At 50.8% G+C, this 281,932-nt stretch overlaps 7 protein-coding genes across 15 annotated transcripts; 5 read left to right on the forward strand and 2 right to left on the reverse strand.

The window, feature by feature from the left end:
* Window positions 1-20,036: 20,036 nt before the first annotated feature.
* On the reverse strand, window positions 20,037-37,763 carry SETD4 (SET domain containing 4). 7 transcript variants are annotated; one of them, XM_037040606.1, is made up of 11 exons: window positions 37,340-37,763; window positions 36,305-36,410; window positions 35,631-35,726; window positions 31,642-31,679; window positions 29,431-29,519; window positions 27,746-28,175; window positions 25,895-26,069; window positions 24,114-24,195; window positions 23,227-23,307; window positions 21,068-21,191; window positions 20,037-20,301 (listed from the first exon to the last, which is right to left on the reverse strand). In XM_037040606.1, the coding sequence occupies exons 1-11, from the start codon at window positions 37,364-37,366 to the stop codon at window positions 20,167-20,169; spliced, it is 1,383 nt and encodes a 460-aa protein (XP_036896501.1). In that variant the 5' UTR covers window positions 37,367-37,763; the 3' UTR covers window positions 20,037-20,166. The 7 variants fall into 7 exon arrangements, with proteins under 7 accessions (XP_036896501.1, XP_036896502.1, XP_036896504.1 ...); XM_037040607.1 differs by having other exon boundaries at window positions 36,305-36,473; XM_037040609.1 differs by lacking the exon at window positions 37,340-37,763 and adding an exon at window positions 37,246-37,310 and having other exon boundaries at window positions 36,305-36,473.
* Window positions 37,764-44,577: 6,814 nt separating this feature from the next.
* On the forward strand, window positions 44,578-47,541 carry LOC118983273 (carbonyl reductase [NADPH] 1). The gene is made up of 3 exons (XM_037040612.1): window positions 44,578-44,961; window positions 46,198-46,305; window positions 46,982-47,541. Exons 1-3 carry the CDS (start codon window positions 44,673-44,675, stop codon window positions 47,416-47,418), a joined length of 834 nt encoding a protein of 277 aa, XP_036896507.1. The 5' UTR covers window positions 44,578-44,672; the 3' UTR covers window positions 47,419-47,541.
* An 8,837-nt stretch (window positions 47,542-56,378) lies between these two features.
* On the forward strand, window positions 56,379-63,661 carry LOC118983274 (carbonyl reductase [NADPH] 3). The gene is made up of 3 exons (XM_037040613.1): window positions 56,379-56,938; window positions 58,708-58,815; window positions 63,181-63,661. Exons 1-3 carry the CDS (start codon window positions 56,650-56,652, stop codon window positions 63,615-63,617), a joined length of 834 nt encoding a protein of 277 aa, XP_036896508.1. The 5' UTR covers window positions 56,379-56,649; the 3' UTR covers window positions 63,618-63,661.
* A 7,353-nt stretch (window positions 63,662-71,014) lies between these two features.
* Window positions 71,015-155,102, forward strand: DOP1B (DOP1 leucine zipper like protein B). Of its 3 annotated transcripts, none has more exons than XM_037040614.1 (37): window positions 71,015-71,178; window positions 75,917-76,081; window positions 93,833-94,014; window positions 94,608-94,778; window positions 97,256-97,445; window positions 99,109-99,207; window positions 99,527-99,650; window positions 101,325-101,434; window positions 101,668-101,782; window positions 105,417-105,537; window positions 107,057-107,176; window positions 109,262-109,376; window positions 109,973-110,164; window positions 112,527-113,211; window positions 114,624-114,895; window positions 116,022-116,174; window positions 116,880-116,980; window positions 117,631-117,821; window positions 119,663-121,292; window positions 121,801-121,912; window positions 122,523-122,708; window positions 123,845-123,967; window positions 125,264-125,398; window positions 135,669-135,724; window positions 137,162-137,266; window positions 137,348-137,414; window positions 139,004-139,148; window positions 144,749-144,834; window positions 145,066-145,175; window positions 145,290-145,436; window positions 146,468-146,529; window positions 147,724-147,852; window positions 150,070-150,206; window positions 151,086-151,141; window positions 151,875-152,024; window positions 153,981-154,110; window positions 154,601-155,102. In XM_037040614.1, exons 2-37 carry the CDS (start codon window positions 75,944-75,946, stop codon window positions 154,850-154,852), a joined length of 6,897 nt encoding a protein of 2,298 aa, XP_036896509.1. In that variant the 5' UTR covers window positions 71,015-71,178; window positions 75,917-75,943; the 3' UTR covers window positions 154,853-155,102. The 3 variants fall into 3 exon arrangements, 2 of the variants coding, with proteins under 2 accessions (XP_036896509.1, XP_036896510.1); XM_037040615.1 differs by having other exon boundaries at window positions 144,752-144,834; XR_005065681.1 differs by lacking the exons at window positions 151,875-152,024; window positions 153,981-154,110; window positions 154,601-155,102 and having other exon boundaries at window positions 150,140-150,206.
* A 7,040-nt stretch (window positions 155,103-162,142) lies between these two features.
* On the forward strand, window positions 162,143-202,545 carry MORC3 (MORC family CW-type zinc finger 3). Its single transcript, XM_037040616.1, has 17 exons — window positions 162,143-162,351; window positions 171,004-171,076; window positions 173,590-173,722; window positions 174,605-174,819; window positions 175,352-175,499; window positions 176,950-177,097; window positions 179,151-179,279; window positions 179,485-179,604; window positions 181,968-182,065; window positions 185,973-186,077; window positions 188,265-188,387; window positions 188,494-188,568; window positions 189,658-189,703; window positions 190,758-190,924; window positions 196,137-197,022; window positions 198,297-198,454; window positions 201,048-202,545. Exons 1-17 carry the CDS (start codon window positions 162,313-162,315, stop codon window positions 201,199-201,201), a joined length of 2,817 nt encoding a protein of 938 aa, XP_036896511.1. The 5' UTR covers window positions 162,143-162,312; the 3' UTR covers window positions 201,202-202,545.
* An 8,228-nt stretch (window positions 202,546-210,773) lies between these two features.
* CHAF1B (chromatin assembly factor 1 subunit B) lies at window positions 210,774-228,124 on the forward strand. The gene is made up of 13 exons (XM_037040617.1): window positions 210,774-210,932; window positions 211,760-211,892; window positions 213,846-213,963; window positions 214,329-214,432; window positions 218,483-218,579; window positions 219,738-219,822; window positions 221,090-221,183; window positions 222,249-222,318; window positions 222,407-222,498; window positions 224,391-224,544; window positions 225,098-225,496; window positions 226,946-227,037; window positions 227,589-228,124. The coding sequence occupies exons 1-13, from the start codon at window positions 210,807-210,809 to the stop codon at window positions 227,678-227,680; spliced, it is 1,656 nt and encodes a 551-aa protein (XP_036896512.1). The 5' UTR covers window positions 210,774-210,806; the 3' UTR covers window positions 227,681-228,124.
* Window positions 228,125-251,599: 23,475 nt separating this feature from the next.
* CLDN14 (claudin 14) lies at window positions 251,600-252,321 on the reverse strand. Its single transcript, XM_037040642.1, has one exon. It carries the CDS (start codon window positions 252,314-252,316, stop codon window positions 251,600-251,602), a length of 717 nt encoding a protein of 238 aa, XP_036896537.1. The 5' UTR covers window positions 252,317-252,321.
* Between the last annotated feature and the right edge of the window lie 29,611 nt (window positions 252,322-281,932).

The raw sequence follows: 281,932 nt of genomic DNA on the forward strand, positions 1-281,932 counted from the left end.
GATCGTGTGGTTCACAGGACTGCACTCAATCCACTGAGCTACACCAGCCAGGGTCATAAAATTGTTCAAATACTAGGAAACAGTACGACTCCCTGTTTCCACGCTGACACACCATCTTGGTGACCAATGTAAATAAGGAGGGGATGAGAAAGGAAAGTCAGGCCAGAGGACCTGAACTGGGAGCTGGGGCAGGTCCCCGCCGAGGCTGAACTCCACGGTGACTCTGCCATTCAACTAAAAGAAGAGCCATATTTTACATAAAAAGTTTGCTCACCCTTCCCGTGTCACGTGGAGACTCATCTTAAATCATGCTGCAATGCTCCCGTCGATACCTGATGAATCCACACCCCCGAGGGGCGGCGCTGGGCCTGGAAGAGAACAATAAGGCCTGTCTTCACCCAACACCTGACTGCACATGGGGCCCAGAGCGCACACGGGGCCCCCGGCCCAGGGGGTCCAGGTGGAAACCCCAAGGTGGGGGGAGCCGTAAGGACGCAGGTGACTCCTCATGGCTTTGCGGCTGCTCAACTGCCATCCTCAAGTGACTGGTCAGAGAAGCAACGTGATCTGCGCCAAGCTCACGCAGCGGCTAGGCGTGCCTGGGGCCATGGCTCCAGAGGCCGGTGCCTCTCGGCCCCTCCCGCCCCTCGTCAGGAGAGGAGCCCAGTCCTCTCAGTCCCACTCACCAAGGTGTCAGATCGGAAACATCAGCGGGCGGAGCTGTCACCTCCTCTACTCCCACGTCCCTCCTGCTAGCAGCGTGGCCTCATCCGCATCCTCAGCCCCACTGCAGCCCACCTTGCTGGGCGAGACCCGTTTTTAACTTCAGGGGCTGGAATAGTCTGCTGTCAGCTGTCTCTCCTTTTCCAAGACGAGATTACTATGAACAGAGCCCGTGAAAGTGGGGACGACGGGCATGAAGTGTTTCCGGGGCTGTGAGAGCATCAGGCGGGATTTCAGGGTAAGTTTGGCTACCACCAGGCAAGACCAAGGGGAGGGTGGTTTGACTCGTTTGAGGGGGCTGGGGTTTTTAAAGCATTCTTTTTGGAGCAGCCGAGCCATTTTGATGCGTAAAAGTGTATGTAGGCCTTCGATATATAAAATCAATCAAATGAGCACTGGTCTTCTTGTGGCGGGAGGACGGAGATTCAGAGGTTCAGCCACTTGACTGCCTCTTACCCTCTGAGTGAAGCCCCCAGGCCCCAGGCCCAGGCCCTCACAGTGTAGCCCTGGGCACACAGCTCCAGTCCACGGCCACTGCCCACCGTTTCCACTGACACCCTGTCATAGGGCCACACGTAGAGTCAGGAGGTTTACAACGACCAAACCCTTCATTTGCCAACAAGAATCCTGTGGGGAAAAGGGTCCTCGGACATGTCGGGAGCCCACAGCTCTTCTCAATGGCAGGAGCCCCCAAACAAGCCAGAGGCACTCAACGCAAGGAAGCCTTGGCCTTCCTGTTGGTGAAAAAATAGCACCCACCTCCCACCCTGGGGAGCCGGACCCAGGAGTGGCCCAAACCTATGTGTAGCCCAATACTGCTAGGCCCCATGCCCACTGCAGACCCAGCCTGAGCCCCGTGGCCTGCTCCACACCAAAGCTCTGTGTCCAGACCCCGTGCTCCCGACAAAGAGCCCAGCGGGCCATGCCTCGGGCCTCGCCACACACCTCCCCGGGCGCTGGTGACTCTACTGAGTCAATGTTATTGATTTACACTTGGAGAGAAACGCCAGAACTAGGATTTAGATGTCAAAATAACTCCAAGAAGAGTACAAGGCTGTTTTGATCATTTGAAACCGAATCCCTGCCTCCTTTGAGATGGGGCTTTCAGACCTGGAGGCTCGTGAAACGCCACAGCGATGCGCCATGGCTCGGGTTTCCGCTTCAAAGGCTGTGCCGTGTGAAATTATATGCAATTTCAAAAAGAACACATTACTGTCCTACTTTGAGTCCCCTTCTCTTAAAAGCATGTTTTGACTAAGATTAATTTATAGCCCAGGGGAGGTTTAGGAAAGGGAAAAGGCCTTGAAATTGCGAGTAAAAATAACTAAGAAATCCATTTGCTTCTTGAGTATCGAGTGTCGTTGCTGCGGGACCAGGACCAGTTTGCACGGGGCTGCAGGTAAATGGGCCAACTGTGGGGCTTGCAGGGTGCAGTTCACACTTGAGGGGACACAGTGCCCCTGGCGCCCCAGAGGCGGCGGAGCCCCGGCGGAGCGGAGCTCCGGCAAATGCTCAGCCTCTGTGCTGCTCGTTAAGAGGGAGGGCAGTCCCGAGGGAGAGGGAGGGTGGAGAGGCCCCTTTACCGGGCCTGGGGCTGAGAGGCTGGTCAGTGAAAGCCCCCGCAGTGCCTGCGAGGGCTCAGCTGCGTGGCCCGGCCCTCGGCCACAGGAGTCCACGGACTGCTTCGGTGCCGTGGGCAACTGCACCTTGGCCGTCCCCATCCCTGTGGCTACAGATAGCCCCCCTCTGCTTCTAGAGTACATAAGATTTTCCCCCAATCGTTTGTCATTTGTCTTCTTTTCTTGAGAAAACACCCCCTTATGCTTTTTGTATGTTTTCTTTATACACATGAAGGAATCTCTTTGTGGGTCGTTGATGTAACACGTGCTTTACCAAATCAGTACAGCTGATGACTCACGGCAGGGGCCCCACAAGAGCCTAGGGGCTCGTTCACCGACTGGAGGAAGGAAAACAGCCCCACACTCACGAGGTTGGGCACAGACACGCTGCTCCTCCACGCCCAGCGTGTTTCGGTTATTCAGACTCCCAGTCCCAACGGGAAGGAAAAGGTGTTGTCAGGGGGAGAGGGCACTAAGTACCTGCACTGTGGCCGTGATCTGCTGGGTATGCGCCGAGTTTTCATCACCGGGGCTGGCGAAACGCCACAGTCTCCGTGGCTCAAACAACAGACGTTTATTTTCTCACAGTTTCGGAGGCTGCAAGTCCAAGATCAAGGTGTCGGCAGGTTGGGTTTCTTCCGAGGCCTCTCTCCTTGGCTTGTAGGGGCTGTGTCCTCCCTGGGCCCTCACGGGGTCTTTCCTCTGTGCACACATGTCCCTGATGTCTTCCTCTTCTACTCAGAAAACCAGTCTCAGTGGATGTGGGCACCCCTTCAGGGTTTCGTGTGTTAGAGTTCTCCAGAGAAACAGAACGAGTAGGGAATACGTCAATATACAAGAGGAGACGTACGACAAGAACTGGCCCCCCTGGCTAGGGAAGCTGAGAAGTCCCACAGCCCAGCAGTCCCCACCCTCTAAGCCTGTTAGGAACTGGGTCACACAGCGTAAAGTGAGCTTGAATGTAACGCACTTGAATCATCCTGAAACCATCGCCCCAACCCCGGTCTTCGGAAAAACCGTCTTCCACGAACCTGGTCCCTGGTGCCAAAAAGGTTGAAGACCGCTGCCGTAGTCCAGCATCTCCAAGCTGGAGAGCCAGGGAAGCCGGTGGTAAAATTCAGTCTGTGTGCAAAGCCCTGAGAGCCTGGGGGGCAGGGGGAGCTAATGATGCAAGTCCCAGTCTGAGCCCAGAAGCCCAAGAACCAGGAGAGGACGGCTGTCTTGGCTCAAGCAGGGAGGGTGAATTCACCCTTTCTCCACACTTTTGGGCTAACAGGGCCCTCAGAGAACTGAGGAGTCCTACCCACATGGGGGAGGGCCCTTTACTGTATCCAGTTTACCGACTCAAATGCCCATCTCTTCAGAAACATTCTCAGACACACCCAGAAATAATGTTTTACCCACTACCTGGGCAGCCCTTTGCCCAGTCAAGTTAGTTGGCCCATGCAATTAACCATCATAGCCTTTAACCTTAATTACCTCCTTAAAGGCCCCATTTCCATGTACAGTTACGTTGAGGGTTAGGGCTGCAACATAAGGATTAGTGAGAATATAACTCAGTCCATAGCAGAGGGACACCTGAAACATGAACAGAACCAATGATGAAGACTGTAGGAGGGTAGAGTTCAAGGTACCACTCTCTTTCAACTTGGCCCAAAACACCATTCACATACCAGTGCCATGAGATAAATCTTATCCCTGAAATAAATCAACTCTAGACAGAATAAAAGCTCCCCATTTGTGGGAAGTGACAGGTCCTATATATAATCTGTATTTTAGTGTAATAAAAAGGAGCTTTCACTCAACCAGAAACCCTTGGACGTTCATCTCAGATCCAAATGATAAAGTATGTCAAATTGCGTGTCTCAGACACCATCTGTATTCAGCTTCTAATGGGGGGAAAAAGGTTACAGATTCAGCATTTAACAAATAAGAGATGAGGGCTTTTCACTCAATGTCCCTCTGATCTAAAAAAACTGCTGCTGTGAAACTTAATAGCAGTTATTATTTCAACAAACAGTGAGACACAATCCAGGAGGGACTGTATCCAAGATGTATAAAATCTATGCAAATCATCAAATAGGATCAGCTGATGAGGAAATCACTGCTTCTGGCAAAAATTGCTGTTGGCCTGTAGAATTTATTATTTTTCTTCCTCAAGATGCACGACTACGCAATTCCATAGGACTAACAACTATCTGGCGTATGCATGGGGTGACGTAGCCAAGGGCAGTTTATAACATGAGGTTCCTTAAAGGAAAAGTAAAGCCCCAGAAACAGCCGTAGGGGGTATTAAACTGCATCTTTATATTTTTAAGAAATTTTATTTATTTGTTAGACAAGGGAAGGGAGGGAGAAAGAGAGGGAGAGAAATGCCAATGTGTGGTGCTTCTCGTACACCCTCCCACTGGGGATCCGGCCCACAACCCAGGCATGTGCCCTGACTGGGAATCGAACTGGCAACCCTTTGGTTCGCAGGCCAATGCTCAGTCTACTGAGCAACACCAGCCAGGGCTAAACAGCATCTTAAAGCAGGTACAACCAGGCTCTACAGACAGGTGTTTCTGGCCTTTAGCACATTCCTGTCTGCTGCCCACACGTGCCATCATCCGAGTGAAAATGGGGCGGGATCCTCTTAGCCTAAGCAATACTACAAGCTTACATTTCTCGTTACCTTTACATTCTTCTTTATTTTCTCCTCATTTCCAGCATCTACTTCCTTTCTCTTGGGTCCCAAATCCATGCCACTTTGTATGACTACATCTTCCCCCAGTGTGCCCGGCCTCCCACAGAAGTTGTCCCTGTGAACTTCTCTAGCACTGAGTCATGGCAGAGAAGGTCTACTGATAATTGTGAACAAGGTGTGGTGGCAGGGAAAAAAGAGGGAACAGGGAGAAATAGAACAACCTTCTTTGGAGCAAAGACATTTGTATGTTAATGACATACAAGGTCCAGCAGAAGGAAGGCCATCGAGTGTGGCTGGCAGGGCACGTGACTATCTCGCCTGAGATGGACAGCAATTTGAACTTGTCACCTAAAATGTCCTATGGTGTGCCTGAGTGGGATGTTGTTATGTTACTCAATTACATGCTTATGAGTTTGTAATAAAAGATTTTTATGTAACAAACAAGGGGCGTTATTTGTGCTGGACCCTGTATTTTACTTACGGAATCTGATTCAACACAAAGATGGTTGAAATGGCATCAAAATTGGGAAACACTCGCTGTTAACACTCCAGAGTCAGAAGGACCAAGGTCAAGTACTTTCTGTGGGTGGCACCCAAGCTCTGAAGAACTCCCAAACAGAGCCCATACTGTCCTTTTGTTCCCCCGATTGCTGTTCCTAAATTATTAACCCAAAAATCACAATGTAGGAATGTTAGCTACCTTCCCCTACTGCTAATTCAACAGTAAATTGTTTTTCCTTCAGTAAGGAATACTCAGAGTGAGTCGTATAAAACACCACATTCACGAAGTGACTAAGATGGCCTTAGTGTTTCCTCCAATTAACTGAACTTGAGACAGAGCCCGGCTTGGAGGGCGGAACCCTGGAGCGTTAACACGGGAAGCCCAACAGGCCCTGCCCTGGGACCCTGGGTGAACTCCAGTGAGGAGAAGGAAACCCAGATGGGTGAACAGGGGAAAACAAGTACCAGTCTGTCCTGCTGCTGTGACAAAAATACCACAGACGGGGTGGCTGAAACAACAGACGTCTCTTCCCCAAAGTTCTGGGAGTCCACAGCCAGGGTGCCCGCAGAGTCGGGTCTGGAGAGAGCCCTCCTCCTGGCTGGCACCATCTGTCTTCTCTTGTTGTGTCCTCACCCGGTGGAGAGAAAGTGAGAATGGGAAAGAGGGGGAGGGGAGAGGGGAGGGCAGGGGTCCCCCAGGTCTCTCCTTCTGCTAAGAAGGGCACTAATCTCATTGGCGGGGGGCGGGGGGGGGGCTCCAGTCCCATGAGCTCACGTAAACTTAACCACTTCCCTAAGGCCCCAAAACCATCGCACTGGTGGGTGAGGCTTCGACATGCGGATTTGGGGACTCGTAAACACGCAGCCTATGGTAACAAGCCAACAGGTGTAGTATTTGTCCCATGAGGATACCCAGGACCAAGAATCCCGGCCTTCCTTGCATGTGTCAAGCTGTGAAAGGGCCACCTTCCAGCCTGCCCCAGAGTCCAGCCCAGGGCCGGACACATCCCCTGAAACTGAGCAGCACCAAAGCACAGCCACCCTTGAAGGGACCGCTCCAGCTCCCAGGGGGCGGGGCCCTGAGCTGACAGCCAGCAGGGTGACTGCCCAGGAGGGTGGCGGTCCAGGGAGAGGCAGCAGACGTGTGCCCGGGCATGGCCTGAGCCCAGAGAACAGGGGACCAGTTCACTGTCATCAAGAACTAGCGTGGCCAGGGGAGGGCAGACCTGTGACCACGCCCCCTCCCGCCCAAAGCCAGTTTAGGAAAAGAAACAGAGAGACTATTGGAGCGTGTTTCTCTTCAGGCTGCTGCCTAAAGGAGCTAATTAAATTCAATTAAATTGCACTAAATTGAATGAAATGGAACTCAGAGCCAGATTTTACCCAATAACCCACACAGCAAGGTCAGGGGAAGATCGGGTCACACGGCCAAAATGAAGCCATTCCTTTGTCCCTGCAGCGTGAGTTCGAAGGACGCTCCTGCGCAGCGGCCAGGCCCGGCTGCCTGGCGCAGTGCAGTTCATCTTGACAGCACAGTCGGGGCGCGGCCTGTCCCCACTCGTAGATGAGCCAGGAAGGCACAGGGCAGGCAGACACTTGCCATCGCCGCAAAACCAATGAGCAGTGTGTCAGGACCTATACCCATCGGGCCCATCTAGCAGCCGTCTTTGCGACCCATACCCTGCGTGCCTGCCCCCCCCCCATCGGAACACAGCCAACCCAGTAATGGGGATGCCCATTAAGGCAAGAGGAAGACACCCTGTCACCCTGTGAAGCTTCCATATCACAGCATCGAGGGACCACACTCCACTCACAGGGGAAGCTGCACGACTTCTCAGTGTCTCCTGCCTGGGACATGATCTGCCCTCGACACACACACACACACACACACACAAAAGAGAGAAAGAGAGACAAGAAAGAAAGAGCATTATAGCAGCACCAATCACTAAAGATGAGATGAGAACAATTAAGAGAAAAATAAGTTGGGAGAGGTTTTCCTGTGAGAATTGTATTTTTAGGGGAAGAAGGGAAAAGAATGATTTTTCTTCTCACAACTCTGGATCAAACTCTGAGGTTTGATTAAAGAAATGACCTTGAACTGTAGCAGAGAATAATAAAAGACAATTTCCAGTAAGTGTGCTAGCTCGAATTAATGATTTACTTTTTATTTTTAAATTGAATTCAGTAGAGATTTACATGCATTAGGTTACAGTGATTAACATTGAAATTTGACCTTGAAATAATCTTTACATGGTAAATTCTTAATGATCAAAACAATGTTCTTAGTGATTAAAACATATTAGTAATTAATTATTAAAGAAGAATAATTGCAAATACACATTCCTAAAATCTCAAGGCTTTTAAACCATTTGTACAAATGACTGGACATTTTTTAAATTTGAATAAAACCCTCGTCTGATTGCTCATTTTCACTGTGAACCCAATAGCAATAAAGCTGCTTCTCCACCTCGTCTCCTGTGGTCTTACAAGCCAGAAACACACGCAACCACCTTTGATCCCATCAAAGCCAAAGAAAGCAAAACTTCTGAAACATTTTTTTAAATCCCCCAAACTTCTTAAGGAAGAGTGATAAAAGATCAGCATTTCTTTTAAAAATCACTCTGTGAACAGTGTGATGACACACAGTCAGGGCCACAGCTACGAGCTGTGTCGATTCCCAGAGCAGGACAGCCGGGGTCACCTAGTGTTGGGGACCGCCCTGCCTAGTTTCAGGAATTGTAACTGCCCCCCACGGCTAAGACTGAGTGAGTGACTTCCGAAATGCGAGCCACAGGAGACAAAGCTTGTCTCTCGCAGCAAGCACTGCTTCTGCTTCTTCCCCTGTCCCCAAAGCATGGTCGATGTCCATAGCGGGTACCACCCCTCAGAGAGGGGCAACCTAGGCCAGACCTGATCACTTGGAGGGCCATCATGGAAGGACTGGGGGCGGGGGCTGTGATAAAGAGGGAGCGATGGACCCTTGTCCACAAGCTATTGTGACATAGCCCAAGTCCCCATTTCCGTCTGGGAGAAGTGCTTCCTCGCTCTAATCCACTTAAGCCTGAAAACCTATGATGGGGAAGGAGGTGGAGCTCTGTGCTGGAAAGGGCAGGTATCCAGGGGGTAAATCAGGCATTAGAAAGAATATGTAAAAATTCTTTGAAATCTGCTTTGTTTAGAATGCTCTCATTTAAATGATAAGGATCCAAGCAAGAAGTTTGTTTCTCAAAGTTTTATGGCTCTTTAGCTATCTGACCCTGACTGATAATAAGCCCTCATAGTTCTTTGAATGCTATCTAATGTTGGATCATTACCTGTATTTTTGTGCAAATGAACCCAATAAAAGCCCCTTGAGGAAGGGGCTCTTGGCTCTTCCCCCTTTGAGGGATCGACCACCTTTCCTCCCCAAGCAGATCACCTCTTGGTAGTTTCACTTTCATCCGTGGCAGATGGGGGGACTTTGGGGACAAAGTTGTCCCCACAACCTAGCAAACTGGGCTCACCTGAACAATGTTTACTGAGTAATAACTTTTCAAAAACTTAGTGTATCTCTCCCTGGCCAGGTGGCTCAGTTGCCTGCTGCACTGTCCCAGACACCAAAACATCATGAGTTCAATTCCTAGCCAGGGCTCATACCTAGGTTGTGGATTTGATCCCCAGTCACGCCACATACAGGAGACAACCAGTCACTGTCTCTCTCTCTCTCATCAATAAAAACACCCTTGGGTGAGGATTAAAAATGTATTTTAAAAAAATAATTATATCTCATGCTGTAGAGAAAAAAAAGATCAACCAGATTTGGTCCCATGTGTCTTAAACATTCTTCTACGACACCATGGGTCTCCTTACGCCAGGTGCTCGTGCTGGGGTAGATCTCTCTCAGCAAGAGGAGCCTGGAATGTGTTCGAGCCAGGGCTGTGGCTTCCACAGGCCACAACTGTCCCAGGGCCAGGACCAGGGTGCAGGAGCATACAAAAGCACCCCTGACCCTCGCCTGAGTCCACTCCCTTCTCTATGGGGCCCCTCAGAAGTGACAATGTTTAATGAATAAAAAAGAAAAGGCAGCCCTGGCTGGTGTAGCTCAGTGGATTGAGCTCGGGCCTGCGAACCACACAATCGCGGTTCGATTCCCAGTCAGGGCACACGCCTGGGTTGCAGGCCAGTTCCCAGCAAGGAATACCTGAGAGGCAACCATACATTGATATTTCTCTCCTTCTCTCCTTCTCTTCCTCTCTAAAGATAAATAAATAAAATCTTTTAAAAAAAGGCAAATTTCTGGGGCATTTCATTTATGCAGCTCCCTGAGTCATCAGGCAGTGCTTTTCACAACTTACTCCATGTTGCCCATCAACATGTTTTTATTCCAACAGAAAGGAACATTTGAAATGTTACCTATATTACTTTTCTTTCTTTTTTTTTTAATATTTTATTTATTTATTTTTAGAGGGGAAGGGAAGGAGAGAGGGAGAGAAATATCAATGTATGGTTGCCTCTGCCGAGGACACACAATGAATCATGTGTCCCCTGCCAGGAACTGGCCTGCAACCTAGGCATGTGCCCTGACTGGGAATCGAACCGCGATCCTCTGTTTCGCAGGCCTGTGCTCAATCCACTGAGCTATGCCAGCCAGGGCCCTATATTACTTTTCTATTGCTGTATAACAAAGGGCCACAAACTCAGGGACGCAACGCAACACAAATCCGTTGTCTCACACTTTCTGTAGACCAGGAGTCCTGGTCGGTCACGCTTTAAATGAGTTCTTCGCTCAGGGTTCCTACTATGAAGTAATAGTTTGTGTCTCCCCCAAATTTACGTTGAAGAGCTAATTACCTGGGTGATGGGACATTTGGGCAGTGGGACCTTTGGGGGTAATTAGGTTTAGAGGCGGTCACATGGGTGGGCTCCCGACCAGGGATTAGTGCCTTAAAAGAGAAGAGGCCACAGCTCTCGCTCTCTCGCCCACCAGGGGAGGCACAGCAAGAAGGCAGCCACCTGAACACCAGGCCAAGAGTCCTCCCAGCCACAGAGCCTGCCGGCACACTGAGCTCCAACTTCCAGGATCCTGGACACTGAGAAATAAACGCTCGTGTTTAAGCCACCCAGTCTCTGGTATTTTTGTGACAGCAGACGGAGCTAACTCAGCCTCACAAGGCTGAAATCAACTTGTTGGCCAGGTGCATCCTCATTTGTGGCTCTGTCCTTCATTTTACCCACCTCTCGTGCAAGGGGCAAGCATGGTAACCCCTTGCGGATTTTTCGATATTTGGGACAGGGTGAAGGACTGAGAATTTGCACACGCAAAGCCCCTCTGCTCTGTCCTGCTTGGCGACCTCTTTTCAGAAACTGTAGTTTTGATTCGTGTTCCCACCGCTGGGCTCCGGCTGGGGAAGCCCTATGTCTCCAGAAGAGAAGGGAAGTCATCTTGCTGATGAAGATCAACCCTCACACTATTCCAGCAAGCCAGCCGGTGTGCACAAATAATTTGATACTGACAAAAATGTAAGAGGTCTGATATAAAATTTAATCACACACTATTCTAATAACTTAGAATAGAGTGAATGTCATCCCTGAAATAAGGTCACTTCTGATGTACTTCCTTGATTTTAAACACACACACACATACCTTGCTGGTGTGGCTCAGTGGATTGAGTGCCAGCCTGTGAACCAAAGGGTCACAGGTTCAATTCCCAGTCAGGGCACATGCCTGGTTTGTGGGCCAGGTCCCCAGTAGGGGGGGCTGTGAGAGGCAACCACTGATATTTCTCTCCCTCTCTTTCTCCCTCCCCTCCCCTCTCTCTAAACATAAATAAATTTTTTTTTTAAAAGCCAGCCTTGGGTTGGAATGACGGAGAGACGGTCAGCCGTCCTGTGCAATCCAAGGCTCTCGGTACAAGTTGTTGTACTGCTTGTCGGGTGTGGTTTCATAGTTTCTGTTGCTTTCTTTTGAACTTCCCTCAAGATAGATTTCAATAAGGCAGACACCAAGATCTCTGCTTTTCCCTGATGTCTGTTTTATTGAAAATATACCCTGAGCAAAAGGCAAAAACACGGCAATAACTATGTGAGGGGATGGGTATGTTAACCAGCTTGATCGTGATCGTTACTGCACAGTGTACAAGTCGACCAAATCAGCAGGTTGTACATCTTCAGGCTACACAATGTGTAGCTGTTGATCACACCTTGATGGGGGGCAGGGTACATCGAGGTGTCTGACAGCTGCTACAATATGGGCGAGCTCAGAGACACCCCACTAAGTGACGTGCCCAGACACCAAAGGACAACTGTTACATGACTCCACTTACAGGAAATACCTAGAACAGATGAATCACGGAGACAAAGTAGAGTAGAGGCCAGCCAGCACTGGGGGAGAGGGGAGAGGGGAGCGACCACTTCAGGGGCATAGAATCCCTGTTTGGGGCAATGGGAAAGTTCTGGAAATAGATAGTGGTGACGGTTACACATTACACTCACTGAACGGCTTATGTGGCAAATTTTATGTTATGCATACTTTACCACAATGCAAAAAATCGCATTTTAAATAAACTTTATAAATACAAGGGCTGGCTGGAGTTTGCTGACCCCAGACCCAGAGCTGTCTGCAACCCCGAAGGCCTGAAGGGACTCATCACTCGTGGTCGCAGAGCAACTGGCGCAAGGAGGTAAGTACTTCCCACGAGGCCTGCGATCCTGTCATCGGCCTAGCCGTTTCCTCGTCGGTGCGAACGGATGCACGTGTGGAACACGGAGGAGGTCCGCTTACGCTGGGTTGTGACCTTAAAAAGCCTCCACGCTCCGTCACGGACACCGTGCCGTGCGTCTAAGAAAACACACGCAGGGCCGTTTGGGAGGCCCCGCCCCCACGCCCGCATCGCTCCCAGTCCCGTCCGATCTGCTCCCAACCGCAGGTTGAACCGGTGCGTCCGCCGTGCGGGACCCCGAGGTCCTGTGTGGGGCAGCCGGCAGAGGGGCATCTCGGTGCACGTGGATGGCGGCCACCATCCCCAGGCGCAGCTCCACCCAGAGGAATCAACGTCCTCCGGGAAACAGACGGGAAACGCGAAGCTCAGAGTCAGGATGCGGCGTGTAACGACCTGCAAGCCAGCGCCGGTTTATGAGACGACCAATAACAATAAATCGCGGGGTGTTTTTCAAGGGACTTCTCTGGTACTGTGGTCACTTCTCCGCATACAGAAAATTAACTGTGAAGTGCTACTTCCTGCAGGGGAGGGGCCCCTCAAACGTAAAGGGGTTATAAGGCTAAAAATTGCAGACACGCATGGTGTCTGCAGAAATCATTAAAAAAGATCAAATGTAATATTTTCTTTCAACACAGACAACCGCTTTGAGATTTTCCGTTCAGGCAGACAGAACACAGCATCCAGCGCTTGCCAATTACCCCTGACAGATACCATTTGGGCCTGAGCGAGGTTGTAAGTGAAATAAAACAGTGGGAGGAAAAAAACAGAACATGATAAAAGGCATTTTTCTTGGTCTGCTGAGAGCTTACAGTAAGTTATCCATTCAGGAGGTAAGGTCTCACTTCCTGCCAAGGACAGACCCCGTGTGATCTGGAGTTCGAAGGTGACTTTCGTTTGACAGTAATAGGATGGGAAGACAAAACTCAGTGTTCATGTCCCTTCAAAGGGAGTCAGCTCTTTTTTCCCCTCACAAAGAAAAAAAAAGTACATAAACAAAGCAAAGGACTCCGGGTGCCTTCCCTGCATTCTGCGCCAAGCTGACTAATGGGCGAGAACAATGCGCAGCATGGGCCTGGCCAGAACCCCAGGCCACCCGCCACCCGCCTGGCTGGCGAGCTGGAAGCATGTCAGCACCAGCTGTGGGAACCGCAGCTGCAGGACAGAACAGGCCCAGCCTCATTCAGGCTGCAGCCTCTGGTCGCCCCCACTCCCCGGCTCCCTGAGGTCTCCTCCTCTTCTGAGGTCTTCCCCTCTGAGAAACCCAGAGAGCCTGAGACAAGCCAAGAGAAGTCTGTCCACCGCACAAGAAGCCAACAAAACCCACTCCTGTGCCGGACCGCAGGGCCGCCGCAGCCGGTGGGCGCCTGTGGGGATGCCACACAGCGCAGAGCAGGCCAGGCCCACTCCGCTCCGTGCACAGGCCTTTGGCAGCCTCGGCAGTATCCATGCAGCGAATGTTCTCGCCACCTGACTAAGTGGCTGCACGGTGGTTCTGCCATTAAAAAAAAAAAAAGATAAAGTCACAAACTACAAAGGAGGAACACGGTGAAATATGAAAGCATGAACCACAAAACTCAGAAGATTTATTTCACTGTGAGAGACACACCATTTGACTACATTGACAGTGTGGGCAGATTCACGGCCAGGCAACACAGCAGGAGGTTTTAGCTGGTCTTCGTTCCCTGGGACAGACGAGGCCTGGGCCTTGCTTCCTCCGCCCTGTGCTATGCGTGTCAAAATAAGAGCCCAGTGATTGGGCAAATCCTCATCAGCTGGAAGACACGATGACTATTTTTTAAATCCACCACCACCACCACCACATTAGCTCCACACTGAGGAGCCAGGCTCTAAGGCAGGCGACCCCAGTAAAAGATGGGACAGTGCCGGCCAGCTTCCTGAGGGACCCTCTGTGATGGCAGTGGCCTCCCCGATACGCTCCTGTCATTGGTAACCAATAAAAGAAGGAAGGTGGACTCCACTGATTGCCCGCTGCCAGCAGCTTGCTCCTGCTGTGTCGGAGACGCGGCTGCTGAGTGCGGAGATGGAGTATTCCCTCCTCCACACAGCTGGCGCGTCCCTGGGAGTCACGCCAAGGCTGGGGATACCGGCCTTGCACACTGAACCACAGCCATCAGAAACGGCTCCTTACCCCGGCCTGAACCCTCGCTAGCCAGACCGGTTCCCAAACCAGCCGCTGCCAGCAGTACGGCAATGCCGGGCAGACACATGGTCATTGGGAGGTTAGTCTACTCTTCCCATTGAGGGGGAGATCTCCAGATTGTAGCGGGCTCCCCACCAGACCTTGCTCGCGTGCTGCAGAGGAAAATCCAAAGAGAAAACACGCCTCTACTCAAGGTGAAGCCGAATGTGTGTCAATGGCAAGAGGTGGAGCAGGGTGTCCGGAGGGAGAACCGTGACAGCGGCATTCCTGACCTGCCCCATGAATTAGCCTTGACCTCCGGACCAGTAACAGAGGCCTGACAAAGCCCAGCAGACCAAAGAAATCGTCTAAAAGGAGGCCGCCCTCGTCACCACTCGGTCGAACAAACGGCTCCTTCCCTGTCCGCCACAGGCCACACCAGGTCCAGGGCTCAACGCACCTGGCAGAAGGGGAGCCCCCAGAGCGTGCCCCCTTTCTTTGTGTGGGTGGGCAGCCGAAGCTGCTTACAAGTGGCCCTTCCTCTTTGCCCATGCGTCAGGACCTCGCTCTGCCCGCTCTCAGTGACAAGGTAAAGCCAGCTACCTGGGGCCAGAAATTCTCCCGTCCTCAAAAAGAAGTGCTACACATCGACATTCATCTATGGTCTGTCCACACACAGGCAGAGGCCAGCAGGTCCTGCAAGGCCCACCGCGCCTGGCCGGGCCCCTTCACCTCTAACTAGCGTTCATCAGCCTGTGTTTCTCACCCAGGGAGGCCCAACGGCCCACAGAGGACAAACATCTGCATTTTATCTCAACAGCAACACACAGAGTGGGTTTTGCTTGGCCCGGACCCCACGGCCGTCTGAACCAACCACAGTCGCCTGCTCTGGACAGAGAGCAGCAGGGAGGGCCAGGCGCCCCAGCTTGGCGGTGCAATCCCGCCACCAAGTGTACAGAGATGGAAGTGTCCCAGGCTCCCTGCAGAGCCCAGGGCCGCAGAGCTCCGTCCACTTAGGGTTTCTCAGGCCTCCACCCAAGCCCACGGGACCCTCACAATCAGGTGTGGCTTGTTTGACGCGGAGCCCCGTGCAAAGAAGGAAGGTGTGCTGAGCACCTGCTGCGTTCTGTCCGCTCGTACTGAACCCAGTGTTGGGGCATCGAAGCCTTGGATTGATCTGTGCTCAACAAGCATCTCACCAGCTTAACCTCAGGTGGCCGTCTAGCAGGCACCCTGTCCCGCCTCCCAAAACCAGCGTAACTGCAGCCCTAGGAAACAGTGTTCCAGCTGGGAGAAGTTAAGCAGCTCATTCCTGTCGCCCAGAGGCTCGGAAAAGGGATATTGGCAGACAAGAGTCAGGTGGGAGCTTGAGGACCCCCACATCCTGGCACGCCCCGGAACAACTCAGGCAGACCCTGCGGCGAGAGACCCGGCCTCAGCCATCTCTGGACCTTACCGGCAGGAACTCAGTGAGGGGTCCCCATGCTCACCCCCTGCCAACAGAAGCAATCAATGAGCATGCCCATCAGTGGCAATAGCTCGGGGACAGCTCGGACGCCAGCAGAGGCAGCAAAAAGCTGCAGCACAGGAACGCTGGGGACTGTCGCAGAAAAGTCTAGGGAGTGCCTGTGTCACCACCTCCGGAGTCAAGGGCAGCTCGGGGCAGGGGGGCCCTGCCCTGGGAAGGAGGTCAGGGGACCCTGCAGCCTCCCCACTGTGGGTGCGGGCAGCCTTCACCCGAGGACTCCGGAGGTCACACCAATGCTGGCCCCAGCTGGCGGGGCTGTGTGTGACGCATCGACACTGGTGTGGGGGGCGCCCTGGCAGGGCCGTAGAAAGGCGAGTCGGGCCTGCTTCTCCCCTCCCTGTTCCCTCTAACTCACAGGAGACCTTGGGGACCTGCAGAAGAAGCTGGTTTGCCTGTGAGCTGACATGACGGCACTCCCCACAGAGCCCTGTGCTCACGTCAGCCAACAAGCCGGCGCAGGCTTCCTTAGACTTCCCCCTGGGGGACGAAGCCGACTGCCCAGCACCACGAGACTCACAGCTGCGGTTTCCCAGCTGAGGAGCTACAGAGAAATTCCTCCCGGACAGACGGCTCCCCCGCCGGCAGAGTCCAGGAGCTCGGTGGAAGCCACTGTCCCAGAACTGCAGCTCCGACTTCCCAAGAAGCCACCACCAGTCCCCACCTTCAGGCAGAAGCACGTTAAGTGCCCATCTGGGGAGGGCCTCTTCCCCTTTAGCTTCAAAGACCTCAGACTGGAGGAATGCCTCCACTCATCCTTAACTTCTCTTCTGTCCCCTCGGGCCACTCAGTATGGGAGGCTCACCACCCACAGACTCCGCAGTAACCGGATACCACCGGGGTGGGTGAGTCGGGAACCTCAGGCAGGCACAAGGCCCTAGAAAGCCAAAAAAGGAGGAAGACAGAAAACGGAGGTAGACGAGAGAATGAGGAAGAGAACAGCATCCGAGCACAAGGACGGCTCCCCTATGGAGAAATGGGTTTTGCTGGCTCTTGGTGACTTTGCAAGGACAGGCTGGGGCAGGGGTGTCCTGTGAGTGGGGGTCTGCCCCACAGTCAGCCAAAGATCCCCCAAGGGGCCCGCCTGCCTGTGTGCCCCAGCGCCGTCACACGCAGAGCCTTTTATCCACTGTGTCTCAGATAAACGAGACAGAGACCTGCGGCAGATAATGGGAGATGTCTCGCCCGCCGATGTCTCTACACAGTCACTTTCTGCCATGGTCTGTGTCCTCGTGTCACTGGATGACTAGAGCACAGCCACCACCCAGGCCCGTGCAGTGGNCTGGGGCAGGGCTGTCCTGTGAGTGGGGGTCTGCCCCACAGTCAGCCAAAGATCCCCCAAGGGGCCCGCCTGCCTGTGTGCCCCAGCGCCGTCACACGCAGAGCCTTTTATCCACTGTGTCTCAGATAAACGAGACAGAGACCTGCGGCAGATAATGGGAGATGTCTCGCCCGCCGATGTCTCTACACAGTCACTTTCTGCCATGGTCTGTGTCCTCGTGTCACTGGATGACTAGAGCACAGCCACCACCCAGGCCCGTGCAGTGGTCCACGTGAAGGGCTTTGTGTTTCAAAGGCGCGAAGCAATGTCAAGGGGGAACGAGGATGCATAGATCCCAAGCGCCCACTGACGGGGGGCAGGAAACAAGCCCGGGACAGCACAGGGTTCAGCCTGCGCTGGCCCTCGACCTGCCTTCGTTCGCGGAGTCTTGCTGGGGATGCACCATGCAGTGCGCCTGCGTGTGGTCTGTGGCTGTGCGCAGGGCACTTGGGGCAAGTCCTGTGTGACCCAGAACGCTCAAAATGCTCACTTTCTGGCCCTTTATAGAAAAAGCCTGGTATCACAAAATATACTGCAGCTGTTAAAGTCAACACCAACTACATATATGAACAGGACAAAATGTTGACGGTACAATAATAAAAATGCTTATTTCTAACGCTGCCTGCCTTCCGAGGTCAGCAGGCCTCATTCTCTGGGGGGCGCGGGAGGGGGTAAGAAAACCTGGAGGAAACCAGGAGAGCTCGGGGGGCCAGAAATGCCCCTCGGGGGCGCCCCCCCCCCGGCACAGTCTGGAGCGGGACTGGCAGGCCCACCCCTGCATGACCTACCCAGGGGCCCCGGAGGCCAAGCCTGTTGAGGACTGTAGGGGGAACGCCCTCTCCCCACCCCGGTTCTGAACAGGGCACAAAATCAAAGCAAGGGCAGAGATCAGGATGGGACAGTGGCTTTAGGTCAGTGTACCTACACGAACCCAAGTCCAAGCAGACAGCCCAAGGCCTGCCGGCGCTGGCCGGGCTGGGCTGGGCTCCCGACGCAGGGAGGCCCGAACAGGACAGAGCCCAGGAATAACCCTGGAAGAACCACACAGCCAGCCAGGCCGTCTTCCCCAATCAGCAGTTAGACGGGCTCTGCTTTGGAGGCAAGAGGCCAGGAGCTCATTTAGGGGAAACGCCCTCTTCCTGGGAACCCCAAACGTGTCCCCAGAAGGCTCCTGAAACACCTACCTCCATGCGCCCACGTGAGGACTGGCGGACCACGTAGTTGTGTCCACAGGGCAGGGGCAAGGCCCTCACTCCCCAAGCAAGAGCCCCTTCTGCCCCGGCACAGGCCGCACTGCGCCTGCGCCCACTCTGGCCTTTCCCAGCCAGCAGCCGCCCGGTGAGGACGAGCTGGCCAGGTGCTGGGGCAGAAGTAAGCAGAAGGTTGCTCTCTGGCAGGCAGGGCTCCCACCACGCTTTCGATGGGGACTTTCCCATTGCGGGACAGGGAGAGCAACGCCACTCCTCTGACCTGCCCCCCAACAAGACCAGCAGTGCTCCCTAACACTCGCTGGAGGCTTGAAGTAGTACCACTTCCCATGAGTACAGCGCCAGCTGAGAGTCAGGATGACAGCACAGGACCGTGAACTCTGTCCCCGAGTGAGGACGGCACGGTGAGTCCTGGACAAAGACACACAGCGCTGGACACAGAGGCCCTGCAGAGGGCGGGATGAGTGGCCTTTCCACCCCATGGTGCCGAGTGTGCAATCTTAGACAACTCACCTCTTCCTGTGAAACGGTGACTACGGGGTTCAACGGCCCTGCACAGGAGGGCCCTCGCCCAGTCACACTGATGCTTAATGCTACTGTCCTGTCTTTCAATAACGTTTCTATAATGAGCACCTGTAGTATCATTCGATACCTGCTCCGACCCCCACCCCCCTGCCCCTGGTTGTCCCAAATGTTGACAGGCATGAAAACACTGTCACAAGTATAAATCCAGAGCCAGGATCTCAAAAGTACTATTTAGAGCATACTTGATATCCAATCACACTCAGAGGCAAGTCAACGGCCTAAAATACTTTCGTAGTTTTTTTTAGAAGGTAGACTCTTGGTCATTCTCCATGGTCACTGAGCACAAGAATTTCTCTCCTGATCCTCCCAATGCCACCCTGAAGGGACAGAATAAGACTCGAACCCGTCCTGGGAAACTGCGAACAGCCGGATGGCAAGGCCCCACTCCTCCTGGGTGTAGCAGTGATTAACGTTCTACTCACAAACGTCACAGCCAGTGCAGACAGTCGGTCCCTAGTGCCCTGGTTCTCAAGAGAGTGGTGAGCCAGGGGTGGGGGGTGGCATCCCCTGGGCCTCTGCTGCCCCAGTGCCAGCCCCTCTGCCCCTCTGCTGGGCGGGGATGCCTGGGCTGGAGCACCGGGGAACCACCCTTCCTGCCCACGCTCAAGCTCGTCTGGGACATCAAGGGTGGGAAGTTCGAGGTGGTTTACTCAGCTCAGAGCAGCCGGGCACTCCCCGTGCCAAAGCCACCCACCACCGGGCACCCCTAACCCTGACAGCGTCGAGCACGCACAACAGGAGGCCACTCTCGCCCTTTCGCTGCTGCGTAGGCAGGACCGGCAACTGACCGCCCGGGGAAAGGCAGGCCACCCACCCGCAGAGCCCGGCTGCCTCCGGCTCCCAAGCTTCCCCACATCCAGCCCAGTTCGGTCTGCAGACCACCCGTCAGGACCACTGTTGACTTTGAGATTAGAAGACATCAATCAGTGCGCCCCCCTCAAGGACAGAGCCCCAGACCCTCCTGCCCCACAGACGTCCACCCTGGTCCCTGGAGCGGCCACCACTCAGCCCCACAAAGAACAAAGAGGCAGAGGAGTGAGCATCTCCACGTTTAATAGAAACCAGATGCTGAGTGTGCATGATTTCGTAAAAAACAAGCCTCCGGGTAAAAATGATCGAGGAGCCACGCCCCCGCAGGAGCCGAGCTCGGGCACCGGGAGCTACGTCAGAGCCGCCTGTGGGTGGTGTAGGGTCTCAGCAGACGCCCGCAGAACCTTGAGCTCCTCCGTCCACAGGGTCTCAACCAACGTGAGCTGGGCTGCCAAAGCCGTTTCTCTAGCTTTCATCTGAGAAACCTGGAAGTCGTGTTTTAAATGTTTTATTATAATAGGATATATGGCGTATGTCCACAGTGCCATGCAATCATCACTGGAACTGTTTCCTCACCGCGAACACCAACTCCGAACCCAACCCGCACTACACGCTAAGTCCCGCCACCCCGGCCCCCAGGCCCCGCCCCCGCCCCCGCCCCCGCCCTGCCTGTCCCCACGAGCTTGCCGCTCCAGGCATCTCATGGAAGTGGGACCACACAACATTCGTCTTTCCTGCATTCTGGTTTACTTCACTTAGCACAATGCTGTCTTCCAGATTCGTTACAGTTTTTTAAATCCCAGTAACGTCTCATTCAAACAAGCTGATGGCTCATTTAATTATAACATTTACTAAATAAAAATGAAAGGGAAACAGTACTTCAAAATCTACTACCAATAATTCATTCAATGATTTTATCTATTAAAAGGTTCAAGGGATCATGGACAAAGACAAGTGTGGTGATTTCAGGGTGGGGCACATGCATGAGGTTATAGAGGGGGATAAATGGTAATGGCAAAATACACTAAAAATATTTTTAAATAAGAAATTGCCAAGAAAAAAATACTAATAAAATAAAAGGTTCAGACATAACGTTAACACTGAAAAACATCACACTGGCGCCCCCAGAACCAAGGCATTAAACAGCGCCCTGAGAAGGGGCACCGCCCCCCCGCCCCAGCAAGTCCGAACAAGCAACTCATGTGCCAGCACCCTTCTTCAAGGAAAACATGCAAAGTCACGGAAACGCACCTTCTGAAGCATGGCGTTCGTCTCCTCTATGAAATGACGGCACAGTTTCTGGGCTACGTCCAGACTCGTCTTTTCATTTATATCTGAAACTCTTTCTCCAAAAAATACTTTCTTCCAGCAAGGACTAGAACCAAAATAAAACAGACGACTTTTACACCTCAGTGCCACCTGTCCACCCCTCCCCACCCCCCACCCCCACAGCCCGCCCTGATTTTCCATAACAAAACCAACTCGCCCACAGCCAGACCGCCCCAGCCCAGGCCCTGCAGGCGGCGTTGAGGCTGACGGGCCTGCAGAAGGACCGCGGAGGGCGAGCAGCAGGACCGGCACTCCCTTCCCCACGCCGCCACCCTGCGTCCGCTCCAGCATGTCAGTGAGCAGGGCCCCATCCACCGAGCAGGGGGACAGAGCGGGAGACGGAACAGGAAGGTGAGTCCACAGCCAAAAGGACTAAGAGGCAAAAAAGCAGATTTCTCCTTTTCTTTAAGTGACAGTCTCTCCTGAAAGATGGCAACCTGAAGGGAACGAGCTCCACAAGCAAGAAGCTCTATGATGGAAAGTGGAATTGGCGGTGGTGCCTCCTCCCCACGCAGGTTACCAGGGACGTTCGGAGGAGGTGCCCAGTGGGCAGGCACCGGGGAGCCAGAGCAGGACGCTGAGCCCGAGGTGGCAGGGCCGACTCCAGACACTGGGGAGAAGAGGAGTGGGAGGAAGGGTGGAGGTAGAGGCTGCAAATGCAGAACCTCAAGAGGGAGTGGCCCAGAAGGGGGATGGCAGGTGACTGCGACAGTGTCCCAGTGGAAGTAGACAGAAGGCGCTCAGAAATGCAGAACCGCTGAAAGCCCCACAGGAAATAGTCTCAGGCGTCTTCAGCTTGAGGGATGATGGCCGAAACTTCAGCAATGTGTGACTTCTCAGGAAAGGAAGGGAGGAAGCCGTGTGCCAGGCACAGTGTTCTACACAAAACCACTATTTAATTTAACCCTCGCAGTTTCCAGCAGAGAAAGCACCACTGTGTCATGTTAGACACAAAGAGACAGAGTGCGGACAGCAGAGTGCCCACCCCCACTGACAAAGTGACACAGGGCAGAAAGGGCACAGGCCAACAGGCACCAGGCGGAACCCCAAGAAGGTGCTTTTCCTGCCACAGCTGGACAGGGAGAAACGAGGCCGAGGGAGGACGGTGACCACGACACGGCCCCCAGAAACGTGCAGCCGTGGTACCGCAGTGGGGCCGACTGGCTGAGCAGGACTCACTCCTTCTCCAAGGAGTTAAGGACACTGACGTGGGTGCACACGGAAGTCAGCAGAGTGGGCCGGGAAAAGGAGGCAAAGAAAGAGGAGGAGGGAGGCAAGACGCAGCCGGGCGAGGCTGCAATGTCGATGGCCGGCCAGTAGGCCCGAAGGTCTAGTGAACAACAGGGAGAGGGACTCCGCAGGCACAGGGGTGACTGCCGAGGATGCACACGACCGTTTCCGGGGCGGAGACCAGGGACGACTTTTCTCACAAGTCCCCACAGAAGAAAAGGGAGCAACACCACAGCATGAGAGGCAGCCCGGAGTGGGCACCCCCGCCCACAGGCCTGGTGCGGAGGCCAGTCTCCGGCATTATCTCACCCCCCCCCAACTCGGGATGCCTCACCCCCTTCAGGAAGTCCCCCTGCCCGCAGTTCCCCCTGAGCTTCTGCTACATGGTGAGCTGCTCCCCTGCTGCTGGACAACCCCAGGCTGAAGGAGCTCCGTGCTGGGGAAGGACCAGGAGTCCGACCAGGACGAGTCTCCACCAGGGGCTACCCTACCTGCCCCCATGAACACTTCCGGGCCTCTCCTCCACCCCAGGGATCAGGATCTGCCCTGGGTCAGGAGCTCTGCTGGCTCCAGGGAGAAGCCCAGTTCTCAGACTGTGCCGTGGACAGCACAGTGGCCACGCTGCTGACGGTCTGCCCTCAACGAGGAGCCGCAGGTCAGCGAGGGGAGTATCTGAGTGGGGACTAAACTGTTCTTGGACCGTGCACTCTGATTAGGGTGCTAAAACCAGAATTCCAGAAGTGGTGAAACCCCCACCCACAGGCGAGTGACAGAGGGTATGGGCAACCCCACCAACACCGGGGCGTCCCAGATGGCGGCCACAGCTCGTGACCATCACACGCGGAACTCACAATTCTTCAGCTTGCAGACACAGCAGCTTAAGAGCGGTGAGTAGCCTCCAAGATGGTCCATCCCATCCAAACGTCAGATTTCTAAAGCAGAAAAACAAGGACAGGTCCATCACTCAGTACTCCACGGCAAATGGCTGAAGAGCGAACGGTTTTTCTAATTCGCCTACCAAGCGCTACATAACCTGTGATCGGGGTCACAGAGACAAAAGACAAAAACAAGTCTGCAAACACTTACTAACAAAGCCTGAGTAACAGCAAAGTCTCATGTTAAACTCAGAAGTAAATGGCTACCTTCCAAATCACTTCAGTAAGCGGCTGCACTTGGATGAGGGGTCCCCACAGGAGGGCCAGTGCCACAGGTGGCAGCAAGGTGAATGGCAGAGTCTGGATGGCCCTGGGGTCCCAACCACCGCCGCCCCACAGCTGGGAGCCCCACACTAGGTCACTCACGGCACAATGTCACCTATGGAGGCAAGTCTGACAGGGAGCGCCTGAGCCCTGTTTGCCCCAGGTGTGTGGGGTCACCCGGCCACCCCCGTTCCAGGGGCCTGCACCACGGCAGCCGGGGGCGGAGGGCCGGCCTGCCTCACCACATGCGAGACACAAGCTGGTGCTGGGCCACCCACCAACACACACAGCGCTCTCCTCCGGGACAACAGCTCCGCATCTCAAGCTGGTGTCTTATGTCCCTGAAAAAGTTTCCCAACGATGACCTTACACACCGGTGTGCCCCACAACGATGAGCACAAGTCACTGCACACAGCTCCCACTCAACAAACACCCCCGTCAACACGCGAGAGCCAAAGGCGTCTCGTCCCTACGGAAACGCTGACCCTCGACTCTGTCGTCACATCTGATGGAGCAGTTCCAGGGAGGAAAACACTTACTCTGTAAAGTCGTGATCCTTTAAAATAGAGATCTTCCTGTCCATCTGTTTATCTGCTGCTGGAATATACTTAACAAGCACATCTACATGAAAAATCAGACTGAGATTTAGGGTGTAATTCAGACAAAGATACAAACCTTTGCTTCTTGGCTTACTTTCCCTCCCACTGGCAATCAAAACACATGTAAACGGTTTTACTTAATTCACACCAAAAAAACCCCAAAACCTATCCAAGTCCAACTCCATGAGACCGTTACCTGTCCTAGAAAAGCCACAAGAACCCCAAGGTGGAGGGCCAAACGGCCACACCAGCTCACACTCGCACTAGGCAAAGCGACCGGCAGAAGCAGGCAGTGGAGGCCCCGGCACGACTGCGGAACGCCCCCGACACAGGCGCAGGCTCTGCCCAGGACAAGGAGCCGCCCACAGCGCCGAGCCCCTGAAAGCCAGCATTCACAGCGGTCGGTCGGGGCGCCCGGAACTTCGGCCGACCTGACAGTGAATATGCAAAAATTAACAAAGCTGTTTCGGGTAATAGGGTCACGAGGGATTTTTCTATTTTTAAATGGCCTTTTGATATTTGCTTTTGCTTTTTAAATGTAATAATAGCTAGCACATAAAGGTTCACGGCCGCTGGTGTCACATACACTCTTTCTGACGCGCGGAGGCTGCTCCTGAGCCAGGTTCCTGAGACGCCCAGCGAGGCCTCGGCTCTGCTTTCCTAGTGTGTCTTTGTAAACAGCATGATGCTCTGCCCCGAGCCTGGAGCGCTACGACCTCGACCAAATTTCTATCTCCACTAGAACTCACATTAAAACTGCCCCAGATCATACACTCGGTAAGTCTGGCCATTTCTTCTGGCCTAGGAAACTGTCCCCTGCTGCTTCAGGAGAAGGGCGGCTCAGTCTACTATGGACTGGTTTTCACACCGTATTTGGGGTTTCCACTGCATAAATTTAGTACCTAAATTACTACCTTAAAAAATAGCCATACCAAGCCCTGGCTAGACGACTTGGTTGGTTAGAGCATCGTCCTGATCCACCAAGGTTGCAGGTTCAATCCCCAGTCAGGGGACATACAAGAAGCGACCAATGAACGCTTAAATAAGTAGAACAAGTCGATGTCTCTCTCAAAAAAACTAGTAAATAAAAAAAATTTTTTTAATTAAAAAAATAGCCCTATCAATGATGATGGCTAGTTAACAGGTCACAAAAGAACATAAATAAAACCAATACTTCAGCCCTGGCTGGAAAGCTCAGTTGGCTAGAGCATCGACCCGATATACCAAGGTTGTAGGTTCAATCCCTGGTCAGGGCACCAATAAAAGGGGAAAAAATCATTATTTCATTGTGGCACTAAACCCCAAATCGAAGACTGTTATGTATTTATCTCTGTGGTTAACACAGTGCTTTATATACAATAGGTGCTTAATAAATACCTATTCTTTGTTGCTTTTTAACCCTACTGTATCTCTAGTGACAGGGAAATGTCTCATTACAAAACTTCCCCTCCTTCTGTCAGGACATTAACTCCCTCAGCACCTCTCCTTTCCTTCCACTCCGCTACCCGACCTCGCAGTAAAACTCTTCCCGGCTCCTCTTATCGCCAGTATCAACCAAACCTCGTTGTTCTTAGTGCAACTATATGGTCAGTAAGAGTCAGGCTACTACTGCCTAGGAGAGAGCAAATGACAGGCACTTTAAGGTTTGCCCTTTTTGTTAAAACTCCCCCCATCTTGGATGGGGACAGACGTCTACCATCTAGTGACGAGAGAGCCCCCACCTTGGGTGACGTGCACACAGGCGTGGGGGTTGCGGGGGGGCACGAAGCCGTACTCCAGGAGCAGCCGCTGGTTGTCATGGGGGCCGTAGCAGATGAGCACCTCTTCGCGCGGCCTCCAGCGTGAGCCGGTTCGGAGCTCGTAACAGCGAGTCTCCTCATTAAATGCCGCGTTTACCTATAAAGAAAAATCTGGTAAAGCTTTTTAAAGCAAAACACAACACTAAAAAGACTAAGTCACTGCACTGACTTAAGCCGGGTGCCCCTTCCACTCGCCACCAACTTGACCCACAGTGGGAACAGTGCCTGTCCCCACTGTGGGCTCTCGAGTTCACCCCACTCACCCCCTGGGGGAAGGAGTCCTGCCAGGTTCCAGGGATGGGTGAACGCGGGACCCCTGACACCAGACCTCGGCCCATAGACAGCCAGGCGGGGAAGGGCCGGGCGGGGAAGGGCTGGGCAAGCCACACAAGGCTGCTCTTGGGAGCAGTCATCAGCGGGAGCCATCGGAGGCAGGCTTCATAGTGACAGGCCACCGGTTCCCTGAGTTCAATGGAAGGACACAATTTGCCTGTTTGAGTGACTTCGAGGGTGGTCGGGAGGTGAGGCCTGGGAGGCTGAGGGCCCAGTGCGGGCAGCTAGTCTGGCTCACAGAGCGATCAACCAGGTGGGGAGCCTTCCCCGCCAGCTCGGGGACTACCTGGTGAGAGCAGAAGACTTGTGGTCAGGCCTTACTTACTTACTTAGCAGCAGATCCCAGCTAGGCAAGGGTGAGCTGCCGGCCAAAAGCCCCACTTTGCAGCATTGACAACAGCCCAGGGCTAAGAGCCAGCTGCCACACACTCTGGACGGGGGCACGGCCATCTTCTGCCATAAAGGGCCAGAGAGTAAACACCCTGGGCCCAGCCAGGACCCTCGAACCCCCTCCCCCGGCTGCAGCAGGCAGTACCCTGCACTCAACTGTAGAACGACTGGTCTAGGCATGCATGCACTGACGGCCCCGTAAAAATAAAGCCACACCAAATAAAGAAACAGCCTCCTGGATTTGGCCTCCTTCGCTCCAGGTTGTTAGAGGCACGGCTTTCTACAGAAGGGACAAGCAGACAAGGAGAAGACTGTCCTGGCCCCGGAAGGCACAGTCGGGGCATCCCCCAGCTCTCCTCCAATGGCGATGGGCTAACAGGGTGTCAGAGACTTCTCAGGGTGGTATGGGGCATGAAGGGAACAGATGAGCACAGGTTCTAGCCAGGGTGCCTCTGCGGGCACCCTGGGTGGGTACAGGAGTACCCACACACAGACACCCCGCCCCCACAGCCAACCTCTACCCCTCAGGCCCACAGGAGGAAGCCCCTCCTGTGCCGGAGGCAGGCCTGGGGGACAGGAGGCTGTCCCTGCCCTCGGTGGGATGCTTTCATGCTTCCCAGACTCCTACTCTGCACGCCAGCTACCTGTTCAGTGAAGGCTTATAGGATGCCTGCTGCGTGGCAGGCCCTGCGTGAGCCCTGAGGTTACACAGAGGAGCAAGGACAAGTGCCCGTCCTCTATGACGGCAGAGCTCACAGGGGCCAGATGCCCACGTTGACCCGTGAGTACAGCACAGATGAATGCTGACAGCAACGCCAGGGTGAAAGGGAACAGGACAAGCTGGCAGGGGAGAGTGGGCAGAGGAGGAGGATGCCAGGAGGAAACTAGGGGCTGGGAGGAAAGACAGGAGCACAGACAGACAGCAGGCAGAGCCACCTAAAGCCAGCTGCACCCTGCCCTGTGGTTCTGCTCACATTCTAGGTCACAGGTTCTACACGTCAGAGTCCTTCCCACAGAAAACAGGACATGTGTGCCCTCGTCATGTCTCACCTGGACGGTGGGGCTGTGATTCAGCAGATCCAGGTAGGGGGCGAGTGCGCAGGTGTCTGGCTCTGCAGAGAGGCACGGCCTCCGCCCATGCGCCAGGTACACGGCCCGGGTGTTGACGGTGCCCCAGGCCCACAGGAAGGCGCTGTAGCTGAAGATGCTCTCCACGGCCTCAGAGAACAGAGGCTGCAGGGAGGAGAAGAAGCCTCTGGAGGATGCAAACAACTGCTGCACGCGGGCTCTCTGCTCCTGGGCCTTCGCTCTCAGGGGCCTGGGGAGGAGGTCCACCACCTCCGGCTCCAAACAAACAGGGCAGGTGTAGGCCTTCGGTAAAATCTCCAGGTAAGGCTTCCAGGGGGACCGGCCCCCAGCGTGCTTTTCTGCGACTAGGAAGGTGCACAGAGCCAGCAGAGGAGACAGAGGAGGCTGCCACCTTTAAAAATTGAAAGCCAGAGTGAAGGAGTTGCTCTCACTGGAAGGTACAGACCTCCTCGTGGTTTGTTTGGCTCCCAGCAGGGCTGGGCCACGACCACTCCTTGCCCCGCTTCCTTCATGCGTGGGCCAGTCTTCCTTGTCCAGGCTTCCTCTCTGGCTTCCTCTCTGAAGTCACATCCATCGACACAAGGACAATCTCACTAACCTGAGTCCCAGCTTTGTTTGCAAGGGATTCCTTTCTGCAAAACACCTCTTTGCTTCCAGCTTGGCTCTCTGCTCTTAAAGCTTTTGGTGGAAGTCACTTGTGTTACTCAGATGTTGCTATAAAATGTGGTGGATGGGATGGGGGGGCAGGGGAGACTGATGGAAAGAACCTAGACCTGGCCCATCCACTGGGTACATGGGGCTATTTTAATTCTAATCCTAACTTACCATCTCTACTGCAAATTATACACAGCAGTATTTCCATCTGTTCCCCAAAATATCTCATGCTGCAAGAATGTATTTAGAAAGTTCACATTAATCCTTCAAAGCCCAGATTCCTATGTTACCATACAGTCTACTCAAAATTTCAGAGCAGCTCAGAAAATACTAACACTAAGGGCATCCTTGCCTCTGCTCAGGCCAACAGAGATGCGCCCGGCCTCCTACAAGGCAAGGTGGGGTCGGGGGTGGGCGCACCCAGAACTTAGCCTGGGTTAAAACACAATGCGATCTTGCAACCCTCACAATTCAGAAAGCCCTTCCATTGAGGATGTCACACGCTCTGTCCTCAGACAGTCCCCGAACGAGGCCCACTACAGCAGGGGCCAGGGAGGAGTTCTTCACTCCAACGGGGCCTCCTCCCTTCGTGCCTAAATAAAACTAGCTCTTTAATGATGTCAACAGCTCTTCAGAGTTGAAAGAAAACTCAAGCAACTACAATAGGTAAAAACAAAAGAGTAATCAGTATTCGTCCAGCTCCATGACAACAGAGAACAGTCCGTGAGGGCCCTCCACTACCCATCCAATCTCTACTTTCTGTGACAGGTCAGGACGAGAGCCCACCTCCCAGGCGGCCTGTTGAAACCTCTGAGACGCTGTTTACAATGAGCTTCACGGAACACGGGGGAGACCTTCTGCATCATTGCGGGTCCCAGCTCTGCAGAGGGGCTGGGTTCTCGTGAACTCTGGCTTAGGGGACAGATCTGCTGACGACACAGACATGAAAGGAGAAGCGGGGGCACCAGATAAGCATGTGTGCGGCCACTTACTTAGCGACGTATGCCCCTAAGTAGCTCCTTATCACTGTGTCCGTGGTGAGCAGGCAACTCTCAGGCAACGACAGAATCACCTGTCCCTCCTTACCAAAAGAGAAAGTCCAGTTTAGCACGCCCATGCTCTGGGAACGGCCTGTGAGCACGCGTCTCATCAAGCCCCCTTTCTGCCATCCTGTCCTCCGAGCCCAGAAAACCCAACCTCAGACCCCTACGGGGCCCCCAGCAGACTGACCCCGTGCCCGAGTCGGCAGGTAGAGGTGAGATGCTCCCATGCAGGCCCTATGACCCCCAAGGGAATGAAGGGTCATTGATGGGACTGACACCCACCGCCAGCCAACCTTTCACCAGGAAGGAAAGTGGAAACACTCGGACAGCTCCAATCAAACTGCCCCTTCGCTTTCCCAGGCCCAGAAACCGTGCTGCCTTCGGGAAACAGACAGAAGCCACCCAAAGCGCCATCCGGGGCCCCATGTCTGTGGTGACCAGGCCAGGCCGCGGCCTCCTCCCCATGGAGCTGGTGCCCCAGCTGAGGACAGGGCCTCGTTTCACCAACTGCAAAGGGACAGTTTTTCAGTTCCTCCCACTGAGATAGAAACACAGGAAGAAAATTAAGACGCCAGGTAACTGACACCAGGAACGAAGCACTGAGAAACCAGATGTAAGGTCCTGCTTCCGTTGTAACGGGCACCAAAGGTAAAGATTTCAGCCGAACACCGGCTGGGCTCCATGTCTGTGAATCCAGACCAAGCTGGGGGATCACTACCGTCCCTTCCTGTCCTGACAGCCATGGCTTTTGATTCGTAAAGAACCACTTGACAAAACATGCTGTATCTTTGGTAAATATCTTCATCATCAAAACTCATCAAACTGGATACTTCAAATCTGTGCATTCTGCCCTGGCTGGTGTGGCTCAGTGGACTGAGTGCTGGCCTGCAAACCAAAGGCTCACTGGTCTGATTCCTGGTCAGGGCTCATGCCTGGCTGGTGGGCCAGGCTGCCTGGTGCAGGGCGCACGAGAGCTAAGGACACATTGGTGTTTCTCTCTCTGTCCCTTCCCTTCTGTCTAAAAATAAATAAATAAAATCTTTAAAATCTGTGCATTTCACTATATGTAAAATATGTCTCAATTTCCAGAAAGTCTAAAAGCCGTATGTTGAAGTACACATACAGCAGCTGCCAATTATCATTTCGTGATCTTAGCTGAAATAACCCACCTTCCCTGCTGCATCCGCGAGGTGCATTTCTCCCCCCCCACATTCTCTACAGAATGAATTACATCTCCATTCAAAAAGTAACATTATGCAACGTGAATGCACTTAACAGCTGCACACTGAAAACGGTTTAAGATGGTCAATTTCACGTTATGGACGTTTTGCCGCAATTAAAAATTATAAATTAATTTAAAATAGCATAGCAGAATTACAACATTAAAAGTTACCATTCCTTACAGTAAGATAAGTACATGGCTGGCTTTTATATAAATTAAATTAAGAAATTAAGAAGAAAGTAACTTCAATAAATAAAAATAATTAAAAGTCCAGAGAACTGCAATTGAATAAAATAATCATTAAAAAGTAAAACACTTTGCCCTGGCTGGTGTAGCACAGTGGATTGAGCACGGGCCTGCGAACCACACAATCGTGGTTCGATTCCCAGTCAGGGCACATGCCTGGGTTGTAGGCCAGTTCCCAGAAGGGGACTCATGAGAGGCAACCATACATTGATATTTCTCTCCTTCTCTCCTTCCCTTCCCCTCTAAAGATAAATAAATTTTTTAAAAAAGTAAAACATTTTACACTAAAAAATAACATGGACGGCACAAGACGACACCTACCAACAAATCAGGGCACCGCTGCCCTGCCTCCAGGAACTCCATGGAGGACCTGAGGGTGTGGGCCCCTCTAAGGACGCGGGCAGAGAGGAGCCTGGGCCACAGGTGGCCACAGGTCCCCGCGCCAGCCAGGCGGCCTACCCAGGCTTGTTCACATGAAGGCAAAAGAACCTTCTACCGTTTACGCACTGCTGCTTGGGGTTTGTCTCTTGCATGCAGCAAATTGCATTTTACTGACAGAACTGCGTTAAAATTGTCTACTAAGTAGAAAAATGCCTGTACATCTGAAATACTTTTAATCCACTTGATTTAAACCCCAATAACGAAGCAGCAAAACCTACACTTGGTTTTGAGGATAAGAGAGGAACTCTCACCTGCAGGGACGTTCTGCTCATCAGCCCTCTTCCCGTACCTAGGAACACAAAGACAGAGGAGGGGTAAACCCTCTCAGCTCCCAGGGCTCAGAGACACCCTTCTGAATAAGAGACGTGAATGAACTTCAAAATCCCACGGAGCTGAAGCTGGGTGTCTTGTGTCCTCTGACCCCGAGGACCCAGCAGCTCTTCTGGAAAACATCCTGACCTCCTTCTGGGTGTGCGACCCCGGCAGGCGCAGTGAGCTTCAGAGTCAAGACCCAAAGACCACGGACTTCCCACGGATCCTCTGCTGGTCTCGCACAGGGACCTTTACGTGGACCTGTGTTCCCGGGGGCCTTACCAGCCTGGGGGGCGAGGTGCTACTCCCCTTATCCACCTGACGTCAGAGGCCTCACGCCACTTTTACTAGACCCGGCTTTCCCCATAACGACTTGGGACCCCCCATAATGACTCAAGACTTCTCTGACTGACCGACCAGTAACGCCCAGTCAGGTCTCACAAAGCCTGCAGACCACTCCCTCCCTCCCTGCCCAGGCAACCCACAGACTGGGTGCTTTCCTTAACTGGGCAAGCTGGGTGGGGTGGGCCCAGAGCCAGCGGCCCCCTGCGAGCCAGGGCCTTGGCCAGAGCACTCACAGTTGCAGGGTCCCCACCACCGCTGCCATCTGAGGGCTGCCCCTGTGTGCCCCCGCAGCAGTCAGATGGCTGCTTCTCTGGCGGGCACACGTACAACGCGACCAGTAATTATTGCATGGGTCTACAGTACTCATCTCTTCAAATTCATAGCTCTTGACCTTTTATCTCTCGACCAGGAGGAAATACAACTCAGCAAAGGTCAGCCTGCGGGGCTACTGGGAACTCTTGGTTCACAAGGGAATCCCTGCCTGACGAGGCCCCACTCGCTTCCCCACCCAGAAGCACCCACTTGATCAGACACGCGGTTCTGGTTGTAAAAACCTAACTTGTGGGGTGTGCCCCAGGGTGGGGGCAATCATCCCCATGCGCCAGACCCTGTCTGGAATCAACACTAAGAAAAGGACCCCCACCCCCCGCCATGGAGTCATCCATAAAAGACTTGTATGAAGATTTAAGTGGAAATTTATCACCAAACATATACGGGGGTGGGCAAAAGTGGGTTTACAGTTGTAATACATGTAATACAGTAATTAATATGCAATACCATAAGAATAAACTCTGTTTCACATGCTCACAAGTACAAACCCACAACTGCCCACCCTGTATGTGACCAGAACCTGGCATAGGGACTAAGTCTGGAAGATACTTCACCTGTGTTTCCACACTACAGTGGAAACTACGTTGATCAGAAAACAGACCACAATAACCTGGATGGACTGAGGCAAGGTAGCAAGCGGCCACTAGGACCTTACCAAAGTAAAGCTTACCAGAGACTCCCACCGCCTTAAACTTTCTGCTCCCTCAAATCTGCCTGGGGCCTCCCCTGTGCCCAGGGCTCTGGTGGCAGGAGGACCGACTGGGGTCGGTTCCTGAAGCACAGATCAGGTGGCAGTCTGGAGGCTGAACCCTGCCTGCAACTTCGGGTCCTCGCCTTGCCCCGCCACACACACGAAGACTTAGTGCCCCCCAAGTTTGTACATTTTGACAGAATTCCACAAAAGTTTCTACACGCACTGAGGAAGAGCTGAAGATACATAAAGGACCTGGAGAAGGTATCAGGGACCAAATGTCTGTGTCCCCCTTCTCCTCCGAAGTCACACGTTGAAGCCCTAACCCCTAACGTGAGGGGACTTGACAAGTGATCGGTCACGGTGAAGTCCTCATAAGTGGAGTTTAGTGCCTCATAAAAACAGACACGCGAGCACATGCCAGTTCCCTGTGCTCCACCACCACGTGCGGACACGGGGAGGGGACGGCAATCTGCAAACCAGGAATCGGTCCTCGCCGGACACTCACCTGCCTGCACCACGAGCCTGCAGGTCCCGGCCTGCAGAGCTGTGACAGACACAGTGCGGGTTAAGCCCGCGGTCTGCGGTGATTTTTTCGAGCAGCCCAAGCTGACCAAGCTCACTGTCAGCCAGGGGCTCTGACCACGGCCAAACCGATTGGCTTCCGCCCCTCCATGGCTATGAATCTGCAAGGGCCCAGACAGACTTGTACCTACTTCTAAAAACAGTAACTCTCTGAAGTCAGGGCACATGCCTGGGTTGTGAGTCGGGTCCCCAGTGGGGGCACATGAGAGGCAACCACACTTTGAGGGTTCTCTCCCTCTTTCTCTCTCCCTTCCCCTCTCTCTAAAAAATAAATAAAACCTTTAAAAAATAAAAATAAAAAATAAAAACAGTAACTCTCCACTGCTCCCAACTATAAACGGATTACTTATTTTCAGGCATTCCATTTAAAGCCCATATGTCAACCCCTGCTTGGTAATTTTAAACCTACCCTCCCCAAGGCAAACTGACACCGGAGGAGTAGGCAGGCCTCGGGCCCCGTGCGCCCACTCCTGGCCAGTTTCTCCCGACCACCTTGGGAAGAGCTCCACCCAGTAAAACCCAAGAAGGTGGCTTTCACTAACCGTTCCTTGACTCACCAAACAGGAACGTTCTGTCACAGAACGCTCCACTGAGTAACCCGAGGGTACCAGAATAACCATTTCCGTGGCCAAGGGGAGCATTCAGAAGCACAGGACAAGAACCTTCCATTGGGTATAACGCCTGCACCTGAGCTGTGACAAGGTCAGTCGGGGCCCCGACACGCAGTCCCCTCTGTGCCACAACAGACCCACAACCTTCAAAGAGCCACGTGGTCCTGCCTCCCCATGGTCACCTAAGCCCACTTCTGGACAACAGAGTTGGGCCACCGTGTGTGCAGGCACACACCCACACAAGCTGCCCGACTTCTGTAAGGGAATGTTCCAGAAGAGATTGCTAATCCAAAGTCCATGAAAAGCTGCTCAATTTCCAGAAAAGAGTATTAATTCAACTTCCACCACCAGCCGCTCAAACTGAGAAGAGAACCCAGCCCCTCTGCCCAGGCAGCGGACAGCCACAGCCCCGGCCACGCAGCTGCCCCTCCAGCACGTAGGGAGCGGCCATGGCCTCCCAGGACTCCCATGTCAGGTCACACGCCAGAGACCGCCAGCGAGTCAGCCATTTGGAGCCTCCCTCCCCTGAGCTATGGGATAATCCTGTGAGCCTGCATGGTTTCAAAAGCCCCGTGCCACCACCGTAACTGTGCCGACGAGGACACCGGTCACCACGTCACACNAGCCACAGCCCCGGCCACGCAGCTGCCCCTCCAGCACGTAGGGAGCGGCCATGGCCTCCCGGGACTCCCGTGTCAGGTCACACGCCAGAGACCGCCAGCGAGTCAGCCATTTGGAGCCTCCCTCCCCTGAGCTATGGGATAATCCTGTGAGCCTGCATGGTTTCAAAAGCCCCGTGCCACCACCGTAACTGTGCCGACGAGGACACCGGTCACCACGTCACACGGTTGTCTTCCCTGGGAGGACCCGGTGAGGACTTTTCCCTCAAGTCCAAGCACCAGGATCACCTGCACTTCCTCTGAGTAGCCTGAGGCCCACAGACACTAAGACTCGGGCAATGCCCCTGAAATCCATCCGGGCTGCTGGAAGGCGTGCCAGGGCAGCGGCTCACCTCCGGGACGCGTGCAAGGTTTCACAGCTGTGACCTTTCTGTAAGTGTCAACCTGACCCCTGCCTCCACCTCAGTTTTCTGTTTTCATTCCCCTTTTATATTTTCAATTTTATTCCACCACTCTGGAAGTCCTCTCACAAGCCACTTTACTTGTAAAAATAAATGTTAACCCACCTCCACAAATGTTACGACTACAAGGCAAATGTTACGACCACAAGGCAAAGTCCGACACCCAATACAAAACATGCTCCCAGAGGGAACAGTGCCACCTGCGAGTCCTGCCCGTGCTTTCCTGTCACCTGTGCCCACATACCTCATGTGACAAAGGTCATGAGAACCGAAGGCCCGATTTACCTGGGAAACAAGCAGGTACCAAGTTTTTGTCTTCAAACTTCCTCTCCTTGAGCCACTTCTTAAGCTCTATAAACTCAGGCTTATAGCTCTCATTCACTAATCATGGAAAGAAAAAAATGGTAATTAAAATCACTGTGTAATCAGATCACCATAAAAAAAGAAAATTTCTGATGAATTGCCTCAGTGTTATCATAAAAGGGAGTAAATTTTAAAATGTACAAACAATGTAACTAAAAAGAAAAACTATATAATCATTTCAAAGAGGCAGGAAAAGCAACTGGTAAAATCTAACATTATCAGATAGTACCTTCTGGTTAGTCAAGCACTTTCACATAGCAGGTCATGCAAACTGGGTTACACTGAACTCCAATGATGACTTTATATACAAACACTGACACTTTGCAGGTAATTAGAGGTCCGGAGAGAGGTTAGGACTAGACACAGAACCCTGGCAGTCATCCCCAAAGAAGACCCAGTTGAAGCAATGATAACTATCTCTATATCCCCACAAATTAAAAAGAACACAGAGGCACAATTACAAAGAGTACTCTCTGAGAAACATTCTCTGTGAACGCTGCCCATGTGCCCTTGAGAGCAGCTACGTGCCCCTGTTAGTACCAAGCAACAAAAAAACTCCTTTTTCATCCCTGGCACCAAAAAAGTCAAAATCCTACCTCCTCTTGATTCAGAACTTCTGAAGAGTTTTCGTCTTCTCATCCGGCATGTTCTTCCCCTTCCCTTCTTCATACTGAAATCGCAGTTTCTGTTTAGGTGCCCAACCTAAAATAAAAAGCATTTCCTTTGCCTTTTCTCCCAGTGTACGGTAATCACTATTCTTTGTACCTATAAAGACATAAGTAGACAAACATATTTGGTAAACCATTTCTCTGAAGTGTTTTTGTACACAGGACATTTATAGTAAGAGCTAAATCACGATCCCTTGGGCGGGCACGGAATGCCCTTTAACAATTCTATCTTGAAATCCTACTAAACACTGATTAATCCGTGTAAATTCTTAGAACTGATTTGATAATCCTGTGCTTTGGTGACTTACCTGCCTCAAATCTAACCAACATTTACTAAGCACCGACCTAACTACACTTCTGAACCAACGGGAGCCACGAAGCCCCCATCAGCCAGGAAGTCTTGGAGAGAAAAAACAAAACACGACCCTGAAGTAAAGATATTCAAAGATGTGCAAGGGGGAGGGTGGCAAGTCGGTTCCCAGGGTGGGGGCACGGCTCCTCAGCTCTGGTGCGCAGCACCTCGCCCGCAGACTGAGTCCCGGCCGGCTACGCGCAGGACCGCGGGTCCGGCAAGCGAGCTCTACCAGTTGAGCCAGGATGACAGCCCGGCTAACGGCACCGTCCTTCCTCCCAGTCCGACCAGCACGAGAGCGGTCTGCAGGTCCCACACGCCGCCCATCCTGCGCCGCCGCAACTGGCCGGGCGAAACCCAGACCCGGCTGGGCCCAAACCCCGGTTTTTGGGCTCCTTCGCATCCCGCCCCCCACCCCTCGCCAGCGCCTCTACAGCGGCTTCTTAGACCAACATTCGCCAAAAGTACTATTTCTGGGACTGGCGGAGGTATGTGATACGAACTCAGTTCTCCTTACACCAAAAAATTAAAATCCAAGAACGCTCCAGCTCGAGGCTGCTCCCGTTACCCGGACAACGGGATGCCCAAGCCCAGAAGTGCTTCCGGCTCACCTTGGAGAAGGGCGCCGGCTTCAACATGGCGGCGGGGCAAGTAGGCCCAAGGCACGTGGACACCGGGAACAGCACCCAAATGATCGCGAATTACAGAAACGGGCCGCGGCAGCAAAGGGAGAGGCTGGCCGCCGTCAGGACTGCACGGAGTCTTCACTAACCGAAACTAAGTCCTTGCTTGCCAGGAGGAGCTCCTGTCTCCGCAAAAGGCTGCCGCCTGGCGCATGCGCAGTGTGTTCCGACGCGCCTAGGATGCCCACACCAGTAGTGATCCAGGATCCCGGACCCCAGTTGACGGGAATCTGCACTCTGATGAGACTGCTTGCGGCGTCACCCTTTGCCTGGTAAAGGGGAGGAACCTCCTAGGCGCGCATCTCAGGCCAGACCCTCAGGGCTGACACCCACCCTTTGGCCCGCCGACCTCCACCTCGCCCCGGAACCAACTATCCGGGCCCGCCACAGACTCTGCGCGCCCCACTTCCGCGACGGCCCAGGCCCGCCCCTTTGCTTGGCTAACCCCGCCCCAAGGGCCTTAGAGTCTGAGGATCAGCCTTCCCAGAGAATTTCTTATTGTTTAGGTAAATAGTCCTCCGTGCGAGAGGGAGCTCAATTTCCACCCCACCTACTCCATCCACCTTGATGGTAAGATATGCATAGTGACTTGCTTCCTAAGAGTAAGGTACCGTCTGGAAGTGGGGAAAGTGCCCTGGCTGGGTGATTCACTTGGTTGGAGCGCCCTCCCGTATACCAAGAGATGGCAGGAACCAGGTCAGGGCACGTATCTAGCTAGGTTGCGCGTTCTGTTTCTCATTGACCCAGTACGGGAGGCAACCTATAGTTTTCTGTCGCATCGATGTCGCCTCACACCCCCTTACTTTGGCTCTGAAATCAATAAACATAATCCTCAGGTGAAGAATAAAGTGGTGGAAAGTAAGCTTGGAGTAGAGAAACCTTGCAAGCAGTGCAGTGGTCAGGTGAGGAGGATTAACCTCCTGTTTGATGAATTATGTTGTTAGGATGCCAGGGATGTGGGGAAGGTACTTTACCTCTGTGGTGTTTCTCTCCAAAGCCTGTAACTCCTGTTCTCTCTTGAACAAAACATCATTCTTGGTTGGTGTGGCTCAGTGGACTGAGTGCCAGGCCGCGGACCAAAAAGTGGCCGGTTGGATTCCCACTCAGGGCTCCTGCCTGGGTTCCCCCAGTAAGGGGCCCACGAGAGGCAACTACACATTGATGTTTCTCTCCCTCTCTTCCTCCCTCCCCTCTCTCTCAAAACAAATAAATGAAACATTTAAAGCATAATTTGATGGTTTAAAAAAAAGAAAAGAAAAAGGGAAATATCAGACAAACGCCAAAACACCTCATCGATACTCATAAAATCTGTCAAAGGTCATGAAACACAAGTAATCTCTGAGAATGTCATAAACCAGAGGAAACTAAGGAGACATGACAGTTAACTGTGATGTGATGTTCTGCAGGGAATCTTGGATAGAAAAAGGATATTAGGGGGAAACCAGTAAAATTCAAATAAAACATGAAGTTATTTATTACTACTATACTAGTGTTAGCTTCTTAGTTGTGACAAATGAACCATCACAGTGAGATGGTTAATAATATGGGAAATTTGATGAGGGGTATTATTGGAACTCCATACTACATTTGGAACTTTTCAAATCTATTCTTAAATTTAAAACTTACTGAAAAGAAAAGGGTTAGAAATAGATGCTTCCAGATTTGGATCCAAGAGTTAGTGATGTCATAAAAAATCAAAGCTCTTTCTAATTTTCCACACAATACCCTCCTTATGGAGCTGGCTGGCTATTCACCTTTCAGCTTGCTTCCTTGTGGTCTCAAAATAGATGCCACAGCTCCAGTCATCACATTCTCACACAAATACATTCAAGACAGGAAGAAAGGAGCAGATAAAACAGGTATTTTCCTTTATGAGGAAGGATGATTAAATATATACTCCCATTTTCCAGATGGGAACTGACAAAGATTCTCTCCTTGACCAAACTAGCTGGAATCCTCTGAGCCTTCATCTCCATGAGACCTCAACCTCAGGCTATACAATCTGCAGACTCAGCATGAATTATTTCATACACTCCACACACCTCCACCCCAAAATTCAAAGACATAAACAAACACTAACATAGTTTCTCACAGCTCAAGGCCTGTTCCCCTAGGATGACTCTAGCCCCCTTAAGGAGCTGGAGGCTACCAAAAGAATTTACTATTCTAGCCAACACTGTATGACAGGGCTTCTACCACCCTTTTTGAGAGCATTTATTAAAAAGGCTTACACTATACTGTAAGAATCCTTGCTCCATGTATCTGAGATACTATGTATCTCCTACAATTCAGGAGTGTCTTTCTCAAGGACCTGAAAGCCATTCCTTTGAAATTATAAGAAAAGATGGGGCTTCTGTCTCCCATTTGGAATGTAGCCACACAGCTGGCCTAATCAGCACCGACACTCGTTAGGCATTTCTCTTCTGCCTGACTCTCCTCAAGCCCCTCTGGTCCCCTTCTCCCCCTCCCTCCTTTTAAAAAGCCCAGTCACCTCTGTACAAATCCAAGTTGAGTTCAGTTCACACTGGACCGTCTTCCCTAGTGCGGTAGTGTATTACTGATTCAGATCTGTTCCTACCTACCACTTTAGTCTCAAGCTTTATCTTTTTTTTTTTTTTTTTTTTGCTTTTAGAGAGAGGGGAAGGGTGGGAGAAAAAGAGGGAGAGAAATGAGAAACATCAGTATGGGAGAGATACATCAATCAGTTGCCTCTCACACATCCCCAGCTGGGGACCTGGCCTGCAACCCAGGCATGTGCCCTGACTGGAAATCAAACCAGCGACCTTTCTGTTTGCAGGCTGACACTCAGTCTGTCACAGGTGGGCACAGGTAACCAGGTTCTCGGTGATCGAGGACAAAGAATTTAACCGACACACAGAGTTTGTAGCAGAAAGAGAGAGAGCAGATTTATTAAGTGATAGTACATTCCACAGAACAAGCGAGCAGACCAAGTCTGAGCAGAGATTGACCTCAGGGGCCAGGGGGGATTCTATTCTTATAGGATCAATATTTCCTGGCTAGTTTTGGCAGGGTTTTATTGCGCATGTACAAGTAGTTGTATTACTTTAAAGCTACTGCACATGTCTCTCGCGATTTTCCTTGATTGGTCACCAGAGATGGGGGTCACACAATGTGAATTTATTATAATGCTGTTATAGTGGAGCAGGGGTCCTGTAGCATGTTCTGCTCGGGTGCAGTCATGACTCACCATGATTCAGCTTTTCCAGAAAAGTGGGAACAACCGGTCTTAGAACCTGGTCTCTGACCTGTATCAAAGTCCTTAGTCTTAGCCCCGGGGCACTTCCAAGTTTCCTCCTTCCTTCCTATCTCCTGCCTCAAACCCACTGAGCTGATTAACAAGCATTAACTCTGCCCCAACAATCAGTAGGGACCGAGCTTTACCTCTGATACAATTAAGTCAGTTGTTTGGAGTTACTTATCTACTAAGCAGCTCAGCCACAGTTTGAACCCTGGACTCCAAGTCCACGCCCACGCTCTACTCGGGTAGGAAGACTGACTGAGCACCCGAAACAGAAGAAACGTAAGGAGCAAAGCCAGTGCCACGTTCAGTTCTGTGAGGGTAGATAACCAAACACAAGGCAAGAGAGCTTCCTTGAGAGCTTAACAGCTTATCATTTAACAATACTGCTTTCCAACATTTTTTGTGTTAAAGAGACTGGAACTCTGTGCTTTAGGACAAGTGAAATAACTGCTTCGAATCAGTGACTAGTAAAGATGTGAGCTTATTCCAGGAGTCAACAGACGTGGGGTGATAAAACCCTTTCTGTTGCAGCCTGGATGGCCGCAGACTTATCTCTCATGATTTAAGGATTAACTTCGGAGTTAGCCATTAGCAGCAGCCACAGAGAGCAGGCCTCCGCTTTCATTCTCTTGCTTTGTGTGGCAAGTCCCTGAGAACCCAGACAGAGTGCTATATGTGGGGGGGGGGGGGGGGGGGGGGGCTCCAACGCACCACAGGACCAAGACCCAGATTTGACAGAAGAGATACAAAATTATCTGCTCAATTCACTGGCTTGACATTCGGATGCTTTTCAATATAAATTTTCAAAAAGGTTCCCACAGTCTAATCTATCAGTACTTTCCTTTGTGATTTTTCCCCTGTTCCCATGTTTACAAAGTCCTTTTCTCATTTGGAAAATATACATTTTAAGTTTTCTTATACTTGTTTTATGGTTTCATAAATAAAACAATAACTTAAAAATGAGAAAGCACTTTATTCTCTCTTTAGAAATTAATTGGCATGTGTCGTATCTCTTTTTTTTTCTTCTTTCCCATCGTTTCTTACTCCCTTTCTTCAGTGCCATTTTTGGAATTATTCTTCCTCTCCCCCATTAACTGTTAATGCCACTTATTTCACGTGCTAAAGTCTTATTACTACAAGTGTGTAATCTATTGTGTTTTCTGGAGCATCCTGCCCTACTGACAGGTCAATTCTTGTGTTGCTACCAACACCAAACTGATAAACAAATCTGGCTGAAAGGCATGATTCATAGCCCTGTTACAGTGTGCCCTGTGAGACAGCGGACCCCTCGCCGTGTCCAAAGTTCCCTAAACACTGTGTGCTGTGGCCGAGTGGTCCTCTTAGGGAATTTAATGCACTTCCTCCTTTTTTTACATTTTTATTTATTGATTTGAGAGAGAAACAGCGATTTGTTCTTCCATTTATTGATACATCCACTGGTTGATTCTTGTGTGTGCCCTGACTGAGGATCGAATCCACAACCTCAGTGTGTTGGGACAAAGCTCTAACCCACGGAACCACCCGACCAAAGGCCATCCCACTCCTTCTAACACTGGCTCACTCCACCCATAGAAGAAAATAACCAGTAGTGGAAGGAGCCCAGCAAGTACAGAGCAAGCCTATACTTGGATAAGGGAGAAAATCCAAAACAGAGCTTTTAGATTATCCTAATTAAAAAAAAAAAAAAGATATAGGGCCTGGCTGGTGTAGCTCGGTGGGTTGAGCACGGGCCTGCAAATCAAACAACCACAGTTCGATTCCCAGTCAGGGCACATGCCTGGGTTGCAGGCCAGTTCCCAACAGGGGACACACGAGAGGCAACCATACATTGATGTTTCTCTCCTTCTCTCCTTCCCTTCTCCTCTAAAGATAAATAAAGTCTTTAATATATATATTTAGTATAAATATATATATTTAGTGTATATATATATATACACTAAAAGGTCACATACTATATGACTCCATCTATGTAACATTTGAAATAATAAAATTTTAGAAATGGAGAACAGATTAGTGGTTGCCAGGATATGGGGTTGGGGGTGGAAGGCAAGAGACAGTGTGTCTGGTTATAAAAGACTGACGGAAGACAGTCTGGTGCTGATGGAAATGTTTAATATCTTGACTATAGCAGTGGATACACAAACCTACGTGTGATAAGGTTGTATAGCTCCAAATACACACACACACACACACACACACACAAAAGTACAAGTAAAACTGAGGAAATTGGAATGGTCAGTGCGTGGACTATTTGGATAACAATATTCTGATTGTGATATTGTACTATGGTTTTGCCAAATGTTACCATGGAGGGAAACTGGGTGTAACCTGAGGAATAGTATTTGTTACTACTACATGTGACTCCACAATTATCTCAATAAAAAGTTTTAGTCAAGCCCTGGCTGGTGTGGCTCAGTGGATTGAGCACAGGCTGCCAATCAAAGGGTTACCGGTTCGATTCCCAGTCAGGGCTCATGCCTGGGTTGCAGGCCAGGTCCCCAGTGGGGGCCACATGAGAGACAACCACACATTGATGTATCTCTCCCTCTCTTTCTCCCTCCTTCCTTTCCCCTCTCTAAAATTAAATAAAAATCTTTAAAAAAAGTTTTAGTAAAAAAATCAAAGGTCTTCCCCGATTATTAATTTTAGCTTTTTGCAACTGGCTGGAAACCTGTCATAAAATGGCAGCGTGCTTCCCGGCAGCGCTCCCTGCTGTGGCCGAAACACCGTGCACCCACCTGCGCTGCTGCTCCATGCGGCAGCCCCAACACCTGTGACCCGTGAGCACTGGAAGTGGAGCCAGTGCAGCTGAGGAACTGAATTCGTAAGTGTATTATTTTGCTTAAACGTACATTAACTGACCAGTCGTGGCCCGTGGCTGCCCTACGGGAGAGCGCACGCAAGAAACCTGACCTGATGGTCCCCTCCTTCCTCAGTTGTAAGTGCTAAATAGTAAGGAAGAAAATTCATTTCCTATCACAACGGATGTTTGAACTTTCTGAGGACCCACTTCCTCATTCTAAAGTGGGGACGACAAGAGGCCCCCTGACTCGTGACTCGAGTGTGAGAAGTGGCTGCACGTGCACCCGAGGACCCAGACCCAGGGGACTCGGTGACTTTGCCAGGCAGGGTCCAGGGCAGCGACTTTCAGCCTCTTCATCTCGGGACACACACAAACCGATCACCGGAGTTCCACAGCACACCAAACAAAAGATTGTTTGCCATTATGACTAAGAAAGTACAATTTTGATTCGTTCACACTGAACAGGTAGTGCACTTGCTGTTAACAATTTTCTGTTTGACAATCTAAGGGACACCTGAGCAATACCCCTGACTAAACAGTCAGGTGTTGCCCATTTTAAAGGTTCTTGCTGCCCGACGGTCGAAAATCGCGTATCTAGGGCTGTAACCCTGTGACGGTTTAGTAAACATCGCCCACTGTTTGCTGAAAACCAGCCGAGGATAAGCCAGTAGCTTTGCTTTCACATAGGGAGGGGACAAATCAACACACCTATGAGCCAGTCACGTCTCCTAGCTTATTCCACAACTCCAGTTCCAGATACTTTGCTTTTCGAGCTGTATTTTGTAAAACATCAGAGGGTGAAAAAAGTCGGTACAAATGTTCCAAGAAATGTTCCATTTCTTCAAGCGCAGCTGTGAACGCTTGGTTAGAGGAATAGGAGGAAAGACCCTCCGGGAGCCGACTGTAGTCACAAGGCCCGTCAGAATGATTCTCTGCGGAGGGACAATGTCCAGCACCCAACGGCCTTGGACTCCTTTGTAAACTTGCCAGGTCGCGGTTGTTCACATTCCCCACCCCTGGGCGGTTAACCTGGGCCACGCCCTGAGGGGCGGGGCCTGCGCCTGCGCGCCAGGCCGGTCGGGCTGGGCACCGAGCGCCGCGAGACCAGGCTCACACACTCTGGGTTGCGCTGCCGTTTAGCCTCCACATCGCGCGCCGCTCTCCACGCAGGTGCTTTAGGAATCCCACATTGAGCCATGTCGTACTTCCGCCGCGTGGCGCTGGTCACCGGGGCCAACAAGGGCATCGGCTTCGCCATCGCGCGGGACCTGTGCCTGCAGTTCTCGGGGGACGTGGTGCTCACCGCGCGGGACGCGGCACGGGGTCAGGCGGCGGTGCAGCAGCTGCAGGCCGAGGGCCTGAGCCCGCGCTTCCACCAGCTGGACATCGACGACCTGCAGAGCATCCGCGCCCTTCGGGACTTTCTGCGCAAGGAGTACGGGGGCCTGGACGTGCTGATCAACAACGCGGGCATCGCCTTCAAGGGTGAGGGGCTGGGTGGTCGCAGGGGTGGAGTCACCCCAGCACCTCTAGCCGGGGTTGGGCTGGATCCGTCGGGGAATCTCCACGGTGGGTCTCTTGGCACCTATGGGGGTGCAGAATGGCTCTCAAGGAAAGAGGGAGAGGGGACAGGGGTGCCCATAGATCAAAGTGCAAGAGAAACCTGAGTGCTTTGTTGGTTTGGAAACCCTTGGCTCTGGATGCCAGGGAATCTATAGGTTGTCACAGTTTCTCCAGGTTTAGACTTTAGAGCAGTTGGGTGAGTCTGAATGGCTTTTTTTTTTTAAAGATTTTATTTATTTAGAGGGGAAGGGAAGGAGAGAGGGAGAGAAATTCAATGTACGGTTGCCTCTTGTGAGTCCCCGGCTGGGAACTGGCCTGAAACCCAGGCATGTGCCCTGACTGGGAATCGAACCGCGATCATGTGGTTCGCAGGCCCGAGCTCATCCACTGAGCTACACCAGCCAGGGCTTGAATGGCTTTTAAGTAGACCAGAAAACTGCACAATCCTGTTCCCAAAGATCCCATGGTACGCCCTTCACCCAGCCTTCCAGAATGGTACCATTTTCACAGGTGGGCACAGTTAGCTAGGTTCTTGGTGATTTTGGACAAAGAATTGAACTGAACACACAGTTTAGAGCAGAAAGAGAGAGCGCAGATTTAAGCGATAGCGCACTCCACAGATCATGGGAGCTGGTCACCTCTTAGCAGAGATTGCCCTCAGGGGCCGGAGGGATTCTATTCTTATAGGGCCGATGTTCCTGGCTGCTTTTGGAGGACTTTTATTGTGCATGTACAAGTAGTTGTATTACTTTAAAGCTACTGCACATGTAGTTTCCCATGATTTTCCTTGATTGGCCACCAGAGAGGGGGTCACACAATGTGAGTTTATTATAATGCTGTTATAGTGGAGCAGGGGTCATGTAGCATGCTCTGCTTTCAAGAGTCACCATGATTCAGCTTTTCCAGAGAGGGGGAACAACCAGTCTTAGAACAGGGTCTGTGTCCTGTGTCCCTGTCCTTTGTCTTGGCCCGGGGGCGTCTCTGGAGTTTGCTCCTGCCTCACCACCTCCTGCCTTACCACCTCACAACACTGTCAAACAGCATCGAGCAAGGAGCGTGGCGTTGGCAGAGTGCTGTTACTAGGAGCCAGTTCTACACAAATTCACGTTATTCTATGGGATTTTGACACGTGCCAACTCTATTCTTCTCTCCTTCAAGGTAATGATCCCACACCGTTTCATATTCAAGCAGAAGTGACCATGAAAACAAACTTTTTTGGTACCCAAGATGTCTGCACAGAGCTCCTGCCTCTCATGAAACCCCAAGGTGAGTCCGAGGAGGAGCCCTCACGGTCCACTTTCCTCCGGGACCCTCCGCTGTCACCACCTGCAGTCTTCGCTCTCTCACTGGCCGAGAGAGTGGCCCTTGGCATTGTGTGCTGCAGGGGGTGCAAGGGTCCCTCGTCAACAGTCGTCCACCCGTGCATTACCGCAGCCGCCCACTTCCACTTGACCACCTGCTCCTCTGCCTACTGACCCCAACCATGGACAAGACAGTGTGCAGTTCAGCCCCCTGAACCAATTTTTTACCCTCTCCCCACCTCCCCGGTCAGAGTAGCAGCCTTCCCCACCGGATGTTGTCTGTTACCTTAGAATTGCTCTTTGTTGGTCTGTGGACACCTGTTCATGGAGCCCTGCACAGGTAACCATAAGATTCTCGGGTGTTCCTCAAAATAGTCCTAGGGGAGAAGGAGATGTCTGCTCCTGAATGCAATGAGTACCTGTTGATATTCCCCTTAGCGTGTTCCCTGACAGACCATTTTCCTTTTATTAATGGAACTTCAATTGCTTCGTGTCCTTACTCATAGAGGCAGTCTTTGTTTATGTTCATAGCACACTTGAAATTGCTTCCATGGAAGCTTCCTGGTCCAAAACCCCAGCAAATTTGGCAGCCACGGTTCTCGTGCATGCCTCTGTATGTAATGATTTCTGCTGTGTTTTAGGCAGAGTGGTGAATGTGTCTAGCTCTGTGAGTCTCAGAACTCTGAAGAACTGCAGCCCAGAACTGCAGCAGAAGTTTCGGAGTGACACCATCAGCGAGGAGGAGCTGGTGAGGCTCATGAAAAAGTTCGTGCAGGATACAAAGGATGGGGTTCACGAGAAGGAGGGCTGGCCCAGCACCGCCTATGGAGTCTCGAAAATTGGTGTCACGGTCCTGTCCAGAATCTACGCCAGGAACCTGAGTGAGAACAGGGGAGGGGACAAGATCCTCCTGAACGCCTGCTGTCCGGGGTGGGTGAGGACTGACATGGCTGGACCCACGGCCACCAAAAGCCCAGAAGAAGGAGCAGAGACCCCTGTGTATTTGGCCCTTTTGCCCCCAGAGGCTAAGGAACCTCATGGACAGTTTGTTTTGGAGAAGAAAGTTAAGCAATGGTGATCCCCTCTCATAGCTCCCTCCTCAGGCCCCACTACGGTATCTGTCCTGAATTGACCACAAGAACCTGTGGGCTGTCAAGTAATTTCTATCCAAAACCCATAAATATTGTTAGAGTTGGCTACTGATCCTGTGAGTCTTGTGATTTTCTTTCCATGGTGCAGGAGGCGAAAGAGTGGAGTGGATGAGAGTGATGAGTGAGAACCTGCAGGGGATTAAACGGCGCTCTCTGTCGACCCGCTGTGCACATCACTTACATGCCAGAGTCGCTCAGAAACCTAACACACCCAAACGTCCAGTCAAGGAAAGGGCAGCAGACCTTCTAGAAAGAGCCAGAGTAAATATTTTCAGCTCTGCAGGCCACAGTCTTTCTTAGAACTACTCAGATCTGCTGTTGGCAGCATGAAAGTAGCCCCGGGCCATTTATAACCAGTGATCGGGGCACGGTTTTGTGTATCCGTCTAATAACCATGACCAGAAACCACAACAAAACACAGGCTCTTGAAGCAAACAGAGGTTATGTAACCATGACACACACTCTGGATGGCTTAGCACAAATTAAAGGGGCCTTCAGCCACACCTTCCACTGGGGGGCACACTGGGCGTCCTCAGCAAGAGGAACCCTGCCCACACTGGAAGTAATCACAGGACTGATTTCTGTAATAGGAAAGGATGTGGGTCTATTGTATGTCCTCAGAATCACTTACTATGTCTGGTATCTCATCGCGTTCTGGGAAAAAGCAACATTTCCAGGCTGCAGTGGATTATGGGCCCAAGCCCAGAATAATTGCCCTGCATGACTCTGTACTTTTGGGGCTCTCCTGAAATAGTTTCTTCGGTTCAACAGCCATCAGTCTCTAGCCCTCGATTATCAGCACGAACCAGTGTGTTTGGGGGGCACGCCCCTCTCCGCTCTGTTCACTGCTGGGCTCAGAGCTGGGATCAAATAAGGCTGTGTGTTCTGCTTGGGACAAAAGTGCATCACGGGTGTGGGAAGGGGCAGACAAGAGTGGTGGCATTAGTAAACCTGGCACGTTCAGCCCTTCCGTGGAGGGAGGGACAGAGGCGGGCCTCTGTGTCTAGAAGTCACAGCCTTGGATCCCAGAACTCAGCTGTGTGCCGCTTCTCGGATTATCTGGGTCCCCACAGAGCAAGACAACATCCCCGACCCCTGTGGCCCCCAGCGATGTTTGCTCTGTGCAAGTTCCCCGACGCCACACCCAGCTTTGTCATTCTACACTCGTGTGGCACTGGTCAGCAGAGCCAACAAGGGCATCGGCTCTGCCTCCGTGCAGGACCTGTGCCAGCAGTTCTTGTGCCAGCAGTTCTTGGGGGACATGGGAGGAGGCGGGGGACCAGATGGCTGTGTAGCAGCTGCAGGCTGAGGGCGTGAGCCCGTGCTTCTGCCAGCTGTATACTGAGAACCAGAGCAGCAAAGCCCCGCACAACTTCCTGTGCAAGGGGTGGGGGGGAGCGGGGCGGGGGGCGGCTCAGTGCGCCGGTCAGTGAGGCAGGCATCTTATCTGTCAAGTGCATTCTGGCTCAGAGAGGAGACAGCCTTCACGAGGGGGACTGGCCAGAGGGCTGGGACAGCCCTTTTCTAGTTCCTGTGGGACCTAGAAAAGGCCCCCTAGGAAGGACTGGCAAGCCCTTCAACCAAAGGGTCTTTGGTTCCCAGGGATCAGAGTCTTAGGGACCCCCTCCAGGTTTTTGCACATTTTTCTATGATTGTACTTTAGAGCAGTTCGTTGAATTTTTAACTTACTTGGGAAAAAACAAGAAATTGCAAAACATGGTACACATTTTCCCTGCTTCACCTAACCTCTTGAACAGTACCAGCATACAACACTACAAAACATTAACAAGCTGTGACTTTGACATTGGCACAATGCTATTAACTACAGCCAGACATTACTTTGAATTAACCAGATTTTACTTGTAAAAAAATTTTTACATAATTTTCTGGGATTTTTCCACATGAATACTATTTATTAACTCACCTTCTCCTCTGAGAGATGATGATCACACACCGTTTCACATTCAAGCAGGACAGATGATGGAAACAAACTTTTGGTACTCAAGATGTCTACAGGGACCTCCTGCCGTCACAAAACCCCAAGTTAAGTCTGACGAGCCCTTGCCGTCGAGTTTCTGGAATGATCTCGGCCTGCCTGCCTCTGATCACGCCTCCAGGCCTCTGCTCTTGCTCCTCCTCAGCGGCATGGTCTCCTCGTGTCTCTGCTGGGCCAGGGGCCATCCAGCCTCAGGACTCAGCACACACGTGTCCGGGGGTCACCCATGCTCTCTGTCACACTGGTCTTGCACAACCAGCTCTGTTTCTATAATTGATTTTAGAGAGAGAGGAAGGGGAGACAGAGACAGACAGACAGAGACAGAGGAATACAGATGTGTTGTTTTATTTATGCTTTCACTGGTTGATTCTTATATGTGCCCTGACCAGTGATCAAACCTACAACCTATGGGGATGATGCAATGACCAGCTAAGCTATCTGGCCAGGGCTATAACCAGCTCTTTCTTATCCTTCAGCTCTTGTTCAGAAGTCACGTCAGAGAGGCCAGTCCTTGCTCTCGCCCCTTACACGCTGGAGTTCCCTGAGGGTCCCATGTCGAGCCTCCCACCCAACTCTTTCTCTGAGTGATCTCACTCGGGTTAGTGGGGCCTTCACTACCAATTCATTACGCCCCTAAAATCTTCCACATCAGATCACATAGGCTTTTCTTTCTATGCTACTGATACATTCATTGGTTTCTAGACACTAAACCAACTGTGCATATCTGAAATAAATATCACTTGGATTTTACAAGTTCAGGAGGTCCCCACGACCACCCTCAGGTCCAATAATCACTACCAGGACTCAGAACTCAGGAAAGCCGGCATTCTCAAAATTGCAGTGTGTTCTGGGAGATGCAGACTGATTCACACCAACGGTGGGGCGACTCTCACCAGACAGGGTCTAGAAGGCCTGGAGCTCTCCGTTGTCCCATCCCCGGGACGTCCTGCGGACAGCACGGGTTTATCCAGCCAACGTGTGTGACACAGAGTAGTGCCTACCAGGGAAGCTCGCCCAGGCCTCGATTTCAGGTGTTTCTGTGGAGAGTGGGTCACACAGACGTGGCCCATCGTTCTCCAGAGGTCCCAGCTGATACCAAGTGGCCGCACTGGAATCATGTTGTCAACCCACATTGTGTGGCCTGACCCTGAGCCCCCAAGTAAACCAGGACGGTCTTATCAGGCAGGGCAGGACAAGAGGTTCAGGATTACCCCCAGCAAAGGCCCTGGGCAAAGGGCCAGACCTTTTCAGAGGACCTTTTCCTGGACCTTCGCCGAGGCTGTCCTCCAGCACAAGGGTCGCTGAGCATTTTACCGTAGAACCTCCGTAACAGACGCGGAACTAGGACCAGAAGGTTTGCCTAACACTTGGAGGAGCCGGCGTGGGGTACGGACGGGTTAGAAGAACGGCTAGGCCCCCCGTAAAGCCACTACACGTGTTCCATGTTTTTGTCCCCATTGGATTCTCCTTGTCAGTGCACTTGATCTAGCATAAACTGGGTTTTGCAGAACTATTTAGTATGTTAAGAGTGAAACCAATGCATATCAAAAAATTAAGAGTTTATTTGAGGAAAACGGATTTGAGTTGGGAAAAGCAAAGCCAGACGTAGTTAGAAACCACTACCCGGTCAGAAGCGTTTTTCTGCTGCTTCTTCCCAGAGCTCCCCTCCGCCCCAGCTCAACAGCGCCCCTTCAGCTGTCTCGGGAGAACTGCAAACCCTCCTAAGGGTCCTCCCTTCTCCGTCTCTTTTTTTCTGAGCATTCTCCGTCCTCTCTGTCCACTCACTATCCTCTGGAAAGTCCTTCAGCTGCGAAGTGCAGCCCTTAGCAAGCCTTGTAGGAATTCCTCCAAGAGAGGTGCAGAAGCTTCAGAAGGAAACGGGAAGCCGGCAGACGTTGGTTCACGAGGTTGAAGGAAAGACGCCGTCTCTGCAACACTCAGGTTCCCAGGGAAGCAGCCAGCGCTTGTGTCGAACCTGCAGCCGGTTGCCCAGGAAACCAGCTCAGGCAATCACAAAGGCGGTGTCACTCAACTACAGATTCTCAGTGTAGACGAAAGTGCCTCGCCTTGGAAGAAGATGCCATCAAGGACCTCCCTAGCTAGAGAGCAGAGGTCAGTGTCTGGCTTCAAAGCACCCAAGGACAGGCCGACCCTCTTGTTAGGGGCTAAGGCAGCTGTGACTTTAAGTTCGAGCCACTTCTCATGCATCACTGCAAAAATCTCAGGGCCCTTAAGAAGGTGTTTGCTACATCTTCCCTGCCTGGGCTCTGGAAACGGAAGAACAAAGTCTGGATGACTTTGTGTCCGTTTACAAAACTGTTTCCTGAATAAGTTAAGTCCAATGCTGAGACCTACTGCTCAGAAAAAATTAAAAAATGATGTCTTTCTTTCAAAGTCTTATTGTTGACTGACAGTGCACCTGGCCACCCGAGAGCTCTGATGGAGACGTATGACAAGGTCAATGCTGTGGCTGCCGACACAACATCCACCCTGCCGCCCATGGACCAAGGGGTGGTTTCAGCGTTCAAGCCTCATTATTTAAGAAATACTTTTTGTAAGGCTAGATAGAGATGCCCCAGACAGTGATTTCTCTGATGATCCTGGGCAAAGGATATTGAAAACCTCCTGGAGAGGATTAGCCACTCTAAATGCCATTGAGAAGATTGTGATTCACAGGAAGAGGTCAAAACACCAACATTCACAAGACTTTGGAAGAAGTTGATTCCAGCCCTCATGGATAACTTTGTTGGGGGGTGGTACAAGATTCAGTGGAGGAAGTAACTGCAGATGTGGTGGAAATTGCAAGAGAACTTAGAATTAGCAGTAGAACCTGGCCCAGGCTGGTGTGGCTCAGTGGACTGAGTGCTGGCCTGCAGATGGCAAGGTTGCCGGTTCAGGTCCTAGCCAGGGTATATACCTGGGTTGCGGGCCAGGTCCCCAGATGAGGGCCTGTGAGAGGCAACCAATCAATGTATCTGTCAGGCAGCGATGCTTCTCTCCCTGTCTCCCTCCCTTCCTGTTGCTCTAAAATAAATACATAAAATCTTTTTTCAAAAATTCTGAATCTTGGGCAACAATTCTCTTGTAACTACAGTTTCCAAAAGCAGTTACCATCCAAAGCTGGGAAAACTTAAGTCTTCACAGATGAGCCTGTGAATGAAGGGAGGGAGGTAAAGAAAAAATAAAAATAAAAAAGATGAAGTCTGCTTGGGAAGCAGCTGGATAAATAAGCAAACCAAAAAGCAACAGTAATTGAAAAGGAACAGGAACTGGAATAAAACTGAAAGTTTACTCCAGTGGCCCTACAGGCCACTCTGACTTTGAGGCAGCAGCCCACGGCCTACTCCTAAGTCCGCTCCGAGAGATCCTGCCGTGCTCATTCTCTCCGTCTGTTGTACAGATCCGTGCAGGCACTGGCGCCTGGAGGTCACCAGGGTTTCGATCACATAGCAGAGACCCAGTGGACAAAAGAACTTCAGAAATCGCTAAAGCAGGAGACCACTGTGATTATAACATTTGGATGGTAACTTCTTGTCATAAATACAAACCTAGGTGGTTTGAAGGGGTCGTCTGTAGGAAAATGAATTATCAAAAAAATACACAGGCTTAATATGTTCTCTGACTACAGTGGAATTAAGTTATTAGAAGTCAATAACAGCAAGATTGTAGAAAATCCCAAAGCAGTTGGAAAATAAAAAAATATACTTCTAAGTACCCGTAAGCAAAGAAGACATTAAAGCATATTAGAAAGTATTTTAAAGTGATTGAAATTGAAACAAAACATCTCCAAGTTTATGAATTGCCACTAACTTAGTACTTAAAGGAAAATAACAGCCCTTAATGCTTATAGTAGAAAAGAAGAAAGATCCCAAATCAATGGCCTCAGCTTCCATGGTAAAAAAACTAGACAAAGTAAATAAAATCCAACATGAGCAAAAGAAAGGAAATGAAGATTAGAACAAAAATGTAACATCACGAGAGAAAAATATCAGTGAAACCAAAAGCTGATGCTGCCTTAAGAAAGAGCAAAAAAATGGTGAACCTCTAGCCAGACAGACCAGGAAAAGAAAATACAACACAAATTAGCAATGTCACAAATGCGAGCATGGCATCAGCACCACTAGGAACGGGGGTAATAAGGGCATGGGATGAGCACTTTCATATCAACAGCATCAACAACTTACCTGAAATATATTACTTTTTTGAAAAGCATGAATTACACTCAGTCAAGAAGAAATAGAAAAGCTGAATAGCCCTGTAGCTTTAAAATAGAATTCCAAGTAATCCGCAGTTTGGGGGGGGGGAGTATTGGATGAGCCACACTTGGGGTCTGCCACATAGCAGGTGCTGCCTTCTTGACCTCTCACCTCTTGCCTAGATGGAGGAGGTGAAATCAAAGTGACAAGCTGGCAGCTTAGCCAGCAGCGCTTGGGAAAGGCTGAGTCATGATGAGATCAAAACTGCCTGTAAATCCATCAGCCACCAGGAAACACCCTGGGATCAACCACTCTCAGGTTACAATAAGGAAGGTGGGTGGGGGAGTTCTCATTGCCTATCCATACCTTGACACACCTTTGAGATTTCCTTTTCAGCTGAATTTTGTGGGTACGCAGATTTCACTGGGAGAAAACAAAAGTATTCATATCACCTTGGGCAAACCTTAAACGCGGATACTTGGCACCCCTAGGAGTTATGAAAGGATCAAAAAAAGACATTCCAGTAAAAGACTTAACACATGACTTCCGGCCAAGATGGAGGCTTAGGTGGAAACACTGTGCCCGCTAACACAACTAAATTTAAAGACAGCTAAGTTTTAGAAACAAAAACGCAGCCAAAGCAGTGAAAATTGAACTGTACGGAAGTCCGACAACAACGAACCACCCAACCAGACTGGTAAGAGGGGCGGAGGCAGCTGCGGAGCGCGGTCAGGCTGGAAAGACCGTTGGGTCCGACCGACCCAGGAGGCGGAGGCGGTTGGTGGATCCCAGGCTTGGCGTGGTGGGCCGACCCAGTGAGGGCGCAGGGTGGCTGGCTGACTATGGTCACACATTCGCACGCAGATAAACCAAGCGAAGGAGTGAACAGTGAGACAGACCGCTCAGGGTAGGGACCCAGCGACGGGAATTAGAGCCTGAAAGCACCAACTGGAAAGACTTTCTTGGGGTCGAGGGGCCGGGAGAGGCTCCCAGGCTCACAGAGAGTTTGTTGGAGAGACCCACAGGGTCCTGGAGGGTACACAGGCCCACACACCTGGGAACCAGCACCAGAGGGGCCCAATTTGCTTGTGGGAAGCTGCAGAGGGGACAGAAATCTTAGAGAGCATGGAGCGGAGCAAAACACCATTTTTTTCCCTCTGTGACCCTGCCCCCACATACATTGTCAGGACCCAGCCACTGAGTCCCCACGCCCTGGTGAACACCTAAGGCTCCGCCCCTCAAACATAACAGGTGTGAACAGACCAAACATTATGACTCAAGAACAGATCAAAGCCCCAGAGCCTATAATTCTAAGCAACCAAGAAATAGCCAAACTTTCAGATGTACAGTTTAAAATACTGGTGATAGGATGCTCACAGAATTGGTTGATTTTAACCACAAATTAGAGGAACATATGAAGGCTAAATTGATTGAAATGAAGGGAAATGCACAGGAAACCAATAGTGATGGAAAGGAAACTGGGACTCAAATCAAGGGAGTGGACCAGAAGGAAGAAAGAAAAAACCAAACAGAAAAGAAGGAAGAAACACGAATTCAAAAAAAAAAAAAAAAAAAGAGGACAGACTTAGGAACCTCCAGGACATCTTTAAACATTCCAACATCCGGATTATAGGGTGTTGAAGGAGAGAGTTCTAGAAGCAGCAAGAGATAAGGGGACAGTCACTTACAAAGGAGTTCCCATTAGACTGTCAGTGGATTTCTCAAAAGAGACCTTACAGGCAAGAAGGGGCTGGAAAGAAGTATTCCAAGTCATGAAATCCAAGGACCTACAACCAAGATTGCTCTATCCAGCAAAGCTTTCATTTAGAATGGAAGGGCAGAGAAAGTGCTTCTCAGATAAGGTCAAATTCAAGGAGTTCATCATCACCAAGCCCTTATTATATGAAATGTTAAAGGGACTTATCTAAGAAAAAGATGAAAAATATGAACAGTGAAAGGACAGCAAACTCACAGTTATTAACAACCACACCTAAAACAAAAGCAAACTAAGAGGACAGCTAGATCGGGAATGGAACCATAGAAATGGAGATCACATGGAGGGTTAGCAACAGGGGAGTGGGAGGAGGAGAAGGGGGGAGAAGGTACAGAAAATAAGTAGCATAGACGGTGAGGAGAAAATAGACAGGGGGGAGGGCAAGAGTAGTGTGGGAAATATAGAATCTAAAGAACCTGTGACACATGGACATGAACGAAAGGGGTGTGCAGGGTGGAGGGGAGTAAAGGGGGGGAATGGGACAACTGTAATGGCATAATATATATTTTTTTAAAAAAGACAACATACGGTAAGAGCTTCATAGCCAGTCCCTTCCACTTGGGGGCGCCCAGAGAATCTCGCAGAGCGAGGTGCCCTGTCGCACACCTGTAAGTCTACTCAAAGGACCACTTTGCTCTCTCTGCTGTGTTGCTCCTAAGCAAGCAACGATACCTACGTACCCAGAAGCTGTTACCATGTCTAAATAATTTCATTGCGTTTTAAGGAAAAAGTGTACATTCTCATCTTACAAGGGATACTGGGCGCATACCCAAGAAAAACACTCAAGCACTGTTTTTTCTGTGTTTCTCCTAAAATAGTTTTTTCAGTCCAACTGCCAGGATCTCTAGACCCTAGCTACCCATCACCCCATCACGTTGAGGTGTTGGAAGAACCACGGCCGCTCCACGGACAGACGCGGGACAGCTGGGCTCAGAGCAGTCTCCAGGAGCTCGCGGCTCGAGGAGGGGGCGGGCCCAGGAATCCGGCAATACGAAAGCTTGGGAAAAGAAGGCCCCTCCTTGGAGGGAGGGACCGAGGCCGCGGCCTCGTTGCTCAAGTCCAGCACAGAATCCCAGAGCTCAGTTCTGTGAGGCCTCTCTGACTGTGACCGGGTCTCTGAAAAGGGTGCCCCCCGTGCCCTCCAGCTCGATCCACTCTTTGCACACGTGCCCCGCGCACCCCCCGCGCAGCCATGTCGTCCTGCAGCCGCGTGGCGCTGGTCACTGGAGCCAACAAGGGCATCGGCTTCGCCATCGCGCGGGACCTGTGCCGGCAGTTCTCGGGGGACGTGGTGCTCACGGCGCGGGACGCGGCACGGGGTCAGGCGGCGGTGCAGCAGCTGCAGGCCGAGGGCCTGAGCCCGCGCTTCCACCAGCTGGACATCGACGACCTGCAGAGCATCCGCGCCCTGCGGGACTTTCTGCGCAAGGAATACGGGGGGCTCAACGTGCTGATCAACAACGCGGGCATCGCCTTCAAGTGTAGGTGTGGGAGTGGGAGGTCCCTGGGTGCCCAAGGGTGCGGGGCTGCGAGACGCAGGTGCCCCCACCCATCCACTTGAGCGACCAAGAAGGGCAGCGTATGCCCCTCGGGATGCCCTCCGCCCTCACCTCCTGTGGCGCGTTTTCTCTTCCCAGAGTTGCTGAAGAGGTTCGCTCAGCGCCAAAGGGGCCTGGGTACAGGGCACAACGCGCCCCGCCCTCCCGGCGGCCTGTGTGGGCCTGTGCGAGGCCCCCGCCGAACTGTCAGCTGCTTCGGTTTGCAACAAGTAAACGGCCTCCTGAGAGGGGGCCACGCCCTGCTTAGCTCATCAGCTTTCCGTCTAAAGCCAGAAACGTTTTCTCCGAGAAGGGTCTCCAAGCTCAATTTGGGCTTTGGCTTTCCTGAAAGCGCATATTCACAAATGCCCGGGGCCATCTGCCCCAGGCAGGAAATGAATCTGAGACACACTTAGCGCGCTCTTGCACGTTTCTGGACTCGGGACTTTGTATAATGGAGAGCTTTGACAGGCTCTGGCAGGAAGGAAGGGCGCCCGTTCCCTCCCCCAGGGAACTTGTGTTTATCAAAACATACAAGGGTGGTTTTAAGCAGCATCTTCGATACGTGGGGTGGTGGGGGAGGGACGGAAATCAAGGCGATCACTTACTCTATTGCTCAGTGAAGAAAGTTACCGAGCTGCCATCGTGCTGCGGGTAAAAAGAAGTAACAGGCCGGCCCCACTCAGAACCTAAAGGAGAAGGGAAACCCAGAGGCAGAACCGAGTAAAAGGAACTATTGGGCAGAAGTTTTCATGCCCTTGGCCTTGAGGAGTGGCCATGGCTGTGCGCGCACCCCTGCAACTCAGTCTGCGGGCTCTCTCCCCGAGCACAGCGGGGTGAGGAGGGCTGACACCCCGGGCGGCCTACGGCTGAGGGACTGGTGGGGGAGGGACGGAAATCCTGGATAAACAGCCGGCTGCCCCACTGCAGGTGGGGAACACCGTGCTGCGGTGGAGGTCCGCGGGGAGCCCTGCCCCTCCAGCTGCAGGCGGCGTCCAGCAGCACCTGCAACGCCGGGCGCCGGCTGCGATCACAGAACTTAAGGTTTTGCCCCACACCTGCTGAATCGCGAGCTGCGTTTTAACAGAGTCCAGGAGCCCCCTCCGCCAGGAGCCCCCTCCGCCGGCGCACATTTGAGAAGCTGCCCTCAAAGCCCGGCTCGCACGCAGAACAGTAGTTGTAGGGTGACCTGGGAACGCAATCCAGACTCCGGGGGCGTGGCCCCCAAAACTGCTTTAAGGAGCCCTGCGGGCGGTTCAGAGGTGTGGTTGAAGTTGGAGAACCACCGACCTACCGGTTTAAAAATTGTAAAGTTAGCTTTTTTCCCCCTTTAATGACAGATAAGATCAACTTTATTATCAGAGTTCCAGGGGGAAATGCCTGATTTTTTTTTTCTGTTTGCTGTTTTCCAAAGTTGACGACCCAACACCCTTTGNAAGCTGCCCTCAAAGCCCGGCTCGCACGCAGAACAGTAGTTGTAAGGTGACCTGGGAACGCAATCCAGACTCCGGGGGCGTGGCCCCCAAAGCTGCTTTAAGGAGCCCTGCGGGCGGTTCAGAGGTGTGGTTGAAGTTGGAGAACCACCGACCTACCGGTTTAAAAATTGTAAAGTTAGCTTTTTTCCCCCTTTAATGACAGATAAGATCAACTTTATTATCAGAGTTCCAGGGGGAAATGCCTGATTTTTTTTTTCTGTTTGCTGTTTTCCAAAGTTGACGACCCAACACCCTTTGACATTCAGGCTGAGATAACGCTGAAGACAAACTTTTTTGCTACGAGAAATGTCTGCACCGAATTACTGCCGATAATGAAGCCGCACGGTGAGTCCGGTGTGTGGACTGTCCAGCTGCGTCTGTGCTTCCCCAAAGAATCAGCCGGGGGCGCTATTTTTCTGTGGGGGAAACAGTAAACGTCCTTTTGTAGTGTATCTGGCTCCTCACCCAAACACCCCTTAGCTTTAGCTTTAAAAGGTGTGTATGACACATGGCCGTGCTCTCTGGTCTCCCATACCACAAACTCAACCCTAGAACCATACGGTGTTGCAAGTCTCAAAAGTCCTGCCTTTTTGCAACCTCCATGAGTCCTCCTCCAGCTCCCCAAAGTGACAGGGCCACGCCCATGTCATCTGGGGGCCTGGGGGGTCGAATCTGCTCCAGCATTGATATGCTTTTCCTTGTATTCCTTTCTTCTCCTACCAAACTTCGGCGGGCTGCTTCAGAACACCCCCAAGAAAGTTTTCTCTCAGCTTTGCCAAGTATTGTAGCCAATGAGGTTTATGCAAAGTGTGCTTATTGCTGGTTTAAAAAAAAAGGAAATTTTCTTTATTCAACAATATCTTGCCCACATTCCAGAGTATTCAATAGATAACTTTAATTACGTTGTCCACAAATATTTGTTGTGTGCCTACCACAACCCAGTTGCTACTCTGAGTGCTGGGCATATCGTGGGCCCAGACCGTCAGGCCCTCGGAGCAGAGAGCCAGCGGGGAAACCGTCACTCACAAAGTCACTGGTTTCTATCACAGCTGGGCTCGATGAGTGAGTGAGTGAGTGGGGGTGGCGGCCTGCTTCCCTGAGGATTTTCTTTTCCAAAAAGCCTACTGCATTCTAAGGAAAACAATTCTCCGGTTCTTATTACAAGTGTACTTTTTAAATGTTAACGTGTCGAGCCCTGGTTGGTGTGGCTCAGTGGGTTGAGCGCTAGCCTGTGAGTCGAAGGGTCACCAGTTCAATTCCCAGTCAGGACACATGCCTGGGTTGTGAGCCAGGTGCCTGGTTGGGGGCGCACGAGAGGCAGCCACATATTGATGTTTCCCTCCCTCCTTTTCCTTCTCTCTATAAATGAATAAATAAAATCTTTTTTTAAATTTAACTATTTGAATAAAGATGATTCGTAGTGGAAAAGCCTTAAAATCGGACAAGTTGCCCGGTGAGAGTTGTATCTGTACCGCCACCCTCCCCGCAGTTTGCCCAGGTCCCGGCTCCAGCCTCCCTGGGAAATTCCTTTTATTGGCTTCTTGGGAGGGATCACGGGAAACCCCCAAGGAGAGCTGCAGGTGCTGGTAGACGGATGCCTTGGGCCCAGGGCCTAGGGAATGGGGTTTTGAATGCAAATCTAAGCAAACCTAACTGCATATTTTTGCTTTTTTTTTTTTACACAAAAGGGAACGTTGAGTATAATGTTTGCCACGGTGTTGTCTTCACTTACTCTGTCTGGGGCTCTTCCTGATCAGGACAGAGAGCTTTCTTACCACTGCGCAGGACTTCATTGTAGGGATGTCTCTTAGCCAAGTACCAGGACGTCTTCTCCCTCCGGATTTTTGAATCGTGGAATTATCTGGAAAGCTTGCAAGCTCCTGGAGAAATTACGTTCCTACACCTTCACTTTCAGAGAAGGAAATCGAGGTCCATAGAAGTGAGCACAGCCGGGTGGGAATAATAGAGCTGGCAAACAGTATCCAATTTTCCTGACCGCACCCCTCAATCAAATCAGATAATTAATTCCAGGGGAGTAATTGTTGTGGCGCTGAATGATTGCAGACCACGCCGTTTTGAAAAGAACAAAGAAGGCGCTGAGGAGGGTGGGGCTCAGGGATCAGCCCAGAACAGGTGAATCACTGTCTTCAACGCATCTGACCAGCATTTCCCAGAGCAGAATCTCTGCTTTACAACACGTTGGGAATACTTGTCACTTTTCAGTAAACCTCACGTTTACTGGGAAGGCAAAATGCTGAGTATTCTTGCTTCTTGATTTTTAGGGGATTGCTTCTTTCCTGGTTTAAAAGCCCCTTTTTTGTTTAGGTCTATTATACCACTGTAACGAAAGTTATTCCCTTGCTTATTATTTCCAGACTCTGAGTGAGTAGATTAAGCAAGTACCAAGCCACTAGGGGGAACCGCTTGCCCACTTGTTCCAAAAGAGGCAGGTGTTTCTGGGCCTATGCAGCACCTACCTCGCCCTCAGCAGGGGGCGTGCAGGCAGTGAGGGTGCAGCCCTTCTCAGGGCTGATGGGGACGCATCCGGCTATTGGGACAGTCACCCCTTGGCCTCTCCCAGAGGTGTGCCCTCAGAGCAAAGAGGACACTTCTTCCCCTTAGGTTTATTTCCGGTAGAGGCACAGAGTCGTTCCAGCAATTTGTTTTTCTTTTCTTTCTTTCCCTTTTAAATTTAATTCCCAGTAGCAGCCAAGTGACTGAGACCAAAACTGTTTAGAAAGTAGTGAGGAACACGGCATCCCCAATGTAGCACTCCAGGCCTAACCACGAAAACATCAGGCCAATCCAAACCGGGGGAAATACTGCGAAATCATGGCCTAGACCAGAGTCTTCAAAAAGGTCAAGTTCCCTAGAGGAAAGTAGACTGAAGAGGATTGACAACTACATGCCAGCCATGACCTCATACTGGAACCTGGATGGCAGCAATCGCGAACCTAAAAAGGAAGATGCCTGAGACAGCTGGGCCATGTGATTCATTACCCTCAGAGCAGCGGGTTTCAACCCTTTCATCTCCCAGCACATACCGTCTAATTACCGAAATTCTGCGGCACGCCAGAAATAGGCTTTTTGCCAATCTGGCAAAAATGGGTATAATGTTTATTGATTTACAAAAAAATAGTGATTACCTATATTATTTGTTTCAAAGTGACTTTAATTAGTTTTTCTTTTTTATTGATTCCAGAGAGAGAGAAGGGAGGGAGAAAGAGAGGGAGAGAAATATTGACGAGAGAAACGTCAATCAGTTGCCTTCTGCACGCACCCTGACTGGGGACCACACCCAGGCGTGTGCTGTGACCAGGATTTGTGGCCTTTCAGTTTGCATGATGACGCCCAACAAACTGAGCCACCCCAGCCAGTACACTTGAAAATGACTTTTTAAAAACTCAGGTGTCTATACTTGTGTATAACGAGTTCTGGTACCATGAATTAGCCAATCAGACACAACCTTACTATACCACATGACCAATAAGCTGCAGCTCAGTTAGATGGCCTATGTATTTAAGGTTCGAGACAGGGCGCTCACACCAGATGGCTGTTGCTGTGTTGGCTGTCATCGTTTTTTATCGGACAACTAAGGGAAAAGAGGTCAGTGCCCCTGACTGAATAGGTAGTGTCTGTTTTAAAAATTCTTGCAGCCCACGGGATGAAAATCCCTGCTTTAGATAGTAGCGTCGTGCCATGATAAATGTCTTAAGTGCGGGAAAATGTTAACTATTGGTAACTTAGATGAAGGGTATGTGGGCGTTTGTTGACCTATTCTTGCAACTTCTCTGTAGGTTTCAGTAGAACTTAAAATTGGGAAGTGACCAGATAGAGAGGGAGAGAAGTAATGAAGGAAGGAAAGAGAGAAAACACTGAGAGTCTCAGGTACCTGGGGGCCAGGGAGCTCTCATTCAGGGGCAGAGTGAGCCACCTCCACATGGGGCTGTGTGCGTGTGGGGAATGCCGCTCGGAAAAGGAAGTAAAATCCAGTTACGCTATGGCATGCAATGGGGATGCACTCAGAAAAATTCTGAGAAAAGCACCCTCCCAAACTGCTGTTTTTCTGTTGGATGAAATGTGTAAACTCACACATTTCCTGATTTTTGGATTTCCACCAACACTTCAAATTGTTTTATAATTTGGGCCTGCATATTTGTGTTTATGAACAGAACTGTGTCTTTAGTAGCTGTGAATTATTGTTATTATGAACATTAACTCATTCATTATATTTAATTTTGTATTAACAACCACTTAAAATGTAAGGAAAATCACAACCAGGGTGGGAATCAGCGCCACCCCACATGTGAAAGTATGACAAGGGTCATCCCCAAGGCACAGCCGGACCCTAGGAAATTGTGCAAACCGATGGAGAGCTTTAAAGTTCAGGGTGAAGGTGCTATCCCTAGGAAAGCAGGTTCAGAAGCCCCTGGAGAGTGTGGGAGGAGAGTGGGGTGCTGATTCTTCTGCAGACCTCCTCACTGAATAGGGCATCGCTGCTCTTTAGCCCCGATGCCTGATGGGAGCACCTCTTCCCTTTAAGAGAATAGGACAAAAAAAACGACAACATTAAAACCCCATTAGTGCCTTCTAGAGTCATGATTTTTAATCAGCAATTGAGCCCTCAGCATCACTAAGTCACAGTCCATCGTTGGCACAGTCATCCAAGGATTGTGTGACGTGCCCTCATTTTGTGTCACCCTGTTGCAGGCAGAGTGGTGAACATCAGCAGCCTGCAGGGGTCCCGAGCTCTGGAGAGCTGCAGCGAAGACCTGCAGGAGAAGTTTCGCTCCGAGACGCTCACAGAGGAGGACCTGGTGGATCTCATGAAGAAGTTCGTGGAGGATGCCCGGAATGAAGTGCACGAGAGGGAGGGCTGGCCCAGCTCGGCTTACGGGGTGTCCAAGTTGGGGGTCACGGTCTTATCAAGAATCCTGGCCCGGTGCCTGGATGAGAAGAGAAAGGCCGACAGGATTCTGCTGAACGCCTGCTGCCCCGGCTGGGTGAAGACAGACATGGCCGGGGATTATGGCTCCAGGACTGTGGAGGAGGGGGCTGAGACCCCTGTCTACTTGGCCCTCCTGCCCCCAGACGCCACCGAGCCTCACGGCCAGCTAGTCCATGACAAAGTCGTCCAGCACTGGTGAATGCCTTCTTCGGTGCTAAATGCTCAATAAATGGAACAAGTGAATGGATTCTGGGGTCATGGTCTGCTGTGTTTCTGTCCTTCATAAGTGTCTGTTAGGGTTGCCCAGGGAGAGGGGTCTGGCTCGGGACTCAGTCTGGCTGATAGGCTGTGCCCAGACTCGAGCCTGAGAGGAGGAGCCAGTCCTGTGGTGGCCACATGGTCGAGGGCAGCAGATTCACCTCGGGGCGTGTTACACCACGGCCCAGAGCCGGAGCCCGGGAATGGCCATTCCTCCCAGGTTCCCTGGGTTCTCTGCTGCTGCTGCTGCTGAGAACCACGCTGAGCACCCTGGTCTAAGGAAAGCGAGAGGTCACAGGCCCTCCAGCTGTGCCCTGGTGTCTCTCGGGCGGTGACTCTGTGCCTTAGCTCTACACCCCTGCTTTTGTCTCTCATTCTGTTTGTTGTATGGGAGTGTATTTTAATTCATTCTTGTACTTAACGGAGTACAAGAATGGTATATGTGGCTTCCAGGACTCAGGAGGAATGTCTTTCTTTTTTTGGCTGGGATGTCATTTCTTCCATAATGGGTTTTTCTTTTAGGGTTTGCATTCGGTGTTCTCCCCAGATTGTTTGCAAGGCAGCCACACCACTTCTTTGATCTGGTTCCTGCGTGGGCATCTTTGTCCAGACCAGCTCTTGGCTCCCACGGATACAGACATCCCCTCCTTAACCCGTTCCACTCCCCTGTGCACTGAGCCCGGGGCAATTCTGCAGAGGCCTCCGGGGCCCCGTTGGCCATCTCCCTGACCACAGGCAACTCCATGTTCACTGCTTTCAAGTCAGATGAATTTTGCAACCAGCCTCATGGGTTCTGTGTATACCCTGTAGATAAAAGACTTGGAGACCAAAAGATGTTGCTAACGAGAAGAAATAAACTTGTGAAGAAAGTCTGCAAAGCAGTCTAGACCAAAGTGGGGATGACCAGCACAGACACAATAGGTTCATGACAGACGCCACATGGAGGGAAGAAAGCCCACATTCGCCTGGTTCAGGGTGTGCTGTTCACGGCGGGGGGGGGGGGGGGGGTGGGGGGGGGGGGGGGGGGGGGCGGTGAACAGCAACCCTGTCACTTGGGGGTGACCATAAAGGTCGCAGCACCTGACAATTGCAGAAGAAAGGGGTCACCCTGTTTTCCACCTGAGAATCAGTGAGGGATGAAAATGCTTAAGCTTTCCTTTATTTGGGGGACCAGGGTGACACAGGTGACCCTGTTATTTCTGGTCGGCCACAGGGTGCGAGGTATTTATTTTCCCCGACTCTCGAGCTTACAGCAGCAGCACGGCAAGGCGCTGGGCCGGCTCTCTCAGCCCCCACCTCACTTTCTCATCCCCTTCGGCAGAGTGGAGCCTGAGTCCCAACCAGCTCGCGTTTGTCCCACTTCACGTCTTACAGACTTGCCTGACCAAATCCAGCATGCTCTTATGTTCGTCTCGGACCACAGCTCCTAAGACATTTTAATGACTTCATGTCTGGCTCTGGAAACATTTTAATGATTTTTGATGAATTTCCTGAATCCCTTTTCCATGCTGGTCTTTCTCTGCAGCTGGCCTGCAGAGCCTGGTGCTTGGTGTGACCCGGGCAGTGACCCTGCAGTGCCCTCAGGCGGGCCTGATGCAATCGCAGACAGGAAGGGCACAAGGAAGCAAACAGGCCAGTCCCTTTCTTTCTACACATTTTTTGTTTTGTCTCCAGCCAAATCTCACGTTGACATTTGGGGGTCAGCCTGTAGCCCACTCAGAAAACTCTCCATTGTAAACTGCTCACCAGAATGGCATTTCTCATTTTTGTGAAAAAGTCACAGAGGCCCTTATTGGACAGTCTGCCCAGCACCCTCTTCCCGAGAATGACCTCCTGTCCTGTACGCCCTGCTTCTCCCCAAGTTTGCAGGGGCAGCAGCTGCAAGGTGACTTTGCCCTGCTAGCCTCAGCTGACTGCACCAGCCCCGGGGTCCCCTGACATGGACCAGGGGAAGCTCAGAGCAGTGGCTGGGAGTGGCCCGCCCCACCCACATGGCCCAAGGAGCAGAGGGACACAGGTGTTGCTGGAGGAGGAGCCAACGGACTCTCAGAAGCAGCGGTTCCAGAGTGGCCCAAAAAGAGACGGGCCCCTGCCCATAGTGGCACCTCTTCCCTGGCCTCAGACCATTCCTGAAACCCCTGGCTCTAAGACATGCTCCACGATGCTCTGTACCCTTCAAGGAAATGTCCCTTTTTAGCTGGTTTGACCTGGGTTCTTGGTCTTGCAACCAAAGGGGTCTAACAGAAGTACGTGGAAAGCATTTCATGGTATGCAATAATGAAAAATAAGTTAGGCTAGGAAAAGAATCGTGAATTGAGAGCCCATGGCATACCGAGGCTTTCTTGACGTTGTTCTATGTAAGGTAGGTCTTACTGTCATGTTTCAGAAAAGGGAGTGAAGGCTTGGCGAGGTTGGGGAATGTGCCAGGGTCTGCCTTAGCGCCAGGACCCCTGGCTTTTCTTGGCACCTAGCACTGGTCGCATGCAGTGCACCATCGTGAGTCTAGAGACGACGGGCAGCTCCCCTGGTGTAGAAATGAAGGAAGGTGATAACGTTGAATGTGAGCAATTTGCAAGCCATGTGGTCACTAGATCCCCAAATTAGCCTCCATGTGAATTTTCCTATAAAGTAGATGATTAAAATATGGTTTAAAAGTGATATATTTTATTTTATTTTTAAAAAATATTTTTAATTTATTTTTGGAGAGAGGGAAAGGGAAGGGGAAAGAGTGGGAGAGAAACATCAATGTGAGGTTGCCTCTCACTAGCCTCCCACTGGGGACCTGGCCTGCAACCCAGGCACGTGCCCTGACTGGGAATCTAACCGGTGACCCTTTGCTTCACAGGCCCATGCTCAATCCACTGAGCTACACCAGCCAGGGCTATTTTTTTTAAATATGTTTTATTGATTATGCCATTACAGTTGTCCCATTCCCCCCTTCACTCCCCTCCACCCTGCACACCTCTCCCCCACCATTCCCCCCTTTCCTTCATGTCCATGTTCCTAAGTTCTTTAGATTCTGTATTTCCCATAGTATTCCTGCCCTCCCCCTGTCTATTTTCTACCTACCATCTATGCTACTTACCTATGTACCTTCTATGCTACCTACCATCTATGCTACTTCTATGTACCTTCTCCCCCCTTCTTCTCCTCCCACTCCCCTGTTGCTAACCCTCCATGTGATCTCCATTTCTATGGTTCCATTCCCGATCTAGCTGTCCTCTTAGTTTGCTTTTGTTGTAGGTGTGTTTGTTGATAACTGTGAGTTTGCTGTCCTTTCACTGTTCATATTGTTTATCTTCTTTTTCTTAGATAAGTACTTTAACATTTCATATAATAAGGGCTTGGTGATGATGAACTCCTTGAATTTGACCTTATCTGAGAAGCACTTTCTCTGCCCTTCCATTCTAAATGAAAGCTTTGCTGGATAGAGCAATCTTGGATGTAGGTCCTTGGATTTCATGACTTGGAGTACTTCTTTCCAGCCCCTTCTTGCCTGTAAGGTCTCTTTTGAGAAATCCACTGACAGACTGATGGGAACTCCTTTGTAGGTGACTGTCCCCTTATCTCTTGCTGCTTCTAGAATTCTCTCCTTCATTTTAATCTTGGCTAATGTAATTATGATGTGCCTTGGTGTGTTCCTTCTTGGGTCCAACTTCTTTGGGACTAGCTGTGCTTCCTGGATTTCCTGGAAGTCTATTTCCTTTGCCAGATTGGGGAAGTTCTCCTTTATTATTTGTTCAAATAAGTTGTCCACTCATGGCTGTTTCTTTCCTCCTTCTGGTACCCCTATAATTCAGATGTTGGAACATTTAAAGATGTCCTGGAGGTTCCTAAGCCTCTCCTCATTTCTTTGAATTCTTGTTTCTTCCTTCTTTTCCGTTTGGTTGTTTCTTTCTTCCTTCTGGTCCACTCCCTCGATTTGAGTCCCAGTTTCCTTTCCATCACTATTGGTTTCCTGTGCATTTCCCTTCATTTCAATCAATTTAGCCTTCATATGTTCCTCTAATTTGTGACTAAAATCAACCAGTTCTGTGAGCATCCTGATCACCAGTATTTTAAACTGTGCATCTGATAGGTTGGCTATTTCTTGGTTGCTTAGAATTATAGGCTCTGAGGCTTTGAGCTGTTCTTGAGTCATAATGTTTAGTCTGTTTGCACCTGTTATGTTTGAGGGGCGGAGCCCTAGGTGTTCACCAGGGCTGGGTTGTGACATGGTCTGGCTGAGTGGTTCGTTGTTGTCGGACTTCTGTACAGTTCAATTTTCTGTGTTTTGGCTGTGTTTTTGTTACTAAAAGTTCGTTGTCTTTAAACTTAGATGTGCGAGGAGGCACAGTGTTTCCACCTACGCCTCCATCGTCCTGCCACGGTGCCCTTGCCTGTTCGCTGGCCCCGAGTAGTCTCAAAGTGGTATATTTTAAATGGGTTATCCCATAAGATGTATTGTTTAGGGGCCAGCGACCCTGTCCACATCAGCTTCTCTCTGATACACTTTTCTAGGTTGACACGTGTGTGGTGAGCCCTCCCACGGTATCAGCCTGAGGCCTGGCCTTGGCCTTCTTCCTCACCTACTGAACGGCGGCAAGGTTTGTGACAGACCACACACCTGAGCTGTGATGTCGTGTGGAAACGATGAGGCCGATGATAACGCCATGCCTGACAAAGGTTTAGTTGTCTCTGCGAGTCAACCACAAGTGGGCACAGCGTCAAATGCAGAACGACACAGGACTTCTACCTAAATGGGTGGGTTAGAGCCAAGTTTATAGGAGACACAGGCTTAAAAGGTCACCCATATCTGCGTACAGATGCTCAGAAGGTGTTTACCTGGCCAGTCCTTCTAACAGCAGAGCCAGCCTGAGCCAGAACATGTCGTCTTTGTTGTCTCTGGTTTATAATGCCTTCTCAATGGTTGGAGAGGTAAGAATTGAGGTTCTGATTTAAATTAAATCTGAAATGCCCTGAGTAGTTTGAGGATTACTATGCAAGGAACTTGCTCTATTTACATGTCTTAAACAGATGAACATAGCTAAGGAGACTTTTAAGTGTGACAAGACAACTTGACCCCCAAAACAGATTTCTTTTTTTTTTTAATATTTTATTTATTTATCTTTAGAGGGGAAGGGAAGGAGAGAGGAAGGAAACATCAATGTATGGTTGCTTCTCGTGCATCCCCTGCAGGGAACTGGCCCCTGCCGGAAACTGGCCTGCAACCCAAGCATGTGCCCTGACTGGGAATCGAACCGCGATCGTCTGGTTCGCAGGCCCATGCTCAATCCACTGAGCTACACCAGCCAGGGCCAAAACAGATTTCTTATAGGAATAAACTTTTAGATCTTAATGCTGTACATTGACTGTCAATCCTAGTTATAAATAAAGTTACTATTTTAAGGGTTTAATATATAGTTGAGCTTGAACAACAGGGAGTTAGGAGTGCCGACCTCCCACACAATTGAAAATCTGAGTATAACTACTACTTGAATTTATCAAAGCTACCGTATTTTTTGGACTATAAGATGTACTTTTCTCCCCCCCCAAAAAAAATTGGGAGGAAGAGGAGTGCGTGTCTTATAGTGTGAAGGTAACTTACCTGGCTCACTGGAGGCGGGGGGGCGGTGGCCTATGTTATTTATGTTATTAAATATTTTACCACATTTTTTGCTTCAAAAATTTTTTTCCTATTTTCCTCCTCTAAAACCTAGGTGTGTCTTCTGGTCCAATGTGTCTTACAGTCTGAAAAATTTGGTAATTTAAGTGAACTTCCCACACACTTGGAGTTCTTTGGAGATAGGCAACATAAATACAAGGCATGTATATTGTATTACATAACTGTATTAGGACAAAGTTGTACGTGGTGGTTTCAACACAGACTGGTTCTCTCTTTCAATGGTGAGTATAAGCAGTTCTTTCATTCCTTATCAGTTCAGTGCAGCATGGAGTGTGGCTGGGATTTGCAAAATCCCATCATTTGCCAACCCTGTTTTTGTAAGACAAAGTTTATCAGATCTTCATTAGGGGAGCAGGTGTCATGAAATGTTTTTTTTCTTGACAAATGCTCAAGCCTTCAGTTTTTCTCTGCTTCTCCTTTAAGACCATTTCCAAAATTGACCGTTAAAGGACTTACATCTGGAGCACTTGGTTTATGCCAAATGGAGATGGAGATGGCTAGGCCAGAGACCCAGCATCCCAAACTATTAAAATATTCCAGGTGATCTGGGTGAGGTGGTAGATCCCCTTGGGAATGAAATGTTCTGTACGATGTATAACGTTCCTAGTCCTCCCACCCCCACCCCACCCCCCAAATGCTTTCATGACTGCCTTGCCCCAGACTTCTGGAGCCCCAGACTAGAGCTGGGAAGTCCTAATGGAACTCGAGGGGTTAAAGGACTGGAGGCCTCCTCCACAGAAGCTACAACTTCAATCAACAGCTGGCACGGCTTTGGTTGGCTGGCGCCCCAGCTGATGCAACGGGGGCACTCAGGTGAACTCCGCCGCCGACGCCCACCCCTCAAGGTGCCTCTGCCCTGCAGCTGTCGGGCCAGGTGGGTGGGCCTGAACCGGCTACGTCTGAAGGCTTGTGAAAATGACAGGGTTTACTGAGGGCCCCTCTCTGAGCCAGAGTGCACTCAACCAAGCGCACTTCAGGAATTAATTCCTTCACCTCCTCTGATGCCAAGGGTCGGAAGGCTGTGGCCTGTAGTGACGAGGCACCTTAACCAGAGCCCCCAAGCCTCTGTGGTCTGCCTCCTCTCTGAGCGTTTGGGTGATGGGAAGGACGGGGTGAGCCAGGTGCCCTCGGCCCCACCGTTCTTGAGTCCCACGGTTCTCCAGTCTGTAACTCCAAAGCCCCTCCTCGGGGCAGGCCGATCCACTGAGATTCCCATTCTTTGGGTGTGTCCAGAGAGTTCCAGATGAGAGGCGGAGCCACCCCGCCCACCTGTGCGAGCCGGGACAGTCCTGTGGCGAGGGCGCAAGCTGGCAGTCCTGGCTGATTGAGACGCCCCCTATCCGCCAGGAAGCTGCAGGAGCGAGCCCCACGGTCCGCTCGAAGGACCCGCCAACTCACACTGAGAACCCGCCTACCGGCCCCTGCGCAAGCCAAGGTACCGCCTCCTGACCCGCCCCTGGGTCAGGGACCGGCCTCCCGACCCCTCCCCAGACGTACAAGATAGGCCTGTGGTTCTGCCGAACAAACCGAGGTCTTTCTTTTGCCCAATCCCTGCACACCAAGGGCACGCCCCCTGGCCCCGCCCTCTTAGAGCCCGTCTTAGCCCCTCCCCAAGCACAGAGGGCCCATCTCGGCTCCACCCCCGCACCCGGAGGCTCTACATCCCGGTCCTGCCCCTCCCCTTGGCGCCTTGGCCCACGGGCTCGGGTACGGAGCTTCCTCCGCTGTCCCGGCTCCCAGCTGAGCCGCAGCAGCCACTGGCTCTTCCTGCCCAACAGGCCGGCTCCTCTGCGGCGCCCGTGGGCGCGGCCTCCGAGAAAGGCCACCGCAGCTGTGGGTAAGTCGGACCCACGTCCTCCGCCGCTGGTGGAGCCAGGCACCCGGGCGTCTCCCACGGGCCCGCGAGAGGCGAGGCGGCGCGGGCGTCCTCCCCGGGCTGCGCAGGGTTCCGGCGGCACCGTAGAGGCGGTCTCGGAGTGTAGGTGGTTCTCGGAGTGCGACCCAGGTCCGCACTGCTGCAGTGTGGGGTGGCTCCAGCGAGGCCGCGCATGGGAGTGGACTCGGGTCCGGGACCTTCGAGGGGCAGCCCTGGACGCTGGGCGGGGTCGCCTGCTGGTTCCCCCGGCTCCCGGAGGTGCGGGAAGTGCGGCCACGCCCTTGCTAGTCTGGTGCGACCTCTAGTTTGGCAGGTGGAGGTCAGGTGGGTCAGGGCCATTCGGTCCCTCATCTCTGCCTTCTGACGGAGAGAAGCTGAGTCTTTGTTTGCTGTGCGGTCCTATTTGGAGAGGAGGGCTAGGAACCGAAACCTTTATAAAACGAGGGCTTTCTTGTTAAGGGAAGACCCCAAAGTCTCCCAGACTGTCCCCAGAAAAAGGGATCTGAGCTGCAGTGCGCGCTCTTCCTGCCTGGCCTTTGCGTCTTGCAGGATTGCCTGCTGTGGCTGGCGTGGGTGGCCCTTTAGCAGGTGTTTCCCTAGCCTGGGACAGCTGCCCTACATTTAGGAAAACCTTTGTAGGATTTTTTTTGGTAAGGAAATGGAGGCCCCCCATCCGCCCCCAGCCTGCTCCCATTAGTGTCTTTAAATTTACCACAATTGAATTATCACTGTGAAAGACCAAATTCAAAATATGTGCCCCAGAGTTGGCTAAACCAATTAACCAATTGCAGAGGAGTGTTCACTGTTGGTCAGGAGTCTTTATCTGCTGATATGGGTTTGTGCTTGCTGGAGGGTGGCTGTCATTTTTCACTGTTTTCCTTTTTATCTAACTCAGAAATGTTCCTTCATATCAGCATTTTTATAATGAGTTTCCTTTGGACCTGGCCGTTGATTTTTCCCTTGAACTTGTTTTTGTAAGAAATTAAGAATGGGTAAGGTGAGAGATTTTCTGCTGACATTTTAGATTTCCAGACGGATATACCTGGGCAGACGACACTTGTTTAAGGGAGGGCTCTTCTGTGTCTTGAACTGTTCGTAGGTGGTAGAACTCCCATCAGTCTTTCTGAGCTACTGAGTCTTGCACAGAAAAGGTGTTCAGGGTCGATTGCAAAATCCATGTCGAAAGAGCTGAGCGTGATGTAGTGCAGGCCGTGTGGGGATGTGCTCCGGCCTGCGCCACGGCCCTGAGTCTGCCGGCTGCTGCCGTGGTGTGACTTGGGCGGCGTTCTCGAGGGCCTGATTCCCAGCCTCCTCACCTGGGGGCCAGTGAGACCCTTCTCACAGGACGCATGTGCTGCTTGAGGTAAATGCATGCGTAAATGATGGATTTCGCAAGTCTGCCAGGAAACTTCCTTAACAGCATGGTAGTGACTGCCTCGTATGTTGAAATAAAGGAGCTTGCTTGAGCGACCATTTTCGAACTTCTTACTGTGCTGTCAGTGACACTGAATAGTACTTCCTTCACCTAGCCAAGCATAACATCGACTGTTCCAGTTACTGCTCTCACCTGGCCGACACCTTCCTTACCGTGAGTGGTGATGCCCCTTTGCCACCCTCCTCCCAAACAAACACATTCCTGGTGACCCAGCTCTTTCCTGCCAAGTAGCAGCCCACACCTGTGGGCTCCACTGATCCTCCACGGACTTCTTCTGGACCTGCCTCTTACCAGCGTCACTCTGTCACTTCAGCTCATCCTCTGTCCCTGTGTGTGCCACATTAAACTGAAATTACATATTTAGTTATTTCCTCTTTCATTGGACTCTGAACTGAGAGGGGAACCCAGTTTCTTTCATCTTTCCTTTCCCAGTTTTAGACACTTAAAATGGAGAACAGAGAGACTATGCTGAGAAATCGCAGTGGTTCCGAGATGCTGGGATTTCACACCTGAAAGTTTCCTGGGAAAAAAAAGCTATGGACTACATATTTGGATGTACTGACTTCTTACTTGACAAAATAAATGACCACCTCTGTTTACCAAAGTATGAAGGCTATTTCAGAAAAGGGTGCAGGCCTTCCTGAGAATGAATAGGGAATGGTGTAGGTGGGCATGCATAGCACACTGTGTTTTTGCTGAGAGGCCCTGAGTGTGCAAAGGCTCTGTGGCAGATGAGTCAGTCTTAGGACAAGCAGAGTGCCTCCAAGAGGTAGGTGGAGCCTTGTAGGCCATGGGGTGAATCGGGGAGGGGTTAGGATTCATTGTAAACTTAATGGCGAGTTTATACATGGTGGGGATTTTTTTTGTTTTTTTAATTTACTGATTTTAGAGAAGGAAGGGAGAGAAAAATACTGATTTGTTGTTCCACTTACTGATGCATTCATTGGTCCATACTTGTATGTGCCCTGACGGGAGATTGAACCAGCAACCTTGGTGGATCAGATGATGCTCGAACCAACTGAGCTACCTGGCCAGGGTATGTGTTTTAATGCACAAGAAGAGGCTTCGTGGAGCGCTGTGCCAGGTGCGCTGGGGAGGGCCAGAGTGAAGGAGATGTGATAGAATGGGGGGGGCCTGTGCAGGCTCGCAGGAGAAAGATGCTGTGCACAGGGTGGCTGGGACATGGAGCGCAAGTGAGGCCACAGGTGCTTCGGGAGAAGAGCCAGCCGGACTTGGGTGGAGTGTGACCAGTGAAGAGAAGGAAGAGTCCAGAATGATGTGGGTGACGGAGCCACTTTCTGAGGGAAGGAAGACTGGAGAAGGAGCGTGTTGATCAGATGGAATCAAGAGTAAGGGTTTTTTGTGTTTTTTTTTTTTTTAAATAGCCTAACTGAGGTGTAATTTACAGACCGTAACATTCATTCGAGTACATGAGTCGGTGATTTTTATTGAGTTTGCGGAGTCGTACAACCATTGCCATAAGCCAGTTTTAGCGCGTTTCCATCTCCCTAAAAAGATCCCCGGTTTCTATTTGCGGTTACTCCCTGTTCCCACTCCCCGCCTTTGGCAATCACTCCTCCACTTGCCATCCCTGTAGATTCAGCTGTTCTGGGCACTTAATACAAACAGAGTCCGACGTGGCCTTTGGGACTGGCTTCTTCTACCAAGTGTGCGTATTCCAGTTCATCCGTCCTGCAGCTGGAACTGGTACTTGGTTCCTTCTCTTTGCCGATCAGGAGATACGCTCCTTCATTGTGGCCAGGAAAGGAGTGTGGCTCGACCACCTCTGGTTGAGGTACACCGAGAGTCTAGTTTGGGGTGCACTAAGTTTGGGACACCTGTACCCCATCCAGGCAGAGGGGTCAAGTAGACATTTGCAGGAACCCGGACATCAGAGGGGGAAGTTTGGGCAGGTGTTGCAAATCCATGGGTTGTTAGCATGAGGATGGTATTTGTAAGTGATAGGAATGGGGAGATCCCTGAGCATAAAGAGGGAGAAAATGAGGACCCAGGGCTTGGTGTCTGGAATGCCGACATTTCTACACCTTGTGGAGTATTTTTCAGAGTTGTAATTGTTGGAATAGACCAATTGGCTGACTTTCACATTTTTATAGGATTTTTTTTTCAAAAAGTATGCATCGAAGGTGTCCTAGAACCTTACAGGATTCTGGACGTGTAAGCCTGTAGAACAAATACATGCACAAACCTGCTCACCCTCTGGGGCTGGACTGCGTGCTGGAGACTGGGGGAGGGTGTCCTCTGGGACTTACGCGTTTCCGGAGTTGTAAGCACAGAACACTTCACCATCAGCATTAACTATTATCACCGATTTTTAGAACGAAGGGACAAAAACAGAACTTGACATAAGCATGCCTGTGTATTGTGTACATCCCGGGGGCTAAATGATGGATGTCTTCACAGTCAGGCTCCTGCAGTATTGCCTGGCCTGTGTCCCCTTTTGTCACGTGGGGATCAAAGTGAAGGGAAGTGGCTGTTTTGGGGGTTGGGATTAGACCGCCTACATCTTGGGCTTTGTAACAGCTGCCAGGGTTCATGTATAATGAATGCGCTAGCCACGGGAAGAGGTAAAAGAATCTGTCAGAAGAATGTACAAAGGCGAGAAGAATAAAACGATGGTTCCTCGGGTCCTGGTGTGAACAGCTTGCATCCAGACCCTACACTCTGGCCCAAAGCTGTCACCGCAGCACCTGTTGTGCGGGGCGCGGTGGGTGGTTGGAGTTTAGTAACTGAACTCGCTGCGCACACCACACTCTTACGTCCTTGTGTTTTCTAACTTTGTTTCCCCACCAGGTTGTCTTCTAGATTATTTCCAGTCCTTTATTCTAGTCTAGCCCTAGAGGGTTGGACCAAACAGGCTGTTTCCTTGGGTTTTATTAACGCCCCGCAGTGGGAGGGGCCCTCTGCATTCACAGTTACCAATGGGCAACAATGTGTAGTTAGTCAGCCGCTTTGTGAGGTTCGCTCCTAGAAGGAATTTTGTCGATGAGGTGGAACCCTTGCGTGTTTGCTTCAGCCTGCTCCATCCCTTGCCTCTCAGAACCCAAGAGGCCCAGATCTGTTTGTCTTTTACATACCATAGTGCCTGGCCTGGAAGCCTTGCTAAATATTTGCATTGGATCGCCCGCCCGGGGAGTTTGTGCGTGGTGGTGTTTGCAGATGGACGGGCGTCATCCAACGCTGGGCTGGGCACAGTTTACGTCCTCGAATAGCTGCCTCATGGGTTGACCTTCGATTCGCTTTTAGGCACTTTCTCTGCTGCGAGAATGTAAGATGGATCCGGAAGAACAGGAACTGTTAAATGACTACAGATACAAAAATTACTCTTCGGTGATCGAAAAGGCTTTAAGAAATTTTGAGTCCTCCAGTGAATGGGCAGATCTGATCTCCTCCCTGGGCAAGCTCAACAAGGTATGTGGGCGGGGCGTGTTTGGATGGCATGGGGGGCGGGGACACAGCTGCTGTCCTGGTTTTTGTAAGGCATTGTCTTATTATTATACCACATGGTAAGTATAATAATTAGAAAATACAGGTAAGAAAAAACACCCACGATTCTGTCACCTAGAGTTACCTACTATTAACCTATCAGTCTACACACCTCCTCCCAGATTTTTCCCTGCGCACAGAATAACAATGTGGGTATATAAGGAGAATAGCTGAACAGTCTTTCTCGACAATAAGACTGTCTAATCAGTTATTCAAAGATGAATTGTTCTTTATGTACTGCCTAGGATTTAATGTGTTTTTCTTCTTTGGTCTATTTTTTTTTTTACCATTTTACTATTCCTTGGCAACTCCTGGAAGAATAAAGGATGAAATAAATCTTGAAATCAGCCCAGAAACTGCGTGTGTTCGGACGGGCAAGGGGTCAGGTCTAGGAAGATCAACACTGGTCACCTGCAGCTCGACCTTGTGTTCTGGAGGGGAGACCGTTGTGTTTTTCCATCCCGCTCAGAAGGGGGAGGGCACAGTGATGGCTAAGCACTCAGGCGGCCGCTGTGGCCGTAGGCAGGTACCTGGGCTCCAGGATGCGCCTGCTCTGTGGCTGTCTGGCCGGGACTCTTGGCCAGGGCACCTGACTGTGGAGCCCCGGTGCTACGTGGGAGTTGGAGGGATGCCAGCCCTACTCTGCCGCTCTCCAGGCCCGGGTCATAAATGTGGGGCACTGTAACAACCTTGCTAAAGAGAAAGAACTTCTGCATTTACCTCTTCACGGAATAGGGCAGGGAGGGAAGGAGGCCAGCAGGCTGACCATGACTCTGCACACGCCCGGGGGCTCTCAGGCACAGCGCGGAGACTCAGGCATTACGTGTAGGCAGTGGCCGGGAACTGCGTGGTGTCTCTCAAAGTGTATTTGTAACCTGCGGAGGTGATGGCTTGGGTGCTGGCTGGATGGACAGAAGTCAGAAAGGAGCAAACAGGAGCCTGGAGTCTGGTTGTGGAGCTCTGACTCGGGAATCCGCGGGCTGAGACGCCCTCCCTGTCATGCCTGCGGGTGGGGCTGCGGGGAAGGGAGAAGCACTGGAGTGGGATCTAGGCAAAGTCAGGTTCTTCCGGATGTTGCCCTGTCTTAGTGCGTGGCTCTCCTGGAAATAGCACACTCATTTTGGGAGGGCCTGTGCGCATTACTTTTATGTTGAGGTAACATTCACCCAACGTAAAATTTACCATTTAAGCACCTAGAGTGTATCGTCAAGCAGAGTTTAGTGCATTCACCACGTTGTGGAATACCACTACCTAGTTCCCGGACATCTTCACCATCCCTAAGGAAGCCCCCCCCCCACCCCTCCCCTGCCCAGCCCCTGGCCGCCACTGATGCACCTTCTGTGTCTGTGGACATTTCTGTGTAAGCAGACTCACGCAACAGGTGGCCTTTTGTGTCCGACTTCCTTCACTTAGCGTGTTTGCAGGGTTCATCCACGTTGTGAGTTGTATCGAGACTTCATTCCTTTTAATGGCTGAATGATTTTCCATTGTAAGGACGAGCCTCGGTGGTTTACCCATTCATCTGGTGACCTCTGCGTTTACACCTCTGGGCTGTTTAGTACTTCTGTGAACATTTGTGTACAAGTTCTTGTCTGGACACCTGCCCTCACTTCTTTGGGGCACAGCCCTGGGAATGGAATTCAAATGCAGGTTATCAAGTCGGTGGTGGCCCTTCCGTAAGGAGTTTAAAGCACTGACCATCCATCCATCCATCCATTCAATAGCTATTTGAGCGCTTCCAACAGGCCAGTGCCATTCCACATATCAGGGAACAGCAGAGAACAAAATCACCAAGCCACTGCCCACATTCGGGAGGGGACCAGGGGAAGCTGGGGTCCTAGCTCGGTGAGCATTGTGGGAACAGAGAAGAAGGGAGGGGACAGCAAACACTAGGGGGACAGTGCGATACTAAAGGGGGTCATCAGGGAAGGCCTTGCTGAGAGGGTGCCACATGACCAGGTTCAGAGGGTCTGGTGTGTCAGAGGCCAGTGAGGTCACGAAGCAGGTGAAGAGTGGGGAGAGCCCAGGAGATGGGGCCACAGAGGCGAGAGAGGCTCGCGATCTTGTGGGTCCTTGAAAACCAGGGCCTGACAGTGGCCACCCAGTCCGTGGGGAGCCCCAGGGCGAGCCAAGCAGAGGAGCCTGGCCCGGCTTCCCTTCCACCCAGATAGAAGCTTTTCGAGCTGCTCCCCTGGAGTAGCAGCAGGAGGGGACTGGAGGGCAGAGAGGGGGCGTTCAGGTTCCCCATACCCTGGGGAAGGGTATGGGCTCCAAATACGTGTTGTAGCCTTACACTTCACTGTTGGTGAGAGGGTTTGCTTATGGATCAGGTGTGAGGTGTGACAAAAAGAGGAGTCAAGTTCAACTCCCAGGTTTTCACCCAGGATTTCAGGAGGCCGGAGGTATGGCCCCGAGGGAGGGCTGGAGACCAGATGTCAGGTGGGGACAGGTTCGTGCGGGGCGCCTGGTAGGTGCGTGGACGCCGTTGGATAGGAGTTGTGGTGGATAAACGTTTAAAAAGACAACCTTTTGCTGTAACTGGTACTGGATTCCGTGTATTCCCCCCCTCCAGTGTCCTGTTGACTCGAGCCTTCTGTCCTGGTGTTGCCAACAGCTGTGACTGGGAGCAGCCCCCTTGAAGAATTTGCACGACATTGGTGGGATGAGGGTGACATGGCCCCTACCTCAGCCCTGCCCGTGAGGGCGGCATTCACAGAGAGCACTGTGTGCTCAGGACTTGACATGCCCTGCTGTGGCGCCCGCCCCACCCATCTCGAGACTGGCCTTAGACTGAGCACCTGGTAGGTGGTCATAGCCAGCAGGTGGCACGGGAGGTCGTCGCCTGCCTGCCTGCAGAGCCCAGCCCATGAGCTTACTTCATGTCAGGGACTGCGTGGCTCATGGATGGGGACAGGGTGCGCCTCTTCGCTGTCAGGACACCGGGTTCTTTATCCACGTGAGGTAGGTGCCGTTATTGGCCCCATTTCACCTCTGAACGTTAAACTTGGCCCAATGTCATATGGCTGTGATTTTTATGGGTTGATTTATATGCAAAATATAAATAAATAAAAAGGTTGAAGTCCTACCCGCCTGCCCCTCCAACAGGACCTTATCCAGAGGTCGGGTCTTTGCCAAGTTGACCACGTTAAAATGAGGTCACTTAGGATGGCTCCTGAGCCAGTGTGATTGGTGTCCTTGTGAAAAGGAGAAGCCCGGACTCGGACATGCATGTGGGGAGGGCACCACGTGAGGAGGATGCAGAGATTGGGTGATGCAATTATGAATCGAGGAACCAGAGACAGCTGACCGCCCGAAGCTGGAGGAGCTGCCGGGAGCAGACCCTCCCTCGCGGCCTCAGGAGGAACCAGCCCTGCCCCCACTGTGATCTTGGACGTGTGGCCTCCAGACTCTGAGACAGCACATTCTGGTTGTCCTGCTTGCTGGGCGGCGCTCCATGACAGCAGGCCTAGCAAAGTGACACGGTGGCAGAGCTGAGACAGGAATGCCTGGGTGCTGTGGCTGCAGCAGTGAACACCGAGTTCCCCCTCTGAAGGAGGGCGAGGCTTGGGGGCAGGAGACAGGACACAAAAAGGTACGATGTCAGGTGCCGACTGCTGGGGGAAGGAGTAAACCAGGGAAGTGGGGTCGAGAGGAAGGAGGACGGGTGCTGCTGAGACAGAGAGGGCTCTCCGATGACGCGACATTTGAGCCGAGGGCCGGAGGCAGCGTGCAAGCTGGCGAGCCGGCGAGCTGGCTGGGAGACCATCTGGGGTGTGGGCTCACGTCCAAGGTACAGTGGGGGAGGGCGTGGCTGGGCAGACAGGTGACAGGACACGAGGGAGGGGAGGTAGCCAGGGCCCATCACGGGTTTTGTGCTGGGAGGGAAGGGAAGCCCTTGAGCTGCCAGGAAGGCGTGACAAGAGCCCCTGGGTATGGGCCAAGGAGGTTTGAGAAGCTGCTAGAGGGAGAAAGCCTCCATCAGTGCTGAGGACCGCCTCTGTGTTCAAGGCCACCTGGTGGGCGTCAAGGTGAATGAATAATTTTTTAAGGCTTTGATGACGGTTAGGTGTCTTGGACTCGGGCAGCTATACAGAAAGTCCACAAGTAGTTAGTGATGAACTACTAAACTACCTTTACAATGCAAATGGAAACAATAGTGTAGGCTACAAAGGTTACATCAAGATGCTTTCTCCCGCACTTCCGGCCAAGATGGAGGCATAGGTGGAAACACTGTGCCTCCTCGCACAACCAAGTTTAAAGACAACAAAGTTTTAGTAGCAAAAATGCAACCAAAACACAGAAAATTGAACTGTAGGGAAGTCCGACAACAACAAACCATTCAGCCAGACCGGTAAGAGGGGCGGAGGAGGCGGCTGGCGGAGTGGGGTCGTGCAGGAAAAGGTGGCCAGACCGACCCAGGTATGCAGGCAGTGGTTGGCAGATCCCAGGCATGGGGTGGCAACAGGCGGACCCAGTGGGGGCACAAGGCAGCTGGCTGACCGTGGTCACACATTCACGCACAGATAAACCAGGCAAAGGAGCGAGGAGTGAGACAGACCACACAGGCTAGGGCCCCAGCGACAGGAATTAAAGCCTAAAAGCACCAACTGGAAAAACTTTCGGGGTCGAGGTGCTGAGAGAAGCTCCCAGGCTCACAGAGAGTTTCTTGGAGAGACCCACAGGGTCCTGGAGGGTGCACAGGCCCACACACTCGGGAACCAGCACGAGAAGGGCCCAGTTTGCCTGCAGGAAGCATCAGAGGGGACGGAAATCCGAGAGAGAGCAGAATAAGCACCATCGCTCCTTTCTGACCCCGCCCACACACAGCGTCACAACCCCGCAACTGGGTGGCCCCACCGTGGTGAACACCTAAGGCTCCGCCCCTCATATGTAACAGGTGCAAACAGGCCAAAATATTATGGCTAAAGAAGAACAGCTCAAAGCCCCAGAGCCAATACTTTTAAGTGACCAAGAGATAGCCAACCTTTCAGATGCACAGTTCAAAACACTGGTGCTCAGGATACTCACAGAATTGGTTGATTTTAGTCACAAATTAGAGGAACATATGAAGGCTAAACTAATTGAAATGAAGGGAAATGCACAGGATACCAATAGTGTTGGAAAGGAAACTGGGACTCAAATCGAGGGAGTGGACCAGAAGGAAGAAAAAAATGACCAAACAGAAAAGAATGAAGAAACAAGAATTCAAAGAAATGAGGAGAGGCTCAGGAACCTCCAGGACATCTTTAAATGTTCCAACATCCGAATCATAGGGGTACCAGAAGGGGGAGAGGAAGAGCCACAGTGGAAAACTTATTTGAACAAATAATAAAGGAGAACTTCCCCAGTCTGGCAAAGGAAATAGACTTGCAGGAAATCCAGGAAGCTCAGAGAGTCCCAAGGAAGTTGGACCCAAGAAGGAACACACCAAGGCACATCATAATTACATTAGCCAAGATTAAAATGAAGGAGAGAATCCTAGAAGCAACAAGAGATAAGGAGACAGTCACCTACAAAGGAGTACCCATCAGACTGTCAGCGGATTTCTCAAAAGAGACCTTACAGGCAAGAAGGGGCTGGAAAGAAGTATTCCAAGTCATGAAATCCAAGGACCTACATCCAAGATTGCTCTATCCAGCAAAGCTTTCATTTAGAATGGAAGGGCAGATAAAGCACTTTTCAGATAAGGTCAAGTTCAAAGAGTGCATCATCACCAAGCCCTCATTATATGAAATGTCAAAGGGACTTATCTAAGAAAGAGAGGATAAAAATGAACAGTGAAAGGACAGCAAACTCACAGTTATTAACAACCACACCTAAAACAAAAGCAAACTAAGAGGACAGCTAGATCAGGAGCAGAACCACAGTAATGGAGATCACATGGAGGGTTAGCAACAGGGGAGTGGGAGGAGGAGAAGGGGGGAGAAGGTACAGAGAATAAGTAGCATAGATGGTAGGTAGGGAATGGTAGGGGAAGAATGGTAGGTAGAAAATAGGGGAAGAACAAGAATAGTATGATAAATATAGAATCTAAAGAACTTGTGGACATAAACTAAAGGGGGGGAATGCTGGGGGAGGGGGTGTGCAGGGTGGAGGGGAATGAAGGGGGTGAAATGGGACGACTGTAATGGCATAATAAAATATATATTTTTTAAAAAGATGCTTTCTCCATCAAGCAGGCGGTTGCACGTTATCAAACACAACACTAAGTCCCGAGAGATCTTGGTTCGTCAGACTGAGTGCAGATCCTAATTATATCACTTTCAAAACTTGCTAAACTTTCAGTGTCGTTCCTAGAATTTTTCTGTGTTAGAGAAGTTTGCCTTTAATAGTTTTCAGGTATAGGATCGCGCACGGATAGGGTCATACTTGCTCAATTGCGGGTCTGAACTTTGAGCCATGCCCTCTCCGAGTGCCTTTGGACCCAGTGCATTTTGAGCCGTATGAGCCCCGTACGGTGCGGAGCCCGGGCTGGAACCGTGGCTATGGACGTGAAGGATGGCGGAAGTGGGTCACCTCTGTACATCTGAAAACCTTCTCACCGAAGCTTCCTGTTGGAGAACGGGGCTCAGGTTCCTAAACGAAGCCCCTTTTCTGCTGCCTCTGTTTGGCGCCCTGCCGTCTCACAGGTGACCAGAGAGCAGGTGGCAGGCACAGCACAGGAAACGGGAGGTCCTGGGTGTCCTGTTTCGGCTTCCGATGAAGCCATCATCACTTCATCGCAGACCCCTCCTTTTTACAGCGGAGCCCCCTGCATGTGCCGTTTAGACTGGCGCTGCGGCACGGGGGGCGGGGGGGGGGGAGAGGCGGGAGGGCGCTCGAAGCCCCAGCATTGCGTCTCCCCCAAACCTCCGTGAGTCTGAACTGGACCCTGGTTTTCCCCCAAGCACCATCAACTGCTTCATCTGTTAAATAGAATTGGTTCAGACAAAGTGTCCCGAGTGCAGGGCCTGTGTGAGTTTGCACGGCCGCCATGGCACAGTACCACAGACAGGGGACTTCACAGAGAGTCAGTGGGTGGCTGGGTCATTGTTCCAGAGGCTAGAAGTCCCAGGTGAAGGTGTCAGCAGACTCCATGTCCAAGATCTCCGTGAGATCTTGCTTCCTGAGTTAGAGACTCTGTGTCCCCTCTCTGGGGTCTCTCTTACAAGGACACTTATCCTGTTCATGGGAGCTGTACCCTCATGACCGCCCCCCAACAGCCCCACCTCTAAACCCATCACACTGGGGGACACAGACATTCAGACCATAGCTCCAGGCCCTTCTGTGCCTGGTCGGATCTGCTGGACTGATGGACATGGCTTTGGAGAGATGGATTGTTTCTCCAGGAATCTAATGACCAAAACTTGCCCGGCAGATCTGAGCTCATGGATGAGGGAAGGACACTGTGGTCCACTTTCATTTTATAAGTGTTGCCAAGAAAGTTATGAAGCTGGAAACGTCACATCGGGCCATGGTAAGGAAGGTGCTGTGGGATGAACTGAGTGCCCCCTAAATTCCCGTGCTGACACACCAGCCCCCACCCAGCATGACTCAGTCTGGCACACAGAAGATAGTGAGGTTAAATGAGGTCACCAGGGCAAGGCCCTCATCTGATAGGACCCTGGCCTTACGAGAGGGAGAGACAAGTCAGTGGCTCCTCCATGCAAGGACCCAGTGGGAGGGTGCCCCGCTGCCAACACCTTGACCTTGGACTTCAGCCTCCAGAACCGTGAGAAATAAATGTTTAAGCCCCTAGTCTGAGGTCCTCAGTTACTACTGCCACCCAAACAGACCACTACTCATAAATTAAATGTGGCTGTTTTTAAAAAGGACAGTTGATTGAACATGAATAGCAACATTCAAGCTTTTATGTGGGCCAAATGTAGACATTTCTATTTATTTGTCTTTGTAAAATGGCCTTACTAGTCTGTAGCTCCATGGACAAACAGCGAGCTCCACACGTATGTAAAGAGTATAACTCAATGGGTTTGGACACATCTTTTCCTGTGACACTGTCGCCACGTGAAGACAGTGGATGTGTATCCGTCACCCCGAGGAGCTTCCTCATGCCCTTCATTGTCCCCTCCCTCCTCCATGCTCTGGTCCCCTGGCAACCGCTGCGCTGCCTCTGTTGCTACAGGTCAGCGTGTGTTTTCTCAATTTTGTAGTCCCAGAGTCACGCAGGATGTTCCCTTTGCCTCTCTCATCTGGCTTCTCTCACTCAGCAGAGCTGTTCTCCGAGTTGCCCAAGTTGTGTGCTGACAGTTCACTTCTTTTTGTTCTGAGCAGGGCTCCAGGGAAGCACTCTGTCTGTTCATCCCTGCCCCTGTCTATAGGTGTTGCGTCCAGCCGGTGCACGCTCACGGAACCCCGGTTCACGCTCACGGAACCCCGGTTCCCGCACACCGTCTGCAGCACCGGTGTGGGCCGTCTCTCTGTTTCAGCCAGTCAGGGTGTCTTCATCCCTTCTTTCGGGTTTTGCTTTTCCCAAATGACCAATGACTAGTGTTAGTTTGTGATTATGGTAAATCTATTTTGATCCTGTAGAAATACAACACAAAGGTCCCGTAAGAATCTTCACTGTTTCATTGTACGTAACAGCAAAAGATCGGCAGCGACCCTTCCCGGGGTAGTGGGGGGGCAGTGGGCCAGCACACAGCAGTGTAGTGACGTCCCCGTGCGGTGTCCCAGGGGAAGTGGGCTTACAACAGGGTAAACGCTCACGGCAGAAGAAGGGGGCAGGAAGGGCAGACAGAGCAGTGCATCCACGGCGCTCTCTGTGTGTGCATGTGCGTGTGTCACACACGCATGTGAATGGACCAGATCTAGAAGCTCTTTATCCCTGGACTGGTTTACTTCCAGGTTTTCATAGCTCTACATGAAACTCTCATGAACATTCTCTGCACGTGGAGATTTGGTCAAGGTAAATTGCCAGAGGGGGAGTTCCTTTGTCACTGGTCATCGAGGGGACCCTTGGACACGTGAGTCTGTGTGTGTGTGTGTGTGTGTGTGTGTCGGTGCCAGAGCCCACGTGGAATGGCTGTGCTTCCTGGCAGCCTTGCCGGGCAGGGCCAGATTCTGAGCCTGGACGAACCCCTCATCTGTGTCGGACTCTTCCTACCATTCCCAGCTCGCTTTCTTCCAGATTGACTTTGGAATCACTTGTAAAGCCCAAAACTCTTCTGGGGGTTGACTGGCATTAGGTACAAGAATAGAGTATTTTGGGGAGAAGTGCCTTTGTTATACAGCTGGGCTTGCCCACGGAGAATTGTGGGAGTGCTCTTCATTGATTAAAAAGTGTTCGCTCATGTCCTTAGGGATTTAGTTGTTCTTCTTACATAAGCCCTTCTTGTTTCTAAAATGCATTAGATGTTCTGTACATGTATTTGCGCTGTTTCCAATGGGGTTGTTTTCCATTGCACATTTCAACTGGTTGCTGGCATGCAGTAAACCATCCATTTATGGAATCTGGAAGTGGGCCATCTTTGTCAATTTCCCCCAGGGTATCCAGCTGATTGTCTTGAGTTCTTTAGGTAGACAGGCATACCATTGACCAACACTGAGTCTGTGTTTTTTCCTCATGTTGCTAGCGTTTTCTGGAACAGTTTAAATAATGATGATGCTCTCAGGAGTCCAAGACTTCAGTGCCACCAATAAGATCGAAGCTGATCTTATCAACTTGCTCTCTTGCTCTTGTCTCAGTTCCACGTGGTGTTCCAGACTGGGCAGCACGCTTCGATGTGGCCACTGCACGGGCCCAAACCGGGGACTCCGCCGTCTCTAACGTGTGGCTTTGCAGTGGCTCCATTCCCTGCCACCCCTTCCACTGGCAGAGGGGAGCACGCGGAGGCCTCAGCGGCACGTGGTACTTCCCTGCCGCCTTCACAGGAGGAAGCCGTGCCCAGCTACACCCCATCCCAGGGAAGGGCCGCATGCCTGGGGCGCGTGGTCCCGTCCCTGCCCCACCCCCGCACACCTGTCTTACTGGGCCTGCCTCTAGTGTGTCGCCGTCATCCCAACCTGCAGGCTTCCTCGTGTGCCTGTATCACCAGGGGTCAGTTTGTTCCTTGTGTGTTAACCCTAATGACTTCTTACTTCCGTATAGCAAGAAACGTATGCCGTTCATTTCGGTACCTGACCCGTTCGGAAAACACTGAATCACTTTTTTCCAAGAACAGAGCCCTGCCTTACCTGGTTCCCTCTCCTCGTGCCTCTGGTGACGAGTGTACACAGGCCTGACTCTCCCAGCACCTGGCAGGTGCGCCGATTTGGGTGCAACACAGAGGAAGGAACACTGAGCTTGGAAGCAGAGTACATGGGTTCAAGTTCAGGATCACCACTTCTGTGTTTGGGGCTGCTGGGCCTCTGCACAGGAGACATCTGTGACCGGGGGCGGGGGTGGGGTGGGCCAGGGGGCACTGCCCATGGGCAGGAGGGCATTCAGCAGCGTCCTGGCCTCTGCCACTAGATGACAGAGGCCAGGGGGCCCCTGGCCTCTCTAGACTGCTGGGTGTGAGTGACACATTTCTTCATTCAGACTTGTGTAGTGGGATGGCCCGTTCTGTATAGCTGGAAGCTTTGTGACTGAGCCGGCGACCCTGGACCGCCCTGCACCACTGGGGCCCGTCACTTCTGAGGGCAGATGCAGGCGCACTTGTTCCTTGACAGTGAAGGGGTCTGTGGGCCCTTCAAAGGTGCAGGGCGTCCTGTGCTGGCCCGTGTCCTCGCAGTCTGTGTGGCGTGGTGCTGGCTGGCGTCAGGCTCTTCTAGGGGGGCTGCAGGGGGGTTCTGTCTCCACCCTGAGCACGGAACCTTCGTTGTCTTTCTTGGGAGGTCGTGTTCTCCCAGCTCCTGCTTTGTGCCAGCCGCACAGTCTGTGTCCTGGCTCTCGCTGTCCTGGGCAATTTTACAGCTGCGGGTGTCGGAGAGAAGAGCCAGCTTTGGGCTTGAGCTGATCTGGAGGGAGCCAGGCTTTCTTGCCGCAGTCACTGTCTCTGTCTCTGTCTCTGTGTGTCTTGTCAGAGGCCCCCTGCCCCCAGCCCTGAGAGCTGCTGCACCCACGTCTATGCAGACAGCTTGTCTGGGGGCAGGGGGTGCAAAGCACAGGTCAGATAGAGATCAGATCAAGCAGGTGGTGCAGCCTGGAGAGGCGTGTTCTCACCTCTCAACCTGAGACCAAACTGACCCTGGTCACAGTCTGGCGCCTGACCCCTGGGCTGGGGCACCCCAATCAGAGCACCCCGGGAAGATGAGGCCCAAGCTCTAGCAGCCACTCCGAACCCATCCCGCTCTAGCGCCGAGGATCGGGGAGGGCCCCTGGGGCTCTCTAGAGAAGGCTGCTCCGCCCTGGAAGGGCTGAGAGTTAGTCTCCTCATTTAGCCGGTTCTGTTCTGGGTGTGAGCTTGCAAGGATGTTCAGTTCTGTGGAGGAGTTTTGGAGACTGTTAGAGGTTTGTAATGAGAATCTGTCCCCGGGATTTCTTTCTTCTCTTCTGGCTCTGAATTTAAGGAGTTGATGTCCAAAATAGTAGGCTTTGGTTGGCTTGTTAAATATATCACTTGTATGTGAATTACAATTTGTTTAAGCGAAAGCAGAAAAATAACATAGTTTCATACACTGCATCGCTTAGTATCTTCGTGGCACGATTACTTTTATTAGATCTCTGGTTTGTGATTATAAAGGTTTAAGTGTTTCAGTTTTCTCTGTGTCATGTATGTTTCAGGGTTTAGAGTATGTTCTGAAGTGTGTGTGTTTGTGCCTTAAGCTCATTTTCATGTGCTCGACTATAGAACTCAGTTGCCTTGATCTCTTCTTGTCATGTTCCATCATTTCTGAGCCAGGTGGCCCCCAAAAGAGAGTGATTCCCTTTAGTGGGCTCCTGTGACATGCTTGTCACCCCTTGCTTTTCAAGTCTGTGACCCTCCAAAGTCACTGCCATTCGACTCCCTTTACTGATGCAGCTGCTGGCTCTGACGTCCCTGGGGCCGCCCTGCCCCAGGGACAGCGTTTCAGCTGAGCCGGGGCCCCCTCGAGGCCCCCACAGGGCCAGGGGTGAGGGTGTGCATGTCAGGAAGTGCTGAGCAGCTGCGCCGAGGTTGGAAATGGACAACAGGTAAGTCTGGGGACACGGAAAGCATGATGGCCACCCACCCAACCTTTCTGTGTGGCAAGACCGGGAATGTGGGTGTCCGTGAGGGAGAGTGGGGGTGTCCATTTATAGTCTGCATGTGGTAATGCATTCAGAAGGGGGCACAGTGAAGCGAGACGGCATGTCGGGTCCTCGGGTCATTGTGACGGAGAGACAGAGCAGGCCCACAGTCCTGTCTGTGTGTCCGTGTGTCCGCCCTCAGCTGGGGAAGTGGAGCTGGAAGGGAACTCAGCGCCATTCAGCTCCTTTTTTATTCTAACCCACAAGACCCCTGACAAGTAGGTGGGGGCGCCGCCCCGCTCAGGTCCTAGTCTGCAGCCCACGCCCCTCACTGTGTCCCCTGCTGTGGCTGTTCTGGACTCTCTCTCATGCGTGGGACCAGCATAGCACTCCTGGGTGCGTCACTGTAAATGAGCCCGTGCAACTGCCAGGCCCTGAGCAGGGCTGTTCCCCCCGGGTGGGGTGGGGTGGTTCGTGAGCGCCCTCTGCACCCGGCCGCCGCTGAGCCCGCCTCCACGGCCGGCCTGGAGGAGCCATGCCTGCCCCCTTTGTCAGCACTTTGCCGGGCCTCCAGCAGGTGGTCGTGCTCAACCCAGGTCCACCTCCCTGGGCAGCCTGGTGTTTGCCCAGAAAAAGTGCAAGTTAATATTCACTGCAACAATAAGGTAAAGCTGATTCAAAAGAAATAAAATAAATAAAGTCTTAAAAGAAAAAAATGTATTCCAATGTATCTAACTGATGGCGGAAGGTAGAGTTAGCCAGAGCGCTCTACTGGTGGCTTTATTGCTGGCTGGGATCGTGGGACAGGGCTGTCATAACCGTGTTGAAGTTGACTGGTCGGGTTCCCTGGGTGCAGTACATGACGTTTCAGTAGGTGACGTATTTAAGAAGGAAGCCCCTTGTTTACAGAGAAGTCGAGCAGGTGTTGGTCCCAGTTAAACGAGAGCTGAGCTCAGTGGCTGCTGGGAATCCCAGAGAGGCCATGGGACATCCCGGTGAGACACTGTCTGGGCAGAGCAAATGAGACGTTTCCTGGTCTCTAGTAACAGCGCTCGGATGTGGTTCAAAACTTCCTTTGTAAGCTTTTATCTTGTATTTTATTGTTTTGTTTAAAGGTTCCCCTGCTGAGCCCATGACTACAATGAGATTAAAAATATTGCAATTATGTCTTACTTATAGCTCAAGAAATGCTTTTAAAATAATATGGTGCCTGAGTAAAATAAATGAGGAAGTTTAATTTCCCGTTTAATTACAGTTTCTCCTTTCTGTTTAGCCCTTTAAAAAGGGATTTTGAAAACACGGCCATTTTCTCCTTCCCATACATTTGTTCCCTGAGGTATTTATTCTGTAGTTGTACAAGAACATCGTGTTTTGTTTTTTTTTAAAGTATACAGCGTTTTTATTCAGTGGCCAGTCCCTTTGGCTTTCTGGTTTCCTGAAAAACAACCCAAACAATGGAACACCCGGGGAACTATTCTCTGCGCTTTTCCCCCCTGGAGAAGGGTCTTCCCAAAGCAAAGCCCAGGGTGGGGGCTGGAAGGAGAGGGGTGGAGCCGGGCGGCACTCATGAGCCGGCCTGGGCTCCCACGCCAGCCACTCCTGAACCCCTCCACTCCTGAACCCCTCGGCAGGGGGATGCCGGAAACCAGGGGCTTTCAGGCACCAGGAGGTGGCGCTCAGTTCCCGGTGGCTATTCTGCTAATGAAGGGTTAAAACTCATACTCAGCAGAGGCCGAACCAAGTCCCTGGGTCCCTTCAGAACTTGTTAGAAGGAGTTCTGTCTCTCCTGGTCTGGGAAGAGTTTTTGGTTCAGTCCAGCGCGTGACCACCATGCACGAGTTGGTGGTTCTTAGAGCTCGCTGGCGAGCACAGCTGCGTGAAACGCAGCGCTCGTTTCTCTTCTCCTTCCTGGAGGCGGTGATATATCTGTCCCATTTCTAGGAGTACAGTTCCGTGGCAGTCACATCGCTGTGCCAGCGTCCCACCATCCATCTCTGGAACATCTTCATCTCCCCAGGCTGAAACTTTGTATCTGAGAACGAGTTCCCTGTCCCCAGCCCCCCGCACCCACAACTGATTTTCGCGCCTATGAATCTGACTGCTCTAGGGACCTCGCACAGCTTTTGTCCTTCTGGGACTGGCTTCACTTAGAACACTGTCTCAGGGTTCATCCCTGTTGCCGCAGCTGTCAGATCATCCTTCCTGTCCAAGGCTGACTCACGTTGCGTCGTGTGGACCACATCTTGTTTATCCGTCACCCATAAGCGGTCACCGGGGTTGTTTCCCACCGGTTTGTCTGTTGTGATCGGTGCTGCAGTCAACATGAGTGTGCAGACCGCGTGTTCCAGCAGGGTGGCTGGATCGCATGGTAACGGGATAAACAAATCAAGTGTGTCCGTTTGGAGGGGATGCTGGCGCATTTCATGGGCCCAGTTGTGAGCTGTAGGGCCTCATGCTCACTTGTGGAGGCTTCCCAACCTGGGCTGCTCTGAATAGAAGGCTTTCTTTTTCAAAAGCAGCAGCAGCCCTGGGCGTCAGGTTCGACCCCACCTCTTGGAGAGGGTGCAGCAGAACCCCCCCAGTTTCCTACTGTCTTTGGGGGCCCAGTGCGGGGCTGGCCACTCTGGCCACCACGATGCCCCAACCAGGCACACGAGCTGACCATTCACAGGTTGAGTGGCTTCCGAAGAAGCCATGTGGCTAAACCAGCACACTGAGCCTGGAATTCCTAGCTGCTGGAGGAAGGAATGAATCACGAGCTAACTCTCGTGCTCTTTGAAGTTTGCCCTAAGAATAAGATGTTCCCCCAGGGCTGTGTGTTAGCTGTCTGTGGGGCTAAAGGGAAGGTCTCATAAAGGCAGACATTTGGGGAGCCAGCATGGGGACTCGTGTCCTTTACCACTGACCAGGCACAGCCAGTTCTTCCTCGGTGGTCTTCCTCAGTGGTCTTCCTCAGTGGTCTTCCTCAGTGGTCTTCGGTGGTCTGGCGCCTGAGCTTCAGCACAGAGAAGAGAGTGATGGGGAAAGATCACCTTTTCCAGTGAACCACGAGGTGGGGTGGGGCTCACGCCGGCGTGTTTATGAGATGCTACTCAGTACTGCTTCCACAGAAGGGGTTTCACTGGGGCCTGAAACCCCGTTCCCTGCATGAATTGTCACCCTGGGGAGCAGAAGTTCCATCTGGGGAGTCCTGTTCCCGGAAGTGCTGTGAGACCTACATGTGGAAAGCATTTTCACCTGGTGATGCTAATGAATCTCCAGTCTTACAGCTCACAAAGCCTTCCTTTCCCTCCCTCCCTCCCTCTCTCTCTCTCTCTCTCTTTTTCAGTTGTCACCCAAGGACGTGTTCATTGATTTTAGAGAGAGGGGAAGGGAGGGAGAGAGGGAGAGAAACATCGATCACACAGGAGAGAGAGGTTGCCTCCTGTATGTGCCCTGACCAGGGACTGAACCTGGAACCCAGGTGTGTGCCCTGACTGGGAATCGAACCCACACCATAGCCTTTCGATTTGTGGGATGATACTCAACCGACCGAGCCTCACTGGCCGGGCCACGAAGTGTTTCTTCAGAAACTCTCCCATTAAGCATCACTTCCAGGGCTGGTGCCAGAAAGTGGCGCATGTGGTTCAGCCATCTCACTGGCCGGGTGGGTCCACTTGCCCCGTCTACCTTCAGAAGGGCAGAGGAATGAGATGGGCGCGGCTCGAGGGAGCCAGCCAGGCCCAGGCAGGTGACTGCCACATCGCTGGCACCTCAGAGGCCCCGAGGGCACACTGAGCAGACGTGAGACTTGGGAGTGGGTGGGCAAGTGGGAGCCCCATGGTGACGACACGAGGCACGTGTCTCTGCGACCCCCCCACCCCGAGTTATGGAGAACGCCCGCCCGCCCGCCCGGACAGTAGGCCAGCAGGCGGAGGAAGGCGCTTCCTGGGCGCGTGTCTGCGGAACCGGCCGGGCTTGTCCTGCAGGACCTCAGCTGGAAGACGGAGGCGCTGCTCTCACGCCTGTTCTTCTGTGGGTGTGAAAACCCTGCTGTGTGGGTTTCGGTCACTTCCTCCCTCACTTGTTTCTTTTTTGGGTCTTTTTGGACCTAAGAGCATTTAAATATTTTGTTGGCTTTACCTTTGGTTTAAGATACTAGACTCTCATAATATTTTAAGGTATTTCTTGATGACCTCCAGTTTATTTTTTTAATGTTGTTTTTTTGAATTTGAGAGTTCAGTTAGACCGCAGGCTTCTGGTGAAAAATGCTGTTTTCCTCCTCGTCCCTTTGCCTCCCACATGGTCTCAGTGTTTATTTTAGAGGCGGCTCCTTTTGTTTGTTTATAAAAATACAGTGGTCATGCCCTGAGACCAGAAGGTCCAGAGGCCGGCCCCTCTGCCTTGTGGACAGAGTGCACCGGTGTCGCCCATGTCTGTGACTTCCTCCGGGCAGCCCACCGCATTGCAGGCACAGAGGGCTGAAGACTCCAGGAAGGACCAGACCTGCCCCCAAGGGGTCTGCCCCTAGGTCCGACTGTCGGGCAGGGGAGGGTGAGGACAGTGCTGTGGCCAGGGACAGGTGTGCACGTGGTGCCCAGCTAAGGGGTAACTAGGTGTGGCAGTGGCCGTCCTACCTCCGAGAGGGGAGGAAAGCCAGCAGGCTGCCTGGGAAGGATGGCGGCCAGGCCCCGCGTGGGTTTCTGCCATCACAGAGCACGAGGGGCAGGCGGTAGTCACGCCGGGAAGGCCTCTGAGTGGCTTTTTTAGGAAGCGTGGACTTGGCCCTGCGGCCTTCAGTAAATATTTGTGTGAGTTATGTCCACTGTTGTGCCAGACACTTGGTATTATAAGACTGAGTCACGAGGCCCCACTCAGCCACAACATCTGGGCTGACCAGCATGACCGCTCCCACTCCCAGCAGGCTCGTCGCCAGGGATGCTTTAGACAAGACCAGTGTCACTTGACCTGGTGACTGTGTCCCCTGCTTGGGGACACAGCCCTGGAGCCAACAGGGTTCTGTGTTTCTGCTGTGGACCCAACTGGTGAAACTCCAGGAGTCACAGCCTAAAAGTGTCCCCACCCGTCTTTTCTGGGTGACCCCTGACTCTGACCACCTGGCTGTGACGGGTGGTTCAGGGCTCTTCCCTGTGCTGGGCAGCTGCAGGGTGCACAGGGTCTCCACGGGGCGGGAGGCCCCCTCCATGAGCCTGCGGGGTGCTCCATGTGGCCTGAGGCTGCCCCAGACAGAAGCACACGCCCCTCCCCCAGCCCATGCACGATTCCCCGGGTGGCTGAGCAGCTGGCCCGATGGTGACAGTCACTTTGAGGGAGACAGTTTTCCCTTGCTCTCGAGTCTGGAGACTGCCTCATGCCCAGCAGTGCTGGGGGCGCCCCTGGCACCACGTCCTGAAGCCTGGCTTGTGCCCCTCGGACCTTCCCGTGCAGGTCCTCTGCCCTCTTGTCCTGTCTCGTCTCTTGCAGCCACGGTGGCCTGCTGCCGTCTCCCACCGTCACCATTACCACCACCACCTTCTCCCTCATGGGTTTCTCCTCCTGCTCTCCAGGCGCTTCAGAGTAACCTGAAGTACTCCTTATTGCCACGGCGGCGCGTCATCAGCAAGAGACTGGCGCAGTGCCTGCATCCCGCTCTGCCCAGCGGCGTGCACCTGAAAGCCCTGGAGACCTATGAGGTCATCTTTAAAATCGTGGGGACCAAATGGCTGGCCAAGGATTTGTTCCTGTACAGGTACGATGGCTTCCCCGGGGCCCCTTTTATAATCCAAGGAACCCAAGCCCCAGTTCCCAAGACTGGTGAAGGGCAAGCTGGCGGGATTCAGGGGGCGGGGCTCACGCAGGGAGGTGGCCTCCTGCACAGCCTCCCAGACGGCCTGTTAGGGGTGTAGTGTGCGTGCCAGAGAGGAGCCTGCTGTCTGCTGGCAGCACGAGGGGCTGTGTCAGGACAGACAGGTGCTGACGTCCCCAGTTTATTTATTTATGTTTTATTTGTTGTTGTTATTTTTGCCCTCACCCAAGGATATTTTTTCATTGGTTCTAGAGAGAGAGGAAGGCAGGGAGGGAGAATGAAACATAAATGTGAGAGAGATACATCAGTTAGTTGCCTCCTGTAGGTGCCCTGACTGGGGATGGAACCCACAACCTGGGCCTGTGCGCTGACCGGGGATCAAACCTGAGAACTTTCAGTCTGCGGGATGACGCTCTAACAGACTGAGCCACCTGGTCAGGGCTACATCTTTAGTTTAGGTGGCCAGCTGGCTGCACACCTGGGACCTCCGAGTACGCGTCTCATTCATCCCACCCCTCCCCTCTTCTTCCCCAAAGCTGCGGGCTCTTTCCCCTGCTGGCGCACGCGGCCATGTCAGTGAAGCCTGTGCTGCTTGGCCTGTATGAGAAGTACTTCCTCCCGCTCCAGAAGCTGCTCCTGCCCAGCCTCCAGGCCTTCATCACCGGCCTGCTGCCCGGCCTGGAGGAGGGCTCGGAGATCTACGACAGGTGGGTCTCAGCCTGCTGGCGGCTCCGCCCGCCCCGGGCAGGGGTTGGGGGTGCAGGGGGCTGTTGTTGCCACCCTGCCTGTGCAGTGTTCTGACAGCTCAGGCGGTTTTCGTGACTGTCTGTGTGGTAAGGTGTCCGCCCAGCCAGGGTTGTGGCTTATGGGGCACAGCCCATGTCAGCCACTCACTGGTCTCGGCTGGGCTGAGAAGAGAGCGTCAGTGGTGGCGGAAGGAGCCGTGTTTGCGGGGGGGCACAGAGAGGGGCAGCCGGGCCGTACTGGGGAGGACGGAAGTCGTGGGGCTGGGGGTTTGGTGTGGTTTCTGTGGTTGGTGGGTTTTGAATAGAGAAGGTTCGCTTTCTGGGCTCTACACCGGACACTCACGTTGGAGCCTCACAGCTGGGACGGCAGGAGTGCTTCTCATTTGGCAGAAAGCCGCTTGGGTGTTAGTCCCAGCTGCTTTGTTCCTCACTCTGCTCTCCATCGCTTACATTGTAATACCCATTAATTTCTTTCAGAATAAAATGAGACTTAAAGCTGTGTTTACTGGTAAAGAAAACGAGCCGGAGTGCTGTGATGTGGAAGGAGGGGCGGCGTGTGGCAGTGGAGAGCCCTCTGCCATGGGTCAGCTTGCGCGGCCAGTGTCCCGGGCAGCGCACTCTGGGAACGTGCGGCGGAAGGCAGGGGCGGGCGAGGCGCTGTGTGTGTGCTGCCGGTTTGCACTGGGTTCTATCTCAGCGCTGGTCGCCCTGTGAGTGGGTCCTGGGGAGAGAGGGGCCCTCCCGGCGTCCTAAACCTGTGCTGGAGGAATTTGCCGTAGGGCTCTCTTCCTCGCTCAGGGCCATCCTGTCTACGCAGGGGACACAGTGACCCATCTCCCCAACTTGCTGTGACCTCAGCCGCTGGGTTGCTTTGCCCCAAGTGGGGCCTTTGCTGCATTGCCCAGACCCCAGCAAAGATGTGCTTCGTGCGCTCAGCCCTGGAAGGAAAATCGGTGCCTTCGGCCGCCGAGCCATCCCGCACGCTTCTCCTAAAGCTTGGCTGTATCTCAGGCCTCTCCATTTGTGCTTATGTTCTCAGAGGATGAAACCTCGCAGCCTTTGCTACAGATATTTTATGAGACAAAAAGGCTCAGACTAGTTTTAAGGAGAACAGGATTTATTTCTAACATAAAAAGGTAGCAGGCTTTTTGTCTGAAATGTTTTTGTACTCGCTGAACAGATTATTGAAAAGTCAGCTGGAGACAGTTTGGGTCGTAATAGGGAGAGAGAGGCAGCTGTTGTGAATGGCAGCTGTGTGTCAGACGCTCATCAAGGCGCCGGGGACGTGCCTGCCGGGAGAGCTGACCGAGCAGTGATAGCCCTGTCCTCCCGGGCTGAGCGGTTTACACAGACTACCGGCGTTTTCACACCACCTCCCTCTGTTTCCCCGTCTCATAGCAGCAAGCTGACATGCACAGAGGTTCAGCTTGTCCTGGGGACCCAGCCAGGAGGCGGACCCAGAGTTTAGACACCAGGCACCTGGGGAGGCCACTGCATTGCACTGGGCCAGTCCTTCTGTGACTGTTTTCTGCATTCTGTGCGGACGGGAGGCACGGGAGAAAGGGGGCGCTCCGGATTCTGGCTTGGATCACGTATTTAAGTGAAGGCCCTTGGTGGGCATTTGCCTCTGCTGTCTTATTGGCAGATGCTCTCACCCGGCCGCCAGCTCCGTCTCCACTGTGGACAGGGAAGGTGCCCTGGTCAGCGGCAGGTGCACCTGAGCAAAGGAGCACCTGGCTGTGGTCCGGGTCGGGAAAAGCAGCCATGACCCTTGGTGACATTGCTGACATGCTGTCGGGGGAGAGACCTAGAGAAAGATGAGGCGAGTACGTGTCGCCTCAGTGGGAGAGCTTCCCGGAGTGGGAGTCAGTGCACAGAGGTGCTGGGGCTCGGGGACAGGGGGCAGTGTCCCAGGCTTCCTGGAAATGGCAGTGGAGTGGGAGGCCCAGGTGCATTTTGTCCCCAGTGCTTCTGAAGTCAGATGTCACTTGGCACATGTTTGGCTGGCTGTGCTGAAGGTGGGGCCACCTTTTTCATAATTAAAGTCTACAGTCAGTCACATCCACTTTTTTCCCACATGTTAATGACTCCCTGTGCCTTGATGTAAGTGGCTGTCCTGCTTGTCCCCTTTCAATAGAGGTAGCGCTGCCATCTGGTAAAGTTGCCAGGCCAGAAGCAGAGGGGTCTCACCTGGCCTGTTGGCCAAGAGCTGTAAGCCTCAAGTTGTGTGTGTTCTAGCGACTTCCATTTCAGTGACTGTGACAGGTGCACAAACACAGAGAGACAGGAGATGGCAGTAGCTCCGCACAGTGAGGACAGTGGTGTTTCCCCAACTGGAGGGAACTGGCTGGGCTGTCGGCAGAGCATTCACGGAGCAGCCCAGGGAGACCGGGACATGTGGGGACCAGCCCTTAAACTCTGTCGTCTCTTGTCCACAGGACAGATGCTCTGCTCCTGAGACTGTCCCTGGTGGTTGGCAAAGAGGTGTTTTATGCCGCCCTTTGGGGCAGTGTCCTGGTCAGCCCGTCTGTCCGCCTGCCCGCCTCGCTCTTCGTGGTGAGCCACATCAGCAGGGACGTGTCCAGCAAGGAGCAGAAGCACATGCTGGGGACAGATCACCAGCTCACGGTAGGTGCCCCACTCCTCGTTGGGGCCGTGGGGGCCACGGGGCACGCAGGCACGGGGAGCAGCAGGGACGTGGAGGCTGAGTGTGTAATGTGGAGCCACTGAGACAGACACGAAGGCAGCATCCTCTAAAACAAGGAAACCGGGATGTCCTGTTGGTTTGTAACGTGTGCGTGCACTTTACGTACCCACACGAGTGCCGTCACACCCAGTGAGGCCCTTCTGGGCGCCCCAGCTCTTGCGCACATGGCTGGCTGCCCAGTTCCTGGAGAGCTTTGCCCAGGCTGCTGCGTTAGCTGAAGTTGCGGTGTCTCCCTCTGCCCGCCTGTGTCGGTCACTGCTTTGGTCCTGCTCCAGCCGCTGTTGCGGCTACTTTCTCAAAAGTAGATTGTTGGGGTTCCTCGAGTGTCTGGTCCCTGTCCCTTCAAGGCTCGCTCTCTTTCCTGGCAGTGACATGCTTTCCCATGACCTTAAAACCTTGAACTTCCCAGGTCTTCTCCGCAAGCTCACCCTCCTGTGTGTGTGATGGCCTGCTGTCTATCGCCACCTAGTGGTGTGTCGATGCTTTGGACTTAGAATGTTGGAAATTGAATTCCATGGTTAGAAAGTCCACAGCCTGGTGTGAATTACTTACCCGAGCCCATGCCTCTTGGCAAAGTGGGGGTGGCAGACGTGCCTCAGGGCCCTCTGCGGATTAAGTGAAGAGGTAGATGGAAAGCGCCTGCCTGGAGGCCCTCGTACACACCCTCCCTCCTCTCCCGCCCCGTCAGTACCTAGTACCCCCGTCTCTCCCTCTCTGTTTTCACAGCCCTGCTCCAACTTCTTAAGTCTTGCTTCCAGACTATGATGTAATTTCTAAGTGGCTCCTCCCCTCCCACTCCCCCCCCCCCACCCCCTGCCTTTCGATTTGTGAGAGATCTGCCCAGCTCTGCTCCCGTCCACACTGTGCTGGAAGACGACTGGGCTTCCTGTGCCAGAGTCCAGACACTGAGTGTCCATGACAGTCGGCTCCCAGCCCCCAGGCACCTCACTGGCCCTGTCAGGGTCCTGCACACCCGCCCTGGCCGGGGACGCTGGTCTGCCCCCCCAGCCTCCTGCACGCACTGCCGCCCCTCCTTCTCCAGGCGCCCCACAGAGGTGCCCGTGTCCATCCAGCTCAGCTGTGCCCAGAGAAAGACCACTCCCTGTCTTCTGCGTTCTCACAGCGTTTCATCGGCCTGTGTGGCAGACCCCTCTCCCCATGTCTCATGCAGCTGTGTCGCCCCTCTGCCCTCAGACACTCCAAACAGGCCCTAAGTCGGTTGGGGGCACATTGGACTGAATGTCTGTGGAGTCTGAGTTTGGCCAAGCGTCTCTATCAGAACCTAAAGACATTCCTTTCTGGAATTGTGGACTTGGAGGTCTCAGAACCAGAATCATTGGGCCCAGCTCCGAGACGAACAGGCCGGGCTGCAGTGGACCGGCTTCCTGACATCACACAGTCCCGAGGGTCTGGAACTGGGACCAGAGCTTCCTACGTGTATCCCTTACTGTTCTCTTCCTCGTGGTTTAACATGGCAGTACCAGGTCCCCCGGAAACGTTGCTTCGTTTTTGTGACTACAGAGTAACCCGCCATGATGTTAGATGTCCTGGGAAGGAAGCGTTCACGTCCTTTGTCATTTCTAGGTAAAGGCTTTGTGTGCATCGCTGTTGGACTCAAATGTCCTGGTGCAAAGAAATAACCTGGAAATCGTTCTCTTCTTCTTCCCGTTTTATGCCTGTCTGGTGAGTTGATTGTGTTCTCACGGGGAAGTTACTGGACTTCCCGGGGAGGTGGGTGGGCCGGCGTGACCTCGGGTGTTTGTCCCGGGAGGGGAGCAGCCACGAGTGGCTGTCACTCGCTTTTGGCGCTGAAAGGTCCTTGTTCGCTTTTGTGGGGATGATGATGAGGTGTCAAACACTGAATAGCTTCTGTCCCTGGGCACCGTGGAGACCTGCCTTTTTCAGAGAAAGCTCTGGAGCCTGGCAGGCAGGGCCACCTGGCCAGCAGAGCCACCTGGCAGAACATTGGCACTGACTTGACCGCCCTCTGCCCTCCTGCTAGGACTCAGAGGACAGCGCCATCCCCTTGCTCAGAACGGACCTCGTGCGGGTTCTCTCGGCCGCCACCCAGACGCTGCTGAGGAGAGACATGTCTCTGAACAGAAGGCTTTACGCGTGGTTACTAGGTACCGTGGGGCACGTGTTACCAGAAGCTAAAGGGAAGCCGCTCATGCTGCTGCTCGGCACGCGCTGTGGCCTTGGTGGCACATTTCCAAGTCCTGACGTGTGGCGAAGCCCTCACACACCACAGGGGCCCGGGCGTCGTGGGCTCTGAGGCCCACACCCCCGCTTTAGTGGTCTTGCGGCTGTCACTTTACAGACAGGGAATGAATAAGTGAGATTTTTGAGATGCTAACTCAGTTCCATTGCAAAAAGCTGCAAACATCACAGAAAACCGTAGCTGAACCCATTCAAGTGGTAGCCCGTTGCTATGGAGAAGTTTCCCAGGGGAGGGCACTCGAGGGGAACCCACAAACAGTCTTCCGTGTCAAGGAAGGCTTCGTGGGGTGGGGGTGCGGCATTGTGACTTTGGGGGACAGTAGGGTAACTTGGGGAGTGTGCGAGGACCCCCGGCACGTGCTTCGGAGTCTTACAGCCCCCACCCTTGTGGGCAGGGAACCCGTGCCTGTTGGGCGGACAGCGACCCGGGGCCGGAGTCCAGGAAGTCACGGGCTAAAAGGGTATCACTCACACGGGTTTAGCGAGATCCCAGATGCCTGTACCTAAGAAAGATGCGACACAGAGCAGTAGTCAGAGGAGTCTGCAGCTTAAAAAAAAACAAACGACTCTTTTTTCAGAGCAGTTTTAGGCTCACAGTGAAGTTCAGAGGAAGGTACAGAGATTTCCCATAATAAGGCCACTTCCTGCACAGGTGCAGCGCCCCCACCCCCGTCACCAGCACGGCCCCCCCGCCCCCCCGCCCCCCCAGCAGGACATTTGTTGCAGCTGACAGGCCCACACGGACACGTCTCACCGCCCTGCTCAGTGTCTGCAGTCCCCACCAGGGTGCTTCCTGCACTGCCCTGCCTCTGGGTTGGGCAGATGTGTCACGTGTGACATGGGTCCACCAGCACAGTGTCACACAGGGGAGTTTCACTGCCCCGGGAGTCCTCTGTGCTCCCCAGCTTTCTTTAACCCCCAGCACACAGATCTCTGCAGCCAGAGTCAGGAAGTCCTCTTGACCCCTCCTTCCCTCTCTTCCCCTGGTTGTAAAAGTTTCAGAAGCCATTGCATGGAAGCTTAGAAAGGATTTCAAGGTGAACGTTTACAGGCTCTTTAAGCATTTTTGTCAAAAGGATGAGTTTATTCAATGCATAGCGCACTCTTAGTGGGCCTTGTCTTGCTGCGTAGAGAGAAGACCGGGGACCCGACTTCAGTGTCGGCTCCAGTCCCGTAGCTGCTGCTCCCGAGCCCCAGCTTCGCTGCTTGAACCAGGGGATGCCGGCCTTTGCCCCAGTCACCTCCCAGACTTGCCCTAGCTCCAAGCAAGGCCAGTCAGATGAGAATGAATTCCCGTAGTGCTGTGCAAGGAACCACTGGCTTTTTAAATGACGCTCATGCCATTAGACCCTGGTCATCGCATGTGTCAGAGACAGGCTAAATTCGTGGGACAAACTAATCGGTGCCTGTTGACGTGGAATTTGGTCGGTCTGGTCCCCAGTGACCCTCTGTCTTGCTGGACCCGGCTGTTTCCGGGGTGGGGGGGGAAGCGCCCGTTGTTAGAAATAGTGAGCCCAGGCCCCCTGCCTGGTCTGTGTGGACACAGCCGTCCGCACAGCTCCGTGCTGGTTCCTTTGCAGGCTCGGACATCAAAGGGAAGTCCATTATGCCGGAATCCGAGCTCTCAGACTCCTACGAAGACCAGTCCGCGTATTTTTTTGAGAAATACTCCAAGGACCTTTTGGTTGAGGTAAAGAAGCATTTCTGGAAAGTCGACCCCAATTCCTGTCAGGCGCTTCAGTGGGTTTCTCTGCGGGACCTCACTCGGGGTGGACCCCGGGCCTGTCCCCCGGGACACGGTTCAGAAGGTCCTGCGCACCCGCTGAGTGCCGTGCACCTGGTTCCCCTTCATCCAGAGAACAGTCAGCTGGTGACGCCCTGCTTGCCGTGTGCAGCCCCCTAACCTGTGGCTTTAAAAAACAGGGCCTGGCCGAGCTGCTGCACCAGGAGCTCCGTGACGCAGACGGAGAGGAGCACCACGCTGCCTGCCTGCGGCCCTTCCGCATCCTCGTCAGCCTGCTGGACAAGCCGGAGATAGGTACTGTCCGCGGTGTGGCCACCACGCACCGGCGCGGCCGCGCATCTCAGGGAGGCGCAACACGGAGGGATGCAGGCAGCACGTTGTTACTCTGGTGTGACCGGGTCCCCAGAACTTCAGCATCCTGAGGTTCTGTAGTCTGTTACTCGGCTCAGTGATCAAATCTGGGCGCCACTTAAAAGCTTTACACACGAGTTTTGAACGCTTTTTAGGAAAACACCCTTGAGTCCCTGCCTTGGGGGGACTGGGGGTGCCCGCAGAGCACAGGCCGTAATGACTTTGCATGAACAATTCTTCAGCCAAATGTCAGACTTCAAATGCCAGAGCTTCGATTTTATTTTCTGGAAAAGGGGGACCCTCCTCCCCCTTTTGGCCTTTTGACCCTGGGCAAGCCACTCCTGCCACTTCTCCCCTGTCAGAGGAAAGGGGTGAACTAGACTCCGGCTCCTGAGGGGTCCCCCTTACACACTGTGCTCCTGTGAGCGTCAGCCGAGAAATGGGACCTTCTCTGTCTTTGGCATTAAGGAGAAGTGCTGCGGTTTCCGTTCACCTAGGTCTTCACCCAGGAGGGGAGAGAATCCTCATCTCTCCGGACTTCAGCCTTGGTGGCGTTGTCTAGTGCTTGGGTATCGGGTGTGCCCACCACCGGGTGGCTGTTGCCTCATCCCCCCGGCCCCAGGAGAGGGGGCTTTGCTGACTCATCGTGAGATGGACGTGGAGCATGGGGGTGTGGCGGGGATGGTGCAGGCCCTGGGGTACAAAGGAAGGAAAGCTCTGGTCGGGTTGGAGGGAGGGGAGACACAGGTCCCAGCGCATCCTCACTGCTGGCCACAGCCCCGGCTGGGCGACTCCTCTGCGCAAAGTGCTTTGCACACCTCCTTTAGTGTGTGTCTCCACACGTGCCTCCAGGCCCCAACAGCCCTCAGATGGGTTCCTTACTGGACCCCTTTCACAGACGGAGAGACTAAGGTTGAACAAGGGTGAGTTGTTTGCTGAAGCCGCCCCAGAGCTGGGATTAAAACTCCATGTGTTTGACCCCAGAGCCTGAGCTCCTTCGCCACCACACTGCTGGTTACCTGACGCTACTCAGACGTGCTGTACCCATGGGGATACTCGACGGACACAGGTGAACTTGGGTTGTATGGCATGGGCAGCTTCAGCTGCTCTTGGCCAAGGTCAAAGCCTGGAGCCTTCGTCTCCACAGGCTCCACCCTGAAGTGCCACCTGCCCCTGCCTCAGGGGACCAGCAGTGGCCCCAGTGGATTTCTCTCTCAGTGGGAGTGACCACAGCTCTGGAAAGTCACAGTCATGGTGCAGTCTGGAAAATGAAGTGACTTATACAACTGACTGCATCGGGGGCTGGCTGTGTCACTCGGGGAAGTGCTCAAGGGAAGAATGCATGTTCGCGTTTCGACTGGTTTATGTCAAGGCCATGCGCCTTGAGCCATGGACTGTTGCTGCCAGCTCAGGCTCCTGGTTGTATTTTCTGGAAGGGATGAATGGCAGGCAGGCTTCTGCCTGGTTGTATCAGTCGTTTAGTTTGCTCTCTGTGGTCACTTAGTTGTCCGAGGGAAGACACAGCTGACAGGCAGAGGAGTGGACGACATAGCACTGGAGGCACAGGGTGGCACTGAGCCCTGTCTGTCCTGCTCTGAGGCCTGGTCTCGGCCTCACTCTGCCCTCTGCTGGTGGGGGCCGCGAGCTGGCCTCCACTTGTGAAAAGGGTGTGGGATTCCCAGGCTGTCCATGAAAGACCGCATTGATCTGCAGTTGCTTCTTGCACAGATGTGTGGACGGACCTTTCTTTTCCTCTGACTTGACCCTGTGTCCTTCCCTCTGGGTGCACGGGCGAGAGTCCTTCCCTCGATGCCTGCTGGCTGCTGTTTGGGGAGCAGCAGCGTCCAGCTGCCGAATCGGCCACTGTGCGCCCCCAGCACGCAGCTGGCCCAGCTCCTCGTGCCGCCTCCCTGAGCGTCCACGGCTGCTCTTCCGTTTGTGGTGTCCTAGCTCAGGACCGGAAGAGTTCCACGTCATCTTTACATTGAGTCACGTCTCTGGTGGAGCAGTTTATAGCAGAGCACATACTTAACCAGTGTCACCCTAGTAGAGTCAATAAAAACTAAAAAGTAAATAAAAAAAGAGAGCTCAGGAGAAGAAAAACCAAAACAGCCCTGGCTGGTGTAGCTCAGTGGATTGAGCACCAGTCTGCAAACCAAAGGGACACCAGTTCAATTCTCAATCAGGCCAAATGCCTGGGTTGCAGGGCCAGATCCCCAGTAGGGGGCGTGCGAGAGGCAACCACACTTTGATTTTTCTCTCCCTCTCTTCCTCCCTTCCCCTCTCTCTAAAAATAAATAAATAAAATCTTTTAAAAACCCCACTATGCATGGGCCCTGGCTGCCCCCGGCAGAATCTGGCTCCACTCTGACCTCTGCCGTAGCCCCTTGTCTGTAACCTGGTGCCGGGGGTCTAGCCTCGGCAGGTCTCAGGGCCCCCAAAGGCTGGACGGCGCAGGCAACGAATGAAGAGTCAGGCACCTAATTGGATGCCGGAGAACAGCCAGCTTCTGTGGGTCTGACCAAACTCTCAGAGTTCGATTTAAGCTTTATTTTTACAGAGATTGTTACATAACATTAAAAGGAACAGGTGTGTGATCAGTTAAGCAGAAAAAAACAATACTGAGGTAACTAGGAAAAGTACAGGAAATTCCATAGTTTCAGTTATGTTAAACAAAGGTTATTTTGACCAGGAGAGCCATCAATCAGACAATTAGAAATAGCTGTATGTACAGAGTTTAAATGTCTTATTGTTTATTAAAGTTCTTAGAATTTGGCATGGGGCAAAAGGATACACTAGACTGAGCAGAGGTTATAGGAAATTCATTATAAGGCCTTTGTGATGTCTAACTTAGCAATCTATCTTTCTGTCTAAAATGTGTCTTTATGTAATATGGACTCTGACTCCTTAGTAATTGTTTCTACGTGCTCAGTTTGTAATATCTAACCAGCTTCTCCTGCTTCTTTGCCTGTCTACTTCTGATTAATACATATTCCTGTCCAACAGAGAGGAGGGGCTGTTACTCATCAACTTTCAGACATTCAGGGTCTACCCCATCAGGGGGGACTTCCGTTCTCTGGCCAAGAAATCATTCTGTACAACTTCACTGGAATTATGCAGATCATTGGACCTGAAATGCAGGTGTCAAAATCCCACCACCTATTAATCGCAAAAACAGACATGCAAGGAGAGAGAGACAGGAAGTCCAGCCACAGTTACCTCTGCTGTGCGGATGCACGTCATCCGTCCCAACTGTGTCAAGGGACGGCTGTGGGTTGGCTCCCAACAACCGGGACTGCCACGTGTGTCGTACCTGGTCACGTGACTGCCGGGAGGGTTGATACATGCAGAATGCCCAGGACAGGGCCCAGCGCCCGTGAGCTCTGCAGAGACACTGGCTGTTTTCCAGGATGGGGACCCCCAGAGGGAGTCGTTGTCGCCGCCATGTCGAGTGTCTGTGCGTTTCAGGCGGCCTGAGTTGCCTGTGGAGAGTTGCCCCATGCGTGTCCGCATGCGTCGTTTATGGATTTGAAAGCGGGTCACTAATCTCCTCTGGCCGTTTTCTCTCCGACCGCAGGCCCGCAAGTGGTTGGGAGCCTGTTTCTGGAAGTCGTCCGGGCCTTCTACTCCTGCTGCCGAGACGCGCTGGGCGGCAGCCTCCAGCTCAGCTACACGCAGAGTGGGAACGCGCTGGCGAGGTGCGGGTGTGGCCCCACTTTACGCTCTGCCTCCCTCCCCGACGTTCCCCCACCTTTTCTGCCCTGACCTTTCCCCCTGTTGTATGCTGTAAACTGCGAGGTGCCCGGAAAGAGGAGACCGAGAGCAGGTTATTGTAGCATGAATTGACTGCTCCCTGTTGAATACTTCGAGGAGTTTAGAAGGAGCTTGATCAGGTCCCTGCCCAGCCTGGGAAGTACAAACCATACTTATTGATCAAGTATGAAAAGTTACTCGACAGAGGCGACCAGGTCTAGGTGACCCCAGTAGTGAGTTTCAGGGAGGAGGGCCGGGGTGGAGGGGAAGGCCGGGAAGTGGATTCAGGGGGCCTGAGTCTTGAGGAGTTGGGGGGAAGTCAAGGTCAGGGTGCCCTGAGGGCACGTGCTCAGGGACCCTGAGGGTGGGGAGACAAGCGGACTGTTGCCTTCAGACGTCTAGGTGTCCGTCATCCCTGACTTCTGTCCTCTGTGACGCAGGGCAGCCTCTGTCTTACCACTCAACTCTCGCCGTGGCTCCCTGCTGCCTGGAGGGGCACTGAGTGTGCAGAAAACAAATCAAGGGAGAGGTTTTCCTGCTTCATTAATTTTAAATGAACAAAGAATTCTTAGTGCTTGCTTTTCCTTCCCGAGTATTTTGTTGCTTTTCTGAATATGAAAATAGGAACATTCTCATTGTAGAATGTGCCAGTATTTGGAGGTGTCAAGAAAAAAAGATATAATCCCACTGCCCTTCAGAGAAAGACAGAAAGCATTTTTTCTTTCTTTCCAGACTTTCAGCGAGCATATGTGTATATAGGGGGGAGTGGTGCCTATCTTTTATGTTAAGATGGAATCACACTGTATAATTGCCCATTTTTTTAAATGCAAGTCATGAGCAGCTGCACTGTCTTCTCCTGAGGAATATAATAGTTACTTTAGGTTCCTCAGTAAGGTTTCATCACTCATTGAATAAATTCTGGCTGGCCATTCTTATTGATCAAGTCTTAGGCGGTTCCCACTCTTCCGGTATTTTGGATGACCTTGCAGGTTTCCCTTCTGGGTCACACATCTTTGAGTGCAAAGCTCTGCGTAGGATAAATCCCCACGGTACATGTCCTGAGTCGTAGAAGATACACATTTTTTTTGATAAATACAAAACCTTGGTTTTCATATTTTGCTGTGTATTTGGGAAGGATACAGGTGTAAATGTCAGCCGGATTTCCCTCCAGGGCGGCTGAGCCATGTTACTCCACTAATAAAGCGTCCAAATATGTTCCATGGGACTTCAGTGGTTTCCTGGGTCCCGTGCTTTCCACAGCAGCTCCGAGCTTACGTCTGAGAGACTGGGCTGACATTGTGCACACCCTTTTCTGTGTGTGAGAACAGTGATGTTTTTGTCTTTGGCCGAGTCTCTCTAGAAGTAGGTTGTAAATGGTAAGATGGTTCAGTTTTCCGGGTGTGGTGCTCCTGTCCGACAGAGCGTTTCACGGACATGTTTCTGAACAGCCCTCTACCTTTGCAGCACCATAAAAGAAAACAGAAACGCCTCTGAGGTTGTGAAAACCGTGAACTTGCTCATCACGTCCCTCAGCTCAGACTTTCTCTGGGACTACATGACCAGGTGTTTCGAGGGCTGCTTCAGGTGAGTAGCCAGGGCCCGGGCGATGGATACCCAGGAAGGATTAGAGGGTTGCTGGTTGCGTGGCTGCTGAGGATGGTCAGACGCAGGGGGCTGCCCGCAGGTGAGCGGTCTCAGCACAGGGCTGGGGGGAACCCAATTAAACTTGTACTAGGAGAAAACACGCTGCCATTAAGAAGATTCACATGATCTTTGCCCCAAAACTCTGGAGCTTCTTTATTTATTAGAGTCGAACTTTAGAAAAATCCTCAGTGCCTTTTCTAGCTAAGGATGAAATACGCTTTCTTTGTGCCGTTTCCTAGAGGCCTGATCCAGGAGAGAAGCTTAGTTGTGTGACTCTGTGACGGGGTAGAGCGTGTTAGAGATCATCCGTGTATCAAATGTCAGATAAAGGCATCCGAGCTGCTGTAATCAGCTTCTCGTCACTTTGAATCTGGAGAGTTCCACCAGCTCTGGAGTTCCACAGCCTTCTCTGGGGAAGGGCATGCTCCCGCCCCACCCTTTGCCCCCAGTCCTCTCTGCCCAGGAGGAATGCCGTAATCACTCCCACCCTGCCTCGTCCTTGAGTCTCGCTGTGTAACCTCGTGCTTGCTGCCCCCTCCCGGTTAGAATGCCGTGTGCTGTGGCCCTTTGCATCCCAGCAGCTGCCATAGCAGCTTTACTTAGGGTTTGTCTGGGCCATCCTCTGGCCTGAGGGCCTTAGGGTACTCTCTGCTCACCAGGACAGCCCAGAGAAGGTTGTAGAAGAGGCCCAAGGCCAGATAGCAGCTGGCATTGCACAGCAAAGGAGGGGCAGCGAGATTAGAGCCCAGGAACGTTCTACTGCCCAGCTGCCTGCTGCGCTGGCGGTGGGACTGCGTTAACAGTCACTGCGTCCGTGGGCAGCAGCGAGGCCACGTTGTACTGAAGCTGCAGTGTGTGCGGCCAGCTTGGTTCTGTTTCAGAGTTAGGAGGTGTGCTTTCTTTGAAAAAAGTGAAGGAACATTTCAAACGTGAGGGAGGACAGGGAATGATGTTCAGCATACATGCACCCATTGCTGAAATTAAAGGCGACACTTGACCATTGCTTTTTCGGATTTTTTTTTTTTTTTTGAGGAATAAAATGTTGCTTCCAAGATGCAGCTAACTCCCGTCTTTCGCAACTTCTCCTCCCCCCATCCCAGCGTTAATCTCTGAAGCCAGTGTCTGGCCCACCCACGGTGTTATCTGGGCGTGACAAGTGTGTGACGATATGGCTCATTTTGTCTATTGAAGTTTTATCTAAGTGGTAACAGCTGCGTGTGACTTTGGCCCTGTGCCTTGGGAGGTCCCTGGAAGAGGAGTCCGTGGTGAGATCTGTCGCACTGTTTTCTCAATGGCGGTACTGCTGCTCTGGTACCTTCAGAGCAGCCGCCCAGGAGGGCATAGGATGCAGTTCTGCAGTCGTTCTCAGGCTGCAATAGACTCTAGCGTCAGGAAGCCATAACTGACAGTGGAGAACATGACCCTGGGTGGAGTTGCTGGGGATAGCCAGGTGCACCCAAAGTCACTCTGTTGTGAGAATCAGGATATACTTTGTAACTTACCTGTTTAACCAGGCGCCCGCTCTTTTCAAAGGAGTGTGGAGTTTCAGTATAAGGTGAGCAGCTCCATGGGGCAGTGGCACTACACCGCCCTGCAGGAGCCCTCCACACGGGTGACCGCTGATGTCACATGGAGCCCTGGCCCCTGCAATGCATGAGCAGGTGTGCGGCCTGTGCCAGGTTCCCGCCAGGCTCCTCCTGGGGACCGGCCTCTGCTCTGGGCCAGGGGTGTGGATTGTTGCAGTCGACAGAGTTCCAGGTCTGCCGGGTGTGGGGCCCAGATGGGCTTGGACCACCCTCACCTGAACTGATGAAGTTCAAGTCAGAGTGCATCTATTTGGGAGACAAGCAGACGCTTATGATACTTCTCTTTGTTAGGGGACTGTAGGCACCAAACCTTGATGATTGGAATGACAGAAGCTGTCTTTCTTTATGTTTAAAAGAGAATAAGTAGTTTCATTGAAAATTAAAGGAACACTTGAAATTATCGTGGGAGAAACACTTGACCTGTTTTTTTTTTCTGCAGGGACTTACATAGAGCAGCGAAGCAGAGCCCCACCGCCGGGAAGAGCGTCGGCCCGCCCCCCACGGTCTCGGAGCTCTGCACCCTCCTCGTGTTCCTGCTGGACGTCATCCCCTTGGTAAGGCCCTTGGCTGTGGAGGGCAGCTCGGCGCCTCCCGTGAGGTTTCTGTTCGTGTTGTGCGCCTGTGTGATGAACCTAAACTCACGAGGAAATAGTTTGACGTAAACACACGGCACGCTTTTGATGTTCCCTTCAGCTTGGAGGACGGAGCTGGACGTAATCCCCTGTGAGTTTTGTGTCTCCCGGGGTTGGGACTGTGAGCCAGCTGTAAGGGGGCCGAGCTGAAATTCCGCAAACCGGACGGGGGGTGGGTGCGGGTGTCCCCGTGTGCTGGTCGTTCGGGAGTGGGCGGCAGCATGTGTCCGACACCCTGCCATTCATTGGCCAGCTCTCAAAGGAGACCAGCTTCCTTTACAGGGAAGTGAGTGTGGCAGAGATTCCCTGTTACAAAGGGTGAAGACTCAGAAGGAGGGAACACGGTGCGTCGATTTGTCCGGCTCAGAGAGAAATACTGTTTCCCACTTTGGGAGTTAACGTGGAGCTTCCTTGGGTCCTAAGACATCGAGCTTCCTGAGAAGCTGCCGGGAGGCGCATTGGCCCTGGCGACCGTGTCCGGACGCCGTGTCCCTGAGGCCCGTGTCTCCCTTTCACAGGAGCTCTCCCCCGAGGCGCAGACCCAGTACCTCCCCCAGCTGCTCGCCTGCCTGGTGCAGCCTCTGGCTGAGGACGCGGGGGCCCTGAGCTTGGGTGAACTCACGCACGCCCTGAAGACGTGCTTCAAAGTGCTCAGCAAGGTGCAGATGCCGCCTTCCTTCTTGGATGCAGAGTCCACCAGTGGAGACGGGGTAGGTGCGGGGAGCCACCGAAATGGTTCTCTGAGCTGAAAGGACCTTACGCCCCCCTGGGAGCAGAAAGCAGTTAGGGTTGGTCAGGTCAGGAGCGAGGACTAGAAGAGACGTGGGTAATGTCTACAATGTGCTTCTCAAACCCTCGCTTTATAAAAGCTCGAGGCAGGGTTGCTGTTAACGCACCTTTGCCCCCCTGTCCCTGCTCCTTCCCTGCTGGGGCCAGAGCTGTGGCTTGTGCACAGCCCAGACCTTGGTGGGTGCGTGTTGGTGGGTGCGTCGTCCTGTCTTTAAAAATACGAGGGAGCAATGTGTTTCCTTGGACTGCGGTAACAGAGCACCACAGACCCAGTGACTTGAATCACGAAGTCATTGTCTCTGGGGCTGATGTCTTCTGAGGCTGTGAGGGAAGGTTCTGGTCCATGCTTCTGGCTCATTCCTCTGCTTGTAGACCGGTCACCCCAATCTCAGCCTTCAGCTTCACCGGGTGTCTACCCTGTGTGTGTTCACTTTTCCTCTTTTTCTAAGGACACCAATCACTGGACTAGGGGCACTTTAAAACCTAGTCTTAATTCAATCATCTGTGCAAGGAGCCTATTTCCAAGTAAGGTCAAGGTCATGTTCACAGGCACTGGAGGTTAGGACTTCATTATCCTTTTTTAGGGAACACAATTCAACCCGTAACACACACTGATTTGCTTTGTTCAGAGACCCTTTTCTATGCTCTCGTGCCCCCAGCTGGGGCCCTGCCCTGCACCCCAGGCATGTGCCTAACTAAGGATCTAATTGGTGATCTTTCGGTTTGCAAGCCGGCACTCAATCCACTGAGCCACAGCCACCAGGGCCCACCATGCCCCCTCCACTCTCCACTTACTTAGGCGATTTCCAGTTTTTTACTCTCCCAGACAGTGGGGCAGTCCCCACCCCCCTACCCACTGCACAACCTGTTCACAATTGTGCCCATCTCAGGAGGCTCAGTTCCTAGAAATGGATCGCAGTCAAACCCATTTCTCTTCAAACTGGGAGAAAGGCCACCAGACTGACCTCCAAAAACACTGACACAGTTCCAGAAGCAGCTGGAGGTGCACGGTCTCTGAACTATTTTTATTTTCCGGTTTTTCTGGGAATGAGAAAAGTCTGCCCTTGAAGGCCTGCTGGGCACAGTGGCAGCAGGCACGTGAACAGACAGAGCAGCCAGGGCCCTGAGAGCCGTGTGTCCCGGGCAGGCTCAGGGCTGTCTGGCGGGACGGGAGCCTCGGCTCACAGCTAGTGGCAGACGGCTGCCTCCATTGCAAAGTCTCTCCTCTTTCTCCAACAGCTATTCTATAGCCATTGGAGAAAAGTATCCCAAGGATGATTTAAGATATGTGTAGTCTACAAATTAAAAAGATTATGTCTCAAAAATTGCATAATACTCTTTCATTCTTCCCTAGAAAGCCCCACAGGTTAAATGCTGAGGACTTTCAAATTTAATGTAATGTTGTCTAAGTAGCAGTATAAAAAAAGAGGTCCATTCAGTGAAGGTTGACGTGTCATCCCTTTGGAAAAGCCACAAAAATTCGTACAGCAAGTGTTCAAATGACATTGCTTCACTGTAACATTGATGAGAAGCTGCAGGAACTTAACTCTTGTTCGCATCAATGAGCCGGTGGCAAAATTGCTTTCCCACATCGTCGTTTGACCTAAAGCCGCAGAACCTATTGATGACGGTTGGTGAGGACTCACTGTGCACATACACACGCATGTGTTTTACATGTGTTTAACGACTTCATTCTAGCCCTGGCTTGTGTAGTTCAGTGGATTGAGCATGGGCCTGCGAACCAAAGGGTGGCCAGTTCGATTCCCAGTCAGGGCACATGCCTGGGTTGTGGGCCAGGTCCCCAGTAGGGGGTGCATGAGAGGCAACCACACATGGATGTTTGTCTCCCTCTCTTTCTCCTTCCCTTCCCCTCTCTCTAAAAAATAAATACATAAAATCTTTTTTTAAAAAAGACTTCATTCTAGCTTTCTCCTCTTAGTTTTTCATGCCTGTATTTTGCCCTTAGCCCCATTTCCTTATTTATATTTTGAAATCTGTCAAATTGTTTTTAACTAACTTTGGTAACACTGAAGAGCCTAGTTAAGTCGGTCGAGGCCAGCCCACCCATAGAGTGTGGCGGTCTGCCTGCCCCCGCCCTGGGTGTGCCTCTCCCTCGCCTGTGTGCCGTCTGCATTTTACTGTGCACGGCGCACAGGGTTCTCTCGGTGTAGAGAATTACGAACTTAAAACCAGGAAATGCACGTTTACAGTTCACCACGCTTGGCTGATATTTGGATCCTCTGGTCTTACCAGATGCACATTACAAACTTCCATGTTTTGCAGAGTCCAGTAAAAGGTGACAGCAACGAAATAATTTTAGACACAAAGGCAGTGATCCCAGGTGACGAGGACCCTCCACTGCCCACGCTGAAATCCGAAGACAGTGGGATTGGGCTCAGTGCGTCGTCGCCAGAGCTCGCTGAGCACTTGCGGGTCCCCGGCGTCTCTCCTGAAAAAGACGACGTTTGGAAGATGGGCGGGAGCATGCAGAGGACGTTTTTTTCCATCCAGGAGCTGATTGCCAACTTTGCCCACAAGAACATCTTTGGGGCACAGCTGACAGCATCTGGAGAGGCAAGCAAGGCTGGAGAGCTGGCAGGCCAGAGGGACGAGGGTGGGCCGCGCGGCCCGGAGCCCAGCCACCACGGCAGGAAAAACTCGTGGGAGGCCAAGCCCATCAACATGCCCCAATTTAAGCAGCTGCTTTCAGACTGGTTCACAGTTCGAGGGTCTCCGTTTAAGACCAAAAGTGTGGAGCTGCCCTCACCTCTGCCCAGCAGCCCTGACCGAACACAGGAGGGATACTGGGCCATGGACCAGGTGGTCATGGACCTGGGGACCTCCAGGGAGGGCTGCCGGGAGGCCTTCGCTGCTGCCTGCCACCTGCTGCTGGACTGCGCCACCTTCCCCGTGTACCTGTCCATGGAGGAGACCGAGCAGCTCTGCGACACGCTCTTCCAGCCCCCTGGTGAGTGGGTGGCACCACGCGCACGCTCACGCATTTGCTCACCTGCATGGGGACCCAGGGTCTGTAGGCTGTCGGTGTCTCCGGAGGAGCTGGATCATGGAACGCTGCCACGTTTGTGCCCTTGCACTGTTTCCAATTAGTTGTGCACACAGGTGGCGCATGGGCGAGGCTGGGTGTTAATTTTTAAATGTTGGGTGTCGGCCCACAAAGAAGTCAGGAGCATAAAAGGTGCTTAACAATAGTAAAATAGACTGTTTCATCAGACTTGTTAAAGATTCATGCATTAGTCTGCTAGGGCTGCTGTGAAAAGCACCACCAATCAAGTGGCTTAAACAACAGAAAGACCCTCTCCCATATTCTGGAGGCCTGACATCTGAGACCCAGGTGTCGGCAGGGCCCCACCCCCTCCAGCTATCTCAGGGAGGCTGTGTCCCAGGTCTCTGCCTGAGTTTCTGGTCCTTACATAGCCTGCAGGCTCTATGCAGTGCTCTCCCTGTGTGTACACTCGTGTGCAAACCAGTGTGCACGTGACCCTCTGCTGAGGACACTGGTCACGTTGGGGCCCACTGACTCTCTGCTGTGACTGCACTGTAACCACTTATACCTGCATCACCCCTATTTCCACATAAGGTCGCAGTCTCCAGTCCCAGGATTCAGACTCCGATAGAAGAACAGCGGGGGGACACCCCTGGCCGACAGGGTCGCAGCTCAGGCATCACTGGCAAACTGCCACAGACCGAGCGGCTCACACAGCAGAGCTTTATTTTCTCACAGTTTTGGGGGCTGGAAGTTCCAGATCAGGGTGTCGGCAGAGTGGGTTTTTGGTGGCAGCTGTCCCCTTGGTTATAGACAGCCACCTTCTCACTGGGTGCTCACATCCCAGAGTGATCAGGTCGGCGGGGCTAGGGCAGGGGTTCTCCGTCCTGCAGCCTTTGCTTGAATTTCATGGTTTTGTGCGCTGGCTGCAGCTGCCAGGGACGGAGACCTGCCAAGAGCCGCGCTGAGAGCTGGCGCCCTCCACCTGCGTTGGCCCGTGAGGCTGCTCGCATGTGTCCTGCCGCCGAGAGGGCCCTGGGGAAAGCAGTTGGAACTCTCTCCCCCAGAGCGTGAATTTTACCTCGTGTAAATTTTTAAATGTTAATGGGAATTTTACTACCCCTAAATTTTTAACAGAAAACGAACATTTTGAGTCCTCTCAAAGCCCTGGCCTTGACATTGGAGAATTTGACTAATTTGAGAAGCTTGACGAGCCAGACCAGGCCTCACTTGTCTGGTGGCCCTGATGCTGACTGTGCACGTGTCCCCGCCACCAGCAAGCCCAGGCCGCTCCAGAGCTCAGGGGGTCTGGGAACCCGCGCACCACCCCCAGGCAGCTCTGCTTATCCCACCCTCTCTGGTCGGCTTCCTTGCAGGAGCCAGCGATGCCACCTTCCCGGCGTGGCTGAAGTCCCTCATGACCATCAGCTGCTGCGGGGCCGACTGTGAGCTCCAGCACATGGCCATCTACACTCTGCTGGAGGTGATAAACCATTCCCAGTCCCTGGCGCTGGTCATCAAGGACAAGATGAAACGCTCTAAGAGCTCTGGGTACCACCCGTTTTTCGGCAAGCTGCAGATGGTGACGGTGCCCCCCATTGTGCCAGGAGTCCTGAAGGTCATTGCCGAGAAAACAGACTTCTATCAGGTATTGCCCGCTGGAAGGAGAGGGGCGGACCGGGGATGCTCCTCCCAGGCGGTGTAGTGTAAGCTGTCCCTAAGGCTGTCGTCACTATGATGAGGCAGGAGGCGGCTCTGGTGACATGCAGAGCAGGCCGCTCACACCTGAGCTTGCCGTGGGCTCTCGGCACAGTTTCTGGTCCTGGAGTGAGTTTTCAGCACCAGCAGTTTAGCTGTGACTTGAGCATTGGAAACCACGTTCTTTTAGGTAAGAAATAAATAATGTTCAGGGGCCGGAGCCCATCAGTGGTTCATTTGCTCTGTGCACAGACCACAGTTCTGTCATGTAGAAACAAAAGGGCAGGAGAAATTCTTTGATTTAAGCTGCCTCCAAAATATTACAGTCTAGGAGACATCTTTCTCTGTGCCCTGGAAGAATGCCTGCAGAAATCCCCCTCCCAGACACGGGGACCAGCGCTGCTGGTGAGCCTCATGCCATTGGGTCGGGCACCCTGTGAGCCCCCTGGAACTCTGGGAGGGGCGCAGTGGCTGCAGGCCCGGGAGAGCGGAGATCAGGGCTGGGGCAGTGGAGGACTCAGCTTGAGTTACAATGTGTCCTGACCGTGAGTCAGACATCGGCCACTGTGATGTTGTGGAGGTGGAGACAGTGGTTTGTAGAATTGGAGCTGAAAGCCAGTCGGGGCCCCTGTGGCTCGAGATGGTGAGGTGCCCCAGGGTCCACCTCACTACTGGTGACCACCGCAAACCCATCTCAGGGGAGGCATCTCTGGAACCCCAGTGCCTGCGGGCGGTCAGGCTCGGTTTGGGCCTGTTCAGGGGATGGTCAGCCAGCAGGTTCTTGCTTCCAGTTGTCTTCCTTGCTTCCTTCATTCCTCCTGGGAAGGGGAGACTCTGTGCTGGGCCCAAGCTCCATGTGGGGCCCGCACCGGGGCCTCTGCCTTGGGCGACTTCTGCTGGGCCAGGGTTTGGCGTGGGTTTGCTTTGTTCTGTTTGTTGGCCATGCGTCTTTGTACGTGAAGGGCTCTCACGTAGCAAAGGTAGGTAGCAGCCAGCACTTTGGTACGGGGACCAGCCTGGACAGGAGGAAGTGGGCAGTGCTGCCTGTGTTTCACACTGTGTCCCCTTTGTCCCAGAGGGTGGCCCGGGTGCTGTGGAGCCAGCTGAACGAGGAGACCCGGGAGCATCACGTCCCCTGTGTGGACCTCTTCTACCGGCTGCACTGCCTGGCCCCGACAGCCAGCGTCTGCGAGGACATCATCTGCCACGCCCTGCTGGACCCCGACAAGGTGAGGCTCTGCAGCCCTGGCCTCCCTCCCCGCCGCAAGGGTGCCCGCTGCTGGGCCAGCCTGTCCCTCTCTGGCCCAGGCAGATGTGCACACCTCCAGCTGAGGGCGTTCTGGGGCACAGTGGGCATCTCAATTAATGAGCGGAAGTGTTCAAGGTGCGGAACTAGAAGGCCTATAGGAGCCTGGCGTCCCCCTCTGAGTCTTGGAAGTGTGGCTCATGTCCCCTGAAGGCTCACCGGGGAGACCCACCCAGGCTGTGTGAGCCCCGGAGGAGCCTGCAGAGCTTCCGGGGACAGTGGCACAGGGGCAGTCGTAGAGACTGTGTCAGCCCTGTAAGCCCTGGCCATCCCTTGCAGTCCTGTGCTGTCCTTATGCTATAAGCCATGTGGCCTGTCACTCCCCAGGGAAGGACACGAGAGCCCCACCTGTCCCATGTTTTCCCTTGACCACAGGCCCACCTGTGACCCTGGGCAGGGCAAGCCAGGTCTGGGCTGGGGCTTCATTGAGAGTGCACTGCGTGAAGTGGGGAGGGAGAGGGGGAGGGCCCCTTCCTCCTGCAGGGCGGCCCACTGTGGCCCACCCCACCCCACGGTGTTGCTCTCTTGCTCCGGAGCCCTCACTGGCTTTTAGATGGGGCTCAGAGTGACTGAAACAGCGTCCTGGAGGCAGACCAGGCTCCCCACGCACACCTGTTTCCTAATCCAGGGAACCAGACTGGAGGCGCTGTTCAGGTTTTCCGTCCTCTGGCACCTGACGCGGGAGATCCAAGGCAGCCGGGTGGCATCGCACAACCGCTCCTTCGACAGGTGAGGTCTCCCTCGTTGTCCTTGACCCATAACACAAGGTCACTTTGCAGAGGCTCCTGGTCAGTGTGTCGGGCTGTGGAGAGGGAGATGTGGGATGTGGACCACTCGGCCTCATGATCCCGGGTGGACTTGGGCAGGACGCGTGTGGATAAACACCCGGTGGGGATTTTCTCACTGCAGTTGCGGGAAGGGGACTCAGGAAGCCTCCGGTCACCAGGGCAGCTTTTGGAGCGTGCCTACGGGGGAGGGGCTTTGTGGGAGAGTGGAGCCAGTCTAGATCTCCACTGGAGTGCTGGCCACACTGTGTGTCTTCTCGTGAAGTCATCAACCACTCGCTCCAGATGTGAATTTACTGCAGTGACCTTATAATCCACATCGTTTCCTAAAAATCCCCTGCCTTGTCTGCAGAGCTCTAGATACGGGGCCAGACGCGCAGCCTGGGGCGCTGGCTCACTGGGAGCCTGGGGCCCAGCCTGCAGCCCCACTGAATGGGTTTGAGCTGAGCCCTGGAGATCAGGATTTCAAAAGCTCCCCCACTGATGCTCTTGGGAAACCTCGGGTCTCCGAGCCCAGCAAGGCCACAGCTCCCTGGGGTGTCCCGGCACCCAGGGTGCCACACGCTGACGCCATGGTGCACTCCCCACCCGCAGGTCCCTATTTGTCGTGCTGGACAGCCTGACCTGCTCGGACGGCGCCATCGGCGCAGCGGCGCAGGGCTGGCTGGTGCGGGCGCTGTCCCTGGGCGACGTGGCGCGCATCCTCGAGCCCGTGCTGCTGCTCCTGCTCCAGCCCAGGACCCAGAGGACCTCCATCCACTGCCTCCGGCAGGAGAGCCTGACGGGTGAGCTCGCCACGCCGGGCAGCAGGCCGGTTCTGTCCCCCGGGTTCCCAGGCCCGGAGGGAGGAAGGGGTGGCCAGGACTCAGCTGCCCGCTGTGGCAGTTTAAGGCACTTTGACCCACTTTGTATTTTGCTGGAATCGACCAGTATGAAGGTACAGCTTGTGGGGACTTAAAAATTTTAGGGGTCAGATGAATCAACATTTAGAAATGCTAGGTAGTGGGTTTAGAACACATACTAAAAAAAAAAGTCAGATTTTAAAAACTGAAATGCAGAATTTTTAGTCATCTGTGTTCCAGTGAAAAATAGCTGCTTCCTGATCCTTTTGCTAAAGGAAACAGCTCTGGAGTGTGTATGGTAGGAGGCGGGGACAGCGGGCTGTCTGCCAGAGGTCTCCAAGGCCAGTGCCTTCACCGGAACGTAGCTGTCTGTCCAAGGCCTGAAGAGACATGAAGTCTGGGGCGGCCAGGCCAGCACTTCTCCTGGGTCCCTGCCCAGACCTGGGGATGGGACTCACATATGAACGACCAAGAGGGTCAACATTTTGCATGGTTTCTTATCTATCTGCTAAGGTTCTTCCCAGTTAGAAAGTTCTGTTAACACGTAGCCGGAAATGCAGAAGACATAAGCCTTTGGGTTCAGGGAATTTCCAGAGGCACTTGAACACAGACAAAATGACACAGGGAGTAAGAAGGAGAAGAAGACTAAAATAAACCCAATGTGTTCCAGAACGAGGCATGGCGTCCCCCTGGGTTCATGAACAGAAGGGCCCGCCTCTTTTCTGAGCCATGGCTTCACGGGCTCTGGGTTCGTTGGTTGAGCTCACTGGGCTGTAAATACCGTTGGTCTCAGTCTTATCTTAAGAAACAAGCAGCCTTGACCTACAGTAAATAATCGAGGGTTTCCCGGAGGGAGCCCTCTCTTTACGGGGTTCCTTGCCTGAGGCTGTGACGTCTAGTTGTCCATCAGGAAGACCAGGGGCCTCCTCCCAGAGGAGTCCTTCCGCTATTCCAGTCGTAACAAAGTAACATTCAGAGACTCGTGTGGAGCTGAGCATCTTTTTAAGAGTTTGTCCGGAGAACAGCAGATACCACACAATCTCCCTAATAGGTAGAGTCTAATGAACAAAGTAAACTAACAAATAAGATAGAACCAAAGGTGTAGACACATGGGTCAGACTGACAAATGTCGGAAGGGCAGGGGTCAGGGGTCAGGGTGAAAGACGTGGAGGGGTCAGCCAAAGAACGTGTCTGCGGGACCTGCACCCACAGACAGCAGTGTGGGGTGGAAGGGCGGGGGCTGGGTGCAGGTGGACAAAGGGGATGAAAGGGGGGGACATCTGAAATGGTGTAAACAATAAGAAATTAAAAATAAATAAATAAAGATACCTGATAGACAAATAAAAAAAGTTTGTCAGTTAAATTTGTTAGTAGTCCTTTATTTTAAGAAGAAAGTGTTAACTCCACGGTTTATTGAGGTTTAAAGTCTCATGGCCTCTCCAGCGGCCTTCTCATACATCCCCTGAGCAGGGGTCGAACCTGCAGCCTGGGCCTATGCCCTGACCTGGAGTCAAACCCAAACCTTTTGGTCTGTGGGATGACGCTCCAGCCAACAGAGCCACACCAGCCGGGGCTGATTGCTTGAACGTTTGTTAAGGACCTGTTCACGTGACTCGTCTTCCTTTTGTCCACCATGTAATCTAGACTCTGCTGGCGTAGTCTCATGGGGCAGTGTTATTACTGTTGGTCTTTCCGTCTGGCTTTGAGACGGAGATCACTCAGGAAATAACCCACCGTAGCTCGCCCTTCTGTTCTGAAGTCATGTGTCGTTTTGTAATTTTCAGAAGACTTGCATCGTTGGTTTCACGGGAAGCACACCTCTTTCAAAGAGGCGTGTGGAGCGCCTGGGCTGCGGGAAGGCGGCGCGGAAGACGGTGTGCCCCTGAGCCAGCTCACCACTGTGGACCGCGAGGCCATCTGGGCCGAGGTGGAGAAGGAACCAGAGACACATCCACCAGGAAGCCCACCAAGGGAGGATGACCTTCCCGGTGACGTGGACCTGCTGGATGGGGCAGCCCAGGATGGCCCCGACAGCAGTGAGCACACTGAGTCCGCAGACACGAGCTCCGGCCACACGGACAGCGAGAACACGTCCTCTGTGTCCTCCCCTTCCCACGGCCTGCAGGACCTGAGCAATGTTGAGGGCTGCTGTGCACCCATCCCCGCTGGCAGCCGGGGCCCCCCCAGGCGCTCAGCCCTGCTGGCAGCCTTCCAGGGGGAGAGCCTGAAGTGCGCCGCTAGGTTGAGCCTGACGCGCGTGGACTCGGACAAGACTCAGGCTTCGGAGTCCTTCTCCAGCGATGAGGAGGCCGAGGTGGAGCTCCAGGCCCTCACCACGCCCAGGCTGCTGAAGCAGCAGCAGGAGCGGCGGGAGGCGCTCAGGGCCTTGTTCAAGCACATCCTGCTCTACCTGCAGCCTTACGACTCCCGGCGCGTCCTCTACGCCTTCTCGGTGCTGGAGGCCATGCTCAAAACCAACCCCAAGGAGTTCGTGGAGGCCGTGTCCCGGACCAGCATGGACACCAGCTCCACCGCCCACCTGAACCTCATCTCCAACCTCCTGGCGCGCCACCAGGAGGCCCTTGTGGGCCAGAGCTTCTACGGGAAACTGCAGACCCCGTCCCCCAACACGTGCCCCCACTCGCTGCTGATCGAGCTGCTCACCTACCTGTGCCTGAGCTTCCTGCGCAGCTATTACCCTGGTCACTTACCGGTCTCCCACCGAGACCTGCTTGGCAACCGGGATGTCCAGGTCAAAAGTGTGGAGGTTTTGATCAGAATAACGACGCAGCTGGTGTCGGTGGCCAAGTCCGCTGAAGGGAAGGATGTGGAGTTCGTCCGCGGCCTGCTGCAGAGATGCAGGGTGCAGGAGTTCGTCCTGCTGTCCCTGTCCGCGTCCATGTACATGAGCCAGAAGCGCTACGGCCTGGCCACCGCGGAGCAAGGCCGGGCCCCGCAGGAAGACGGCCTCTTGGAGGAGGGCCTCATCAGCCTGGGCCAGGACCCGGCCTGGAGCGAGCACCCCCTGCAGATCGAGTTGTTGAAGCTCCTGCAGGTGCTGATTGTCTTGGAGCATCACCTGGGCCAGGTCCAAGAGGAGGCTGACAACCAGCCCGACCTGTCCCGGGAGTGGCGCAGGGCCCTCAACTTCCAGCAGGCCATCAACGCCGCACAGTACGTGCAGCCCCACCCCCTCACCTCCCAGGGGCTGCTGGTATCTGCCGTGGTGAGAGGCCTGCAGCCGGCCTATGGCTACGGCATGCACCCTGCCTGGGTGAGCTTGGTCACGCATTCCTTGCCATACTTTGGAAAGTCCCTGGGCTGGACAGTGACACCCTTCATTGTCCAGATTTGCAAAAACTTGGACGAGCTGGTCAAACAGTATGAAAGCGAATCTGTGAAGCTCTCTATCAGGTATGGTGATCCCTTAACCCATTATTATTGCTTTAATGACGTTTTTTTGTGATGAACAGCTGATTGGCCGTAGAAGCCAGCCGAAGGAGGTTTCAACTGCATCAGAAGCCTGTGTAGCATTGGGCTAGGGTGGTGGCGGGGGAGGGTGACGAGGAACTGCATGTCCACATCCTCTCTTCTGAACTCCACTCAGCTCCCCGGGCTGGCCCGGTGCCACAGGGCAAGTCAGTCCCTCTCTGTTATTTTCCACAAATCAGAAATAAAAATGTGACTCACCTTCACAGCAATTCCGAAACATCTAAAAACATTATTCCAAGGTGACTGCGTGAATATAAAATAGCGCAAAAGATACCTACCAATATTATAACAATACTTCCTAACGAGAGCCCTGCTTTATTTAAGATAGTAGTGCTGTCTCTCTGGTTCATGTGTTCACGTGCAGGATTAATATCTTTATAGCCTCACTCTTCAAAGTTCTCAAAACTGTTTTCTCATTTCTTCACCACAGCCTAACCTCCAAGAGGGAAAACATCTCCCCGGATTACCCGCTCACCCTTTTGGAAGGGCTGACAACCATTAGTCATTTCTGTCTTTTGGAACAAACCAACCAAAATAAAAAGGTAAATTTTTTTCCTGAGTTGGGGGTAATTTTTATGATATTGTTTTGTCTTCATTGGGTTGTAACCGTTTCAAATAAGATACGTATGTATGTGAGTAATGCAAATGTGTATGCAAATCTATGCATATGAACTGTGCGAGCATTATGCACACACATGCAAATGTGTGTGTAAATGTAAGTGATGCGAGTGTGGTTTTGTCCTTCAGTCCTTGCCCGTAATTGCATCAGGAAGGCCACTTGCTTGATTTTAGGCTTCCATTTCTCTGGTTTCCACGTGGTTTTTACTCGCTGTCATGGTGTTTGTGAAGTCTGCATTGGGAGACCTTTGAGCTGTTCGTTGCCCCACCCCGTCTAGCATCACGTTTGGGAGCGCAGCTGCGGCTTTGGTAAGGGCTGGAAGAGCCTGTGCCGTGGCCTCTCAGGCTCTCAGGTGCCTGTCTTTGAAAGAAGGCCCCGGTTCCAGTTCATGGGGCCAAGGTTAGGGTTAGGGTCCTACTTGCAGACCGCAGGTGAAGCGGCTGCAACCCCGGCGTCAGCCCCGACCACGGTCTTCAGGGAAGGGACCGCTGCTCCAGACGCAGCCAGGGCTCACGTGCCCACGTTCCTTTCAGACCACAGCTGCGAGTGACCCCGCCGATCGGAAGAACGCCAAGAACGCCATTCTGGAGGAGCTGCCTCGGATCGTCAACAGCATGGCCCTTCTCTGGAGTGTGCTCAGGAAGGAGGCCCAGAAGAGACCCATGGGTCTCCTTGGAGCCACGAAGGGGCCCTCTTCCGTTTACTTTCAAGCCACCAAGGTGAGAGGTCTTCCGGTGGGGGTTTATTACTTTGTCTTGTATTTTCCCACCAAAAATAAACATATGTGGGAATGCATACATTAGTAATCAAACAGAGTGTGCTCAGTGGAACCCAAGTCAGAAATAAGTCGGAAGTAGACGCCTCCCGTGTGTTTATTAGGAGTAATTCTTCTACTTGTGGAGTAGAGGTTTTGTCAGTGGTTTTCAGCCTATTTTACTTCTCCTTTGCCTCTTCTGTTTAAACTAAAAGTCAAGTCTCTGGGGGTTTGAGATGGCGTTCCCAAAGTCCTCACCTGTTTCTCATAAGCTTGTCTCCGAAGACAGCTTTCCCCCAGGTTCCACTGCTGGTGACACCTTGGGCTCATGGGCAGGTCAGGGCAAAATGTCGGTGTGTCTTTGAGGTTTTTATTTTGTTTTTGCTTTATTGAATTGTTGTTGTTAAATCAGAAACGCACACCCAGAGCATGTCTGGTTCTCTCTCCCTTGGTTCTAAGTCTCTGCCTCAGAAGCAGCCAGGTCGCTGGCTGCCCAGCTCACGGCCCCCTGGGATGTGGGCGAGTTCACTGACCTCCCTGCGTTCCTTCAGCTAAAAGTGCAATGTCAGGCAGCGTCCAAACACACTCTCAGTTTACCAGCATATTTACTTCTCACCTGTGAAGCGCGTACTATTATCAGTCCCAGTTACAAACAAGGACATTGGGTGCAGAGGGCGAGCACGTGTGCTAAGTGGTGACAGTGGAATTAGACCCAAACAATTACATGCCCCTGGGCCAGTTGGGACAAGCAGAGACTGCAGGTTCGAATGGGGACAGTGCCCACTCTGCTCCCTGGTCTCACTCTCTAAAAGCACAGGATGGCTTCCCGCTGACCCCCGCCCTGCTCACGGATGCTCCGGGGCGCGTCCTTCCCTCCTAGCTGTCCGTCTGTCCACCCAGTCTGCCCGCCGTGCATCTCTAGCCCCTCCACATCCAGGGCCTCCAGGAGGAGCCCCCATTCCTGCTGTCCCCCCAGCACTAGGGACACCAACCAGCTGGGCCCAGCTCCAGGGTTTCCCGGTGGTGGGGGTCAAGTGTCGGGGAGGCCAGAGCCCTGACACCACTCTGCCATGACTGTTTCTTTCTTTCCCCATTTCTCAGACTATACGACAAAAAATTTTAGACTTCCTGAACCCCCTGGCAGCCCACCTCGGAGTTCAGCTGATGGCCGCTGTGGCAGTGGTGTGGAGCAGGAAGAAAGTTAAATGTCACAGTAAGACGAAGGTGAACTCACACAGTGAAGTAGTGGCTACACCTACCCTGACAAAAGTGCCGGGAGGTCGTGTGTGAGGGGTCAGAGGTGACATCGCAGGCCCACCGTTCTGAGTGTGGGGATGATGCGGCTGAACCTAAGGCACCTGGATTTGCGGGCTGGGTGGCTGGGGAGTGGAGCCGGCCCCCGCTTGTCCTCTAGTCTTCGTAAAGAGCACACTGTGCTTCTGTCCAACTTTTAAGTTTAACCTTTAGCGGCACGCACACGACAACATCCACAGCGTGTACATGTCAGAGACTGACACGCGGCTAGGAGCCCACCAGCTTGCTTAGGGCACAGTTCGTTGTCACACCTCGAAAGACCCCTGTGGCACCTGGCTGTGATAGCTTCCTACAGCTTTTTTTAAACCATTTTTTAAAAGACTTTATGTTTCTAGGGCAGTTTTAGGTTCACAGTGAAAGGAGAGCGGGGGACAGAGAGTGCCCATAGCCCCCTCCCTTGCACGACCCCCTGTCGTCACTGTCCCCCAGTTAGGTGTCATTGTCACCCCGAGTCTTCCTGTTAGGCCCTTTTGATTTAGAAAGTGGCATTTGTCCGGGGCGGTGAGAAAACCTAGATCACTGCGCCCCTGGCCCAAACTGGAGTTTGTGTTTCGTCCGTTCTCCACCCACGGACTGGTCCATCGAGACATCCTCCAGGGGCACAGGTGACCTGCTTCTGCAGAACCAACATCCCCCTTCATTCGCCCCCTCTCTCGACCAGCCAGGCTCCTACAGAGAACCCCCCTCAGAGGGTCTTTCCCATCCCCCAACGCATCTCAGCACCAACAGGGCGCCTGTTCCCTGGAGAGGCATGAGGGGCCGGTGGCCCCTCCAGGTGATGGGACCATGTCACGCAGACTTCCATCATCGAAACATGCCCCCCACACCAGGGCTTCCTGCGGAGGCCTCTCCTGTGAACCGGATCTACCGGTTTTTCTTCCTGTCCTGGGACCTTGGGGCCATGTCCTGATGCAGGGCTGTTCCTTCACATTCTCGTACCTGCTTCTAAAACGTGCTCTGAGCTTCAGCACACCAGGCTTCGGGCCCTGTCATCAAACACACCTTTTGGTCCTGATTTGTATCAGATACAGAAGCGTAAATGATTGAACGCTTAACTCTTTATTCCCAACAGAGCCTTTGCCCAGTTTTCATTTAAATATTTAAAAGACTAAGACAAACCTCTTCCTCCGGAGGTAACTCTTAGAGAATTTCTCCATGCCCTGTTTGTTCTTACTGTAGTTTTCTCGCTGGTTTTTTCCTTGGCAGATTGTCCCGGCGGCAAGTGCATCTCAGCTAACCCTCGTCGACCTGATTTGTGCGCTCAGCACCCTGCAGACAGACGCGGTGCTGCACCTGGTGAAGGAGGTGGTGAAGAGGCCACCGCAGATTCGGGGGGACCAGGTCAGGAGCCTGGGGGACCCCAGGGAACGAATGTGGGCCATTCTCACAACTCCACGTCCTGTAGAGCGTGTTGGGGAGGGAAACGGGTTGTAAGAGCAGCCAGGCGTTCAGGGCGGAAAACAGAGGTGTTCTCACTGGGCTTTGGGGAGTTGGCGTGAAACATGCCCCTCAGGCTTCCGTGCGTCTGGCGAGGGAGGCAGGGACTCCTTGCCCTCAGGGACCGTCTTTCACCCTCGGCTCCCTGCTACAGAGCACACGGCCAGTACTGGGTTCCCATCAAGGACCTCTAGCAGGACCAGTGGAGTTGTTACCGAACAAGGGGTCCGAGGGGGGGCAATACTTGGCCCACCGAGGGATGCCAAAAACTGCTGCAGAAAACAGGGACCCCTCCCAAGGACGATACACTAAAATCTTAAGGTCCTTCTGTCCGCCGCCAATCGGAAACACATCTCTCAATGCCAGAGATTTGTGAAAAGGAAACAAAATGTTTATTTAATGCTATTCAGGCCTAATGCCTTCCTTAAAATATTAAAGTCTTTAAGGGTATACACCTACACACACACACACACACACAGCGCTCCCTTCTCCGGCTGTCCCAACTCCGGGTACCGTAAATCAGGAAAAGAGCACACGTCCATTTTCAGGTCGCTGGCACGTGAGCTGCGTCGCCTGTCTGTCCAGGCAGGATCTCCAATTAATCCAGTCATGCGGCACCTTCCACTGGCAAGAGTTCTTTGTACCAAGTTCTAGTCAAAGTCTCTCCTGCTTTCCAGGCTACTCAGCCAAAGGGAGCACGCCAAAGCCGCGTGGGCCTCTCCTACCAAAGCCGCACTCCACCAAAAGTGCGCGTCTTTCTTCTTCACCTGGCCGCAGGGATCTCCATTCTGGCAAAGTTGCGTGGTTTTCTCTTCCACCTGGCCAAGAGGGGGTCTGCACTCTGCTGAAACTGCAAGGCTCTCCCTCCTAATGGCTACAGGGGTCTACATCTTTCTAAATAGCGTGGCTCTCCCCCTCATCTGGCCAAGAGGGGGTCCTCACTCTGCTAAAGCCACATGGCTCTCTCGCAGGCACTCTCCGAGAAACCGCTTTCAATTCTCAATTCTAGCCTGGTTCGCAGCCACTCACTTCTCCCTGGCCCAAAACTTGGCCACAGCTATTTAACATATCTATGAAACCAGTTAAAGGTTATAGATATGTTAAATGCCATTCCAGAGGTTAGCTACAAAACTGTTGCTATGCAAAACAGCTCTCAATGACCCTGCTCCATTCGTCCCTTCCCCCAACTGACACCTGGGGGGGGGGGAGTGAGAATATCTTAATATTTCCTCCAATATTCCTGTACACTTTGCGTTCTGGACACCATTCCAAATCTTTTCCGCCCCCCCCCCTTGGCTGCACCCTGTATCAGAGTGGCACCTTTGCCAGGAGGCAGCAATCTTTGATCCAACAAACTTGCAGCCTAAACAACATCCAAGATAAAGCCAGACACTAAAGGCGGTCAAGACCGATTTTATTCAGTAACCACTGTGGTAGGGGGAGAGCTGGGCTCCGTTCTGATTTGTGCGGACCGAGGGGGCTTGGTATTTTGACCAGAGTGGGGGCACGGGGAGGGGGACCAGACAGGGGCTCCAGCAAACTCGGAAGGGGGTTGGACGGTGTGGTGAGGCCGTAGGTTTGCTGTGGTGCTTGCCCCGCCCTGTCTTGATGGTGATTCTAAGGAAGGCCCTCAGGTCGCTGAGGAAGGTTCCCTGGGTTGTAGGAGATGCATATACATCTCAAAGGCTCAGAGGAAGGGTTTGTATCTTTTCTTAACCCATGTTTAACAAGAGAAAGGGAATCCGGGAGCCCTCAGGGGTTGGCTGAAGGCGTGGCCAGTTCATTGTTTTTTGGCACCTCAGGCATTGTCGGCAGGCGGTTCTGAGGGGCTGGTGGGTCAGCACCCTGGGGACAGGCCCTGCAGTGGCTGGAGAGCAAGCTGCCATCGTTCACGTCTCTCACTGTTGGGTTTCCGTCCTTCCAGGCCAAGGTTGAGGCCAGTCGAGAAGAGGGTCTGGAGGAGCCCCAGTAGAGTTTGGTCTGTTTAGTTCTTAATTAATTAACTTAATGAACTAGGGATTTATTTTAACCTTGAAATAATTGCCTTTTATCAAGTGATTTTGTTGCATCCACCAACCTCGAGAACAAATGTCGGAGACTTTCAGGGTTTCAAAGATGTTACTTTATTGGCCAAGTTTAACCTGCACAGGGGCGAACCCTCAAAGTGTCCGGAGACACGGTGCCCGCAGGGGCTGCAAATGAGCGTCGTGCCCAGAGCTTGCAGCTAAGTCCTTATATAGAGGCAAGCAAGCAAGTGTTGCACAGAAGCAGATGTGGCAGTTAGCTATTGGCTCACAGAGCCCAGGTGGGGGAACAGGGTGGGGTCTGACTCAACTGAAAGGAAAAATTTGAAACTAAACAGATGGCAATCCACTTACAGGATGTTTGCTAGGGATGAAGGCTCCTTGGGGCTGAGACTATTTTTCTTGTTCCCAACATTCCCCCGTTTTCTTTGGGGGTATGTCAAACCCTTGACTTTCCTTTATTTGGGATGATCAGGGGTCCTAGGACGGGGAGTAGGAAGAAGAGAAGAGTGTCCTGCCACTAGGAGGACGCTCCTGTCCTGGCCCTGGGCCATAGTCTGTCTTTAAGTCTATTTATGCATTGTAAGTTTTCTTCCACTAAGCCACTTTCATTAATAAAATAGTAACACTCTTCTCCTAGGAATATACAGGTCCCCCCTGTTCTTGGATTCAGAGTATTAATGAGGTTTTTTCCTCATTATTTTTCTCCTCCTGTGATTAACTATTAGGAGGGGTTCTGAGGTTCCTTTCTCCTTCTGGAATCATATAAAGGACGATGGACAAAGGTCTCATCTTCTTATAAAACTGTCAGGCTGGATATGGACGTCATCCTACCTACCCTTGGGTCAGGGGTACCCTGAAAGAGGAGGAGGTGGGTGCAGCACAGAGGGAGTCCTTCCTGCAAGGGGAAGGACCTTACAGGGTTCTGGTCAGTTGACTGTCACCAGGAAGTCACAGGCTTGGTGTCCAAAGGCTGGCATTACTGGACTATTGGCCTTCTGGTCAGGTCATATTCTGGAGGTGACAGATTAAGCAGGTCATAGGCATACAGCCTATGTAAACAGAAGAACACACAGGTTAATTCACACAATAATTCCCAAACCAGTTGCTGTGCCCGTGAGACTGTCTTTTGGGATGACATTCCATTGCAAGGTCCTTCCTGAAATGACATTTAACAGTGGCAATTTGACAGGTCCTTTGCACCTGTAAATTGTACATCTTTGGTGACATCACAAACCTGGTTTCAACTCTTAAATGAAAATAAGACAGTTTTAAGACAGTTAGCTGCACCATTCTGATATCCAATACTGAGCATAGTGATTTTCCTAGAACTATAATTTTTCTCCTTAAGATCACCCTCACTGTTATTACAGGGACTACTTTGGGTCCCACTTTTGATTTTGACTGTTCATTTGCATAAACACACCAAGAGCAGCCTGGATCACTTATGATCCTTAAGTCTGCTTTGCTGGAACTCACACAGGGAACCTTCAGATTGACTTCTCAGTCCACCCCTCGGGGCACAGAAGCAGAGCCACACATCCGCCATCTGGCTTCGCCTGTACCAGTCATTTTACTCAAATCCTTGAGCCTCCATTGTGCCTATAGGTTCCTTTTAGCCATCTTTCAGGAAGGCAACCTTCGTTTCTTCCCCGGAAAGACTGGCATGAACCGCACAACTAACCAATGTACCAGGTTTTTCTCGTGGGCTTTTGCCAGCTTCACAGGTCAATCCCAGTTCCTCTGAGCTCTCTGGTAACGACCAGAACCCATACATACCTCCTCAATTGTGACATTCCAGTCAAAGTCTTGGTTAACAAAACCACTATTAATGACTGGTCTTATTGGTTTTATGCAAAGAAACCTTACGTTATCATTATTCATTCCTTCAGAATGCCAAATTCTGGAGGGATCAGGTAGGGAGAAAAACGCAAAACTTGAAGGAAAATCTTTCTCCTTCTAATACCCATCAAGATGCATCTGCATGCCTTATACCTTCTATTATTAATACCACATAATTTCTTTCCAAAACTTTCACATTTCCATTTATTTTTATAACTTCCTACAGACTTTCTGCAATATTCACAAACCTTCTATAGCCTTTTTACCTATCCAGATTTATCCATAATTCTCTTTTAATCCCTGTTCCTTTCCCACACTGGGAAGGACTGTACTTAAATTCAGTATCTGGCAGCTAAAAGTCCCTAGATTTGCAGGGACATTTTTTCACCTTTCTGAAGCTTAGACCTTGCCAACACCCTATAAATCAAATGGTCAGCCTTGGGCCTCAGTTCATGACCTTCAAAACTAGAGCCATTCTTATCAAAACCAGTTACACAGAGAATTTTGACTGCTGGAGGGTCCACACAGCAGCAGAGCGCAGCTAAGCAGGTTTACAGAAGCAAGAAAGCAGGGCTACTGATAATGTTCTTTTGTTCTTATTTCTTAGTTACTTAGTTGTTTACCCCTCCTTATCTTAGTGGCTCAGCAAAGGGACCCAGTCTCTCTGACTTGTCTGGGCTTGTCTAAACAGGTCTCTTGCTACATCTCCCCCTTTATCTATTCTGAGGATGGGAGGAGGTCTCCTGAAGATTTAGGGGCATTCCTAATTCTAAGCAGTGCCAGCGGCAGCAAATCTGTCCAAGGTCATCCAGTCTCCTTTTCAGTGAATGATTTTTGATCTCTGGCCAGGGCCTCTCTGAGGGGAGTGGGAGAGTTTCTGAAGCCCTGTGGCAGTCTGGTCTGGGTCTAAGCCAGCTAGGCTGAGGGCTGTAGGTGCCTGTAACTCTGGTCTTTGTTGCCTGCCAGTGGGCTTTTTCTCTTCCCTTTCAGATACGGATACAGAACAAAATCCAAAACACAGAGTTCCGAAACAACACACAGGCATTCTCTTGCACCAGTGTGTCCACTGGTGCCTCACAGAGACATGCTCCTTCAGGCCCAGTCTCATGGCAGAGACATGCTGCTTTGCCTCAGGCTGAAGCACTGGTCAGCCCCAATTGACCCTTCCTGGGTCCCAGGTGGCAAAGGCATTTTCCCCAACTGGCTACAGGAGACCTTTCCTAGGTCTTACAATACAGGTTTCTGATCAGAAATAGAACCACATGTGAGAAATTTGCTCTTTTCCCACGAAACCGGAAAACAAGTAGTTGAGGTTTCCTTTACTCCAGGTTTAAAACTTTCACATCCTTTATACATATTTCTACTTATCTAGATTTATCTATCATTTTTTTATTATTGGTTTCTCTGCTTAGGCAATCTGGTGGCTCTCTGGTCCCGGGAGGTATCTGGTTTCCTGAAGGACACACTGCTGAGCCACCCTGCTGCAACATTGTCTAATTGTTTAGACAGGTAGGCTACTGGCCTTTTCCAAGGTTTGTAGTCTTGGGTTTGCGGGCTGGATGGGAGCCCGGTGGTCCCTTGGACTAAGACCTCCTTCCCGGTGGGGGGTCCGACCGGGACGGTGACTACTGAGTGTTCCACCCTGGTGTCTACCATAAAGTCAGTGTCCTGGCCCCCGACTTTTACTCTGACTATGGGTTCCTGGGGACCAAGCACAATGGATCCCGGTCCTCCTCAGTCTTGGCTGAATCCGGCGAGGGCTAATACACTGGGGGCTGGCACCGGCGGGACTGCCTGACTTTTAGATGGCTCCTCCCGCCGCTTATGGGCTGGACAATCTCGCTTCTAATGTCCTCGTTCTTTGCAGTAAGCACACTGATCTTTGTCTGTTTGTCGCCCTTGCCCTTTCGTGGCCGCCCTTGCCCTTTCGTGGCCCCCCTTGTCCTTTGGGAGGAGGCTTCTGGGTGGCAATCAGGATCTTAGCAACCTCCTTCGCCCTGCTTACCTCTGGGTCATCCCTATTTACATAAACTTTCTGGGCTATCTCCAGTAGTTTGCTCCTATTCTCTCCCTCAGATCCTTCTATCTTCTGAAGCTTATTTCTAATATCTGAGGCTGCCTGAGATACAAAGGCTATGTTTACTAATCTATTTTCCTCTGCCTCGGGGTCGAGGGGTGTATATACCCTATATGCTTCCATAAGCCTCTCTAGGAACGCTGCTGGGGATTCTTCTCTGCCCTGGATGACTTCACTGACCTTACTAAAGTTGGCAGGTTTTCTCACAGCTGCCTTGAGTCCCCTCAGCAGACCCTGGCGATACTGGAGGAGCGCGTCCCTTCCCCTGGTAGTAGTAGAGTGCCAGGCCAGGGGCTGAGAAGGGAGAATGTCTTCTCTCTCCTTCCTCCCGGCCATAGTCTCTCCCTCCTCCCCCAATACCGCCTTTGTGGCTTCCCGCATTATCCTCTCTCTCCTCAGAAGTGAAGAGAGTTTGCAGAATCTGTTGACAGTCATCCCAGGTGGGCTGGTGAGTTCTGAATATGGTTTCGAGGAGGGAGATTAGCCCTTGGGGTTTCTCAGAGAACGGGGGATTCTGACGTTTCCAATTACACAAGTCACTGGTGGAAAAGGGCACATAAACCAGACGGGGAGGCGCCCGAAGAGGAGTGTCTGGTGCCGGCGGCAAAACTCCCTCCCCGTAAAGTCCGCCTCCCTGGGTGTGTGACGGGCCTGCACTGCGAACAAAGTGGAGAGGTCAAAAGTGCCCTCTGTGGGCCACCCTACATTAAAGGTGGGCCACTCTAATGGGCTCAAGGTTCGTAGGAACTCAGGGTCCGGTGATGGTCCGCTGTAGTCTCGGGCCCATCGCTGGAAATCAGAAAGGTTCTTAAGAGACAGTCAAGTGGGGAACTGGGCACCGATTCCTCTTGTCCCATCTTGAGAAGACTGGGGATTTCGAAGAAAAACAAACAGACCACACAGACAAACAACCAAACAAATAACAGTTCCACAAACACACGGACTATCAGACGCACCTGGCATACAAACTGAAACTAAACACAGTGCAGCGTGGCGCGAGGGAAGGAAAACCTAACGGGACCGGTCACAATCCAAATTACCCAAACCAAATTTCAGAGGGCGGCGTCCCGCCTCTGAAAGTCCCTGCGTAGGTCACAGGCGGAGTCCCACCTACTACCTCAGGGGTTATTTGCTCCAGAGCACCAAAACCAAAAGAGGATCCTCAGCCAAATACTTACTCAGCCCCAGCTGCCCGTCCAGTCTCCGAACCAAAACTCCGCAGAGGAAGATCTCACTGGGGCCTCCAAATGTTACACCCACCAACCGCGAGAACAAATGTCGGAGACTTTCAGGGTTTCAAAGATGTTACTTTATTGGCCAAGTTTAACCTGCACAGGGGCGAACTCTCAAAGTGTCTGGAGACACGGTGCCCGCAGGGGCTGCAAATGAGAGTCGCGCCCAGAGCTTACAGCCAAGTCCTTATATAGGGGCAAGCAAGCAAGTGTTGCACAGAAGCAGATGTGGCGGTTAGCTATTGGCTTACAGAGCCCACGTGGGGGAACAGGGTGGGGTCTGACTCAACTGAGAGGAAAAATTTGAAACTAAACAGACGACAATCAACTTACAGGATGTTTGCTAGGGATGCAGGCTCCTTGGGGCTGAGACTATTTTTCTTGTTCCCAACATCTATCAGCCCGAATCCTTATCTTGCTCCAGACCCCATTTGTCTATCTTGTTGTAAAACAAATACGTGACAGGAGGCAGTTAATTAAAATTGGGGCACTTTCCAAAGTTATATATGGGCTCTTTCTGTGAGCATCAGGGACTCCCTCGGAAAACAGGTAGTGACCAGAGGTAGACAACTAACCAAGGTTGTTTTATGGGCTCCTTCTTTGGGCACCGGGGACCCTCTCCTGCGGGTCCTGTGCTTTTATTCCAGGCCCTGGGATAAAAGCACAGTTTCAGGCTTTCTCTCACAGACAGTGGAAACGCTACATAGAATTTCAAGGACTTCCCTTTCTTGCTGATACAGTGTTTCTTGTGATGTTGAAATACTTGGCAATATTATTGAACTCAGGACTGCTGAGTTAGCATGTGAGACACGTCTCCTTCCTCCTTCCTGCCTCGGTTTACCACTGTTTAAGTGGTAAAAGGCGTTTCCTGGTGCCAGATGCTGGCCAGTAACAGCAGCACAGCCTTGGAGTTCTTCCTACGCTGCCCCTGCCCCACCCCCAACAGTCAGATTCCCAGAGATGGAGCCTGCGGTGAGCCCCGGGGCTGGGGGAGGGAGCCCGTGTCTGATGGGGACGGAGTTTCGTTTGGGGAAGAAGAGGCTGTTCTGGAGCTGGACGGAGGCGATGAGGACCCCAGAATGTGAACAGACTGAGTGCCCCTGAGCCAAACACTTAACAATGGTTAAGATGGTGAGTCTTAGTCTGTTTAGCCCAACAAACATTTTCACAAGAAAAACAGGAAGTATTGTCTTTAGATATTAAGGCTGTTCCACACTCGGGTGGTCAGCAGAAGCCGAACTTGGAATCAGAAATGGGAGAAAACTGACCGAGCGTATTTCGGCCCATGGCACAGCCTCGCCCACCTCAGAGTCGGGCTCTGTTCTGGGCCCTGCTCCTTTGAAAGGGCCTCTTGCCCACGGCCTTGGGGAGCCTCTACGGAAACATCCACCCTGGGAGGTCTGGCCCCGCCTGGGCTTCTCCCCTGCCAGTGACACACGGGCTCAGGGTGCAGGTCCCCTTTGTTCCCCTTGTTGCTGAAAGTCCATCTTGTGCACCAGTGAAACTGTGCCGGCCCCCTGCCAGCCTGTGTTCTGGTCAGGAGGACAGAGAAGCCTGCTTGGAAGTTGACACTGTGAGGCCAAGTTAGGGAAGAAGGGAAGGGCTTAAGGAATCCACGTGAAATGCACGCAGTGACCTCCACCCTGCTCCGGAGGTCGGCCCCGGGTCTCCAGGCAGGTCTGGTGGTCTTGCTAACCCTCACTGTTATGCATCAATGTGAAAATAAGTTGGCCCCCAGGAGCAGAGCAGTGATGGAGCAGCCATCGGGTCCTGCATGGATGTCAGTGGTACTTGGAGCACGGGTCAGGTCAGGAGGCTGACCTTCCACCCTGGCGGGCTGTCCCTGTGAAGCGTGTCACGGTGCGTGGCCCCAGCAGGCTCTGCGACGGCCTCTGTACAGACAGAGCTGATGCCTGTAGGTCTTGTTCCCTCGTGTCACTTATTTTCTACAAAGATGGGCAACTTCTACCTCCAGGCGAAAAATAACGAGATCTTCACGAGGTTTTTGGCTGTTCAGTAACAAAATTGCATTTTGTGGTTAGTTCCACCAGTTAGCTCTACTTCTGTAATTTCTGCAAATAGCTGTTCACAAGCAAGGAGGGAACCAGTGTTTAAGTAATCCTAGCCACTCGCAATTTGGGGAAGTTGCCTGGGATGGGTGGAGTTCCTTGAGCTGAGAATGAGAAGTGTTCACTGCTGTCTCCAGCTAGTCGCAGGTGTTCAGAAGGGTCAACGCTGGCCCCCAGCTTTTTATTTGGGCCGGTTCGCTTCTATGCCAAATCTTCCCTGACTGGGGCCTGAAATGAATACACAGTTGGTGAACGCAGGGGAGTCACTCTGGGAGGCCGGCACGGGGGAGGGGGGCGGGGGGCACCAAGGATCAGGGATCTCGTAGGTTGCATTTATTTCTGTTACCTCGGGGGGGGGGGGGGATACTTTCACACCTGTTACTGTCTTTGAAAGGCTCTCTGGCTGAAGACCTTTGCTTTGTTCGGCTGCGCCATCCGTTTCACTCGGTGCTTGAATTCTTGTTCAGCCTCGTTTCCTACCTGTTAGGTCGGAGTCGCTCAAGAAACCAGACAGATGCAGAGAGCTAAGGAGCAGGTTTATTAGCAGGGATTAAGAGGGAAAGTGGAGCCAACCTAGGGAGGTAAAGACTCACTCGGTTGTTCTCAGGGCAGGGTTTTTATGTGCAAAAACCCAGGAAGGGTAACTGGTTGGGGTGTCAGAGTCTGACTGGCTAGCGCTGGCTACTGAGCGCCATCTCTGCCGACCGTTGTTCTTGATGCATCTTGTCAGGCTCAAGTTAAAGCCGCATCCCGTTGGGCCGCACAGGCCGACCCCTGACCCCAGTCTTAGCCGGCATCTGTTTGTCCTGGGCAGGGTCGGCAGGCGGTTTCCCACAGTGCAGTTTCCCGCCTGGCAGTTTCCCATTCCTCCTGGGCCTGCTGAGGTCTGTCCCTGCCAAGGTGGCGTAACGGGCTGTGCTTTAATTTCAGAAGCTGCCGCTCGTGGACGTCCCTGTGCTGCAGTTCTGCCACGTGTTCATCCAGAGGTAACGCAGCCCCACGCCCTTCCTCAACTGCAGATGCTCTGGCTTGCAGGTCTCGCCCCCACGGCTGGAGGGCCCGAGTTTGGAGAGTGTCTCGGTGGCATCCTGGAGGCATCGAGGTGTGGGGGTGCCCTGGGGGTGCCCCGGTGGCCTCGCCTGCCCTCCTTCAGATATCTAACCCGATGCTTTAAAAACTGCGTGCTGGTTGCTGATCACTCTGTGTCAAGCAAAGCTTTGTGTGAGGCCCGGTGAATGTTCAAAGAAACAGTTTACATTAAACTGATACCTTAAAAAAGGTGTTTGAGGCCCAAGACCCCTTTTAGAAAAAGGAGCAATGGTTGTGTTTGGGGCTTTCCCGTGTGCCCTTCCGGGAGGCCTCTGCCCCCACGCGCAGAGCTCGATCTCCACAGCCGGCGGGCGCGGCTGCGGGAGGTGCGGGAGCGGACTCCCCAGGCCTCTCTCCAGGGCGGGAAGGGAAGCCACGCGGTGTGCCTCGTTCAGATCTTGCCACGGCCCCTCCACTGGGCGGGCACCCTCTGCCACAGCAGCGAGGGCGAAGTGGGTGCAGACGCCTTCCCAGGAGGCCGACAGCCACTCGGTCTACCAGGAGTTTCACCCTCAGTAAACTTGGTGGTTAAGTAAACCCTCGGGGAACGCAGTTCACCTTCCCTGGCTCCCCACTCATCTCATCCTGAAGCCGAGGGAAGGCGAGTCGAGGCTCATAATCTTCCCTGCGTCCAGGGTGGAGTTCAGACCAGCTCTGGGCCCTTCACCCACAGCATCGCTGTGGTTCTTTCCTCCTGGAGCCAATGAGCCAGTAACGGCTCATTATGGCTCACGTGGTGACAGCAGCGACGTCTGGTCCGGTGGCCTCAGTGACATCAGCGCTTTCCCAGCAGCCCCAGGTCAGGTGTCGCCATCTTCCTCTTGTAGAGGAGCCACTGCCGGGGTTAATTGGGAGTAAGTCGGGGACCAGGACTTGAGCCTGGGGCCCCCCTGGCTGTGTGGCAGCAGCCTCTCCCTCCCCACAGGTGAGGCGTGCCCTGCGGGTTGCTGAACGCAGGCTGCTGGTGGGTGGCCCTGACCTGTCGCTCTGCCACCTTCGGCTGGGTGACTGGGTCCCCAGCATTGTCGGAGAGGCCCAGTGTAGCTCTAGACAGGCCCAGATGGTCAAAGACAGGCCTCTGGGTTAAGACTTTCATTTTTACAGAGCAGCAGACCAGGAGTACGTGACCTGTCGGCCATTTCAGGTCTCCGAACTCCAAGATCATGCCAGAAAGCCAAAATTTAGTTTGTGTCTGTTGTAACTGAAAAAAGAGTGAACGGGTCCATCAGCTACACCATCTCCCCTCCGCTTTCCAACTATCTGAAACCTACAAGTCAGCGTTTTGTTTTGACTTCCTGACGGTCGGGTGTTTCTCCTGTGTGCTTTGGAACCAGGCTCCCGGTGATGGCCCTGCAGGAGAACTTCCCCGCGCTGCTGGGCGTGCTGAAGGAGTCGGCGCAGCTGAACCTGGCTCCTCCCGGGCACTTCCTGCTCCTCAGGTAGCTCGTCCCCTGCCCCATTCCACATCTCCTGCTGGAACATATTTCGCTCCTGGTCTGAAGCTGCCTGTCTCTCAACAGCATGCTGAATGACTTCGTGACACGAACTCCCAACCTGGAGAGCAAGAAGGACCAGAGAGACCTGCAGGTCTGTGCGTGACAAGCGCAGCAGGCTTTACTGCCCCTGGGTGCCGTCCGCCTTCAGAAGATCCCATCCTACAGTGGACAATGAGCACTGGGCGGAATTGGCCTTTGGGTCTCGCTGCCTCCCTTTCTGTCTTCAGGGGGCTTGATACCCCCCCGGGGGAGGTTCTAGGGCTCAGCTGGAGCATGCACCGAGGAAGTTCCAAGCTGCCCTCTCCTTCCCACTGTGCGCAGGTGTAGGTGGAACTGACCAGAGGCACGCACGATGGGGAAACTTCTCTCTGTACATGGGTTTCTTTCTTTAAACCCTTCCTCCACCCCCCGATTGAGACAATACATACTCGTAGGAAACTTCAAAACTACTGAACATTCAAGGTAAAACTTACCCAGAGGAGAAGGAAAGTCTTGTCCTTAGAGTGGAAAGCAAGTCTAAACAGATGGGATGATGGAGTTAGACAACCACTATCTGGTAGCCATTAGAGTCACTGATGGAAGGGCTTACTGTGTCGAGGACTGTGCTGGGAGCTGGGATGTCTCTTGCACGGCTCCGACGACACTACTGCCGATCATTAGGGTCCATGGCACCTGCGAGCCGTCTCTTCAGGTCCCAGTGCTGAACCACTGCTGCGCAAGGTGCCGTAAAGCGTCATCAGGAAGCCCAGGCGGCTCCTTTGTCTTGGCCTGGAGACAAGCAGCAGCAGCAGCAGCAGGCACCGCACCCGCTACGCGGGCAGCACCCGCCTAGCCGCACCTCGAGAGGCCCTTTCCCTGTAGCCAGCCGCCCCCCACCCCCACCCCCACCTCCACCTCCACCCCAGATCTTTGGCCTCAGGTGCACCCTCCTCGCCACCCGGCAGGCAGGTAGGCAGGCAGGCAGGCAGGCAGGCAGGCAGGCGTGCTCTCCCTTCACGCCCAGGGGTTTACAGTGGAGTCAGGATTGTTCAGTCCTCAGGTGCCAGGGACCTCTAGCCACTCTAGCTGGTGATGCTCGGTGACACTGGCCTGGGAAGCCTGCCAGTGTTCCCGCCTTTGTCCCAGCTACTTGAGCAAATCCTTCCTTGACTGTGCTCCCGACATGGGTGACTTCTCCCTTTGCCCCCATGGGGTCCATTTATTCATTTACTTTTACTTTCTTGTATTGTTGGAAGGCTCATTTCTAGCAAGAACTCATGGTTCTAAAGAAACCAGGAAAGTAACCTGCCAGACGCAGCCATGCCATCCTGTTTGTGCTGCTTTCTCTCTGTCGGCCAAAACTAGACTCCCTCGTCACGCGTGGCCTCTGGGCCCCTGACGTTGAATGTGCTGAAGTGTAAATACACGTCCGCTTAACATCGGCACCAGAAACAAGCACACGGGGTGTCATTGATTCCTGCATTGATTGTACGTGTTGGCGCGACTTCGGACATGTTGGGTTTGACATCCCCAGCTGGTTTCCTTCGCCCACCTTGCAGGGCGGCTCCTAGGACGTGTAATGCCGTCCCCATGGCTCACCTTGCGCCTGGCACTGTGTTTCTGTTGGGTGGTGCCCTTCCAGGGACCTAAGATCCTTTTTCTTAACGAACTTCCTTTCCTCCTCTTCCCGACTCCTCTCAGGAAGTCACTCAAAAAATCCTGGAAGCCGTGGCAAACGTCGCTGGCTCATCCTTGGAGCAAACCAGCTGGCTGAGCAGAAGCCTGGAGGTGAAGGCCCAGCCTCAGATCTGTCTGGAAGAATCTGACCCTGAGGAAGATTTGGGCGGTAGGTGTCGAGGAGGCAGGAAATAACACCTGCTCCCAGCCAGTGGGGCTGATTTCTCCTTAAAAGTAAACCCTGTTTTCACGCCTTACAACCTGAGTCGTGTGTATAATGAACAGTAGGAGTCCCCTAACAGTGTCCCGAGTGGCATGCTACAGTGTTGACCCCTCACGGAGCCAAGACGTGGGTCCGTGAAAGGAACCTCCCAGGAGAGTTTGCGTGGACTTGGTGAAAGACATGAGCATGGGGTGAACTATACGTGTAGGAGAATGTATGTTTTCCGTTTGCGTAGCTGCAGAAAGAAACAGTGAACCAGCAAGCTGTCCTCGGGTGGGTTATGTTGTTTATGTTGCTCTGGCTCGTGTTTCCTTATTGCCGGGATGTGCAGATGTTACAAGGTAGCCAGGTATGCCAGGCCCAGCCCAGCCTTGTTTCTAGCTAAAGACTCCTTGCAAAACGTCAGGAGACTCATCCGTCTACTCAAGGCATCACCGATCAGCCTGATGCTGTGCTCTTGAAGAGCCCGAATTAAGGAGCTGTCCATTGTCAGTGGTCATGTGTGTTGTCCATTGCCGCTGCCCCAGAGACCACCAGCTCAGGCTGTCAATCAAGTGTTAGGCTGTCAGACCTGCAGAGAGACTTGTCTGTGATAGGAGTGTCTCACCAGGGGAAGTTGTGGGACAAGCAGCGGTGAAACCGGAGGGCAACCGAGTATGGGGCTCGTGCTGCCGGCCACCGCTCAGCCAAAAACGTAGAGATGGGGACTGGATTATAATTGCGCTTTTATTACTGTCAGAGGGCAGCAGTCTGAGAAGGTGGCAGGTAAAAACCCTAACAACCACCTCACCTTGAGCTTTCAGAAGCAAGTTTGTATAGAGAAACGTGGGGATTTGGGAGGGAAGTTCCTAGGGGGTGCAGACATGCTGCTTCTCCTGGTGTTCTCCCTCTGGTGGCCATTGGCCTTAACATTTCTCCTCCCCACACCTGTGGGGAGGCTGTGTGTCCTCCGGTCGGGGAGGAGAGGGGCGGACTACCCACTCTCAAGTGCACTGGTCAGGAGGTAAGGTCTTGCAATTCACCAGCTGGCTGAACATTGCTCAAACTCTTTGGTCTTGTTTAATTTTCATGTCTGTTTTTTTTTCTTGTCTCCATTTCCCCATCCCTCTTGCCCAAGAATTTTCCCAGCTTCTTCCTCTCCTGTCTCAGTAGGGCCTTGGCTGAGTTGTTGTGGCAGATCTTTCAACGTGGAGCTGGTTGGGATCGGGCGAAGTTGGTGATAAAATGCCTTTGGATTGGCAGGCACAGTGCACAGTGAGGGCCAGAGTGGATCTTGCTGAACACGTTGCTTGTTTTGACACATAAACTATTTCAGTTGATTTATAGTTTTTCCTTCAGGATCAAGAGTATCATAGAGCAAGTAATTATCTGTGCCAGTTCTCGGTATTATTTAACATTTGGACTGAAAAGTATGTCCAGTCCCAATATTGCTTAACACCGAACGATGAAATCAGTCTGGTCTCCGTTTTGTTTACTAGGGCGGAAAAATACACTTAAGTTCTCAGCGGCACAGTATCCGCCACAAAGCAGGTGTTGAAACTGTCCTGTCATTGTCGTTAGCAATAGTTACATCAGCAGAAATGAAGCTGAATTCATGATTTTTACTATACATGGGGAAGAGGTGTCAAGAAGTCGGGGCTCTTTTCCAAGTGTCGGAAATCCACTTCAGACCAACAGACTCAAAAACAACACAGACAGGCCCGCGAACCAAAGCATCGCCAGTTCGATTCCCAGTCAGAGCACGTGCCTGGGCTGCAGGCCATATCCCCAGTATAGGGTGTGCTAGGGGCAACCATACATTGATGGTTCACTCCCTCTCTTTCTCCCTCCCTTCCCCATCTCTCTAAAATAAATAAATAAAATCTTTTTTAAAAATTAAAAACAAAAACAAAACAAAAAAAAAAACACAGACCCTGTTGCCCCGAGTGAGAAGCCCAGGTGTGGATCCCTGGTTTTAGGTGGTGCAGGAACTGGTGCTCAGGTGGGCTTAATCGGGGCCCACAGAGAGATCCTGGTTGGATCCTCTCAGGCCAAGAGGCTTCCCCGGGGCAGGGGAGAAGGCCTGGCACGTGGTGCCGTGGGACCTGAGCTGCCCCCCAAAGGGGTTCTGTTTCCAAAGGAGAGGGCTGGTGTGCCAGACGGACCAAGGTCCCACCACACAGCACCCCCGCCATGTTTGTTTGGTAGCTCAGTGGTTTGCACGAGAGAGATCATTCTGCTGTGTAACGAAGACACTGTGACTGGTACACACCGGTAACTCTGCTTCTGTATCATTGGCTGATACAAACCGGTAACTCTGCTTCTCTGCTTCTCTGCTGTGGGTGCAGTTTTACTTGTGGTTCTAGAAAAGAGCTCTTTTGTCCCCTTGGCTAGTTAGCCCGCAGGTGTTTCTGCCACGTGTGCTGATACAGATTGACCTTTGTCTCCACCACCTGTGCTGCTGCGGGGACTGTGGACAGTCAAGGCATTGGGTCTGGGTTTTGTGCACTAATTAACTGTACCATAGTAATTACCTGATTTTTTTAAGGAAATTATAGCATTCTAAAAATATTTTTAATATGTTATTTATTCTTTTAGAGAGAGGGGACAGGAAAGAAAGGGAAAGAAACATTGTCACATGCCCCTCACACCCCCCCAACTGGGGACCTGGCCTGCAATCCAGGCATGCACCCTGACTGGGAATCGAACCAGTGACCTTTCAGTTCACGGCCTGGGACTCAATACACTGAGCCACACCAGCCAGGGCCAAAATCACAGCATTGTAAAGCTTAAGGTGACTTGTGCTTCTAAGTAATACTTAATTCACAAATTAAACAATACCAAACCCCGAGTGTTTGGGCCATAGCTGCATGTTGCTCGGCCTTGAGCAAACTGAGTGTGCACGTCGGCCATATGACTTATGATACGGAGTGGGGTATTTTCCTCCTCTGAAAGTTTTGTGCATGCAGCAGGCGTGCAGGTCATTAACATGTAAACGTGTGTCTGGTGGGAGCCACACGCCACGTTCTGGGTGCTGGAGCCACAGCAGCCACGGAGACAATTAGGGGTGTGGATGAGGATAATCAAAGCCCAGGGACCAAAAGTGTCTTTCAACTCTCCTGAAAACCTAACATGATCTCAAGCAAACGCTTTTTTAAAGGCCAAAAAACCTCAAGTGTATTACCAAGAGAATTTCAGGTGGCTCTTACTATTCTAAGAAAGTCAAGGTAATGTTATAAATAGGGACCGAGAAGGAGGCGAGGCCACTTGAGGTGTTTGGGAACACGTCCCCAGGAAAGAAGAGGCAGGCATGCAGAGAGCTGGGAAGCTCCGCCCAGAGGGGATGGCACGTCCTTGAGGTGGAAGCCAGCTTAGCCTAGGAAACCTGAAAATCAGCGGGAGCTTCCTGGCTGGTCAGAGAGGTCAGGGAGAGAGAAGGCCTGAAGGCCGACGGGCTTGATACAAAGTGTGGTCCCCAGCTTGGGCGGCACCCCAGTTGTTTGGGAAGCCATCGAGTGTTTGGAGCAGTGACAGCATCGTGTTCAGTCTTCAGACACCTCACTTCGGCTGCCGTGGGCACTTCAGGCTATGGGATGAGAGCAGAACTGGAAGTCTGTTGAAAGGACCTGGCGGTGGTTTGGGCGAGAGAGCGTGCTGGCTCAGAGGCTGGGGCGATAGGGAAGGTGGACAGATTTAGACGCAGAGTCGGTGGCATTTGTGGGTGGATTGCAGATAGTGGTGGGAAAAAATGATCCATCAGTGACTTAGGTTTTGTGGCTTAAGCAATTTCTTGAGGTGGAGCAGCCTGGAGCAAGACCATTTTGGTTAGTGAACTTGAGCTTGGTGTGGCACAGATTACACTGCAGATGTCTGGAAATGAAAGGGGGCTGGAAAGGTAAGTTAAGCATTCACTGAGAATATCGAGTCCTGGAAGCTACGAGAAAAGGGTCTCAAGGAGGAGGGAGGAGGAACACAGCGGACGGCTGTTGAGAAGTGGAGTAAGAGGAGGGCAGAGGCCCACTGCCTGTACCTGACGGGGCGGCAGTCACTGCGGATGAACCCAGGGTCGGAGTGGGTGCAGAAGAGGGCTGGCGGGAGCAGGAGATGGTGTCTGTACTGAACTCTCTGAGGCTGTTGTCAGTAGGGCAGTAACCAGGGACCACTGAGGACCAAAGAATGCCTGTTGTCATTTTTAGTTTTTTAAATTGGAGTATGCCAACGCAAATTTGTGTGGTATTGGAAGAGTGCATCAGAGAGGAAGAAACTGATACCAGAGAGAAAGGATTCTTAGAAAGCAAAGCCCTGCTCTGGTAGCTCAGTTGGTTAGAGCGTTGTCCTAATGAATCCACGTTGCAGGTTCAATCCCTGGTCAAGGCACATGCAGGAGTCAACCAATGAGTGAATCAGTAAGTGGAGTGAGACCTCAATGATGTTCTCTTTCTTCCCTCCCTGTCTCTCCCCATCCCTTCCTCCCTTCTTCTCTCTCTAAAAAACAATTAAAAATTACAAAAAAGAAAAAAGAAAAAGAAACAAAGGAAGTTTGACGGCCACAGGGCTGGGATCAATATCAGCAGTAGTTTTACTCTTTGATAGGAGCCAGGGACCCGTCCGCTCGAACAGGAGACAAGGCAGAGAGCTCGGTTGTAAATATCCTAGGTCAGTAACTCAGGATGGTCAAACCTGAGCGTTCCCATCTCTCGGCAGCAGTTCCCTCGGGGAAGTATGGGGTGAGGCCACCAGCTGAGAAGTGGGGAGGGTGGTGGTGGACACTGAGGGAGCCTGGGAGAGAATTACGGTGCACAGTGGGAGGCAGCATGCTGCTGACGTGGGACCGTCTGGTACATCGGGCCTCTTTCGAGACTCCTGCTCGTGAAATAAAGCAGGATCGGTGTCAGAGCATTTAGCTACACAAAACTGGGTGGGCAGGTCCTGGGGGGTTGCCAGCTTTGCATTTCTCCAGGTGGGAACTCCAGAGGGAGAGAGAAGCAAGAGTGGAGGGTGTTGGCGAGGTGGACGGTAGGCCTTCGGGTGCAGGTGGGGAGGTAGAGGGGTGCAGACTGGGGCGAGGGGGGTCGGTAGGCCGAAGGCGGTAGGCTCGGGCTGGAGGCCTGTGCGTGGATTCAGGCATGGCAGGAGTGGCCTCTGGGAGCACGTGCGTGAGAAAGATAAAGAGATGTGGTCCGACCAGGATGCTCGAAATGGAGGTTTTAGAAATCGGCGAGGCTACGGGCATGACGGTGACAAGTGGCTGGGCTGGAGTGGAGTAGAAGATTTTTGGAAGAGAAGAAGCCAAGGGGCGCAGAGGTCAGGATGTTGGATGGATCATCCAAGGGAAGGTTGGAGGCCCAAAAATGATGAGGAGAGAGGACAGTGAGTCGGCGTTCCTTTATTTGATCAAAAGATACAGACTATCAGTTGCTGAGTCTGCGCATGTTAGCAGAGAAAAGTGCCCAAGCCACGTTTATATATACAATCGCCATGAAGGGCCGGAACCCGTGGCTCCGCTCATGAGGGTGTCCATGGCGCCCCGTGCAGCCCGGTTACAGCGCAGACGCCTCTTTGGTTAGCAGATGCAGCCGCCGCTGCTTCGACCATGGTGTCCGCGTCTGCGCCTTCGGTGTACAGCGTGCAGGCCCTCTCCCTCCTGGCAGAGGTAAGTGCACACCTGCCCGCCATCCCTTATGGAAGCGACTGCGCCTGAGGCCTTGGGACAGCGTGTCTTCTCGGGCCAGGGAGGGGGTGGCACCGTCCCACTGGAGCTCCGTCTGGCTTGGCCGAGCTGCCCCTCGGCCTTTTCTGTTAGTCTGTGCACTCCCTGAGGATGAACTCTCTTACGCCGCTGGGTTCAGGAGACTTTGGTTGTCTGCCCATCCCCTTCTGCTAGGTCCTGGCGGCGCTCCTGGACATGGTCTACCGGAGCGACGAGAAGGAGAAAGCCGTGCCTTTGATCTCGCGTCTGCTTTACTATGTGTTTCCTTACTTGCGCAACCACAGGTAACGGCTCTACCACAGGCAGCGGCCCTCCCTTGTGGCCCGCCCACGGGCCGGACAGTGGCTTTCCTCAGCAGTCTCTGACCTTGACCCTTCTCTCCACCCTCCCCCATGCAGCGCCTACAACGCCCCCAGCTTTCGGGCCGGCGCTCAGCTGCTGAGCTCTCTGAGTGGCTACGCCTACACGAAGCGAGCCTGGAAGAAAGACGTGCTGGACTTGTTCTTGGACCCCGCCTTCTTCCAGATGGACACGTCTTGTGCACAGTGAGAATTCTGCCCTGGCCCCCTGCGCCCTGGCTCTGTGCTGGAGAGAGGGTTTGATCCGCACAAAGCAGTCTTCTGCCTGGAAGGGCCGCAGAGTTGGCGGCCACCCAGATTATGGGACATCTCGGTCACAAACCCCAGGGTTAGCTGTGTACTCGTGGGAAAGTCCTTAAGTCTTTCCAAAGCACGAAGATGCTTTTTCTTTTTCGTCAAAAGAATTTCAACTAAGAGCATATTGTTCCTTAAGAGCTTATTATGGGGTCCCAGTGGTTCTTGGTCTAGTGCTGCCTTGTCTCATGATGACGGAATACTTGGCACCACTCTGTCCCTGTCCCACGTCTCGGCTGACCCTCAGTGGGTGCTTTTTGGGTGCTTGCAGCCACCAGGCCTGCGCAGGCAGCCGAGGTCCATAGAGATGCAGCTGCCAATGAGCTTCCTGTGCCTTTTTCTTGGAGGTCAACAGAACCACTTGGTGGCTGTCCTCCTGGAGTGGCCGACCGCGTCTCGATTAGTAGCAGGGATAGAGGGTGCAGATGGGTCAGCTTTTCCGCGTGGCCTGGAAGTTGGCCCAGCCCCCACCATCCTGGTGGCTCCCACCCTGTAACCCTGCTGGCCTTTGGGAGGCCTTTGAAGGCTGGTACTTGTCTCCACTGCCCCCCATTCTTCCCACCGACACAAGGGCACGAACCCCACGCTGTGTGGGCGGGTCTAAGGGCGGCTGCTGGAAAAAGCCGCAGGCCTCGGAGCGTAAGTCTGCTTTCACGGGGAGGGGGAGTTACTGGTCATTCTCTATGTTACTCAGTCCACTATTCGTCCCTCGTCAAGGTGAGGAACGCAAAGCTGCGGCCGAGCTTCCCCTGATGTCATCAGAACGAGTCACTTCACTGCCTCCTCAGGAAGTGGTTGTCAGTGGGTCGGGAAGGGGCGTGGTCTTTTCTTCATGCTTTTAATCAGACGGTCATCTTTTGCACATTTAACTAATTTTTCTTTTTTTTCTTTTTTTTACTCATTTTGCTTCTTTTAATACCCAGTTGGAAGGCCATTATTGACCATCTTCTGACTCATGAGAAAACAATGTTTAAAGATTTAATGAGTAAGTTCTGGGGTACTTGCACGTCAGTCACGCTTTACGAGAACAATGCCACCGCAGTCGGCTTTGACCCATCTCTCAGAACCGCCCGACCCGCCTTGGTGCCATCTGAGCCGCAGACCACAATGCGAAGGATGGGCACCATGTGTCCGGGCTCCCTGAGGGGTCTTTCCGGTCCCGTCTGTGGACAGGGCCGTAACAAGCTTTTCTACAGCTCAGTGGTGGAGGAAACCTTTGCAAAGTCCTACTGAGTTTACCGTAATCCATTAGGAATAATTTCTATACCTCACATTTTCTTCTATTATAACAGAACCACTTTGGGTTCTATCGCCCGCCACCAAAAACAACCTGGGACTCCCAACGCCAGAGTCTTGTGAAAAGGAAAGGAACTATTTATTCTAAAGTTATACAGGATTAAAATAATGGCAGGATTTTTTCGTTAAATCTCACTCCTTCAAAAGGAAAAGCAACACCCACCAAAACACACCACCCTGCCCGCCCCCCTCACCAAACCAGGCCAGTCGGGGGCACCATCTCTCAGGGACAGAAACAGAAGCCTATATAGCTCAGCTGGGCAGATCCCCGTTTCAACAGTCTGGCTTCTCCTGGTTGTCTGTGCTCGGCTAGGCTCCCGCTCTGCATCCAAAACCGCACAGCCCCTCCTCATGGTGGGCTGGTGGGGGTCCTTCTGCACCCTTTCGAACCGTGTGGCCAAGACACTTGAGTTTCAATCCCAGTGCCAATCTTCCTCCGTGAGCCCATTTCTGACTCCTCCCACGAAGGTCACACCTGCCAGTGCTCAGGTTTCTTCTGCTTTTCTCGGCTGCCACTGTTGGTCCGGGCAGGCTTGGCCCAGGGATAGAGGAACTGCCTCCAGGCTGCTTGCGCAGGCTCAGTAAGCAGGGGGAAGCCTCCCAGCTACGTCACAGGTTAGAGTCACACCTGTCAAAACACTGGCCAAGTTCTTAGGTAACAAAGTAACTCTCAGTGGCCCTGCTCTGCTTCCCCTCCCCCCAGCCATGTTAGTAGGGGTTTTCCTGTTTTGGAGACCTCTGTATTCCCCGTTACACTGTCCCTTATTGTTAAGTATCATTAAAGAAATAAGTATTTTTTACAAATAAATATACAAATAATAAGTACAGGCTTTTACTAGCAGTTTTCTCTCTAAATGGAACTTATTTCTTACATTTATTGTAGACATGCAGAGCAGTTCCTTAAAACTGTTCCCAAGTTTTGAGCAGAAAGCCATGCTGCTGAAGCGCCAGGCCTTTGCCGTCTTCAGCGGCGAAGTCGATCAGTACCACCCTTACCTCCCTCTGATACAAGGTAAGAGGGCCGGCGCCCCGCCCCGACAGCCCCGCCCCGACAGCCCCGCGAGGGGCGGAGGTGGCAGCCGGCCGCTGGAGGGGCCCCAGCTCGTCCCATCTGAGTGCCCCACATGTGGCAGGAGGACCTCGGAAATAGAGCAGCAAACCTGAAACTTTGTGTTTAAAATCAGTTACGACCCTGCTGTTAGTTTTCATTAGCTGGTTTTTGAAAGTCGGAAGTGGACAGCACTTTCTCCGTACTGTCTTCTGCCGGAGTCCTCCTACATCAGGAAACTTCGAGTTCACGACACACATTGAAGCCAGTGAACAAGCAAGGTTTTGGAGAAGTACCTCACTTTTCTGTAACAGGTTTTTCTCTTCTTCACACTCACTATGTTGTCTTGTCAGCCTCAAAAACGAGCTGTTGTAGCTATTGCACCTGATTTGAAGGGCGTTCTCCTCCATCTAAGGTATTGACCTGGCCAAGGGCCCACTCTGTTTTAGTTCCCCCTGCAGACAGGAAAGAACTCCCAAATGGGGATGGGATCCCCTAAGGCTCACAGCCCATGTGGGATCAACTGAAACTCACACAGTTCTTGAAGGATACTTTGTTTCTATCCTAAGACTACTGTAACAAGTAGCTTTGTGCACACAGTGGTTATACAGGCCTGTGAGTGTTTGCAGACAGTCATGTAGCCACGACCACAGTCAGGGCAGAGCACCCCCATCCCCTGGAAAGTTCTCTCGTGCCCCCTAGATATCATCCCCCCGCCATGGCAACCGCTAAACTGCTTCCTGTGCACATGGTTTCATCTTTTCCAGAATGTCACATAGATGTAACTAGTGCAGTGGGACATGGCCTTGAGCCTGGCTTCCTGGACTTGGCAAAGCATGCTTGAGGCATCCATTCTCTTGTATTTGTCAGTAGCTATTCCTTTTTATTGCCGAATAATAGTCCGTTCTGTGACTTGCTTCCGACTTCACTGATGGAAGGGCATTGGGACTGTTTCCAGCAGAGTTTCTATGTAAATTGTTACAACTTGGTCAGCATGCAGGGCACGTGCTCTCCCCGGAGTCCTCCCTGTGGCCCCGTAGCTCTGCTGATGGTCAGCCCACCTCCCTGCGTGATGAACTGTTTGCGAGCTCCTGTTCCACTTCCAACATCAACAGTGTCCCCGTTACTGATGTGACAGTGCATATCTGCAGTAATAAAGTAGCCTTAGACTGCAACTGACATGATTTCAGCGCATAAAACACAGAAGCAAATGTTCACCTCACCACGGCCTGTGATAATGAGCATTCAGATACTGCCCCGCCTTTCCTGAGTTGCCGTAGGAGGCTGATCGGATCGGGGGGTGGCTGGGAATGCTGGTCGAGGCGACAGCAGTCCTGCTGCCTTGCAGTGTCCTGCTCAGATGGCTTGTTCAAGGGCGCGTTTGTTTAAATGTCCGCTGGAGAATGGAACCAGACGCAGGAGCCAGCTCTTTAGGAGCACCAGTGTTTGCCAGGTGTCTGTGCGGTGAATGGCCCCCTGTGGGCCGGGGTACTTGTGGAAGCAAGAAGCAGTGCCCCATCAAGCTTGCACACACGGGGGGTCTTAACTGGCATGGCCGTCTGCTGTAGCAAGTTAGTTCCTCAGAAACCGTAAATTACAGGGAGAAAATCACATGGTACAATGATTGCCGTAGACAAGTGACGAAGATTGTTAGGGGCCACAGGATTTTAACCCATAACACTTTATTCCCTTCAGGAGTTAAATGTTTTTGTCATGGTTATCCCATATAAACTTTGCCAAATAAATCTGTTTTGTTTACTCCACTTCCTACTTATCGCCACCAAAATAGGGTGTCCTCTGCCAGCCAGTGTCTGCGGTCTTATGGTCCCTTCACTCACCAAGGACTGTCTTTGGTTTCTGTGCCTCATGTTTCGTATTCTTAGAGGACAGTTTAGGTGGTCACTGATCACACGTCGAATCCCTGGCTTCAGCCAGAGTGTGCGCCCGGCTCTTCGGCGGTGGCAGGGAACCAGGGCCGCGTGCATCCCTTCCTGCCACCAAGGCGGTGAACATGGAGGAGGGCTGGGGTAGACTGGGCTGCAAAAACGCCCTCCTGGCACCCACTCCGCACACTGGGTGGCGGCGAGTGTCAAAGCAATGGCAATTTCATTTTTCTTTTTGTCTGCGGAGAAACCCCAAACTGCATATTTGTGTGACGTCTTTAAAATCTTCTTTCCGTAGAACGCCTGACAGACAATCTCAGAGTCGGACAGACATCCCTAGTTGCTGCTCAGATGTTTCTGTTTTTCAGAGTCCTGCTGCTAAGAATATCTCCCCAGCATCTGACTTCCTTGTGGCCAATAATGGTCTCTGAACTGGTAAGTACAAATGTTTCACCTTTGGGAGCAAACTAAAAAGAAAGGGAGAAAGAGAAGGAAGGAAACATTGACATGCTAGAGAAACATCACTCTGGTGCCTCTTTCACACCTCCGACCAGGGGCCTGGCCTGCAACCCAGGCATGTGCCCTGACTGGGAATCGAACCTGTGACCTTTTCGTTCTCAGGCCGGTGCTCAATCCACTGAGCCACACCAGCCAGGGCAGCCTAGATAGTTTGAAGAAACAATGGACACAGGAGAAAGTCTGAAAACCTAGTAGAATGTAAAAGACATTTACATTTGCAGGGAAAATCGTACTTGTAAGGGTGACTTCTTCCCTGCACCAGGAAAAGCTGAACAATCGTATCTCTAGGAATTCTTATCAGTGTAGAGAACAATCAAGCGGGCAACACACGGCTCTGGAGGGATTGTGTGTAAAATGGGAGGTTTTTATAGAAAATGAGGATGGGACAAGGAAGCTATTAGCCAAAGAAAAGAGGATCCTAGGACACAGAATGGGACAGGTTTTATGGAGCAGATTACTCATCTCTTGAGAACTGGGGAGGGCCCTTGTGACAGACTACCTACCTCCCTGGTGTTGCCCAGAAAATCCCAGACTTGCTGGTTTAGATGATGGTTTGGAGGGTGTTGAAACTGCAGTTACTTAAGGTGTTCAATCTACATCTGGTGTCCTGGGCCTTAGCATAAGGGACGCCATTTTGGAACTGCGGTTTGCTCCTTAACAGTGGGCTGGACAGCCTACTGTTCATTTTGTTGATTGTTTGCTTTATTTGCTCTTTTTGTGGACATAAAATTTTAAACATTGAGCTAGGGGTCATCTCTTTCAAATAGTAACCTGAATTCACCTTTCATTTTTAAGATTCAGACATTCATACAGCTCGAGGAAGACCTGAAAGTGGACGATGAGTTGTTGAGGTGAGCAGGTGGGGGTCTGCGCACACATGTGCAGGGCGGCGGACGTCCCTTTATGATGTAGGGTTTGTCCCACGTAATGCTGAATGCCACCTGGAAGTTCTTGTGAAGGGGTCACCTATTTTGATAATTTCTTAAAAGTAAAAGCCTGTTCATGGACGTTATATTACCAGTCCCAAGTTGGTGTGCTTCGTAAAGGCCAAAACGAAAAAGTCAGTTTGCAGTAAGGAAAGGTTTATTGATCAGGAAGGTGCCAACCTAGAAGATGGGAGACTTAGCGGTGCCTCAGATCCATCTTGAGAAAGTGCAGAGTTCGGGCCCCTTTTATGCCAAGGGAAGGGGCAGTGGGAGGGGCAAGAGGTGACCGGTGACCACAGACATCTGGGGGCCGTCAGGGGTCTGAGAAGAGGGTGCTTCTGTTGACCGGTTTCAGTGAGGACATTCCTGCAAGTCTTTGGTAAACAGTACACACTTCCCTTCACTCCTGCAAGAGTCAGTTTCTGGGAAGTGGCTATTTTATCTTCGTAAAACTCAAGCCACAAAGCAGAATTCCTCTCCTGAGTAGCATGTCCATATGCAAGAAGCTACCTGTCCGAAGGCCTAAGGCCGAAGGCCGTAGGAGCAAAGCCAGCATAAAAAAATGGAGTCCGAGAGATGTAGCATTTTATTGTGTTGCAGCCGCATAGGCAAACAGACTGAATGAGTTTGTAACAAGACTTTCTTTGCAAATCTACAGAAACAGCAACAAAATCAACAGAACAAAAGTTTTAGTCCCTGACTCTGTAGGGGAGATACCCCAGAGTGAACTCATCTTGTATTTATCAGCTTGCAAATTCTTGGACACGGCGCTTTCTTTTCCACCTGACAAGATGCCATTATTTCAAATGTAAGTCAGATAAGACTATGTCCTCTTTGAAGTGGGTGGCTTTTTTTTTCCTCCTAAGGGCTTTCACTGTTCTTTCCTGTACATGAGAAACCACAGTAGGGTTGCTAGTGGCCCACGGGCCCACTCAGCGTGCCACAGTTCGGATTACTGACCCCTGTGGTTTTGTGAATTTGGCTTACAGTAAGGCCGGGGTTTGGGGTGTAGGTGCTTTTTTCTACTGAATGCTTATAAAACAGGAGTCATGCCCTGGTGGTCCTCACTGCCTTTGTGTAGGCTTTTTTTGTCTTTATTTTTTGTTAAATAAATGGAACATACCATCTCCAAGTCACTTTGCCCCTGTTGGCTTTCATTTCCTGTCGGGTTTTAACATGGCTGCTCGTATGTTTGATTTCATGCCTGGTCCCAGAGGCCCTTCTCTCTGTCTTGTTCCAATGAAGAGAGTAATCATGTAGAAATATCTGCGAGCCCTGGCTGGTGTAGCTCAGTGGATTGAGCACAGGCCTGTGAACCAGAGGATCACGGTTCAATTCCCAGTCAGGGCACATGCCTGGGTTGCAGGCTGGTTCCCTGCAGGCCAACTCCCAGCAGGGGATGCACAAAAAGGCAACCATACATTGATGTTTCTCTCCCTCTCTCCTTCCCCTCTAAAGATACATAAATAAATAAAATCTTTAAAAAAAAAAAAGAAAAGAAATATCTGCAGTTAAAAAACCTGTTCTCCTTAAATGCATGTTATTAAGTGAGAGAAGCCAACCTGGAGAGGATACATACTGTATGATTCCAACTCCATGCCATTTTTTAAAATATTTTATTTATTTATCTTCAGAGAGGAAGGGAAGGAGAGAGGGAGAGAAATATCAATGTGTGGTTGCCTCTCACATGGCCCAAACTGGGGACCTGGCCTGCAACTAAGGCATGTGCCCTGACTGGGAATCAAACCGCAATCCTTTGGTTTGGAGGCCCGTGCTCAATCCACTGAGCTACACCAGCCAGGGCCCAACTCCATGCTATTCTTAAAAGGCTCCATAAAACTAGGAAGACAGTGAAAGATCAGATGTTTCCAAGGGTCAGGAGAGAGGGAGGCAGAGCACAGGGTTTTTAAGGCAGTGGAACTGCTCAGCATGGTACTGTGATGACGGTACACGTCACTCTACATCGGTCCCCACCCGTAGGATGCTAAACAGCAAGCAAGCATGAGCCCCAGTGGGACCATGGGCCCTGGGTGATGTTGACCTATCACTGCAGGTTTGTCGATTGTAACAAGTGTCCCACTCTGGTGGGGGACATGTCATGGGAAGGCTGTGCATTTGGGGACAGGGGTACATGGGAATGCTCTCCTTTCTGTTCAACTTGGCTTTGAACCTAAACCTGCTCTTAAAAAGAAAGCCTTTTTTTTAAAAGTGGGTTCTGATGTACATGCCTGTGCAGAGCAGCACTGTTCGTAATAGGCAAAAAGCGGAGACAACCCTAACGTCTGTCGGTCGATGAAGAGATAAGTAGCATGTGACCTATCCGTGCAGTACGGTGTTCAGCAGTGCATAGGCATGAAGTGCTAACACGCTGCAACGTGGATGAGTGTGGCAACGTTAAGTGAGGAAGTCAGATGCAAGGGACCCTGGGGTGTATGTTTCCATTGAGAGGAGATGCCCGGAGTGAGAGAATCTGCAGGGACATAGACTGCACCAGCTGTCGGTGTAGTTGGTCCAGCCTAGATGAGGGCGGTGTAGGGGGCAGAGGTGGGGTATGAGCAGGAATTCTTTTGCAGATAATAAAAATATTCTAAAGTTAATTACGGTGATGGAGTACAATTCTGTGATATAGTAAAAGCCATTGACTTGTACACTTTAAATGGGTGAATTGTGTGGTGTGTGAATTACACCTCAATAAAACCATTTAAAAAAAATTTTTAAAGTGAGCCCCGAGCCAGCATGGCTTACCTTGGGTTTCCTCGTGCAGTTACAGGTGGGCATTTGTTCCGGAAGTGGACACAGAGGGCCCTGCCGCCCTGTCGGACCTGGAGGAGGGTCACCAAGAATGCAGACCCCACACGGTTAGGATTCTAGAGCTTCTGAAATTGAAATATGGGGTAAGTGCTTCCCTTTTTACAGTGTACAGCCCCGGGAAAAGGGAACTATTTCAGAGTGCCACCTGATTTCAGTAACTGGGAACAGCATTCAGGATCCCTCTTATCCGAGTGTTAAAACTTGGAGGTGGTTACAAGCTCCATCTCTGTTTTTTCTGTGTTGCGTTCTCATCTGAGCTGCTAAGCAGTGAGGCTTCCTGGATAACGCAGTCATGTCGCAGCCGTTGGCTCCTTGGAGGAGGCAGGGCCTGCTGGAGGAAGGGCAGGCCCTCGGTGCGGGGTGGGCTTTGGGCGAAGTCCTGGTGGGAAATGTCCCTGGGAGACCCAGTGGCTGTGTTCATGCTGCTGTCCTTAGTGCTGATGATGAGTTTTCCTGAAGGGCCTGTTTCTCAGGGGTGGCCGCCTGCACACCCGGCACGTAGATCTGCGACCCCTCACAAGGCCCTGCCATTTTTATAGGGTTTCACCGTTTTGTTCTGCTTTGTTCTTTCAGGACTTGAGCAGCTCTGACGAGACCCCCATGAAGAGGGAGCCCCCGCTCCTGCGCCAGTGGTCTGTGTCCAGCGTCGGGCAGCTGATGCCATTCTTCCAGACGCTCAGCTGTGCTTTCAAAGCCCGACCTGCGCTGCCCGCAGACACCCGAGCACCTGCCTCCTTCGAGTTTCCTGCCACAGACAGTCCCCGCATCTTGAAACAGCTGGAGGAATGCGTTGACCATGATTTCTTGGAACATCTGGCCTGTTAGCCGTAGAGACAATTCCTTAGTTCCTTTGCGGACACTTCGGCGGAAACCAGGATGGATTCTAGAGCAGAAGAAGGCCAGGGTGGGCTTCTAAAAACAAGCCTATTTCAGTCTTAAAAGCAGCTTTCAGATCATTTTCTGTTGAGCAACAAAGCACACCTCCCTAAATGCCTTGTAATATATTTGGATTGAATTGTATGTTTCTTCCTCGGTTTATGTGAAGAAAATAAAGATAATATATCATCTCACACTAGCACAGAGTCTGTAAGTTGAAGCGAAGTATGAAGAGAATGAAGAGCCGTTTCCTTTGTCTGTCTCAGTGCGTTTCTCTAAATTTTTAACTTATTGAATATTACGTTTACCCTTTCACACATTTGTCCTTTAAAGTGTTTATTTTAATACTCCATTTTAGAACTAAAATATATTTTCTGAAAACAGTAATTGCCCGTGACAATGGGCTCTTTAGTGACAGTGAACTCTGGAAGGAGTTATCGGGGTGTCTTTAACCCTTGCCCATTAAAATCGCATGTTTGCACTGCTCGGCCGACTGAGAAGTGCCTGGTTTTCAGAAGCCTGACAGCTGCCCCAGTAGGTGTGCCCCACCATGCGCAGTGCCAGGCCTTTCCGTCTGATGTGATCAGCCAGCCCAGTCACAGAGCCAGGCAGGCCGGAGCCAGCTGTCACTGGCTGACACTCCCTCTCGGGACTCTCACCTTCCCCACGCGCCCTCCGGGGAACTCTGCCACTGCCCACTCTTCACAGCTCACAGAAGCAATCCCTTCCTCCACGTGGACTTCTCTAGCCTGGCCGCAGGCCACCCCATCGTTTCGAAGCCTTTTCTTCTGGTGCCAACTCCCCCATTTAGACTCTGGGTGGGGCACCCCTCCTCTGCCGGGGCTGGCCCTGCAGACGTGCTTCTCTCAGTCCCCTTTTCAGCCGCCAGAGCACGAAGTCGCCTTCCTGGCCAGGGGCCAGCTTCTGTCCTCAATGAGTGCTGTCCTTAATGCTCCACAGACAAGGTGGGATTTGACAAACCCCCTGCTGCTGGTTGGTCTGTGTGCAGGGCAGACGTGTGTGGTTCGCCCCGATGGAGGGTCTGGGGAGCTCAGAGCCACTGGGGCCCCAGATGAGGGCCACAGGAAAGGATCGAAAGGCGCCTCGGGTAGAGGTGCATGGATATTCGTGCCAATCAGTGTTAAAAATTACTCGGAAAGTGTTGTTGTTGTTGGGGGAAAGTTGTTGTTGGGGTTTTCAAGGTTGGATACCCTTGAAAACATTTGCAAGCTTGGACACAGAGATTTTAAGTGTTGAAGAGCAGAATTATAAATTCTGTGTCACTCACTATGCATTACCTGTCAGGTCATGAGGAGACAACCATTTGCTCGTTAATAGTTAACATCAAGGTGGGTATAAATGTTCGTCTATCAAAATTTGCGAAACTAGTAGCTTATTTATATCATCAGTGGTTGTTATGCCATGAAAGGCAGTTCTCGTATCTGTGCTCAGATGAACAAATTTTGTTTTTCACTTTTTTCTCTTGCATCTAAGACAACTCGGTGGTCTCTGATGATACCGTATGTAATTCAATACTTACTCAAGAGAAGTCTTGCAGGACAGGGATTCAGCAACCAAGCCCTGGGTCTCAGGATGCTCAGAAGTCTTGGAAACATTGGGGTGCCTTCGAGCTCTTCTGGCGTCAGCACGAACCACGGTAGTTGAGGGCACAGGCTCCGGCATCAGTTTGCCTGGGCACATACTTTGTGTCTTGTTTTTCTCATCTGTCAAATGGGACTATCCATGGTAACGACCTCTCTGGGTTGTAGCAACTAAGCACCTCTGCCACATCTGTGGTCTCTACAAACAGGTCTGATCGTTCCTGTGAGAACGAAGCCTGTGCCCACTCCCGATCCCTGCGCCTGGGTTACGTGAATTTACCTGGGTGCCAGCACACATTGTTTGTCATAAAAGAGGAAGTGGGTGTTTTTTAACTATGAGAGAAAGAGAATGAGCACTTCTGGTGTTTTCTTCCTTCTTATCCCCAGGGCCCTTCTGCGGCCCACTGTGGAGAGGATGCTCAGACTCGGCTCCTCCAGAGCACGTTTGTGCCAGGTGTCCCGCCCAGCAACCGCAGGCCCACTGCACCAAGTGTCTCGGGACAGGCAGGGGCCAGGGCAGCCAGAGCCAGAGGTAGACACTGCTGCTTTAATGGCGGTGGCCGTGTGGCCCTGTGTGGCCCTGAACAGAGGCCTACCACTGGGGCGCTGTCCGGGGTCCAGCCGTGGTGCTCGCCATGGTGCTTGCCATGTCCCAGGCCTGGCTTGCTTTCTTACCACCCCCGTGGAGGAGGGAGCCAGCAGAACAGAAACCTCGGGGCGGTCTCGCTGTGGAGCCCTAGGCTCTCAGCCCCAGCGCTGAGAAAGTTAAACAGGAAAACCTGTAGGTGGCTGTGGGGTTATGCATGAGAGGCAGTTTCTCAAATTACTCCACCCACCTGACTTCCTACAAACCGCCTGTTTGAGGGCCACAGTGGCTTCCAGCTCTCAAGGTGTGGTGAGGTGTTGCTTTAAAGAACAGGCCTTATCTCCCAGTATTTTGTACATTATGCTCAGTTAAATTAGGGGTACAACTGGCTAGAAGTGTGGAAATAGTTGAAATTTTGAACAAGGATCTGGGAGACCTGGCAGAATTCTGTACTGGAATTAAATGTTCTGATGTAAGACAATGCCTTCTACCAGCCACTATGTGCAATTTAGTGGGACCCAGACACAAACCAGTGACCGTGCAAAACTAACATCGTCAAAAGAGAGTACTGTTCATTGGACATGGACCAGCTGGGGAGTTCACCCACTCCATAGCAAGGAGCAACTGACGTGCTTTCAGAGAGGAAGGGAAAGAGACAAACATTGCTTTGAGAGAGAAACACTGATTGGTTGCCTCCCGTACGCACCTGGACTGGGGATTGGACATACAACCTAGGCATGTGTGCTGACTGGGAATCGAACCCGCAAATTTTTGGTGTATGGGACGACACTCCAGTCAACTGAGCTGCACTGGCTGGGACTAAGATAGTTTTTAATCAACAAAATCAAATCAAATTCAGCTTTGACATTTTTGAAGAAGATTTCCGAGTGAATTTGAGCATGTCTGGTACAAGCACCAGAAGGGTGGAGTGAAGCAGTTCCTGCCCGAGGAAAGCCCCTGCACCCCAGCCTGCTGATGAGTTCAGCCCGAGTGTGCTTGCCTCACATTTCATCCCTATGAGTCAGCCTTGAGAACGTGGAGTTCTGCAGCACGCTCAATTGTGTTAAAAAAAAAAAAGTGGAGGGAGAGGCAAGAATTTGTATGTATGGCTAAGGATATGTCTTTACACGAATAAACTATTGTCTCTTCCTGTCACTGCTCTAACGAATTACCAAAACATAGTGACCTAAAACTACAGAAGTATGGTCTTTTCCAGTGCTGGAGGCCAGATGCCCGGCATGAGTCTCACTGGGCTGAACCCAAGGTGTCTGCAGCATTTGCTCCTCTTGTAAGTTCTTTTAAGGGTCCTAAAATACAGTGTTCTTGCCTTTTCCAGCTTCTAGAACTACATTCCTTGGCTCATGGCTTCTTCTCCATTTTTGAAGCCAGCAGCATAGCATTTTCAAAGCTGCTTTCTCCTTCGGTGGTGAAATAGTCCTCTGTGATGGAATCTTTCGGCCTCCATCTGGAGACACTTGGGTTTGTTTGTTTCTTTTTGATTTGAGACGTAGAGACTGCTTTGTTATTCCACTTACTTGTGAATTCATTGGTTGATTCCTTTTTTTTAACCCTCACCTGAGGATATATTTATTGACTTTTGAAAGGTGGAGGGGAGAGAGAGAGAGAGAAAGAAATATTGATGTGAGAAAGAAATATCAGTTGCCTCCCATACATTCCCCAACTGGGGATCAAACTCACAACCTAAAATTGGTTGATTCTTCTATGTGCCCTGACCTGGGATTGAACCTGCAACCTTGGTTTATTGAGACAATGCCCTAACAAACTGAGCTACCCAGCTGGGACAGAGACACTTGTGTCTGCGTCTAGGGCCCACCTGGATAACGTGGGCTGACCTCACCTCAAAAGCTAAGTAACTTGTTGGAGATCACATAGCTGACAGGTGAAGAAGTTGGATTGGGGCACAGAGAGACACTGCACGATACTATTATGTTAAAATTCTGTTTTGTCTCTTACAAAGTGCTAGTTGGGACGCACCGAACTGATTTCACAACGTATTTAATAAACACAACCTTGACGTCATGGAACTTCTATATTTTGGTCACCACTGCATGCTTAACGCATTGCTTTGCCAGTCAGGAGGAGATGAGAGCCTCACAAGAGCCTAACACAATTGTTAGTGGCGTTGTGGGCTCTCAGTTCTTGACGATGTGCAGGAAAGATTTCAAAACTAGTTTCATAATACTAGTCCAGGTGATTTTGAGAGTGGGTTAATTAAAGCTGGGGACAGTGAAACAAGGGAAGGAGTTAGAGTAGGAGGGGCAAGCTCATACCAACAGGACTGAGCCAGGGCGGGGCTGCCTTGGCCTCCTAGCAAGAAAGTAAGAAGCAGAAGTGAGCCAGCTGGGTTGCGTGGACTGGGGAAACAAGTTACCGGGGCAGAAGATGGACCCTTGGAGAAAGAAAGCACAGACACATGGCTTAGGAAAGAAGGGGAGGAGGCAAGGCATGACAGAGAGTGCATGGGCCCTGGTTTCTTTGTCTTAAGGATTTTTATATTTTCTAAAGGCAGGAATTTTAGGGGAGGTCTCAGGAGAGGATCTCAATAGAATATTCATTAGCTTTCCGAGGTGTGTCCTTTCAGGGTGGTGGTCTCTACTGATTGGCTGGCTCTAGGGGGTTATTATGAACCTGAAAAGGTCAACATTCCTGCTGTGGTCACCACCAGAACCAATAAGCAGAGTCAAGGATTGAATTTTTGGGGGGTCCTTTATTTAGGTGGACAGTGATCTGAGAAGACAGTGGGTTATGTACCCTAACAGATCGTCTTATATTCCATTTCAAACCGACCCCTTTTATAAGGAGAGGGAAAAAAAAGTTAAGGGGTTTGGAATTCAGGGAAAAGGTTAATCAGATAAAAGCTGCGGCATTCTTGCATCTGTCGACTGGTATTTCCTTGTCTGTGTTCTGGGCAGTGGACATCTCTCTCTGGAGCACAATGGCTCAGATGCCATCTTGATGGCTTACAGTGCTCCTGGGGCACAGAGGTGGAATTCCTGTGGTCTCCTGGAGTCAGGGTGTCATACCTACAGATCCTGAAACTGAGTCCCTCATGAGTAACTTTTCACATGCATTAATTACTAAGCTTGTTAAGTATTACTAAAACTAAAATTTTGCAGCTCCTGAGTTCTCCCGTCAATTAGTCGTTGCAGCTGGTCCTGATGTCAGCCAGGCCATCGCTTTGGTTTTGCTGCTTTTCTGGGCCTGAAGCTGAAACACAACTGAGGCCTAGATGTTATCTTCATCTTGATGAAAACTCTGTCTCTGTGGTCAACAGACCCCGGGCTTTGTTCCTGAGGTTATCTGATGCTGATCAGAACCTGCAGCCTTAATGCTTAAGGGCATGGTCAGCCAGGGAGGGAGGCTGGTGAGTCAGGGGGCTCTGACTTGTTCCGAGTCTCCTACCTTGTTCCGAATGCCAAGGAATTTTCCTGGCTTCTTCCTATCCTGCCCCACAATCTTTAGCTGGAAGAAACCTGAGAAACTACCAAATCCGGAGCATTTCTAATGGGATTAACTATCACTCTTAGGGAATTCACATTATGCCATTTACCCGATGATGGGTGGTCAGGGTGACAACAGAACACGACTTTTAAAAAACCTTTTCCTTATTAATTTATTTATTCATCAATTAAAAATATTTTAGTACATACAAGCCTCAATGAATTAATCAGATGAAATGAAAACGCTAGTGGAGAAGAACCTGTAAGGTCTGGTCCCATATTGTAAATAATAGTTAATACATAGTAAACAAGCCTGATGGGAAACTCTGTCAGTTGTAATAGGCCTAAATGACTATTGGAAAGCTGTTATTCCAGGAAGTGGAATGCATGACCTCCAGGAGGTTGAAAAGCAATTCAACCTTTGTGCCCCAGGGGGTCTGCTAGCAATGCAGATGGTAAGGGGGGGAGGGGGCATTGTGTTCCAGGGAGGGATTCTGGTGAAGCAGATAAAGGATTGTCCATCATCAGATAAAAGAAAATCGCTACTGGACTGAAACTCTTATCTAATTAATCTTTTTCCCACCCGCTAACCTACCCTTTCCATCTCCCTATAAAAAGGTTGGCTTGAGCCCTGGCTGGTGTGGCTCAGTGGATTGAGCACCAGCCTGCAAACCAAAGGGTCGCTGCTTTGACTCCTACTCAGGGCACATGCCTGGATTTCGAGCCGGGTCCCCACTAGGGGTGTGTGTGAGAGGCAACCGCACACTGGTGTTTCTCTCCACCTCTTCATCCCTCCCTTCCCCTCAGTCTAAAAAAAAAAAATCTAAGAGGAAAAAAAAGGTTGGCTTGAGATGTTAAGACAGTTGCAATCTTGTCACATCATCAGCATCTGAATAAAGCGTCAATAAAGATTCAATCCTTGCCTCTCTTCACTGGTTCTGGTAGTGACAGGCAGCAAGAACGCACTTTTCTGGTTTCAAGGCTGGAGTAATATACACCACATTGTTTACATGTTCTGGTGAAGGAATCGGTGTTAAATTTTTATATTTCTGTATTATTAGAATTTTTACAAAGAAAATACCACTTTTACAGTCATAAAAACACAATGGATATTTTAAAAACCTTTCGACCCTCTCTTTACCTGCAGTGTGTGACAGCCCTTGACTTCCTCATTTCTGAATCCTATTCAGTTCAATTCCCGCCTTAAAGTTGACCCCAAATAAGTGCTTCGAGCAAAAGGACTCAATAAATGTGCATGCAAGAAAGGGCTCTGTCAGGTTGAAGGATGATAATTTTCAGGGTAAACCCAAAAGGTACAATGTCTCATTTAGTTAATAAGCTTTCAGATCACGTCCCACAGGTGGGCAAGGGCCGGTTTTTCTCAGTGCAATTCACGTCTGGCCCGGTAAAGCGCACATCGCAATGCCAGGCTTCAAACTCGAGACCCTCGAGCCTCCAGGCCCATTAATGCAGTGACTCCTTTGTGCCGGTCCCGTCTCTGCAGGTGCCCTACCCCGCCGGCCCCGCAAGGAGAGCCCAAGCTCTACTGCTGGACCGGCCTTTACCCACCTTTACCCGCCGGACAATTGCCTTTCCTACACACCCAACTCAACAGTGCCTGCAGGCGGAAGCGAGCGGGCGGGGCACCCGCGAGACACGCCCCGGAAGTGGGCGGGGCATCGATCACCACAACAGTCCCCGCGGTCTCCCTCCTGGTCGTTCTGCGACAGAGGCCGGTCCTGGCTTTGTAGCTCGCTCAAGATGGCGACGCAGCCACCCAGCGGGATCCGCCTCAGCGCGGTGAGCATTCGCGAGGGGTGGAGCGGCCGTGTCCCAGGAGGGCGGGCAGGCGGGCAAGCGAGGGGGGGCCGGCAGTGGGCGGTGGCGAATGGTCGCGGGCCGCTGGGGCCGCGTTGGGGTCGGGGAAGGGGGCAGCCGTCTCGGTCGGGTCCGCGGGGCGGCTCGGGGGCCAGCAGGGCGGACCCGGGCTGCGTCCGGTTTTCTCCGCGTTAGGTTTCTGTTTTGCGCCCGAGGCTTCGGGGCGGGCCGGGGCCGCTGCCCCTCCTTCCGGGTCCCTCTGCGCTGTCTGCTGGTTCTGGTCTGCCCGCAGGGCCTGGGCGGAGGACTCCCCAGCCTCGGACCGCGCCAGCCCCCTGATCCTCCGGGCCTGCGGACCCTCGGGCACTCCGGAGCGGGAGGGAGCGGCAGCCTGCGGCCAGAAATGCCGGCGGCCTTGACCTTCTGGCAGCGGCACTGGCCACAGCCAGCCCGGACGAATCTGACTCCTTGAAATTCCTACCGCTTCCCTCTAGTGAAGCCCTCGGGCCGAATCTCTTGAGTCCGCGAACTCTCGGTTTCCCTGCCGGCCCCTGCATCGCGCCAGTTTCGGATTCCTGGAAATCCTATGAGTCAAATCGTAGGGAGTGGTTACACAATACAAATTAAAATTTCACGTCTTTAAATGTGGGCGTGGCTTACCTCCCTGAGTATTCAAAAAAGTTGTTGGAGGTTGACCCCAGCCCAAGGCTGACCACCTGGGCCTCTAACGTCTAACCATCGCGCAGGGACAACCTCTATTGGAATCGTGCGTCGTCCTACCCCCTGTTTCATTCATTTAGCCAGTTTCTCACCTGATGTGGTAGGACTCTATTCTAGATAGGTGTGAAATGGTATCTGGCTTTACTTTGCATTTCCTGGACTTGTAGTGAAATTGAAAGCTTTTCATATTTCATGCTTGTTGGCTTTTGGTGTTTCTGAAAAATACCTATCATTTGCCCGTTTCTCTACGTTCCATTTTCTTCTGGGGCTGGGGGAGTTTAATTGGTTAATAAGCGTTGTTTACACGCTCTGAATAAAGGGCCTTTGGTTACGTAATTGGTTTAGTGTATGAAATAGCATTTAGGAGTTTGTAGATCAAGAGCAACTTTATTCTTTCTTACTACTGGCTTTAAATATCATTGGCTAGTTGTTCATCACTACCCCTGGGTGAATCTGGGCAGATTCTAATGCTCTGCAGTTGGCCTCGGGTACTGTCAAGTCTGGCCTCATCTAGTTCAATAGCTGGGACTCAGTTAATAGTCCTGCCCCACCCGTTCCCAGATTGGGCCAAATGCTGGCCCAGAAACCCGTTGTGGAAAAAAGGAGGGAGCTGGCTTTTCTCCTGTGCGCCCCTGGATTCACTTCTTTCTTCTCCCCTGTTGCTGTCTCTGGGCTGTTCTAGACTCCGGTAAGAAAGAAAACAAAGGGGTCAAAATAGTCAATGAGAGCTGTGTAGTTAGCTGGCTGTCCGGGTGAAGTAGTTGTCTTTTTTTGTGGGTGATGTGGGTTGTTTGCAACCTCATTGACAGAACTCTCCCATCTGTAGCTTCTGGAGGTCTCCTTGCTTTAGGACAGGAACTGGCAAACTACAGCTCATGGGTCAAATCCAGCCTGCCACCTGCTCCTGTTATGGCCCAGGAGCAGAGAGTGACTCTTAACCAGTTACCCCCAAAAATCAAAGACTATTTTTATATTGTAACATAAGAAAACTGTGTAAAATAGACCTTCCGATTTCCATTTGTGAGTTTCACTGGAATACAGCCATGCTTTTTGTAAGTCTCAAATGCCTGCGTTAGTAGATGGTCTAGGAATTAATGAGTTTGTGTATTTGTCAAAAGCCATAAGGCACAAAGGGTGAACATCATGAATGCAGATTTTAAAAAATCATTTAGTAGGTTGGGAGATCCCAGAGTGGAATATGGAGTGACAAAAACTTATTTAAATATTTGCTTTTTGCCTCCATATTTCTAAGTAAAATGCTGACACCATTTTGTTGCTGTTTCCCTGCTGTGGATTTACCTGACACACGCACACACTCGCCACCTCTTCCCAACCTTCCAGTGCGCGTGTCTCTCTTTTTGGCTGAATTACTGTATGACTTACCACTTTTACTATTATTCACAAGTAAATCAGCCAGAAGTATGGTTACATTGTCTTGGCTGTACAGCTTTTTGTTTTCCCTTAACTTAATAATTGACTTGTATTTTATTTGCTCGTCTGCTTAGTTTTTCCTCTGTACTGATTGATCAATTTTTCATTCATTCAATTTTTCAGAGAGCTGGCAAATCTTTTCCAAAAATGTTGAAGCACACCCAGTATTTTGTCAGTTTTGTTGGTTCAGTTGTGATTTGGGGACTTCCTTTTATCATTTGTTCTGGAAATTACCTTCCCCTTTTGGTTGTGTCTCCATGCCACACATTCCTCCTCTGCGGTTTTCTCCCTCCTCGAGCTCAGTGTCGGGACTGAGAGTGCTGGTGCTGGGCCCTCGGCCTGGGCCCAGAGCCTGAGTGACAGCTGGGTGTGCGGCCCAGGCAAGTTCCTTCGTGAACCTCTTTGTGCCTGAGTTTCCAATCAAAAGTTTGGGAAGAATTGTAACTATCCCAAAGGGTTGTTTTAGAAATTAAATGAACAAATACATATAAAGGGCGCATGCGAGCCACAAGCACTGGGGAAATACTTGCTGTTTAGTTACTGGTACGGTGGAGCCCCTCCATCCTTCCAAAAACGGGTGTAACTTCCTAAGAACAGAGTACCTTGGAAGAAAAATTTTTATGTCATTTCTTGAAAGTCTGTTTTTGGTACTGTTGCTTGCTCTTTACATATAATTTGGCTGGGTTTGAAATACTAGATTAGAAGTGATTTGTCTTAAAATTTTAAAGACACATTTTATTGTTTAATGGAGTCCTATGCATTGCTTTGGGCATGTAGGCTGAAGACTCAAGAAAATTTTCTCATTTATTTAACGGATATCCCCCCTCTATTTTCCCGTTCTCTTGTCTACTGTTTCCCTTCTCGTTGGTTTTTCTTTCCTTTCTGGGAGATTGCTTCCATTTGATGCCCTACCTTTCTCTTACATGTATTTGATTAGTATAAACACTTATCTTAATTTTCTGAATGTCTTCTTAAAATCTCCTGGGACAAAATATTTGTTCTTATCGCTGGGCATATTAGTCATAGTATAGTTGAAGTTTTCTTTTACTCTGCATTATTTCTGCTTATGTTTCTCTTCCTGTACATCGTGTTGATTTTTTTAAACATTTACTTATTGATTTGAGAGAAACAATGGTTTGGTGTTCCACTTACCTTTGCATTCATCGGTCAGTTCTTGTCTGTTCCCTGACCGGAAATGGAGCCTGTAGCCTTTTGGTGTTCGGCATGATGCTCCAACCAGCTGAGCCACACCAGAGATGATTATTGGCCTTTTGCTTCCTTTCCAAGTGAGACACCAGCAGCGAACTGAGAAGCGTTCGTACCTGAGTCCAGCTAGTCCTTTGGTGGGCTTCAGTGCCCTTTGAGTGGTCACACAGGCAGGAGCCAGCTTTTGTTGGGGGCACCCTGTGTCATTCAGTGTTTGTGGGGACACTAAAGAATGAAGGTGTTAGACCATAAAATGAATATCTGTAAAATAACTAAAAATTGTTTCACAGTAATTTTTTTAAAGTGAGAACAACAACAAAAAAGAACGTTATCCAGAAAGCATAATTGTGACGGACCCAAATAGCGCTATTTTAGACCATCCCGTTTTCTAGAGAGGAACTTCTCATCTGCTCTCCTGCTGCTGGCAGCTGGTTGGCCAGCCCTGCTGGAAGCTCAGCAGGGGAAAGGAGGTAGAAGTATTAAGTCCAGCTTGCTGGCTTGGTTTTTATTTATTATTATGGTAAGATACATATAACATAAAATTTGCCAGCTGAACCATTTTTAAGTGTGCAGTTCATCAACGCTAAGTACATTCACATTGTTGCGCAACCACGCTCTGACTCTCTTTGTCTTGGAAAAGTAGAAGCCTGTACCCACTGAAAAAATAACGCCCCATTCCCCTTTCCCTCGGCCCCTGATGGTCACCATTCCGCAATACTTGCTGTGAATTTGACTGCTCCGGGGACCTTGTACAAATGGAGTCATAAGTACTTGTCTTTTGGTGAATCGCTTATTTCACTTAGCATAGTGTCCTCAGTGTCCATCCATGTTGTAGCATGTGTCAGAATTTCTTGTTTAAGGCTGAATAATATTCTATCCTGCAAATATACTACACTTTATCTGTTCATTCATCCATGCACGGTTGGGTTGCTTCCGCTTTTTGACTATTGTGAATAATGCTGCTATGAACATGGGTATATACAATATATAAATCTATCTCTGAGACTGCTTTAAGTACTTTTCAGTGTTTTCTCAAAAATGGAATTGCTGTATTATATGGTCATTCTATATTTATTTAGTTATTTTTTTGAAGAACCTCCTCAGAGTGGCTATACCATTTTATGTTCCTTCAGTAAGTACACAGGACCTGGCTTGTGTGGCTCAGTGGGTTGAGTGCTGGCCAGCGAACCAAAGGGTTGCAAGTTCGATTCCCAGTCAGGGTGCATGGTTGGGTTGAAGGCCAGGTTAACTGGTTAGTGTATCTCTGGTACATGGATGTTTCACTCCCTCTCTTTCTCCCTCCTTTCCCATCTCTCTAAAAATAAATAAAAATCTGAAAAAAATATACACAGGAGTTCTGGTTTCCACACATCCTCCCCAATACTTCCTGTTTTCTGGTTCTGTTGTATTGGCGAAGTGGGTTTATTTTTCGCTTGTTGATAACAGCTCTCAGCTATCTCACTGTGGTTTTAGTCTGCATTTCTCTAATGATTAGTGTGCTCTGAGCAGTGTTTCTGGTGCTTTGTGGCTATTTGTATACTGTCTTGAAAAGTAGCTATTCAAGTCCTTTATCCTTTTTAAAAATTATATCTTATTGATTATGCTATTACAGTTGTCCCACTTTTTTTCTTTTTGCCCCCCACCCAGCACCCTGCATTCCCTCAGACAATCCCCCCACCATTGTTCATGTCCGTGGGTCATTCTTATAAGTTCTTTGGTTACTCCATTTCCTATACCTGTTTTTTTTTTTTAAGATTTTATTTATTTTTAGAGAGGAGGGAAAGGAGAGAGAAAGAGAAATATCAATGTGTGGTTGCCTCTCATACACCCTCTACTGGGGACCTAACCTGGCCCACAATCCAGGCATATGCCCCAACTGGGAATTGAACCGGCAATCCTTTGGTTCCCAGGACAGCGCTCAGTCCACTGAGCCACACCAGTCAAGGCCCTTTACTGTACTTAATCTCCTTCACTCATCACTCATTCCCCCACACACCCGCTCCCCCTGGCAATCATCCAAACACTCTCTGTGTCCATGAGTCTGTCTTTGTTCTTCCTTAGTTTGTTTTTTAGATTCAGTTGTTGATAGATATGTATTTTTGCCTTTTTATTCATAGTTTTTATCTTAGGTAAGTCCCGTTGACATTTTATATAATAATGGTTTGGTGATGCTGAACCCCTTTAGTTTTTTTCTTGTCTGGGAAGCTTTTCATCTGCTCTTCCATTCTAAAGGATAGCTTTGCTGGGTTGAGCAGTCTTGGTTGTAGGTCCCTGCTTTGCATGACCAAATATTTCTTGCCAATCCCTTCTAGTCTGCAAAATTCCTTTTGAGAAATCAGCTGACAGTATTATGTGAACTCCCCTGTGGGTAACTAACTGCTTTACTCTGTTTTTTTTTTTTTTTTTAAGATTTTATTTATTTATCTTTAGAGTGGAAGGAGAGAGGGAGAGAAATATCAATGTATGGTTGCCACTTGTGTGTCCCATGCTGGGAACTGGTCTGCAACCCAGGCATGTGCCCTGACTGGGAATCAAACCATGGTTGTTTGGTTCCCAGGCCCACGCTCAGTCCTCTAACTGTTTTTAAGATTCTCTCTGAATCATTATTAACCTTTGGCATTTTAATTATGATGTGTCTTGGAGTGGGCCTCTTTGTATCCATCATGTTTGGGACTCTCTGTGCTTCCTGGACTTGCATGTCTATTTCCTTCACCAAATCAGGGCAGTTTTCTTTCATTATTTTTTCAAATAGATTTCCAATTTCTTGCTTTCTCTTCTGGTACCCCTATGATGTGAATGTTGGACCTCTTGAAGTTGTGCCAGAGGTTACTTATACTATCCTTATTTTTTTGGATTATTTTTTCTTGTGTTCTGATTGGTTGTTTTTTGCCTCCTTATGTTCTAAATCATTGCTTTGATTCTCAGCTTCATCCACTCTGCAGTTGTTTCCCTATAAATAGGTCTTTATTTCAGTTAGCATATCCTTCGTTTCTGACTAGATCTTTTTTATGCTGCTGAGGTCCTCACTAAGTTCTCTGAGCATCCTCGTAACCAGTGTTTCGAACTCTGCGTCTGATAGGTTGCTTATCCCTTTCCTTTGGCTCTTTTCCTGGAGTGTTGATCTGTTCTCAGTTGGGCATGTTTCTTTGTATCCTTTTGGCAATCTCTCTGTGTTTGTTTCTATGCATTAGGTAGAGGTGCTCTGACTCCCTGTCTTAGTAGTGTGACCTCTTCTAGTAGATGTCCTGAAGGGTCAAGTGGCACAGCCTCCCCTGTCACCCAAGCTTGGTACTGGAGCTGTGGCCTTCATGAGGACTATGTACACCTTCCTCCTGTGGTTGAACCTTGATTGCTGTTGGCTGGTCACTGGGAGAGATTTACCCAGGCCAGTCAGCAGCAAGGACTGAGCTGCAAGTGGCCGTGACCACTTCCTACCAACCTGGCCCTCTGTGAAGGATCAGCTGTTCAGGGGCAGGATGGCAGTGGTCTGTAGTTGACCACTGGGTGTGCCAGCCCTGGTGTTTCCTGGGTGGTAAGGGTCAAGGTCAACCCCCTTGTGTCTTGCCCGGGGCCACCCTGCCTGAGCTATAAAGCAATTTGAAATGGCTGCTAATTGTGCTGGTTTGGAGATTCCTAGGTGAAGCCAAGCTATGAATCTATCTGGCTGCTCTTAGTGCCATGCCTGGGGCTACTTAGCAAGAGGTATGGGGGGGGTGTCTGGGACCACCTGTTGCTTATTTGAGAGGATTTAGGAAGTTGTGAAGCAGAGCCTATGAGACCAGCCTTTCATATGGAAAAGTTGCGTTTTCATATGGAAAAGTTGCTGGTAACAGCTTGGGTGGCCCATAAGTCGAGTGGGACAGAGCCTCAGGGATTCTCCAGGGCAGGGCAAATGGCGTTCGCCAGGTTGATGGGGTCTCAGAATGTCACCTGCCTGCCTGCTCTGTGGCTGGTGGTGGTGGGGTGGGGGATGGTCAGAAAAGGGACAGTGGCGTCTGCCCACCTTTCTGCCTGGGAGAAAGCTGCCCCCCCCCCCCAGCTCCTGCCTTAATGCTAGGAACTTCAGGTTCTTCCTGTATGCCCCTGGTGCCTTTCATGTTGCTACCCTGGTGCTGGAGCTCAGAGGGAGTGAGTCTGAGTAAGTCTGTGTGGGGGTTCTTTAAGAGGAAGTGTTTGGGACTTTAGAATTTTTTCTTCCACCGACTTACTCCTTGCTGGTTTTTGCAGCCAGAGTCAGGGGGACTTATTTCCTGACACTGGGACCCTGGGCTGGGGTGCCTGGTGTGGGTTTGGGACTCCTAGTTTCTGAGGTATCCCTCCCAAGTTTTTATTCGCATGACGCATGTGGGATCAGCCCGTTTAGCATCTGCACCCCTCTTACCAGCCTGGATGGATGTGGTTTCTTTAATTCTATGGTTGCCATATTCCATTCAGCTTGGTATGTCAGTTCTAAGTGGTGGTTGTTCTATAGTTTAGTTGTAATTGTGATGTGGTTGTGCGAGGAGGTGAGCTGTGTTTACCTGTGCTGCCATCTTGACCGGAAGTCCTGAAGAAAGTGTCGATGAGTAAAATATTTCATTGATTAACAGCCTTATCTTCCAGGAATCTTATCTTCTGCGTTGTATTTCCAAGTATATCCTGAAACAAGCGTCTAGGTTATTTTTTACTTGATCTTTACTAGGTTGACTTTTACTTGAACAAACAAAAAAAGTTTACATGGCTAAAAGCTCTTCCGAAGGAAAGGGTTTACTGAGCCAAATGGTAGCCAGAAAAGGACCAGAACCTGGGCAGGAGGCCTAGATCAGCAGCAGCTGGGCTGGTTGGGAAAGACAAACATGTCCACAGTCCTGGGGTTGGTGGGCACCTCGTGCATTATGTTTTGGTAAAACAGGTGGTTGGAAAGTTTGTATTGGCTACAGATAAGGGGGTGAGGTAGGAAAAGGCGTGAAGGGGCGGGGGCGCGATCCCAGGTCAGGTGCTCAGCCAGGAGGGAGGAGATGTTTACTTCTTCCCATCCGCTGCTGCGGGGAAACAGCCCCGAAGGTTCCGTCTGAGCCTGACGCTGTGGAGGCTGGTGGTCCTACTGGAGGGGATTCAAAGTCCAGTGCGCGGTCCGAGTGTGGGTGGTCCATTGTGAGTTGGCCCACAGCTGTTACTGGTACTTTCTCTCCCTCTCCTGTGGTATTTTAATTTTAGGGCCTCTCAGAATTTTTCTTTTCTCAGTTTCTCTCCTGAAAAGTAAGACCTGAATTTACATGAATCATTGGTTTGTTTCAGCTTTGCCCGAAGTTTTTACATACAAATTCTACTAGTCACACGTGGCCATTCAGTGCAGTTGCTGAATTAATAGGTATGTAAAATTAATGTTTCATATGTAACCCGTTGTTTGCGATTGAAGTTTTAAAAAAACTTCATTGAAAAATATTCTGTAAATGTGCTTTCTGAGAAAAAAGTATCTTGAATAACATTATGGGTAAAGGTTGAAGGTTACTTAGATAATAGCTATTCAAATGGATGTCAAATTAGTCACTGTTCAATATTTCCTATACTACTTTCAAAGTATTTTAATTTGCTAATTTCATAAAGCACTTATGTTGAAAATATCATTATTCTGATTATAAAAGAAATAGAGCTGCAAAAATGAGAATTACGTTTTTTTAGTAGTTAGAAACTATGTAAAACAGAGCTGCTTCTAATTTCTGGTGCTCGTTAAGTAGGAGGATTAACGTTATGTTAGAGTTGTGGCAGGAACTCGCCTTCCCACCAGTAGGTGGGATGGCCAAGCCTTGGGTTGCAGTTTGGCCGTGTCATCACTAACAGGAGAGGGGAGCCAGGGTGGTGATGGGGTTGCATTATGGGTTATGATTTGGGCGGGAGGTTTGGGCCCTGAATTTTAATGAAGCCTGTGTTTGAGAAACATAATGAAGGGAAATTATATTCTTAGGTATTCTTACAAGTACTTGATTATTTTTTAAATTAATTATTACTATTATTTTCTTTATTTTTATTTTTATTTTTTTTAGAGAGAGGGAGGTGAGGGGGAAGAGAGAAAGAAACATCGATTGGTCGTTCCACTGACTTATGCATTCACTGGTTGCTTCTTGTGCCCTGACCAGGGATCGAACATGCAGCCTTGGTGTATCAAGGGGATTCTCTACTGACCTTAGCTCCTTGGCCAGAGCACTTAAATATACTTTAGATTCTTTACCAACGAAGGATCTGGTTTAGAAAGAAGCACTTTTGAGCACCCTTTTTTTCTTTGGCATATAGTTTGATTTTCCAGTCTCCCAGCTAACACACTCTTCAGGTGTTCTTTGGTTTTTGTTTTGAATCCTCACCCAAGGATATGTTGTATGTTCATTGATTTTTTTTATTTTTATTTTTTTAGAGAGAAGGGAAGGGAAAGAGAAACACTGGTTGTTTGCTTCCTGTACGCACCCTGGTCGGGGTTGAACCCGCAGCCTTTTGGTGTGTGGGACAGTGCTCCATCCCATGGAGCCACTCGGCCAGGGCCAGGTGTTTTTTAAAAACCTTGGGTGGATGTGCTATATCTTTGCAGCTCTTCACTGTCGTTCTTTTTTTGTGGGGACCCATAGAACCCCGCCCAACCTGGGGTGGTTACACCGACTCTCCAGCTTTCTGTTAGCTAGGCACTCGCTCTGGTTGGCTGGCTGGAGTCTGCGGTGTGGGTGAGAGGCTGTCTGGGGTCGGCTTTCAAAAGGTGGCTTGACTTTAATTGCAGACTGCCTCCCGCAAGGGCAGTGTGAGAGCCCCTTGTTTGTGTTGTACCAGCTGGGCTATTTGAATGGGTCTTGTAGTTCACAAGTTCATTATACTGCAGGTACTGTTGGAAATTTAAAATTTTTTGGTGTATCCCTTCGCACTTACCCCTGCTGAGACAAGGCTGCTAAAGAAGGGTGTGAAGTGGAAGGAGAACTGAGATCACTGGAGTGTAAAGGCCACCAGAGATTGTAGTTAGATTGTTTCAAAAAACAAAGTTAAACCAAGTAAATGGGGAAAGCTGATTGTCCTGAAGCAGTTCGTGAATGGGACAGCATCCCACCCAGCTTGGAGAAGAGCCCTCCAGGGGTGGTGCACAGTGGAGGATTTTGTGGAAGACCGGGTGGGGCAAGGGAGCTGTTAGTGAAAGGAAAGGAAGGATTTGGGGGTCCCCACCTTTGGGAAGTTATTACCCCGTAGAGTGCTTGCCTGTCCTTCCATGTAGGGATGGAGAGGTCCCCTGGGACAGATCGGCTTTCGCGTGCTTGACCAGGGAATCCCAGGATGGGTAAGGTTAATTAAGATCTCGCTTCTGGAAGAGGCTAAAGCTGCAATTAAACCAGGTATTAAAATCAGGTTCGGTATCATGGGGTTTTAGCACAGGGGCACTATTTGGGGCCTGTGGTTTTCTCTTTAACAATTGAAAAGCCCCACAATTGGAGGAACTCTGTGGAAGGTAAACCTTCATCTACAAAAGCGCTTAACAGGAAATGCTGCGGTTCTCCTTTGTTCAGCAGCCATGCATATTCCCAGCTGGTTCTTTGGCCAGAAGACCTTTTTATCTTGGTTATCTCTGCAATACAGTGATTCTTCTCATTTTTTTTTATCACTTTCTCAGTGCCGGTCTTTGCTGTATGTATAATGAATGGGGGCTTTGGAAAGAGTTAATTCTGGAGTAGTCAATGAGCAGTGCATAGCAGGGTACACTCTTCTAGTTTCATGTTTTCAAGTCTTAGGAGTTCTCAACATTTCAGCTTTTTAAATATCCTTAAAATATGTTCCTCTGTTGCTTGTTAAGGAGTTGTGAGCTAATTGCTCTTTTTCAAAAATGCAAGCTCAATTTCTCAAAACTTTGGTCCTCAGATAATGCATATGATCCTGACGTGAATGCTAAACAGATATGGATTGATAAAACAGTGATAAATAACCACATATGCCTGACATTCACTGATAATGGGAATGGTATGACATCAGATAAACTGCATAAAATGCTAAGGTATGTACAAGTGTCACACATCTGAAAGTCATTGTTGTTACCTGATTCAAGGGTTTCGGTGTCACACCATTGCCCAGAGGTTTTGTTGTTTCAACACGAGCCGCTGTTCCCGCAGCGGCTCCGTTCTCGGAGTTTCCCCACTGTCTCCGACTGTTGGGTTGTTAGGCAGTTGCTGCCGTTCTTCCCATCCCTCCCCGCCATATCTGGCTCTTTGAAAATGTTACCAGTTTTTATAGAGTTGGAGCACGTTGGTATCCGTTATTTGTATTTTAGTGTGAATTAGTTTTAACCAGTGTTTCCAGCAAGGCTTACTGCCTTGGGTGGAGGGTGATTTTAAAACGGTTCTTCAGAGGATGAGGCCTCGGGCTGCAGGGTCACAATATAGGAAGTCAGTGTGAAGCCTGAAATGAAACCAAAAATACTGTTAGCACAGGCACAGGGAGACCTCAGTAGCAGAGGCCTTTCTAAAGTTGTTCCTGTAGTACTCCTTATGGAGCCAAAAAGGTCAAGGCGACCCCAGTGGTGATCATAACTCTAGGCTTGTTGAGAACAAGAGAATCATTCACTTTATAGGAAGAGATTTCATGGGGTGCAATTTCAGGACCCCAGGGGCCCCAGTTATGACTTGGCTGCTTAGCCAGACTGGGCCAGGGAATGCGGTTCTGTTCACTGTGGGTAACCGGTACACACCTCTGACGCAGACTTGGTTTCCTTCATTTGCGGGTATGAAAACACCTTAAGGCAGATGAGTTTGTTGCCTAAGGTGACGCATCTAGGAAGGATGAGGCCAGCATACAAAACCAGGCTTTTTATGTATTATAGTTTTGGAGTTAAAAACATGGAGATTATGTATATTTATTTTTAAACTCTTTTCTTTTTTAGCTTCGGCTTCAGTGACAAAGTCACCATGAACGGTCACGTCCCAGTCGGATTGTATGGAAATGGATTCAAGTCAGGTTCTATGCGTTTGGGGAAAGATGCAATTGTTTTTACCAAGAATGGAGAAACCATGAGTGTGGGCTTCTTGTCTCAGACCTACTTGGAAGCCATAAAAGCAGAACACGTTGTCGTTCCTATAGTGGCGTTCAGCAAGCACCATATCCTTCTGATTTTGACATGGAAAGTGCAGAAACCCTGAAGAAATCATGTGAACCATTCTGTCCTTTTGCCTTCCTGCAGATTCCTGTTGTTCATCACACCTTCCATTCTAGCTCCTGTTCCCCCCGCGCTCCCCCCCAACCGTGGCTAAGCATTTGTTCCTCTTCTGTCTGGGAATCGTGCCACCGAAGGCCTCACCATTAGGTGGTTGCATTTCATACTGAGCTTCCTATAGCCTTCCTCCTCATTCCAGTCTCACTGTGGTCCGGTGAGACTTGTGATCTGGCTTGAAAGGTCCCCTAATTGCCATGACAAGCAAGATGGCTTTAGGGAAATGTTTTCTGTGTAAACACATTTCAGATACTATGAAATTAGGGATGATAAACTTGTCCCATCCATCCGGATATTCATTTGAAATCAGATTGTCATTTACAACTTAGGAAATTATTTTTCTGTTTGAGTTTGAGTTGGCTTCTGTGTTGCAGTTGTGGAGAATGTGTTGTTGGTCCAATTCTTTAACTTAGGATCTACGTCAGATGATTAATTTAGTGGAATCAGAAGCAAGCCTTGCGGCAATTCTGGAATACTCTCTGTTCTCTACAGAACAGAGCTTACTCGCAGAACTGGATGCGATTATTGGTAAGAAGGGGACAAGGATCATCATTTGGAATCTTAGAAGGTAAATACAGTCTTCAGCTAGCTGCTAAGCGTTGAGGGCCCTAGGTGCCCATCAACTGTGACGCCCAGTAGCAGCGTGTGGGGAAGGGCTCGTGTTTTGGCATAGTCAGTGGTTCGGCCCGTCCACGGATAGTTTATTGAGGCCACTTTGGCTTCAATGGAGATAATTGCATGTTATGAAAAATAAATTTCATAGCCCTGAGGTCTAGTCTCCATAGTACACTATTCTCACTCTTTGTTATTCCACCCCTTTCTTCAAAACAAACAAATAAATACATGAGACAATAAAAATCCAGCTAACTTCCAACTTCTGTAAGTTAAAAGAGAAACCTTTGTTTATTTGGTCCAAGATTTAAAGCCAAGCATGATTTAACATCTGGTAAGAAAAGTAATATAGATGAGACCTAGGTGTTGCTGGGATTTGTAGTTCTGTATCTTTGTGGTAATAATGAGATCCTTTGTAAATAGAAGTTTTAAAATGTAGGATGAACATGTAATATTGAGAGATCTAAGACATACTGAACCATAGTAATGAAACATAATAGTGGTAAATAAGAATACTTTAAATGTGCTTTTTTAACCTCCTGTGTCCCCTCTCCTCCTTTTGTTTTCACCTTTGCTTCCTTGTTCCTCCCCCATTTCTTTTTAATTTAAACTTTGTATTTCAAGGTAGTTACAGATTCACACGCAATTGTAAGGATGATAGAGATCTCATGCACGCCCTACCCAGTTTCCCCATGGTGACATCTTATAGAACTATAAGTGGCAGTAGTGTCGGTACTGACATTGACACAGTCAAGATGCAGGATGCTTCTGGCACCACAGGGATCCCTCCAGTTGTCCTTTCATGACCAGAACCCATTCCTTCCTTAGTCCCTGGCAACCTCCAGCATGGTCTCCACTCTGTGACTTGGTCATTTCAGGAGTGTTACGTAAAAGGAGTCACCGTGTGAAGCCATTTGCAATCGGCTTCTCTCATTCAACATAAATCTCTGGAGATTAGTGCGAGTTCTTTTGTTTGCAGTGGGTTCGCTTCTGTTTTCTTGCCTGATACTAGCGATGTGTGGGGAGCCCAGGGTGTGCAGCCATGTGCTTGCCGAAGGCCATCTGAGTTGCTCACAGTTTTTGGCTTTTATAAAGTTCTAGATATTTGCATACAGGTTTTCGTGGGAATATAGTTATTGTTTTCCTAAAATAGATGACCAGGAGTGTAATCGATGGGTCGTAGGGGAGTTTTGTGTTTAGTTTTTTAGGAAACTGCCTGAATGTTTTTCAAAGTGGCTCTATTTATTATTTGACCTTCCCACCAGCAATGTTTGTGAATACAGTTTTTTGTACATTTTTTTCTGGATTCCTTTCATTTTAATTTTTGCTTTGCTTTGTTAACTAATAGTATTTCATTGCTTGTTGTGAAGTTAATTTTTCACTCCTTTAAAAAATTATTTTTACAGCTACAAAGGTGCAACAGAGTTTGATTTTGATAAGGATAAATACGACATCAGAATCCCAGAAGACTTAGATGAGACGACAGGGAGGAAAGGGTACAAGAAGCAAGAGAGGATGGACCAGATCGCCCCGGAGAGCGACTACTCCCTTAGGGTGAGTGCCCAGCTCTCCTGTGGACGTGAGGACGTCACCGCGGACGGACGCGAGGCTGTAGGCTTGTGTTCCAGCTGCCGCGGTCGGTCTCTAAACGGATGGGTCTCAGACAGGAGCCGACTACTGGAATTTCATGAGCACACCGCTCTTTTCACTTAGAAACAGTTCATTGTGAAGGTGTCAGCTCTGACAGTGTCTGTGGTTCTTTCACTGGGTGGTTCCGTTTCAGTTGGCCAGACTAGGACCAGTCTAGTCTGTGACAGCCATGTTGATGAAGCAGTCAGCACTGCTGAATTTAGAGTTTCTCTTTTTTTATTTTAAAATACTCTAGAATACACGCCTATTGATATCCTAAAACAATAAATTATATGCAGACTAGAGATAATGTACATTAATAAAATTTTGTGATAAATCTGTCTGAACTTTGACTCTAGAAATAGTTATGTTTTTGAGGTTGAGGGAATTAATAACCCACTGTGACATTTGACATTTACAAGCTTACCATTTAATTTTCTGTTAGCAATGAAAGTGGTAGCTGTTGCTATTACTTGACATACCCATTGTGTTATTGAAGTGTATCCTGTTAAGAAGACCTTGCTCTCAAATGTGAATGACTCTAGAGGCAGCCAGAGTAAGATGGTTTGGTTTTAGTGTACCAGAAAGTATAATCTTTTAAAATATCATGGATCAATTTTATAAATGCCAAAGCACCACTTGATGCTGTTGAAATCAGGAGACAGGAAAAACAAGGAAGAGATCAAAGTTTAGTTTTGCAATGAACCTTTCATCTACCCTTGAGTTACTCAATTTGTTTTCTGTGGGGGTTTCTGATACCTTGGAGGTGGGCACAGAAGCGCATATTTTAAACATGTTTAAGGATGCAAAATTTGGTCAAGAGTCTAAAGGATCTAAACTTTTACACATTAAGAATTGAGAACACGTTCAGTCCTGGCTAGTGTGGCTCAGTGGATTGAATGCCAGCCTCTGAACCAAAGAGTTGCAAGTTTGGTTCCCAGTCAGGGCACATGCCTGGGTTTCAGCCCGGGTCTCCAGTAGGGGTTGTGTGAGAGGCAATCACATATTGATGTTTCTCTCCCTCTTTCTTCTTCGCCTCTAAAAATAGATAAAATCTTAAAAAAAAGAATTGAGAACACATTTATATTATTAATGCTTACTTTTGAAGAAGTGCTGTGCTTATCTACTCTGCATAAGTGCACATGTAGATTGGTGCGTTATTTATAATTTTGCTTTTTCAAATTTGTAACTGTCCCTTTTGGTTATTATGCTTGCTATTTTTTGTCTAAATAAAATTTATTGATGTTTTTAAAACCATAGCCATATATGTACTTGACACAGAGTCAGAAAATATAGTGCTTTTTTGTACATGCATACTTAAAAAAAATTGATTCCAGAAAGAGGGAAAGGGAAGGAGGAGAGGTTGAGAAACGTCGATTGGTCAGCTCTTGCCTGTGTCCTGATTGAGGCCAGACCTGCAGCCCAGGCATGTGCCCCGACGGGGAACCAGACCCTGGACACTTCAGTTTATGGGATGGCTCTCAACCAATTGAGCCACGTTGGCCAGGGCCATGTACACATTTTTAAATAAATTAAAATAAGATCATACTATGCGTGTTGTTTTATAACTTTTCACACTTAACATAGCAACATAGGTATTTTACTGGCTATAGTATATATATTTTTAAAGATTTTATTTATTTCATTTTAGAGAGGGGATGGGAGGGTAAAAGGGAAACATCAATATGTGGGTGCCTCTCGAGCACCCCCTGCTGGGGACCTGGTCCACAACCCTGGCCTGTGCCCTGACTGGGAATCAAAGCAGTGACCTTTTAGTTCATAGGCTGGTGCTCAGTCCACTGAGCCACACCAGCCAGGGCTTGGCTTAGTATATTGAGCTGCTTTTTATTGAACAGTATAGATAATGTGCATTATTTTACTGAAGAGTTAATGGGTTCTTTAAGAAGGTGTTGGCTTCTTAAATACATGCATAGTAGTGTTGAATGAATCAGCAGATAATTGTTTTATGTCTTTTCAGGCTTATTGCAGTATATTATATCTAAAGCCAAGAATGCAGATCATCTTACGTGGACAGAAAGTGAAGACACAGCTGGTTTCAAAGAGTCTTGCTTACATTGAACATGATGTTTATCGACCAAAATTCTTAGTATCCTTTCTTTTCCTTGTACGGTGCCGTGTAGAGCTATATTAGTCAGGTGTACCTACCCCCTTTCTTCTTTTCTCTTGATACTGATTCTAATCCTTTCTAACTTTGTCCTTTTTTCTGCACTCTTGGCCTCTAACTAATGAAATAGAAAGGATGATTTGAAGGGAGTGAGGCAGTGTGTTTAGAATTTTCCTTAACATTTAAGACTAAAACAGTGAGAATTACTTTTGGATTCAACTGCAGAAATAAAGATCATTATGGGATAATGATGTATCACAGAAATAGACTCATCAAAGCTTATGAAAAAGTTGGATATCAATTAAAGGTAAGCTGGAAATGTCCCTATCTTTTATAAAAGTTAGGATAACTTGTTCTTGGGTCAGATGTAAAATAATGTGCTTGCACCTGTTAGTGTTAGTGTTTTCAGTAACACGGCTCTCAAACTTAGAATACTTCAGTATTAATTTCTCACTTGTTCTGAGTAATCGTGTTGGGGACAGAATATTTTGTCTGTGTTTTGCAGGTGAGGAAATGGGGGCTGAGGAGTTCGCCCCAGCCTGACAATGAGCACGGGTCTTAGACACAGATGCACACCTTTGACTGCATGTGGCTGTAGATCCCTGCTTGTTTCGTGCTGGAGGGAGACTAAGTGGTTTAATTAGTGCTGATGCAGTAATAGTGTGAACAAGTGGTGTCCGGTGGGTGATTGCCTTTTGGAGTTAGTTCCTAAGTATAGTAGAGCCTTCCTCCTCCTAAGCCACATCCCTCGTGGAGATCAGTTCAGGATGATGGACCCTGTCCTGTGTCAGTCTGCTCGTCCTTTACGTGTGTGCGCAGAAGGGTCTTTTGGGGGGGTGCATGCTAAGAATTCAGGGATAAAGTCTAAAAATCAGCTTTGTTAAAGGTTTTAAGTGTATTATGGTTTGTTTTCCCATTCTGTGATTTCATTTTTGATTCATCTTATTTCATTCTGAATTCTTTGTTAGAGTGATGTGAGCTATACACCGTATGATAGTGTGGGTTCATCTTGCGTGTTGTAACTATTACATGTTTTACATGGTGTAAGCTCAGGATGTAGCATTTTTGCAAAAGTAAATGAATCTTGTTGGGCTTTTTGTAACCTTTAATTTTAGTTACCAGATAAATCCAAAATTCTGATTTACTTAAAAATGCTAGTTTTCATTTATAAGCAGATTAGTAATTTTCACCAGAAATATTCTATAACTGAAGTTTCTGATTTTCACTGGTAATTGGGAATGCATTTTCGTAATAGGCCTTAGTTCTCCAATGCTCTGGGATTCAAAAGAAATATTCCGTCTGCCACTGAGTGTAAATCCTTTCACTATGTGCGAATCTGACTTAAGAGACGTAGCCCTTTTCCCACAGTTAAATTCACATATGTACAGTTTCTGGTTAAGCTTGATCTTATAAGAAATAAGCTTTTACAACCAATTTTCAGTGTTTTTCTTTACCAGATGGTGGGGTGGACCTAGTGTTTTTGTTCTGTGGACTCAGTATAACACACGTTAAGTAGGTGTCAGGTTCCTGTTATGATTTCTGATGCTGGATGCTCAGCGTAAAAGATGTCACATGCAGAGCATGCCCTCAGAGCTCGGGGTGGTGAGGGCGGCGTATGTTCTCGGAGCGTGGGAAAAGGCTTCTTGGAGAAAGTGGTGGTTGAGACGAGTGCGGTGTTGGAAAGTCTGCAGGGCTGTCAGGCAGAGAAGAGAATGTCTGCACAGGAGGGGGAAGGAGCTGCTGAGACGCCGCCGCCGTGCTGTGCCTGGACCTGGGATAAGTGGGAAGTAGAGTGACGGGGAGACAGGAGGGTGGGGCTGGCTGGCGGTGACTGCGAATTCCACATTGCAGGGTGCTGTGGTTTGCAGGTGCACAGCCACCGGTGGTTCTCAGCAGAGTGGTGGGGTTGTGATTGGATTGCTGTGGTTTCGTCTGCAGGGCGGGGCAAAAGTGGGTTCACAGTTGTTCATGTGGAAAAGAGTATAAGTTACAACATAAGGATAAACCCTGTTTTGCATACTCAGCTCTAAACTTTTGTCCCCCCATAAACTTATGTTTATGAAAATTTTTATTTTGTAAACTACATACTCTTTGACTTTGTATGTAGACTCAGAAGTAAGCTACAATCATGAACAAAATACACTTGATAATTACACGTATATAATCAGAATGTGATTCATGCTTTCAGTTCAATATTTTACCTAGCAGTGTTTAAAAAATAGCTAATTTTTACTGGTGTAGGTTTTTATTTCATTGCCATTAACAATGTGTAGCTTTGGATAAATGACTGATTTATCTGGCAAACTTAAGGCATCTTATGTGCCAAAGCCTGTGCTAGGCACTGTGGCTATAGAAATGAGTTTGCTGTGGTTTCTGCCATCTAAGCAGTTGACCCCAGTAGGAGGGCCTTTTTGCCCTCATATCAAATTCGGGGTGGTAAAACTTGGCTGGATGGGTAGTTGACAGCAGTGCGGGTGGCTTGGGAGGAAGGTGCTACTGTGTTTAGGGATTAACTCCTGGAAAAGTACATTACCCACCCGACGCTGTTTTTCCGTCTGGATTTCAGGAGGTAAACTAGGAAAATGTGTGATACAAATTATAAATCTTTGTGGAAGGGTGATTTCGAGTTTCAAGTGTTGTGCTTCAAACGCCAATTTTGTTTCCTTTCAGGCAAACAACATGGGTGTCGGAGTCGTGGGCATTATAGAGTGCAATTTCCTAAAGCCGACTCATAATAAGCAAGATTTCGACTATACCAATGAGTACAGGTGTGTGGCCTATTTCAGTTTTTTTCTAGAGTGTATTTTGGAAATACTTGCGTAACCTTTTCTAAGCTGAATTTTTTTAATCTTACGGGTGTTTTAACATTGTGGAACATTAGAAAAACAGGTGAAAGGCTTTCACAGAAAGCACATGTAAACATTGCCTCCCATACTAGGAACTGTACCCTGTAAGTAGAAGTACATTATCCTGCTTTACTTTACTGATGAGGTATTTCTGAGATTCTAGAAAATAAAGGAAGTTCCTGTATTCTTGGGTTACTGGAAGGAGGACCTGGCCCCGGGCACGTGTGGGTTCTTGACTTGGAGCAGGAGAGATTTCACAGTGTAAGTCCAGGTGATTTTTAGAGGCCGTTTATTGCAGCTGCGGACAGTGAAACAAGGAAGGGCCCAGGATAGAAGCAGCGTGAGGGGCTAGGTGGGGAAGTGAACTAGGCTGGGCTGCTCTGGCTCACTGAGAAGTCAGAGAAAAGGGAGCCTTGAGGACAGCATGCTTTCAGTTCAGATGTTTTCATTTCAGACCATCCTGTGTGGTGACTATAGGTCTCTGAGTTTGCAAGGCCACCCGCCATGCAGGCTTCCCTGTGCTTGTCAGGTTTAGTATGTGGCCTCTTTTCATCCACAACTAGAATAATAGAAGGTGTTTTACTAAAAGGGGTAAAAAAGGACAGGAGGCGTCCAGAACTAGCTGATACAAAAGAGCAACTGTTACCTCTAAGATGAACAAGAGGAGACAGAGAAGGCACTGGGAGAAGGCCCCCTACCCTTGAAGTGAGGGATTCAGACCCTTTGTAGAGGACATGATAAACGCAGGAATGAGCTCCCTGCCTGGCCAGTGCTGGTCCGTACCTCGGCCTCCTGTTGCCGAACGCTGTGGTGGCTGGGGCTGGGATGTAAAGATGTGTCTTCCCAGGCTCTGGGAGAGCTCTGTTGCTGGAGGATGGGGCGAGATCCCAGAGCACAGCTTGGCTCCTGTGGGAAGCTAATGGCTCCAGCCAGATAATGACAGTGGAGTCCCAGAACTGGAAAGGCAGGTGTCGAGTTGTCACCTAGCAGGGTTTAATGTTGCTCAGGTTGACAAAGGATGAATGTTTACAAGATCAAACTCTCGTATCACAAAACTGAGCAAGGAAGACTGGATTTGGAGCGGAAAGACAATAAATTGATGAGACAATCAAAAAGCTCAGTGTTCTTTGATAAAGTTAACAGTATAAATATCTGGTAAGACTGAGGAGGTAAAGGAAAAAACATACTGTCAATATCAAATGGAAAGGGGGACATTACTATGGGCCTGCAGACATGAAAACTTTATCAAAGGGAGAGCACAAGGTCTGACTGGTGTGGCTCAGGTGATTGGGCATAACCTACAAAGGAAAGAAAGGTTGCTGGTTCAATTCCTGGTCAGAGCATATGCCTGGGTTGCAGGCATTAAACTAAGTAGATTGTGGTATAAGATGGCACGGGTAGTTTTTAACATTGAAAATTTAATGTTGCTCATCATACCGGTGTTAAAAAAAAGAAACTCATGGTTATTTTTCATAGGTACAGAAAAAGTTCTTGATAAAGCAACACCCATTTGTAATTTAGGGGGGAAAATGGACATTTACCAAACCATTAACAGAAAGGACATAGTAACAATACATTTATTTTCAAATATCCGTACACAGAGTATTTACCAAAAAGTGGCCAGCTTCATTTCAGATGGTGAATTACCGATCTCCCACCAAGAGTGAGAGTGGGATAAAGATAGCAGTTACCCTCATCCTTGAGGAAATAACCAATGCAATAAGGCAAGAAAAAGAAATGAAAATTACAGAAAGTCTTAAGTTACTCGCTAACTGGAATTTATAAAGGAACAAGTAATGTACAGGGTCTGGCACAAATAATGTCCCTTTTTTATTACAAAATAATAAGCATGTAATTATGTAACATAACAATATCACATCCAATCACACCAGATTACATTTTAGGTGAAATGTTCAAATTAAAACTATAAATTATTGTCCTGGCTGGTGTGACTCAGTGGGTTGAGTGCTGGCCTACGAGTGAAAGGATGGCTGGTTCAATTTTGGGTCAGGGCACATGCCTGGCTTGCAGGCTAAGTCCCCAGTTAAGGGCATGTGAGAGGCAACCACATATCATTGTTTCTCTCCCTCTCTTTCTCCTTCTCTTCCCTGCTGTCTAAAAATAAATAAATAAATGAAATCTTTTTACAATCTGTCAATTATTACACTTATATCACTACCCTACCAACCACACTCAAGAAGGCATTACTTCTGCTGGACCCTGTATATTCTAAGGTTGTCAGATAAGAAACATGCAGAAATCACCTGTGTTTCTGTGTACCAGCAACAACAGGAAAACAACATGAAATTTTTAAAAATTCATTTATAATAGCATCAAAAAACAACTACTTTGGAGTAAATAAAACATGGAAATATGTCAACACCCTGAAAACTAACAACATTGTGCAGTGAAATTTAAGGAGTACCAGGTTCAGTAAGTAGGAGACTGGGTATCATAAAATGTCCATTTTTCTCCCAAAACAATTCAATGCAATTCCAGTTTGAAAAAATAAAACCCCAGCAGGTGTGTGTGGGTGTTGGTAAGAGTGAGTAGCTTACTCTAAATTTTACGTAGTCAGAAGGCCAAGGAGAGCTGAGACAATCATTAAATAACAACAAAGCAAGAGGACTTCACACTATTAACTCACACTTACAAACTAAGGATGTGGGTATCAATGAAAGGATAGACACTCTAGTGAAACAGAGTAGAGAAGCCAAAAACAACCCCCACTTTTGATGTACATGAACACCTGATTTATGACAAAGGTTACATTCAAGTGTAGTGAGAAAATGACCACCTTTCAAGTATGCCGAGTCACTTGGCTCTCTGTGTAGGTAATGCGAACTTTACCTTCTACTTCTCAAATGAAGCCAGAGGTCATTTCTAAATGGATTGTAGACCTAACCGAGAAAGGCAAAAACAAAATGGAAACAATATTTCTATTATCTTTATAGTTAGGCAGGGTTTTTGTTTTTTCAAGTAAGACACAAAAAATTAGTTATAATGGTCAAAAATGGAAAGATTATGTACAAGATAAATAAAACATAGATGTCGGCAAGTGTTGGGCAGTTGGAGCTCTCATACATTGCTGGTGGTGTGTGAAACTTGCTGATGATTTTTGAAAATGTTATGCCATGTCAAGTAAATGCCCACCTCGTGACCCTGCACGAATGGGTGTCACGGACTGAGGAATAGAGGTGGTGAGAAAAAGAGAGGAGGAAGAATCGTGGCCGTAGTCTCATTTATCTCAGTAGGTCCCGTTGATTTCCTCTCTATCATGTTATTGTGGGGTTTGGGGTGGAGAACACAATACAGTATACAGATGATACAGTAGAGATCATATACCTTATACCTATATAAGTTTATTAACCAGTGTCACCGCAATAAATTCAGTTTTTAAAAAACACGTTATGTGGGACAGAAGCTATTTGAAGTATACCTGCAGCTAATGATCGCATACTTTCATAAATCAGAAGTTTGAGTTCTGGTTTGAATTGAAGCTTACGAGGTTGGGGTTGAAATTCACCTAAGTGCCTGTGGTTCTCCCAGTAGTTGGTTGACAACATGCTTTCACAACAGGGGTCCCAGAGTATCATTTTGTGTCTTATTTCCCAGATGATCCTGGCTCTGTGCTCTGCTCTGGGAACTTAGGTCCTCCTAGAAAAGTTGTCGTTGCCTGTTTCTAATTAACTGCTTTGGAGTCCCTTCTCCCTCCCCCAGTGTCTACATGATCATTACTGGGTTGTTTGTGCTCTCTCTGTGTTTGACCAAAATTTAATCTTTATCATTCTTTTCCCTTAAACTGATTTTATATTTTTAATTTTTTGAGGCTTACAATAATAGCACTAGGAGAGAAGCTGAATGATTACTGGAATGAAATGAAAGTGAAGAAAAATGCAGAATATCCTCTAAATTTGCCAGTTGAAGATATACAGTAAGTATACATTAAAAATGCCAACCCAGCCCTGGCTGGTGTAGCTCAGTGTATTGAGCGAGGGCCTGCGAACCACATGATCACGGTTCGATTCCCAGTCAGGGCACATGCCTGGGTTGTAGGCCAGTTCCCAGCAGGGGACTCACGAGAGGCAACCATACATTGATATCTCTCCTTCTCTCTCCTTCCCTTCCCCTCTAAAGATAAATAAGTAAATAAACAAACAAACAAACAAATCTTTAAAAAAAAATGCCAACCCACTGTAATGTGTGATGCTGGAGGGTATAGTGATTGTACAATGTTCACAGTTGACTCTAACTCAGAGTAAGAAATAAATTCTACAACTCAAATCAGCTGTAAAATGAGCTGATGAGTATATATGAGGTCTGTGTGGAAAAAGTACAATTGTCTTTAGTACAGCAAGAATGGTTTGCACGGACATCGATGTAACCAGGCAGCCCAGGAGAGTGGACTGAAATGCGTATGTGTGAACAGTGATGACTTCACTGTACTAGTCAGTGGGGGCAGTACACACTGTTGAGTGAGCATGTGTACTGTGTGGCCGTCACATTCAAAATGACTGAGTAGAGCAATGAATCTGCATCAGATTTTAAGTTAGGCTTGAACATTCCCCTGCAGAAACTATTCTCATAATTCAGAGAAGTCCACAGCTATGGGCACCTAGTGATTGGCAGCTTCATCGGGACAGCGTGCCTACTCATGCATCTTGTCTCAGCAGAACATGAAGTCACCCAGGTGACTCAGCCCCCTAACAGCCCAGATTTGGCACCCTGCGGCTTCCAGCTTTTCCTAAAACCAAATCAACTCTGAAAAGGAATAGGTTTCAGATTGTTAGTGAGATTGAGGAAAATATGACTGGGGTACCTGATGGCAATTGGGAGAACCATGTAAGGTCTCCAGGTATCTGCTTTGAAGGGACTGAGGCATCATTGTGCCGTGTACATTTCTTGTATCTTCTTTAATGTCTCTATTTTTCAGTGTATGGGTGGATACTTTCCAGACAGACCTTGCATACATTTATATGTAGTCACAAAAGATTCATGAAACAATATTTACCCATGTGTTGTGAGTTATCATTTATTTCATTTTAAAAACACATCTTGATCTGTTAAATTAATCTCACAGTCTATTAAGTTGCATCTCATGGTTTGAAAAACCCTCGTCTTGTGGGATCGTGAGTGTAAAGCTAGACTTGAGTTTAAATTCTAGTTCTGCTGCTTCAGTCACAGTGACATTGAATTTGTTACTTGGCGTCCTGTAAGCTTCCATTTTCTCCTTTGTAAAATGGAAACATTAATAGCATTTATCTCCTAGAATTGTATGAGTTAAAAGATAGGAAGCCTAACAAGCACTCAGGAACACCCTGAGCACATGGTAACTGTCCTGTGAATGATAACTCTGTACTGCTGGAGCGGTGTTCAGATACATAATGAAAAACAAAGCTACGACTCAGTGTATTAATTTCCCGCTGAATTTTTGTGTCTCTCTATATCCACATACATAATGTAACATCTCGAAATGGGTTTATATTTACTTTATAAACTTCCAGATTGTTTGAAGATTTATGTAATTGTGTAAATTCATTTTTATAAACCCAGATTACAAAGTTACTGGCATTAAGGTGAGGTCTTCATTGTTAAATATGTCCAATATCAGTTCTTTATAGGATCACTGTGATTTTTAAATGATAAGTGTTTTATAAAAAAAATATACAAATTTTAGTTAGAGATGTGTATAGTAGAGGGTAAAAGTATAATATAATTATAAAAAACTATTTAAACTGTGTAATACAAAAACTTGTCTATATTCTGTACCTGTGTGGTTTATTGTACTAATAAATATATTAGATTTGACATTGTACATGCTAATATAAGTTTCAGAGCAAGGCATTTGAAATATTTTGAGTTTTTATTATAGAAGAAATTTAATATTATGCTATGAAATAATATATTTAAGTCACTATGCTTAAATTGGCCTGTCATTTTTATCCTTTTGTAGGTAAACAAAATTAATTGTTTTGGTTTAACTTGCTGTACAGTGATTGTAACAGTTTGGGGGAACAATTAAGTAACAGGGGCATTTTGTGGTGGAGATGCTGTGGAAAATCGAATGGAAGGGTATTTAGCAGCTGTGTCTCCATGCTAGTTTGTTGTTGTTCTGTTGTAGGAAACGTCCTGACCAGACGTGGGTTCAGTGCGACTCCTGTCTAAAGTGGCGGAAGCTACCAGACGGCATAGACCAGCTCCCAGAAAAATGGTATTGCTCCAATAACCCTGACCCACAGTTCAGGTATCACATAGCTGGCAGTGCCCTTTGGAGAGGAGGAGATGCTGTTCAGGCTGTGCAGATGGGTAGACGCTGGTGACCTGTTCTTCCCTGTGGTTTTTCTGACTAGAAATTGTGATGTTCCAGAAGAACCTGAAGATGAGGATCTGGTCCATCCCACTTACGAGAAAACCTACAAAAAGAAGTGAGTGTTGTGTTCATGCGCAGTGGGAGAAGAATTGATGCCCACACCCTCCACAGCGGCGTGTCTGCAGTTGACCTTTGAACAGTGTGGGCCTTAGGGCACCAGCCAACCCCCCACATCCTACTCCCTTGCATCAAAAGTCTGCCTGTAACTTAGGTTGGCCTTCTTCATACGACCCTGCAGGTGGGAAGCCTAGGATACAGAGGTCGACTGTGTTTATTGAGAAACAATTTGTGGGCAGGAACACCCACCCAGGTCAAACCCATGCTGGTCAGTGGCTGGCTGTGCAGCCAGAAGACTGTGAGCCCCCAAAGGATTTTGATGTGGAGCGCATAGCCGCGAGTACTTTTTAAAACAGTGTGTGCTGTGGGATCCTGCTTTTCCCCCATCTGCTGTTTATTGCTGTCCTGTATACAAGATAGTTTGCATACAGAATAGGGTGTCTTTGGGGGGTCACAGACACCCAGATGTGTCATAAGTGAATACTGCCCTTGGTGAGCTGATAGTCCTACAGGACAGGTGCAACGCACGTAATACCACTTAGAAGTTGGCAAGTACCATAAGAGGCGTGGTCCAGTGCTGTTGGGAAGCCCACACAGAGAGAGCTTCAGGCCTGGAGGTGGGGTCAGGGGTCAGGAAAATTCATCAAGGAGGGTCTATGGTAGGCCTTGAAAGTCGGATGAAAATGTGCAGGGAGCAGCGGTGTGTTCGGCCTTCCTGAAGTGCGAGCGGGCGCAGTGGGAGGCAGAGGGGCCAGAGCAGCTGGGGAGTGAGTGGTGGTCGGTCAGCCTGGGGGTGCTCCGGCTGATGGACGCCAACAGCGGAGTTCTCGAGGAGCTTCCGGCAGTTTTGGTTTGCAGTGCACTGTTCTTTCAAGGTAAATCCAGCAGGACTGGGGTAAACAAGCCTGTGGTTTTACCATTCAAAGGCCTGAAGACGGTGGGGACAGGAAAGTGGGGGCCAAAGTTAGGGTGTTACTGGGAGAAGAGGTGGAAAGTGTCCCCTCTGATTGTAGTGTACTCATCATTGCAAGACAAAACAGAAAATGACAATGAAGTAGATTTAAACGTTTTCATCTTTTTCTTTTAGAGACAAGGAAAAATTCAGGATCAGGCATCTGGAAAGGATCCCTCAGGTAATTCAGCTTTCCATTTTGTAGTTGAGTCTTATACTGGGTGGTGATTAGTTTAACAAATTTTCTAAAGCTTCGGAGTTGCATAACAAATTGAAGTGATCTTGTTCATTCAGTCCATGTGTTCCTCTTTGTTAAAAGTTGTGATTTTTAGAGTGAGGAAGGGGGAGAGGGAGAAACATCTGTTTGTTATTCTTATTTGTGCATTCATTAGTCGATTTTTAAAAAGATTTTATTTATTTAATTTTAGAGGGGAAGGGAGAGAGACATCCATGTGTGACCACCTCTCAGGTGCCCCCCACTGGGGACCAGGTCCACAATCCAGGCCTGTGCTCTGACTGGGAATCAAACCAGTGACTGACCATTTGGTTCGTAGGCTGGCTCTCAGTGCACTGAGCCACACCAGCCAGGGCTTCTTGGTTGACTCTTGTATGTGCCCTGACCAGGGACCAGACCTGCCGCCTAGGCGCATTGGGACAGTGCTGTAAACAACTGTGCTGCCCAGCCAGGCTCCTCTTGTTTGTACCCTTCCTTGCCCTCATTCCCAGCTCTGACTTCTCAACCCAACAGCTTCATTCAGACTGTTGCATTTTATTTGGCTGGACATCTTCAAAGGAAAGGCAGACATTCATTTAAGAATGTTGTTGCTAGGCAGTCAGGGAAGAGTTCATGAGAATGCCAAGGAGTCTAGTTCTAGTACTAGCTTGGACCAAAGCTGTGGAGTTTTCTTTCTCTTTGTTGACCACCCTCCCAGGCCCTTTTCTTTCTTAACCTGTAATGGTGTTAAGGAGCCATTTCTGAACATGTGACTAAGTGGTCGTTCTTGCGGTGTGAAGAATTTCGTCTGCTGCAGATATGTGTGTTTGCTTAGGACTAATGTTGGAATGTGTTCTTGTGTAAAAGCTTAGAGTTTGGGGGTGAGAACAGAACTAGGGAAAAGAATAGTGGGCTTACCTTGGTTTTTAAAGGCAGTCTCTTTATGAATAACATTACTTTTAGAAAAGTAAGTTTGTGTTTTGCACATAAAAAATTCCTTTATGATAAATTCTTCTAACAGATTAATGCTGAAATGTTGTTGCGGACTCCCCCTTTGTCAAGTCAGAGTTTTTCATCCCTGAAGGACAGTGTTCCAAGGGGACATCTTTCCGAACCAGCAAACACTTACTCCACAAGACTTGTGAACGATCATCGCGGCTCCCCCCAGTCGGAATCCGAGAGCAGCAGGTCAGCGGCGGAGGTGTGGTTTGCCTTTTGGGGAGTGAGTAGTAAACAGCCTTGCTGGGCACTTGTATGGCAGTGATGCAGTTGTGACGAATTGCTGTTGATGTCAGAAATTGAGGGACAAGTGACTGCTTTCACTTTCTTGTTCTCACAACCATTCTTTGTTGCATCTCAAAGAATCACACATCATATTAGACATTAAGAGTTTTAATAGACCGCCCTGGCTGGTGCAGCTCAGTGCATTGAGCACGGGCCTGCGAACCACACCATCACGGTTCGATTCCCAGTCAGGGCACCTGCCTGGGTTGCAGGCCGGTTCCCAGCAGGGGACTCATGAGAGGCAACCATACATTGATGTTTCTCTCCTTCTCTCCTTCCCTTCCCCTCTAAAGATAAATAAATAAAATCTTTTTTTAAAAAAGAGTTTTAATAGACTCACCAGTGCCCCGGTAGCTTAATGCACCTCGATACACATTTTGTGTCAGCAGCAAAAGTTAGGGCCCAGTGATTCCATGTAAATGTCTTGCTGGAATCCCATTAAAGTGGTTGCCATTTTCCAGGGATTAAAGAAATAATAAAATCAGTGGACGTTTTGGTTCATTTAAAATACTTTTTCAGTATTTTAGGCCAGATGTTAAGGATAAGGAAATTACCCTTCCTTCATGGAGTTTCCAGTCTGGCGAAGAATCTAAGGATCGTAAATGAAAATATTTTGCTTTTTCCTTCGTTTGCTGCCTCTTCTATTTTTGCAAGTTGATTCTTGAAACCATTCTGGTGAGAAAAGTCAGCTTCCATCTTTAATTTGAAGACTCATCTGCCCAGCGCTGGCCAACCCTTTGGTGTCTCCGGGCCACACTGGAAGAATTGTTGTTTTGAGCCACCCATTAAATACATTGCGACATGTAATCACCAAAGAATCTCATCGTGTGTTAAGTAAATTTACAGTTTTGGGGTGGGCTGCACTCACAGCCATCCTGGGCCGAGTGCGGCCCACGGGCTGCAGGTCAGACACCCTGAGCACACCTCATAGGTGAAAGAAAAATGTTACCGGTATCTGTTGTATATCCAGGACTTTTAGCACCTAAGAGTTTGAAGACTGAGAAAGAGGTTTCTAGAAAGAAACTCTGGTCTAGCTTCGGGCTCCTGAAATTTCATTTATCTGGTGTCAGGTGAGTCCAGCTTCTGTCGTGTCTGGGAGCAAAGCTGAACCACAGGACCTGTCGACTGCCTACCCGGCATCGTCTGGTCCCGCGTCCCCCAGCCTTCCTGCTGCGAGAGTGCCCAAGCCCTCTCGATTCTCAGGGCGCTGTAGCGGACGCTGTGGAGGCTTTTGCAGGGCCGCTTCCGGGCTGGCAGGCGGGGGCTGGGGACCCAGGTCTGTCCGCCTCAGTGCATTCGTCTTGACCCAGACCGCCACGCCTGAAGAGACAGCAAGTCTTCAAAAGACTTTGCTTTTGTGGTCTGCACTTACCCCACCCCAGTGGGTGCCACCTCTTTCAATCAGTTAAAAAATACAGTTTTTATTATGGAATTTGGTCATGTCACCTCTTGAGATTCTCTATAGTGGGGACATTTCTGCCTTTAAGATTATCAGTATCTAAGGACTTCTGCCAAGATGGAGGCATAGGTGGAAACACTGTGCCTTCTCCCACAACCAAGTTTGAATACAACAAAGGTTTGGAGAACAAAGACACAGCCAAAGAACAGAAAATTGAATTATACGGAAGTCCGACTACAACTAACCGTTCAACCGGGACGGCACGAACAGCCCAAAAGATGGCTCAAGAACTCAAAGTCCCAGAGCCGATAACTCTCAGCGACCGAGAAATTGCCAGCCTCTCAGAAGCACAATTCAAAACACTGTTTATCACGATGCTAACAGAACTGGTTGATTATAGTCACAAATTAGAGGAACATATGAAGGCTAAACTAATTGAAATGAAGGGAGATGTCCAGGAAACCAATAGCGATGGAAAGGAAACTGGGACTCAAATCAAGGGAGTGTACCAGAAGGAAGAACAAAACACCCAACCAGAAAGGAATGAAGAAATGAGAATTCAAAAAAATGAGGAGAGGCTTAGGAACCTCCAGGACATCTTTAAACGTTCCAACATCCGGATTATAGGGGTACCAGAAGGGGGAAAGAAACAGCCACAAATGGAAAACTTATTTGAACAAAGAATAAAGGAGAACTTCCCCAGTCTGGCAAAGGACATAGACTTCCAGGAAATCCAGGAAGNCAACCACACCTAAAACAAAAGCAAACCAAGAGGACAGCTAGATCGGGAGTGGAACCATAGAAATGAAGAACACGTGGAGGGTTAGCAACGGGAGTGGGAGGAGGAGAAGGGGGGGAGAAGGCACAGAAAATAGCATAGAGGGTAGGTAGAAAATAGATGGGGGGAGGGCAAGAATAGTGGGGGAAATATAGAATCTAAAGAACTTGAGACACGTGGTTATAAACTAAGCGGGGGGAGAATGGTGGGGGAGGGAGTGTGTAGGTGGAGGGGAATGAAGGGGGGGAATAGAACAACTGTAATGGTATAATCAATAAAATATATTTAAAAAAAATTATCAGTGTCTAAGTAAAGAAAAACATGAATTAACAGTATGGCATTATAATGTCCAACATGACCCATACAATCTCAGCATAACCTGGACGTGCTATATAGTTTGGATGAGTGGTTGGAGAAGGAATGGAAAGAAAGGTAGGAGAGATGGCGGAGGGAACGGTCTCCTGTCCTGTCCAGAGGGGTCGGAGAGGCTTCGTGATGAGCTGGGCCTTAAGGTCAGTTCCGGGACTCCTGGAAGTGCTGCTCTGTGCACGTGGCCCCTTCAGAGGGAGTAGAAGGAACCATGGGTGCGGGAGGGGCCTGTTGCCCGTGAACTGGTGCGTCAGGCTGACTCCGCCTGGTGTTTATTGTGGAAAGAGAAACAGTGGAACGAGATTCTCGGACATAGTGAGGCCAGTTTTTCTGAGAGATTTTGTAGCCTTTGTCAAATTTTCTAAAGTTTTTTTTTTTTTTAAATCCTCACCTGAGGATATGTTTACTGGTGTGAGAAAGAGACATTGATGTCGAGAGAGAAGTGTTGATAGTCGGTTGTCTTCCCACATGTGCCCCGACCAGGAATTGAAGCATAACCTGTTGGTGCCCCGGGCAGCTCTCCGACCAGCTGAGCCACCCAACCAGAGCCCTTTGAGGGGTTTCTGACCCCAGGAAAAGTCAGAAGTAACTGACGTCGTGCATATGTACGTCAAGGAGGACGTATTATAAAATAGTTTGCTGTTTATAGCCCCCTAATTGGAGACTTGTTTTGAGGCTGGACTGCGCTTAACTAAGAACTTGTGTGAATTTTTTTAAACTAGTCTCCTTCATATTGGTTCCAAAGTAAGAAAAAGTAAAATTGGTAAGTTTGCAGACCAAAAGGGATGGAATTTCTTTTAAAAAGTGACTGTCATTAAAATGGAAGAAGAGACTAGGGAAAATTTTCATTAATTTTTAAAGCATGTATTTTCAAGTTCATAGAGCCAAAGTCTGGAAAGAGTTACTAAATTTAAGTCTTGACAAGGACAAATAGGAATAAGCCTGGTAAGAAAAATTATAGGGCAACTCCCAATGAACTGAGTACCTCAGGATCCCTAGACAGGTCATGAACTTTGGGCACCGGGTGCTTGTGAAGGTGAATACCAGGTCTGAAAGCAGGAGGCTGTTTGGCAGTTGACGGGGAGCAGGTTCCTGGGCCTCCTGGGTCAGAGGGTGGGCGGCGACCTGCTGGGCCAGGGTGTGCTGTGGAGGATGTGGGTGAGCTTGGTTGGGAAACCGGGGCAAATGAAAGGTCAAATACCCCACGGTAAGAACTCCACCTAGATGGTGAGAGTCGAAGGGCCCTAGAGTCAGAAGCCCAGCCCTTTGGAGGAGGAGAAGGAGGAAGAGGAGGGAACTGAGAGTCACCATGCACAAACTGAAATGGAGAGGGCAAAGAAACCATGGGATAGTCTCTGCGAGGGGGGTTCCTGGAAAGAGGGACAAGAAGGGACAGTTGGAAGGAAGAAAGAAAAAGAGACAAAATACAGGAGGTCAACCTCGAGTAAGGGAATTCCAGAATGGGAAGTCAGAAAACCAGGGAGGAGGTATTGGAAGAAAGGCTGGATTTCACTACGTATGCAGCATGATGTCCGGGGAACGCGCCGTTCCAAGTGATGTCGTGAAGTCTGGAACACCGGGGAAAGAGTTGTTAGGAAAACAGACCCGTGCTCAAAAGGTCAGGGTGGGCGCGCAAGAGAAGCTGCCTGGCAGGTGGGATGGTTTGGGGAAGGTGCCGTCCAACCTGGAAGTACGTAAAACCAAGACAGTAAACCTAAGAGGTAAATAAATACACTTTTATCAATTCTATATTATGTCCTGTGTATGCTTTCTCAAGAATTTACTGGAGATTGTGCCCCCCCCCCCAATAGGAGAGATCTTTCCTTTGTTTAAAAAGAAAGATTTTTACTCATCTTCAGAGAGAAGGGAGGGAGGAGGAGGAGAGAAATTCGTGGTTGATTCGTGGTTGCCCCTCTTGTGCTCCCCCTACTGGGGACTTGGCCTGCAACTCTGGCATGTGCTCTGACTGGGAATGGAACCGGTGACACTTTGGTTCGCAGTCGGGAACTCAGTCCACTGAGCCATACCAGCCAGGTTGGGAAATCTTTCTCAGATAAAGGAAACCTGGGGTCTGACACACAAGGCCCAGATAACAAAGTAACACAAATATCCCTCTAAGTGGGGCAAAAAGTAATCAGTGGGTGGTAATTCACAGAAAACCAAACCAATGTTACTGCAGGGAAGGTGGTTTTACAGGAAGGGATAGGGCATACTGGTTTACTTAGTGCTCCCTTTCAATCACTGAACGATGAAAGAAATCGCAATGGGCAAGAGGGATGCTGTCTGGTTGGGACTCAGGTACACTGGAATGCCCAGAGGACAGCAGGTTGAGGTGTTCCACGGTGCACACCTGGTACTTTAGCAACACCTCAGCGGTCAGTTTCCCCACCTGCAAAAGGAGAAGGTAACCTCTGCTCCGTGAAGTCATTGGGCAGTACTGTGTGATAAGTACACCAGCGTCTTAGAGAGTAAGTATAAGTCTTTATTTGAATTGTCAGACTACTTCAAAGTCATCTATTTTGTCTGTATCTACATTTTATAATATTAACTTCTACTAAAATTTCTTCTAGCATGAAACGGAGGTTTTCTACTCGTTCCTCAATTTTGAATGCAAAGCATCGGAAATTGGGTAATCAAGCCTTTGAAAATCCATCTTATAAAGATGAGGATGAAGACGTCATCATTTTAGAAGAAAACAGCACTCCCAAGCCTGCAGTAGATCATGATGTTGAAGTGAAGTCTGAGCAGAGTCACATCGAGCCAGGTGATGTTCAGTTTGAGTCTATGGGCGACATTGAACCTTGTGGCCAGACTAGTTCAACAGGCACCTTACCGTCCATGTGTGATCAGGCAATGGCTGTGGCCACCCAGACTGAAGTGCCAGGTTTAGTTGTCAAAAAGGAAGAAACTACTGAAAGTGACATAAATACAAGAAATGATACAGCTGTACTGCCGTCCTGTGCGGAAGCTGAAGGAAAGACATACGAAGCCCAGGAAACCTTTGATAAATCTGTGGGTGATGCTGGGTGCCAGTTAAAGGAACTGAGAAATGAGGTGCTTCTCGTTACCCAAGAAAAAGAAAATTACAAAAGGCAGTGTCAGATGTTTATTGATGAAATCAGAGTGTTAAAACATAGGATACTGGAAATGGTGAACAAGTACGTTAAGAAGGAAACTTGCCATCAGTCCACCGAAACTGATGCTGTGTGTTTACTGGAAAGTATTAATGGGAAATCTGAAAGCCCAGACCACGTGGTGTCTCAGTATCAGCAAGCTCTGGAAGAAATAGAAAGACTGAAAAAACAGTGCAGCGCTTTGCAGAATGTGAAGCCCGAATGCAGTCAGTGTTCCAACAACGAGAGTAAAAGTGAGGTGGACGAAATGGTTGTGCAGCTCGATGACGTGTTCAGGCAGCTGGACAGGTGCACTGTGGAGAGGGACCAGTATAAAAGTGAGGTGAGTCTTCGACATCATGCTAGTCCTGGGAATCCAGGGCGCCCGAGCCTTCCCTGCCAGGTGCTAGATTGGGACCAGTCACTTAGTATTTCCATTTCTTGAGTGTTCCTCTGCTGGTTCTCAACGGCGGGCTGGTCCTGCTGGGTCGTGTTGGGGCTTGGAGCGGTGGTTTGGGTTCTCAAATGTCTTGAGCTAGATGGGCATTGCTGGAGTTTAATGGGCAGTGGCTGGGTTTGGTGAGTGACACTGCTGGGTTGCTTTGCATGACAAAATGCAGCTGTGGTCTGAGATGGTCGGTACGTGAGACGTACCGACACCCCAGGCAGGAGGCAGGTGTGGTTCCCGAAGGTCCCTTATGTTCCATCTGTTGGGACTTAGTTGCCTGGCCAGCGCGCGTCTTGTAGCTGTAATCATCATTCAGGGTCTTTTTTGGTTTTTTGTTTGTTTGTTTCATTTTGCTTTGTTTCATTTTTTATTGAGGAAGAAAAACTTAGCTATCAGGAGACAAGTAGTACCCTCTGCACATGCCCGCAATTCCGATTCGGGTAGCTTCTTTTTTTTAATCCTCACCCGAGTATATGTCTATTGATCTGAGAGAGAGATATGGGAGAGAGAGCCATCAACGGTTGTACCCTTACTGGGGGTCAAACCTGCGACCTAGGTATGTGTCCTGGCTGGGGATTGAACTCATAACCTTTTGGTGTACAAGACGATGCCCCAACCAACTGAGCCGCTCAGTCGGGGTTGGGGAGCTCCTTTTCTAAGAGCGTCTAGCGGCATCCTGTGTACGTGGTGTTGGAAGAGAGGGTTTATCTGCTGGAAGGAGTTTGGAGACAGTACTGCCCGTTCGTGGAAATGCCTCTTCCTGACACCTCCGTCGGGCTTCTGTCTCCATGTGTGGCTGGCTGTGAGCTCGGCAGCCAGGCGTGTCCACACCACCGCCGGCTTTGGGTTAGAGCTTAGAGCTGCTGAGTGCAGGGAACGGAAGCCACTGGGTTGGCAGCAGATTTTAGGCACTTTTCTCTTGGTTTTCCAGAGTTTTTTAGGTACCATTTGTTTTCCATCAAGTGGTAGTTGGCATTTTGTAGCCTTTCAATTTAAAAAGATGTACAGGTGAAATTAAACAAATAAAGCCTAGTTTATAGAAAGCTGTTGGAGGTTCTCTCTATTTTTTATGGTAATTTTCATCAAGCTGGTTTTCTACTGTTCTTAGCTTAAGTTTATATTTTGATAGTATTTTTTAAAATTTATAGTTAAAATCAATTTTTTATCAGGTTGAATTATTGGAAATGGAGAAATCACAAATTCGTATACAGTGTGAAGAACTGAAAACTGAAATTGAACAATTAAAATCTGCAAGTCAACAGAAAGCACCAGATGTTTCAACTTCAAGTGCCGCTGAGGAGTCCGTGAAGTACACTGACGGGGAAAGGTAACGTCGAGCTGCCTCTGGCTGCGGTGCGGGGTAGCAGGGGCCTTGGTGGCCAGCACACACCTGACAGCTTGTCTCTCCGGAGCGGCTGCTGAATGCTGGGGTCCCAGCACTGAGCGTGCGAGAGAAAGACACGTCATCATCCTTCCCTTCCAGAAACTAACAGTTTGGGTTCAACTAAAGTGAAATAGGAATTTTGAAGGAATAAAGCACTCGACTGGTCAGGGTGATTTGGAATGATTGATTCCCTTTACACATGGTGCCTTGGTGCTCGTTACTTTGTTCTGACGGGTGGCAAACAGGTGATGACTGGTGGAGCATGCTGTCTTGCGGGGCGGCGGTGTGACTCACACCAGTTCTAGCAAGTGTGACGCGTGATGAGCAAACGCCGGGTGCTGAGACAGTATCTCTTGTCAGGGTCCCACAAGTGCCATGTTGGACGCATTCCGAGGTACCACTGTACGTTTGCATGTGGCACCATTTCTTTATGGGTTGCTATTCTCATTTTAATACTGTGTGCCTTCCCCAATCTTAACCTTTAGGAAGTCCTGAAGTTACTTTAAAGAAAATGTCATAGTACAAGTGATTGACTATTAGAAAGAAGTTCTGTGAAAACAAGAACACAGCAGATGAGTGATTACCCCACCTAAGTAAGATATAAAATAAGAGTGGGCCTCTGTGTTGATTTGTCTTGTTTTTGAGAGGGGAGAAGCTGAGGCGAGAGGGGCTGTGCTTGTGGCTCGCTGTTCAGAAACGGATGTTGGGGGCTAAAACTGCGCGCCTCCTGCTTGTGCGGTGGGCCCTCGGGTCTCAGAGGTCCTGCTGAGAGGTGATTTCCAGCCTCGCTGACATCAGCTATGCTGTGCGTTCCAGCTGAAGTTTTTGAAAAATTGAATGGAATCTGTTCATGGGAATGGAAGGAATAGAGCACTTCATACAAGCATGGAGGGAAAGAGGTCAGAAAAAGCTCCCCACTGGTGTTTCTAAAGGTGGGAACCGCAGGCGTCTTCTGCTGGTAGAAATGCAGATCCTTGAGCCACGGTGCAGTTTATGGCATCGGACACTTGAAACAATCTCCCACACATGTCTTTTGCCCACTAACCTTGGAGTAACTGACGGTTTTTTAGACAAATGCTTTCCAGAATAGTCTAGCACATGCGGCTACTGGCACTTGAAATCTAACTAGTCTGGACTGAGACATGCTTTAAGTATAAAATACATTCTAGAGTTTGAAGCCCTAGTATGGAAAAGAATGTAAAATACCTTAGTAAAAATATACTTTAATGGTATGATGAAATGATACTTTAGTAACATGGGGTTAACTAAATGTATAAGTAAAGCTGTTTCATTTAACTTTTTATCTGAACTATTTGAACATTTGAAATGGTATGTGAAGATCGCGATGTTTCTCTCAGACACCAAAAATAAGGGTCTGCGCCCTGTCTGGTGAACGGGGGATTAGCCAGAGACTATCAGAGACCTAAAGGATGGGTCACGGGGTCACACTAGTCTTTTCTCTGCTGCTCGTGTACGAGTGTACGTAGTTTTCGGCTCTTAAAAAGCGGATATTCTCGGTAGGACAAAGGATGGTTGGTACTTTCTGCAGAGCAGGCCCGGAGGGGATTTGGGCCCCGGGCCCGCAGTGGGCCATGGGCGGAAAGCCGGGCCGAGCACAGTGGGCCTGCAGGTGATACCAGATTCTGCCAGTATCTGGCCCGAGGGACTCTGCCCGGGCAAGCCAACAACACAGGTTTCAAGTCCCATTTTTGTACACTGTTAACCCAAAGATGAGTGTCCTGCCCCACTCAGAGGTTTCCTGTCCATAGAGGTCAGTGTCCGAGCACTGCATGTGGACTTCTAAAGCTGGAGGCCACGTAGCCAGCAGCTGCAGCCTTCTCTCCATCCTCCTGTTTCGCTCCTCCTTTGAAGCTCAGGCTGCTTCGTGGCTGTAGATATTTAAAGTCTGCAGTGTTGGTATTCAGATGTGCGTATTCGCACATGGAAAGAAGGATAATGGTGACCATACCCAGGACTCCTTAGTGTTTTCAGCAAAACAGTTTCCTGTAAATGCGTTTTAAAAAGTAGGTAGTCAGTGATCTTTAGCATGAAGTCTTGCATTTTTAAAAGTCTTGTTTAACACTATTTAACCCAATGTTTTATAAGTTTATTTGACCACAGAACTGTTTCTCTTTCTTCTTCTGCAACAGTGGGCATCTCCAAGAACATGTTTTCAGGGACAGTTCAGTTTGTTTTCCTCAAAGGGAGCTGAAATTTGAGGAGCTGTGTTCTTCCTAGACCGGTTCTCTCACTAGCACAGCACGGCTGTTTTCTAGAAGATTTTCCCTTGTGGTAACATCTTATAATTTACATACCTACCATGTTTTCTCCTGTCTCAAATCAAAACCGTATTATTTGGACCCAGAGAGAGCCTGGAGTGTTAGGATCACTACTGACCAACAGATGCATAAATACTACACTGAGTTACGAATTCTCAAATAAGTGGGTTAATGTTTCCCTTAAATATTAAGCCCTAGATGAATATTAAACTGTATCACTGTGTCCATCTAATAAATGTAATATTTGTTATTTGCAGCCTCAAACTGCGGTCCCTCCGAGTGAACGTAGGACAGCTGCTGGCCATGATTGTGCCTGACCTCGACCTGCAGCAAGTGAATTACGATGTGGATGTTGTCGATGAGATTTTAGGGCAAGTTGTTGAGCAAATGAGTGAGATCAGTAGTTCTTAAAGTGTATTTTATATGAGATAATAAAGTATTTCCTCTGTTCCTTTGGTTGTACTGCTTTGAAAATGTAAACAGTTTTGTGTCACAGCTACGATAGGTCACAGGCCGGGGGACCACAGTCTCCACTGCACCCTGTGCATTCGTGTGTGGCCACAAACTCACGGGCACATCGTCACCCCTTCCAAAATGCCTGTGGGTCATTGGTTTTGAGCGGCCGGACAGCTAACTCATGTTTCTGGTAAACAGTGTAAATATTTGTAATTAAGTCTGCGCATATTTTTTTATTGCCCCAGCGGAGGTCAGCGTCTTTCGCCGAGAGGTTCTCAGGTTGCTCCTGACCTCCGTGCGGTCTCTTCCGGTTTTTCAAAGTGTATTTTTGTCTAAGGCTGGGCTGTGCCGTCATAGAGACAGGGCCTGCCTCCAGCTTTGTCACAGAGCCAGGTGGACAGGGGTTCTACAAATGGAGGGACACTTCTGAGGAGTTGTGAGTGAGTTGAGCATTAATGTTTCTTAAATTCTTATCTCTGGAAATATTTTATTCATGAAAGTAAGGTAAGCAGCAACCTCTCCATCCATTTTGCTGGGGTCTTTTCTGTGCTGAGATTGCCAACCATGATTCAGTGTTTTTATAGGATGCAAAGAGGGTATTCAGTCCAAAAAGTATCAAGTGTTTTTATAGGATGCAAAGAGGGTATTCAGTCTAAAAAGTATCAAGTGTTTTAACTGCCTCACCGTGTTTACGTTGAAGCCCATTTTTGGCTGCTTAGCATGGAGTGGGCATGGTAATTGTTAAATATTTCTTTTAGGAAATTTCCCATACAGCCTTTTATAGGATTACTACAGGCTAACGTGAGTCGAGGAAGACAGTCTTTCTTGAACAGTACAGCATACATTTGGTTATATTACAAACCTAAGTGTTTTATATCCTGGAGTTAAGCAGCAAATCATCCTAGGATTGTAGTATTATATCCCATAAAAATTAATGCTTTATTTGGTTCCTTGTTTTGTGCAATTTCAAAGAGATGGCTTTCTATTAAATGTAATTGTGTATATGTAATTAATTTTCCACAACTAAAATGCGCATTATTTTTTCAAAGTTTTATCATTGCTATTTATTTTTACTTTTTTTCTGAACATTTAATACATGTTCTTTTCTGTATGTATGCTTACTTGTGCCATGTATAATATCTAATTTTTACTGTACATTTTGTTCTAGAAAAAGCAAATAAATGAAGATTGTTTTATTTGCTTGATAAAGTAATTGAAAGTGTATTTTTGGTATGAAGCTGGTTTTCTGTCACAATTGTATCTGCCCAAAATTTAAACTATCTTGTAATAAAATAAAAATATATATGATGGCTAACTCTTCATATACTACTTTTAAAGAATTCTACATTCAGATTATATTTTGAAAACTAAAATTGTGTGCATTAAGATCCTACCCTAAAGTTGAACTTGAACTCATTTTACTCTATTTTAAAAAGATTTTTAAAATTCATTTTTAGAGAGGGAGAAAGAGAGAGGAAAATCAATGTGTGGTTGCCTCTTATGCACCGCCTACTGGGGACCTGACCTGGCCTGTAACCCAGGCACGTGCCCTGACTGGGAATCCAACCAGCCCTCAATCCACTGAGCCACACTTGCCGGGCTCATTTTATATTAATTACAATTTATATTTAGAAGATTAAGACTATCTCCATTAAAGGCTCATGCTGAGAGGGCGTGCATGTGTATGCTTATATTTGACACTTGAAAAGAAACTAAGAAACTTTTTCTATACCTAAATCACTTAAAGAAACCTTGTCTGAGGCTTAGCAACCTAGAGCAGGCCTAAGTTTATGAGTATGTAGCAGTTCTTTCCGGAACGTGCTACTTTCTCCTTTCAGTCAGCTATATTCTTGCAAAAATATATGTTGTATGTGCATTTGGCTTAATGGGAAAGTTAATCATAGGGTTAATAAGAGACCCTTGTTTGCCGAATTGGTTTTTTGGAAGTACTTACTTATTTTTCACCCTTAAGGAAATATTGCCAAGTTCTGATTCTTTGAAAATACGGCTAACAAATTTTAACAGGAGCAACATGGGCTTTCGTGGCATGTGTATCATTTAGGTGTAGGTACTCATCGTCTTTGTTAAGTTAAATTTGTGAAAGTCTAGTGTATGAGGGCATTGTTGCTTAAACAAATTATTTTTATTTTTAAGTATATTTTATTGATCATTCTATTACAGTTTTCCCAATTTCCCTCTTTATTCCCTTCCACCCTGTACCTTCAACCTCCCAACCCCCCAGCATCCCCCTCTTAGTTCATGTCCATGGGTTGTGCATATAGGTCTTTGACTTCTCTGTTTCCTATACCATTCTTAACCTCTCCCATCTATTTTATGCCTACAAATTATGCTTATTCCCTGTACTACCTTCCCCTCCCCACTGAAAACCCTCCATGTGATGTCCATTTCTTTGATTCTGTCCCTGTTCTAGTTGTTTGCTTAGTTTTTGTTTTCATTGTTTTTGTTTTTTAGGTTCAGTTGTTCATGTAAGTGTGGTGTCTTTTTACTGTTCATATTTTTGATCATCTTCTTTTTCTTAGATAAGTTCCTTTAACATTTCATATAATAAGGGCTTGGTGAGGATGAACTCCTTTAACTTTACCTTGTCTGAGAAGCACTTTATCTGCCCTTCCATTCTAAATTATAGCTTTGCTGAATAGAGCAATCTTGGATGTAGGTCTTTGCCTTTTATGACTTTGAATCCTTCTTTCCAGCCCATACTTGCCTACAAGGTTTCTTTTGAGAAATCAGTGGATAGTCTAATGGGAACTCCACTGTAGGTAACTCTCTCCTTTTTTCTTACTGCTTTTAAGATTTTCTCCTTATCTTTCATCTTGGGTAATGTAATTATGATGTGCTTTGGTGTGTGCTTCCTTGGGTCCAACTTCTTTGGGACTCTCAGAGCTTCCTGGACTTCTTGGAAGTCTATTTCCTTTGCCAGATTAGGGAAGTTTTCCTTCATTATTTGTTCAAATAAGTGTTCAATTTCTTGATCTTCTTCTTCTGGCCCTGCAATGTATTCAGATGTTGGAATGTTTAAAGTTGTCTCAGAAGTTCCTAAGCCTCTTTTCATTTTTTGAATTAGTTTCTTCATTCTGTTCCAGTAGGATGATTCTTTTGTTCTGAATCACTGCTTTGAGTCATAGTTTCCTTCCTCTCATTGTTGGTTCCCTGAATATTTTGCTTTATTTCACTTTGGGTATCCTTCATTTGTTCCTTCATTTTTCGACTAAGCTCAATCAGTTCTGTGAGCATCCTAATTACCAGGGTTCTGATTTCCACCTCAGATAGGTTGGCTATCTCCTCATCGCTTAGCTCTTTCTGTGGAGTTTTGCTCTTCTTTCATTCCGGCCATATTTCTTTGTCTTGGCGCACCTGTTAAGTTGTAGTGGGGGCGAGGCCTTAGGTCTTCTCCAGGGCAGGGCAAATCCCCTTTGCTGTGCTGTGCACTGTAGGTCTGGTTGATCTGATTGACTGTTTCCTTAATTCCCTGGTTGTCGGAGTTTGTGCAGTTTGATTTTCTTGCACTTCTGGTTGTTTAGTGATTTTAGATTGTATATTATCCTCCTTTAGGTTGTGTGAGGAAGCAAAGGGTTTCTACTTGCACCTCCATCTTGGCTGCAACTTAAATATTTTTTATTGTCTTTTTCCGTTACCATTTCCACCTCCCAATCACCACACTGTTGTGCATGTCTGTAAGTCCCTTTTCCTTTTTGCTGGATCCCTCTACCCCCGCTCCCCCCACTGCCAAGCAGTTGGCCAGCTCTCTCTCTCTGAGTCTGTCTGTATTTTGCTTGTTAGTTCAATTTATTCATTAGATTCCACATAAGAGTGAAATCATGTGGTATTTGTCTTTCTCTGACTGGCTTATTTCACTCAGCATAATGTTCTCCACATCCATCCACACTGTCGCAAAGGGTAAATTTATCTTTTATAGCTAAATAATATTCCATTGTGTACATGTCCCATAATTGTTTTGTCCGTTCATCTGCTGATGGACACCTGGACTCTTTCCATATCTTGGCATTTGTAAATAATGCTGTAACGAACATTAGTTCTTTGAGTTTCTTTGGATAAATTTCCGTAAGTGGAGTCATAAGGTAGTTTCATTTTCCATTTTTTGAGATATCTCCATATTGCTTCCCACAGCGGCTGCACCTGTCTGCATCCCCACGAACAGTGCAGACGGGTTCTCTTCCCCCAAATCCTCACCAGCACTTGTTATTTGTTGATTTATTGATGATAGCCATTCTCTGACTTGTGTGAGGTGATATGTCATTGTGGTTTTAATTGGCATCTCTCTGATTAGTGACATTGAGTATCTTTTCATATGTCTGTGGGCCATCTGTATGTCCTTTTTGGATAAACTAGTTATTTTTAAAAACAAAAACAGCATGAGTAAGTAAACCAGAATAGTCCACAATCCCAACAAGCAGGATCCGCTTTAGTCAGCTAAGGCTACAAAGTCAGTAAAAGCTACCTGTTGACATATCAGGCAGGAGTGATGTGTCCTGTGGATGTGCCCATCACTTAAGCCCCACATTCCTGACGCACAGGTGCTGCTAACGACTCCTGATGCACATGGCCTCAGACTCTTGATTCTGGCTGTCACAGCCGATTAGGTCATCAGTTGTCAGGAATAATGAAAGTGCTGTGTACTGGTGGTTCTCACCACCAGCTGCGTATTAGAATCACCTGGGGAGATTTTGGACACCCAGCGAGAGGATGTGCCCCGTGCTAATTAAATTACAGTCTTTGGGATCGGACCAGATTGCAGTATTTTTTTTGTATTTAAATTATTTTATTGTTGTTCAATTACAGTTGCCTGTATTTTCTCCCCACCCCTCCCCACTGATACCAGTACTTTTTTAAGGCTTCCTTCCTAGTGTGCCTTCAGAGCCAAGAACTGTTCATCTATAACTTTGAGTATAGAGGAGCATTTACAGACATTGAACCTGGATGGCTGCTGAAACGAACCCAGAATCAGCATGGCCACTTTCTCACTATGGGGAGCGGGTTGGAGGGAGGGAAACAGTTGTTGGAAGTGGAACAGAATGGAGTACAGTGCAAAGACCTCCCTCCTCCCTAAGGGTAACCACCACTGTGTTTTGTATGCCCTAGAAAATAATCAGTTGTGTGCATGTACACACAAAGTCATATGTATGTGTTCAGTTTATATTAAAGTTTATATTTTTAGCCCTGGCTGGTGTAGCTCAATGGATTGAGTGCAGGCCTGCGAACCACACGATCTCGGTTCGATTCCCAGTCAGGGCACATGCCTGGGTTGCAGGCCAGTTCCCAGCAGGGGATTCACGAGAGGCAACCATACATTGATATTTCTCTCCTCCCCTTCCCCTCTAAAGATAAATAAATAATATATATATTTTTAAAGTTTATATTCTTATATTTGATTAAATATTTGTATCAAATTTACACAAAGGTGTTACACCGTATAATCAGTTACATTTCCACAACTAGTCACATTGTGTGATATGAATATGTTCCTAATGCTCATTTAATTCTCATCTTTTGATGTTACAAAAAAGGCTACTATGGAAATTAGTAAATGGGTACCACACATACTTTTTCAAGTGTATCAGAGTATAAGTCCCCTGCAGTGAATATTGATAGCGCAAAGAGTGTATGCTGTGTACATCTTAATAAAGTTGCTGTTCAGAATGGTTGCAGGAACTGATACTCCTATGAAAAATGTATGTGCATGTTTTTCCTTTATCTTCCCATCAAACTTACTTTTCCTAATCTGATAGGTGAAAAAATTGTCTCCTGTTGGACACGCTTTCATACGTGTTGACCATAGTAATTTCTTCTTCTGAATACTACATCATATTCCTTGCCTATTCTCTTTTGGGTCCATTGTCTTACTGCTTTAAAGATGTTAAAAGCTTATGTCAGTGTGGCCCAAACATTACTCAGACCACACCCAGCTTCAGGAAATCTACAGGTTGTCGTCAAACGGACTCACTGGATTCATATTTTTCCATATATTTATCTTTTGGACATTAGCCATTGCCCACAAAAGGAATGCCAATCATATCTGTGTGGTGTGCGGGAAAATACTTGTTAGCTTTTTAGAATTAAATTTCATGATCACAAATTAATTTCCATAAACTACCCTGTAGGGAGGAAGTCAAGACCACAGGAGTGTCTAGGTCAGTTTAAGCCATTCAAATACACTCATGACATGAACACAGCCATAGAATGATAGTGAATTTAGTGATACAAAACGAGGGTGAATCACAAATTAATTTCCTACACAAACATTCTAATGAGTTATGAGTAAATGCTACTTCCTATTTCAAATATGCAAAACAAGTTAACCTCAAGGTTCAGTGTTAATTTCTTCCACAGCAGTCATATCTACATCACGGTAACAATGTACAGACTCAGTTTAAATCTGATTCGGCTGCATCTTCCAGACAAGTAGTAATGGTGCTTTTAGATTCACAGAGTGTTGAGTACGTGAGTCAACAGTCTTCCTCATCGTCCATAGGTTTCATGGTAAATGGTCTGTTTTGAAAGTTTGTGTTGTGCTGTGATCCAAGACTGACTTAAAGTACTTGGCTTATAATTTTGTCTGTGTAGGTGGTTGTCCCCTTTTTACTCCCTGGACGGTTTCTCAAAAGTGGGGTGTTTGTGGAGGTGTGGAAACACAGTAGTGCATTGTCCCTTTCTTTTTTTCCTTTCTTTCTCAAGAAAACACTTGGCACAGCCCAGAGCACCACTTGAGGCCACCAGCTCCAAGCAGGAATCGATACCAGGTCTCAAAATTTTTCACCAAGAAAGCCAACTCCTTCGTGTACATTTAAGCCTGCATTCTACTCTTATAATCCACAGTCTAGAATCCTGGCATCTCAGGAGATGATCAAAGGATGGATTTGTGAATCGACAGCATTGGTCAGAAATTTGGAGAACCCTGATGTTTATGAGAGACATTGAGTCCTGGGCTTTTTCCAGCCAGGACTGATTGTGAGATTCACTTGGGAGCTTATGAAGATGTAGGCCCCTGGGCCGCACGCTGCTGGATGGTCTGATTGAGGGCCTGGGTGGGGCAGGAATCTGGATGGTCAGATCCCCCTCAGAGTGTATTAGTCGTTCCCAATTCAAGCTCCCTAAGTCCCAGCTGTGACTCAAGAGAGGACATCTATAGGCCACCTGTCTGCGTTACTTTATCCTATCTTCCTGCCGAAATGAGGCTTACGGATCTTCATTCTTGTCAACACAAGACATCCATTTGTAGACAATTTCTACACCATGAAACTGGCCAAGAGCATCAACCAGCATTTATATAAGAACCGGTGTCAGTTCTTCTTCCTAAAAGTGCCCAAAGGGGTATCTCTGCAGGTGAGCCTCTATTTTCTCGGGTAGAAGCAATGCATCCCAAGATAGTTGTCTCCTGGTCTTTGAGGAAGCTCACGGGTAAATTCTTATTTGGAAAATTATTCCATCTCAAAAGGCCCACTGCATTTATTTCTGCCTTCTGACTTACAGCTTTTAAAGGTTATAACCTGCTTTTTAAAAGTGTCTATGACCACATTTGTTAATTGAGGTATAATGGAAACAATCCAGGCATGGAACAATCTCATAGCTTTGAACTCTCCAAAATGTTCTAGAAGCCAAAATATAAAGAACAAATCTGATTTTTTACTTGCAAAAGGAGAAAGAAGCCTGGTGGATTTCAGTGCCTTGAATTTAGAAAGTAGGGGGAAAGGTGGGGAGTCGGAGAGTCGTGTGGAGATGCTTTCCTCTGCAAGGTTGCATAGGATAGCACTAGGTTTGCAAATCCCTTGGCCTTGAAGGCTCAGAAACCTGCTGTTAATGAGCACAAGGACTGTCCATCTGTCAGGGTCACTCTCACATCCACCAACCTCCTGGACTAATGTATGCAACCAGGGCACCAGTTCATTTACACCGAGTTAAAATTGCCTTTGAAATTCACATACCATTTACCGGGCTCATTCCTGGTCATTGGTCAGAATGACCCCCGGATAGGGCTTCCGGGTCATTGCCCTATCCATCCTTTCCCATGACACCACCCCCTGCTCCCATTTTGTGCTCTGCTGTCAACTGTGAGTTTCTTTAGCTCGAATTCCCATTTCCCAGCGCTGCTCACCCCAGACTCATCATCTGAAGCCCACTTTAAATGCTCTGCTATTTTCAAACCTTTGAGCCTTCAATTCCCGAATAACCTTGTCCTTAGAACTGGTAAGAGCACATTGTTCCTTCCACGCTCCTTTTCACCATCTTTTTATTATAATGCCCTGTGTACACGTCCACAGGAGGCCGAGGACAATGTATTTTATTGACGTTTGAAACTCGACGTTTCAGACCAACACAGTGCCCGATACAGGTCACACCTCTCAAGTATTCGCTGCCCTAGTGAAAGACTAAGGAGTCTTGGGCGGGTCTCAGGGTTCCTGGCCTGCAGGACCGCTCGCCGCCTCACCGGTGAGTCGACTTTGCCTTCCGCCGCGTGTGCAGCGCGGGCACACGGCCCAGCGTAGAACTGGGGTTCAGGCAACACTTACTGAAAGGACGGACCCACAAGGGAAGACGGGGTTCCAACGAATGATGGGAGAGCTCACCCATTCGCCCAGCCCGGCGTCGGAAAGTTGGAGCCCGCAGGAGCGAGCCCTGATTGGATGACTCATCCGCTCAGGACGTCGCTCACCGCTCGGGGCGGGGCGGGGCGGGGCGGGGGCGGGCCGCCGCGTGGCCCCGCCCACGCGAGCGCGGGAATCCGCGCGCGCCAAGGTGCCGTTGACTGAGTCCCTGCAGGTATGTTTTCCGCGCTGCTGGTTCTCGCGTCCCGGTGTCCCCGCGGGTCTCCAGAGCGGGCCCGGCTGACGCGACAGGCTGTCTCTGAGGGCAGGCGGCGGGGGCCCGGGATAGCTCCAGAGCGGCGTGCGTTCGGGCGCCCGGTTCCCGCCAAGCCTCAGCCCCGCGCCGTCTCTTCCCGCCAGCCCGGGTCTGGGCTTCCTGGGCCGAGCGCCCTGCCCAAACAGTTCGGGGAAGCAGTCGCCTGCCCCGGGAGGCTCCCTGCCCCGGCAGCCCGGTCCCTGGAAAGCGGGGTTTCCGCGCGGCCCCGGCCCTCTCTTTCTGCAGCCCCCGGCAGCCACCTCTTCCTGGGGACCACTCCCCCGGGCAGCCAGGCTCCTGGAAAGTGGGGTTCCCTCCCCGTGCTGCCCGTGCTCCCCCAGCTCTCCCGGAGCGCCCCGAACCGCCACTAAGTGGGGGTGGCGCCAGCCTCCTGATTTTCTCTGCCTGCCATTTTGCTCTTCTGGACAGACGGACGGTCGGACGTAGCAGGACAATCTCAAAAGCAGGGGCTCAGCAGAGCATTCTAGTTGGAATTTGCGGGGCCTGTGTCAAGCCGTGATCGGCCTCCCTTCCAACACAGCCGCCTTCTTCCTAGTTGGGGGTCCTGGCTGCTCCCGAGCGTTCAGGTTTCCGGCTGTGATACTCAGCTCCTTCCCCACGACTCACGCTGTCCTCTGCCTCTGGGAAAGGAACCGGCCCCTGCCCCCGGGCGACGCGGGAGGATGAAAGTCATCACGTGCGAGATCGCCTGGCACAACAAGGAGCCGGTGTATAGCCTGGACCTGCAGCCTGGCGCGGCGGGGCGGACCCACCGGCTGGCGTCCGCGGGCGTCGACACGGCCGTGCGGGTAAAGCGGGCACGGGGCGCAGGCGGAGGGGCGCGGGCAGGCACCCGGAGCAGCCAGCCTCCTCCAGTCTTTGATTTACAGCTACCGTATTGTGCCGGGTACCATGAGCTGGTGTGTATAATGCGCCCTTGTGGTTTGCGCCCAAACTTTCTGGAAAAAAGTCTTTCGTTTTAATTTTTTAATTCGGTTTTTTATTTATTCATATTTAGAAACAAAGCCGATGATGTTATTTGAGTGTATTTATTTGCATACGGATATTGTTACTGCTTTCTAGAGTTACACTTTTAACGCATAAGCATAAAGAAAAGAATTAAGAACATTAATATTGGTACAGAATTAGTACCACCCGTGTATAATGCATATCCTTATTTTTCCCTCAAAAATGTGGGCAAAAAAGGTGTGTGTTGTGCACAGCAAAATAGGACAACGCCCGCCAATTCAAGCTACTTCCTCGTCTAGACCAGAGGGATGAGTCTCAGGGCCTCCTGGGAGCCAGGCAACAAAAGAAAGCAGCTTCCTTTCTTTGGTCCTGTTCCCTAGACTGAGGGACCTGGGGTGCCCATGGTTTTAGGGCCCTGAGCCGGGTTCCTGCTGGGGAGCAATCTGCACCAGAAGGAGGTAGGAGGGAGGACAGCAGGCAGGGGACTGTGGCTTGTGTTTCAGATAGAGGTACCTTTGTTTTCTGTTTCAGAAGACAAACTACATTTCCTTCCTGGAAATAAGCATAGATTATGTCAGTGGGAATTTCAGTGGGTGTTGGGTCTGTGTGCGCAGTATGGTAGGTGCCCACTCTCTGTTTCTCTGGGTGACCGTTTTGGTATCAACAGATCTGGAAGGTGGAGAAAGGACCAGACGGAAAGGCCATTGTGGAATTTTTGTCCAGTCTTGCTCGCCATACCAAAGCCGTCAACGTCGTGCGTTTTTCTCCAAATGGGGAAATGTTAGCCTCCGGGGGCGATGGTGAGTATTGTACTTCAAAATCCCTTAGAAACTACATACCCGTGTGTCTGTGGTAAATCCCAGGATTTTTTATTTTACAGGTCACAGGCTTTTTTATTTTAGAGGTCGCTTGACCTTGACAGTCTATCACATGGATAGCTTAGTAAAATAAAAATAATGTTCTGGGGAGTGTGAGCAGATGGAAGACAGCAAACCTAGAAGACCCACGTGAAGGTGGCTCCCCCACCCCAAGGGGCCCCCACTGGGCGGGTTTGGAGACCGGGTGGGGGCGGCGGTGTTCATCGATCTGCCGGAGTCTGGGCCCTGTTCTGGCCTTGCCGGATTGTTGGTTTAGAATTCATAAGTGATCGCAGTCTGTTTCATGTTTCTGTATAATTAGTTAACTAATTAGCCCTCTAAAGTATGTTTGTTTGGTGGAAGTAGATTGATTTATACATTCTGCTTGTGCTTAAGTGGCATAAAACTTGTCCAGCGAACTCAGGAAGAGTCTGGAGGCTTTGGCGGGGAGGAAGTAATAGTGATTTAGTCAAGGGTCTTAGAGTTTACACCCTGGGAGCACAGGTGGGCTCCAAAGGGAAAGAAAAGTGAAGACTTCTCAGAGTTGAAAGTGTGTTCTTGAGAATTGTCAATGCTGCGTTCCTAGCCCTAGGGTTGGTCCAGGACAGTTACCAGCAGGAGTCGGGCAGTGAGGATGATGGTGCCAGGTGGTCTGGGGTGGGCACACGGCCTTGGTCACGCCCAGTGGTCTAGGTCAGGGCTGTCAGGTGGCCTGGGTCCTGGGCGATCAGAGGGTTTGTTCCCTGAAGGCCTGGTGTGTGTCCAGATGCACATCTAGGCGTTGACGCAGGACCGGGGGGTTCACAGAGTTTGAGGCCCCAGGTCAGTTAGAACAAGGACAGTGACTTTTCTCCCGCCTCAACCTTCCTAATGTGAATAATTTTAGCAGCTCCACTTTATATGTCCTCTATCTCTACTCCTCCAACTGTACAGAAAAAGCCATGCTTTAACACCAGAACAGGGTAGAAGTCAGTACAAAATAAGACAGAAATCTCAGACTTGGTTTGCAGGAGGAAAAGACCGTGCCTGCGGGCCTGAGCAGGTGCGTAGAGAGAAAGGCGGGGAGTGGGGACATGCCCTGGTGGGCCAGGCTGGCTGTCTCTGGTGAGGTTGCCCAGGGCAGTGAAGTCCTTCGGCCTTGGAGGCCCAGAGAGCTGCACGTGGGAGGAAGTGTCTGCCTGGCAGGGCCCATCTCCGCTCGGCTGGGCTGCCAGGGTTCCAGTCCCAGAATGCGAACGTGTGTGTATTCCGTCGCCTCCTTCACTGCCCTCCTGCAGGCAGTCCTCAGAGGGAAGCCGAGTCAGGGTGGAAGGGCGAGTGGTGAGCGTGGAATCAGCGTGGGGAGGGGGACCCAGACAGTTGATAACGTCCTGCTGACCTACCGTCGCGTCCGTGATGTTAACAGCTGGCACCCCGATGGGTCACCGTGTGCCAGGCTTTGTGTCGTAGGTGCTCTGCGGGTGAACTTGTTGACTCCTGAGGCAGGTGTTCTGTTGCCCTCCCTGTTTTACAGGTGAGGACTCGGAGGCCTCAAGGGACTTGCTGGAGGTCACACAGCTAGGGGCGATCGGCCAGGCCTGGCATGTGTCTGTGGCTCTTTGTGGCTGCTTTTTTCTTACTCAGTCATACCTGGGATATGCCTGTAGGTTTGTTAAGGTCATCAGTTGCTTTGCGGGGTGTTTGGCTGGCTTGGGGACCCTTCTGTTTAAGGCGGCTGTGTATAGCATTGGTCTGGATGAATCTGATTTTGGAGGTTCCATTCAGGAGGCAAACCTGTTTTTCTCGTTAGAATTCTTAGAGGTCAGCTGTTAGGGCCGACAACAAATATATTGTTTAATCGCCCAGAAATCCGGACAGGGCGCTGCTCGAGCCATCCTTAACCGACTCCCTTCACAGATGCGGTCATTCTGTTGTGGAAGGTAAACGACAACAAGGAGCCAGAACAGATCGTTTTTCAGGATGAGGATGAGGCTGAGCTGAATAAGGAGAACTGGACCGTCGTAAAAACCCTCAGGTAGCATGGGGAGGGGCGCGGAGTGATTCATCTTTACCTTCCAAGCACATTAACCTAATGGGCATTTTGGCTTTTTTACCTGACTTGAAACTCTTACTTAGGCAAGGCAGAAATAAGAGAATAGTTTTAAAACATAAAAGCAGGCTTCAGATGGGTTTTCTTAGTTTCTGCTATAAAGTGTTCTTAGTAGAATCGAATCCATTTTAAAGACACAAATACCCTTGACTGCAGTAGGTCACAGCTACAGCTAACCTAGTTCCAGCGGCAGTTTCTAAAATCCCGTGCTAATGCGTGGTCCCTGAGCTGGCCTTTACGTGTTCGGTCACTTCTCTCTTCTCTCCCTTCCTCTCCCTCTCCGGTTCTAGGGGCCACTTGGAAGACGTGTATGACATTTGCTGGGCCACGGATGGGAATCTGATGGCTTCCGCCTCAGTGGACAACACAGCCATCGTGTGGGACGTCAGCAAAGGTGGCTGAAGGGCGTTGTTACCGTCAGAGGAGCAGTAGTCTAGGGGTCTAGGGGCCGGCCTGCTCTCTTTAAGGCGTCAGAGGACTTTCTGTAGTGAGCAGACATTGGGAGGCTGCAGAGCAGGGTGGGAATTAGCCTTGTGCTGGGGGCCCAGCTCAGCTTTAGGGTCCCGGTCAGAAGGCAGGAGCCTTGCTGTGGCGTCATGAGTCCTGCTTGCGTGGGGTGCAGCCACGAAGGGGACAGGCTGGTCCCTGCTGCTGCAGAGGTTGGGTTGGAGGAGGGTCGGTAAGTCTTCGTTGATGGGCACGGACTGCGCCAGGTTGGGGCAGGTGGAGTTGGGCTTTCATTTTGGGAGACTGGGGGTTGGGGGGTCACTGAGCTGCCTGCGAAGAGCGTGTTCCCTATCGGGGAGACGGTAGCCCAGGAGTAGTCACAGCTGTGCCAAGAGCAGTAGGGTGCCCGAGCCTGCGGGCCTTCACTCAGGCTTGGCGTTTTCTCCCAAGCTGCCTCCTCCGCTTTCCTGTGCTGTGCTGGCTGCTGGCTCTCCCAGCCCCCGCGGACCAGATTTCATCCCCACCTTCACAGTCTGTCCTTCTGGTCCCGGGCTGCCAGCTGCACCGTCCTCTAGCTTGCCTCCCTCTGTCGTACTCTGTCTCCGTCACACTCATTCTGATGGAGTGCGGCTGCCCCTTGTTCTCATCCTCAAATCTGGCCTTTGTCCTAGACAGTCCCCTCACTGCCCCTGTGAGGCCAGCTTTTTGACCTTGAACATTGTCGACACTCAGGGCACTGCGGCAAGTGCTGGAACAGCTTATGAATAAGGTGGCTAAGGTGGCAGGGTGTCAGGTGGTGGAGGTGCTGCGAAGCGGCCAGTCGGAGAGCATAGGCCACCTGGGAAGGCTCTCTGAGCACGAGGTCTGGACAGACTTGAATGGAGGTGGGGAGCAGGCCATGTGCGTTGTTTTGGGAACAGCATCCAGCGAGTGCACAGGCTGTGTGTGCGTGTGTGGGAAATGGAGAGCCTACCAGAGGTGGGGTGGGGGACTGAGGGGTGGGGCCAGGCCCCAGGAGGCTGTACGTTGTACCCCAAGTGTGACCCAAGCTGCTGAGGGTTTTGAGCAGGAGAATGATGGGATTTTATTTACATTTTAAAAAGATGTCTCTGGGTGGCACGTGGCAGATTGGTCCTAGGAGAACACAGGTGATAGCAGGGGAAGCAGTTAGTGGCAGAGGAGTAATTCAGGGGAGGTGACAGTGGCCTGGGCTGATGGAAAGGGAGGGAAAGGGTTGGGCTGGGACATGGTTTGTAGGGAGAGTTGACAGGATCTGACACGTCCACTGTGACTCTGAGCTCTTAGCCAGCCAGGTGCATGTCAGTGCTGTTTCCTGTGCTGGGACGCTGCGGGGAGTGTGGAAATCAGGGCCCCACCCCAGACCACTGTCTTTTTTGTAAAGGTTGTGTGTGTGTAGCATAGGTACAGTTCTTTCAAGTTGGTCCATTNTCTGCCCCTGTGAGGCCAGCTGTTTGACCTTGAACTTTGCCGACACTCAGGGCACTGCGGCAAGTGCTGGAACAGCTTATGAATAAGGTGGCTAAGGCGGCAGGGTGGCAGGTGGTGGAGGTGCTGCGAAGCGGCCAGTCGGAGAACATAGGCCACCTGGGAAGGCTCTCTGAGCACGAGGTCTGGACAGACTTGAATGGAGGTGGGGAGCAGGCCATGTGCGTTGTTTTGGGAACAGCATCCAGCAAGTGCACAGGCTGTGTGTGCGTGTGTGGGAAATGGAGAGCCTACCAGAGGTGGGGTGGGGGACTGAGGGGTGGGGCCAGGCCCCAGGAGGCTGTACGTTGTATCCCAAGTGTGACCCAAGCTGCTGAGGGTTTTGAGCAGGAGAATGATGGGATTTTATTTACATTTAAAAAAGATGTCTCTGGGTGGCACGTGGCAGATTGGTCCTAGGAGAACACAGGTGATAGATAGCAGGGGAAGCAGTTAGTGGCAGAGGAGTAATTCAGGGGAGGTGACAGTGGCCTGGGCTGATGGAAAGGGAGGGAAAGGGTTGGGCTGGGACATGGTTTGTAGGGAGAGTTGACAGGATCTGACGCGTCCACTGTGACTCAGCTCTTAGCGAGCCAGGTGCATGTCAGTGCTATTTCCTGCGCTGGGACGCTGCGGGGAGTGTGGAAATCAGGGCCCCACCCCAGACCACTGTCTTTTTTGTAAAGGTTGTGCGTGTGTAGCATAGGTACAGTTCTTTCAAGTTGGTCCATTTTTATTGAAGGAATTCCGTGTGGTGTGATTTCTTCTACTTTCCATCCCCCTTAGCTCCTCACAGTTTGTCGCAGTCTTTAGGACAGCACTTGTAAAAGGACGTTGGCTTAACCCCGTTCTCACGTTGTACCAGTCCGCGGGTCTCTATCTGACCTCTGAAGCCAGGGGCCCCTCTCCCATCAAACTGCCTCCTTCGGTTCTCTCAGCACCTCATGTGCTTCCTCCTCGAGCCCTCAGCCCCCAGCCTGTTCCCAGTCTGTTAGCGCCTCTGGCCTCGGCTGTTCCCTCCAGCCAGCCTGCTGCCCCAGGTCGTCCATTATCAACAGTCTGTTCCCTCAGACCCTTTCCTTCCATCCTTCCCAAGACAAACCCCAACCCAGGATTGGGATCGGGGTGACAGTCTCCTGCTAGTTCCCAGTCCCAGGCTGAACACAGCTGGACGAAGACCTTCCACCCTGCAGATTTGGGTGACTCACCAGCCTCACTAGTGTCCCCTACCTGGGGCTTAGATCCCCCTCCTGTTCTCCCCAGTAGCTCCCCCCAATCCTTTATAGGTCTCTGTATGCCCTCTTCCACACCCCAGCCCTCTTAACCTCAGCAGACACCCTGAAAAGAGGCTGAGGAAGGAGAAAGGCAGGAAAGTAGGCCACTGGCAGCTAGAGGGCCCAGGTCTGCAGGCAGATGGCAGAGAATGGTGGGGAGCAGCAGCCGAGGCTCAGGGCCTGGGTGACTGGAGGAGGAGCACGGTGCAGAGTGAGTGAGCCAGGGGCAGGCTGCTGCAGGGAAAAGGGCTTTGTTTTGTTCTTTCAAGTGTGGCCGAGGCTTCCTGAACCCCATTCAGGTCATCTTTGTGTGTTCCTGGTTTTCCTTCTAAATATGTCCCCGCAGGCCGGTCCCTGGTAGCACAGCTCTGGTTCAGGCTCTTGTCTTGCCCTGGTCTGCTCCCACCTGCTCACTAGTGACACTTCCTCTGCTCTCTCTAAAACCTCAGTTTCGGCCCTGGCTGGTGTAGCTCAGTGGATTGAGCGCAGGCCTGCGAACCAGACGATCGCGGTTCGATTCCCAGTCAGGGCACATGCCTGGGTTGCAGGCCAGTTCCCAGCAGGGGACTCACGAGAAGCAACCATACATTGATGTTTCTTTCCTCTCTCCTTCCCTTCCCCTCTAAAAAGATAAATAAATAAAATATTTTTAATAAATAAATAAATAAAACCTCAGTTTCGCCTTTGTAATCAGGTCCCTTCCTCTTAGTGTTCCTCTTGGCCACTCTGAATACCTGGAGCCTTTTCCTAGGACCCAGGAATTCTGTTACTTACTGCCTCTCCTCCTTGTCTTGTTGTTTTGGCCGTGGCCCTCACCCACCCACTGTTGTGTTACTGTCATCGCTCCATTTCCATGGCCCTCAGCCCTGTGCTTTGCCTACAGTACCTCCTTTCCCCTCGCTGACCCCTTCATCCTGCCTGACCTGAGAACTGGGCTCAGCTCATCCCCTTGACCCTCACCTGCTGCTTGTTAGCCACCCTTCTCCCCTGGACCGTAAGCACACCCTCTGTCAAGCTGCAGCGTGCTTTCCCGTCAGTGGCTGTCTCTGCCGCTGAGCTCCAAGTGCCTTGGGAGTGGGGGCTGTGTGAAGTCGTCTTTGTGTCCGACACAGTTTGCTGCAGTCTCACTGCCTACTGCATGCAGAGTAGTATTGTACAAAGACAACAACGTTTAATGGTAGTGTACGCCGATTGTGCTTGAGCAGGTTTTGTAATGCTGTTGTGTGCTTTTTTCATAGGACAAAAGATCTCCATCTTTAATGAACATAAAAGTTATGTACAAGGAATAACCTGGGATCCTTTGGGACAGTATATTGCTACCCTGAGCTGTGACAGGTACCTTAGGATAAGACAAATTATCTTTATTTACTTGAAAATTTCTGCAGAAGTGTTTTATTACAACTTAACTGATATAAACCGTGGCCTAGCTTTGATTCTTTTGTTCTCAGTTTCACATAAAGGACTTTGTCTTCTGCTATTTTGCCAGTATAAGAAACATTGGAAACCGATCAGGGCAAGTGACTGACCTGAAGTTAGTGCTTAGAAAATCTTCATTGAGTGAGTGAGTGAATGCAGAAAGAGGTCTGAGTTAAATTTGAATTTCACAGGCAACTTTTGAAGAAAAAGTCTTTTATAAATATGACCTAGGAAGATGTACCCAGTGGTAGGGCTAGATATTTTACCTTATTTTTTATTATATTTACTATGGCAGTGATTTTAATGAGACTGTTTAACTTGACATAAACATAAAACCTTTTGTCCTTTTTGAAAGGAGGGCTTCCTGCTGTGTTTGCTGGGACGATTGCTCTGAATTGTGTTTTTGGAACAAAGACTTTCAAAAATCAGAGTGTCAAGCCCGTTACTCATCAGTCAGAATGGCCCCACTGAATATTTATCGACCACTTCTAATTACAGAACATATAAGTTCAGGGGGCACTGGCATGAAAGTGACATGGAAAAGTCAGGGTGTATTTTTCGTAGTCTTCTGCTATATTCCCAGTGTTGTTTATTTTCTGATGATGTTTTTACTCAGGCAACCGGTTAGGAGGGAAGCACATTTTATTCCAGATGTGGGAACAAAATTCATTACCAGCCATCAAATTTTGCTGCTGGTGGTCCCCTTACCCCTGCGAGTCCCCAAGGGCGACACTGTTCAACACACAGTAAATTCCACCACAGTCACACAGGCTGCCCTGGCCCCAGGTCCAGGCCCTGGAAAACCAGGCCAGGCCTGTTGCTCACCTTATTTAGAGGCTGAGACGTTCAGTACGAAATGAAAGGGTGACGTCTTTCTCCACGTCGTTAGTGACAGCCTTTTGGTGGCTCATGCCGAAAGCAAGCTTTGTCATTACTCAGTTGCGTGGGAAAGTCATTGGTAAATGGTTTTGCAGGCCGAAAATCATTGCAGTGACCTTCGATTTGGGTAACGGATTGTTCCTGTGTGAAACACAACCCCTCTGCTGGAAAAAGTCAATCAGACTCTGTTTTGTTCAGGACCCTGAGGGTGTACAGCACACAGAAGAAGCGTGTGGCTTTCAATGTTTCAAAGATGCTGTCGGGCACGGGCGCTGAAGGGGAGGTAGGAGCGGCTTTGCCTTCCTCGCAGCAGACATTAGCCGGGATGTAGGAGGTCTGAGCTCCCCCGTATCTCGCGGGCAAATCACTTTCTCAGCGACACCTGGACCCCAGTAAGGTTTCTTCTCGGACAGTCCAGGCTCAGTTCTTGGGGGGGCCTGGCCAGTCTGGAAATGGGGACATCTGGGCGCTGGAGCAGAGCTGATGGTGGAGGACAGTGTTTCCAGCTCTGGCTGCCCTGCACAGTCACCTGGGAAGCATTAAAAAATACGAATGCCTGGTCTCTACCCGCAGAGGCGTGCCTCACTTGGCTTGAGGCAGGCAGGGTGTCCTACGGGATTCCGAGGTGTAGCGGGGGTCAGGACCACTGACCTGGGAGGACCCCGGCATTAGGTGTGGGAAGGCAGGTGGGTCTTGTGGCGGATTGTCAGCAGCAGGCAGTGCAGCGTCTTGGCAGGCAGAGGCAGGGAGAGCACTCAGGTAGCCGCGACGGCGGGACCCAGCGTTGGGCTGGCATTCGGGAGCAGGGGATTTTGCCCTTAGAAAGAACTGGCGAGTGAAAGAAGGACCCTAGTCCTGGAGGAATCAAGACTATGGGGCAGGTGCTCGGCCTGAAGGGAGCCAGCTGCTTACTGGCAAAAGAAAGGGACGAGTGCCCGTCCAGCCCCAGGGTGGCGGGTTGAGACTGCACGGGCCTCGGGCTGGCTGGTGCTGGCAGGGGCCCACTTTGTAAAGTGGGAGGTAATGCGCCCTTGGGTTCTTGGGGACTAAAGTCTTGAAGTTCACGAAGTGCTGGTGAAGGCAGCACCGACGTTCACATGGCGTTCAAGAAATGTTTGGGAAGATGTGGTCACCAGTTCAGTAGTCAACTGTATTCTTTTAAAAAAGCTTTCATTGGGTTGGAAGCCCTACATCATACACACAGACAACGAGTGAAGGACTCCCGGCCGTCTTCCTGCTATCTTCCAGGCTTACCCCACACAGACCACTGGTGCCTGAGGGCGTAAGCTCACTGTCGAACCATGCGCCCACACACACACGGACATGTACACAGCTGTACACGTGTACATACACATGCATGTACACGTGTACACAGCTGTGAACAAAAAGGATCAGTTCATGATTAGTTATCAAGAGTGTTTGATGTATAATACATTATTGTAGGTTTGTTTACTATGGTCAGTAATGAATGATAATACAAAACTTAGAAATCAGTAAGCCTTTCTTATGAACGTAAGGGTTTGGAATAATGTTTAAACTTCGGGCCACAGGCAAGAAGTTACCGAATGTTTCACGACGACAGCATGAAGTCCTTCTTTCGTCGCCTTAGCTTCACCCCTGATGGGTCTCTGCTCCTGACGCCAGGTGCGTAGGACAACACAGGGCCTCGCCAGGACAGGTCTGAGGGCTCAAACCTCTAGTTACCTCCAGGTGTCTAACAGCAAGTGCGGTATCAGATGGTGTGTGGATATCGGGGAAAGGCCAAAATAGGAATAAAATGTCCGAGGAGGGAAACCAAGGAGGGTGGGTAAAGGGGGGAGGAGAACGCATCAGTGCTGCGTAAGTTAACTTTCATGAGTAGTTGACTCAGAAAAGCAAAATGAGGAAGAGTCTAGATAATACTCCACTTTGTAAAGAAACTAAAAAACCCACCGTGTGCGCGTACATGTGGGTCAGGTAGGCGGTTTGTCATGTAAGCCTGGAGGAAACGCAGAGGTGACAGTCGTGTGTCAGTGGACGCGTGGGGAGGGAAGGATGGGGCGGGGCGGCTCCTGCCCTCCCTGGTGGGCGCAGGCCGACCTGTGTGAGGCCGTGTGTGGCGCTGCATCGGGAAAGAGCGGCGCCAGATGGGGGTGTTCCCGGGCAGCTGTGTGTGACGGTCGTGCTCTGCCAGGCTCTGACCTGGCTCTGAGGGCATCCTGGGGTGAGTGCGGAAGAAATCTCGGGTACGGGCTGCCCCCAGCGCCCACTCAGTGTCTATAGGAGCTGGAGGTTTCAGCAGAGGGCCAGGCCTCCTGGTCCGTCGCAGGTGGGAGAAGGCCTGGTCTCAGCCTTGGATGGCAGCGGAGGTCGGATCTGGGCACACAGCTGGGGGTGTCGGCGCAGCCCTGCAACAGGGACTGGCCAGGTTCTCGGGCAGAGGTCTTTCCGAAGAGGGTTCCTGCTTTCCCTTCTTCCTGCCCGGGGCCTGGAGGCGGCTCCAGGGCAGCCCAGCCCCTCAGGGGAGGTGACACTCAGGTGAGAGGACAGGCAGGCAGAACCAGAGGAAGGGCTGAGCCCAGACTGTGACAAGGTTTGTGTTCATCCCCAGTCACAGAAACAGTGTCCAGGGAATACCCTGCTGGGAAAATTATTTTACACACCAGAAGCCCACTCCTGGGCTTGTGCTGGTGAACAGCTTAATGACTCTGCCTTTTCCCACCTCCCCAGCCGGGTGTGTGGAGTCGGGCGAGAATGTGACCAACACAACCTACGTTTTCTCCAGGAAGAATCTGAAGAGGTATGCCACTGAGGAACCCTTTGAAACGGCCCCTTCTCGCTGCCCTTGGGCAGCTGCGCCTTTCTCTGAAACCTTCTTCAATCTGTAGGCCTATCGCTCATCTTCCGTGTCCCGGGAAAGCGACGCTTGCTGTCCGCTGCTGTCCCGTCTACTTCGAGTTGAGGCCAGCGGTGGAGACAGGCACGTGAGCACCCAGAACTTGTGTGGGGTTTTCTGCCAGGGACGTCACCGGAGGGGGGCTGTGATTTGGAGTTTGTCTCCTGGGGAAAGGGGAGCCCGCGAGGTTGGCTCGGTTGTGTTACTCACAGGGGTTTGCACTGTTGGGAGCACGCTTTCTTTGCTGGTAGCAACTTTAAGGAATATCTGCCCGTTCTTTTTTTCCACTGAAGCTGGTTAAAAGGCTCATTATCAATTTATTTAATACTTTTTTTAGATTTTATTTATTTATTTTTACAGGGTGAGGGAAGGAGAGAGGGAGAGAAACAACAATGTGTGGTTGCCTCTCATGCGTCCCCTGCTGGGAACTGGCCTGCAACCCAGGCATGTGCCCTGACTGGGAATCGAACTGTGATCCTTTGGTTCGCAGGCCTGCCTGCGCTCAATCCACTGAGCTATGCCAACCAGGGCTCCTTATTAATTTTTTATGCAGCATAATTTTGTTTCAATTGGATTTTTCTTTGTATTTTAACTGTTTTCTCCCAGTTTGGGGGTTTCGGTTACTACTTCAAATATTTTTGTCATCCTCTATGTGCACTGCTTCAGTGGCCCTGCCTGCACACGTGGTCGTGCGAAGTCGCCCTGCGGCTCACCAACGCTCGGCCCTGCTCCTTCTCACTGTGTTGGATTGCAGAGGTCACCAGTCCCACGGCAGCCTGGTGACCTCTCCCCCATGTGATCTGCCCGTGGTGCCGTCCAGCATGTCCTCCATCCGTCTGGGACCTGTTGCTTCTCCCCCTGAACTTCTGTGTGGGTCTTGCCTCTCAGCTTGCTCCCAGACCACAGGGGGCAGTCTTTGTGACTGGTCACATCGTTGTGCACACAGCCTTGGTGTGGATTGTTTTCTTTTCCTCCTCTGTGGTCATGTCTTCCTGCTCCTCTGTGTGCCCTGAAATTTCTTTACTGTATGTCAGACATGAATTTTACCTTAATGGATGTTGAGTATGTTTTTATTCTTACAAATATTCTTGAACTTTATTTTTGGATGTGGTGAGGTTGATTGGAAACGTTTCACTTCCTACGGGTCCTGCTGTTAAGCTGTGCTAGGGGCGTCACAGCCGCACTGAGTTGAGTCCAGGGTGGGTTTCCCCAGGGGGAGACGGAGCCCCCTGAGCGCTCTCGTCGCCGCCCTGCTGGAAACAGGAGCTCGTCCTGTGGCCGGTGGGAGTGCGCTGTTTCTGGCCCGTGTGCGCTTTGGGGGTGACCTTTCTCTCCTGTCTCCTCACCCACCTGACCTGGCCAGTGCTCAGCCACAGACGGACACAGCTCTCCGGTCTGTGCGCAGCCTGGACCCAGCTCCATCTCCTCGGCTGGGCCTGGAAACTCCAGGCAGGGAGTGCGGCCCCGCAGCCCTTCGCGCATTTGCCTGCCTTCTCTCGGGGCATCGGCCTTCGTGGCCAGCGGCCAGCGGCCAGCGCCCTGAAGAATTGCAGGGCAAATCGGGTCCCTGCTGCTCCAAGGCTGGAAGCGGAAGGTGTTTCTAACTCTGATTTTTTGTGTGAATGAATATAATTAATTGGAAAGAACATTCAAATGTCCCTTGGCACAGTGTTTCCAGGGGACCCCACTTTTCCTTATCAGAAAGGACCCGTCAGATTGCCCTGCCCCATTCGCACACCCCCTTCTCTTTTCCTTTTGGACCTCGGGTGCCCTTGGTTCATGCGTGGTTCCCTTTTATTCCTACTTTCAAACATAAAATAATAGATGGGAATTCTTTTGTAAAGCGCTAGTAAAATTACATCACGTATGTCCCCTGAGAGAGGGCTTTTGGAGGAGAAGTTGTTCTTTGTGTCCTGTGGAATTTGTCCATTGCTTGTGTAACTGTCCTTCCTTTGTCACCCTCTGTCCCCCCGCAGACGGGCCATCCCAGGGGCCGCTGGTGGCCCTGCCCTACCGCCTGGTGTTTGCTGTGGCTTCCGAAGACTCTGTGCTCTTCTACGACACGCAGCAGCTCTTCCCTTTCGGTTACGTGTCGAACATCCATTACCACACCCTGAGCGACATTTCCTGGTGAGTGGCTCGGCCGAGGGAAGGCAGGTGGCGGAAGGAGAATGTCCCGTCCCCTTGGGCCTGGGAGCATTTCGGTACAGCAGAGGACCTCTGACCCTTATTTACCAGTTTCTGAAAAAGGAAGGAACATCAAAAGGAAAGCCATTTCTGATTTGTAGTACACTTCCTATGGTCACCGGGCGACGGTGCCCCTCAGACTGCCCTGCAGGGCTGATCGATGCTTATGATCCAGGGTGGCCCTGGGGCCTGTGGTCTGGGGACTCGCCAGGCCATGGTTGGCTGGGAGCTGGCGCCCACGAGCTGTCCAAGGAATCACCGTGCACTCTGATTTCCGCCAAGGCCTCAGCCCCTCAGCTCTCTACTCCTGCCCCACCCTACACCCCCACCCCCTCCTCAGGCCTACCCACCCGCTTTCTGAGTCGTGTTTTTTCCCTTCAAATGAAGCTTGTGACTTTGCTCGACCTTCCTGTTTTTAACTGGTAACAAGAGGGTGAGGAGTGGCTGGTAGACTTGGGTAAAGTTTCTGACTTTTCCTCCTATTTTGGGCACGAAGGTCCAGCGATGGGGCCTTCCTGGCCATTTCTTCCACTGATGGTTACTGTTCATTCGTGACATTTGAGAAGGATGAACTTGGAATACCTTTCAAAGAGAAGCCAGATTTGAGCACGGGAACCCCTGATACAGCAAAGAAAACCAAGAGTCAGACGCAACAAGGGTCTCCACCAGGACCCAGACAGGTAGAGGGGACCCCTGCCAGCAGAATCCAGGACCCCAGCAGTCCCTGCACAGCGCCCACTCAGGTGAAGCCAGCCCCGGCCCCAGCGGCAGCCAAGGACACGTCTGTGCCTTTGGAGGAGAGGAAGACCCTGCAGCCCAGCAGTCAGAATGCGAAAGGGCCGCCACCCCGCAAGGTCGCTCTGAACACGTTGCAGGCCTGGAGCAAGACGCCCCGGTAAGGACTTCTGATGGGAAAAGACCCACAGAGAGGCCCCCACTTTAGCAGGTGAACTTCCACCCAGTAGGGCCTTCGTGCTGCCGCCAGAGAGACGGTCCATTTAACTTCAGCCCGGAGAGGGCCACTTCTGTGCTCACAGGCCTCCACGGGCCCCGCTTCCTGCCTGTTGAGAGCCGCTGTGGCTCCGCACTCCAGCCAGGACTGTCAGCTGTCCCTCCCCTTCGCCCATGTGTCCTCCTCTCCAGCCAGACCCTGAAAACTGGATCCCCAGAGTCCTGGCTCCTGGAGGTGGCCTCTGCCTTTACTGTCCTGTTCAGGCCCTGGACCTGTGCTCCCCTGCCTGGGTCACACTAGGTTCCCCCTCAGCCCTCTGCTCTGTCACACACTGTGGCCAGGTTTTGTTTTTGCTTGTTTCCCTGTTAGGTGACAAGGCCCGAGGGCAGGAAGTGTGCCCCCTGCTGTGCCCTGTCTTGTCCACAGCTGTAACAGGCACTTCACAGTGGGCAGGGGCTCAAAGGGATGTTGCCAGGCGGTGTCTGCTGTCCAGCAGACGGGCTCCTGGTGAATGGGGCGTCCAGTCAGATGAGCCATCGTCTCTGGTGACGATGCGGCTGTGTTTGTTGGCCCCTGTTCTTGTTGGGCAGCTGGTGAACTGCCGGAGTTCCCTGCCCCTGCCACACAGGTGCAGACTCGGCCCTCTGAGTCTCTGTCCCCCAGCCCTGCTGCTGCCAGGCGTTGTCCCCTCTGTCTGCTGCCTTCCCCGCCAGTCCCCCAGCCTCCACCTTCTAGAGAGCGCACAGGGAGGCGGCTGGGCGGAGGGGGTGGGTGATAGAAGGCACTGTGAGCACCAGGTCGCCCTATCTGCTGCACTCTTGCAATTGCACCAGCAGAGCCAGTGTGGGTTGGGGGAGGGTTCGCTGCTGTGTGACTCGGACTTCTTTCTGCCAACCAGCACTGTTCTGTTTTTTCTTTTTCAGGTGGGGGAGGGAGTGGGAAGGTGTTCCTTGAAATAGTTCTGCTATTGAAGTTTTCCCCTCTTAATATCTTGCAAGCTACTTGCAGCTGTAATTTTTTAAAAAATAACAGTTGTTCAAAATTAAGACTGTGGATTTTAAAAAGACCTACCTATGTTCTGGGGCTTTCTGTAGTAGAAAGCCTGTCTCACAGCAGGCTGTTGGGCACACCGCTGGCAATCAGCCACATGCAGCGTTGGCACCCGCAGACAGCTGGTGAAGGTTGAGTTCACTATTACAACTGTGGTGGTTTAACCTCGTGCACGAGCAACTCAGTGACCAAACAAGTGGGTGCATCAGCCTTGCGTCTGATGTCCCGCGTGAGAGGATCAGCTGCAAACGCCCAACGTTTCCTGTGGGTGGCTTTGAGGGGTGGTGCACACAGTTCCCACGACACTGAGCACCACGCACCCCCTTCCTCCTCTTAACCAAGGAGAGTGAACTTGCTGCCCTTGAAGCCAGATACTCCGCATTCGGAACTGAGCAGTGTGGCGTCCACCCCTCCCTCCGAGGACATGCAGACAGGTAAGTGACGGCGGTTCTGGTGTCGTGTCCTTAAAGGTGGAGTGCCTGCTCTTCCGTCCTTCTGGAGATGGACATCCATTCGTTCCGAGTCAGCACGGAGGCAGCAAGGATGCATCTTACCAGACGCACCGCCAGGCCCACTGCTGCCCGTGTCTTCCCGGCGGGGAGACGCCCTCCCTGAAAGCGCCAGGAGAGCTGGGTGGCGTGTCGGGGCGTGGTGTGGGCCAGGCTGCTCGGCCTGGGCGCTGCTCACGCTCTGTCGCGGGTGTTGTCCTGTGACTATAGGGTAGTTGTTAGCGCCCCTGGGTGGTGGTACCCCACTCCCCTGACTCACGACATGAAACGTCACCAGACATTGCCCACTGTCCCTCAGGAGGCCAGTGGCCCCTGTTTGAGCACTGCTGGCACAGACTCTTCCACCTCTCTGAACACGGGACCCTGGCAGGTGTTTTAATTCCGTGTCTGGGCTCAGAATTTATTTTCTGAACGTCAGCTCTTAACTTCAGGTAGTTTTCACTGACTTGCCCACCTTGCGTTTGTTAATGTTTCAGAGATGCCTGGAGACCCTCAGGGTAGTTCCCTGGAGCTGAAGCGGCCCCAAGTTGGGGGACACAACGGCAGTGCCCAAGGTTGGGACCTTTGAGGACACCTGACTCGTGCTGGAAGGCTGCCAAGTCTGAGGACTCTGTGTGCAGAGGGAAGGGAGCAGGGCTGAAGACCCCAGACCTGGCGTCAGAGGGGGCCTGGCCAACACTGCTAAACGGGCTTCTGTAATGAGACGCACAGGGACCGTTTTCCTCCCAAAATGTTTCTTCCCATGTCAGGTGCAGTTTACCTTGGACATGCGCATGTGCCGATAGGCCACGTCCTCTCGTGGATGTGTTTCGGACCGTGGACTAGCTCAGCGCTCCCTGCTGTGAGCAGCAGGTGCTGCTCCCCGAGCCGCTTCCGTGAAAGTGTGGCGCCACCGGCAGCCACTGCGCTCGCTGGAGCTGGGAAGGGATTTGTGCGGATTTGTTCTATAGAGTTCTGGAATGTTTCAATGGTTTTTAGATTTGGTTTCTAAATAGCTGACTAATTTCTGGAAGTTGTATTTGATTTTTGCTTTCCAGTTTTAAAGGTAATGTGTTCATTCTAAAAAGTTAATAAACTAGAGTGAAGTAGGAAAGAGCAGGTTGGGCCCTGGCCAGGTCGCTCAGTCAGTTACAGTGTTGTCCTGATACACCAAGGTTGCGGGTTCGATCCCCCCATCCGGGCACAAACAAGAAGCGATCAGTGAATGCATAGGTAAGTGGAACAATAGGTCAATGATTCTTTCTCTCTCTCTCAAATCATTTTTTAACAAAGAAATAAAATAAACAAAAAAATTAAAACAGGTTGGGAGTAGAGACCCCCATCATCTCACCCTGAAAGGGACCCTTGTTACTGTTTTGGTGTATTTCCTCCACCTTCTTATTTTGTTTTGTTTTTCTTTTTATGGGGAGAGTTGAGATTTTACTTTAGATGCCATTTGGTATCCAAATAGGTCGAGTTTTTAGATTGATTTCTCAAAGCAAGAAAACGTAACTTATAATTTATACCGGTGCCTCTGCTCTCTCCGGTCCTGGACGGCCACAAGGTCTCCCTTCCTGTTGGGAAGGTGGGGAAGTGGGGCCGTTGCTGCAGGAGGCACAGGGCGGGGCGACTGGGACACAGCCCGTGTGGCAGTTGGCGGAGCCCCAGTTTAGGAGCTGGCGCCGAGAAGAGGGGTCACAGCACAAGGTCAGTGCTGATGCTGTCACTCGGCACAGTGGACACGAGTCAGACAGGTGAGGGCGCTGCACCCAGGCCTTCCTGCCCCGCCTGACCGGTGTCCACAGGAGCCGGAGCCGGTGGTCGGGCTGCCCGCCACATCTCTGACGCGGAAGGGAGAAGACTGACCCAAGTCAGCAACAACGGGGGAGAGAAGTGGAGGAAAGCTTCCCTTGGCTGCTTACCCTGCGGCCTTAACTTAACAAAAAGAATTTGCCTTGCTTGTAGATGGGAAGGTGGCAAACTTGGGGCCGTGGACCATGCGGAGAACTGGAAGGTGGCTGGCTGCCTGCAGGGTTGTCACCACGCAGGGGTGGGCCACACAGCACGGAGACACTGTAAAGTGTCAGTGTCTGTTTTGACCAGAGGTCCCCCACTGTAGCTGCCCTTGAGGTCCCTTGAAGGGCTGACAAACACTGACAGCTGGGTCATCTCTGGAGAGTCTGGCCACAGTGGTCTGGGCTCAGCCTGAACCTCAGGCTCCTGTCAAGGTCCTCGGGGGATGGCGACGTGCGACCAAGGTTGGGGAATCGCGAGGGAAAGCTGTCCCGGACAGCCTCTCTCCTGGTGGGCGCTTTCCCCTGAGAGCGCATTGTTGCATCTCGTTCTTGCATCTCTGCGTCCTCGCCGACTGACCGGAAAGCTTCAGCAGGGCTCCACACTGGGGGACGCTGGGGCAGTGCTGCCGCTCTTCAGGGAGAAAGGCCATCTTCATCTTCCTGCTGCCGGGGTGACTGACTATGCTTGTAGTTCGTCTCTGTGCAGACGGGAGTGATGGGGGGGGTGTTCTCGGGGCCACCCCTCATGGAGGAGTGTGTTTGGTTCCACGCTAAGGTCTCTACAGCAGTAACCGGGGGAGTTGGCAGGGGCCCTCCAGTGTGTGTTTGCAGGCACGACTCATTGCTCTGCAGCCGCCACCTTGGATGTAAACGACAGTGTCTCAGAGTTGTAGCGGCATTAGCTTTGTGTCCTGAGCCACACGCTGGCCTGTACCAGGCCCTTCACGGGGGCCTCCAGCAGCAGGGGCCTGCCCGGCAGCTCCGGCAGCCTGAGCCCCATGGCGGCTGCTGGTAAGAACTCAGCACCTGAGTCGGTAGCTGCACAGGGTCCTGTTTGGCTTTTGGTCTGCGTTGCCTGATTTCCCCAGCAGTGGCTCCACTGGGCAGGGAGCCAGGGGCCGGTGCAGATGGGCTGACTGCTGGCAGGACCTGACATGGGTTCCCTGGAGTCTGGGAGTGTGACTCGGGGACCAGAGCCTGCCCCCGCCTGTGTGTCTGAGGAGGAGGGCTGATGGGGTTGCCAGAGCACGAAGCTGCCATTACATGTGGGGGCACACAGTGAGGGGGGACCCAGTGGGTGGCCAGGCTTGGGCCATCATGGAAAGCAGGGTGTTTACCACCAGGACAAGGGCACTTCAGCGGGAAGTCAAAAGGGCGAGGGGCAGTCCCTCTTCCCAGCTACTGCCCTGGTCCTTGCTGAAGGCACATCTGCATTTGAAGGAAGCTCTGGGCCCCTCTGCCATAGCGCCTGTCCTGGGCCCCGAGGACGTGGAGCCGAGGAGTTGGGGGGGTGGAAGGTGAGCGGCTGCCCCTCCTGAACCTGGAGTCTCCTGGGCCCCCTCGCAGCTTCCCTTTCTGTGTTATTTTGCTGTATTCCAGTCTCTGCTCCCTCTCGTCTGGAGATGTGTGTGTATGTCTGTCCACCTGTCTGTCTTCAAGACAGTCAGGCCTTGGACAACTTACTTCACCTGGAGAAGTTAGTTTACAGCTCTAGAAACTTGGACTTGGCCCACTTTCACAGGGGTGGGGGAAGAGGACGGAGTTGAGAGAGAGGGTTAGATGGTTCTAGGCAAGCCACTTCCTTCTGCACACTAGCACACGTGTGTGCATTCCTGTGGCCACTAGGTGTCACTGTCCACACGAGTGGCCCCTGCTTAGGGCTGTCTCAGCCTGAAGGCTCTGCCCCTCTCCCTCTGAGTTGTCCTCATTCCTCTCGGGCTCACCCAGCGCGGCCTTGGACATTGCTTCAGTCCCTGGGGTCCACACCCAGAGGGGAGCCCTGTTCTCCAGGCTGGGTGGACCCCTATGCCCGAGTCCCGCCTCCGTCAGTACAGAGAAACAGCCACTCACCCAGGTCCCCTAGGGAAGCCCTTTCTCCCCAGGCTTTGGCTCTGTGAAGCAGCGAGTCCCGTCCCTTTGAAAGCTGTGGTAACAGATGCTTAGTGATGATGACGGGTCCACTCCTCTCCCTTCCTAGCACTCAAGACAACTTGATGTCTCTGTCCTTGACCCTCACCTGGAAGAGGCAGGACAAGTGCAGTAGGTAACTCGTCACCGAAATAAGTGTGGGTCCCTCTGTCTTTGGTCAGCACCCTCGCAGGGCTGAGAACTGTGTGCTTGGGGGGGAAGTCCTCAGGGTCAGCCTTCCTGGCCAGGCTGGGCTGGGCCTCTGCTCCCACCCTGCCTACTCCAATCACAGAACCAACTAGACCCAAGTCTGAGCTCCATGGTCAGCCATGGTTGGGGGGGACACCCAACCAGGCGCCTGCATTCACACAGCAGATTCCACAGGCAGCCGCCCTGAGGCCCGCTGGTTGGCCAGACGTCAAGTCTGGAAGCTGCATCAGGGCCATTACAATACTTTGAGCTGGTCAATTTCAAGACAAGTATCTATGTTCTGATGCCCAAGAAGACGCTGACTCTTGAAGAAAACTGTCACTTAGCTCCAATGCCACTCGGCTTCCACCTAAAATGACAGGAATGAGCAGATGCTGCATTTTTGAAGCCAGTTCCAACGCTTGTTCCACACTAGGGGCCCCGTGTGGTGAACTGGGGTCACAGAAAGGGATGAGTTTCAGTCCTAATGGGATGACTCCTCCAGCCGGCCACTAGGGGGCGGCATTGCTAGCCCTCAACTCCACTGTCAAACTTACTAAGTGCTCAACCCACTGAGCACACCAGCCAGGGCTGATTTTATATTTTTTTAATGAAAGGATTTTTAATGCTATTCTTACAAAAGGAGTATATTATTTATTTGCAATACACTTTCATGTTTATTTTGTTATTATTAAATGCTATTTGGTTGTTCCAATGAGTTTTATAAATCCACATGGTGTACAGAATCAGACCATGCCATGAGAACTTCGCATACATATAGCTGGCTTTTAAAGATATTTATGTTGCCCTGGCTGGTGTAGCTCAGTGGATTGAACACGCGCCTGCGAAACAAACAACTACGGTTCGATTCCCAATCAGGGCACATGCCTGGGTTGCAGGCCAGTTCCCAGGAGGGAATGCATGAGAGGCAACCATACATTGACTTTTCTCTCCCTCTCTCCTTCCCTTCCACTCTAAAGATAGATAAATAAAATCTTTAAAAAAATAAAATAAAATAAATAATAAAAGGTGCTTATGTTAAATGTACCCAGAGGCATAATGAGTTTGAAGAAGCTAATCTCAAAAAGTTTTATTACTTTTTAAACCAAAGATGTTTTAATGACATTCGCCTACACACTAGCAACAAACACGCCGGCCGTGCCTCACAACTATGCAGAGGTACCAGTGCTGAGAGTCACTGCGGTGTTTCAAGATGGAAAGCAAGACTGGAAGTCACCGAAGTGTCTGCCAACAGGGATGAACTAAGTGAGAGCACCAGTGTGTTCGCAGCTGTTAGCCGGACCACGTGGACGGCAGGGGCTGCAGCGTGGAAGATGGACAGTGGGCACAGGGCGTCAGGAGCTGAGGGGGTGGGGCAGGCCAGGGCGGGCTGGGCCAGGACCTCAGCTTGGGGAGCTGAGGGGTGGGTGCCCTTGAGGAGTGTGTGGGGATCACGGTGACAAGCATAGCAAGGAGGCCAGGAGTGAAAAACGTCCAGTTATGAGTCACAGAGACTGGTTAACTCCTGAGAGTTCTGTCTGAAAGCCGCCCAGCGTAGATCTTCGCCATTCTCATCACCACACATACTTTCTACGCTTATGGCGGTAAATAATTTCACAATATGTACATATTCAAATCATCGCGTCGTATGCCTAAGATCAATACGATGTGGTATGCCAGTGATGCCTCAATAAAACCGGGAGAAAAGGTCCCAAGGGCACTGACTCTGAGTGATCGGTGAGGTGATTTGCTGATGAAGAGGTCCCAGAACTCCACCGTTGAGAGGGCCTCACTGATGGGCAGTTCAGAGCAGGATGCAGCTGGTCTGGCAGGATGGCTCCGGTCTGCCCCACTTCCTCCCTTAACCCAGGAGAGGGGGCACTGAGGCCCACACTTCCCGTAGGAGGGGCAGGTGCCCAATTTGCTTCCAGAAGACAGAGCCCTAGGGTGGGGCTCTTTACCGGACCGCCACCCACCATTCCGCTCATAAGCTCTACCCTCCTCCCAGTGCAGGGCACCGACCATCACAGCTTCCTCTCACCCCACCTCTGCTCTTCCCTGGACCGGGAGCTCATCCCTTTGTGGGCTCGAGGGCTCGGTTTCCGCTTGGCCTAGGTGGCCAGCGCCCCCATCAGTGGGATCAGCCCAGCCCTGGCTGTGTCCTCTGAGCCCCACCAAGCAGCCCCACTTGCTTTCCAGGAGTTCAGATACTGCCGCCTCCCTGTGTGGGGTGTTCTCTTCCAAGCCAAACAGGCCACAGGAAGAGCAGGACCCCCGAACCTGGGAGCTGCCACCACCGCACTGCCCTGGGCGGTAGGCCGGCTTCAGGGGAGAGAATGACAGCTCCGTGGAGCAGCCTGCAGGAGCAACAAAACCAGCTCTGTCTGGTCTCGGCTCCAGTGAGTCACCGGTTATTTTTACTTCTAAAGCCAGAGCTTCGGCCTAACTGGGGGCTCCTCTTTCCTGGCTGACGAAGCAGATGGAAGAAACACACCCTGGCAGCCTGTGCAAAGTGCAAGACCCAGCCGGGTGTGGGGGGCTCGCAGAGCAAGCTGGGGGGGGGGGTGTGTGGCCTGGCCTCTGCCTCGTCTTCTGGTTGGTTCCCTGTGCTCGTCCGCCCAGCAGCACGGGGAATTGTGCACAGGAGTTGTATCCTGCAGAGCAGTGTGGGCTTGTCTATGTGCCAAACTGATGAGAAAGTGGGACTTAGAGCCCTGGGCGTGATGCCCCAACCACCACCTTGAGGGGGAGGTTGGTTTCTGTGGGCAGGTGCCTTTCAGTCTGGCTGTGCTCAACTCTGCGTTGCTGAAGGCAGAACTGGTCCTTCTTCACGGGTCTCCTTTCTGTCCCTGGACGAGGCCACGTCAGGCCTTAGTGCTGGAGCGATGTGTGGTGGAGTCCTGGGGAGCGCTCCACAGAGCCCAGAATGTTCCAAGGAGGGCCTTGAACACAGCTGGCTGGCGGGATGACCAGGGGAGGCTGAGCTCTCCACATGCTAGAAACACCCAGGCCCCACCCAGCTCACCCAGTCCCCGCCCCACCTCTCTGTGACGGACATGCTGGGCTTCTGCTGGCCGAAAGGGGGCAGCCCTGCACCCAAGAGCTGGACTGGAGTCCAGCCTGCCACTGAACAGCTGTGGCCTTGGGCAAGTTGTGTGCTCCCTCTGTGCTTTAGTTTCCCTGGGAAAAATGGGGTCTTCCCGGTCAGCGAGGATGAGACGAGACAGGGCAGAGCCGGGGCTCTCGCAGAGCATCAAGAGTGTGAGTGCTTTGTTTTGCCCTTAAACTTGAACACCACTGACAGAAAAATCTGAGCACCGTCTCTGGCTCTCTTGGAGCGGGCCCAGAGTGAGGCTCTCACACCCATCACCACCAGCAGAGCCTCCGGCAGGCCTCCCTTTCTGGCCCTTGTCCGCCCGCTGAGCCAGCCACCTAGCGGCACTTCCAGGGGGAGGAGCCCCCTGACCTTCTCCATGTGCCCGTCATCCCACCACTGCCCAGAGTTTGTGAGCTCACGGAGAGCAGGGGCTGGATCTTTCCGTTAAAAATTGCAGGTACTATACACATCATACAATTTACCGCTGTTACTGTTTTAAGTGTACAATTTGTTGACATTCATTCTGTTCACCAGTTCGTGCCAGGACCCACCCATCCACCCACCCACAGATCTCTCCGTCACCGCAGCCTGAAACTCGGTGCCCACTGAGCTTGACCTCCCATCTCCTCCCTCGGTCCCTGGCAACCCCCATGCTGCTCTGTCTCTGGGCCTTTGCCTGCTCTGGTCTAGGGGCTTTACAGAGGTGCGCTCATCCCAGGTCTGTCCTCTGGTGACTGCGTCTCCCCCTGAGCATAGTTTTCGAGGATCATCCATGTCGCCACTTCATTCTTTTTTTGTGGCTGGACAGTATTTCAAGCACTTGAGAGCACATTTCATCGACACGTTCACTGGCTGAACACTGGGGCTATTTCCCTCTTCTGGCTACTGTGAGCTGTAGACACTGGCGTGCAGTCACCTGCTTGAGTGCTGGGTCTCAGCACTTTGGGGACACACGCAGGTGTGAAAGGCTGGGTTGCACGGTCTGACACGTTGAATCCTGCCCCCCAATACACCGTGCGAGAGTCTCAACTGCTGCTACCTCAGAATATAATTTTGCTTGGAAGTAGGGTTTTTTTAAATGAGGTCATTAGTGTGTGCCCTCATCAGCTCTAATGGTGTCCTTAAAAAATAGGAAAATTTGGACCCAGTGACAGGCACACACAGAAGGGAAGCCACATGGAGACCCTGGGAGAAGACAGCCATCTATCGATAGCCAGGGAACACCCGAGGCCACCGGGAGCTCGGGGAGGGGATGGGACAGAGGCTCGCTCACAGCTTTGGGAGGCACCAACCCTGCCAACACCTGGAGCTCCGACTTCTGGCCTCCAGAACCGCAAGACGGGGTTTCCCTTGTCCAAGCCCCTCGGGTGCAGCACCGCGTCTCGGCAGCCCGGCAAACCGATACGTGTGCGGGGTCTGTGTGCGGCTGCCTTGGTGCCCGCCAGACTGGTTCCCTCAGGGGCTGTCCTGCTTTATGCTCTCACCGGCCGCCCGAGAGACCCCCAGCTCCTCCGCATCATCCCCAACACTTGCTGCCTCCTCTTCTTTGCTTTACTTTGGCCGACCTACTGGGCGTGGGGCAGGTGGGCTGGGTCTGCGTTTCCCTCAGGGCTAGTGGTGCTGAGAATGTTTTCTCTTTTTTTCCGTTTTTAAAAATATTTATTTATTTATCTTTAGAGGGGAAGGGAAGGAAGGAGGAAGAGAAACATCAATGTACGGTTGCTTCTCGTGCCTCCCTTGCCGGGAACTGGCCTGCAACCCAGGCATGTGCCCTGACTGGGAATCGAACCGCGATCGTCTTGTTCACAGGCCCACGCTCAGTCCACTGAGCTACACCAGCCAGGGCTGAGAATGTTTTCATGTGTTCACTGGCATCTGTACATCCTCTCCTTCTCATCTTTAAACCCCTGGTGCAGAACGTAATGTCTGATATACTCAATAAACGTATTTTGATTTATGAATGGATGGGACTCCCTGGTCTTGAACTTCCCAGTGGCCTTCATTAAGTATTGACAGTCCTTTGGGTTGTTAGGGACGCCCCGTCCGCCCAGTCACTTCCCACGCACGGCGTGAGGGCCGGAAGTCCTCGCACAGCCTGCGAGTCGGCTCCCAGCTCACCTCCCATCTGCTCCCAAAGCTTGCTCTCCTGCTTATCCTCAAGTGACCTTGAGTAGATTGCCCAAACTGGGATAACAGGGCTCCCCTGGGACTATCCCCGCACCTCAGCCTGGTCATCAAACTTCTGCCACGCTGTCCTCCCATCTGCCCTTGACCTTCGTGGGACCCTTGCACTGGCTGAGCCCTGTGTCTGAGGGCCCTTTGCCTGCTTGCCTCCTGGCCAGCTCATCTCGGCCTGCAGGCCTGGGCCTGCACCTCCCTGACCTCTCTTTCTCACTGAGCCCTCCTCGCCGTTCCCTCTCACCACTCCCCACTCGTTTTCTGTGTGGCTTTGATCACAGCTGGTGCTTATAAATCCTTCGGCACGTATGTGTTTTGTCTGCTTTCTCTAGACTACAAGGAATCCCCTTTTATCGGAAAACAGAATAGAACCAACGTGTTAGGTGGTGCCCGATCAAAGCTGGGCAAAAATAAATAGCAGTCGAATGAATGACTCGTCCATCGAGGTGAGCCAGGTGCCACATGGAACTCCGCATGTGGCGACTGGGAAGTAGCAGAAATGGGGCTGGAGACGCCCCTTCCGTGAGCAGCGAACGCGCAGCTGCTGAGCGTCAAGCCGACGAGGAGCCCTCTCCTCTCACACCGCTCTCGAGCTAGAGGATTTAAATTTTATTTTTTATTTTTAGAGAGAGGGGAGGGGAAGGAGAAAGAGTGGGAGGGAAACATCAATGTGTGGTTGCCTCTCATGTGTTTCCACTGGTGACCTGGCCTGCAACCCACACATGTGCCCTGACTGGGAATCGAACCAGCGACCCTTTGCTTCACAGGCCCGTGCTCAATCCACTGAGCTACACCAGACAGGACTCAAGTCAGAGAGTTTGTTGGAATCATTGTGAGTCAGTGGGAGCCCCAGTCTTGTCTCTCTAGAAGCTGTTATGAAAGTGGCTTCCTAATAGTCGCCACTCACTTGCCCACCTACCTCTTCACTTGCCATCACCCACCGTCGACTCACCCACCGCTCCAACCAGCATCCACTGTCCCTGCAGCACCTGCCTCCCACAGCGCCCCCCCTCCATCCACCCACCTCTCACCTTCCGCCCTCCCAGCCACCTAACGCCAACCCACCCACTGGCCATCAGCCACCCACCACCCCTCCTTCACCCCCCAGCCCCGTCACACATCCCAGGTGCTGGGGCTGCTCTGTGCCCCATCAGCTCTGAATGTTGCAGGAGGAGCAGCAGTTGGCTTCGGGGAGGTCCCCCCGGACACCCCCAAAGGTAAAGGTTACAGGCATTGAAAACAAGAAGGTTTCTGAGGTTTCACTGCAGACCTCGCTGATCTGGGGAAGAGGAAGGCCTTGGCCCGGCCGTAGCTCTGGTTCTTCCAAACACCAGCCTGTGGATCTGCCTGGGACCCAGCATTCTGTGCTTGAAAATCTGCACCCCCCCCCCCCCCCGAGAGGGATGATGCCTTCTGCAGCCCATGGAGTAGAGCCCCCTTCTTTCCTGGCCTCCGAGGGCAAGGTAAGAAGTGCTTGGAGCCACAGTGTTGAGAATGTTGGCTGGGACTTCAGTGTTGAGAATGTTGGCTGGTGGAGAGCCCGCAGTCACAGAGCAGGAGACCTGAGCCCCTGGTTGCAGTGTCCCCCTGAGCCAGGAGCTGCTGTTACCAGTGTCCAGCCTGAGACTTGGGGACCCTGCAGGGCAAAGGCACAGCCTTAGAGGGGACACAATGCTGCTTCCTGGGGGGCCCCCTGCCTCCCACCACACTCAGACTCCGTGCCTAGTGCCCTGTAGCTGGGCACTAACAGGCTGGTTTTCTTCACGTCTTCATGTAAAGGTGACAGCCTCCATTGGCTAAAGCCACGTCGATGCCATCTGGGGTTTTAATGTGAACTGACTCATCTTACCCCTGGAAGAGTCCTCCGCTAGTGGGGGCCAAAGCCCTGGTTCAGGATGAAGAGGCTTCCAGGAACCACCCAGTGGTTCACCGCAGACAAGCCCCAGGGAGAGAGCGAGCCACGGAGCAGCAGGGCCCCTCCCTGCTGCAGCCTCTCAGCGTCTCACCGGCACCTTCTAGGCTGTTCTGCTGAGACCTGGCCTCCTCCAAGCCGATCCTGCAGAGAGCTGAGCTGCACAGTGTTACTCTTCTGGCCAGAAAAAATCCCAGGCTCAAAGGCATACCTCCAAAGAGCCAGTGCTCCCTGTGCTCCCTGGCTGAGGACATTTCCTTTCCGCCCACCAGCACGCCCGCTGCCCGGCCGTACCCTGCTTCAGAGTCCACCGCTCACAGACTTATTTACTTAGTTCCTATAGGAAAAAAACGTGCTTTTGGAGATAAAAAGTGAAGATAGGAAACAACCGTGGGAATGTGAAAGGGGAGGGTCTGGCATGTGTCAATGACATGCCCGTTTGAAAGGTTCCACTTTTGTCCCCTTGTAGCGAGTCCAGCGGGTTGAATGAGGCCCGGCCCCACCGTCAGCGCTAATGCTCAGCGGGAAACGCTTTTACGGGGGAACCTGTTTGCGGTGACGCTCTGCAACACCACGCGCAGCAGCCAAGCCCGGGGCGCCTGCACGTGCCTGTCTCTGAGCGCCACAGCCAGTTACGAAGGAGGGTCCCTCTGCCCGCAGCTGGGATCCGCTCCCGTTTTCCAGCCTGGGGATCAACTCTTGGATTTATTACTTTTCTTTTTCCATGTTACTTTTTTAAAAAAAGATTGTACTTATTTACATTTGAAGAGCGGGGAAGGGAGGGAGAGAAACATCAATGTGCAAGAGATATATCAGTTGGTTGCCTCTCACACGCCCACAGTTAGGGACCCAATCGAACCAGCGAATTTTTGGTTTGCAGGCCGGCACTGAATCCACTGAGCCTCACCAGCCCGGCCTCTTTTTCCATTTTATTAATTTTTAATTTTTTTATTTTTATTTTACTTTTAAAGATTTTATTTATTTTCAGTGCCAGTATGGAGGGAGAAAGAAAGGGAGAGAAACAGCAATGTGCGAGAGAACCATGGCCTGGTCGCCTCTTGTTCACCCCCAAATGGGGACCAGTCCGCAACCCAGGCACGTGTCCCAACAGGGAATCGAACCAGCGAACCTTTGGCTCTCAGGCCAGCGCTCAATCCGCTGAGCCACACCAGCCGGGGCTTATTTTTATTTTTTATTTTTTATTGTTGTTCACATATATTTGTCTCCATTTTTCACCTCACCATGCTGCCCCACCCCAATCTTTTTCCATTTTAAAAGCACTCCACGGCAGACCGGCGGCTCAGGCAGAATAAGGAAACAGGAGGAGAGCCTGTGGCGTGGCAAGCTTTGATCTCACCTGAAAACCTGTCTACAGCTGACTTCTAACTTGGGGGCTGAGGCCAGACCTGGGGTGCGGTCAGCCTTTCCGTCGCTCCGTAGTCAGGTTTGGTCAGACCTAGTTTCCCAGAAGACCACTACCTGGCACACAGGTGCCTACGGTATTGTTCTAAATGTATTTCTCTTTCTGAGTCCAAATTTTACGTGTTTGTGGTCCCCCACACCCTTAAAAAAAAGTCATCAGCTATTTTGTGGTCTTTCTATTTGTTTTTTTTTTTTAAATCTAAATCTTGAGTTTATTATCAATTCTTTTGTCTCCCCCCTTATTTAAGTTTTACGTTAGTTTTTCTACTTTTTCCTTTAGAATGCTTGGCTAGATTTTTCAGGAAGTGTTTAATGATATGATTATTACTTTGTCTTCAGCTTTGACCTATCCCATGGGGTCTAACACATAATATCCTTATTGTTGTAATTTCCCAGACAACTTGCTGTTATAGGGGGAATTCCTCTTTGAAACGGGACAGATTTTTTTTATTTCCAACAGGTTGGGTATTAATGTTTCTTGATACAACTTTATTATTTTTAGTTTTAATATAGTTTTAGAAAGTGGTTTCTATTTCACTTCTTGGAATTTATTGAGATGTTCTTTGTGACCTCATATATTATATAAAGCTGTGTAAGTCTTTGTTTTCGAAAAGACCATGTACTGCATTTTCTCTTTCTTTTCAGGACACAGAATGAGATGTACATAGATAAGGTCAGCCTTCTTCATTCTATTATTCTGACTGTCTGTGTCTGGTTTCTGGTTTTTTGTTTTCTTACTTGATAGGGACTGAGAGAAGTGAGTTAAAGTATCTTAGCATGAATGTGTTCCTGCCATTTTCCCCGGTTCATGAGAGATATCTTGTCATTTCGCTTTATAAAATTCGTCACGATGAAGGAACCCTTGTGAACAGCTTAGGGAGTTCTTGTTGAATTCAGATTTCTTTTTTTATTATTTTTTAAAAAATATGTTTTATTGATTATACCATTACAATTGTTCTATTCCCCCCCTTCATTCCCCTCCCCCCGCACACTCCCTCCCCCACCATTCTCCCCCCCTTAGTTTATAACCACGTGTCTCAAGTTCTTTAGATTCTATATTTTCCCCACTATTCTCGCCCTCCCCCTATCCATTTTCTGCCTACCATCTATGCTATTTTCTGTGCCTTCTCCCCCCTTCTCCTACTCCCACTCCCCTGTTTCTAACCCTCCATGTGTTCTTCATTTCTATGGTTCCACTCCTGATCTAGCTGTCTTCTTGGTTTGCTTTTGTTTTAGGTGTGGTTGTTAATAACTGTGTGTTTGCTGTCCTTTCACTGTTCATATTTCTCATCTTCTTTTTCTTATATAAGTCCCTTTAGCATTTCATATAATAAGGGCTTGGTGATGATGAACTCCTTGAACTTGACCTTATCTGAGAAACACTTTATCTGTCCTTCCATTCTAAATGAAAGTTTTGCTGGATAAAGCAATCTTGGCTGTAGGTCTTTGGATTTCATGACTTGGAATACTTCTTTCCAGCCCCTTCTTTCCTGTAAGGTCTCTTTTGAGAAATCCGCTGACAGTCTGGTGGGTACTCCTTTATAGGTGACTGTCCCCTTATCCCCTGCTGCTTCTAGGATTCTCTCCTTCATTTTAGTCTTGGCTAATGTAATTATGAGGTGCCTTGGTGTGTTCCTTCTCGGGTCCAACTTCTTTGGGACTCTCTGAGCTTCCTGGATTTCCTGGAAGTCTATGTCCTTTGCCAGACTGGGGAAGTTCTCCTTTATTATTTGTTCAAATACATTTTCCACTCGTGGCTGTTTCTTTCCCCCTTCTGGTACCCCTATAATCCGGATGTTGGAACGTTTAAAGATGTCCTGGAGATTCCTAAGCCTCTCCTCATTTTTTTGAATTCTCGTTTCTTCATTCCTTTCTGGTCAGATGTTTCGTTCTTCCTTCTGGTCCATTCCATTGATTTGAGTTCCAGTTTCCTTTCCATCGCTATTGGTTTCCTGGACATCTCCCTTCATTTCAATTAGTTTAGCCTTCATATGTTCCTCTAATTTGTGACTGTAATCTACCAGTTCTGTGAGCATCCTGATAAACAGTGTCTTGAATTGTGCTTCTGAGAGGCTGGCAATTTGTCAGTCGCTTAGAGTTATTGGCTCTGGGACTTTGAGTTCTTCTTGCACCATCTTTTGGGCTGTTCGTGCCTGTTCCGTAGCAGGATCGGAGCCCTAGGTGTTCACTAGAGCAGGGCAACTGAGTCGCTGGGTTGTGACGCTGTATGTGGGGGTGGGGTCAAAGAGGGACAATGGCTTCCCTCTGCCGCCTGCTGCCGTGGCCCCCACCGTCACCGCAGCCACCACCGTCACCAGGCCCACGGGTTTCGTTCCACTGCACGAGAGTGTGCCACCGCCGTCAGCCCTCCACCACTGGGTTCGCCCCCTGGGGCCTGCGTGGTCCGTCTCACTGTGCGCGAATGTGCAACCGAGGTCAGTCTGCCCCGCACCCCGACTGGTTACGAGCTGCCTGCGCGCCTAGGTCGGGGGATCTGTCCTGCCCGACCCAGCTCCGCTGCTGGCTCCGCCTCTCTTACCATCCCCGTTGAACGGTTCGTAGTTGTCGGATTTCCATACAATTCCGTTTTCTGGTCTTTGGGTGTGTCCTATTTCTCCAAATCTTTGTTGTATTCAAACTTGGTTGTGGGAGAAGGCACAGTGTTTCCACCTATGCCTCCATCTTGGCGTAAGTCCCTGAATTCAGATTTCTGTAACATCAGTCTTACACTTCTTTCTTCGCTTGCTTCCCACTCACCACACTTTACCCAACATGTACTCATCACTTTACACTGACCTATGATTTTGCTTGTAATTTTACTTTTGGCTTTTCTAAGTCATCTAGTAACAGAGCTCCAAAATACATGAAGCAAAAACTTATAGAAGTGTAAGAAGAAATAGATCTCCAATTTACAGCCAGACATTTCAATACCCCTCTTTCCATAAGTAATAGAAGGAATAGAACACCAGGAAGGACGTGACAGCATTGAACAACGCGGGATGGGGGGGAGTCAAGGAGGCGGCCCGGAACAGTCTGCAGGCTCCGGGGTCTTCACCAGTGTGGAGAAGGCTCCCAGGAGGGGATGGAGCCAAAAACAAGCAGGAGAAGATGGAAACAGGCTGGGGGAAGGTGGAGGCTTTCATACCGGGGCAGGTTAAGGCCTTTCCTTTCAATGTGACTGGGGAGGCTTTGCTTTTGTGAAAGGATTTTGAGTGTGAAAGACCAGATGCACAGATACCATAGGGCACCTGATTCGTGCACTGGACCTTCTTCCCATGGACCCGGCCTCCACTATAACCCAGAGCATGCTTGGGCCCACAGGGGAATGGCCTTCTTTCTGTTGTCTGTTGTCAGCTTTCCTGGTGAAATAACATGCAACCTCCACTCGGAATAAGGGATGGGAGCCTGAGCCCCGTACAGAACACATCACCCAGCATTTTCTCCTCTTTAACGCCTGTCGAGTCCCTTGCCCTGTTTCCAATTGTGCAGGGTTCTACGGGGCCAGGAGTCCTTGTTGTTCCATGTAGCCGTGGTCTTGGGGAGTTCTATGCATGTGAATTTTTAGAAAAAGATTATATTTATTTGTTTATTTTAGAGAGAAGGGAAGGGAGGGAGAGAGGGAGAGAAACATCAATTGGTTATCTCTCATACAGGCCCCAACTGGGGACTGAACCCACAACCTAAGCAAGTGCCCTGAGCAGGAATCAAACCAGCAACCCTTCCCTCTGCGGGATGACGCCCAACCAACTGAGCCACCACACCGGTCAGGACTGTGGGTGCGGATTTTAAAAATAAACTAAGTTATACGTAAAATATTTGAGGGGTCACATATCTAAAGGGGTTCAACGGGGCATTCTCTCGTAAAACATCTATTCCATCACGAGTCACCTATTGAGGAACTACTCAGTGCGAGGCCACGGGAATAAAAAAGTGACTAAGACAAGAAGGTTCACAGTCTGGTGGGGAAAGGAGACAAGTCTCAAAGAAAACAAAAACGGGTATCCGACTGTGTGTCTACCAGGATAAGGACTTACAGAATGAACACAGCCGTGTAGCTGTGGCTGGTGGGAGTCAGGCCCCTCCGAGGGGTCACGAGGAAAGCATTCCGAGGACCCACACACGGGAGACTGTGGCAAAGGGGTTTATTTGTGTGGAGCTCAAAGCTGTCCCACGGGGTTGCAGTCTCCCATCTCCGTCCATCCCTCCATGAGAAAAGTCCAGCCGTGTCCTCAGCAAGGCCAAAGCAAAAGCCAGGGTCCAGAGCTTCTGCTTCCTACTCCAGCTCAGTCTCCTGGAGCCCACACAGTCTCCCGTGGGCCCCAGCAGCTGTTAGACCCACATGGTCACAAGCTCCCGAGCAAGAGAGAACCCATGAGGGAGAGGAGACAGGGGTTATTTGTCCCCCTGGGATCATATTAGCTTGGGTTGGGACGGACCAGGTGCTTTTTCAGAACAATCAATCAACTTCTGAAGCCTTTGAGGGCGTTTATGAGACCCACCTCCTAGTTATACAGACAGGCCTCTTTGGTCAGTCACCTCCCCTGTGCACCCCACCAATCGTGTGCGGGAGAAGAGAGGAGAGTTGCCCCTTGATGGAGCGATGACCCCCTGGAGGGTGAAGCTGTAGCTTCTGCCAAACCGGCTTATATTCCCCAGTTTATTAAACTCAATGTCTAATTCCCTTTTGCTCACCTTTTTATTAATAATCAGCTAACCACCCGCGGTAATATAACTACCACCCAAGTCAAGAGGGCAAACATTACCAACACCTAGGAGCCCCCAAGTATTTCCTCCCAGTTACCATTGTAATGACACCAATTTACGCCCTTCCTGGAAATCTAAGTTGCAGTTGCTTTACTTCCTTGTCAACCCTTGATATTGTCAATCTTTTAAAATTTTAGCCAGATTCTAGAGAGCATGTAGCGGTATCTCACTGTGGTTTCAATCCACACCAGATTTGACTTCAGAAAAACAAAGCACGTGATATTCTCATGCCTGGGCATTGTGGAGAAGTTCAAACATGAATGTTGAATTTCATAGCAGAAGTATCTGTGGAGCTATGGATGGAAAAGAGGCTGCACCCCCGACCCCTGAAAAGGTAATCTGAGGAGAGGGTTGGGAATCGGGTTGCGCCTGGGTGCTGGGACTCCCAGGTGTGGCCCTGGGCTCCCTGTCCCCAACACCTCTTCACCGTCCTGGGCCCGGCTCCCTGATGCCTGCTGTCCGTGTGCAACAAGGTTGCAGGCAAGCTCCTACCAGAGGCAGGCAGACCAGCTTCCCCAGACACCTGCTGAAGCTGCTAGACCAAAACTCCGCTGCTTTCCTGGGGGTTAAATCTGCCTTCTTGCTATTTATTATGCTGGATGGGAGGCACATGCAAATGCTTGATTTGGGAAAAAATGCCTGGGAAGACTGGAAAAAGCCACAGACCGCCACAGCAGGAGGTGGTAGCTGGTGCTCCTGGCAGGAGCTGCTAGGCCACCTGGTGGGGCAGTTACCTGGCCCCGAAGGCAGGGCGGCGAGCTTCTGAGTCAAAGCCCCTCTGGAGAGAGGAATAAAAGTGCCTACTGTGCTGGGCTTCCCTGGGACACAGCTGCAGAGCAGGAGGTGTGAGGGGGACCGTGACCTGCTCCCGGGAGCTGGGCCCTCCCTGATTTATGGGGTGACCTCCACTGGGCGACCTTCCCTGCGCAGGAAACGGGCTGTTTGCTAATACCGTCCCCTGCCACACACACCTGCAAAGGCCAGTTGGTAGTGTTTTAAAATAATTTACTAGAATTAAATTTCTGTGTTTTCCTTTGGATAGTTGCCCAGTAATTGGCTTTGTGCTTTTTGACTCAAGAAATGGTTTCAAATATACAGAAACTCCGATTTCAACCTTTCTCTGCCTCCCTCTCTCTCTGTTGCAAACACACACGCCACTGGCTCCTGTTAAATAAGGAAAGGGTAGGCGACCATAGGAAATGTGGGGCAGCTGTTTTTAATCCTCGGAGTTTTCTTTAAAGCTTGTCCTTCCTGGGGGTTGAGGTGGGGTGGGGACTTCCTCTGCTTGCTCCTCCCTCTCCCTACAGTGACAAGCTACAGAGCATTTCTAATTCTAATCACATTTGTCTAAATTTGATGTTGCCTGCAGAGGAAATGTGCCTTGGGTTTGCCCTTGCTCTTGGCCTTGGTTTAGCAATTCCCCTCCCAGGCACCCAACCCCCTTCCTCCCTCCCTGCTGTCTGTGGACTAGCCAGTGGTGCCTGGCCTGACTCCTGAGACAGGGGTATCTGATGCTGTTGGTCCTCCCGGGCACCAGGAGGCGCTGTCTTTGGGGGAACTTGTGATTCGTTTCCCCCAAGACAACCAACAAACCTCGGTTTACCTTTGTATTCATTGGACAGACAGGGGAGGGTTACTCCTAGAGTTAATGCTGGACCCAGGTTTCTTCTGTCTTTTTTTTTTTTTTAGATTTTATTTATTCATTTTTAGAGGGGAAGGGAAGGAGAGAGGAAGAGAAACATCAATGTATGGTTGCTTCTCATGCATCCCCTGCTGGGAACTGGCCCCTGCCAGTTCCTGGCCTGCAACCCAGGCATGTGCCCTGACTGGGAATCGAACCACAATTGTCTGGTTCGCAGGCCAGCACTCAGTCCACTCAGCTACACCAGCCAGGGCTCAGGTTTCTTCTGTCTTTAGAAATGATGCTCGACTCCACCCCCAACACAACGGAAGGTCCTCTGGGGTCCCAAGGGAGGCCTTAGGGTTTACTTAAATGAACAATGGCTTTATGTGCAGAATAAAATTTGCATTTCCAGTGCAACGAACATTTTCTCAAGAGGAGGTGTTTTTAAAATTAATTTTATGGGGGTAACATTGGCTAATGACATATACATTTCTTTTTTTTTTTTAATATTTTATTTATTTATCTTTTTAGAGGGGAAGGGAAGGAGAGCAGAAAGAAACAGCAATGTATGGTTGCTTCTCGTGCATCCCCTGCAAGGAACTGGCTGGCCCCTGCCGGAAACTGGCCTGCAACCCAAGCATGTGCCCTGACTGGGAATCGAACCTCGATCGTCTGGTTCGCAGGCCCGAACTCAATGCATTAAGCCATACCAGCCAGGGATGACATATACATTTCTGGCAAAAACTGTAATAGAACTTCTGTCCACTCCATTGAAGTGAAGGGGTCGTAACCGCATCTTCAACTCACCTGAGCAAGTTGCTTTACTTTGGGGGTGTGTTTTAGACCGTGTGACTGTATCACTGTTGGAAATCACCGGTAGTTTCACACTAGGTTACAGCTGTTGCTGACTTCTCAAACTATCATTTATGCTCGTTACTTCTTTCAGATGGTGGCATTTATTAGACCCCTGCTGGATATTGTCACTGAGTGTATTAATAAAGGAGCACAAATATTACTATGTCATATTCTTTAAATATCTTGATAATATATTTCAATATAGTTGGTTTTCTTTTGAAATCTTATGTATTTATTTTTTTCTTTATATGCAAAATATTTATCTGAGGCGGAGTCCACAGTCACGAACAGCTGGGACTGCTAGACACCCGGTGAGAAGACCCCATTCTGTCACCTGGGGAGGAGCCCATGCCCAGGTGTGCCTAATGCTTATGCAGAGGCAGGAGAAACATGCAAATATACCTACAAATATAGTTCTATATATACTTCTTAATTCTCACTCAAGGTCATACTTACTGATTTCAGAGAGAGGGGATGGGATGGAGAGAGAGATGGAGAGAAATATCGATCAGTTGCCTCTTGTATACACTCGAGCTGGGCATTGAACTTGCAACCCAGGCAAGTGCCCTGACCAGGAATCAAACCCGCAGCCTTTTGGTTTACAGGACAATGCTCCAACCCACTGAGCCAGCCCGGCCAGGGCAGAACATGCATATTTTTAAATGGCTATTGTACCTGTATGAACTGGAAACAAGGGTGTTCTGGTCTCGGCTTTATGTTCTCCATACGTGGCAGCTGACTCTTCCGTGTAGCAGTCCTCAGAAAGTTTCCTCGCTTTTTCAAGCCCCGTTTCCTCACCTGCGGAATGAAGACAGCCATTGTGCCCGCCCCTCCTAGTCGCTGTGTAGCTTGGAGCACTAATTTAGCACTGCCAAGGGCACCCTCCCCGGGCTTCCAGAGCAGCCCTCGTCCTTGCCCCTGCCCACCGTGTGTTCATCGTCTGCCTGCTTCGCTACAACCCCTGCCCCATCTGAATGAGAACTTTGCCCGCACCAGCTCCCCCACACACTCCCTGTCAGCCCCTTGAATTCCTTGTTGATGTTCACTAGTGTGAGCTCTTCTAGCTCATGGCTTCGAGAAGACTCCCGGGCTGACGACTCCCAAACCCACCGCTCCCTGCACCCCAGCTTACACATCCTGACATCTTCACTCAGGACAGCTGAGGCCGAACATGTAGAACAAGCAGCCTACCTTAGCGGACTGGAGCCCTTTCTTCGCAGAGTCCTCTTCATTTCAGAAAATGATGACTCCGTTTTTCTAGTTGGTCCAGCCCAGATCTGGGAGCCGCCCTTCAAGGCTCTTTTCCCCACATCCACAACCACGCCATCGGTAAATCCCACTAGCCCTTCAGACACGTCCCGATCCCTTCTCCCCACTCCATGGTGGTCGCATGCTCCAGACCCCCATCTCTTGCCCTGGGTGTCACTGCCTGGCAGTGAGAAAGCAAAGAGACTATGAGGCCAGGGAGAGCCAGATGGCGATGTGGCCAAACATGGGGTTTTGTGGCCAGACATTTCAGGTGCAAATCCTGGCTCCATTTCAGGTTATTGCTATCAAGCAGTGGGCTGTAACTATGCAACTGCAAGAGTATGGCGGGTTTCAAATTATTTCCAAGTAGGGCAAGAAGAGCTGACACGAAAGCAGGGTTGTCTGGGAGGTTTCTGAGGCCTGAACTTCAAACAGATAAGCCCCTGAAAGCAATCAGAATGTGTTGTCCGTGAATGGGGGACACTCAGGTGCTTTGAGTCTAGGAGGGGACTGACTTCCTCTCAGGAAGTGGGACAAGGGTTATTTCGCCCAAGGTCTCACAGGGTGGAAGATTCCAGTGCCTACTCACACACAGGGCCGAGGATGGCCAGGGCTCCCATGGACGACTGTGGGGGTGGATGGGCATGGGAACATCCCAGGCTGTGCTGGCACAGGCGTCGGCAGCACGGGTCATCATGGTGCCCCAAGGGCTAAATACTGGGCTTCACCCCTTCTCCAAGTCCAGGGGTCCTGGGGCCTCCTAAATGCAGGTGGACAGAAAAGGACATCTCTGGCTTTAGACATCCCCAACTCAGAGCCAAACTGGATTCAAGAGAAGTGAAGAAACAGGACATGTTTCGTCCCGTGAGGATCAGTTGTAATTTCTATCCGTAACAATGGTTTCTTGGGAAATATCTGACTTCTGTTTCCTTCCTAGTCTGAGATTTGGTGCTGCGGGTTTTACCTTTGAAAGGAGCCCACACTTGTCAGGACACCCTCGACTCAACCTGCCTCGTGCTGAAGATATGGGCAGCAAAAGGCGTCTCCTCAGTGGCCCGGGGGCGGGGGGTAATGTGGCCAGAGAGGAGCTCAAAGGACCCCAGGTGCTTGTCTTGGGGCTGAACACGAGCAACGCAGCAAGCGGGAGCTGGGAACCGCGTTTGTACAACCTGGTGCTTGAGGGAGGCGCTCAAGGTCTTACTTGGGTCTACGTTCTGTTGCTGGGCCAGCCGTGGAGCAGACCTGTCTGTGGGTCGTTTCCTGCTTTCTCTCTGGACTCAAACTTGGACTTCTGGGTCTGATACGTTTATCCGATCCAACCAGAACCCAGCTAACTGTAGCTCAGCGAAGTGACGGTGCTGGAAGGAGCCGACTCTGGCCATGAATAATCCACTTAATCATTTGGAAATAACCTAGATATACACACGAATAGACTATAGGTCATTGCCCTACTTCAGTTACTGTGTTTGCCCCCTGCTTGCCTGTCTGGGTTTTAATCCTGGGTCTTTGACTCACTGGCTCTGTGACCCTGGGCAAACATCTCTATGTGCTTTAAATGGTCTTCTTTGTCCAATGGGGTTAGGAATAGCATGTATCTCACTGGGTTCTCATGTGTCTCGTTGGGCCAAACGAGAAAACAGAAAGTATGTCTCGCACAGAGCAGGTTCTCAGTCAGTTGTAATCATTGTTACTGTTAGTCTCTCACCTGAGTAGGAGAAGGGGACACTTGATTTTCGTAGGGATAGAATTCAGAGAAAGAGTTTGAAAAAAAAGCTATTTTATTTTTTCTTCAATTTGTAATTGGTCTGTTAACCAGAATAACATCACCAAACATTCTAAACTGTGACCTCGAGGCAGGACTGAGAGAACATCATTCTGTTTTTAGGAGATTTTATTTCTTTTTTATTGATTCAAATGTGTTTTTACAATTTAAACAATAGGTTCAGATTGCTTGTTTTATCGTAAATAAAGGGTGATCTTCCTGAACCAAACTCGCAGCCTACCTGGGGTAGCAGGTCCCAGCCCTCCAACCCTCTGTGTGGTCAGATAAAAGCTAAAACACATAGCACCCGCTCCTCCTCCCAGAGGTCAGCAAGAAATAGAAAAGACACGCGTGTAGGACTGTTCCTTAAACCCCACTCCCTCACGTCGCTGAGAACGGAGGGGCTTCAGGTGCCCGCTGCTCTGTGTGTGGGTCTTGGACTCCGCCCTTCCGCAGGGCAGGGTGTCTCCTTCCACAGTCAGAGCTGGAGGTGGGGACAGAGGCACAAGCAGGGCTCCCTCAGGGCACATCATGGGCGTGTGTGCATGCATGTGCATGTGTTTGTGCATGCATGTGTGTGTGTGCGGTCACGTACAGCTCCCTGACCTGGTGAGTCGGACCACAGCCAGCAAGCATCAGCGCGATCCTAAAGCAGGCAGACTTCCCTTGGCTTCCCAGCAGCCCTTCTGCTAACGGAACAGTCAATAGACTCTCGTCCCTGCCCCGATGGCTGCTGCCATCGTGCTTCCGTCCATCCTACTGAGGCCCCGGGAGTGAGCAGCGCCCCTGACCGGGCTCCCTGCCAGTGCCTGGAAGGCCCAGCTACCAGGCAGGTTTCGCTTTGTTCCTTTCTCCTCCTGAGGGGCTTCCTTATGACGGAGGAGGGGGGGAGCCTGCTGCTTACTGGTAGAAAATGACTGTGTCTTTACTTTGTGATTTAGGACAATGACCTTTATCCCAGGGAAGTCCTGTTCTTCCGGCCCTGCCTCAGAGGGGTTAGCCAGGATGTGGCATCTGGTTAGGGTGGGTGTTGCCCAAGCCTCCTTTGGATGGATTGCTGCCCAGCCCCCCTCTGGCTTTCCAGTCCCGCGTCCTGCGGGGCCCTGGCCACTCCCTGAGTGTCTCCAGTGCTCTGCGATGCGGTGCCCCAGCGCCCCACCGTGGCTACCAGCACCTTCGCAGGCAAAAGGTCTGGACGCAGAAACCATCCATTTCATAAACAACCACATCCAAAAGGTGTATTCCTGTGTCCCAAGCAAACCCCACTGACCAAACTCCCAGCTGCTTTCAACTCGGCTGCTTTTAAGTCGCCCACATAAATACGTGAAATAAATACAAAAACAGAGTTTCTTGCTTTAGTCTTTGGTATACAGAGCTTTTCTGCTCTTGTTTTCCCTGGTCCCCTGTGCTCCAAGTCCATTTCCTCATGTTCACATCCTTCTTTTGGGCACAAAAGCAGCCCAGGAGTAAACTTTGTGCCAGGGTCCTGGGTCCTGGTCCCTCTCAGGGCTCAGGGAGGGACAGGCCTGGGAACTCACACATAGTCACTTAGCCTGTAACCGCTGTGCGTGGCTGAGATGACCGAGGGGGCCCTGTTGTCCTTGTAGGCAGCAGGTGGCCGGTAGGAGGGTACCGTGGCTGTGGCCGTGGTGGCCCTGGGCGGGGCGGGGTAGGGCCTGGAGGGTGCCTCGTCCTGGCAGGACAGGCAGAGCAGGGTGCCGCCGATGATCGACAGGGACGAGGAGATGAAGCCGAGGTACAGGGCCTGCCCAATCTCGTACTTCATGCTGCTGGGCAGCAGGGGGTTGTAGAAGTTCTGCACCACGTCGTTGGTGGTCCAGGAGACAGCCACCATGCAGAGCAGGCCGGCCAGGATGAAGAGCACACCGCCCAGTATGGCAAAGGTGGTCTTGGCCGGCGTGCCCTTGGCGCAGCGCGTGCACTTCATGCCGATGATGGCGCAGGCGCAGGCGCCGCCTGACAGCAGGCAGGAGATGACCATGAGCGCGCGGGCCGCCTGCAGGTCACTGGGCAGCGCCAGCAGCGAGCGGTAGATCTGGCACTGGTAGATGCCCGTGCTGTGCCACACGCACTCCATCCACAGCCCCTTCAGGTAGGACACAGCCGTCAGGATGTTGGTGCCCACATGCGCTGTCCTGCGCCAGTGCGGCAGGATGGTGGTGATGAGCGTGCCCACCAGGCCCAGGAAGCTGAGCAGGAAGCCCAGCAGCTGCACGGCTGTGCTGGCCATGGCCCCGGGTGGCTGTCGCGCTCGCTCAGGTGCCCGCCGGAGTCCTAATGAAGCCGGGAGGCGGAAGGGAGAGAGAGGACATGGGTTAAATATTATCTCGGTGCATTTATTTCTGCCACGGAAACCGGGGTTTCCATAGGCAGTGGGTACGACAATCAGCATACTTAAAAAAATAGTTTCCGAGACGTCATTGGGTGAATGACTGAGCTGCTCTTCTATGACATTTTTCCTGGAAGTGGTGACAGAGGGCGGCTGGCGGGCTGAGCCCCTGTAGGACCCAGGGAAGGGCACGCCAGGGCATGATTTCTGATCTCTCCGTACTTACCAGGCACGTGCGGGAAGCTCTCCCTCATGCCCACCCTCAAATAATTCTGCACCCCTGGACCCTCATTTTATTCTGTGTCATCAGTAACCACTCCAGCTGTCGGTCCATCAGCAGACGGACCGACAGTGTTCACGTCTGTGTGGCTCATGATTCAGGTAACGGCCCTGGACTGACTGGTGAAAGCAAAAGATCTTCAGACGGTTTGAGTCTCCCTGGAGTGCTCGGGGAGGGCGGAGTTTAGCAACCGTAGGTCAGATGCTGCCTTCCAGAATCCCAGAGCTAGATGTGACCTTGGAGACTGCCCACTGACGTCAGGGGGCACGGATTACCAAGGTCGCCAGCTCCTTAGGTGTTGCAGCCAAGACCACAAACCAGTGACTCTCCTGCTCAGCCGGAGGGGCGCCTCATACCCCTCTGTAGCGTGAGGTGGGGTTCATGGTCCCCAAGCGTCTTCTGAAGGGAGAAAAGCTTCTAAGCTGCTCTAGCTGGTGTAGCTCAGTGGATTGAGCATGGGCCTGTGAAGCAAAGGGTCGATGGTTCGATTCCCAGTCATGGCACATGCCTGGGTTGCAGGCCAGGTCCCCAGTAGGGGACACATGAGAGGCAACCACACATTGATGTTTCTCTACCATTCTTTCTCCTTCCCTTCCCCTCTCTCTAAAAATAAATAAATAAAATGTTTTTTGAAAAAGCTTCTAAGCTAATGAAGTCACTTCAGTATCCAACACTGGTGAAGCTTTCAGTAGGCAAAACCTGCTGCTTTCTTGTACGGAGAAGAGAAATGCCCTGCACTTCAGCAGGAAGGCTGCAGGGGGCAGCACTGGGCTGGCAGGGCATCTCCCAGGCAGCTGCTCCGGGCCGCTGTCTTTGGGGACCCACAGCCTTCTTGTCTTCAGGTCTGGGCCGCAGTAAAGACATCCCCTACATTGCGATGACGGACTTGTTGGTTGTAACAAACAAGTGCTACGTGCCACCATCATCATTTTTTCAAAAGATGGCTTTTAAAGTATGCAGAGGCTTAAATGTCTTGGCCTTGTGGCAGGCAGCCCCCAGCTCCATCCAGGTGAGCACACAAACAAAACCAGGCAACAACAAAACGATTCGGTGCCCACAGGACGTGCGGTGGTCCGACGGGGGGTGGGGTTGAGGCTTTTGCGGGTGTTTTAAGTGATTGCTCGGCACCGGTGTCCTTGCCCAGATGCTCTGCTGATTGGCCACGTGCCTCTCCTCGAGATGCTGGCTCTCCTTGGGAAGCCTTCTTCCCTCCACTGCGCAAGTGCACTCTGTGCAGGTGCTGAGCTCGGGGCTGGGGAGACCCCTGTCCCCCCTACCACACACACACACACACACACACACACACACACGCGCGCACAGTTACTGCTGTCCTAGGTCTCAGCTGGGAAGGAGGAGGGGTCCTTGAGGAGGCCGCTCTGGTGGGCGGGGCCAAGGCTGCTGCCCCCACCTACCTGAAGCACCTGGTGCCCATGAGAGCTGACGGGGACGTGCCCACTTGCTGGGCCTCAGCGGTGGCAGGCGCTTCCCCTGCAGGGGCACAGGCTGCCCAGGGTAGTCCCCGCAGCACCCCAGTGTTTTACACGCAGGAAACTGGCTGGAGGGGGTGGAAATTCCAGGCCTGGCCTGACCAGCCCTTCCCATGGTTTATTTGCTCCTTCACACGCCGTCTCTCAACCCATAGGAGTGAAGTTAGCGTGAGAACCTGAGGGTACCATCCTTGTTCTCTCTTCCCTGAAGACATCTCAGAGCTGGGCCTGGTGCAGTGGCTCAGTGGCCAGAGTGATGGACTGTTCTGCTTTGCTTAAGACCTAGAGGGGGTCTGGGTCAGGGCACTTTTAGGGTTGAAATCAGGACAGTCCCAGGCAAATCAGGGCGGTTGGTTCCTCCAGGCAGCTTGGAGGTGGAGGACTTCTCCAAATGGCTTCTGAGACCCTCCCAGTCCCGCCTGAGGTCTCCTGCTGTCTGACGGGCCCCACAGGCTGTCCCTGGTCCAGGACTCTCTGAGGCTTCTCACAGCTCTTGTCTGTCAAGGTCAATGTCCATTAACTAGACTGATCCTAAGGAATGTGGCATGAAAGCTAAGCCTGCTTGACCCATTAGTCTAGGGAAGTGGACCAGAAGTTTATTGGAGGTCTGAATATTTATGGAGAGCAATGACTGCTAATTTTAGAAACCATTAGGTTGCTATTTTTAAACAGGTGCTAGAAGGACTTGCTAATTTAAGAAGTGAGTGTTAATGAGCCCCCAACTCCCAGACACCAGCCCCCACCCCCTTCCCCTGGAGTTACCCACCCGGGGCTGCTACTGGCATGAGGTCGTAATTCAACTTCCCAGGGACGACTTTTCATTTTGGAGCCATTTGATGGAAAAACAACTTCAAATGAATAAATCCCCTCGGAAACCACACAAAACTCATCTCTGACGCCCTGGAAGGACTTCTCCCCAGGGGGTGGCCTCCCAGGAGGGGCAGTGCGTGTGGGGCTCCACTGGCTGTGTTGGGGGCCTGGCTGCCCCTGGGGGCTCCCCTTTTCCTGCAGACATGCCTGTGCTTGTGGAAGCGTCGGCTAGAGAGACACGCACCCAAGACAAACAGGGTTCCGGGAATCAAGTCCCATGAAGACCTTGTCTGGCTGGGTGGGTGGGGCTGAGGTACCAAGGCGGTGCATTTCAAAAATCAGTGTTGGGTCTTGCATTCGGGTTCACAGAGCCCCCAAAGCACAGTCCTGGGTGGCGCTCAGCGGGCAGGGCTCGGCGGCCTGCCCCAGCCAGATTTGGGGCAGTGTTTCCCAGTGACTGCCACCTGGGGCACTGTGTGGCCAGCTGTCTTGTGTGGAGGACAGGTCAGTTCCAGAGAAGCTGGTCACTGCAGGACTTCTCACCGCTCCCCACGTGCACAAGTGTCCGGCTAGTCTCCCAGAAAGGTCTCCCACAGGCTTTTCTGAACCTGACTGGAGACATCCTCCCCATAACTTTCCCACAGGAAAACTTGAAGTCGCATCACCTTGGCAAGTGGACTTAGAGCCTGTCAGCCCTTTGAAAGGTCAATGGAGCAATAATGAGATAGGGTTGCTAAAAATAAAGACAATTTGATTTTCCAGAGGGTAACTGGGCTCAAATAGGAGGGCCAGCAGAATGCTCTGGTTTTTGCCCTCAAGGCTCTGAATACCCTGGGGCTATAAAGTGAAAATCTGCGTTTCGAGGGGGAGCTGTGAAAGTCCCATCCTGAGCGCTGCTGTGCCCCCCAGACTGATCTGGTTTGATGAACTCCAGACCTGAAAGGCGAGAGTGTTTTTCCTTCTAAAGTTTTATGTTGTCTCTGTCCTCTGTTGTCTGTGAGCTGCATTTTCTCTCTCATCTTCACCTGAGGACATTTTTTTCATTGCTTTTAGAGGGAGAGTAAGGGAGAGAGAGAAACCCTGATGCGTGAGAGAAGCATCGGTTGGTTGCCTCCCATACATGCCCAGGCTGGGGATCAAACCCTCAACCTCTTGGTTACAGGATGACCCTGCAACCAACGGAGCCATACCAGCCAGGGCCATGTTTTTTTTTAAAGGCAAGAAGGAAGAAAGGGGACGGGGGTTGGGGGACCGGGGGGCGGGGAGAGAGAGAGAGAAAAGAAAGAGAGACAGGACCCTTAGGCACAGGGCAGAGCCCCATCTCCACGCTCCGCCCCCAGCCTGCCTGGACCCCAGCTGGGTCAGCTCTGGAGCTTCTCTCCCAGTTAGTCGTTATTTCAACAGCAGGGGTCAGTGGGGATGGCCTGGCTGGGACAAGGGACAGATGTGTCATTTGCCCAGCCCTGCTCTTGCTCTATTGCCGTCCAGTGTCCCTCGGCCCCTGGGAGGAAGGGCTTTCCTCTGGACACACGTGGCTCCTTGGCCACTCCCCTCACAATCGCTGGAGGAAGTGTCAGACCCGGGGAAGCACGGTACAGGCCTTGCTTGTTGGAAGTTTCTTTACCCGGAACCCTCTGGGCCCTCCTGTCTGGGGGACGCATTGAGGGCTTGGCCACTCATGCCTCATTTCAGGCGTGGCAGGAGCGGATTCTGACTGCCCTGCGGTAGGAGCCATTCCAGAAGGGTCAGCACACCCGCGTCTGCCCTGTGGGCTCCTGATGCCGCAGCCGACAGCTCACACTTTTGTTTCCTAGGGTTACGTCGGGAACAAGAGGTGCTGCCTTCGAGGACCCCGGCCTTGCAACCTTGCAAGGGGGCAGAGCCGCCTCACCTTGGATGCTCAGCGACTTAAGAAAACGTCTGGTTCAAATAACTCTTGTCCTTCCTGACCGCCCTTCCCGACTGATTAGATTTCCCATAAATGCTAGAATCCGGGGACTGAGAACAAACTCCAGGGAGGTCTGGGTTCACCCGAAGGAGATGAATCAGCAGAACCACCTGCAGGAGGGAGGAAAGTGACTTCACGCCACATCAGAATGAGGCGTCTGCAATGAGGAATTCCTAAACGCGTGTGGTTTTTCAGGGCGAGATTCTGTGCTTCTTAATAACGGACAAAGCGACGGCTGTCTGTCCTGGAAGCTCACTCTGGAGGTGCTATTTCAGTCCATCTTCTTGCAGGACAGCCTGCGAGTCACGAGAAAGTGACCGAGAAAGTGACCGAGAAAGTGACCGAGTAAGTGACGCCTTGGAAAAACCACTTCCTGCTCATTCACGGGGCGGGGGGGGGGGGGCCGCCCTGTGAAGGGTTTGGCTCCTGAAGTGTCTGGGTGACTTCTCAGACTGGCAGGCATCTGTATTTCGAATTTGTGAGGCCTCCTATGCCACCTGCCCAGGGAACCGAAAGCCAGCACTCTTTCCGAGAGAGGCAGAGACAGAGTAACTGCGTGGTCAGCGTGTTACAGCGTGGTGTTAGGGGTGCTGCTGTTATTCAGGAAAACCAGCGTGAAACATCTCGCCCAGATCGTACAGAAGTGACGATGTCCAGATGAACACTTTGCCCTCTGTTTTGGACAAGGAAGGAAAAGTCCTTTTTTCTCGACCAGAACTGGTCTGGGGAAAGCCATGTCGTTCGGATGGAAGTCGTGGCGAGCGGTTAAAAGCTCGAGGGGCCGCTTCCAGTCCAGCGGCTGCGCAGGCTGTTCATGCAGTGAGAGCAACGGCGGCGTCCCCGTGGCCGCAAAACCCTCTCGGCCACTTCCCGGGAGACACTGTCTCTCTCAGCAGATTTCACCAGCGTCCACAAAAGAGGTGTCAATTGACATTTAAAAACGGAATTACCGACTTTCACTTGCTAAGCACATCGGTGCTTAGTGTAGCTGCTTTTCCTGACACGATCTCTGTGTTGTCCGTTTTTCAAAGTGCAGGGGACTGAAAACTGGCTACACAAGAAAAATGTTAGAACAGGAAAAATCACAGATTGGAAGCATATTGTCTCAGGTGTCACAGGATCATTAGGGGTGCCATTGTTGACGTGTTCTGTGGGAAGGCTTTGTATAAGAACGCGACGGGATGAATTGTGTCCCCAAAGAGGACATGAGGAAGCCCCAACCTCTGGTGCCTCCGAATGGAACCTTGTTTGGAAACAGGGTCATTGCAGGCCAATGAGTGAAGACGGGGTCACACAGGGGTAGGGTGGGCCCTAAACTGGTGAGACCGTGTTTAGGGGATGGCAGCCACGTGAAGACGCAGAGAAGTGGGGAGGTCGCCACGTGAGGACAGACACAGTGATGCGGCCACGAGATCACCCAGGTTGCCGGCAGCAGCAGAAACTGGGAGAGCGGATGGACGAGAACCTCCCTCGGATCCTCAGAAGGGACCAGCCCTGATGACACCTTGATTTTGCACTTCCGGCCTCCGGAACCCCCAGAGAATAAGTTGGTGTTGTGTTAAGCCACCTTGTTTGCGGTTTGTGGTGCTTTGTTTCGACAACCCTGGGAAACCCCTACAGGGGACTCGCTCTCACAGGAAGAAAGCACTGGGGTCCGACCAGGAGGGGTGGGGCCCCTTCCAGAAAGGCACTGAGCACGGTCTGGGGGCTTCACGTCTGTCTCGACAAGGTCAAGGCAGTAGTTAGTTTTCCCCACGTCCCCAAGTGTGGAGGACAAAGTCCTCATGGAGGGGAAGAATCTGGAAGGTCCTCTGCACTTGTGAAAACTCGAGACCAAGGGCCAGCTACCGTGAGGGGTGGGCCAGCAGCCCGGACGATGCCCTGAAGAGGTGCGGGCTGGGTCCCCAGGCGTGAGGGGCGGCTGCTCAGCCGAATGGCAGACCTTTTCAGGCCGCTGTCTGGTTTTCTTAAAGCAACAGATCCTGGTTTCTGAGACCACAAAAACCCAGATGTGGGGTGCGGGCCAGGCTTAGACAGGGTGACTAGACAGTGGCCCCAGCTCTCCCCTGGACATGCAGTAGAGCTTGGTGGGGCCTCTCGTTGGGACTTCCATCCAGACAGAAAAGGCATTGTCCCAGCCTACTGCACAGCCCCGTGAATAAGACAACTATTCTGTGAATTTTGGAAGCTTGTGAAAATTATTTATGTGAGCACTGTGCTGGAAATATATTGCTGTGGTGAAAAATGTGGTGTCAAATGAAAACATAAACTGAGATCCACTCATGCTAAATAAAATACAGTTGAAAATGGTGTTTGATGCTCATTCTCCATAAATTTGGCCTTTCAGGCCCAGGTGCACAGAAGCTGTTACTAGTAATGGTAAAACAATCACAGCTGGGTTTGCTGGGCGCTTCCTCCATGCCAAACATCTGCTAAATGCCTCTATTAGTATTAACTCATTTAATCCCCCACAGGTCTGCGCTGTGTGCATTCTTGTCCTCATTTACCGATGGGGAGACTGAGGCTTGGAGAAGCTCAGTAACTTGTGCAAGGCCACACCTGGGCTGAACCAGGGAGCCCAGACAGGGGACCCCTGTGATTGCCCCGGTCAGAGGTGCTGGCAATGACGAAGGTGGGTGCTGGGACGAGGTGGGTTTCCAGACCCATGGGCAGGTGAGGTTGGCTGGGTGGCTCAGCTGTGGGGCATGANGCTAAATGCCTCTATTAGCATTAACTCATTTAATCCCCCACAGGTCTGCGCTGTATGCATTCTTGTCCTCATTTACCGACGGGGAGACTGAGGCTTGGAGAAGCTCAGTAACTTGTGCAAGGCCACACCTGGGCTGAACCAGGGAGCCCAGACAGGGGACCCCTGTGATTGCCCCGGTCAGAGGTGCTGGCAATGACGAAGGTGGGTGCTGGGACGAGGTGGGTTTCCAGACCCATGGGCAGGTGAGGTTGGCTGGGTGGCTCAGCTGTGGGGCATGAAAGCTGGGGGTCACCGACCCTCTCAGGCTCTTGTCCCAGGCACCTGGGAGGGTAGAGTTGCCAGGTACCCAGCAGGTGAAGACAGGGGGAGGAAGCGGGGCTGGATTTGGAGGGTGGGGGGCAGAGAAGAGTTTTCATTCTGGATGAGCCGAGTTTGGGAGGGCTCTCCCCATCGGGGGGTGGGGTCCCACAGCTAGGTAGCCATTGTATGTGCCGAGTTCAAGGAGCAGGCTGAGGTGGACGAGTCCGCCTGGGGCTCAGTGGCACAGGTGTGGGATTGAAAGCCCCGGCTGGGATGAGAGGCCCGGGGAGTGCAGACTGGGAAGAGCAGGAGCCCCAGACTGACTCTAGGAACCCCCAGCATCAGAGGTTGGATGAGGACCGGATGAGGAGGGGGTGGGAGGGGCCCGAAGGAGAGTGGTGAGGGGCGGAGTTCCAGGTCCGAGAGAGCGCCACTCATTGTGTTGGGTCATCAAGTAACTGGGGCACAGAGAGGTGATCGTCACTCAGAAATGGGAAGGAAACTGGAGACCCTGATAAGCAGTTTCGGTGGAGTGACTGGAATGGGTCCAGGAGAGAATCGGGTGGGGCACAGGAGGGAATGAGCTCAGAGAATTCGTTGCAGGGCTTGGACTTCCACGGGAACCAGGAAATGAAGCAGCAGTTGCAGGAGGGGGTACTCAGTCTGGGGTCCGGGGGCCATGGGATTCAGAGCAGCTATCTGTCACCTCAACGGAGAAAAAAGGTGTGTGTTTCAGTGTGTCAACCTGCCACTGAAAACAAGCATTTCCTTGTGTCGTGAATAGAGGCAGACGCCTACAGCAACATGACCAGTGCCTAAGACTTGATGGTCAAGAGAAGCCAATGACGGTGTGCATTACAGGCGTTCGGGTGCCTGGAAGGGTCATTTACCAGTGATGCCACTTCAGAACCATGGGTGGGGGACGAGACCCTGCTAGTCCCATCACTCGGTGCCTCGACGGAGAAGCACATCAATTACCATAAATAAAATGGCTTTAAGGTAGCTTGATGACTGCACTTCAATGCGTATAGTTGACTCCCTTTAGAATCCTGTGTATCACTTTATACACATACAAGAGATGCTGCCCGGCTAAGAGACGCATGGGCTTCTCTAGATTGCGAAGGGACCTGAGACGAGCCACCAACCAGCCCAATAAACAACCACCTCACGACGAACACCAAGAACAGACCAGCTGAAACCTCTGGGGGCAGGGGCTGTGGCCGAGAGAGGATTTTTGTTTCGTTTTGTTGTTTGGAAGACGAGAGAAACGGAAGCCCTTTTCATCACCCCTTTGGGATGATCTGGTGGGAAGGGAAACATTGCTGACGAAGAAGAGGTGTCCTTGCAGAGGGGACAGCGAGACCCTGAGACACACCGGGGGAGGCTCGGATAGAGTGCAGACACCTCACTGGAGAAGGGGAGGGCGCTGGCGCAGGGAGCCTGGGGGTGAGGCGGTGGGCCCTGGGGAGGTCTCGAGGGTTCCAGTTTTCTCAGGGGGCTAGGATGCTGTGTTTGGAGGGAAGACGGGGAGGAAGTGTCAGAGGTCGGAGTGGAGAGAGGAGGGCTGCCCGGGTCACCTGGGACACAGGACTGAGGTCAGCAGTGGGTGCCCTTGTGAGGCGAGCCCTCTCCAGCACAGGCAGGGGCACCATGCGGCCTGTGGGGACAGGGGCTGGACTGAGCTCAGTGGGGTTTTCCTAAGAGGGAGTGAGGGAGGGGAGGGGCACGGGAGGGGTGCGAGTGTGTGCACAGGCAGGTGAGTGTCCCCGTGGGCAGTGGGCTTGGAGCTGGGAGGCTGGGAAGCAGAGAAGGACAGGAGATGGTGGCTGGAGACCAGGACACTCATCTCGGCAGTCGTGGTGTCTCAAGCAGTGGAGGAAGATTGTTGGAAAGGGCGGGCCCCCCCCAACCCAGGAGGGTGGAAGGAAAGGCCAGGGAGGCAGAGGAACTGGCAGGAAGGCCCAGCTGCGGGTGAGGAGCCCTTGTGTCTGCGAAGCTGAGGTGCATGAAGAAGGAGCCAGGTGAGGCAGAGGAAGGGCGTGGCCCTGGGCAGGGCTGGGGGCACTGTTCTCTCTGTGGTCCAGCACGTCCAAGGTTCGGTCTGACTTCTGCTCTCTCTCTCTTCCATCCACAGGGCTGCCCTAGAAATCCGTCTGCTACTTCTTTTTCCCAAGACACCCATCTCTCCTCAACACCCGATACCCTGGTCTTTTCTGTAGAGCAAGAGGGTAATGGGGGATGGTGGCTTTGCACTTGGGAGGCAAGGACGGAGCTGCGGGGACGGGATGACGTCAGAGCTGGGAGGCGCACGTGTAGCTTGCCTGGCTGTGTGACCCCAGATAGCACCACAGGTGGAGGAAGTTATGATGCGGATGTTGTTTCTCTACTTTCCTCCCCACTCTAGCTCACCTGCCCAGGCAGGTGGGCAGGGAGCCTCCTGGTGTGGGCGTGGCCCCAGGGAGGGGCTGGCAGCCGCTTTGCCCCAGTTTCACCTTCCCATTCCCCTGACTCTGTGCGTTCCAGCCACCTGACCTGAAGGCAGGGGCTCTCCACCCCCCCCCCCAAGGTGTTGGCACCCTTGGGGAGCCTTACAGAGACCCGATGCCCTGGACACCCTGAGAGCACAATGCGTCATGGAAGACATTCTCTGATCTAAGCAAAAAAAAAAAAAAAGATTTTTAAAAATCCTCACCCAAGGCCATATTTATTGATTTTAGAGAGAGAGAAAGGGAGGGAGAGGGAGAGAAACACCGATTGGCTGCGTTTCCTATGCGCTCTGACCAGAAATAAAACCCACGACTTTTTGGTTTACAGGACGATGCTCCAACCAACTGAGCCACACCGGCCAGGGTGCAGGAAAATGATTTTTAAAACACAAAAATTAACATTTGATTTTTAGTTGATCTTAGAAAAGGCTAACTGGAAAACAGGAAATATTTATAGTAACATTTTTATGGCCCCAAAGAGAAATCTGGGTCTCTTTTTTTTACCAATTTCTCTGCTGAGAGGCCCAGGAAGCATGGGTCCCATCACGCAGACGGCAAGCAAAGCCCAGGAAGCGTAAGAGACTTTTGCGAAGCAGATGGAGCCAGAGGGGAATGGAGGCCGGCTTCCAGTCTGACTGATCTGGGGCACACAGCCTGGCCCTCCAGGACCCCCGCTGTTTGCGTCCCAACAGCCGCTTCCCAGGGCCTCTAGAAGATGCTGAGACAACACATGTGGAAACCTGGCAGCCCCGAAGGGAGGACACCTGGCAAAGGCAAGGCGCGTGCACTGAAGTTTTATCGTCGATGCAAATCAGTCGGTTCCTGGGGCCACGGAGGCGACCCAGACACACGGGCAGGGCTTGGACCCAGAGCTGGATGCTGGGCAAATGTCCTCTGGTTCCCAAGACTGAGAAGCTAAACCGAATGATTAAGAGATTTTGCCCTTAAAAACTGCGGGAATTAAATTTCTTGGTGGGAAAGGGCAGCCAAAAGCCAGTGCCCTGAGTGGCTCCAAGGTTTGGGGACCCTCTCGGGACACTAATCCAGGTTGCCTTTGACGTTGCCCGTGGCCCTCCCAGCAGGCCCTGGCCTCGGCACCTGCCCTGTCCAGACCTGGGCAGCTGTTGGGGACAAGGGACCCCAGGTGGCTGGAGGGTTAGCTCACATATCAGATGGCATGGGATTTCCTCTCTTCAGTACCATTTTTCACCTTTGTTAAGTGAGATCCATCACGTTTTGCCCCTGCTTCTCCCCCGGTCAGAGTGTGAGTTTGCATGCGTGTGTGCTTTCGGGGGAGAGGTGTGGTTGAGGGGGGAGGGGAGGGCAAGGCTCCCAGGTCTGGGAGCTCTGACCACTCACAGAGCACAGTGGAGGCTGTGCTGACCCACTCCCCAGATGACGCGACCTCACAGCACTCTCCAGATTCCGTCCTCGCGCACAGTTGCGGGTATGGCCAATGAATGAGTTCTCACAAACACCCAGGATCCAGGCTCTTGTCCTTCCAGGCTGCTCAGGAGCCCGGCTGCCTCCACACTCTGCTGCTTGGGGACCCCCAGCCCCCCAGGCCCAGCTGCAGTGCCTGTCTGCAGAGGGACATGACCACTTTGCTCAGAGGATGCTCGCCTGCCCACAGCCCTGAGACAAATGACTGTCAATCCCAAACCCTCCCAACCCACAACAGCCCCAGACTCACATGCAGAGGTCAGAGATCGCTGAGTCCTGTTGGCCTCATCGGCTCCCTGGCCACTGGAACCCGGCTGGTGCCGGCCCCGCAGGCACGCTCTGCCCTCCTGTCTTCCTTTCTTCCACCGACTGGAAGCTTCAGGACCCGGGTGTCTGAGAGAAGAGTGTCCAGACAATTACTGTATACAGCACACATGTCATTTGTTGGGCGGTTAACTGCCCTGCGCCCGAAGGAGGCAGCAAGGCCCAGGCAGACATTCAGGACCAACCAGAAATGTCGTTTCTGTACTTCAGAGGAATACCTGATGCACCTGTGCACAGTCACCTCCTCCCGAAAACACCCTCTGGTGACTGTTCCAGCTGGCGTTGCAGGCCGGCCGCTGTTCTTCCCGGCTGCCTGCCCGCGATCCCTGTGCTGGTCCGACCTGTGCCTACTCACTCCTCTGGGTCCCCGTTCAGGGCTCCCCAATGAGCAGCCCCATTCCTGTGATGACAACAGACCCACAGTGGACCTCCACAGTGGGCCCTCCTGCTGCCCTACTTGTCCGTCCTCCTCTGAGCTGGTCACCTGGCCATCATCTCCACACTGCCCTGGACTTTCAGCACATTGAGCCACTCAGTTTCTCGACCTGCAGGCTGCCACTGGCTGTGGACGCAGGCTGGCAAATTTGGACCAGTGTGCAAATGTTTGGGGTTGGGGGGTCACCACGGCAGATAGGGCCAGTTTGGTGACATCTGTGCAGGGAGTGGAGCCAGGTGGGTCATCGGCACCCTGTGGAGCGAGGGGCTTTTGGCTATGAGCTGGAGATGATGGACATGCTGAAGAAGGTGCTTTTCTTCGGATGTATGAGAGTTTGTCCTGAGAGTCCATCAGGGCTGGGACTAGTCCTTCTGAAAGCTCAGACACAGCGCCAAAAGGCGGCCAGGGGACCCGGGCTGTGCTGGGAATGCCTTCAGCGGCGGGTCATCTGGAGCCAGAATGGCCGAGAACCACCACGTGACTCCACTTGCAAGAGCATCCCGATCTCGCGTCTCATCGGTTCCACTGAGGTGCCCCAAGGGCAGGGACTCGGGGCTGCGATCCTTCTGTGGCACCCAGGTGCCCTAGACATGGATCAGAGCCGGTCCCTGTGTTCCGGGCAGTGCGTGGTGACGGCAGGGAGGGGGCGCGTCCTGGGTGTGCTGCGAACTCCGAGCAGGGGTTCGGAGTGTCTGTGAAACGCTTTCACTGAGGGTCCATCTGCAGCCCAAGGCCAGGCAGCATCGTGCTGTCTCATCCCTGGAATTCACCGTCATGAGCAAGATTGTCTCTTCTTGTTCAGGGTCACCCCAGGCCCACACCGAGCCCTTCCGTTTAGTAAACACACATGTAATAAAAGGCAACCACATGCTCTGTGATTATATGCTGGGGTGTTTTTGGAATAAAATATATAATTTTGGTTTTGGGGTCATTTGGCCACAAGTAGCACATTTAATATAAAACCGCCATCGATTTCTTGGCACTCAGTGGGTCTACTCAGGGAATACGACTGAGAGAAAATGCAAATCCCAAGTTGTTTTAAATACACCGTGGTATTTTAGGGTTACTGTATTTGACAGTGAGTGAAGTGGATGTAGTGTGATGTTTCGAAGACTTTTTGTCCAACCTTCATTCACCCATCTGCACTTTCCCTGGAACAACCGACCCTGTCCTGGCTGAGGTGTGAGCCCTCCCAGGCCTGTGGCCCTGGCCCGTGGCTCCTGATGGACAAAAGAACCAGCCCTGGGCCAGCGGGGAAACGAACTGAGTGGGTCCCCATTTACACTTTTATTCCCAAAGGCTCCGTGTGTCTTCATTGGGCTTGGGCTCCTTTGGCGTGGACAGGGCAGACTGTTTTTGACTAAACTCATTTGGTAAGGGGCAGGAAGGGTCTGAAATTCAAATGACACACTTGTGAAATACAACTTCACCTTTGCTTGTCTGGGGCCCATAACTTAGCTGACAACAGCCTCAGCAACAGACATTTTGACACAATCCTGTATTTGCTAATCGCTCTTCTGTGCTCTGAACACAGGAAGATCCCACTTTTTGAATGAGGCGGATACCAGGAACTTCCCAACCAAGGTTCCCAGGGCTCATCTAAAAAGTGACAACTGAAAAAAATCATATCTTCAAATATAAGAGATCAAAAGCAGTGAGTGGGGACTCACGCTGATACTGGCACACCCATGTCCTTAGCAGCGTCACTCCCAACGGCAAGAAGGTGGGAACAGCCCAGGTGTCTGCTGACGGACGGACAAGAGAAACGTGGTCTGGCCGCACCCTCTACTAACATTCAGCCTTACAGAGAACACAACTCGGACACATGCCGCAGTGTGGTGAGCCTCGAAGACATTGTGCTAACTGAAATAAGCAAGAGTCGAATGTTGTATGAATCTCCATCTACGAGGTGTCTAGACCAGTCACACTCACAGAGACAGATGGCAGAATGGTAGTGCCAGGGGCTGAGGGAAGGGGGCGGATGGGGAGCAGGTGTTCAATGGGTGTTGGGTTTCAGGCAGGAAGATGAAAAAGTCCTGGAGACGGGTGGTGGCAGTGGCTGTGCGACGATGTCAACAGACTCGATGCTTTGAGCTGGACACTGGAAAGTTGGATGTTATGCACATTTTAACACAAACACATGCTCGCAGAACACACTGGTCTTCCACGAGTCATTCTGAGTTGGCCCGCCTCTCCCACTATGTCTCATTACACTCCCTTCGTTTACCTGGCAGGAGCTCCATTGGAATAGATGTGCTCGGGTAGCAAACAAAACGACACTCGCCTCCTCTGTATTTTGGCTAATTCTGAGTCCAGCCAAATGCCAAACCCAGGCCCTGGCTCGCCTGTGAGGTGGCCTGCCTGCAGCGAGCCCTCCTTTGCTTAAGGGCACACTGTGATGAGGCCAGCCCAGCCTGATGAGACCAGCCCTGACGTCACTTAAAGGGGCTGCCCCAGGCGGGGCCCAAGAGGGTTGCCAGGTCATCCATCTGCCAGCCTGGACAAGGGCCCAGCCCGTCCTGGGCTCCACCTGATTGCTACTCCCTGAACGCACAGAAGGTCAGGAGATGCCACGAGTCACACCTCTGGGGCCCCCTGCCTTGTAATTTATGAAGGACTTTCACACAGGCTGTGATTTAGCCAGACAATGCAAATGAGGCCACTGTTGTCATCGCCAGGCATCTCGTCCGGCCCTCACATCTGGTCACAAGATCTGGGCCTCGCCGTGGGCCTCTGACCTGAGCCCTGAGCTCTGTCCTCTGCAGCTGCCAGCTCAGAGTGGCCTGCCCTCCCTCGAGCTGTCAGAAGAGGCAGCTGCCTGCCGGAAGCCAGCCGCTTCGGGGTGGAGCTCTGCAGGCAGGCCCTGAGCATGCCACTAAGGGTCGCTGACCAGCAGTGTGGGGCTCAGGCACAATTTTCTGGAAGTCATTCCTCTACTCCCAGTCCTAACTTCTGTCCATAACAGTTGGAGGACCAGGATTCCTTTGCTGGGCCCTGTCCTGATTACCTGCAAAACACCTCGGTTGTGGCAGATTGGGTGGTGCGTGGATGAGGGACTCAGAGACACCCTCAGAACCATCAGCCTCTCTCCACTGGGAGGGAAAAGCTCTGGACACCAAATTTGGTAAGTCTGGAGGCTGCTTGTGCCCTCCCCGCTGCTTCCTGTTCCCACTCCCTTCACACACACATGAATGTGTGCCCACATGAATGTGTGCATGGAGACACATAGAGACAGATGCATACATTCTTTCCTGAGATGACTTTGCATAGCTACAAAGCCCAATTTTTCTAATTCTCTGTAAATAAGGTAAAAAGGAGAGACACTTTGAGTTGGAGAAAGACCTTCCTCTCATGGTGTTAAGTTAGGAGGCCGTGCGCCCTTCACCATTTTCAGGACAAAGCAAACTAATTCAGGTCGCGTGGACTGCAGGTACATTTCTGGTTTGCTGGGCTATCCTTGAAGCCTCCCTTCTAAGGTCTGTGCCTGAAAACCAGACACTTGAATCTCTATGGTCAGCTCCTAATCATCCGGAATCTCTTTTCTCAGCTAGAGGCCTGTCCCAGAAAGAAGTTACCCCCAAAATCAGAGAGAACACACACAGCTTGTGAGAACAGAACTGGAGTGGATGTTTCAATGAGTCAACGAAAGTAAGAGAGGGGCCCGGCGTCAAACCCAACACTGTCACTTCAGTTTCCAAGTGCCTTTGTTTTTTCATGCTGGTTTTGCGGACAACAATGTTTGTGGAGAAAGCTGCCCTTGCCATGGGATCTTGCTGTGTCCATTGAACGAGGTAATAAAAACCATCTGCCTGAAATCCTTTTTGGAACAAGAAGGGATATAAACAAATAAGCAAATGGTCCTAAAGGATTGGGAGTGGGGAGGCCCTGTTCTCTTCCAGAGCACCCACTCTGTGCTCAGGGTTTTTGTCAGGGCAGTGAGAACAACATTAGGAAGAATTAACCCGTGAATTCCTGTAATGGGTTCAATACTGTCCCTCTGAAAACTCATGTCTACCTGGAACCTCAGAATGTGATCATCTTTGGAAGCAGGGTCTCTGCAGAAGTAACCAAGGTAAGGTGAGGTCATGCTAGGTTAGCTTGGGCCCCGAATCTATGGCTGGCGTCCTTATAAGGAGAGGAGAGGGGACCCAGGAGAGAATGTCACGTGAAGATGGAAACAAAGATTGCGGTGATGCGAGTACAAACCAAGGAAGGCTAAGGCGTGCTGGCAGTCGCCAGAGGTTGGGAGACACAAGGAAGAGCCTGCGGAGGGCATGTGGCGCTACTGACACCTCCTTGCCTTTGGACTTCTGGCCTCCACAGCTGTTGTTTTAGGCTCCCTCCCTCGTGGTGATTTATTATGGCAACCACAGGAAACTCCCATAGCCCTGTTCTGGCTGGCAGCTGTTTGGGTTGGGCCATATTAGAACCAAGAAGAACTCAGTCAAATTCTTGGCTCTTAAGTTAGGAGCTGAGTCCAGGAATAAGACAGAACTGACCTTGACTTGTTGAGTCAGTGATTTTCTCTTTCTTTCTTTCTTTCTTTCTTTCTGCCACCTAAGAAGAGTCCGATACTCTATTGGGCTCAAAGAGGAAAGAGAGCGTCCTCAGAGTGAGCAGCTGGTAAGAGGCTGAGAAGGGGCCCGGGTCTCCTCCTTTTGGTCTTAGGGTCAGCTCCATAGAGAGGTGAGGTCACCCTAAAAGTCCCAACTGAGTGGGGGGTCTGTGAAGAGAGAAGGCTGCTCTTCTGGCAGCCCTGGGAGGCAGGGCAGGGAGGAAAAATAGCAGGAAATACTAGATTTTTGGCTTCTGATATCCAATATATGTTTTCAGCAAGACAGTGCTCTTGAAAGCCAGGCATTGGCAAGAGCAAGTTTTCAAAATTCTTTGAGCTCTATTACCATATAAAGATCCAGGCTTGGAGATCTGAACTCTGATGTTCTTATAATCTGGGAAACTCAGGACACCACACACACGGTTCTGCCATGAGGAATGAGAGGAAGGGCCGTGCTTCCAGCCCTGGTGGATGAGGACAAAAAGAGAGGCTGGAAGGGGAAGCCAGTGGTCACATGTGTTCATCCTACTTGCCTCAAATGGAATGTCCTGGGGAGACCCCAAGGAAAATGGGGTTTCTTCCACTCTATGTTTGCAATCATCAGAGGAGACAGCCCCATCTCAATATGGGGGTGAGTGAAGGGTGGCAGGAAAGTGGATGGATGAAATCAGTCAGCATTCCCCAAAGCCTGTGTTCCTCTGCAGCATGGAGAGGACCCAGGGATCCTCACATGTCCCCAAATCAGGTTTAGCAAACAGCTAAGGGTCAAAGTGTGAACCAGTGTGTGGAGCTCACCTTGGCCAGGGATGGAGCCGGCATCCCATTAGACCTTGGGCATGGGGCTCCAAGGTGATGTGGTCACATGTGAGAGCCTCCAAGGCTATGCCCTCAGTCCCCAAGCAGACCCAACTCATGCACCCCACTCTTTCTTCACGGTCCCTCGAGCCTCCCTGTGCTCTGGCTGCCATCTTGGATCAGAAGGTCAAGAGGAGAGAAACTCTGATGAGTTGAACTCTACCAATTAATATTTCTCCAGTGGGGTCTGTTTTGATCAAGGGTGATATTTCAATCAAAGAGGATGGAGATAATTTTAATGACAAATTAAAGTCCCCTCTCGGGACTTCTGCCAAGATGGAGGCATAGGTGGAAACACTGTGCCTTCTCCCACAACCAAGTTTGAATACAACAAAGGTTTGGAGAAACAAAGACATAGCCAAAGGACAGAAAATCGAATTATACGGAAGTCCGACTACATCTAACCGTTCAACGGGGACGGTAAGAGGGGCGAAGCCAGCAGCGAGCAGGGTCGGGCAGGACAGGTCCCCCGACCTAGGTGCGCAGGCAGCCCGGAACCAGTTGGGGTGCGGGGCAGACTGACAGTGGTCGCACATTCGCGCACAGTGAGACGGACCACACAGGCCCCAGGGGGCGAGGGCTGACAGCGGTGGCACACTCGTGTGCAGTGGGACGAAACGCGTGGGCCCGGTGACGGCAGCAGCTGTGGCACCGGTGAGGGCTGCGGCGGCAGGCGGCAGACGGCAGATGGCAGATGGCAGATGGGACGCCATAGTCCCTCTTTGACCCTGCCCCCACATACAACGTCACAATCCAGCGACTTAGTTGCCCTGCGCTAGTGAACACCTTAGGGCTCCGATCCTGCTACGGAATAGGCACGAACAGCCCAAAAGATGGCGCAAGAACTCAAAGTCCCAGAGCTGATAACTCTCAGCGACCGAGAAATTGCCAGCCTCTCAGAAGCACAATTCAAAACACTGTTTATCACGATGCTAACAGAACTGGTTGATTATAGTCACAAATTAGAGGAACATATGAAAGCTAAACTAATTGAAATGAAGGGAGATGTCCAGGAAACCAATAGCGATGGAAAGGAAACTGGAACTCAAATCAATGGAATGGACCAGAAGGAAGAACGAAACATCCAACCAGAAAGGAATGAAGAAATGAGAATTCAAAAAAATGAGGAGAGGCTTAGGAATCTCCAGGACACCTTTAAATGTTCCAACATCCGGATTATAGGGGTACCAGAAGGGGGAAAGAAACAGCCATGAGTGGAAAACGTATTTGAACAAATAATAAAGGAGAACTTCCCCAGTCTGGCAAAGGAAATAGACTTCCAGGAAATCCAGGAAGCTCAGAGAGTCCCAAAGAAGTTGGACCCAAGAAGGAACACACCAAGGCACATCATAATTACATTAGCCAAGACTAAAATGAAGGAGAGAATCCTAGAAGCAGCAAGGGATAAGGGGACAGTCACCTACAAAGGAGTACCCATCAGACTGTCAGCGGATTTCTCAAAAGAGACCTTACAGGCAAGAAGGGGCTGGAAAGAAGTATTCCAAGTCATGAAATCCAAAGACCTACAGCCAAGATTGCTTTATCCAGCAAAACTTTCATTTAGAATGGAAGGTCAGATAAAGAGCTTCTCAGATAAGGTCAAGTTCAAGAAGTTCATCATCACCAAGCCCTTATTATATGAAATGCAAAAGGGACTTATATAAGAAAAAGAAGATGAAAAATATGAACAGTGAAAGGACAGCAAACACACAGTTATTAACAACCACACCTAAAACAAAAGCAAACCAGGAAGACAGCTAGATCAGGAGTGGAACCACAGAAATGAAGAACACATGGAGGGTTAGCAACAGGGGAGTGGGAGTAGGAGAAGGGGGGAGAAGGCACAGAAAATAGCATAGATGGTAGGTAGAAAATAGATAGGGGGGAGGGCAAGAATAGTGGGGGAAATATAGAATCTAAAGAACTTGAGATGTGGTTATAAACTAAGGGGGGAGAATGGTGGGGGAGGGAGTGTGCGGGTGGAGGGGAATGAAGGGGGGGAATAGAACAACTGTAATGGTATAATCAATAAAATATATTTTTTAAAAAGAAAAGAAAAAAAAAGAAATGTAAAAAAATAAATAATTAAAGTCCCCTCTCTGTTGCTGTGGGAGAGAGGCTCACGAGAAAGAGAACTAAAGATGTTTGCGGCCCCCACACACCTGCATGGTAGAAATGAGTCTGAGTTCTCCCCACCGTGGCATGGAAAGATGTTGGTTATGGGCTGAACCACACAACGCCCCAAATCTCTATGCCGAACTCCTAAACCCCAGCACCTCGAAATGGCTGTAATTGGAGATGGGGCCTTTAAAAAGGTGACAGAAGTAAAATGAGGCCAGATGGGTGGGCCCTCCTCCACTGTGACCAGTGTCCTCAGACACCGTCACACAGCAGACATGGAGGGAAGACTGTGTAAAGACAGGCAGAAGTGGGAGTGACACTGCCACGAACCAAGGGACATCCAAGGGGGGCAGCCAGGGTCCAAAGCTGGGAGAGGTTCAGGGGAGTCTCCCTGGAGCTTCAGAGAGAGCGCGGCCATGCCAACAACTTAATTTCTGACTTTCAGCCTGCAGGACGACGACGAGAGAATTGCCAGTATCGACCCCCCCAATTTTTGCTACTTTGCTGGGGCAGCCCTAGCAGGTTAAGACACAGCACATGACAGTACCAAGGTTTCTGGAGAACTGTGCTCAGTCTAAGTGATTGAGAAGCCTTTCTCCTGAGGGCAAAGTGCAGGCTGAGATCCACCCAGCGGGAATTCAGGGGATCCCACCAAGCGTCCCTCTCTCCCCCTTCCTACTATAAACCACCTGACTGGATCCCTAAGAGCAAATACCCCCATCCACTCAGGGCTCCTTCCCACCCAACTACGGAGGGAGGAAAAGAGCCACAGAGAACACAAGTTTTCTTTGCTTTCCAACAGGAAGCAGCTCCGTGCCTGTTTTCTTTTCTCTTGCCTTCGAATTGATCTTTCGTATCTCCAGTAACTCTTATCCTTCGGCAAACTCAAGCAGGCCCAGTGAGAGCTCTGAAAATACTGAACTTCAAAGGCTCCGCACAAATCACCTTAAAGGCCTGACTGGGGCCCAGGAAAGCCACAGTGAGGCTGAGAGATCACTCCTTACGTCGTCGCCGTGTAACTGAGATGTTGTTCACCCTCATGGGGCACGTCTGTCACCTTGACAGCCTCCTCCAGGGTCCCAACTACCTCGAGACACCCATGTGATCCACCCTCCAAGGGCTGAGTTAGGAGCTCATCCCCTGACCTGCTGCCAGCAACATGATGTTAGTCCAGGGGCGAGATCGTGGGTGGCCCACGGGGGCCGTGGCTTCATTTCCTTTAATGCTTCCAGGGTTGCATTGAAGGGAATGGATGGAAGTGATGCTTCTTCGTGGTGGTCAGTCTTCAGCCTCAGCCACTGGTGGTGACAGCACAGAGTGACACTCTTGACAGGGAGGGGATGCTTTTGAGAGCCAGGAGAAGTGTGTGTGGAGAGAAAGGAAAACAGCAAAATGATAATAATAACACTTCCTCTTCTTGGGTCCTGGAAGATTAGAAGCTCGATGTTTCCTCCTTCCTGGAATTGGATTTTACTTCTCTTGTCTGGATCCATCTGTTAAAGACCAATGGAAGAACCGATGGGAAAGATACCTGCAGGGTAGCCGACCGGTTGAATGAAGAGAGAGATTTCCAGTCTCACGTTGGATGCATGCATCTATGTTGGGCAAACCTGTGGCATGTGTGTGCTGCTGCCCAGCACGGTGTCAGGTGATGGGAGTGTGAACTCGGGTAAGACAGACAGTGTCGCACAGCTTTCTTCCCCTCCAGCCAGGGACAGACACGTGCGTGGGAGCTGGCTGCAGCAGGACGAGCCTGAGAAGGGTGGGAGCCCACCTAAACTGGGTCCTTCAGCTCCAACGAAGAGGTCATCAAACGGACCCCTGCTCTGGGTTGGCTCAGCGTCACCCCTTTGCAACATGGGCCTCGTGGGGGCCGAAATCCAGCCTGGGCTCAGCTGGCCAAGCCCTGCTCCCCACCAGAGGGGTCGGGCCCTTTGATCAAAGCACTCAGCAGGGGCACCTGTAATTCAGCTGCCCAGACAGGGGTGTCCTTTTACAATCTGTCTACCTGGATAAGTCACCCTTTAAAAAAAATCCTCACCTGAAGTTGTGTTTTTATTGATTTTAGAAAGAGAGAAATGCGGGGGGGCGGGGGAGACATTGATGTGGGAGAGAAATATCGATCGGTTGCTTCCCGTATGCACCCTGACCAGGAGTCGAACCCGCAACATTTTGGTGTACAGGATGGTGCTCCAACCAACTGAGCCGCCAGCTGCTGGCCCAGGGCTGGAAGAGGCACCATTTTTCCTGCTATGCACTGTCTCGGGGAGCATGGCCAAGAAAAGACTGTGTGTGGTTGCTTTTAGGAAATTTCACTGAGTAGGGGGAGAGGACATTCGTGATGGCAAGTAAGGGACATGACACACGCAGAGCTGGCAGTCCAGGCAACCCTGACACTCATGGAAAGCAGCCTCTACAGTTTCCGTCTTCAGTCCTCTCCCACTCGGAAGCCGCAGGGGAAACCGGGATGGTCGCCCGGCAGGGAGAGGCCAGCATGGTGCCTTCTCCTTGAAACGCCCAACCCCGAACTGGAACCTCTTCTTCACAATCACTCGGTGCACATCTAATAATCAGGAAAAAATCTTGAATTTCCGGAGAAGGCTCAGAAACCTCTCCCAAGCGGTGGCTGCCACGATCTGCTTAGGAACGACACAGACCAGGGACTAGAAGACACACAGACGGTGAGGAGCAGCGAGCCACTGAGTCGGCTTTCTCCTCAAGCCTCCTGCGTTCACTCCCTGGAGCTGCTGTGACAAATAAGCACAAACCGAGTGGCTTCACACAACAGACACTTAGTCTCTCATTGTTTAGGGGGCTAGATGTCCGAAATCTAGGCTTTGGCAGATTTGGTTCCTTCTTGGGGGCTCAGCGGGGGAATCTGTCCGGGCTTCCCTCCCCACTTCTGGCCGTTGCCCGCAATCCTTGGAGTTTCTTGGGTAGCAGATGCAGCCCCCGGATGTCTGTTGCTGTCATCATCCATCTGCGTCTGTGTCTTCTCCCCTTTTCTTACAGGGACGGCGTCATATTGGATTAAGAGTCCTCCCTCCTTCCCATATGCCCTCATCTTAACTCCACTAATTACATCTGCAATGGCCTTATTTCCAAAGGAGATCACACAATGAGGGTCCATGAAGGACAGGAATTTGGAGTGGAGGACACCCTTCAACTCAGCACTCCCCATTCTCCACTGACATCAAATCCACGAACTCAATCCCAGCAGTGCCCAGCCTCCCCTGAGGTCTGCTCTGACTGTGCCTGTCCCAGCAGCCTTCTCGTCTGCTCCTGAAGCCCTTCTCTTGATATTATGCTATGACTAAGAAACCTATTTCATCAAGACTTTTGCCTATTTAATCAAGACTAAACCCTTCCAGAATTTTCAACCCCCCCTCTCCACCCCATAAGTGGCAACGCCCCACTCCTCTCAGGGCGGCTCTGTCCACTCGGTCACTGGGCCAGAGCACAGCAGGTCTCAGTGCTTGCTTGTTCCATGGAATGGGATTCCCTGCCGTCTTTCCCGTTCCAGCCCTGGGACAGATGCTATCAATGGCAAAAGTCCCTCCATCCCTGAATGCCTTGCCATCTCTCTACTTGGCTGGTGTGTCCCTAGCAAGCCATTCCCTTAGCTCGATTTTAGAAGTTTTAATGGGCACAATGGTGACAGATATGCGTTTCTGCCCACAGGGATGCACCTCAGGGAGTAAGAACATGCAATAAGTTTTTACCTAAAACATGCACAAATAGCCATTTTGCTCAAGAGGCCAGGGTTCCTAGAGAGAATTACTCATTAGGGATTGGGTCCCCTTTGAATGTGTCTTGTGAATAGGCATTAGCATCTAGTTGTTTCATATGCATTTAGAGTTTCATGGGGACCCAAGGCTGGCCAGTTTCAGCACCTGTAGGGTTGTTTGATAGAGGTAAGTTCCACCACAAAAGACACTGAATAGGTACAGCAATCTTGAGAAATAAAAAATTGGAGGAATCATGCTACCTGATATCAAATTATATACAAGATTATAGTAATCAACACAGCATGCTACCGGCATAAAAACAACCACACAGATCAATGAAACAGAACAGAGAGCCCAGAAATAAACCCATGCCTATATGGTCAATTAATATTTGAGAAAGGAGGCAAGAACATGCAATGGGGTAAAGACAGTCTGTTCAATAAATGGTGCCGGGAAAATTGGACAGATACTTGCAAAAAAATAAAACTAGGCAACCTCCTTACACCACAGTTAAGAATAAACTCAAAATGGATTAAAGACTTAAATATAAGACTCAAGGAAAACATAGGCAGCAAAATCTCTAACATTTTTCTTAGCGATATTTTTTTCTGATATATTTCCTTAGACAAGGGAAAAATAAACAAATGGGACTATATCAAACTTTGAAGTTTTTGTATAGCAAAGGAAACCATCAACAAAATGAAAAGACAACCCACTGAATGGGGGATGATATTTGTCAATGATACATCCAATAAGGGGTTAATATCCAAAATTTATAAAGAACTCAACACCAAAAAACCAAACAGTCCAATTAAAAAATGGGCAGAGGACCTGCATAGACACTTCTCCACAGAGGACGGACAGACGGCCAACAGACAGATGAAAAGATGCTCAACATCACTCATCAACAGAGAAATGCAGACTAAAACCACAATGAGATATCACTTCACACCCGTCAGGATGGCCATCATCAACAAATCCACAAACAACAAGTGCTGGTGAGGACGTGGAGCAAAGGGAACCCTCGTGCACTGTTGGTGGGAAAGCAGACTGGTGCAGCCACTGTGGAAGGCAGTATGGAGGTTCCTCAAAAAATTAAAAATGGGACTGCCTTATGACCTAGTCATTCCACTTCTGGGTATTTATCTGAAGAAACCCAACACACTAATTTGAAAAAATACATGCACCCCTTTGTTCACTGCAGCATTATTTACAAGCATTAAGATCTGGAAGCAACCCAAGTACCCGTCAATACATGAGTGGATAAGAAAGCTGTGGTACATGTATACAATGGCATATTACTTGGTCATAAAAAAGAATAGAATCTTAAGAGTGATAAACATTAATGGAAAGAATATAGTAAAAGTTAAACTGTTTCTAAAAAGAATAAAATCTTATTTGCAACAGTGTGGATGAACCTAGAGGGTATTATAAGTCAGTCAGAGAAAGATAAATGCTGGGTGATTCCACTTATATGTGGAATCTAAAGAGCAAAATAAATGAACACAGAAAACAGAAATAGGCTCACAGATAAGGACAGACTGAAGGCTGCCAGAGTGGGGGCAGGGGTGGGGACTGAGTGAAAAAGGTGAAGGGATTGAGAAGTACAGATTGACAATTTCAGAACAGCCACGGGGACGTAAACTACAGCACAGGGGATGTAGTCAGTAACACTGTGATAACTACGTGTGGTGCCAGGCAGGTGTTGGGAATATCGGGGCTCACTTTGTAAAGCATGGGATTGTCCAACCACTATGCTGTACACCTGAAACTAATATAAAATAATATTGAATGTAAGCTATAATTGGAAAACAAAGTTTAAAAAAGAGAGGGAGAGACAAAGGCAGTTTCCAGAGTCCCTGTCTAGAGCTACTGCGTCAGAGTTCGAGGAGGTGGGTCTGGGAAGTCCTGTTGTTATGTTAGCCTGGCCCCAAACCGGGTGAATCTTAGCGTGGCAAAGTTGAAAATCGCGGATCTAGACACGTGGACAATAAATATTGATTCTAGATGAGCTGCTGGAGCTGAAGACAAGCTGGTGACTTATTGTAGCTCAGGAGCTAGCCGGGGGCAAAGCCAGATGTGATTTATTGCTTCCTAGGTGATCAGCCGCCTCGAAGGCAGCTGGGGTCTCTGAGACAGAGCTGTGGCCTCACAAAATGGGGGCTGTTGGGGGACCCCAGGGGTCTTCCAAGTGACCCCATGGGCAGTGTGGAACCAAAGAGCCTACCCCAGCCCCACGCAGTTTCCATGCGTCCCCACGCGGGTCCCCCCAGGTGAAGAATTACAACATGCTGTTCATGTTCAATGTTTGCTTTGCTTTTGGGAACACCTCCGGGCAACATGGGATAGGTTTTCACTGTGGTATTTGACTTGGCTTAGCTGCTTAGTTCCTGCTTTTTAGCCTATTTACTTCAAGTTAGCACAGGGCCCCCTATCCAGAAGCCAGCCCCAGGCCTAACAGAAATCAGAGGTAGGTAAAGGAAAGGAAACAAGGGGAGTGGGCTGCATGGAGCTCTCCAGCACTGCCTTCTTGGCCTGGAGCTGCCCTGAGCTCGGGCTGGGTCTCGACCTCTGCTGCCACGCAGTGACACCTGGGACGGGGTGACCTACCCAGCCCCCACCTGGCCCACAACAGGGTCTGAAGGATCATTTTCCAAGAAGGAGATACATTCCATTTTTTAAGCTCTTTTTGGCTTACATATTTCCTTTTCTTCTCCACTACCTTTCAGTAGCTAATTACTGACTCCTTTCCAACGCTTACTCTCAAGTTTCAAATGGGGTGGGTTCATGGTACACTTTCATGCTGACCATCATCACCGTGCCAGAGACAGCACTGACATCGCTTCACTCGGTCCCCACAAACACCTGCGCACTGTGCGCTGGGAATTCTTAGGTCCCACTCAATGGCGGGCAAACAAACTCAGAGAGCTTATGAGTAGCCCAAGGTGGCCAGCTAACAGGTGGGGATGGCATGTCAGCGCCACGGCGTCTCGGGGACATGCGCGCTCTCCATTGGTGATGGCCTGTCTGCCAGGACTTTCTTCCCTTGCCTCGAAGAAGGAAAGAACAGTGCTTTAGCCAAGGGCCATAGGGGTGCACCTAAGGCCACCACTGTTTGCATGAGGTCTATCTGTCCTGGGTACATCAGCAAAATGAAAAGTGAGGCGAGTTGCCGGTGTAGAGTGACCGGTGCTGTTGGGAGTTTCTGTCCATGTCACGTTTCTTTGTCACGAAAGTGAGAGGCACAACTGAGTCACTAGCGTGGGTGGTAGAAACAGAGTTAGATCCAATCGGAACTTAGTGAGGACCTTTGGCAGATGGCCACTGTCATCCGACCCTGGGCGGGCTACGCTCAGCGGGGTGGTGTTGGGTGAAACCTGGACGACTGGGACTGAGACCAGTGAAACCACACTGGGACATCTGAGCTTTAGGGAACGGCCTGGACCTCCACGGGTCCTCCCTGAGGACTCTCTTCCACATTTCCTGCTGTGTTGACACGGACGTGGCCCTACTGCCCTGCACCCACAGGGTCACCGATGCGATTGATCCATGGTGATCACAGGCTGTTAATCTCTCTTCACAGCAGCCTGGGCCTTAGTCAAAGGACCCATGGTTCTCTCTAGAAGGGACACACGGCAGACTCCCAGCCAGTTGCTAGCTCTGCATAAGGGTTGTTTTTGGTGGAAAGACAAAGTCTGAAGTGAGAATATTTTAAGACATTGTTGCTCGGTTATAAGAGCACTGAATAGAAAAAAAAGAAAGTCCTATGAATTTAAAAAGCCCTCTTATTGATTAATTCCAAGGAGCCCAAATGGGGCTAAGCTATTGTTTAAACACAGATCCCAGGCCCCGACCTCACATCCACAGTTGTAGGGGCTGAGGGAGAAAGGGGTTAATGGTCTATCTGCCTTGAACATGCCAGAAAACGCCACCTCCCGACTTTCCGAGATGAGCTAAAAGCAGGAAGAAGGCATGACCAGACCACCGACCACCGCGACTTTCTGTCATCGCTGGCTGTCCATTGCGAGTCCCGTGTTTGCATAGGCTAACTGAGACCCACAACAGCCAGAGCTGGTGTTGGGACTCCAAGTGTGCACACTGGGGAATGAGAGATTTGTCAAGTAACTTGCACAAGGTTACAAAGTTTGCAAGTGGCAGGGCCCAGAACTAAACGGGTCCTTTCTTCTCCAAGCTGTCGCCCATGAAATACTACTCTGATCCCCGTGGCTGTCTGACGAGGTATCACGTTCTACTACTGTACTAGCCAGAAGGTCAAGAGCAATTATACCATCCTTGTAGTATGCTTAGGGGTCAGTCCCTGAATTAGCAGAGTTCACTCTCAGCCAAGGAAAGAGGATTCCAAGGAAATGATATCTTCTAATTTTTTTCCTCAGTGGACAGACATTCCTTGAGAGGGTTATGGTATGTTAAAGGCACATTACTGGGGCATCTTGTAAATTTTATAGCCACAGTTTCACGCTTCAGCAGCATTCCTGATCCAATCAGGGTGCTCACTTCAAACAGCATTGTGTGTGCGCACGCAAGAATCCAGGGCAGGTTGTGCGTCACACGATGACACACTAAGTGATGATGACTTCGGGGAAAATGATTTTCTTGCATATCCCAGTTTAAGTGCTGCCCACGATTGCTTTATGAAGCAGAGCTTCTTTGTGTTCATAATTACGATCATTATGAGAAGTGAAAGTTGTTTACTATACAACAAAAAGCTGAATATTTTTTAACTAAAAAATTCCATATAATCTTGAAATCCTCTGACTTGAATGAAGGAAACAGTTCTCAGCTGAAGCTGCACATTAGAATTTAAAAGCTTGGAAAGCTTCTAAAAATTCCTAATGTGTGGGTACCAAGCCTAGACCAGTTAGACCAGATCTGAGAAGACTTTTAAAAACCCCACAGGCGCTGCTGACCTGTAGCCAGCATTAAGAGCCACTGAGTCTCAGCAGTAACAGATTTTTTAATTCATGGGGTTAGGGTTGATATCAATGCATTTATATGTTGTAGAGGAAAAAGATCTACCTTATGCAATATAATTAAGAGCCTCGAAAATAATGCATTATAATATGTGCAACATATATAAAATGCAATGAGTCAGTAAAGTGCAGATATGAAACAGAAGATCAGAAAAGTCATATCAGAAATCATATTTTGATGATACTAAGATGCCAACAATTGTAAAACAAAGTATCACTAGGGAAGAAAACAGTTAGACTATGACATGCCATACATATATTACAAGCCACACCCCAATTTAAAAGACAGTCAACACAGGAAAAAAATCTGAGCCTTATAATTGATGAAATTCAGTACTTAAAAATCACTGTCTTCATTTTCTGCCTAGTCCACTCTGATTGTTAAATTACTAACGTCCACTAGATGCCACTGTGACCTGCTGTTCAGGTTCCAATAGGAAATTTGAAAACTGATTTTCTCCATGTATTTAAAGTGGAAATGGTCTGCTCCTTTCAAAGACAACAAACTTAAAAAATCTCCTATTATCAGGAGTTATTGCTTATTATTTTTCTTATATTAAGGCCTATCCAAAGTATCTCAAAAAGCATAAAGTTATTTAAAAAGTGAATTGACATATTTTAGTGGTTGATGCAATAGAAAAAGTGCTCTTTCTTCCCTTTTACCCACACCTCCAGATTCCACATTTCATTTGTCTGCAGTGGGTTATAAAGAAGAGACAATAATAAGAAGGTTGATGTTTGACTAAAATAAAATAAAAAATAAAACCTAAAGGAGAGAATATCATGTCTCACAATTTGAAGACAGCAGGTCATGCAACCTGCACAAATGGGTTCCCATCTCATGACAGGAAAAGCTGGCTGGAAAGGAGATCTGGGGTTAGTCACACAGGCCCTGAACTTAAACCCAAGCTCAGTGTTAACCGTGGGGACTGATCCGGGGCCTCTGGGCTGGAAACCTGACCACTCTCCCCATTGGATGAGAATCTCTCTCCCAGCAAAATGACAGGCTTTGGGGCTGAGGAAGCCCGCAGAAGCTTCGGCTG

This window comes from Sturnira hondurensis, unplaced genomic scaffold (assembly GCF_014824575.4).
Source record: "Sturnira hondurensis isolate 20B ecotype Veracruz unplaced genomic scaffold, ASM1482457v3 Scaffold0002640, whole genome shotgun sequence".
NCBI classification, from domain to species: Eukaryota; Metazoa; Chordata; class Mammalia; order Chiroptera; family Phyllostomidae; genus Sturnira; species Sturnira hondurensis.

Coding starts and splice junctions, on each gene's coding strand:
- MORC3 (XM_037040616.1), top strand. CDS start 162,313: ATGGCGACGCAGCCACCCAGCGGGATCCGCCTCAGCGCG. Junction 179,280..179,484: donor TTTATCGACCAAAATTCTTA/GTATCCTTTCTT, acceptor TTAACATTTAAG/ACTAAAACAGTGAGAATTAC. Junction 179,605..181,967: donor AAGTTGGATATCAATTAAAG/GTAAGCTGGAAA, acceptor GTTTCCTTTCAG/GCAAACAACATGGGTGTCGG.
- SETD4 (XM_037040605.1), bottom strand. CDS start 37,131: ATGCGAAGGAGCCCAAAAACCGGGGTTTGGGCCCAGCCGGGTCTGGGT. Junction 31,680..35,630: donor GGTACCTGCTTGTTTCCCAG/GTAAATCGGGCC, acceptor TTGTGTTCCTAG/GTACGGGAAGAGGGCTGATG. Junction 29,520..31,641: donor TGAGCAGAACGTCCCTGCAG/GTGAGAGTTCCT, acceptor TCTTTTGGTAAG/GAGGGACAGGTGATTCTGTC.
- LOC118983274 (XM_037040613.1), top strand. CDS start 56,650: ATGTCGTCCTGCAGCCGCGTGGCGCTGGTCACTGGAGCCAACAAGGGC. Junction 56,939..58,707: donor CGCGGGCATCGCCTTCAAGT/GTAGGTGTGGGA, acceptor TGTTTTCCAAAG/TTGACGACCCAACACCCTTT. Junction 58,816..63,180: donor GCCGATAATGAAGCCGCACG/GTGAGTCCGGTG, acceptor ACCCTGTTGCAG/GCAGAGTGGTGAACATCAGC.
- LOC118983273 (XM_037040612.1), top strand. CDS start 44,673: ATGTCGTACTTCCGCCGCGTGGCGCTGGTCACCGGGGCCAACAAGGGC. Junction 44,962..46,197: donor CGCGGGCATCGCCTTCAAGG/GTGAGGGGCTGG, acceptor CTCTCCTTCAAG/GTAATGATCCCACACCGTTT. Junction 46,306..46,981: donor GCCTCTCATGAAACCCCAAG/GTGAGTCCGAGG, acceptor GCTGTGTTTTAG/GCAGAGTGGTGAATGTGTCT.
- CHAF1B (XM_037040617.1), top strand. CDS start 210,807: ATGAAAGTCATCACGTGCGAGATCGCCTGGCACAACAAGGAGCCGGTG. Junction 222,499..224,390: donor GAGGCCAGCGGTGGAGACAG/GCACGTGAGCAC, acceptor GTCCCCCCGCAG/ACGGGCCATCCCAGGGGCCG. Junction 224,545..225,097: donor ACCCTGAGCGACATTTCCTG/GTGAGTGGCTCG, acceptor TTGGGCACGAAG/GTCCAGCGATGGGGCCTTCC.
- CLDN14 (XM_037040642.1), bottom strand. CDS start 252,316: ATGGCCAGCACAGCCGTGCAGCTGCTGGGCTTCCTGCTCAGCTTCCTG.
- DOP1B (XM_037040614.1), top strand. CDS start 75,944: ATGGATCCGGAAGAACAGGAACTGTTAAATGACTACAGATACAAAAAT. Junction 94,015..94,607: donor AAGGATTTGTTCCTGTACAG/GTACGATGGCTT, acceptor TCTTCCCCAAAG/CTGCGGGCTCTTTCCCCTGC. Junction 122,709..123,844: donor TTTACTTTCAAGCCACCAAG/GTGAGAGGTCTT, acceptor CCCATTTCTCAG/ACTATACGACAAAAAATTTT.